The sequence below is a fragment of the Vipera ursinii genome (genome assembly GCF_947247035.1).
Source record: "Vipera ursinii genome assembly, chromosome: 3".
NCBI classification, from domain to species: Eukaryota; Metazoa; Chordata; class Lepidosauria; order Squamata; family Viperidae; genus Vipera; species Vipera ursinii.
Window position 1 is genome coordinate 117,191,218 of NC_139516.1, and position 256,684 is coordinate 117,447,901.

At 41.4% G+C, this 256,684-nt stretch overlaps 4 protein-coding genes across 5 annotated transcripts; 2 read left to right on the plus strand and 2 right to left on the minus strand.

Annotated features, from left to right (window-relative positions):
* Window positions 1-4,330: 4,330 nt before the first annotated feature.
* On the minus strand, window positions 4,331-20,543 carry CRIP1 (cysteine rich protein 1). Its single transcript, XM_083357576.1, has 5 exons — window positions 20,462-20,543; window positions 13,242-13,336; window positions 9,704-9,761; window positions 6,093-6,139; window positions 4,331-5,977 (listed from the first exon to the last, which is right to left on the minus strand). The coding sequence occupies exons 1-4, from the start codon at window positions 20,499-20,501 to the stop codon at window positions 6,099-6,101; spliced, it is 234 nt and encodes a 77-aa protein (XP_083213702.1). The 5' UTR covers window positions 20,502-20,543; the 3' UTR covers window positions 4,331-5,977; window positions 6,093-6,098.
* Window positions 20,544-24,882: 4,339 nt separating this feature from the next.
* Window positions 24,883-94,974, minus strand: CRIP2 (cysteine rich protein 2). Its single transcript, XM_083357568.1, has 8 exons — window positions 94,863-94,974; window positions 63,791-63,885; window positions 60,075-60,132; window positions 59,563-59,700; window positions 48,477-48,545; window positions 39,603-39,697; window positions 36,532-36,589; window positions 24,883-26,701 (listed from the first exon to the last, which is right to left on the minus strand). The coding sequence occupies exons 1-8, from the start codon at window positions 94,903-94,905 to the stop codon at window positions 26,634-26,636; spliced, it is 624 nt and encodes a 207-aa protein (XP_083213694.1). The 5' UTR covers window positions 94,906-94,974; the 3' UTR covers window positions 24,883-26,633.
* Window positions 94,975-117,002: 22,028 nt separating this feature from the next.
* Window positions 117,003-144,219, plus strand: LOC310639081 (vesicle-trafficking protein SEC22b). The gene is made up of 5 exons (XM_083360486.1): window positions 117,003-117,141; window positions 117,707-117,816; window positions 124,276-124,436; window positions 125,726-125,872; window positions 138,882-144,219. The coding sequence occupies exons 1-5, from the start codon at window positions 117,067-117,069 to the stop codon at window positions 139,034-139,036; spliced, it is 648 nt and encodes a 215-aa protein (XP_083216612.1). The 5' UTR covers window positions 117,003-117,066; the 3' UTR covers window positions 139,037-144,219.
* Window positions 144,220-146,077: 1,858 nt separating this feature from the next.
* Window positions 146,078-243,519, plus strand: ALOX5 (arachidonate 5-lipoxygenase). 2 transcript variants are annotated; one of them, XM_083357544.1, is made up of 14 exons: window positions 146,078-146,189; window positions 158,528-158,726; window positions 172,075-172,156; window positions 174,922-175,044; window positions 179,124-179,230; window positions 190,819-190,991; window positions 202,576-202,722; window positions 202,799-203,002; window positions 208,314-208,400; window positions 212,232-212,410; window positions 216,389-216,510; window positions 227,831-227,931; window positions 236,295-236,465; window positions 242,857-243,519. In XM_083357544.1, the coding sequence occupies exons 1-14, from the start codon at window positions 146,112-146,114 to the stop codon at window positions 243,034-243,036; spliced, it is 1,953 nt and encodes a 650-aa protein (XP_083213670.1). In that variant the 5' UTR covers window positions 146,078-146,111; the 3' UTR covers window positions 243,037-243,519. The 2 variants fall into 2 exon arrangements, with proteins under 2 accessions (XP_083213670.1, XP_083213669.1); XM_083357543.1 differs by having other exon boundaries at window positions 146,110-146,261.
* Window positions 243,520-256,684: the final 13,165 nt, after the last annotated feature.

Below are 256,684 nucleotides of genomic sequence, written 5' to 3' on the forward strand. Positions count from 1 at the left end.
ATTGGTTGAAATTTTTTAGTCCCACTTTTTTTTTTTGGACTGCACATGGCAGAGGACTGGGAGCCGCAGGAGACGGCTGAAAGAGCCGCATGTGGCTCCGGAGCCGGGGGTTGCACACCTGTGCATTAGGCACCAGGCCTTCAATACTCACCCTGCGAAGATCGAGATCCTTTGCTTGCTTGGCTGCTCCAGGCCTTCAGTGCATTCGCAGAAAATAGAGGCCTAAAGTAACACAAGATCACACGAGATCAGTGGCGCAAGATCTCACACTACTGATCTTATGGGATCTCATAGTATTTGAGGCCTGTTCTCTGCAACAGACAATGGAACTGAAGCTGGAGGAGGCTTCTGTGTGCCTCTGGATCCAGGCACCGGAGACCTTTTTCAGTCCACTGCCACCTGGCTCTGAGGCTGGGGGATGTTTCCACGGCCCTCTGGAGGCCCAATCTGGGCATTGGAAGCCTTTTCCAGGCCGCTAACACCCAGAAATGGGCCTCCAGCGAGCCGCGGAAACATTCTCCAGCCTCACATCTAGGTGGCAGAGGCCTGGAAAAGGCCCCTTTTCAAGGGGGGGGGAGTAAAAAAAGTCGAGTTTCCTTTTGAAAAGCACCTTTGGGACAACCATGAATCTACTTAGAAACACCTCCACCCTGTTGTCTTTAGTGGCCATAAGTACTACTGGTAGGTTTTACAGATAGGGAGATATCTAGGAGCAAAAATCAAATATGTGACTGAGAGGCTTTCTAAAAAATTAAGCCTACAGATTTATTATTCCTTTCTCTTCTTTCATGTGGGGACAAATGATACAGCAAAGATCCTGAAAACAATGTCAAGGAACTATGAGCAGCTAGGCAAGAAAGCCAAAGAGACAGCAGCACAGGTAGTATTTTCATCGGTATCCAATGGAAGATCAACATCCAGTGAGGGAGTGGAGGACTTTAGGAGTTTGTTCAATTATTTGTGCTTTGGAGTTAATTGGCTCAAGAGATGATGCCACTGAGAAAACTTTGTATTACTTAAATCAGAAGCTTCTGGCAGGGGAGGGGCTCCATCTTACAAGAGTCAGGAAGAATGTGTTTGGAAAACAACTGGCTCAGTTCAGAATGAGGGGAAGAAAGAATAAATTATCTTGGGAAAATCCATTGCTAATCTGATTCACTTTTAAATAATTTCCCCAATCTTAGTGTAGTTTTCTCAGATTTTCCTTAATGCTTATTACATATTACACTTATGTTTTACATTCCTTAAAGGTCAAGTGTGGGAAATGTTTGAAATAGTTAAGTGTCCAAATTTTTATTTTTAATATTAGGCCTGTTGCAGAAGCAAAAAAGATTATTTTATATGATAGCATTAGAATTGAAAAATAGTGTATTAAGATGTGAAGTGATTTATATAGTCCTGTCCATTAATGTGGCTCATGAATGTAGTCAGATTGACAAGTCCTTCTCCCTCCCCTTCCAGTCCTTCTGTCTATGTATGTACAAGAAAAATAAAGATGGTCACAAGAAGTCATTTGTTGGGCTTGGGCTAATATTTTGTGCATTGCAAGTTGCTAGGATCTTTCTTGACTCATGGAGAAGTGATACATCTGAACCTTGTCTTGTTTAAGCCTTGCCATGCCTCCTCAATTCTGAGGGCTGTGAACAATGGCTAATATTGTGAGGTGGTGAGGGGTTAAAAAAATTGAGCGGACATCACTTTTATTTCTTGCTCAGTCACAAGACCTACAACCTGCCACTGTGAGAAAGAAAACAGTTCTTTTGGAGAATTGAGATTGTATGGGGGCAAACCTTTTTAGAATCTGACTTTCTACACACTTTCTACATGCAATTCATAAAGAAAAACTAGAGACATAGCCATATGCTATACAGTAAACATAAAAGTCTTATTTAGCATTTAAAGTATGTAAACAACCGTCTAATTTATTTGCTATATTTGCTTTTTGATCTTCTCAAAAAGACTTCCCCCATACTGAGGTGATTTCAGTCCATACATTTTACAATAGGGAAGAAGATGCTGGGCAGGCAGTGATACTTGAAAAATCCCCAGGCTGTAGTCAGCAGTCAAGGACAGAGAGCACATTTAGGAATGCTCAGTAAAACAAGATATGTCTTAGACTTCAGTCATATCTGGTTAGTAATTATTTTTCATTTTCAGTTTAATACACAATAGCTCTGCTAATGCCAAGCTGAGCATATAATACTTATTCTTTTCTGTTGGGTTCTTGAAAGCAAAACTTGTGTGATCTGGGTAAAATAAGCCGAATCCAGGTCTTGGCTCATTTCTCCTTGTTTTTGGTCTTAGGCTGTTTACAGCTACACATCTGTTATGATGGCAACCAGTTTCCTGTATGTTCTTTCCATTCGTTATCTTTCTATTTCTATCCACACCCAGTAGAACAGATTTCCTTTGCTTTGATGACTAAATGTTTATAGCAACTATAACTTCCGGAAAATCTCTGAAAATGCAACAGCCAATATACCAAGGTTTTTGTTTAATAGTACTGTATGTCTGGTTTTTGCTTGGCAGCAGGTCTTGCTATGGTGTGAATTTATTTATTTAATCTATTTCTTGTCCTTGAATAGGAGTTTGACTTTTCTTTCAGTGAACAGACTAGCAGATACCCACTCTACGCAGAAGTTCCTTTTTTCATTCTCAAGGTCTCTGGAGTAAATAATGTGGAAGCCTTTTCAGCTTTCTAAGGACATATAACTAAGGCAGAATACCAACAAATAGCCTGAATTTGCAAATATGAGTTCGGGAAACCTAAGGCTCCGAATGAACTAAGACTTGCAACAACTGTCAAATATATTTTTTAAGTTTCTTTCAACGTATAAAAAATAAGAAAAAAGTCAAGGAAACAATTGGTCCACTAATGAGAGAAGATGCAAGGAAGTAACGGGCAGTAGACAGAAAGCAGAACTACTTAATTCATTTTTTTGCATCTGTCTTCAAAAAGACAATACAGCCCAACCTACAAAAAACATAACCCTAAAACAGTGGTTCCCAAACTTTTCTATACCCAGCACCCCTAGAACACTTCTGATATATTCTCACACCCCTTAAAAAAGTTCAAAACAAATTATGCAACAAATTATGCATACGCGCTATAATTTTGAAAACCCAAGTTTTCGCACCCCCTGCAATATCATCTCTCACCCCTGGTTGGGAACCCTTGCCCTAAAAGACAGACTAGAAACACGCAACAATAGTGTTGGTATTCCCCCCCCCCGCAGCAAAGCTTTTGCTTTCCGTGTGCAATAACGCATCAAGCAGGGCTGTCTCAGAGAGGGAAGTAGCCAGACTTTGAAGGATGGGTGTTGTGCGAAGCGGGGAGTTTGGTTTCGGGACTGGGGAGCAAATTAAACCGGGTGGTTTGGGGGAAGGCTCTTTCAATCCATGCCACTCTTTTGAGTTGCCAGGGTGCCGTGGCTGCGCCTGCGCCACTTTTCTGTTTCATGGGAGGATTGGTCAGGAGAGGAACCTTTCTACCTCCCGTCCCCCATCTTTTGTTGCTGCTGTATGGGGATGTCCAGATTAGGACATGAATTGCAGACCATATTCAGTGGTTGTGATGCACCTCCCACTCCTTTTCCTCTTACTTACCTAGTTAAGAGGGGTGCATAGTTCCTTCACTGCAGACAGCTTGCCTGTGTACATTTGCCGGCTGGGTCTTTTGGCGCGCTCAGCAGCAATTCCTATTGGCTTTCAAAAGCCAATAGAGGAAGTAGCACAGCTTGTGCAAAAGCTTTTTTGTGTGTGCGCAAAAAAAAGGTGCCGGAACGCCGTTCTGAGCGTTCTATGAGAAAAAAAGCCCTGGTTCTGAGATAACATCTGCCAGCTCCTTCAGAACTCTGGGATATAGTCCATCAGATCCTGGTGATATGAACTTGTCTAGAGCGGACTAAGAGACAGTGATTGGCCCCAAATCACTCAATCAGCTTTCATGCTGTCATGGATGCGCCCCGAAGCAGGTTTGGATGACAAGAAAGAGCCTGCTTCAGGAAGTTGGGAGTGCTGGGGGGGGTGACTTGAGAGCTGGGATGGGGGTGGGGGGAGCAGGAAGTGTAGGAGACATCAGAAATTTCACAAGGGCCAGAGGAGCGTTTGGATGACCAGCCTCAGCCAAGAGGCTCGGAAGCAAGCCAGAAGCAGAGGGTGGGGAAGGGGTGCAGCTACAACCAATGAGTGGAAATGAGGAACTGCCTTTTCTTCCAACAGATCCTAGGGTGTACAGGACTGTGAGGATACAGGTGTATTGCCTATAGTATTTAGTACTAAATCTGTATTAATTTTGCATTGCTTGGCTATTTTTAAAACATTTGATAAATTTCTTAAGCAATTAGTAAGAGATAGAATCCAGATGCCCTTTTATTTCAGTGAGCAAGTACATGTATTAACCTGTTTATAAATGACATGCTTATCTTTCTTAAATTAAGAGCACAAACGAAGATTATAGCAAATGGAGGCAAATCCAATTCCAAGACATTCAGTCAGTGAAGGAATTAAAGAAAATACCAGGGCAGAGATATCTGAAAACCAAATGCTAAAATTCCTATCAGAAACAGCTTCACTTTGTCTTTTATTTTTTATTTTTATTTATTTTATTTTAATTGCATTTATATCCTGCCCTTCTCCGAAGACTCAGGGCGGCTTACAAGCTTAGCAGTAGCCTTCATTCTATGTATATGCCTGCTTATTAGTGTTTTCACACACACCCCAGCGGCATTATTACAAAGTCAGCTTATTGCCCCCAACAATCTGGGTCCTCATTTTACCTACCTCGGAAGGATGGAAGGCTGAGTCAACCTTGAGCCTGGTTTTGCATTTCTTTTACAAGAAGGGGAGCATCCTTTCACAGAATATATCTTGGTTGTTTAAATTAGAAAAACTGCACTGAATAGGAAAGAATTGTTTCTTTTAATTCATTACAACAGCTCTCATCTGAACTACTTTCATATAATTTGGTTAACTTACGTGAAATGAAAATATCAATAAATCTCGTAACAGACTTCCTATACCACATATTTTATTTCTTAAAACATAGCTACATTACTGTGTATTTGGGGCCATTTTGGATGGGGGCCTTGCTACTGCCATACACTTTTCAGCTTCAATATAGAATCAAACCCATATTAACCTTACCAGAGGCCTAGACTTGCCTAGTGTATAAGTATGGAAAAATATATCGAAGAAAAGGAGCTGAAGAAGCGAATGGAGAGTCAGGTAAACAATATATTATCCTCACTTGTTTTCTACTGCAAATTATACCCACTGCAAAATATATAATATATATTGTACAGTAAATTAAACAGCTTGCTAGTGCTGAGTAAAAATGAACAAACAGCCTCTCTCGGAATGCTTAAACACAAATATATATCTATGCTCTGCAGATTACGTACTTGGTTGCTGATTATACAATCAAACAATTGCTCCCCAATGGATTTCAGTCTGAATTGCAAATTTATAAATTCAAAATGCAAGTTTCACTGGATGCAATAAGTGTTCATTTCACATGAGTTCACTAAAATATGTTCATTTCACATGACTTCACTAAAAATAATTCTGAAGACATTTTTGGATATCCTTTCTTAAAGAATTTAAATTCTTAATTCTGAAATTCTTTCTTAACATCAGTAAATGTTTCCCAGATTTTTATGTCCATGTTCTGATTCATTGAAACTCTGCAAGCCTCTTTTGATTTAAGATTTTATTTGTAAGTTAGAAAAATAATAAAAGATTTAAAGCAGGCTTTGATTTTTAACTTCCATGCTTTTCTATGATGCCCCCAGTGCTATTATTTCCTAGTTTCTACATGATTATATTTCTCAACTGATGTTAAACAGGAAACCCCCATTCAATTATCATTCATCCCCCCTTTTGAAGTCATCATTATATTCATTTCCAGGGAAAAACACAGTGTGGTTATACTTCATATGAACTCCGCCTGGAATCAGCAAAATTCATCCTTCCGCTCCTAAGGAAAAGATAACATGATAAGCAAAACCCAAAAGAACAAGTCTTAGCCTGCAAGGCTAGCTTACATGTAGCTCTCTAATCATGGAGCTATTAATAGAAAAAATGGGACTCACCAAGATTTATTTGAAAGTGTAGCTTTCAGCACCTCCACGGCCAAACCCTTAAAAAAAAAAACCTAATGTCAGCATTACAGATTTTAATGGCACCTCTCCATCTCTGTCTACGACAAGTGCTTCTCTTCCACTTTGAGATAAGATACTGGAAGAGCTATGGTTCCTGTACTACCCAATGAACCAACCCTGGGGGTGCGAGATAATATTCCAAGGGGTCCTGTTTTGGGTAGAGTCAGCTATAACTTCTGTAGTGAGGATGTAAGAGTGTATTTAAATGGACTGAAACATCCTGTTAAATAACAACAGACTGCTACATTTGTAGTTTGGCAGCAAGAACGTAACAATAGCTTGAATAAATGCAAGACTTCTGTGACATTGTCTTGGTGAACAGAATCTGCCACCTCACAGTGGAAAAATTCTACTTTACAGGAACTTGCCATGCCTTTTGTAAAATTTCCTATTAGAAATATATAGGAATATCAAAACAAGCTTTTTATTTGGAAAGGTTAATCCTAATCTCTAAAATGAACAGAATACATCAGTGTTGCTAATATTTGTCTCTTTTTCTAGAACTTCAGCCAAGTAGTTGAGAAAAATATGTATAGTAAAGCAAAATTTCCAGCTTCATACCAAACCACAATTCACATCATAACTGAACAGGAAAATAAGGGGGGGAAATACTGCGCCATATAGGATTTGGTAGTGTTCCATCTTTTTTTTTTAATCCCATTTATATCCCGCCCTTCTCCGAAGACTCAGGGCGGCTTACAATTTAAGCACAAATCAATGTGCTTAGCAATAGCCTTCATTCTATGTATATGCCTGCTTATTAGGGCTTTCGCCCCCCCCCCCAAGCGGCATTATTACAAAGTCAGCTTAATTGCCCCCAACAATCTGGGTCCTCATTTGACCTACCTCGGAAGGATGGAAGGCTGAGTCAACCTTGAGCCTGGTGGGATGCGAACCTGCACTAATTGCTGGCAGCTGGTGTTACTTAAGGAGGCATTAGCCCACTGCTCCACCAAGGTCCTCTTCAAGGTCATTAAGATGGTTCCAACTTCTAAGAAGAAAAACTGACATACAGTTGCAAGAAAAAGTATGTGAACCCTTTCAGATTACGTGGAGTTTTGCATGAATTGGCCATAAAATGCGCTCTAAACATCATGTAAGTCACAACAATAGAAAAACACAGACTGTTTAAAATAATACTACACAAACATTAGCTGTTGTCATGTTTTAATTGAACATAAGATGGAAACATTCACAGTGCAGGGTGGAAAAACTATGTGAACCCCTAGCCTAATGACTTCTCCAAGAGCTAATTGGAGCCAGGAGTGAGCCAACCTTGACTCTAATCAGTGTGATGATATTGGATGTGTTGCTGAAAGCTGTCCTGCCCTTTAAAAACACACATCTATTTTGGGTTTACTGGTCTCAAGAAGCACTGTCTGATGTGAACCATGCCTCGCAGAAAAGAGCTCTCAGAAGACCTACGATCAAGAATTGTTGACTTGCATGAAGCTGGAAAGGGTTACAAAAGTATCTCCAAAAACCTTGATGTTCATGTGTCCATGGTAAGACAGACTGTCTACAAAGACTCTCCCTAGGCGTGGTCGTCCTGTAAAAATGACTGCAAGAGCACAGCGCATAATGCTTAATGAGGTAAAGAAGAATCCTAGAGTGTCAGCTAAAGACCTACAGAAATCTCTGGCACATGCTAACATTTTTGTTGACACATCTACAATAAGGAAAACATTAAACAAGAATGGAGTACATGGGAGGACACCACGGAGGAAGCCATTGCTGTCCAAAAAAAATATTGCAGCACGTTTGAAGTTTGCAAAAGAGCACCTGGATGTTCCATAGCACTACTGGCAAAATATACTGTGGACAGATAAAACCAAAATTGAGTTGTTTGGGAAAAACATACAACACTATGTGTGGAGAAAAAAAGGCACAGCACACCAACATCAAAACCTTATCCCCACTGTAAAACAGGGTGGAGGGAGCATCATGGTTTGGGGCTGCTTTGCTGCCTCAGGGCCTGGACGGATTGTTGTCATTGATGGGTAAATGAACTCCAGAGTTTATCAAGACATTTTGCAGGAAAACGTACGACCATCTGTCCGCCAACTGAAGCTCCGCAGAGGATGGGTGATGCAACAGGACAATGACCCAAAGCATACAAGTAATTCAACAAAACAATGGCTTCAACAGAACAGAATACGCCTTCTGGAGTGGCCCAGTTAGAGTCCTGACCTCAACCCGATTGAAATGCTGTGGAATGACCTTAAGAGAGCGATTCACACCAGACATCCCAAGAATATTGCTACACTGAAACAGTTTTGTGAATAGGAGTGGTCCAAAATTACTCCAGATCGTTGTGCAGGTCTGATCTGCAACTACAGGAAACGTTTGGTTGAGGTTATTGCTGCCAAAGGAGGGTCAACCAGTTATTAAGTCCAAAGGTTCACATACTTTTTCCACCCTGCACTGTGAATTTTTCCATCTTATGTTCAATTAAAACATGACAACAGCTAATGTTTGTGTAGTATTATTTTAAGCAGACTGTGTTTTTCTATTGTTGTGACTTACATGACGTTTAGAGCGCATTTTATGGCCAATTCATGCAAAACTCCACGTAATCCCAAAGGGTTCACATACTTTTTCTTGCAACTGTACCTGATCTTTCTCCCTTCCAGCTAATCTCTCTTGATTTTTCATCTCTTGAAATCTCTTAAAAAGCCTTAAAATCTCACAAACGTAATTGAGCAAAGGGTGTGAAATGCAAAAGATTTACAGATTTTTCCCAGACTTCAGTTATGCTACTGGCCCAGTGGAAATTTAGAACAGCTACTGGCCTGCTTTAATTAATTCTTTGCCATATGTTAGAATAAAAAAAATAAGAAGTCAAAAAATAGTGACCATGAAAACTGCCAGACAGGGCTTTTGAACTGCTAGAAAGCTGGAGCATTTTGCAACAGAACATGGAACTGCCCAGTATTTAGTAACCAGCTTTTACATAAAATGTTTTGTTTTATTTATGCTATTTTTATTTATTAGGATTTATTTATGCTAATTTTTAAGTAGCAGAAGTATTCCATTTATCCAAGATTTCTACATGCTTTCAACCCAAACACAGTACATAGAATTTGGAATGAATAATTAATCTCAGATATATTACAATAGCAATGTTTCAAATGTTATGGCTGAATTCTCAATTCAAAATTTGTTTAGAAAAACACTATGTCAGGAAAGATTCCTTACAAAAGATATGTAGAAATGCATCTGAAATAATATACACATTGTTGAGCAGACCTTAAGAAATCATTGAAAGCAAATGAGTCAAATGTACTATTATAAACTCATATTCAAGAAAAAATGAGTGAAATTCTACTTGGCTGGCCTGCTATTTATGTATTAACATTTATTTATTTATTAAATTTATATGTTGCCCATCTCGCTATCACATGACTCTGGGTGGCTACCGATAATAGGCCTATTTGGGGATATGTATGTGTGTATTTGTGTTTATGTATAGTTTTTAATTATGTGTTTGTGTGTGTGTACGTAGGTAGTTTATACAATAACATCCTCTTGCTGGCTCCTACCTTTGGGTCCAAACAGTGCAGCATAGCAGGGGTAGTTGCAATAAGGTTTCCCATCATGCTGAGAAAACAAGAAGAACATCTCATAGGCAACATAAACAAAATGATATATGATGTAGTCTATTCAAATTTTTGTTGTATTACCTTTTCCTTCTGAGGACGGAGGCAGACACAAAGTCTTGTAGATGCCAGTTGATTCCTCCCCAAAGTTAACAAGGCAGGTAATTTTGCAGCAAAAGCAGTCTAACTTTAAGAGCTATAGGCCTGGATTTTGTCCCCATAGTTCCCTCTCATTTGAACAGCCATCTCAAGTATACTCTCTCTTGTCCAGTTTTTTTCCCTCCGAGCATCATTGGAGAACATGGCCATTTACAAAAGAACATGTTCCCAAAGGTGGCATAGGAAAAGTTTGTGCAGAATTTCTTTTGTCCCTTATATGAGTAAATGTCGGGTCTGATAGCTAGAGATAAAAGCAGGTAAACACTGGACGCCAACCAGTATGGTGCTCTGAACTAGCAGCACATATCTTTGTTCTGCTAGATCAGGGCTTTTCAACCTATTCATCCATTGTACCACTTTTAGGATCTGGCAACATCCGAGTACCACCAGTCGCCTAGCAAGCTGTCAAAAACTTGGTGACCAAAAAGAAAAAAGTGATGAAGTACAGGTAGTCCTTGACTTACAACAGTTCGCTTAGTGACTGTTCGAAGTTACAATGGCACTGAAAAAAGTGGCCCCCAAGGCACAGCCGAGCAAAACACCTGCCTGCCTGCCCGGTGGTGCTCTTCCTCCTGTCTGAGGTTTTCATTGTTGTGAGCATTTCTGTTGAGGATCTGCAGCGGGGGTCAGGTGGGGATGTTTGGTTTTTATTCCCCCCATCTGTTGGGTGGTTGCAGGAGGTTTTGGTTACTTCACGTGACCCTGGGACACTGTGACTGTCATAAATATGAATCAGTTGCCAAGCATCTGAATGTAAATCACAAGACCCTGGGGATGCTGCAACATTGCAGCTGATCGGCGCTTCATCTAGGCTCAGCAGAAGTGCCAGGATGAGCGCCAGGCTCCAGCTGGAGGCTGGCGCTGATCCTGGTGCTTCCGCTGAGCCCTGACAGCCCTGAAGAAGCACTGATCCTGGGGCTTCCACTAAGCCCTGACAGCCCTGCAGCTCCGACCATCTCTCGCTCAGGCTTGTGCAGTGCTGCCACCAGTTCAGCTCATTCCCCTCCACTGCTACCAATTTTCTAGGATGGTTATGTACTACTGCCAGGTGCCAATGTACCACACGTGGTACCCATACCATTGGTTGAAAAGCCCTGTGCTAGATAACGGCTGGTTTGATACCTACAGAGCATGTCTCTGTAGCTACTACACTCCTGGATTAGAAAAGAAGTGGCAAGGAATCACCCTGAAACTTCTTGGATGGCATTCCTTGGCTGTGTGTGTGTGTAAATATTCAGCAAATTGTTTCTCCCTGGTAAGTTTGCCAAAGAAGAGGATTGACACCATGTCCGCCCAGTTGTTGCCTTCAAAGATGTTTCTGTTTTAACTTCATGTTTTGCAGTGGTTTTTCTTTTCTTTTTACTTTTTGCATGTTAATTGCTGGCTGTGTGCTGGAATTTAGATAACTTCCCTTCTCATGGACTCTTGATTTAATAACAGCAGAGGAGTGTCTTAAAACAATTAATCATTCTGTATGGAAAAGACACATGGCAATAAGGATGTTGTTTTTTTAGATTATTGAGAAAATGAGCTACTGATTTAATTATACTGAACTTCTACCAAAAAGACAAAATATATTGTCAACTTGAAAAGACTTTATATCTTTAGTCTATTTTTTCTGCACTCTGCATATATTTCTCGGCTTTCTATGTTAAAAGTTTAGAAACCTCTTTTTCCCCCCTCTACTCTGAGTTTGTATATCAACAGTATTTCTACTGCCAGCTGCTAAGTTTTGCTTTTGGAACTTATCTGACCTTGAAAAGAGAATAGTGTATTCTTGCCTGCTGCCAGCAACTGGCTGTATGAGAGAGAGGATATTGGCAAAAATGCCTCCTAAGAAGGAATTGAAGGAATTAAGACGTGGTTTGGACAAACCCAGCACCAGATTTCTTTTGAAAGTATTTGAGAAAAAGTTTTCTATGCTACACAACACAATAAAAGAGATGAATGAAAAATCTGATAAAAAATTTAAATTATTAGTATCACAGCTAAAGCAAACTAAATAGTGTTAAAATATACAGATTAGATTGGATGAGACAGAAAAGGCTAGGCCTTCTTAACCACCATTTACTGGATTTGAAACAGAAGGAAGTTTTTCTGCATCACAGGGGACTCTCTGTACAAATTCATAACTTAAGTGATATAATTCTAACAGAAATGATTAAACGGTTTAATGATGAGAAAGCATCATTAAAGTAAAGAAATAGACAAGATTTAAAAAATAAACTCAGTATATGCAGCCAGAAGACAACTGCCAAGAGATGTTATGATCCAATTTATAATAAAATCTATTAAACAGCAAGTAATTCAGAAACATTATCATCAGAGATTCAATATTTCTGGAAAAGAGGAGCAAATATTCAGAGAAATTCCAATATTACGGAAACAAAGAATATTTTTTCCTGACAGATCTCCTGAAACAAAATTGCTGGGATAAGCTGGAAGAGGTTACTTTTATCTTTAGAAATCAGTGATATAGACTAAATTCAGCCCTTAAGGCACAAGAGTTTGGGGGAAAACATGGATCGATGTTATTTTTCAAAAGATAAAGATCATAAAGAAAAAGATAAAAAGAGGCTTGACACTTATCAAGGACAGGCTGTGGAGATGGGAGCCTCAGTTGGAATCCCTGGAACTTCCTCTTCATAACAGATGGATTGCAAGATTTTTGACATGGATTGTTAATGGGGCAAATTCACACAAAGGAGAAAAATGTTATTTCATTATTTGAAAAAAAGTGAACCATGATATGTTTGCAGGAAACTCACATTAAAGTATTTAACAAATAATGCCTTGGGTCTGGAATTTATTTCTGCTGATTCAAAGGGAAAAAAAATAATGGGGTAGTTTTGTATATAAAACCCAACTACATCCACATTTATTGTTTGCTGACAATCAAGGCAAGTATGTAATTGTGCAAACTGAATAACAAGGCATAAAACCCATTGTAGTGGGATTATACAACCCACACCAAGAAAAAGCTAAGTTTTTTAAAACATCTGTCCGAACACTTAACTCTCTTATTAGTGTGTAATTGAAAACTACATGTTGAATATTAAATTTAATTGACCACTTTTTCCTCCTTTTTTGTACACTTTTCCCCCCCTTTTTTGTGGTTAGGGCTGAATGTATGTTTTTGTTTCATTTTGTTTGTTTTATTATCCTTTATTTTATTCTCTATAAATAAAACAATAAACTTATTTAAAAAAGCAGGTAGACATTGAAAAGAACAATTACTAAAAAGAATGAAGCTATGAGACAGGACAAAACTGTTCTTCAAGCCATCGCCAAGAACACGCATCTCTTCATGTAGTCCACTTACCTCCGCATGGCCACCTGCACTTAAAGTCTTCTTGCATTTTTCACACTTCAAACATGGCCGGTGCCAATCTTTCCCAAGGGAGGTGACTTTTTCAGCTATTATAATATAGACATAAATAAAAAATGTTTTTTGTGAGATAGATGGCCCTATAAATTTGAGGGAGGGGGAGGGAGAGAGGGGGGGGGATAGATAGGGGCAGACAGATTAAAAAAGAAGTATGGAAAACTAGGGCCATAAAGGGGAACATTTAGGCTGAATAAAAGTGCTCCACCACTTCCCAACAACTATTCCTCAGGCAGGGAGCCTTTCCCAACTTTCCCAATAAATTCCTTTTTCATAGGAGAACCTGGGGATAGACATGGGGACCAATGGCATGAAAGAATGTGTTCTCCCGCTAAGCCACAGCTTTTGGATAATTCTTCTTGGCCCATGTAAACACTGTTAAGTTTGCTATGGCTACTTGTTCAAACACACAATATGTCTGCTTTTGAGCTGTTGCCTTCAGCCATTTGACGGTACTTTATACTGAAGTCATTTCAGTTTCCTCCTTCCCCACTCCACAATACTGCTTTATTACCAGGCAGTTAGGCAGTATGTGAATGCATAGTCACCACCCCCTCTGCAGAAAGAAAAATTTAAAAAATCCCCAAATCATCTATTTCTGTAAATAAAAAACAAGTTATTTAGTTGCTACCAAGATGACTGAATATGTCCTGAAAGGTGAAGCATACTGAGTGGGAGTCGTCTGGGAAGAAAATGAGTTAATAATAATAATAATAATCAAAACTCTGCTGGATGTTACATAGTGAGCAGGTAAAGGAAACAAAAGTTATAGTTGGTGCTAGTTGGGAAACAAAACATAGTAGTTGGGACTACTATGGAGAAGATGAATTTGAAGTAAGGCCTATAATCATGGAAGGACCATGCTCCAGAAAGGAAAAGCATTTTGAGATGTCTTGACCTGTAGAACACTATTTGGAGGAGAGAAAAAATATGACATGAAAAAAGGGAGCAAGGAGAGAGAACAGATCAGTATCGGGTTATTTTCCAGAAGCAGCAGCATATATCAATTTATTCATTTAGTGTGAAAGAGAATTCTGAAAGTGCTTAAACCATCCATGTAGAAGAAACTTTGGTTAGACTCTTTGAACAGCACTATTACAGTATCAATGGGATTTACGTATTAGAAGGATTTCTATAACATTGTTCATTACAGAAATCATCTGAACCCTAACCCTAACCCTGTGCTTTAAACAGAAATATTATATTTAAGCCTTTTAAAAATCTATGGATAATTCAGTTCTTCTTTTATGGCAGTCACACGATAACAGTTGCCATAGAGAAAATTGCTGGGTAAGGCAAGAAAGATGATTAAGCAGCTGTTTGTCGCAACTCTCTCCCAGTAACAAAAACAAAACAAAAAATAAAACAAAACTTAAAGATTTTTTTAAAAAATAATAAGTACCCCAAAATTATTGCAGGAAAAGCCCTGTTGGCATCTTGTATTTTGAGAAAAGCGGGGGGGGGGAAGAAAGAGAGTGATACTGGTTTTGGGATTTTGAATGATTTAAGGATCATTTGAAGGATGGGGAAATGTCTCCTTTGGCTTTTCTGCAGATGCCTCAGGATTGCAACCATTTTCTAAGATTCAGATTTTCTCCTCATTGTTTGATTATTAAGATAATTTTATTTCTAAACTAGAAGTACCATTGTGTGGACTAGACAGTTAACCTACTGAGGATGGAAGATTCTGAAAGCTGCCAAAGCACTGTTTATCTATTCCAAACTAGTTTAAAAGATGAAGAACAACCTTGCTCTGAACAGTGAGAACGGCATTTATTTATATGTATTCACAGAGTTCTTACCTTAAAATATGCTTTCATGTGTGTCTGAACTAGCATGAAGGGTTGTTTGAGAGTTACATTCATTTTCATAAATATTTAGAATGCCAGTATTGAGAACTGATCAAAGCACTGGAAGAAGTCTCCAGCCTCATGCCCAAAGCAAGAGACCTTATTCCATCCTGGACAAATGGCTGCCTAATATTTTCTTGATCAGGGATCCCCAACTCCTGGGCTGTGGATCGCTACAGAGACGTGGCCCATTGGGAAACGGGCTGCCAAAGCAGCAGGGGAGCATGCAAAGCTTCATTTGCGCATGCACAGGATTTGTGTTGCATACGTGAAATCATTCTCTCCTGCTGCTGTCAAAGCCACTGCCACCACTGGTCTGTGGAATCAAAAAAGTTTGGGACCCCTGTTGTTGAAGACTTCCAGCAATGGAGCATCCTGTGATTCAGGGTCAGCCTGTGGGTTCGGCAGTTGGGTCAGACGACTCAGAGGAGGAGGGGGGTGTTGAAGAGCTTGCTGAGGGGGTTGGAGAGCTTGCTGAGGGGGTTGGAGAGCTTGCTGATGAGAGCCCTTAGCCAGGCCCCTCCCACCTGGTCACGACGGAGACCCAGCTGTGTGAGCCTGACAGCGTGGATGAAGATGACCCACAGCTGGCCCTGTTCAAGGACGCCCGACGCAGGAGGCAGTCAATCAGGAGTAAACAGAGGAAGGCAATGGGGCACCTCGGAAGGAGGCAGAGAGAAGCCACGCCCTGAACTGTATAAAAGGGGAATGCGTGGGAGGGCTGGTTTGCTGAAGGCAACCGCTTGAATAGTTCCTGTTTCATAGCTCCTGTTTCATGGTTGGTGTCTTGTTTTGCTCTGTTTTATGTTAATAAATTTGGCAGACTTAATTCCAGCCTCTTGCCGTTTGTAAAGGGGTTGTCCCTGCCTTTTCTGCAGGGCCAGTAGCAGGCTGGTACAGAACACATCCACAACTCCAGGAAATAAGCTCTTTCATAGAGTAATTGTTCTTACTGTGAGGAAATTTCTCCTTAGTTCTATGTACATAGCAGGCAGCTTAACATGGTAACAGGAGCTCAGTTATGCAGAATACTTATGGATATTGAAGACCATTACGATACACTAGCACAACCATTTGATGATCCAAATAACAGTAATAAATGCATAGCCTTGAATGTCTGGAAAAAGAATTGGATTGTTTGTATGGGTATTTCTTCATTTTACCATTCTGCAGTTCAGTTTAAATTTTCTTTCAAAGATTAAACAAAACACTTAACAATAAAAAAAGTCCAGTTTTTTCCATTGTGACAAGGGTGGTCTTCAGGACTTTCTATGCCTAGGGTTTTTAAAGAAAATAATTAAATAGTATGGAATGGACTAAGTCAGCTCAGGAAGGCACTACAGCCATTATTGATGGCTTATAGTCTCCAAGGAGAATTACCCATTCTATGTTTGCTGTTAACTTCATTTGGAAAGCCTTTGGGTTAATTTTAATCATTCTGTTTAATTTTATTTTCTTCAATTGCATGTATTCCTCCTACTTAATTATTTTTACATAATATTTTTAAAACAAGAATTGCATTGCTGGATGTTTACTTAAGGTGTAAAGAAGATAAACATAACACATAATAAGAGGTTGAAATCAAAAGCTCTTGTGGACAAAAGGTAGCATTAGTTAACTGTTCTATGGCAGCAAATCAGTATTAGTCATTTCTGTTCAAAACGCCCCATTGTGTGCAAAGGAAAACAAACAGCAGCTTTTCTAAGTAGTGCTATGACAAGATACATATTTATTTAAAATTGTAATTTTTTATGAAAGATGTGTGCTTTGAAATATTCACAGCTTACTCCCCTATATTCTGAAACTGTACTTGGCACTAAAGAAATACCCCACGTTCCTCATATCATATTTTGGTCACCATATCACAAAAAAAGATGTAGAGAGTTTGGAAAAAATTCAGAGAAGAGCAACTAAGATGATCAAAGGCCTGGAGACTAAAACATACAAAGAAAGGCTATGGGACTTAAGGTAAAAGACATCGTTTGGTTACTGTGGCTCAGGCACGTGATTTTTATAGTAATGTGTTAAAAGCAACCCCCCTATCATTTTTGGAAGCTGCAAAAGGACACGGAGTGGGAAAGTTTCAAGATGTTGCAGACAGACAGACAGAGGACAATGGTGGTGGAGGGGATCAATCTACAGTCTCATCGGTTGCTGCAGGAGGCCAGAAGATGACGCGTGCCGCCCTAAGAAGAGCGAGACGAGAGCAAGAGCAAGACCAGCGGAAAGTTATGGAATCTTCAAAGTGTGCTTACAATGAAGATGTAGGAGGAGAGCGGTCTAAAGAAGTTTTGGGGGTCATGACAGAGGTGCTCCAAAAGTTTTGGGGCGTTAAGATTGTTGATTAAATTTTTAGATTAGAATGTCAATGGAGTAAAATTATTATAGAGAAAGAAAGTTTTTTTTCTTTTTTTTAATATTTTATATAATTTAAGATTGATGTTATTTGTTTGTTAGAAAAGTATATTAGGGTTACAGACTTAAAGTATGTGTTGAACTAAGAGTGGGTATGTAAGCACCTAATTAATAACAAGTTGTCTTAGAGATTGCTTAAAAAAAAATTTTTTTATATATACTCTTTTTATTTGAACTTTTATTTGAACTTAAGGATGATTTGGAACTGTGAGACATTTGGCGTGATACACGCAAGAACTATTTTAGATTATAGTTTAGTTTGGTTGGAGATTATTAAGATTAACAGAGATAAGCGCTTTTGGTGCGTAATTGAGAATTTGTTTGGAAATTAGAGAAAGGTGGGAGAATGCAAATAGCAGGTGAAAGTTTTTTTTTCTTTTCCCTTTTTTTTTTGAAATTAATATGAATAAGGACTGGGATTAAGAAAATTTATTTTGAGTAAAGATCTTTTTTTGTTTTCCTCTTTTTCTTCTCTACTTTATTTGTAATATTAATATTGTTTGTATTCATTTTATATGAGCTAGAGAGAGATAGAATTTATACTTTATTGTTGATAATATAGGGGTGTTTATGTTTGTTTTTTTGATTTTATGCCCTGTATTTAGCTCTGGGAAGTCGGGGGGGGGGGGGGGGGGAGGAGGGAGTGGGGGAGAGGGATAGGGGTGGGGGAGGGGGGATTAAAGTCAAAATGTATTGTAAAACTTTTTAAATAAAAAAAAAAGAAAGGCTATGGGACTTGAGTTTGGCTAGTCTAAAGAAAAGAAGAAATATGGGAGACATGATAGCAGTGTTCCAGTATCCGAGGGGCTGCCACAGGACAGAGGGGGCCAGGTTGTTCACCAAAGCGCCAGAGGGAAAGACGAGAACCAATGGTTGGAAACTGATCAAAGAGAGAAGCAACCTGGAACTAAGGAGAAACTTCCTGACAGTGAGGACAATTAACCCAGTAGAACAGCTTACCCCCAGAAATCATGGGCGCTCCATCACTGGAGATTTTTAAGAAGAGACTGGACACTCACCTCTCTGAGATAGTGTAGCTTCTCCTGCTTGAGCAGAGGACTGGACTAGAAGACCTCCAAGGTCCCTTCCAGCTCTATTCTATTCTATTAAATTGTACCACCAATTTGATATTGCACCATCTTCCAAGATGCATGCTGTAGCTCTGAATAATGTACAGTGAAAAACATGTTGCACCAAATCCTATGATTCCCTCACATAATTTCACATCATTTGGTCACACCATACAGAAATACTGGAAAATATATTTATAAAGTGATCATCAAACATTAACCATGATCTACTTGATTTTTTATCATAACAGGTTTATAGCCCCAACTGGAGTTTAGATCCAATCAAAGGGCACTGTTTTCCATCCCTCAAACACGGCCTTTTCTGACTTTGGATAGAAAGTTTGCAATTCATTTTTAGAATCCCCGGGTATGGTAGGGGGTACCATATCCCAAATCTGGGCACTTTTCATATGAATTGAGATTACAACTCTCATGATGCTCAGCCAGCAAGACAACATTGCGACTTCTTTTAGGTCCTTTAGGAGAATTTAGAAACATGCAAAGCAGTTTAAGGTAAATTGAGAGTACCATTCTCTTACTCTAAATCTTTTTCCAGCTGCGACATGCTACAATCTCTGTCCCTCCCCTTTTTTCATCTGACACACTCTTTTCTGCTTTAAGATGTGGGAAGCTTTATATCAAAATATATTTTATTCTTTATACTGTTTCCATCATTCATTAAAATATTAACATAATCTACGATGGTCCAAGAATCAGCATCTCCACTAAATAACTGACAAGCTGAAACTAAATTAATCAAATAAAAATAGCAAACAGGAAATATCTTTTACCTAAACTTCCTCAAACCTCCAAATAAGTCACCCAGACCTAATCCCCATATCAAAGGATAAGGTCTGCAAACACAATTAGAGTTAATTAAATTAGGTCTCCCAGCAGAACCATCACAGACATATCTACACACATGCATACACACATACATACACACACACAAGTGTCAGCCTAGAATCAGTACCTACACACCCCGGACAAGCTCCCTATTTAACTGGGTTGCTGTTCCCCCATTTCTTTGCAGCTGCTCCCAAAGGCAAGCAGTTTGCTTTTAGGAATAAACATTTCTTCTCTCCCCACAGCTGTCTGGATCTCGTTTTTATTTATTCTTGTGCAACCCCGGATGGAGTTGGAACTCCAAATTATTATTCTGACAAAGGGAAGAGACTTTTCAAAGTTCTAGAAGTGCAAACAGCTAAGCTTGTAAGCCGCCCTGAGTCTTCGGAGAAGGGCGGGATATAAATGGAATTAAAATAAATAAATAAAAATAAAATAAATTATAGAACCTAGGACTGGTATATTAAAATTGTCTAGTGCCGTGTGCAAACGCGTGAGACAATAATTCTCAAGGTACCGAGATGCACCAAAAAGTTCTTCGGATCAGATTACAAGAAAAAAAAAACTATAGAGAAATCGAGAAAAAACAACAACACAATAGATGTGGACTTTAGCTCAAGACGGCGCCCTTTTCCTAATCGGAATTGCGGCTCCGAAGTTCTCTGTGCTGTACAGAAGATCCTGAGCTCAGCTACTACAGTCCTACTCCCAGGATCTGGGGACGCTCTTCCAGTGCTCCAGATCCCCTGTACTTGGGGATTTAGCCCTTACCAGTTTTGCCCCCAGAATCTCTGCTCTGAATCAGCCTCGATTGCTCCGTTGCACACCCAACCCGCGCTTGCAGGGGAAGGAAGACCTCAGATTTTGGTCTCTGCAAATGTATTTCAGCACTAGTTCCCACAGTAGCCTTTCTTTCCTTTCTCCATCCCGGCTGTACCTGTCGCGAAGGAAGGAAGCGACCATAGTTCTCCCTTACCGAAATAGACCTCCTTCTGACAACGAGGGCACTTGGGCATGGCGTCGCCGAAGGCGCAATCAGTCCGCACTGCAAGAGGAAGCGAGGCTTCCGGCAGAAAAGATCTCACTTTATCGCCTCCGGCCACACCCGCGCGAGCAGTGGAGCGGGAAGGCAGGACCGCGCCCTCGGAGCAGCGGCATCGGTGAATCAGTGAGTTTTAGGCGCGGTTCTGTTGGCCGGTGGCTCCTGGCGACCGCGACAATTATTAAGGCCCGGGATGGGTAGGTAGCATGGTGGGGGCTGCCTTAGGAAAGGCCTTCGAAACCAGAGGGAAGGAAAGTCCTTGGAAAAGAGCAGAAGCTCTCGAAGGATCATAGCTTCAATTCAGTTTATGTATGTATGTATGTATGTATGTATGTATGTATGTATGTATGTATTTATTTATTTATTTATTTATTTATTTATTTATTTATTTGATTTATATACCGCCCTTCTCCTGAAGGACTCAGGGCGGTGTAAGGTAAAGGTAAAGGTTCCCCCGCACATACGTGCTAGTCTTCCGACTCTAGTGCTAGTCTTCCGTTTCAAAGCTGAAGAGCCAGCGCTTGTCCGAGGACGTCTCCGTGGTCCTGTGGCCAGCATGACTAGACGCCAAAGGCGCATGGAACACTGTTACCTTCCCACCGTAGCGGTCCCTATTTTTCTACGTGCTTTCGAACTGCTAGGTTGGCAGAAGCTGGGACGAGTAACAGGCGCTCACTTTGTTACGCGGCCCTCGGGATTCGACCCGCCAAACTGCCGACCTTCTGATCGACAAGCTCAGCGTCCTAACCCACCGAGCCACCGCGTCCCTCAGGGCGGTGTACAGGGCAATAAAAATAAGAATACATTAGTTAAATAATATTAAAACCCAAATCCATCAGGCCAGGCCGGCTTGTTCGAATAGATAAGTTTTTAGATCACGCCGGAAGGAGCGAAGGTTGTAGGTAGGAATAATTTTAAAAAAAAAAAGAATGCATTTGAAAGAGAATTAAATGGATCAAACTTTTGCTTTAGTTATGTCATAACTGTTAGCAATTTATTATTATAATTTTTCCCAATTACTGTATTTTCCATTGCTACCAAGAAGGGATCTTGCAATTAGTGCAAGTTGGCATCCCACCGGGCTCAAGGTTGACTCAGCCTTCCATCCTTCCGAGGTAAGTCAAATGAGGACCCAGATTGTTGGGGGCAATAAGCTGACTTTGTAATAATGCCACTTGAGATGGGGCTGAAAGCCCTAATAAGCAGGTATATACATAGAATGAAGGCTATTGCTAAGCATATTGATTTGTGCTTTAAATTGTAAGCCGCCCTGAGTCTTCGGAGAAGGGCAGGATATAAATGGGATTAAAATAAAAAAAAAAAAATAAATCTTGGAAATAATCTATAGTCAAACCTCCTGCTCAGTGAAGAAATCCATTACAACACCATGGTAACAAAAAAAAACCTGTCTATCCTCTAGGACAGGGGTGTCAAACTGCTGGCCCGTGGGCTGGAGGCGTCACGCTGAAGCTGCACCCACCCCATTGCTGGCAATGGCAAAACTGTCCCGATACGTTGCGCGATGTCACATGATGTCGCGAGTTTGACAAATATTTGCAGGGGAGGAGATTCCACCACCATCTGAAGTGCTGCACTGCTCTTATTGTTAGGATTTTTTCAGATGTAAAGTCAAAAATCTGTTTTCTTATCTTTTATCTAATGCTGCCTGATTGATTGTGTTGGAAGTCAGCATCCACCCACCCTCCTAGAAAAGGAAATATTTTGGGCGGATATTAAAAAGGACAGAATAATATATTTCGCCAAAGGAATAATGAAAAATCTTAGGCAAAGACAGCTCCAAGTCTCCCTCCCACAAGCAGAAACCAAACAGGCCAGCTTTTTGAAATGCAGATTTGATAATCCTTTCAGACAGATTGGCACCAGGAAGCTTAGAGCTGATGAGATTAGAAAGATCCCTAGAACCACAACCCCTCACCCAAAAAATGCAACACAGGACATAGCCACAGCCCCAGGAAAGCAGAATATGACCTTTAGGACATAATAGGATTAACCCATCACCATCAGAATACCAAAAAGTACACAGTCAAAAGCTCAGGTCAGAGTTCATGCCACAGGAACAGGAAACAACTCCAAACACAAAAGCCCAACAAGGTATAAAAACCCACCTCTCCCAGCGTCATGTGGTCAGCTTTCCCAGAGCCACATTTCTGTCAGGCTCTGCTCTTCAATAAACTACAACCTTCTTTCTAAAGCAGTCTCCATTTTGTTTATTCCCAGCTTGGACTGGACCCTGATGAAGATTTTTCTTTCAACAATTTGGCACCTAGGATGGGACTTCAAACTAACCTCTCTAATGGACTCGGACTGGGTAAGCCCCATTTTGCCAGCAGCAGAACCCTTGTGTTTGTGGATGGGTTCCCCAGACCCTTCCCATTTGGAGCAAGGGTAATAAAGGGAGTTTTGAGCTCAATTGATTGATTGGCTGTTTCAACTAGCCAACTCGAAGTGGCACACATTTGTCCAATATATAACTAAGATTTTAAAACAATAAAAATCAAATTTAAAAACAGAAGGTTATATTTGAATAGCATAAAATCAAACAACTTATTCAAAAGTGTTCACTATCTGAAGGTTAGAAAGAGAAGGCTATTCAAATATGGTGGGAGATACTATTTCATATAAGGCAGGAGTTCCCAACCCCTGTCCGCAGACCGGTACTGGGCCGCAGCCACTTAGGAACTAGGCTGTGCAGCTGGAGGTGTTGTGCGCCTGTGCATTATGCACTCTGCTCTTGCAGTCATTTTTACAGGACGACCACGCCTAGGGAGAGTAGCAACAGTGCTAAACTTTCTCCATTTGTAGACAGTCTGTCTTACTGTGGACACATGAACATCAAGGCTTTTGGAGATACTTTTGTAACCCTTTCCAGCTTCATGCAAGTCAACAATTCTTGATCGTAGGTCTTCTGAGAGCTCTTTTCTGCGAGGCATGGTTCACATCAGACAGTGCTTCTTGAGACCAGTAAACCCAAAACAGGTGTGTGTTTTTAAAGGGCAGGACAGCTGTCAGCAACACATCCAATATCATCACAGTGATTAGGGTCAAGGTTGGCTCACTCCTGGCTCCAATTAGCTCTTGGAGAAGTCATTAGGCTAGGGGTTCACATAGTTTTTCCACCCTGCACTGTGAATGTTTACATGTTATGTTCAATTAAAACATGACAATAGCTAATGTTTGTGTATTATTTTAAGCAGACTGTGTTTTTCTATTGTTGTGACTTACATCACGTTTAGAGTGCATTTTATGGCCAATTCATGCAAACCTCCACGTAATCCCAAAGGGTTCACATACTTTTTCTTGCAACTGTAGGACAAATATAGTCCTTTATAAGAAACTCAGCCATGGCCTTATAACCCCAATGAGTGCTGGCATGCAATTTTCGTAAGAGGGCCCATAATTCATGTTCTGGGAGAAGGCATTTCCCATCCTTCTCCAGCCAACATCCATAATAAACAGCATCCAGTTTATAAGCTCTGTGCCTATCCTGTGAAGTATACATTGGAGCCGGCACAGGCAAATGTGAAGGTACAAGCACACCCACATACCAAGGGGACAGTGGACCTGAAACAGCAGACTTTGCGGTGCGGTCGGTCAAGGCATTTCCCTTTCCATGTTTGGTATCATCCTCACCATGAGCCTTTACATACATGACAGCCACCTTGTGCAGGAGCAAAACAGTATCCAGTAGCCTTAAAATGTTCTGTCCATATCTAACGGGTGCCTTGAGTGGTGAGCAAACTATGCTCCTTCCACAAGGTTCCATGTTCATGTATAACACTAAAAGCAAATTTACTGCCTGTAAATATATTAACAACCGCACTGTCTGACAATTCCAAGGCCCTCATCAAGACAGCTTGCTCAAATCTGAAATCGTCTCCAACATCCGGCCTCCTGCACCCCCAGTGCCCACACCTATCATGGTTGAAGGAGAACAACATTTTGAAACTAAGGACATTTTAGACTCTCAAATGGACTATGGGGTGACACAGTACCTAGTAGCTTGGAAGAATCTCCATTCTGCCCAGAATGAGTGGATGTACAAGAGACTTGTTGGAGCCTCTAAACTTCTACAACGTTTCCACTCTCAATATCCTGATAAACCTAATTGATTCGGTTTTTAATTTTGCCTATTATCCTATCCCCTCCTTTTTGCTGGGTTACATTTTTATCTATTTGTATTTTATCAAAAAAAGTGACAGTGTAGTACTCTTCAATCTTATCACTGGCTCCTAAATTATGTAGTATCGAAATGGAACAAAAGATCTCTTAGGATGAACTACCCCCCTCTCTCCTACAAAGAACAATTTCAAATGCAGTCCACATAAGTTGTCAAACATCTTTATTATTCGCAAAAGTTATGCAGATAAGCATTCTGAGTTGGAAAAACTAATCTGCAGGTTGGGTAGTGCAGGTTTTACAATGAAAAGTTGTTAGTGCTACATCAGCTCATACCCTTGATTAGTTCTGATTGTTCCTTCTGAACTTAAGCTAATGACCAAGGGTCGCTAAAACACTAGAAGGATAAACTATTCTTCAAAGCAAAAAAGAACATTACTATCTGTCTATAAATAAACTTCAAACACATAAATAATTAAAGATCAGAACTGGTTCCTTTGCAAATAGCTCGGGTTCCATCCTAACACACAATGTCTCTTTCTCTACTACTCCCATTTTTGCTGCTTGGTCTTTATACAAGGGCAATTTGGAAATAAACCTCTGTTTAGTTATCAATGACAGACACTCACAGATACAGAACTTTTATTATACACATTAGTTGCTCAGTGCCAAATCTGGGCTAGGGGGGTGGGGGATGATCTAAAACATCCCAATGGAACTGCTTCAAACGTTCTTGGGTGTGTCTAGCGGTGTCTGGGTGAGCATTATTGTGAACCAACACCATACCAGAAGTCAGCATGCCCTGATGCTTGTTATGGATGGCTTGTCTGAGTTTTCATAACGTTTCATGGTAGACTTCTGAACTAGCAGTACTCCTTAGGCATCTTCACATTTGGGATTTTCTATGGTACCACTTCCAGTGTGTTGGTTCATAATAATGCCCACACACCGCTAGACGCACCCAAGAACTTTTGAAGCAGTTCCGTTGGGATGCTTTCGAACACACACACACACACACACACACACACACACACAGAGCCCAGATTTGGTGCTGAGAGACTACTGATAAGGAATTTCAAACCTTGTAAAATGTTATGACAAGTGCCTCAATTTGAATGGCGATTATGTCAAAAAAAATAATGTAATGTTGTAGTTTTCTAATGTGTATAATAAAAGTTCTGTATCTGTGAGTGTCTGTCATTGATAACCAAACAGAGGTTTATTTCCAAATTGCCCTTGTAGCAAAGAGGACACATTGGTTGGCAAACAGTAATATTTTCCATGTATACGTATGTGACAGATGCCTACATAAATAATATACTTCCATATCCGAGTTATGGCCACATTCTCTCTGTTATGATATTACTAGGGTCATAATTTGACAGATTTCTCAAGAATACAAACTATTTTTAAAAAACAACACTTTAGTTTCAGCTAAATATATGGGACCCTACGTCAGCTGCCAGGAAGAGCTTGCTGATGACATCTGCTTCAACAAGGGACTAGCTCTGAACAGTGATGAAACTTTTTGTAGGAAAGCAGTCCATAGCTGGTAAGACTCTTGGCTCTCAATCTAGGAGTCATCATTCTACATTTAGCAGCCGTGTTCAAAAATATGCCTGATTTTTTTTAACCTCCCTGAAGAATTTATTTATTCTTCCAATTGTTCAGCCATTAATAGTGAATTGTGAGTTGGACCTTTAAAAAATGAATGAATAACTGCAAAGGCTGGAGGGGACATGGCAGAATTGTGTTCTGTCATGTAAAATAATGGCAGCAAAGATATATCTTCAGAACAGAATAGGTGAAGTGAAATAAAAGTGAGGGAGCACAGCCATGAAAAATGGAAGCGGGAACAGAATACTCTCTCCTGTCTGGGGAGCATACAAAAGAACATACAGCCATCTCATCCTCAAAAGAATGCAGTAAAAATGGGCTAAGCAAGAGGATAGTTGGCTAGAATTAGCTCTCAAGGTTGATCTTTTCCTTCAGCTTCTTTATCATAGATGTAGCTTCCAACTGCACCAGTGTTCACTCCTACAAAAGAAAAAAAAAGTCATTAGAGGAGGAATTAAGGGAGGAGAGGAAGTGCAAGCCAGTTTGGGGGGTCATTTTAATTTATATGACCTTGAAAACCAATAGTGAATTCATTATTGGGAAATGAATGTTTGTACATAAGCAAACTATCAGCAAATTCAAAGGGTTTAAAAATGCAACACGTTTCGAAAAAAACCCTATGATGAGAAAAATAAGACAATACAATAAGAATTAAACATACTCAGAGGCCACATAATTTTTGACTGAGAAAAAGCCAATGCGATAAAATGAAGTGTCTGGGGAAAAAAGGCAACCTTGGTTAGTATCTTGATCAAAGAAAAGTATAAGTTGTATTTTTCATGAGTATTTGCAGAGTAGGATTAAATTCATGTCAGCAGGATAGCAACATATACTCTTGTCTCTCTGTTTTGCATGTTATGATGTGGCAGACTTGCCTCAAAAGATTGGAGCTCATGGAAAAACAATTCGACGCCGCTTTTGTCACTTTGATGAAAACAGCAAATTCCTATGGCTTGTATTTGCAATAGCAGAGTGCTTTCATTTATCATATTTATCGTAATTACCATATCGTGTGCTTTCAAGCTTTAACTGAGAAGTATAACATTTCAATGACACCTTAATCATACTGTAAGGTTTTTTTTGACTGAAATAAAATTGTAATCAAAATTTATTTCATTTATGGTGAAATTATCCAAAATATATGTTACAGAAAGTTTTCATCTGATATCCCCAATATCATATCTTCTTTAAATCTTATGAATGAAGGTGAATATACATGTCCAAGGACAATGTTACAGAATCCAACTTGGGTCAGTCACCAGGACCAGAGGTTTTGTCTTCTGAGCTTTTGGACTCATGCTAGCGTACATCCTCTGGGAACTTCTTTCTGCGTTCTGGACTGTTCTGTATATGGTATTTACAGGTAGTCACCGAGGTACGAATCAAATTCATTAATTAAACCAAATGGATTGTTAAATGAACAAAGATCTGACTTAGTATTTCCTCCGATAGCTGCCCTGTTAACTGAACTGGGAGGGTTTCCCGCCAGCCTCCGATCAGCTGTTTCCGGTGGAGGGCTTGTGCTCATCCTCCTCCAGGGCTTCCTTCAATTTCTGGGCAAACTCACTATCGGCTGGCTGAGGGAAAGCTGGCAAAATTGGCCTCGTTGCGCTGCTAGCTGCCCAGAGGGGATGATCGAGTTAACTATCTCTTCTCTAAAGTTGTTGTACTGGGGCAGGCAAGAGTGTGTTGTCTGCCAGGAAGTTTTTTCTGAAGGTACCGAAGAGTAACGTTAAATCAGTGGAAGCATTGGGCCCATCAGACCTGCTTGAGGGATAGCTTGCAAGCCATCAGAGTTATTTTTTTAAAAAAACAATTGCTGCTACCCAGCTCAAATGTCTTCAGCTCAAGCCCACCCCACCCCCATTGCTTTAATAAAAACCACTAGCTTAAGAGCCAGCCAGGCACCCAGAGGGAGATGGGGGAGGGATTTGCAGAACTCTGGGTACAGAGATGCAAAAGACCTTGATGAGGTCAGCTAGTCTAACCCACTGCTCTCACAAAAGAGTATTTCTGATAAATGCCTATCCAGTTTCTCCTTAAAAGCCTCGAGGGATGGGGCATCCACAACTTCTGGAGGCAATTTAAATTTAAAACCTACAAATTACAGTAATATATGCTAATTTCCATAATAAAAGTTCAGTAGTTTGCAAACACAATAGTTTGCACTTAAAAAGCAAAGCAGTTCCCAAACTGCTTGCAAACAGTTCCCAAACAGTTTACAAGCAGTTTGGGAACTGCTCTGTTTTTTAAGTACTGTACTTTGCAAACTATTGTGTTTGCAAACTATAAAGTATCAAAAAAAATATTTTAAAATATTTACAGAAGTAATTGTAGCACTCAAGCGCAGGCAGTAGCAGATTGCAGCAAAAGCAAAAACTGGTGCCAGCTCAGCTCTTCTTTGGCCATGTGACCAGGGACAAAAAAAACCAACCCCAACCTTCCAAGGGACAAAAAAACCCCACAAACTTCCAGCTTCTTGTAGCCCCGAACAGTCCAGGAAAGTCACAGAGATAAAAATGGCCACTGCTGCAGTAGAGACTGAAATCAAGTCACATGGCTACAGAGGCCTCTTCTTGGTCAGTTTTGAATTTCTAATGTAAGTATCCTTTCTGAATTAATTCATTTTTGTGAAAACTTGCTAAATAAATGCTCATACCTGGGGGAATACCTATATTTGGTGATTGTAACTTTTTAGATGTAGATTGGGGTGTTGATGGCTGGCTATTAAGTCATTAGTATTGTTTCCTTTTGCTGCCATGTACTTGTTAAGCTGGGGGTAAATCAGCACTCCTGTTGATTGAGTAGAAGCCTGTTTCCCAGGCTTCAATCATTACCCTGGCTGTTTTTGTGCCTGCTCGTCCAACAATCTTAGTAGCTGTAAATTGCATGTATGTCCTTGTTTATTGCAATGTTTATTGCTATCAATGAGTTTAGGTTTCCTTGTCTGACTGCTCACTTGTGTTCTTGCAGTCTGTGGATAGCCTCCTCCCCATTTCTCCTACATAGTCACAGAGGCAATCCATGCAGGGGATCCGGTAGGTAACGCTGAAAGTATCTCCCACCTCCAAATGACCTTTACAGTGCATAATTTGCCCTCAAATGGTAGCCTTTGTACGGTGTGCGATGCCCACTTGCAGGTCTTGGAAGCTGCGTTCTACAGCTTCAGAAATGTTTTTGATGTATGGCAGGGTATACCACGTAGTTGGTCTTGTGCCTTCTTTCTTTCTCTCCCCACTGTGTTGCCTGGAGAGGCAGATGTTGTTTAATAATATTAAAGGTATCATTGCAGTTCCAAGTAAAGCTGTGTTCTGCATTTGGCTGATAGTGATTTTTATCAATACCAGTGGTGTTCAAGTAGGGCTTGAAATGTTTGGAACTGTACCCAAGTTGCTTACTACTGTTATTGCTGTCTTTGTTTTCTTTTGTCAGTTTTTCTACTTCAATTTACAGGTCTTCATATTTTGTGATTTTTCTCAAATTCTTTCTCTTGTCTTTTGCTGTCTCCACTATCCAGACTTTTTGTCATTCTTGTCAATGATTGCTAAGTCTAGTAGGGTGTGGAAGATGCTTGTCTGTTTGAATTCTAAACAATTCTAAAGTTTCCAGAGAACTTTAACTTCCTCATTTTCTATAATTTTGCCTATTTTATGCTCTTACTAGTTCTTGCTTGCAGGCAAGTGCTATTTCTTGCAGATCTTTCAATGCACCATTTTTGCTACTTATTCATGCTGTTGTTTATGCAATCTTCTTGCAGCATCATACAAGGTGGTCCACTGTTTCTTCAGCTTCTTTGCAGAGATGGTATTTGCTGCCTATTGCTGTCATTTGAGTCCTGGATTTGTGTGGATTTGTTCCTAAGGCTTGATCTTGTGCAGCCAGAATTAGCCTGTCTCTCTTCAATTTTCCTGCTCTTACCCATTGCCAGTTCTTGTTATCTGCTTTGCCTGCTAGCTTTTTTTTAATGTATTGGCCATGTAATACTTTGCCTTGCCTCTTTCAATTCTTTACAGGTAGTCCTCAACTTACAGCAGTTCATTTAGTGACTGTTCAAAGTTACACCGGTACTGAAAAAGGTTACATTACCATTTTTCACACTTACAACCTTGTAGCTGTCATGCCCCCGTTGGAGCCTGAATCTGTGTAGGAGATGAGCCGGAGCTGGAGCCACCAGAGATCGCATTGTTGGCTTTGAAGGAATATGGGGAGGAGGAGGCTGAGACAGGCCAGGGCCTTTCAGGATTGGGACTGCTTGTAGGCAGGAACAGGGGCAGGATGACCAAGAGAGGCTAAGCAGTGAATGTTCTGTTCCAGCCTACGACTGTCCCCATTTGCTTCAAGGACAACCCCTTTTTTCTTTTTAAATCAATAGGCTGGAAAAACCCAACCCAAATTTATTTACAGTTCCAAATAATAAAGTCCTTCAAGCAAAAAAGCAGCAGAATATTTTCCTTAACAAAAATAAATGATTCAGACATCAAACAAGAGTCAAACAGGAAGATTAGCAAGAACAGACCAGGATTTCCTTTGGAGTTCTACGAATGGTTGCCTTCAGCAACCAGCACTGCCCACACCTTCCCTTTTTATTAGCAGCCCCAAGACGTGGCCTCTCAGTGCCTTTTCCTCCTTTCGGTGAGTTACTTCATAGACTTCCTCTGCTCTGCTCTGCTCAACTGCCTTCTGCTTCTAGCATCTCTAAACAGATTCAGCTGTGACTCCTCTGAGTCTGAACCCTCCTCCTCACACAGCTGAGCCTCATAACGAACACGACTGGATGAGCCAGGCTCTTCCTCCGACTGTCAGTCCTGTAATGCATCAGAGCCTCCCTCCGACACTGAAGGCTCTCCAAACCCCTCCTCCTCCTCCTCTTCAGATCCTTCGGACTCAGCTGCTGGGAGCACAGGCTGACACTGAGTTACAACAATGAACATGAGAGACAGAGCTCGGGCGATGAGCAAGGACCACTCCCTCCGACACTGAAGGCTCTCCAAACCCCTCCTCCTCCTCCTCTTCAGATCCTTCGGACTCAGCTGCTGGGAGCACAGGCTGACACTGAGTTACAACAATGAACATGAGAGACAGAGCTCGGGCGATGAGCAAGGACCACTCCCTCCTGATCCTCGAGATTGGAGAGTGGAGAGAAGGCAGAAGCAGCGCAGGCTGATCCAACTACTCGGGAGGAGAGCGTCCCATCCCTCTCCACAAGGCACACCTAGGGATGAGAACTAAGGAGACACTGTGGGGAGGTGCATTTGTTGGGAACAAATGCTGAACGAACCCCCAGAAAATAATTATAAAGAATGAACAAGGAACTCAGAAAATAGAAGATAAACTAGAAGAAACTGATCCAAAGACAGAGGATATAAAGGAAGGAAATCACAGACTGGCACAGACAAAGAAAATCAATGAAGACTTAGAAATGGAAAAGTAACATCATCCCTCAAGATTTCAGAATACACCTGAAGATAAGGAAGAAAACCATACAGAAAGAGCCTTCAGGAGAAGCGTTAAAAAGTGGGAAACAAGAAAAGAGAAGCTGAGAGAGGAGGAAAATTGGAGTTTTTCAATGAATATGAATGGGCTGAACTCACCTTCAGAAATATCTTGCCTAAATGGCCCTCCCCACTACAAAGACTACTTATAAAAATAGAGAAAAAATTCTTTGACGATTTAAATACAGAGATTTGGAAACCTATCTGGCAAAGGAAGAAAGCTAGAGGTAGACTAAAGAAAATAGAGGACTTGATTTATTGGATGGGGCCCTACAGGTGTTTCAACACAACTAGAAACAGATAACCTTTAGATATTAAAAGATTTATCATACTTAGAAAGACATGATTTATATTTAGGATATCACACTTTTCTATGAGATGGGAAACATGAAAATAACAGGATGGCTTTTAATAAGAGTAGCTTTTACTCACCCTAATGTAATCATTGTTGAGAAAATTGTAATTTATAAAGACACTTTGAATACTGAAGGGAAAGCAAAATTGAAATAAGAGTTGGAAAAACAGGGTATTGGCTTAATAAGGTAATTTCAACTGCAAATATAATTGAGATATGAGCTGGATAGAAAAGGTGTTATAATCTAGAACTATTGTTAGCAGATATAATGTTATTAAAATATGATGAAGCAGCATATACTTAATGTATGTATTAATAGCAGTAAGAAGTGTATTTGTTTATTGTTTGAAAAGTGAAGAAACATTACCCGAAGAAGAGGGGATTAAGAAAATACCAGAATGTGACTTCTGGTTTGCATCAGAGTGATGCAGCCGAGGGAAAGTGGTGCTCTGCTCCCAATGGCTGCTTTCTCCCTGCCAGAGAGAAAGGGTCTAAAGTTACCCCAGAAAGGCAATGAAGAAGGAGGGAAACCTCGTTGATCACAGAAAGATGGTGGTCGATCCGTATGAACCAAGGAAAGCCCTCCAAACCGGCAGAGGAAAGACTAGCTGCATTCCTGTGGCCAGCCTGAATCTAATGATAACTGAAGAAAGAAAATACTAACTAGTACTCTGTGAACAGCATGTTTGGAACTGGGTGAGAATATTGATCCTTTCTCTACTATTTTGCAACTGGATTTCGTGGAAAAGACAATTCCCAAAAAGCAAAAAAAAAAACCAAACGGGAGAAGAAAGGGAAGGGCTTCCCCACCCTTCCAAAGAAGCGGTGTTTCAATTCTTTATGGGGGACAGAAATATGTAACATCGAAGTAGAAGTAATACAAAACTATAGCTTTAATAAACTTGAGAACAGGAAACTGTTAAGATTTTCTCTCTGAAGGAATATCGGGGTGAAATGCAATGAAAGGAACTTTCTATTCTAAAAGTCGGAAAATGGATATCTTATGACATCTACTGGTAGAATAGAATATAGCACTAAAGCTGTTTACGTTGCGAATGAACCTGGCAGAATGCCCAGACAGATAACTTTTCAGCTCCTTTGATGAAACTCTTAGTTCAACAGAGAGCAGCTGCCAAAGGAGAAAAAACATTCTGAGCTATTCTCTACAGGGTAGGAGCTATAATTGTTTTGAAACTTGCTGACCTTCTTGGATTATAAACATCATTTGAACTCTGACTTTTAATTTCAAGAATTATTTAGAGAGAAAGGAAAATTTAACATGGCTATTCTAGTCTGGGGAAGACTTATGGACTGTTTTTAGGGTGGTTGGACATTTCAGGTTATTTGACAGATAATTTTTGGACTCCTGAATAGAAGAACTGTTACAAGGTATTGTTCTCAATGGTGGACTATATCTTCCAACTAATGGGATTATCAAGGCTACAATGACTATAATAACCATATGAGATATTGTTGTATTGACTCTAAGACTGGTCTTGATAGACAGGCTAACACTCAAGGAATACAATGGCTCTGACAGAATATTTGGAGGGGGGAAACAAAATGGGTACTCTATACATAGCTAAGAGTGGTAAAAAAAAACATTCCTGATAGTTTCTGTCAAAGCTTCCAGCTCAGAATACCAGGGTTCTGCAGAAGTGATGCCCCAACAAGAAAAAGCTAATAATTTCCAGAAGGAAATGCATTTTATGCTCCAATTCTAGAGGCAATTATCTGACATAAAGAAGACTCAAGAAACTATGATGAGATTAAAAGCAATTTAGATAATGTAAATGAGCAAGTCTCTAACTTAAACCTACAACTAGAAAATTTTCAGAAAATGACTACAAAGAATGAACAAGAAATCCAGAAAACAGAAGACAAACCAGAGGAAATTGACAGAGGATATAAAGGAAGGAAACTACAGATTGGCACAGGAAAATAAAAACTTGGAAGACTTAATTATGATATTGAAAATGAAAAAAGCATTTTACTTCCCAAGACCTCAGAACATACCTGAGGATAAGGAAGAAGACATTTTAGAACAGATTATAGAGCTGTTAGGAGAAATGTTAGAAATTAGGAAACAAGAAATGAAAAGAAAAGCGGAGGGGGAAGGAAATTGGGAGTTGTTTAATAAATATAAATTGGGTAGCCCCCCCCCCAAATATCCTACTTAATGGTCTTTCCTATTCCAAACAATATTCATAAAACCAGATTTTTTTGATGACCTAAATACATTAACTTGGAAAGATGTATGGCAAAGGAAGAAAGCTAGAGTTAGACTGAAGAAAATAGAGGATTTGACCTATTGGATGGGGTATTACCCTAGGAAACTTGTGTTCGAATATGGCTAAAAGAATAGACAATCTGTAGACACAGAAAGATTATTAGAATTAGAAGGATACGATTTATAATTAGGATAGCATAATTCTCTACAATATGGAAAATATGAAAACATTAGAATGGCTTGTATAAGGGAAACTTGGTCATTTAAATATAACTAGCTTTGAGAAAATCATAACTGATAAAGATATTTTCCATACTGATGGGAAATTAAAATCGAAATAAGAGCTGGAAAAACAGGACATTGATTTAATAAAGGGATCTTAATTGCAAATATAATTGTGATATGTGTTGGCTAGAAAAGATGTTATAAACAAATACTACTATTATGTATAACACTATATAAGTATGATGAGGATTTTGCATGTATTAATAGTAAGAATCGTATCTGCATAGTGTGAGAAAAATAAAAAGAAATATTACTGGAAGAAGAGAGGATAAAGGAAGCACTGGATTATATTGTAGTGGACTATTGAGTAACAAATGGACCCAGATAACACCTTGTTTACTAAACACTGATGATTTGTAAAAACAGAAAATTAATAAAATATTAATTATAAAACACCAAAATGTGTAGAAACCAACAGAGCGATATTGAAGAACAAAGAAAAAGAAGACACAGAACAATTTTCATATGCATTGTTAAGTAAAAAATGATCCCAGACAACACGTTGTTTACTAAGCACTTAAAATTTGTAAAAAATCACATTAGGACTGCCTTGCAAGATGGTTTGGGGTCCCACTCTCACCTCATAGTTGATGGAAGAGCGGAAAAAATACATTTTTTTTCAGCCCTTGTTGATGTGTCACCATCACTAACTGGACAAAAGAAGCCCCTCAGGCTGTGCAAGAGCAAGGTCTTCCCATGCAACTTTCAGAGTGTCCAGAGACCTGACATATCACCAAAAATGGCATGGTGTGTCACTTGTGATATTCATGACATAAATTAGTTACCACTGCTGATTGAATTGGCCTTTTATTGGGCACCTCTAAAACATCCTGAGTTTTGAATGTTGGCATGCTAGTTTCTAAACCGTGGATATTTCTAGTTTTCTAAATCTTCATTTTCATAAATAATTTTCCAGTGGTGATGTCCCAAACTGGAGGCATGACTTATATGAATTTGGTAGTTACAGGTGGTCCTTGATATATGATTGGTCACTCAGCAGTCATTCAAAGTTATGGCAGACCCCTCCAAAAGCTACTTTCAACCTGTTTCAAAGTTATGGCCACTGCACAGCTCCTATGGTCATTTGCCCTTACTACTAACCACAGGGACACTGTAGCACCCACCTGCCTATCAGTCCCCCCCCCATCTCATTCTGCTGTGTCCCCAAACCCTCCTCCACACCCAGTCACCACCATCTCTTAGCATATGTGGGCTGCATGGTTGCATCCCAGAAGCAGCTGCCATTTTTAGTGTGGCCATAATTTATTGTGTTGCACAAAATGGCAGCTGCTTCCAGGACACAAGCACATGCACCAGGGATGGAGTTGTGTACTCCACTTCCAGTTCTCTAATGCGGTCTCCACAGCGCTCCAGAAAGATCCAGAGCTTTCTGCAGTGCTGCGGAGACCAGATTAGGAAAGCAGGATGAATTAATTCATTCTTGGGCCCCCTGGCTTGTGGCTGCTCAGAAAATGGAGGCCGCTCCTAGGATAATAGAATAATAGAGTTGGAAGGGACCTTAGAGGTCTTCTAGACCAACTTCCTACTCATGCAGGAGATCTTACACCATTTCAGACAAATTGTTATCCAATCTCTTAAAAACCTTCAGTGTTGGAACACCCACAGCCCAGCAACCCATCCAGTAAGTCATCCCACATTTTTAAATGTTCTACTATTTCTTGATGTGACTCCAACTCTTTTGTAATATGGTTCCCAGCATAAACTTCAAAAGCTTATGCCCTCACCCCAACCAAGGTTTTGTTATCTTTGCTGTAAATCTGCTAAGCCTAAATTATTAAGTACAAGACTAGATCTTAATTCCAACAAAAGAAGTAATAATAAATAAGCCATTTCATTTTCAATATTTAAACTAATCGCTGTCCATCACCTTTTGGTCCAAACAGGATCCCATAGCATGGTTTGTGGCAATATGGCCGTCCATCATGCTAGAAGGGGAAAAAAAGAAGATAAATACATTAATGTAAGACATAAGATCAGCTAACAACTTTCTATGCATTGTTTTATTGAACAAAATCAATAGTTTTGTTCCCATCAATGTTTTAAATCACTTAATACCTCAAAGTATATTAAGTATAAATCATCTAGTTTATATAAAGACCTACTCTAGATGAGGTACCCAAAATAAAACAACCTTTTTAGCCTCTGGTATCTATCATACTAAAATAATGACTGGGTTTTAGCATTCACAGGAATAAAACTACAAGCTTTTGACCTAATTAAAAGGCATGTCCATTAATAGCAAGTAGTACACTTTGTGTCTGAATGCAAAAGCTTATTTTGTATTCCATATCTCACTGATAAACAATGCAGAACAGTGATCTAACACCTCTCTGTATCTAGAGGGAACATTTAGTCTTCGTTGCTTATTCTTTTGGCATGCAGTTGTCTTGCAGCAGCAAAAGAATGCTGTTGATTTTTTAACAGAATCACATAGACTTGGAAAAGTCTTCAGAAGTCATCTGATTTAAACCTGGTGCAGGAAATGCTAAACAGGTTTGAAACAGGTTAGGCAGGGATATGGTTGCATTAAAACTTAGTACAGAAACATTTTGTGAGAAAAGTGACAAAATGAGAAGAGACAGGAACAGGGACATGGTGCTAGAAACCAAAATCTCTGTGTGTATAGGTCTGTATGTATAGGTCTATGCTGGCTTTGTGTGTGTGTGTGTGTAAGGGAGGGAGGGAGGGAGAGAAGGAAGGAGGATTGAGAGAGAGAGAGAGAGAGTATATGTAAAAATGTATAAACTGTAAAAAGAATAGCTCCAAACATTTTGGGCATTGGACGCTGACAAAACCCACCTCCCGCCTGTTCTGACCCAGCCTTTGCAAGTAATGAAAAACCACTTACTTGCAAGTAAACAAACCCCTTTTATTAAACCAGGTAGGAACAATCTTTGTTCATGCTGGGTAGACGAAACCAAAACAAGCACTCCCAAAGGGAAGTCTTTCCCTTCTGAAACAGGGCGAGAACCATCTCTGTTCACATAAGAACTACAGATAACTAGTCTTTCAATGCTTAACCAAGCAGAAACAGTCCCTGTTCACACCGGCTGAGGCAAATTCACTGCCTATTAATTCCCAGCAAGGAGACTCAGTTGGGACCTCAAATGCAGAGCAAATGGTCCCAACAAACCTGGGTTTTGGCAAAGGAATCTGACTTGATTGATGTATCCTGGAAAACTAATATTTGTCTGCAACAACAGGCCATTCCCAAACCCCTACTATTTATTTCCCAGCCAGGGAGGGGCTGGGTAACATCTACTTCTTTTCCCTGAGAGCAGGCTTATTGCCTTCCGTTGCTCTCCTCTCCTCTCTATGCATCTGCGACAGGCCCCATCTGTTCCTCGCCCTCATTCAGTTCAGGTCCCGAAGACAGCTGCCTCTCCGTCTGGACACGGACAAATGGACATGGCTCTGCATCTGCCTCTGATTCTGAGCCTTCCAAAAGCTCCGAAGTGGACCCAGGCTCCCCCTCCATCTCCTCCTCCTCCTCATCTGACTCTGCTGCTAGCTTTACTGGCAGCCAATGGACCACAACACCACCAAACTAATTTCCATAGTGGCAATGCAGCCCTTTGTATAAGAATTTTTGTATCCATAATATAACACATTAGAACCATAAAAAGTGAAGTCTCCTTTGATTACTTGATTCTCAGTGAACATCTAAACATCCAAGTAGATTACTTGGCTTGCCCCCACTGTCTTCTCAGATTTTTTAACCTGCAAATTAATGTACAACCCTAGAATTTCCTGGTAATCTCCATTCCAAAAAGTACTGTATTTTTCGGACCATAAGACGCACTTTTTTCCCCAAAAAGTGGGGGGGGGGGGAAAACGAGGGTACATCTTATGGTCCGAAGGTGATCCGTATGGCCAGCCCCAACCTCTGCAAGTGGAGCACGAATCGGCACGTGCTGAGAAATGCCGATCTTACGCTCCTGCACTCTCCCTCGCTCGGTTTCAGCTTCCCTTGCTACAAGAGAAAGCAGGCTGAAACGGAGTGAGGGAGATTGCCAGGAATGCGAATCGGCTGATCTCGCGCTGCTGCAATCTGCCTCATTTCAGCCTGCTTTCTCTTGTAGCAAGGGAAGCTGAAACCGAGCGAGGGAGTTTGCAGGAGCGCGAGATCGGCCAATTCACATTTCTGGCAATCTCCCTCACTCTGTTTCAGCTTGCTTTCTGCAAGAGAAAGCCGGGCTGCAGGGCCGCCTCCACAGGTACTGCTCTAATGCAGAGAGGGAAGGACAAAGAGGGAGGGAAGGAAGGAAGGAAGGAAGGAAGGAAGGAAGGAAGGAAGGAAGGAAGGAAGGGACAATGGGAGAGGGAGGGAGAGAAAGAGAGAGAGAGAGAGAAAGAGGGAGAGAGAGAGAAGGAGAATGAATTTTTTTTCTTGTTTTCCTGCTCTTAAAAACTGGGTGCGTCTTATGGTCCGAAAAATACGGTAACCAGATATGATTACTGTAAGTTTTTTATGATCAGCCCAGATCAACCAGGTACATCACCTGGTTTCTACTCAAAACAGTAGCATACAGCACAGTTTACAAACAAAAAATATACACCTCCAAAATATCAGTAAGAAAATGTAGAAATCAGACAACATATATACATTATACTGTTGCAGATACACCTGTTTATAAATGAATCAGATGCAGACAATCAGAATATTTGGAACTTACTGTCCAAAAGACATTAAGTAGGGACCAAAGGATACAGTAAGGAGGAAATAGTTGATTATGAATTAAAATGTAAAGAATAATTAATTACAATCAACATGTGGTTTATTTTGTGATGTCAAATATTAATGTGAAATCATGCCAAAATCTTTTTCTTCCAGAACTTGTTTCATGTCATCTAGGAGCAAAATATGCAAAAGGCCTGCCCATTCAGTTCCAAAAACACCAGAAGATAAAACCTGAATCCAACTTAACAGATTCCTACCTCAGCATGGCCTCCAGGAATAAGAGTCTTCTTGCAACGCTCACAGCGTAGACAGGGACGGTGCCAATCCTTGCCCAATGAAGTCACCTTCTCAGCTACAATACAGAAGAAAATCCATGTAGTTTAACTTTTTTATAGGTGTAAATCAATATGCTCACCTTGGAGTCAAGGCAGTTGTATATTGTTAAAAATAAGAATCGTAATACTTCATCCTTGTCCTCAACATTGATTTCAACACCTTCAGAGATTATTACATTCTGAAGTGAATATAGTTTTAAACTGTATTTAAAACTCAACAATAGGGGATAGACAAACTGGCTGACAAACCATACTTAACGAGTAGTCCATAATGGTACTACATCTACATGGAGGGAGGTAAGTAGTGTGGTACCACCAGATTCCTTCTTAGGCCCAGTTCTCTTCAATATCTTCATAAATGACTTAGATGAGGGAATTGGAGGGGAACTCATCAAATTTGCAGATGACACCAAACTGGCAGGAGTAGCCAACACTCCAGAAGACAAACTCAGGATCCAAAAAGATCTCGATGGACTTGAACAATGGGTCCTATCCAATAACATGAAATTTAATGTGGAGAAAAGCAGTTTTACACTTAGTCAGGAAAAGCCAAAGGTACAAGTACAGATTAGGCAAGAGCGGGCTCAAAAACAGTAACTGTGAGAGGGACTTTGGAGTCTTAGTGGACGATCACTTGACTATGAGCCAGCAGTGCGGCAACAGCCAAAAAAGCTAATACAATCCTGGGTTGTATAAACAGAGGCACTGAATCAAAATTATGTGAAGTATTAGTACCAATTTAGTATTTGTGGAGCTGGCACAAAGAAGGGGGGGTCAACCTATTTTCCAAAGCACCAGAAGGCAAGACAAGAAACAATGGATGGAAACTAATCAAGGAGAGAAGCAACTTGGAATTAAGGAGAAACTTCCTAACATGAGAACAATTAACCAGTGGAACAGCATTCCTTCAGTTGACGGTGCTCCATCACTGGAGGCTTTTAAGAAGAGACTGGAGAGAGATGTCCGAAATGATACAGGGTCTGCTCTGCTGCTTGAGTGGGGGTTTGGACTAGAAGACCTCCAAGGTCCCTTCCAACTCTATTCTGATTGATTGGTTATGTTTGTATCTTCCCACCAGAAGATCTATAGTTAGGAAGCTGCCACCAAGAATATTAAGCTTTGAAAGAGAGCCTAAAACAGCAATGATAAAGTTTGGTATAAAACTGAACTTTGGGTTATGCTTGCCAGTCGAATGTACTGAAAGTTACTGATACTATCCTATCATTACCATGGTTGCTATTAGTGGCACTGGTTCCAATTCCCCATCCTGTCCCTGACTTCTCCATCCATCATTCCTTCTCTGTGCTGACATTGGTGATGCCACCTTGTTCTTTGTGTTTTGTCAATGATTGTGTAAGAGATGATGACTACAGAAGAGGAGCACTACAGAAGGAGAGCAGCTGTGAAGTACCACATTAAGGCATCAGTTTCCAGAAATGGCAAAGGGAGAGAGGGGGAGACGATGCAGTACAGTTGAAAACTGATAAGAAACAGAGACAGAGAGAGTTTGGATAGCCACACCCTAGGGCCTAGAATCTCCCAGTGTATATCCATTAGAATGAGAATAGCAAGGATTAAACATAAAACAATAGGGTTGGATGAAACTTTGGAAGTCTTCTAGTCCAACTACTGCTCAAGCAGGAGTCCTTATACTATTCTGGACAAATGGTTGTCAGTCTCTTCTTAAAAACCTCCAGTGATGGAGCACCCACAAAATCTGGAGGTGAGCCATTCCAACTGATTACCGTATATACTTGAGTATAAGCCGAATTTTTCAGCCCACTTTTTGGGAAGAAAAATTCCACTTCGGCTTATACTCCAGTCAACAAAAAAAACTTACCGAGGACTTGTGCGCGGCCGAGGCTTTGGTGCTTCCGGGATCGCCCGCACCTCTCCCAAGCCACCGCCGTCCGAGACCTGCCGAAGTTTGGGGAGGTTTGGGGAGGTGCGCGCGCACCTCCCCAAACTCCGCGCCTTGCCTGCCTGCTTCTTTCCGCAGCGGAAAGAAGCAGGCAGGCAGGGCGCGGAGGAACGGAGACTTGCCGACGTTTGGGGAGGTTTGGGCGCCTCCCCAAACCTCGGCAGGTCTCCGTTCCTCCGCGCAGACCTGCCGACGTTTGGGGAGGTTTGGGCGCCTCCACAAACCTCCCCAAACCTTGGCAGGTCTCCGTTCCTGTTTGGGGAGGTTTGGGCGCCTCCCCAAACCTCCCCAAACCTCGGCAGGTCTCCGTTCCTCCGCGCAGACCTGCCGACCTTTGGGGAGGTTTGGGCGCCTCCCCAAACGTCCCCAAACCTCGGCAGGTCTCCGTTCCTGTTTGGGGAGGTTTGGGCGCCTCCCCAAACCTCGGCAGGTCTCCGTTCCTCCGCGCAGACCTGCCGACGTTTGGGGAGGTTTGGGCGCCTCCCCAAATGTCCCCAAACCTCGGCAGGTCTCCGTTCCTGTTTGGGGAGGTTTGGGCGCCTCCCCAAACGTCCCCAAACCTCGGCAGGTCTCCGTTCCTCCGCGCAGACCTGCCGACCTTTGGGGAGGTTTGGGCGCCTCCCCAAACCTCGGCAGGTCTCCGTTCCTGTTTGGGGAGGTTTGGGCGCCTCCCCAAACCTCCCCAAACCTCGGCAGGTCTCCGTTCCTCCGCGCAGACCTGCCGACCTTTGGGGAGGTTTGGGCGCCTCCCCAAACCTCCCCAAACCTCGGCAGGTCTCCGTTCTTCCTGCCGACCTTTGGGGAGGTTTGGGCGCCTCCCCAAACCTCCCCAAACCTCGGCAGGTCTGCGCGGAGGAACGGAGACCTGCCGAGGTTTGGGGAGGTTTGGGGAGGCGCCCAAACCTCCCCAAACAGGAACGGAGACCTGCCGAGGTTTGGGGAGGTTTGGGGAGGCTCCCAAACCTCCCCAAAGGTCGGCAGGTCTGCGCGGAGGAACGGAGACCTGCCGAGGTTTGGGGAGGTTTGGGGAGGCGCCCAAACCTCCCCAAAGGTCGGCAGGAGGAACGGAGACCTGCCGAGGTTTAGGGAGGCGCCCAAACCTCCCCAAAGGTCGGCAGGAGGAACGGAGACCTGCCGAGGTTTGGGGAGGTTTGGGGAGGCGCCCAAACCTCCCCAAACAGGAACGGAGACCTGCCGAGGTTTGGGGAGGTTTGGGGAGGCGCCCAAACCTCCCCAAAGGTCGGCAGGTCTGCGCGGAGGAACGGAGACCTGCCGAGGTTTGGGGACGTTTGGGGAGGCGCCCAAACCTCCCCAAACAGGAACGGAGACCTGCCGAGGTTTGGGGACGTTTGGGGAGGCGCCCAAACCTCCCCAAAGGTCGGCAGGTCTGCGCGGAGGAACGGAGACCTGCCGAGGTTTGGGGACGTTTGGGGAGGCGCCCAAACCTCCCCAAACAGGAACGGAGACCTGCCGAGGTTTGGGGACGTTTGGGGAGGCGCCCAAACCTCCCCAAAGGTCGGCAGGTCTGCGCGGAGGAACGGAGACCTGCCGAGGTTTGGGGACGTTTGGGGAGGCGCCCAAACCTCCCCAAACAGGAACGGAGACCTGCCGAGGTTTGGGGACGTTTGGGGAGGCGCCCAAACGTCCCCAAAGGTCGGCAGGTCTGCGCGGAGGAACGGAGACCTGCCGAGGTTTGGGGAGGTTTGGGGAGGCGCCCAAACCTCCCCAAACAGGAACGGAGACCTGCCGAGGTTTGGGGACGTTTGGGGAGGCGCCCAAACCTCCCCAAAGGTCGGCAGGTCTGCACGGAGGAACGGAGACCTGCCGAGGTTTGGGGAGGTTTGGGGAGGCGCCCAAACCTCCCCAAACAGGAACGGAGACCTGCCGAGGTTTGGGGACGTTTGGGGAGGCGCCCAAACCTCCCCAAAGGTCGGCAGGTCTGCGCGGAGGAACGGAGACCTGCCGAGGTTTGGGGACGTTTGGGGAGGCGCCCAAACCTCCCCAAACAGGAACGGAGACCTGCCGAGGTTTGGGGACGTTTGGGGAGGTGCCCAAACCTCCCCAAAGGTCGGCAGGTCTGCACGGAGGAACGGAGACCTGCCGAGGTTTGGGGAGGTTTGGGGAGGCGCCCAAACCTCCCCAAACAGGAACGGAGACCTGCCGAGGTTTGGGGACGTTTGGGGAGGCGCCCAAACCTCCCCAAAGGTCGGCAGGTCTGCGCGGAGGAACGGAGACCTGCCGAGGTTTGGGGACGTTTGGGGAGGCGCCCAAACCTCCCCAAACAGGAACGGAGACCTGCCGAGGTTTGGGGACGTTTGGGGAGGCGCCCAAACCTCCCCAAAGGTCGGCAGGTCTGCGCGGAGGAACGGAGACCTGCCGAGGTTTGGGGACGTTTGGGGAGGCGCCCAAACCTCCCCAAAGGTCGGCAGGAGGAACGGAGACCTGCCGACGAGCCGCGGCCACACAGGGTATTCCTGTGTATTCAGGCTTGCAAAATGGCGGATCGAGCCTCTGCTGGCGGCAGAGGCTTGCAGAACGGCGGATCGGCTTATACTCGAGTCAATAACTTTTTCCAGTTTTTGGGGGTGAAATTGGGGGTCTCGGCTTATACTCGAGTCGGCTTATACTCAAGTATATACGGTAATTGTTCTGTCAGGAAATTACTCCTTAATTCTAGGTTGAATCTCTCTTTCATAAGCTTCCATCTGTTACTTCTTGTCCTGCTCTCAGATGCTTTGGAGAATAGTTTAATACCCTCTTTGTTGTGGTAGACCTCAAATACTGGTAGTCTGCTATTGTATCACCCCTAATAGTATCACTCTTCATTAGACTAGACATGCCTAGTTCCCTCAATTGTTCCTCATATGGTATAGCCTCCAGATTCCTTCTCATTTTTGTTGCTCTTCTCTGTGCTCGTTAGGGTCCCAGCATTTTTTGTACCATGGTGACCACAATTGGACACAGTATTCCAAGGGTGATCTCACCAGTGCAGAATAAAGTAGCATTCTTACTTTACATAATCTTGAACCTATCCCTCTCCTGATGCAGCCTAGGACTGCATTAGCTGTTTTCGCAACTGCACCACATGCTGGCTCATACTCAAGTGGTGGTCTACTAGGTCTAGGATACCTAGATCCTTCTCACAGTTGCTATTGTTGAGCCAGGTATCACCTATACTATATCTGTGCATTTGGTTCTTCTTGCCTATGCATAGGACCTCACTTTTCTCACCATTGAATTGCATGTTTTTGATAAGGCTGTCAGGATCTTTTAGAATCTTGAGTCTGTCTTCCAAATATTGGTATTGTCTGCAAATTTTATGAGTTCTCCTTATATCCCCTCATTAAACCATTTAGGAAGATGTTGAACAGCACTGGCCTCAAAATAGAACCTTGAGGTATTACAGTGCATGCTTCCCTCCATGTACATGTAATTCAATTGAGGACTACATGCTGAGTGCATTTGGTCAACTAGTTGCAAATCTATCTGGTGATGGTACTGTCTATTCCACATTGTTCTATCTTATGAAGAAGTAGGCTGTGGTCTATTTTGTCAAATGCCTTACTGAAGTCTAAGTCAACTATGTCCACAGCATTTCCCTGATCCACTAGTTTAGTCACTTAATCAAAGAAGAGAATAAAGCTTGTATGGCATAATCTGTTTTTGACAAACCTATGCTGGCTTCTAGTAATTGTCTAGTTCGTTTCTAGATACTAACAAACGTGCTGCTTGATTATCTTTTCCAGGATTTTCTGCTTATTGATGTCAGGCTGGTTTGTAATTTCCTAGATCCACTTTTTCCCCCCTTTTTGTAGACTTTTTGTAGCAATCCTCTTTCCCCAGTGCTTCAGATGCTTTGAAAGATTTTATTCAGTAGTTCTGAGATTATGTTGCCAGATCCTTAAGAATCCTGGTTTAGTCTGGCAAGATGCTGTCTATTGTTCAATAAAAAATTGAAACAATTTGTCTGAATTGTTTCATATCATACCTGGGCTTAGCCTGACTTTAATCCTTGGGTATGTATGTATAACAGTATTATAACAGACAGCATCTTGCCAGACTAAACTCTTACTTCTCTGAGCCTAAAAGACATACACTAGGAGATTCCAGGGAGTGGCTATCTGACCACTTTCTTTTTCCTAACCATCTCCAGGCCATATTGCTTGTCTTTCCCCCTCCTATTTTCTGGAATGTGCTTCCTCCTTCCTGGGAAACTGCCATTTCACTGTAGTCCTTCACATCTGCTCCTGCTCTGTGGCCATCATTTCTCACAGATTGGTACCGTATGTTCTCTCAGTGAGATTAGCTAAACTTTTAGCCAATGAACAGTTCATTGGTCAATCTTCTATCATCAAGCTTGCTTGGCTCAATCTCAGAGAAGCTTCACTGTAGCTTGTGGAACTTAACAGGAGAGCTCAGAAGCAAGTAATATGCTTGCTCAGCAATGAAGTGCAGTATGAGAATGAATGCACTGCAGCTGGAATATAAGTGGGCTGTATCTCATAATGCTTAACTCAGAAATAAACCTGCCTTGGGCTAGTATTTTTACTACTTCAATTCTGCAAGTAGATAGCCATAGCTTTTTTTCCAAAAGATTGCCCAAACAATTTCATATTAGAAAGAAGTGGGAAAAAAGCTGGCAATTGACAGGCCCACCTTATCAGACACAGCAGTCTGATTTCCCTTGTGTTAAGTCGCGGAATCGCAGGAATGACGAGCCAGCCAGGGCGTGTGTGTAGCAGACGGTTATAGCCCGGAGCTGTCAAACCTGTTTGAACCAGGCTTTCCCACCAATTGCGGTTATAGCCTGGAGCTGTCCAGCCCCGTGCCTCCTGCTGTGCTGTCAGCTCGTGTATGCTAGCTGCATACACTACACCTTGGGTACCAACAAGCTTTGGCCATGGAAGCCATGGCTATTGGGAGTGTGGGCAAAGTGAAGGCGCTTGGGAGATGGGTGTGATCAACTGACAGTAGGATGCGGCTTCATTCCCAGTAGGAGCAGAGACACATCTGACCTGAACTCAGGGCACCCAGCAATGCATCTACCCAGAAGCACCCAATACCCAAATACGGAGAACCAAACAGCAGCACCCCAACAAAGACACCCAAAACAATCTGTCAAGAGGGAGTGCAGCTTCGATTTGTCCACCTACATTATTCATTCCCTTCCTCTGTTTTTCTTTCCTCAACCTTCTTCCTAGTCAATAATAAGTCATGAAGTTATCAATCACAGCACAAACTCTGATTTGTTTACCCCCTTATAGTATCAATAGATATCCCTCTTCAGAGATAAGTAACAAAATTAATAATCCTTGACTGATTACCTCCAAGAATTTCTTGGATCTTCCCCATTAGGCACATCTTCTCAGAGCTGATTTATTTTACTATTATTACTGTTACGTTATTGTATATTGCTGTTTATTAATCAATGGTCTTTTCCTGGGCCACTCTGAATTGCTTCACTGAACTTGTGTCACCCTGGACTCTATATAGTTTCAGCAGCTAAAACTGCCTAAATCCGTTTTTTTTCATTTGTCAGTTTCTTCCCTCTCCAAATCACAAAATCTCCATCTGAATTAAGTCTTCTTTTTCTTCCAGCACATCAGCCCCTTTTCAAGTTCCCTTCCTAATCAGAATGTCACTATGTGGATGTAATTGCCTGTTTCCTTTTCCCATGCCAGTTTCCCACCTTATGCTTATCAAAGGACAAGAACAGTATGCATATCCAGTATGCATATCCAGGAGTCCATGTGACACAACAGCAGACTGACTGCATTCCACTTCCTGCATTCTGTTACAATCTATTTGCATTACATGCCTATTATGTGAGTTTCTGTTTGCTATATTGCTTCAAGGAAGCAGTCAGAATTACATTTGACTGATTAGTCCTTCAACAGCCGCAATAGCAACCACCTATACATCAATCATTCAAAGATGTTTATCTTCCTTTTCTCATGAACTTCTCATTGAAAAAAAAGATTTTAGGATGGGAAAAATGCTGTGCATGTACAGCAAAAGGAACTCCTGAGATATTTTTTTGTTACCAAGAGTAAAAGAAGAAGCAAAGCCATTTCTAAGGTTTTGGCATGAAGCACAGCATAGTAAAAACCCCTTTTCCTTCCCCTGGGCCACCCAGTGTCCACTGTCTACCAATCCAGGTTAAACATTTTATTTTGGGAAAACAGTCTGCGCTTTTCTAAAGTCTTCAGCATCTGATCTTGGGGTTATGAGAATTTCTCAGGCTGCAAACAGCTCACCTAAATTCTTTTTCTCCCTCCCACCTTCCCACACATTCCAGTCATACCCAAACTCACTCCCTTGGCTTCTTGTCAAGTTGTGAGCAGAAAGAAATGCCTTGCGAAATCAACCTTGACAGCATGGAATAACCACAGCTATATCTACATGTTGAATACAGAAAGCTCTTCATATGAATAGCTGGGGCTGGAGTTTCAGCAAAGGAAACCACAAATTATATTTTTTAGAACTGTGGGTGTTTGGATAGCACTACAGCCTAACCCATTCTGGTGTCCAGTAAGGGTGTATTCTGGGGCAAACAAGATTTAGAACAGCATGATTTTATATCAGATCTGGGACAGGCTGGGGTGGGATGGCAATTGGAGCAAAGTAAGTATGTGAATGTGGCTGGAATGTTATATTGCTATGATACATCTCAGAGAACAGTAATGATCTCATATGTATGAAAAAAAACCAATGCTTTGTATTTTCCACAATGAAATTAGGATAGCTCCTTTTTTTAAAAAAGCTACCATTTCCAGATGAAGTGTGCTTCTTTCACGGAGCTGCAAGATCCATCGTACTTGTGAGATAAATATAGTTTAGGTCCAATGCAAATGGGAGATCTTCACAAAACTCACCAAAATAGACTTTCTTGGAGCAGTGTGGACAGACATTGGGCTCTCCAGTGAACGTAGTAATGCTGGAGGCTGAAACAGGTAAAAATGCATTTAATTACAAACAAACTCACAAACAAAATTCTGACGACAAGACCTGCATTAGATGGACATTAGTTCTCTTTGCAAATATACTCTGAACCTGATCATTGATGCCCTGAATCCACCCTGCATCTTTTGTGGAAAAGTAAAAAAAGCAGAATTGCCACTGTACTGAGAAGAAACAAAATAGGAATATCACAGCAGAGTTAAGTGGCCAGATTAATTATTTAACATTCTAAGCAAGATTTCAGTCACCTATGCATCATAGATCATAGTCCCATACTATTCAGATCCTAATTAATAAAAGACATTTTAAAATATCTTAATTAAGCAGTCTGGCTTAAAAATATTGTGTTGTACCTTAAAAATCAATTAGTTTGGTACGACGAAAAATGAATTTCTTCACCTTTATAAATTATCCAAATTGAAACTGCATGCACAATTAATTTATTTTGCATATTCCATTCCATATTTTTATTTTTGTATAACATATTCTGGTTTGCTAATCCAGAAATACCTGACTTGCAGGCTGTAGCCCTATCTACTGAAATTCTTTTTTTTAAAATAAATGTTTTATTAATTTTCTATTTCCACAAGCAAGTGATCAATAGACAACATGATGACTGAGTCTATTAGTAATTCGGTGATACATATAAGTTTTTCCAACTAAGTCCAGTGTTACACCCACCAATACATCCTCTTTTCTTCTGGTAATAACAAAGCAAATACAATTCTTATTATTGTTAGTAAACATACAAATGCATATCAACATTTGTTACATTTTTCTAATAATATCAGTTTAAAATATCTTTCCTAGCCAAAGCATATCTTAATAGCATTTGCATTCAATTTCCACTTATTTGATCCATAACCTATTTTTGCTTTTTTCAATTTTAGTTTCCCATCCATATTCAAAGTATCCCAATAAGTTATATTCGGGCAACCAAGAGAGTCCCTTATTCAAAATTCTTAACATATTCTTATTTCCCTTCTCATACCAAGATATAATATTCTAATTACAAATCCTAAATATCTAGTAATAATAATATTTCTATTTCTAACAATTCTTAACCAAACCTCTAATTAATAATTAATTAATAGCATCCCCTCTAATAGGTCAAAGCATGTTTCCTTCAATCTTACTCTAGCTTTCTTTCTTTGCCAACTAGCTTTCCAGGTCAGTGCATTTGGATCATCAAATAACTCTTCCTCTATTTTTATATCATTTGAAACATAAGAAACAATTTTTGGAAGAGCTAGCCTGTTTAAACCACCTCCCTCCTCTGGTTCCCCACAGTTCTATTAACGGCTTTATCTTCCATTCCATCAGCTCTCCTTCCTTGTCATCCAGTATGTTCTGAAACCTTAATTTATAAAATGTCTTTTCTGTTTCTAGTATTATATCTTCTGAGTTTTCATTTATCTGAATCTGGTTGTTTGTTTCCTCTTTTGGACCCTCAATATTTATGTCAGCATTCTCTAGTTTTCCTTCTATTTTCTGGGTTGCTGGCTCCTTCTCTGTAGTTGTATTCTGACTGTAGATTTGAATTAGAAAATTGTTCTTTCATCTCCTTTGTGTTATTAGTAACCTGCTCACAAGCTAAAATAATTGTTTTTTGTATTAATTTCAACATGGAGAGAATTTCTTTCTGTGTTTCATCAGTATTTTCTTGGTGATATGGCAAGTTAAGGCTGCTGGGAACAGATGTTAAAGATGATGTTTTACTATTTACTGCTGAGTATGAAACATCCATTTTATTTTATTTTATTTTATTTTATTTTATTTTTATAAATAGCCTTTATAGATTTATCCAACCGACTGTCCATTCCTGAATCTCCCCTAAGCAGATATAAGTAAAGTTCAAATTTTTTCTCCCCTAAGCAGATATAAGTAAAGTTCAAATTTTTCTGTCCAGTAAAAAATATGTCTTTTCTGTCCAGGGAGAAGGAAGAATCATTGAGGGTTGTTTAACAATCAAGATTTGTAATCCAAAATGTCCCATATATTTCTTCTACAAAAAAATAAATAAATCCACAATGCAGTTCTGAGAGCCAGTATTTATGTTCAGAGTTCAGACAGGCCAAATTTAAAATGTTTATCATCTCTGTCACATAGATAAGCAACCCCCAAGCCTGCCCTTTTTTTCTCTACTGTAATTCTCAGTAACAAAATACTGGTAGTTCCAAGGCCACCCAAAGTTCTGGGCTTCAAGTCAGGTGTTTTTTTTTAGGCATAAATAAGTTGTAGTGTCGTGATTCCCCACTAGATGTCATCAGTGCCACTTTTCAGGTTTTACCTCCAAAACTTATATGTTAAACTTTTCAAGTCTTTTTCTTTAAAAATAAAAAAAATAAAAATAAAAAGGTCTTAAAAACACTTTTAGTCCCCAAGTTTTCAAGCTGTAAATATATTTTAATTCCAGATAAATCTTATAGGTTTTGTCTGTATCCCCAAGTATTAATTCGCCACTTTTCTTTTCTGAGGAAGTGGGGTGGAAATTCTCTTTCCCTCTTTCATCGGGGGAAGTGCTTTGGGCAGATTTTCAGGAAGAGAGCTTAAAATCATGAAGAAAGGATCAGGTCTCACCCAGTTTCATCTACGTTGCCAGTGCTTTTTTTGTTAAAAAAAAAAAGGTACTGGAACTCACATGTCATACAACCCGCCTTGCCTACCCTACAAGATTTTACCTTTGTAGTTGAAAAAAAAAACACTTCAATTTTTAGTGTTATTGAAAAGACTAGGATTTTGTTCAAGGTAAGTAAATACTAGTATTAATGTTACCATATACTGTGTGGCTTTAAATTACAAGAAGGCATTTTATTAATCTTTTGGGACATTACCATTGGCATACCCATTTAGTTTAATGAGTGGAAATGTCAGCTTTCTATGTGGAATGAAATTGGCCCAATAAAACAAAATTTAGTTGCTTGTAAAAGATTGAATTATTTTTAAGAAGCTGTCAAACAAGGTGGAAAAATTTACATTTGGAGTTTAATATGGATGTTGACCTGAAACAAAGTTGAAACTTTGTCAGTGAACATATTACTTTTAATTTACCTTTAAGTTAAACCCAATTTAATAAATAGATCTGATTAAACCTCATACTGTAGGTCTACCTTTACATCCGACCAATACATGATTAATATATATTATTATTAATAATAATATCTCCAAATCACAAGACATTGGCTTTATTCTTATTCTTCCCCTCTGCAGTTTGAATATAAAGTATAAAAGACTAAAAAGAGATTTTCGTAGATATCCCAGCCTTTGAACTACCCAAGGAACTGAAACAGCAGTGTTGAGCAAGCTTCCACGCCAGCCGCCTTTCTTTCCTCTTGCTTCTCCTGTTTTTAACCTCACACGTCACCTTCTGTAAGGGAAGGCAAAAGATTCACTCACCCTCTCGTGAAAGATGGCCTCCATGTTTATTCCGGAGAGGGGGCAGGAGGGAAAACTGAGGCCACTGAGTTGGGCCTGCCCAGGCCTGGCCTGGGGACAGGGAGGTGTGTAAGGGTGCTTCTTGTAGCTCAGGAGAAAAAGGGTCCTCACAGAGAAAATGTGGGGAGAACCTTTAAGTCCTGTGGGGCTCGGCCTAGGAGGGGTCTATTCCCTCTCACTGGAGAGAAGGGCAACGCGATAGGGAGTGGGGCTGAGGGGAGGACCAGCCGAGGTGAGAGGGCAGGAGAGGGGAGTGGGGAGCCAGACAATGCTCAGAAGAGCTCCGAGGGAAGGAACTGGGCCTCCCTTGCAGGGCCAGGGTGTCTGTCAAGCTTGAGGCAGTGGGAGCCTGGCAGTGTCGTGAGAGACCACCACCAATTAGCAACCCCGACTGAGCGCACCTCCTTGTGGGCTTCCATAGGCCCGTGGCTTCCTTGGGTCATTTCCTGTGCTGGCGTCTCCAAGGAACCAGAGAGACTTTGGCTAAGCTCCCTTGGGGTTAGGCCTCAGGGGCTTTCACTTCAGTGCTGGCCCTTGAGAGTACAGATCTTCAGATGGCCTCTTCCCAGAAAAGCAAAGTGTGGGAGCCTGCAGTTTGCAGGAAAAGGGCTGGAGGGTAGCAGTCCTGGGCCACTAGTAGCCGAGACTCTCAGATACCCGCTTGGGATTTAGTAGCTATGACAGCTGACATTCCTGCACTCCTGTGGCATTTCAGAGAGTCAGGCCAGGATGAGATTTCTCTAGGAGGAAACTGAACTACAGTTAACTACAGCCTTTGGAAGAAGGACTAAATGAAACGGGGGCAAATTGTCTGTGGGAATAAAGTGGTTGGGAGAATCCAAGAACATGCTGGTGAATGGCCGGAGAAATAGAAGCAGGGTATCTTTTTGTTCTATGGCACGGTCTTATACAGTTTTTGTTTGCATATGCTTTTGTTTTGGTACAGTTTTATATGTATGAATATATACAACATATATACAGAGTTAAACTGAATTTTATATAAATAGTCAAAGTATCAAAATGAATGTACATGCAAACACAAAAGTAAAAAAAGACCCCAAGGAAATTACCCAGGAAATTTCTCCTTAGTTCCAGGTTGTTTCTGTCCTTGGTCAGTTTCCAACCGTTGTTTCTCATCCTTCCATTTGGTGCTTTGGTGAACAACCTGGCCCCCTCTGCCTTGTGGCAGCCGCTCAGATACTGGAACACTGCTATCATGTCTCCCCTATTTCTTCTTTTCCTTAGACCAGCCAGACCCAAATGTCAGAGCTGTTCTTTGTATGTTTTAGTCTCCAGGCCCCTGATCAACTTAGTTGCTCTTCTTTGATTTTTTCCAAACACTCAACATCTCTTTGTGGTATGGTGACCAAAATTGGCTGCAGTATTCTAGGTATGGTCTTACTAGGGCTTTATAAAGTGATAATAGTATTTCTCGTGATCTTGATTCTATGCCTCTGTTTATACAACCCAGAATTTTGTTAGCTTTTTTGGTTGCTGATGCATATTGCTGGCTCATAATGAAGTGATCGCCCACTAGGACTCCAAGGTCCCTCTCACAGTTATTGTTTTTGAGCCAGATCTCACCCAATCTGTATTTGTCCTTTGGTTTTTCCTGCCTAAGTGTAAGACTTTGCTTTTCTCCACATTGAAACTCATTTTGTTGGATAGAGCCCATTGTTCAAGTTGGTCAAGATCTTTTTGGATGCTGAGTTTGTCTTCTGGAGTGTTGGCTACTCATGCTAGTTTGGTGTCATCTGCAAATTTGATGAGTTCACCTTCTATTCTCTCATCTAAATCATTGATGAAGATATTGAAGAGCACTGGGCCTAAGATGGAACCTTGTGGTACCCTATTGCTTACTTCTTTCCATGTGGATGTAGGACTATTTTTGACAAACCCGTACTGGCTACTAGTTATGATTTTGTTTGCTTCTAGTTGTTCGCAGATCAGTTTTTGATAATCTTTTCTAGGTTTTTCACAGATGTTGATATTAAACTGATTAGTCTGTACTTTCCTGGGTCTGTTTTTTTCCCTTTCTTGAAGATGGGGACATCAGCCCTTTTCCAATTCTTTGGTACTTTCCCGGTGCTCCAGGATTTATGGTGGATGTGATGAAACGGTTCCGAGATAACCACTGCCAGCTCTTTCAGAACTCTAGGATGTAGCCTGGGTCCTGGTAATTTATAGTCATCAAGGTTGAATAACTGCTCCCGTACCATTTTCTTGCTTATTTTAATTTTTGTTTCTGGTATGTCTTTTGCAGTGATTTTTTTTTAATGTGTTGGGCTGTAGTATCTTTTTGTGTGAAGACATATACAAAGACTCATACAAAGTATGAGTTCAGCATCTCTGCTTTCTCCCTGTTGCCTGTAATTTCTTTGCCATCTTCTCACTTAGAGGGCCTACAGTTTCCTTGATTTTTTTTCTTAATATGATGGAAGAAGCTTTTTTTTATTGTCCTTGATTTCTGTTGCTAGCCTTTGTTCATTCTGAGACTTTGCTTTCCTGACTTCATCTTTGCATGCTTTGTCTGTCTGCTGGTAATCGGCTTTAGTTAGGTGCCCCTCTTTCCATTTTTTGAATTTGTCCTTTTTGTCTTTTAGTTTGTTAGTGAGTTCTTTGTGTAGCCATGCTGCTTTCTTCTTGGATTTCTTGTTTTTCTTTCTCAGTGGTATTGTGCTGGTCTGGGCTTTTGTGATCACATTTTTCAGGGTTTCCCACGCTTCCTGGGTTGTTTTCCCCTTTAGAATTTTCATACATGGGATTTTTCCTAGGTTCTTTCTCAGTTTATTAAAGTCGGCTCTTTTGAAGTTTGGGACCTTGGTTGGATTGTTTTCTATTACTGGTGTTTGCATTATATTAAATTCTAGTATGACGTGGTCACTTTCACCCAGGGTTCCGGTAATTTCGATTCCCTCTATCATGTCTTCTCTGTCTGTAAGGATTAAGTCGAATATAGCTTTACGTCTAATTCCCTCCTCCACCTTTTGAGTTACGAAGTTGTTGGCTAGGTTGGTTAGGAATCTGTTTGATCTCCCACTCACTGCACAGTTTGTCTCCCAGTTGATATCTGGATAGTTGATGTCTCCCATTACTACTGTGGTATGCTTCATACGTACATTTGTTAACTGGTTGGCAAAGAGTTCATCTATTTCATCTGGTTGGTTGGGCGGTCTGTAATAAACACCTAGGGCAATGTCACTTTGGTTTTCTTTTATATCTACCCATATACTTTCTGGATAGATTTTGTCTTGGGTCATGTGCATTTCTGCAGATATGTAGTGTTCTCTTACATATAGTGCAACTCTCCCTCCTCTTTTTATAGACCTGTTTCTTTTGAACAATTTGTATCCATCCATCTGTCCATTCCATTCATGGGTTTTGTCCCACTAGATTTCTGTTATGCCAACTATGTCATAACCTCCCTCATGTACTATTGCTTCTAGTTCGCCCTGTTTGTTCCCCAAGCTTTGAGTGTTTGTGTATAGGCATTTAAGATTTTTATGCCTGTCCATGGGGGTATTTCCTGTGTCTCCTGGTTGTTGTTTGAGTTCTTCTTTTTTTCATCTCTGCTTACCTCATTGTTTGATTTGCTTTCTTTGAATTTGTGATTGGTTTGGGGTTCTAGCGTTTTTAGAGGTTAGTCGCCCACCTCAGTTTTTAGTTTAAAGGCTTCCTGGTGAGTTGGGCCAGTCTTTTTTCCAAGTACATTTTTGCCTGTTTTTGTGAGGTGTAGCCCATCCCTTGCCAATTATCCTTTGTGTAGGAACTGCAGTCCATGATCCAGGAAACCAAAGTTTTCTTGGCGACACCAACCCTTTAGCCAATGGTTTATTTTTAAGATTCTTTTTTCCCCTCAATGGGGTTGGCCTTTTGTTGGGAGAACTGAAGAGAACACTACTTGTGCTCCTAGCTTCTTGACTTCATTGCCTAGATGTTTGTAGTCCCTCACTATTGTACTCAGGTTGTTTTTTGTGTTGTTCATCCCAATGTGGAGGAGGAGGAATGGGTAGTAGTCTGTGGGCCTAATTATTTTGGTTAGTTTCACAGCCACATCTTTGATTTTTGCTCCAGAGAGACAGCATACCTCCCTGGATTGTATGTCTGGTCTGCAAATGGATGGTTCTGTTCCTTTGAGAATGGAGTCTCCTATTACCAATGCTCTCCTTTCTTTTGGGGGGGCGGGGTTGTAGTCTGGGATGCTTTTCTGTTTATCTCAGGTGTGTTGGTTGATGTGGCTTTTTTGGGGATGTTTGGAGTGAGTTTTTTAGGGTTATTTGAGGTGACCTTTTTAGGGATATTTGAAGTCTTTTTGCTAGGTGTTTGCACGTCTTCTTTGAGGGAGGGTTTTGGATCTGCGTGTTTCTGTCTAAGGGGAGGAATCGATTGGTCAGTTCTAGTGGAGCTGTTTCTGGTTGAGAAGGATTGGGCAAAAGGGATTTGTTGTTGCATAATGTTTTTTTTCGTTGGGAGTTGCATTTGTCATTACTGGGTAAAATTTCTGTGATTAAGATGAATATTTTACCAAAGATGCTCTTCCTGTTTCAAACATTACCAATACTTGCAACTGATACTCCATTCAAACAGTGGCAGAGGGATATCTCTAAGTTTATATGGCAGGGGGAAAAAATCAAGAATTAGACATAAATTATTACAAGATGTTAAGGAAAGAGGGGGTTTGGCTTTACCTGATTTGAAATTGTACTTTAATGCCTGTTGTTTGGCTTGGCTAAAAGAATGCATGAACCTTCAGAATAAGAGGTTATTAAGGTTTGGTTGGCATGGTTACCTGTAATATGACAAAGTTAAAGTAAATGTTGATTTTAATAATCATTTTACTAGGCGTATCTTTTTGAGAGTTTGGAATAAATATAAAACAAGTTTCTCTATGAATGTGCGACTTTGAGTCTCCCCACAAGAAGCCTTTTTTTTAGAAAAAGATGGTGATGAGGCCGAATTGGTGGACCTATGGTAAAATATCTTTTAATTTGGGCGAGTCTAAACCTGAAATCCAAGGAGGAGCTAGAATCAGGAGGTCATGTTTGCCATTGGTTTACATATATGCAATTGAAAGAAAGATTTAAGTTACATAAAAAGAATCATGGGTTTAGTTTTGTTAAAAATGAATTGGAAATCCTACTGTGCGGTAGTGATGAACATATTATTGCTAAAGTTTATAAAATATTATTGAATTTAAATTTGGAAAATGAACGAGTAAAACATTGTATGACTCATTGGGCAAGGAATATTTGGTATAATATAATCATTGAACAATGGGAGAATATGTGGAATAAAGGATTAAAATTTACATTAAATTATAATTTTAAAATTTTTTTACAAGATGATGTACCATTTGTACTTAACACCAGACAGGTTATTAAAAATGTGTAAAGGTATTTCAAATGAATGTTGGAAAGGTAAAGAGGGGTCTTTTTATCATTTATAGTAGACATGTGATAAAGCAAGAAAATATTGGAACAGGATTCATATGTTAATACAGAAAATTCTTAAAGTGAATATAGAAAGAAAACTAGAGACTTTTCTTTTGGGGCTAATGGACAAAGACCTGGAAAAAAAATATGGAACTTTGATGTTATATATGTTGACAGCAGCAAGACTACGTTCAGAGATGGACTCTCACAATGGAAGAATGGTTGCAAAAATTGATGGAGCTAGCAGAGATGGCTAAACTGACTGTACTGATTAAAGAAAAGAATATGAATACCTTTATTGTTACGTGGAAACCGCTTCTAGACTTTGTGCTTGAGGTGGGGAAAAATGAAATTTTGATTTTGGGTTTTACCAGTTAGATCAGGGGTGTCAAACTCAATTTCATTGAGGGCCGCATCAGCATTGCGGTTGCTCTCGGGGCCGGGTGGGTGTGGCCTGGGTGGGCATGGCCTACTGGGTGGGCGTGGCTAGAGTGCGTATGGCCTACTGGGTGGGCGTGGCCAGCTCTACATCGTTCGCATCAAGGGTGCCTATGGGGGCCTAGGCAGGAGTGGGACAGATCTGGGGGTCTCTGGCAGAAGGAGGGTCTCTGGGCCAGGGCCAAGGCAGTGGGGGCCGTTCCCTCACTGTTTCCAGGATGGTTCGCGGGCCACATGAAACCACTTCACGGGCCGCATCCGGCCCCCGGGCCTTGTGTTTGACATGTCTGAGTTAGATAGACTTGATATTATCAAAATGGCTAGTTTATATTATTTTGTAAAAGTAAAAAGTTGAGGTTTGATGTTGATATTCTACTTTCCGACACCAAAGGAAGTCGGAAGTCAATGCCTTTTTTCCCCCTCCCTTACCTCACTTCACTACTGCCTTTTTCTTTCCCTATCTTTTCCGCTATTTACTTTTGTATTTTCATTGTATTGTATATTATAAACTAATAAAAAGTTTTGAAATCCCAAAGTCTCAACATATTTTTTGCAGTATGGTGACCAAAAGTGGTTGCAATATTCCAGGTGCGGTCTTACTAGGGTTTTATAAAGCATAACTTTGCATAATGTTGATTCTATGCCTCTGTTTATACAACCCTGGATTGTATGAGGTTTTCTGGCTGCTGCTGCAAACGGTTCACAGTCAAGTGATCGTCTACTAGGACTCCAAGGTCCCTCTCACAGTTACTGTTTTTGAGCCAGGTCTCACCTAATCTGTACTTATACCTTTGATTTTTCCTGCCTACATGTAAAACTTTGCTTAAAATTAAAATTCATTTTGTTGGATAGGGCCCATTGTTCAAGTCTGTCAAGGTCTTTCTGGATCCTGAGCTTGTCTTCTGGGGTGTTGGCTATTCCTGCCAGTTTAGTGTCATCTACAAAATAGATGAGTTCCCCATATATTCCCCCATTTAAGTCATTTATGAAGATATTGAAGAGTACTGGGCCTAAGATGGAGCTTTGTGGTACCCCACTGCTTACTTCCTCTTTAATAGCCTCTGACTCACTTTGAATCCAAAATTTTCTAGATTTTTTGCACATCTACAAAACATGATAAAATGGCCTTTTTTGTAATTCACATTGCCAATTTGAAATTTGAAATACCTTTACATTTTCCTGTGTCTATATATCAATGGTACCTAATTTTACAAAAATTAAGTTTATAACATACAATTTCAGTCCTTTCAACCATAATTTCATCTGTATATTATAACCTGAAATTTTAGCTCATTTTATCATATATACATTAATTTGTTCTGTTTCAAATTTCAATAAAAGTTTATACATTTTAGCAATCACATGTTCATAATTTGTATACAATTCTGTTTCAAAATCAATCTAACAATGTTCAATACCAAAATTATTTATCTACTTTAATTTTTTACAGTAAGGAAGAAAACCATTGTTAATTATGTCCCTTAGCCATCAGTTATTCTCTTGATTCTACAAGATCCTATTTTCTTCAGAATGATAAAAGCAGCATCCCAGTGTTGCATTACAAGTATGGCCTCTTTCAGTGTACACGCAACACTGTAACACAGAAAGAGAGCATGAGCTGGATTGCAATATACTGTGATACTGATTTTGTAGGTTTGAGTCTGAGGCATTTTCAGGCTTTTGCTTCACTATTTACCTTTGCTAGGTCCTTTTGGTGCAACATTCATTTTCTTTTCTTCCATTTTGGATGCGTGCTCAATAGGACCTGGTGCAAATTGTCCTTCAGAAGGAGTTTTATCATAAATATAGGATCCTGCTCCTCCAATATTTACACCTGGAAATTGAACAGGAAAAGAAACCTCATTTCAAAAGCTTCTGATGCCACAAGCTCTCAGCCATATTCACATATTTTGATGAAATCAAGTGAGGTCATGAGCAATGTTGATCACTCTTCTTTCTGTCAATGGTTCATTACATTATTTATTTAATCTCACAGATTAAAGAAATCTCTTTCCCTCCCAAAACCTTGCTTTTACATCTCAGGAAATTTTGCTACAACAGATAGGCCTATGGTTTTCCAGCCACACAAAACTATACAGGTTTGAAGGAGAATTAAGTTCAGAACAAGAAGCTGAGAGAGGAAGAAAGAGTGACAGCAATTTATCAATACTGAACTAAATTGCCAATTTACCAGGAAGGGACACATACCTTTTGGTCCAAACAGCATTGCATAACAAGGTTTGTGACAGTAAGGCTTACTGTCGTGCTAAAATAGAAAAATGCCAAGAATTAGGCTACAAAGATATTGGAAGTTATAATTTGCTTCAAGCAGATGCATCATTTCATTAATCACTAGATCAAAACCTGAGGGTCCTACGTATTACACAAGGACCTCCTCCTTTAATAATTATGGGCAGCATTTCAGTTCTTTGCTTTACAAATGTTATCTACGCTTTCATTCAGAGTAGGATGTCTCTAGTAACATTTAAAAATAAAATGGTCATAAGTCATTTTTTTCAGTGCTGTTGTAACTTCAAACAGTCCCTAAACAAATAGTTGTAAGTCAAACATGACCTGTATGTTACTTAATTTTATTTACTTTGAAATGTTTAATCAAATTATGGTTTAAATGGTGGAGGCACTTAAGAGAAGGGGGTCAATTTAAAATATTTAATATGTCTACATCTGGAATCTACCACTTTAAAAATGTCATTTTTCTAGAAGGACAGAAATAAAACAAATTTCATTTGTTTCTAAAGCACATACTAATTTTTCATTCCATGGAACTTTCTCTTCTTTTTTTTCTTAAGATCAGCCTTATTAGTATTATGAGTACTGTATCCTACTGTGAACAAAGTCTGATTTCTGAGAGGAAATACTGATACCGTGTTTCCCAGAAAACAAGACTGGGTCTTATGTTTTTTGCCTCCAAAAGAGGTACCAGGACTTAGTTTCGGGGTAGGCCTTACCTCACATCCGGTATCGACAGCCCCACCCAGCCAATCCACTTCTTCTGGGGCCAAAGTTCTGCAGCTGCATTTAGGCCTGCACTTTGTAGTCAGACCTTTCCAGAAGGCCTAAGTAGTCGAGTACCGAGCTATGGATTGAATCTATAGCTTGGTGCTCGGCTGCTGAGGTCTTGCAGAACTGAGCTATGGATTGAATCCATAACTCAGTTCGTGGCTGCACAGGCCTTCCGCAAAGCCCTGTGACTGAGAAATGCAGGCCTGGCTGCAGAAGAGGCCTCAGAAGAAGTGGGCCGGCAACGAGAGGCCTGGCTGCAAGATAAGTGGGTGCAGGGTGGATGGGGCAGCTCCACCCCACCACCCCTGCCCTAGCTTGATTTTTAGGTGTGTGTCTCACCAAAAAAACTAGAGCTTATTTTTGGGATAGCGCTTATATTATTATAATAAGCTAGGGTTTATTGTTGATGTAGGCCTTACTTTTGGGGAAACACGGTAAGATATGGACATTATTCCTTGCAAAAAATGTTCCACTTGTACTGCCAGCAAGCTGTCACAGAAGGTAACAGTAGAACTGCCAAGAGGCTTAGAGCGGCATTTTTCTTTTTTACAGGTTTTCTTCAGATAAGAGAAGCAAGAGGACAGAGTGCACACTACATTGCTCTGTCACCCATCACTCCCACTTAGAGAAAGGCAAAGAGTGGGGCATGGATTCTTTCTGCCTTTATATTTTGAGAATGCAAATCTATCAGGTAGAAAGTGTGCCCATCTACGTTGTAGTCCCTGTAGCTGAGAAAATGTTCCTTTTGCTAAAGCCAGTCCTTCAAAGAATCCAAAGTAGTTTACTCCCAAGTAAGTTTTTATGTGATAACTAAAATGTCCAGCACTCCGGTAGAATTAAATGCATCTGTTTTAATCGTTACTGATTGCTTTCGATGTGATGCATCCATTTCAGAGCAAAAGAAGTCTGGGTGTTTCCAATCCCTCCCTTTTTTGGCATACAGTCTAAAAGTTTAAAATAATCTGGATTTAATTCAAACCAATGTTCTGAGGATCTGGAAGTCAGTCCTGATCATCTTCTCACCTCTGTGAGTAACAAAAAGCATATAGTTTTTATTTGTAAGCAAGATCAATAAAGAAAAAGTCACATCTTCCTTGTCCAGACTAAATATGATTTTATTATTGTAATTTTCATCTGATCCATTGCTACTGTCAGACATTAATTCAGAAATGGAAAAATGATGGAAATAATAGAAAAGGTTGTGGGACATCTTCATGACAATAAACCGTAATCTCCTTATGATCTGTCTTACAGGTTCCATGCGGTTAGTTGGATAATATGGAAGTTAAAGCCAAAACTTAAGAAACAACATCTCAGACACTACAAGTCTGAACAAATCCCTCAAATCATCTGAAAGAGACTTGTAAAAATGAGTAAACAGAAAGGTCTGTTCTCACCATACAGTTTACAGAATCAAATGGATCAGTTCTGAATTGCTTTACCATCCAAAACTAATTGCGGGGGGAAACTAGGGATTTTTTAAACTGTATGAAACAAGAAATTTAACATTTTATTAAACACAAGTAAGCTTCTCCTAGACCTAGACTAAGTATGTCCCAATTTTTTGCTGCCACTAATTGCTGGAGAATAATCAGGAAGACAATGGTAACAGGATAAAAAACAACAAATTAAAAAGACACAATCTTTAATTTTTACAGCTTGTCTTAAAAAAAAAACCCAATATAAAATTAAAGGTTGCACTGCCATCTACAGACCACATAGTGAAAAATAATAATAGAAAGAGCATATTTTATTATGATGATGATGCAAAGCTTAGATCCAAATAACCTTTATGATTTTTGTAGGGGATGCTAACAAAATCACTATCAAATCATAAAACATCTGTGAAATATGAATGTCATGTCTATTTATATATTTTTTAAAATAGCAAAACAACCACCAATAGAAAAACATATAGCGGTTATAGTGTATTATTGAAAAAAGAACATACGTACATTAAAGTACATTTACTTCTACATGGAGGGAAGGATGCAGAGGCCTAGTATTCTTCAACATCTTCATAAACAATTTAGATGGGGAGATAGATGATGCCAAGCTGGGGGGAATACCCAACAGTTTAGAAGATAGGCTAAAGATACAGAAGGATCTTGACAGATTTTAACCCTGGGCCTTATCCAACAAAACACAATTCAGTGGTGAGAAATGTAAGATTTTACACTTAGGCAAGAAAAACCAAATGCACAAGTGTAGAATACGTGGTACCTGGCTCAATAGCAGTAATTGTGAGAGGGATCTACCTCTCCTACAATTACTTTGGTATGAGCCAGCAGTATGTGGCAGCTACATCAACAAAGGGATAGTATAAAGATCATATGATGGACAGTTGCAGGAATTGGGTATGTCTAGTCTAAGGAAGAGAAGAACTAGGGGTGATAGGATAGTAGTCTTCAAATATTTGAGGGGCTATTGCAGAGAGGGAGAGTCAACCTCTTCTCTAAAGCACCTGAGGGCAGAACAAAAAGTAACTGATGGAAGCTTATCAAAGAGAGATCCAACCTAGAATTAAGGAGAAACTTCCTGACAGTGAAACAATTAATCAGTGGAAAACTTGCCTCCAGAAACTGTAGATGCTCCATCACTGGAGTTTTAAAAAAGAGATTGGACAGCCATTTGCCCAAAATGTTATAGGGTCTCCTGCTTCAGCAGGGGGGGGGGTTGGACTGGAAGACCTCCAATGTCCCTTCCAACTCTCTTATTCCCCTAATTCTGTAAAGTAATTCAAGTAAACTACATTTAATGACGAGGGGAAAAACTAATAAATTCCAAAAGATTCCATATAATCTCTATTTTGTATCACAATATGGCATTTATGTAACTCAGTCATTGACTTTAAATGATACAGAAGCTTATTGTTTCATCTTCTCATTTTTATCTCTTACCTCTGCATGCCCGCCAGGTGTCAAGGTCTTGTTGCAGCGCTCACATTTCAAACAGAATTTGTGCCAATCTTTTCCCAAGGAAGTTACTTTTTCAGCTGTACAAACAAAAAATGGAGAGTCAGAATTCTACAGACCAGATTCACAACTTTTATATCTTTTAAGACTCACCTCAAAGAACTAAAAATTATTGAGGACCACCTCTCACCAAATGTAAGTGGAGGCAGAATCACACAGATCTATTGTAATCTGTGTTTTATGAACACTTTAGAGAGCCTCTCCCTCAGTAAACATATGCTAACAACTTAAATAATCAATACATTGCTTGCCTTTTCATGACCTCACTATCAGCTGCCTGAGGTAACTTTAATTCAGCCTCACTGTATCACCATCACTTCATTTATTATAAGATTTTCTTGAGATAGTTCTCAAGGTAAAAAGTTCAGATATTAACAATTTAGTCATGTATAGACTGAAGTTGTTTAAATAAAAATATTTCAGTTGTGATGCCACAAATGTGATGTCACAAATACCATTTTCTCTCTTAAGAGTATACAGAGTTTGTGCTTTTAGAAGAGCAGGAGGGAGGGGGAGCTGGGATGCCTTAGATCTCCAAGAGAGAAATGTCCATCAAGGCATAAGAACTGATTCAATTAAGTTCTAAACGACACTAACTATAGAAGATGATCCATTTGAGTGAAAATACTGCTAAACATGTTGGGAATGGCCAATGCACTAGAAGAACTAAGAAAGGTGAATGGAAAGAAACAGGAGGAATGGGATGTTACAATCAAGAAAATTAATGTTTCTAGCTATTTGTGACATCTTTCTCAATCATACAGATGAAAATGAAAGCACAGATAAAATATGGCGAGGATTATAAGAGCTATTTCAGTAAAAACAACATGGCTCACAGTTTCACTTGGATAATATAATCTTTAAAATACACTATACATCTACCTGGCATGTATCAGCTTCTACTTAGGAATGGTGTAAGAACTGGAACTACAAGATGCAAAACTGCCTAGGGAGCTAAACTGATATTCTACTCCATAATCTGCCTGTGGAATATAGAAGGATTATTAATTTTGTTCATGCAAAAGAAAATCCATGATTTTTCCTAGAACAAGTATAGGAGTTTAATCTCCAAAAGCAAACTCAAAAAAGAATGAATGTCCAAATCAGCACTATAGACTCACACATTTTTTAAAAAATCAAGCACCATTTCTCTTTTGGGAGCAGTTTGCATTTAAAAATAAATTCCCACAAACAAAAATAAAGAACTCTCAGCAGAGAAATTCCATTAAAGGCAAATTCCACATAAATGAGTCACCAAGCAGGCATGCTGATACAAAAGAGAATCAAGCCAAGGTTTTATGAAAATGAACCCTGTAAACTAAAATGTGTTGATGGAGAAATTATTTTCAGAATCAGCTGCAAATGGACTCATAGTAAAACAGTTTGGATAGTGAGATTTCCTCCCCCCCTCATATTTCCTTAACAATGTACATTTTGGGGGCATAAATATGAATTGTGAACTCTAATTTACTTTGCCAACTGATAGCAAATATGCAGAGGGCAAAGGAGCAGCATCTACTATAATATAACATCTATGGGACAAAATTTATGTTTGCATTCTAGAGGCTTATTATGTTTTCTTCTTAAAAATAAACTTACGAGTATATAAACAGTATATAAAAATGCAAGATTCTTTTAAAAAGAAAGTGTTGCTTTGCTTATGAAGTCTATGAATTATAAGGAAGATAACTCTAAAAAGAAGATATGTATGAAATGGAATGTATGAAAGAACAAATACTGCAAATAAATATTCCCAATATTGCAAAGAAATATTTTCATGATTATAGGGCTTAGCATCACAAACCTACTCATAGAAATATTTTGAAGCTGATGAGGTCTTCTAGTCCAACCTCCTATCCAAGGCAGGAGTCCTTATAACACTCAGGAAAAACGGATGTCCAATCTTTTCTTGAAAACGTCCAGCAATGGAATACCCACAACTCTGGGAGGCAAGTATTCCACTGATTAATTGTTTTCACTGTCATGAAATTTCTCCTTAGTTCCATGTTGAATCTTTATGAGTTTCCAGGGAAAATGAGCATAAGGGTGCACCTCAGCTAACCACCCAAGAAAGCAGAACTCTTGGAACAGGCATTGTCTCAAAAGGAAACTTTTATTAGGGGTCACTGACAGTAGGGAAGTCAAGGTGAGATCTGGGGAAAATCCCGCTTAAATGGTATAGTTAAACCAGCAATATTCCTCCTCCCACCAGAGTCATAATGTCCATTTGAAATTCAGCTGATCCACAGGTGGCAACGATGTGTGGGTAACTGGCACAGTTGGCTCGCATCTCAAGGTCTTCTCCAGTTTTGTTTCTTTGTAACCGTCTCCCTCATAAGGGAGACACATTCCTTTCTCAAGTGGATAGAGGTGGATGAAGAAAAGCAGAAAGTGAAAGTAATCCCAAGCAAAAGCAAATAATCCCCTCCCCCCAAATAAATGGCAGGCCCCAAAGCACAAGAATATATACATGAAAGGGAGACAATAAGGATTTGGGGACCTGACATACAACCCTCCTAAAAGAATGGGAAATTCACCTAAAAGACAAAAGGGGGAGGGGAACAACAATATATACACATTAATTAGGCTTATCAGGATATTGAGAATGGAAACGTCTTAGACGTTTAGGGACTCTTAACATGTCTCTTGTACAGCCACTCATTCTGGGCAGAAGGGAGATTCTTCCAAGCTACTAAGTATTGTGTCACCCCATGATGTATCCGAGAGTTCAAAATGTCCTTAATCTAAAGTGTTGTTCACCCTCAACCATGATAGGTGTGGGTGCCTGAGGTGCAGGAGGCCTAAGGTTAGAAGTGACTTCTGGTTTGAGCAAACTGCAGTGGAAAACGGTGGATTTTCCGTAGGTTATTTGGCAAGTCTAATTCAACCGTCACAGGATTGATGATGCGTTTGATAGGGAAAGGTCCTAAATTAGGGCTTAATTTCTTAGATGGTTGTAAAGACTGCAAATAATTCATGAGAGGTATACTCAGTCTCCAATTTTATATAGTTTTTGCTCCACCCTCCATTTATCAGCCTAAACCTAATAGGCTTCTCTGGCTTCATCCAGAGCTTTCCTGACTACTGGCCAGGTATTTTGTAACTGTTTAATCCACTCTTGCAAGGAGAGGATTTCGGGCTCCTGGATAGGAAGTTCAGGCATGGCCACAAATGTTTAACCATTAGCTTCTTGAAATGGAGTAAAACCTGTACTGGAGTGCACAGCATTGATATAAGCCACCTCAGCAAATGGTAACAGGTCAGACCAATTGTCTTGCTGATAATTAATGAAACATCTCAGGTATTGTTCTACAACTGAGTTCAGTCTGTCTCCCCATTCATTTGAGGATGATGCGAAGATGATAGCCCTTGACTAGAAGCCATCAAGTCCAGAAAAGTTTCCCAGAACTTAGAAATAAATTGAACCCCTCTGTCTGAAACTATACATTGTGGGGGCCCATGAAAATGATAGACGCTTTGCACAAAGAGTTTGGCAAGGGTCTTTGTTGGGATCTTGGGGCATGGAATGAAATGCACTTGTCTAGAGAACAAATCCATTATGACCCAAATTACAGTGTTTCCAGCACTTTCAGGCAGTTCTACGATAAGATCCATAGAAATCTCTCTCCAGGGTGCTGACAGACTTGCTACTGGTTGAAGCAATCCTGGGGATTTTCCTTGTCACCGTTTAGCCGCTGCATACGTGGGGCAGCTGGCTACATGGCTTTCTATGTCTTTTTTCAAACCAGGCCACCAAAACTGCCTTTTAATGTGATGTAAGGTTTTTACAAATCCAAAATGTCCAGCAGTTTTTGAGTCATGCCTTGCTTGTGCTTTAAATCTTAAAGCTGCTGGGACATAAAGTTTCTCCCCAATCCATGCTAGTCCATCTTTTAACACACACAGGTTACTGTGGTTTTGAAACCACTCAGTCTCTAATGTATTCTTAAACTCCTGTAATAGAGCCTTTTCAAGGGGAGCCACAGGTTTCGACTGGGCTCTGGTGGTTACAGGAGCTGCTAATTGACAAAGGTGCAAAAATGGTTTAGTCACTTCTACTTTCTTGCTGTTATATTGTGGTAATCTAGTCTAGACAATGTGTCAGTTAGGAAATTCTTTCCCCCAGGAAGGTAATGAATAATGAAATCAAAAAGATGGAAATGTTGAGACCATTTTGCTTATTTAGGGGAGTGTTTCCTGGGGTTTTTCATAACTTCAAGATTCTTATGATCAGTCCATACTTGAAATGGAATTTTACTCCCCTCTAGGAAATGCCTCCACGTTAGGAAAGCCCATCGTACAGCTTAGGCCTCCTTCTCCCAAGCTGCCCACCTCTGCTCAGTCTGTAAAACTTTGCAAATCCTAAGAAACTTTGGAGTTGTTTCCTGGTTTTTGGAGGGGCTGAGTCCAAGACTACTCTCACTTTCTCTGGGTCCATCTCTATTCCCTCATTGGATATACAGTAACCCAAGTAATCAATATGATCTTTGTGGAACTCACACTTTGACAGTTTGGCATACAGCTTAGCAGAGCACAACTTTTTTAGTACCACTCTGACCAGTTTACTATGTTCATCTTTGGTTTCGGTGTAAATAAGGATATCATCCAAGTAAACCAAAACCCCTTTGTACAGGTGATCATGCTGCATGAAAACTGCAGGAGCCCCTTGTAGTCCAAATGGGAAAACTTTAAATTGAAAGGAACCAAGGGGGCAGTTGAAAGCAGTTTTCCATTCATCCCCTTTCTTTATCTGTATCCGGTAATGCGCTTCTCTTAAGTCCAGTTTGGAAAAAATCTTTCCTTTTGTTAAGTGTGCTAACATATCTTTCATCAAAGGTAGTGGGTATATGTTTTCCACACACACAGTTGTTAAGACTCCTATAATTCACACACAGACGAAGACAGCCATCTTTCTTTTCTCTGAACAATACAGGGGCTGTTACCCGGGGTCTAGCCAGCTCTATAAAACTCTGCTCCAAATTCTTTTTGATGAACTTTCCCAGTTCATCTAATTCCATGGGAATCATAGAGTACATTTTTGGCTTTGGTAGTTTTTCCCCTGGGATGATTTATATAGCACAGTCTGTGGATCGGTGAGGGGGGGAATTTGTCCACCTTCTGTTCACTAAAAGTTCCAGCCAAATCTCAGTATTCCAATGGAAGGGCTTTCAAGTCTGACTCACTGAGGGTGGAAGCAAAATCCCAGTGTAATCCACATCTCCCGCTGCTCCCCCTTGTGGGAATTTTAACTGTCCTCTTGGCTGCTTCCTGGCAATGAGTTTTCAGGAGAAGGCAGGAGAAGGCACCTGAAGGTAGGACAAGAAGGATAAAAGGCAAGACAAAATAGGTGAAAATACCACCTATTTCCTTGATAGTCTGTCAACATCGCTGTCTGGAGGAAGGGGATGATTCATTGTCATTTTTCCAGTCTTACTACCCCAGGCTTTTATTTGTGCTTGAATTTCAGCTGTATATTTAATGACTGGAACCTTCTTCTTGACTTTATTGTTCTGATGTCAGCTTAAAATCATAGAATCATAGATTGGGAGGGATCTTGGAAGGCTTCTTGTCCATGCATGTAAAACTGCCAGCCCATGGGCTGGATGCATCACGCCGAAACCGCGCCCACCCCATTGCCGGCAATGGGAAAAAAGCTGCGATACATCGTGTGATGTCACGTGACATTGCGAGTTTGACACACCTGTTCCTAGTCCAATCCCCTGGTCAAACAAGAGACCCTATATCTTTCTGGCCAAATGGTGGTCCAATCTCTTCTTGAAAACCACCACTAACAGTAGGAGTCCTTATTCCATCCCAGACAAATGAATATCTAATCTTTTCTTGAAAACCTCCAGAGAAGGAGCATTCACAACTCAGGGAGGCACGCTGTTTCACTGATTAATTCCTCTCATTGTCAAGAAATTTCTCCTTAGTTCCAGGTAGGGTCTTTACCCTGTTTCCCTGAAAATAAGACCCAACTGGAAAATAAACCCTAGCACAATCTTTCAGGATGCTTGTAATATAAGCCCCACCCCCAAAATAAGCCCCAGTTAAGATCATCAGCCAAGCGGACACATTTAGTACTGTATTTTCCCCAAAATAAGACCTAACTGGAAAATATGCCCTAATGCGTCTTTTGGAGAAAAAATTAATATTAGACCTGGTCTTATTTTTGGGGAAACGTGGTATTTAATGAGCTTTCTGCCATTCCTTCTTGTCCTACTCTCTGGTGCTTTGGAGAAGCAAACAACCCCTTCTTTTCTGTGATGGCCTCTCAAGTACTGGAAGACTGCTATCATGACACCCCGATCCTTCTCTTCATTATGCTAGACATACCTAATTCCCTTAACTGTTCATCATACAGCTTAATCTCCAGACCTCTTATCATCTTTATTGCTGTTCTCTGCACTCTTTCTAGGGTCTTATCATCTTTTTGGTATCATGGCAATCAGAACTGGATGCAGTATTCCAAGTATGACCTCACTAGTGCAGTATAGAGTGATAGTATCACTACTTATGATCTTGATGGTATCTCTTTGCTGACGTAGCCTAGGACTGCATTGGCTTTTTTTCCCCTTTGGCAACTGCAGCATATTGCTGGCTCATACTTACAGTCATGTGAAAAAGAAAGTACACCCTCTTTAGGTTCTATGGTTTTACGTAGCAGAACATAGTAAAAATCATCTGGCTGTTGGCAGTTATTTGTAAAATTTATAGGCGTCCCATCTTACCTCAAGGTAACTCTTAAAAGTAGGTATATACAATCTCAGATGGACAACAGCACATGACGTATTACACCATGTCATCATTTATTTCACAAAAAGAAAGCCAAAATGGAAAAGCCCTTTGTGAAAAATTAAGTACACCCTTACAGCTTCCATAGGTTTGAAGAGGCTAAGACAGTAGCGCCCAGGTGCTGCTACTCAGGTGCTCTTGATCAATTGATCATCAGCAGGTGTGACGACCTCTATAAAAGCTGAATTTTTAGAGTTTGCTGGTCTCCAGCACCGAGATGTGTGTTAGCACAATGCAAAAGATATCAACAATGATCTTAAAAAAGCATTTGTTGATGGCTTGAATCTGGGAAGGGTTATAAGGTCATTTCCCAACAATTGAAAGTCCCTCATTCTACAGTGAGGAAGATTATTCACAAGTGGAAAATATTCAAGTCAGCTGCCAATCTTCTCACAAGTGGACGTCCCAGAAAATTCACCCCAAGGTCAGACCATGCAATGCTCAGAGAAATTGCAAAACAAATCCAAGAGTTACATCTCAGACCCTACAGATTTCAACATGTTAATTTTGAATTTGAATTTTGAATTTTATTGAATTTATATACCGCCCTTTCCCGTAGGACTCAGGGCGGTTTACAGGGTATATAAAACATCAATACAAAAATTAAGAACAATTTAAAAAGATTAAACTAAATCCCTGAAAAAATATAAAACCCCAGTTAAAACCCCAATTAAAACTCAGCCTGGGCCGGAAAGCTCGAAGAGCCAGGTCTTCAGGTCTCGGCGAAATGATTGAAGGTTGGGGGCAGTCCTAAGCTCTATGGGCAGCTGGTTCCAAAGGGCAGGCGCCCCCACAGAGAAGGCCCTCCCCCTGGGTGTTATCCGCCGGCATTCTTTTACCGGCGGCACCCTGAGAAGGCCCTCCCTGTGGGAGCGCACAGGACGAAGGGAGCTTAATGCCGGCAGCAGGTGTTCCCTCAGATATCCTGGACCCAAGCCATTTAGGGCTTTATAGGTCATCACCAGCACCTTGAATCTCACCCGGAGGGCAACCAGAACCCAATGCAGCTCGCAGAGCAGAGGTGTTACATGGGAGTAACGGGAAACCCCCATCACAACTCGCGCGGCTGCATTTTGCACCAGCTGAAGCCTCCGAGTGGTCCTCAAGGGCAACCCCATGTAGAGAGCGTTGCAGTAGTCTAAACGGGAGGTCACGAGCGCATGAGTGACTGTGAGTAGGGCATCTTGGTCCAGGTAGGATCGCAACTGGCGTACCAGGCGAACCTGGGCAAAGGCCCCTCCTGGTCACGGCTCCTATATGGTCTTCAAAACTGAGCCGCGAATCCAGGAGGACACCCAAGTTGCGAGCCCTATCAACGGGGGGTAACACCTCACCCCCCATCGTTAACGATGGAATAGTCTGGTTAACCCGAGATGCTGGTATGCACAGCCACTCAGTCTTGGCAGGATTGAGACGAAGCCTGCTTCTCCCCATCCAAACCCGGACTGCCTCCAGGCAGCGGGACATCACGGTGAGGGCATCACTGGGTTGGTTCGGGGTGGAGAAAAAAAGTTGGGTATCATCAGCGTACTGATGATACCCCACCCCAAAACCACGAATGATCTCGCCCAGCGGCTTCATATAGATGTTGAACAGGAGGGGAGAGAGAACCAACCCGAGGGACTCCACAAATGAGAGGCCTCGGGGCAGATCTCTGCCCTCCCGTCAACACTGACTGCGAGCGGCCCAAGAGATAGGAGAACCACTGTAAAACGGTGCCTCCCACTCCCAACCCCCTGAGACGCCGCAGTAGGATACCAAGGTCGATGGTATCAAAAGCCGCTGAGAGGTCTAATAGGACTAGGACAGAGGAACAACCCCTGTCCCGAGCCCACCAGAGATCATTCACCAGCGCGACCAATGCCGTCTCCATGCTGTGACCGGGCCTGAAACCCGATTGGTATGGGTCCAGATAATCAGTTTCCTCCAGAAACAGGGGAAGCTGATGCGCCACCACACTCTCAACAACCTTCGCCAGAAAGCGAAGGTTGGAGACCGGACGATAGTTGTTTAAAACAGCCGGGTCCAGGGCAGGCTTCTTGAGGACGGGTCTCACCACTGCCTCCTTCAAGGCGGCGGGGAAGATACCCTCCTTCAAGGAAGCAGTTATTACTGCCTGGAACCAGCCACGTGTCTCCTCCCGGGCCGCAAAAACCAGCCAGGAGGGGCACGGGTCCAATAAACAGGTGGTGGAGCTCAGCCTCCCCATAATCCTGTCCACATCATCAGGGGAAACAGGATCGAACTCAGTCCAGATAACATGCTCAAGACCGTCCGATTCCTCCACGTCAGACTCTGCCCAGTCTGAGTCCAAACCAGTCTGTATCTGAGCAATTTTGTCCGTCAGATGATGACTAAGCTCCTCGGCCCAACCCTGCAAGGGATCCTCCCTCACCTCCTGGTTAAGAAGGGAGCGAGTCACCCTAAACCGGGCGGCCGGGCGATTATCTGCGGACGCGATGAGGGCAGCAAAATAATTAGCCTTCGCTGTCCTCATCGCCGCAAGATAAGACCTTATGAAGGTTCTTAACTGCAATTGGTCAGATTCGGATCGGCTGCACCTCCAACCGCTCTCCAGACACCGTCTCCGACCCTTCATCTCCCGGAGCTCCACAGAAAACCATGGAGCCCAACGGGATCTGTGCCGGGTCAGGGGTCGCAAGGGTACAACACGGTCGAGTGCCTCAGTGGCCGCTCTTTCCCAGGCATCCACCAAGGCATCGGCCGGGCTGTGAATGAGGGCGATGGGTATAGACCCAAGCGCCATCTGGAACTGTTCTGGGTCCATTAGGCGCCTGGGGTGGAACCATCTGGTCGGTTCCGCTGCCCAGCGGCGGGGGGTGACATAACGGAAGACCAGCCGCAGGAGATAATGATCAGACCATGACAGGGGGAAAATGGCTGGCAAACCCCCTCCCAGATCATCCAACCACTGCCCAGATAAAAACACCAGGTCGAGAGTGTGACCCCCCACATGAGTCGGGCCCTGAATTACCTGGGTCAGGTCCATGGCCGTCATGAAAGCCATGAACTCCCGAGCTAACTCTGACAAGTGTTAGACAGTTCAATTAGAAAAAGACTGAACAAGTATGGTTTGTTTGGAAGGGTTGCCAGGAGAAAGCCTCTTCTCTCTAAAAATAACATGGCAGCATGGATGAATAGGTTTGCAAAGTTGCAGCTGAACAAATCACACGACTTCTGGGACACTATTCTTTGGGACAGATGAGACCAAAGTGGAGAAATTTGGCTATAATGCACAGTGCCACATTTGGCAAAAACCAAGCACAACATATTGACACAAACATCTCATACCAACTGTCAAGCACATTGGTGGAGGGGTGATGATTTGGGCTTGTTTGCAGCCACAGGACCTGGCCATTCTTGCAGTCGCTGAGTCAACCATGAATTCCCTTGTGTAGCAAAGTATTCTATCTAGAGTCAAATGTGAAGCCCTCTGTCCAACAGGTAAAGCTTGGCCAACACTGGGTAATGCAACAGGACAATGATCCCAAACACAACATCAAATCTGCAACAGAATGGCTGAAAAAGAAAACGAGGTTTTGGGAAACAGCTGTTGCTTTTCCAATGTGGCATTTGACGTCTATCTCTGCGTTTCCAATTTATGTGATGGACCACATGGGAAGATGCTGACGTACTCATCCAAAACCAAAAATACTGGAGATTCCTTGCTGCCCAATATGCTATATAGCATGGAAGCATGTAATGCTAATGCTAAATTTTACTTTACAACATGTTTCTGTCCTAGTTTTCTTCTGTTTGTGTAAAGCATAGACACGTTTTCTCAAGAAAACGAAGTCTGTCGTCTAGGCTGGTAAATTGAAAAATATCATATAAAAATCCATACGAAAAACTAGAGTAGATTTAATGGTGTACCCTCAGAAATAAAAGACATGAAGGAAAGCATACAGCTACTTATTGGACAACCAGGGAAACGCCCTAGGAGTGTGGAATAAAATCCAAACATAAAGCATATTTTAGTATTCAGCCTGCCAGTTCAGGAAGCAGTAATGATGTAATGTCCCACACCCAGGCCTGGTGATAACCATGCCAGCAGCCAGAACAGAAGCACAATGTTCTCTTTAGAGAGGAAACCAATTGAGATAATCCAGAAACAAAAAAAGATTTCCTACTAAGTGCTACAGTTTCAAAAATACAGAAAAAAGTTCTACTTTCTGCCCTAAACATTCCTTCTCTGGGTGGGTGAACAGCAGAAAAGGCCAAAAGACAAGAAGATTCGGCATCTTGCTGTAAATGATAAACTAAGGCACACTGACTTGCTTTCCACTGAGGAAAGTAAGAGAAATGCTCACGAATCACAAGCTTAAAGTTGCTTTTAATTATTCCCGTGTTCCCAGAACATTTGATTCAAGCTAAATTTTGCTTCTTTCTTTTAACGTTTAATACCCAGCTGGAACATATACATAGCTTGCAGTTTCAAAGAAATCAAGAGGAAGATGGATGAATCAAGACCTGGCTTCGAACGTGGATTTATTTTTTTTCAAAAGGCTTCACTTTGCCTAGTTATTTCCCCTTCAGAAGGATTTTTTTCCAGAACATTATTTCTAAATTCTGAAATACCCTAACATAATAAAAACTGTGGAAAGGAGTGGGCTTGAGAGCTATGAAAGAATTGCAGGGCTTGACAGAATGCTTATGAATTGTCAATCAAAGGAAGAAATAGTGTTGGTTTGGTTATTTTAGATCCAAGACAGGTCTTGAAACAGATAACCTAGATCCTAAACTTTAAAAAGCTTGTATATACTCCACATAATTGGTGCTTCTATATATTTTTTTTTCTGTGTGAGATTCTTCCGATTAAAATTGCTTCCTATCTTATCAAATAATCTCCATCAAGCTTTTTTTTCCCATTATGAAGCAAATATGGAAATACTAAAGATCAGAAATAAAAACATCAAAGATTAGAAACTGTGAGATAACATCTATGCTTTTCTGTCACCAAATAATTCTAAAAATGAGGCTATATTGTTCCAGAACAGATTTGTTTGGATGATTAACTATATGAATGTGTGAACAATTTTTTTAAAAATAACTAGGCATACAATTTAATAAATTATGCAAATGATCTGTTAATGTGTCAAGCCGTTCTTGTGAATATGTTTGAAGAACCTGCACTTGACAGAAAGGACTTGTTCCGTATGCTGTTGAAAACTGGCATACATGTCTACATGCAGAATGCATATAGATTCTAGGTATCGGATAATATATAGAGTCGATCTGATGTGTTGCTCAAATTTAGGGACTACCAGGTGAAGTCAGATCCAACCTATACCATTGAATCTTCATGATGCTATCTATTCAATTATGTCTGATTTTCAGCAATTGTATAGACCAGCAATCTTCACATTGTCCAATCTTCGTTCAGTTGTTTTACGTTCTGGCTGGTACCGACTTTAATGGTGTAGCCACTGTGGTTTTTGTGACCTCATTTCCTTTTACCACTGACATTTTCAAGCAAAACTGCCTTTTCCAGTGAATTTGATTGCATGACATTGCTGAAATAAGTAAGGCAGAATTTTGTGATTTTGCCTTCCAGCAATATGTCTTGTTTTATATGTTCCAGTACCTCGTTTGCTATCCAAGGAATGCACAGGATCTTTCTCAAACACTGCAGCTTGAACAAGTTGTCAGTGCTGTCACCCCGCTTTGCCCCATCGCTGCTTCGCTGATGCCAAACTGCCATGAACTCTTGGGGGAGAGGGAACTAGCAAGTAGGTTGGGTTATGACCCGGGGCAGAGCACATGAGCAACACCGGCGAATGCGAAGAGGCTTGAATCCCTTTTATTGAACCAACCTTCCCCAAAATCCCCACAATTCACTTTAAGCCCAAGAGTAAGGCTCTAACATGCACACACACCTCAAGCACTTCCTTGAGGCTAGCAGTCCAAGAGAGAGAAGCACAGTTCTGAGAGCAAAAACAGTTCAGGAAACATGGTCACATGTGTCTCCATTGCACAGAGAGTTTGCCAAGGCTGCGGCTCAAACTGGACCTGAGTTGAATCACTGTGAACTAGCACATGGCAAGGCTAGGTAAGGCAAAGCAAGGCAGCAAGGCATCGGTAACAGCAAGGCTTCTTAAATTATGGCAAGTGTTGCTGGCAAATACAACATTGTTCCCGACAAATGCTCCTCCCCACAGCATCTATTGTCCCCCTCAGAAAGGGCCCACAACTTGGGTGTCCTCCTGGATTCACGGCTTAACCTGGAAGATCATCTAACCGCCGTGACCAGGGGGTCCTTTGCACAGGTTCGCCTGGTGCGTCAGTTGCGCCCCTTTTTGGACCAAGATGCCCTATGCACGGTCACCCATGCCCTTGTCACTTCTCGCCTGGATTACTGCAATGCTCTCTACATGGGGCTGCCCTTGAAGTGCACCCGGAGGCTTCAGCTGGTGCAAAATGCGGCCGTGCAGGAGCTTATGGGAGTATCTCGATACTCCCATGTTACACCTCTCCTGCGCGAGCTGCATTGGCTTCCGGTTGCCTTCCGGGTGCAATTCAAGGTGCTGGTAATTACCTCTAAAGCCCTGTATGGCTTAGGCCCGGGGTACTTGCGAGACCACCTGCTGCCAATGTCAACCTTCCATCGCCCAGTTCTCTCCCACAGAGTCGGCCTCCTCAGGGTTCCGTCGGCCAGGCAATGCCGGCTGGCGACCCCTAGGGGGAGAGCCTTCTCTGTGGGCGCGCCGACCTTCTGGAATGAACTGCCTCCGGAGCTGCGGATGGCCCCTGACCTTCAGTCCTTCCGCCATGACCTGAAGACATGGTTGTTCCAACAAGTGGGCCTGGACTGATCATGGTTTTTAATTTGGTTTTTATCATGTTAAATTGTCCTGTATTTTTTATATTCATTGTTTAATTCTTTTTTAATTTTTGTATTTTATGTCTCTTAATTTTTATTGTTGTGAGCCGCCCTGAGTCCTTAGGGAGAAGGGCGGCATATAAATCTAATAAATCCTAAATCCTAAATCCTAAATCTCCTTAAATCCTATTCTCCAGGTGAGCCTTGTGAAGAGGGGCGGGGCACCCTCCTCCTGAGTAGTCGGGTCGCCCAGCGCTGACTCCAGCTCCTCTCCATTCTCTGTGCTTGGGGATCAGGCAGGGGAGACAGTAGCTTGTCTCCTGAGCTCCGTCGCTCCTCTGCTCCACTGCCTGCCCTTTCCATCTCCTCCCCCCTTGCTCGGTCATCGTGCGCCCTCTCTTCCTTTCTAGCAACCCTTCCAAGGATTAAGGGACCCCAGACTGACACATCCTGCTCCTCTGGTCATTCCTCCTGGGCCAGAGAAGCTGCGCCATCTTCCTCTGTCAGCCCCCGGCTCCATCTTCTCCTCAGAACTGGGCTCCGATGGAGCTATGACAGGCGGGAAGGCAAGTAACCAAAATCACTTCGAGTGCCTACCAGAGACATCGGTTGACTGACCCCAAGATCTCAACCATGCCAAGCAGCAGAACTGTTACCAAAATAATTTGTCTGAATTCAATTGGACACCAGATTTCGTGTGGGGGTGTGTGGGGGGGTGTACCTGGGAACAGGAAAAGTAAATAGGCAGTTTTTGTGCTCAAACCTCAGCTCTGGCTTTTTCTGATCTTGTAACAACTTGGTTTTAGTCAAAGTATATACCTTTCTCTACAAATGCAGTCGAAGGATCTTTCTTTCTAAATCAAGTTGGGACAAGTTGAACATTAAAGCCAGATTTGCAGTAATGGTCCACCTGGAGAATTGCCTCTACCATGGGGATCATGCAAGAGATGTCAGACCATGAAGGAGAGCAGGAGGAGATGGAGGCCTGGGGGAAGGTGGAGGGACAGAGAGGTGTACCCCAGGCTAGAAGAAGCAGAGATCCCCATAGAAACAAGCGGTTGACTGAAAGCTCAGCGGTCGACCAGAATCGGGAGATTGGACGATTGGGATAAACCTCCCCACAGAGTAACTCCTAGCCGATCCCAAGCTGGCACACCATTGCGCCAGCTGGACAAACCAGACCCCCACACGGTGATGCTCCAGCAGGCAATCAATTTTCAGAGAGTGTGATGTCTCCCTTAAACGATTCCCCAGATACCTCCTCAGATGTCAGCTTGAGAGGATGATTGATGGCTCTGAACGGCTGGCCAGAAGGGATTTGGCTGAGGCTCCAGATGGGTAAAGCTTGCAGTGGCAGACGGCCAGCGAAGAGGAGGAGGAACTGCCTTCTGCACCTGATCCAAGAACACATATGGCATAGAAAAGGCAGGAGCTCTTGGCTGCACTTGATTGTGACAGTTCTAGGGTTTTGGCCATTGTCCATACCAGAGAGGCCTTGGAGAAACGTATCCATGGACCAATCTACTGGAATCGCAGGGAGCCATGGTGGTGGTGGTGGTGGACATGCTCACCAAGATTGCCCATTTTGTGCCCTGTGTGGAGTTGCCACAGCGCGGGAGATGGCACGTCTGTTTGTGTGTCACATCTTCTGGCTGCACAGCCTTCCTGAGCGTATTGTGTCAGCCTGAGGTACCCAGTTCACAGCTTGCTTTTGGCAGGCACTCATGGGACTTCTATAGGTATAGATCAGGGGTCAGCAAACTGAAACAGTGAAAGAGCCACTTGGAACTGGTTCCCTCACAAAAGGAAAAACTGGGAGCCGCAAAAAATGTGTGCACATGCACGTACATGCACGCATGCGCAGAACAGGGTTTGACTGAAGAGTGGAGCCAAGGCGAGATATGCACCTACCCTGCATATTTGAATTGATTGGTTGAACTTTTTTAGTCCCACTTCTTTTTTTTTTTTTTGGACTGCACATGGCAGAGGACTAGGAGCCACAGGAGACGGCTGAAAGAGCCGCATGCGGCTCCGGAGCCGCGGGTTGCAGACCTGTGGTATAGAGGTATACAGAGGCACAGAATGGGTGAATGCCATGCTGGAGCAGTATTTGTGTTGCTACATGAATTTCCAGCAAGACAACTGGATGGAACTGGTGGTGCTGACAGGGTTTGTGTACAACACTCAGCATGCTTCAACTAGCATGCCTCTATTTTTGGCAACCTACAGGTTTCATCTACATTTGTTCCCTCTGACTGCCGCAGATTTCCTGCAAGAACTCACCGCTGTGCACTGTTGCAGGAACAATTGGAGCGGGCCAAGGAGGACTATAAAAAGTTTGTAAATCAGCACTGAGATGTTCCTCTCTTGGCAGTCAATGACTGCATCTGGCATTACACCTGGCACCCACTCACTATGCAACCATCCCACAAACTGGACCACTGCTTCCTAGGCCCATTCCTGATGGAAATGGTCATAAACTTGGTGGTGTACTGTCTGATGCTGAATGCATGTCCACCCAGTATTCTACAAATCCTTATTCATGCCCTCTGTGCTGGCCAGCCTTCACCAGGGACAGTTCTGGGTTTTTGGTGAAGGGAATTGCTGGGAAATATTAATAAACCCAGTAGATCACAGTTACATGTGTGTGAGAGTGAGTGGGGTAGCACAGAGAGAGACCTTTGACAAGCTGTGAGCTGAAGACCTCCCAGAATGGCCAGACCCATCCCCAGTGCAGCAGACCAGGGTGGCAGCCACCCAGCCAGCCATTGCCCAACTGGCTCAAGCACTGACCCAAGCTGCTCTCCTGGGGAGAGGGGATTACTATCCACCAGTGCTAGGAGTAAAATCCGACAGGGATCCGAAGCAGCTGGGCTTCCTCCTCACCCAAGTGTGGAATTACATGGAAATATATGGGCCAGACCTGCCAAATGTCTTGGCCAGAGTGCAGTGTGTCACCATGGCCTTTGACAGAGAGGCTGCAGAGTGGCTGGTGGCCCTCCATGATGATGCTGTGAAATTGTGCCATTTTGACCGATTTAGGGCTGCCTTGAGGAAGCAGTTTGAGGACCCACTTGCCAAGTGGATGGCCCAGACCAGGATCAGAACCCTCAGCAAATAATCACAGCCTACATTTAAGAGTTCCGAAGCTTGGCCAGCAAACTGGCAGATCAAGTGCTTCCAAGAGGGATTGGCCAACGAAGTATTCTACACCTGCCTATCAAGGGGGTGCCCCAAACCCTCAAGGGTTGGTATGTTCTGGCAGGCAAGGTGGACAAGTTGATTTTCCTCCTAATTTTTCTAAGGTCCAACATTTGCAACTGTAAATATTTAGGAAACACGATAGTGCTGACTAATCTGCATTTAGTTCCAAGATTGATGTTCTTGATTTTCCATACTTGATTCACGCTCATCTTTGCTGTGTGATACAGTATTATTTGAGCCTTTATTTCTGTACAACATTCACTGCTCCGAAATGCTTCATCTGAGAACTACTTGTGCTTTTTCTCTTCTTGTATGAAATGTGTTCAACTGATGTTTCAGTGGTGGTCAACTGAATTTCTTGTAATAATTTGTCAAGTATCTTCTCAGCAATATCCAGTAGTTCAAACCTATGTTTGAGCTCAGCTGCACACATGGAACAGATCTGGGCACTTTGGAAAAAGTTCAAAGAAGAGCAACCAAAGGCCTGGAGACAAAAACATATGAATAACAGTTGCAGGAATTGGGTATGGCCAGTCTAGAGAAAAGAAGAACTAGGAGTGACATGATAGCAATATTTGAGGGGCTGCCACAAAGAAGAGGGGGTCAACTTATTTTCCAAAGCACCAGAAGGCAAGACAAGAAACAATGGATGGAAACTAATCAAGGAGAGAAGCAACCTGGAATTAAGGAGAAACTTCCTAACAGTGAGGACAATTAACCAGTGGAAGAACTTGCCTTCAGAAGTTGTAGAGGTTTTTAAGAAAAGACCGGAAAGCAACCTATCTGAAATGGGTCTCCTGCTTGAGCAGGGGGTCAAACTAGAAGATCTCCAAGATCCTCTCCAGCTCTATTCTGATTGATGGCTGATTGATTGATTGGGTGATATCAAACTTGATGGTACTTTTTTTTGATGTTGCATAATTTGACTCTAAGGGACGCGGTGGCTCAATGGGTTAGGATGCTGAGCTTGTCGATCAGAAGGTCGGCAGTTTGGCGGGTTGAATCCTGAGTGCCGCATAACAGAGTGAGCGCCTGTTACTCATCCCAGCTTCTGCCAACCTAGCAGTTCGAAAGCACGTAAAAATGCAAGTAGAAAAATAGGGACCACTACGGTGGGAAGGTAACAGCGTTCCGTGCGCCTTTCGCATCTAGTCATGCCGGTCACATGACCATGGAGACATCCTCGGACAAGCGCTGGCTCTTCAGCTTTGAAACAGAAATGAGCACCGGCTCCTAGAGTCGGAAACGACTAGCACGCATGTGGGGGGGGAACCTTTACCTTTACGTTTAATTTGACTCTGATCTTGAGTGATGATGGAATCTTAACTTGGTGACTTTTGGGCAGTCATTATCTCTCAGCACAACTAACTTACAGTACTACTATGGGAATAAAATGAAGGAAGATTCTTAGTTGCCTTGAGCTGCTGAAGGAAAACGAAAATATAAATCTCTCTAAGAAAGCATCTAAATAGGAAAGCATTAAAGACAAGTACTTTTCAGAAGAATTTAACTAAGCAATACAATTCTTCTGGTTCTGCACATCTCTTATTTTCATTTTATCTTGATGGATATATCTCAGTGACATCACAGACTGAACACCATGGAAACTAACAAAGCATATATACACAGGCTCGTACTGACATTTTCCACCCTGCTTCTTGCTTGCTGTTATGCAAGTAGCTTGTTGGATACGGGGGCACAAATAATTTTTTTAAAAATTCACCCAAGAAACAATACACTCAGTCTTTAATTATCCTGGTAACTCTCAGGCAAAGCTAGCATTTGGTTATGTAATAAAGAAACACACATAGCAATGATAGAGAAGGCAGCAGTATTCACAATCATAAGGAATGAAGAATTTCAGATGAATTTGTTAAAAACTAGTAGATCCTTAACTATTACTACTACTTACTCTGAAGCAGGCTTTCACTTCAACAAGAATGAAAATGTTTTCCTGTTTCATTAAACTCATGAATAAAAAAAGACTATAACATGTAGGATAGTTGTCAACGCTGTTATTACTTAACAAGAGATGAAGTAGCCATTTCATATGTTAAACTTGTGTATTGCTTTAAGAAATTTAGTTTAAGGTTGGGAGGGGGAACGAGTAGGATTGCACCTTTCAAGGCCATCTCTAACTAGAGAAGATAAGACCTTGGCAGGTTTTCTAACGGAAGGGAAACTGATTCTTTAAATTAATTGGAGAATATGATTAATGACAAAATTAGAAAGGTGGAGAATTGTGTTTTACTATATTGTGCAAGGGGTGGAGATTTCAGATTCCAGCTTTCGAGCAAGCATTTGCTGGTGTATTAGGTTAATAAAGGACTTTTAAGGTAAACAATGCCTCAGAGTCACTTGAAAAGCCCATAGTGGGAAACTTGACAATAGTAATAGTTTTATGAAACATGTGATCATAGAAGAAAACTGATTTAAGTTCATAAGCATAAAAAATTAAGCAGATTTCCACAGAAAGGGAGCTCAACAAAATTTCCAATAGTTTGTTCAGGACACCTGGCTTTTTCCTGCTGCAGTAGACAGAATAAAGATTATTGTTTGATATTATAAAAGAGATCTAATATTGCCAGTCTGAAGAATTAAAAAAATGTAGCTAGTTTTAAATTCACACAGTATTGTTGAGCTTGTTGATATTGTAATAGGAATTTTTGCTATTGTTACTGCTAGTACACTTGTTTTGTTTGGACATTCAGTAATTTCAAATTTAATATAAACTAGACTGGACATAGAGTTCTCACAATTCTATGAAGGATATAAATAGGCTCCATTTCTGCAGCACTTCTTTCTCTCTCTCTCTCTCTCTCTCTCTCTCTCTCTCTCTCTCTCTCACTCACTCACTCACTCACTCTGTGTGTGTGTGTGTGTGTGTGTGTGTGTACTAAAATGCCTTCCATTGCCAAGAAGAAATTTGGGGTTTTTAAATCTGAATTGGTGTTTCATTGGGAATGTGATAGAGTCTGGTGGTCTGTGAATCTAGGTCAGAGATGGGGAACTATGACCTCTATGACTTCTGGACTTCAACTTCCAGAATTCCTGAGCCAGCATGGGAGTTGAAATCCATAAGTCATAAAAGGGCCATAGTACTCCACTCATGATCTATTCTAGATGATCCTCAGCCCAGCCCCTTTCTTTTCTTTGCCTGTTCTTGGGGCTGTTGATTGGTGACTGGGGAGGTGGGCATAGACCTGTAAATAAGTAGCCTCAAGAATTTGGCAAGAAGACAACAGAGAGAAATAATATGCAACATGAAAGAAACAGCCCTAGCTCAAGTCCTTAGGAAAGAAAGACCCTCAACTCCATTTGGTTGAAGTGATAGGATCTTTTACTAAGGTTAAGTGGTTGCAGTAAAAGAAAAGCTAGATCTGAAGATTTCTGTGCAAAAGTTTACACTTTATCCTTTTCCATGGCCCTCCCCCTTTGACCAGTCTACCACTGTCCAATGGCATGCCATTCAGATGTTTTTGGGAATGGCTTGGATGTTTGGCGCCACTCAATGCAATTTCACATTCCATTCTCAGGCCAGGTGTCCTTGAAGACTGGTGTGATGCAGTCCTGGCACCTCTGGTTTCCGTCAAAGTTGTTACCTCGCCCCTCTTGCCATTTGTGCTTTCATTCCCATTCCCATCTCTACTCTACATTCCATTGGCCCCTCTTCCAGTGGGGCATTTTATGACAGGATGCCAGGAAAGTGAACGAATGAATGAACCTTTATTATCAAAGTACAACATGTGTACAGTGAGATTGGCTGAGCCAAGTGTAGAACCTGAAGATGGCAGATCTGACACAGGTCACATTCTACTTTTATTATCATGACTTCTACTTTGTTCAAAACTGGTGTTTCAAATCTACATTACAATAGTTCAATTCCATGTTGTTTAATATAATTTGCATAAGCTGAAGCCATTTCTTATGATACCACAATTATTAGTTATCACTTGAATGCCAACTGTCTGTAAATTAAGATTTATTAAATGCCCAGAAATGTGAGCAGAGAAGAGCAGGCAGGCATAGAATTGCACTGTACAATATTCTTTCTTGGTAATAAAAAATGATACCTAGGGGAAAGAGGTAACTGCTTCTTCCAGTCATAAGATTATTTTTTGAGAATAACCTCACTTCTAGATCTGCTTTCTGCTTAGTATGTGTTGTGATTCAGGGTCAGCCTGTGGGTTCGGCAGTTGGGTCGGACAACTCAGAGGAGGAGGAGGGGGGTGTTGAAGAGCTTGCTGATGATGGCCTTGAGGCTCCGCAGAGCCCTCAGCCAGGCCCCCTCCCACCTGGTCACGACGGAGACCCAGCTGTGTGAGCCTGACAGCATGGATGAAGATGACCCACAGCTGGCCCTGTTCAAGGACGCCCGATGCAGGAGGCAGTCAATCAGGAGTAAACAGAGGAAGGCAATGGGGCACCTCAGAAGGAGGCAGAGAGAGGCCACGCCCTGAACTGTATTTAAGGGGAATGTGTGGGAGGGCTGGTTTGCTGAAGGCAACCGCCTGGATAGTTCCTGTTTCATAGCTCCTATTTCATGGTTGGTGTCTTGTCTTGCTCTGTTTTATGTTAATAAATTTGGCAGGCTTTATTCCAGCCTCTTGCCGTTTGTAAAGGGGTTGTCCCTGCTTTTGCTGCAGGGCCGGTAGCAGGCTGGTACAGAACAGTATGGTCAGAGGGAGCAGATTCAATCTGTAGGACAGAGTGACTCCAAAGATTGCACAGAAGGCGGGGTCATTTCTTTATCTTCCCTCTGCCCAGGTAACTCCATCTCCTGACCACTATTTCTGTTCTGGGCCAGTGACTTTTCTTCCAACAGAAATCCTCCATGGAATCACACTCTTGCCACATAACTGGTGGCAGAAAGCCACAATGAAAATATAAACAGTGAACCATCCAGTAGGCTGTAGACTGACCTTCAATTTGCTTTGGAAGCTCTGTGCAATGCTAAACTATGGGCCATGGATGCAGGGGTAGGGTGAAGCCCAAACACCTGCATTCTGGTGGCCAGCTTTAGCCCTTCCATGGACAATAATAAGTAGTGGCCTGACCAGCCTCACAAAGTGTCTGTTGAATCAAATGAAACTGGAGCTGCTGCACCTTTTCACTGACACAAAAATTGTGCAGCTTAGTTTTCTACATGTGCATTAAATTCCATGAATTAGTAGCTATGTGGGCTAAATGTTTTTGCTATTCATATTTAGAAGACAAATGGCTTACTTGAAATTTCCTAGTCTAGAACTATTTGTTCTACAGCAATGAAGCTGTATAGCCTAATATACACTAGTATAATTCTTATAGAACCCCATGAAGAAATTAGCCTTACAAGTGATAAATTAAATGGCTAGCCAAAATGCCGGTAGGCACTTAGATAGAAATGTCACCATACATTTATAAATCAACAAAGATTTGAAAAGTATGGATTTCAATGTTCAAATGTTCAAATGCCTCCTTAAGTAACACCAGCTGCCTGCAATTAGTGCAGGTTCGCATCCCACCAGACTCAAGGTTGACTCAGCCTTCCATCCTTCCGAGGTAGGTAAAATGAGGACCCAGATTGTTGGGGGCAATTAAGCTGACTTTGTAATAATGCCGCTTGGGGGGTGTATGAAAGCCCTAATAAGCAGGCATATACATAGAATGAAGGCTACTTTTAAGCTTGTAAGCCGCCCTGAGTCTTTGGAGAAGGGCGGGATATAAATAGAATAAAAAATAATAAATAAATAAATAAATAGGTAGGTACATTTGCATTATTTTGCCTTACATCACGGGTGTCAAACTCGATCACATCACGTGACATATCGTGAAGTATTACAATGTTTTTTGCCTTTGTGGAGCCGGGATGGGGGTGGCCTGCACGTGACGCATCCAGCCTGTGGGCCGCCAGTTTGACACCCCTGCCTTACATGAATATAGAAAATTACAAATAATTTAACATTTATTGTTTTGGCAAAGATAAAAGTTGATTTCCTTTGTTCAACACCTCCCCAAGCAAATAAATCCTTTTGGCTAAGATTGAATCTAGATCAGTATACTTGAAGTATTCATTTTATCATAAGTTCTTTAGTAATTTGCCAAGGCGCTGGATTTAATTGGACAGTCTTCAGTTTTCAGTTCTATCTATGACAGTAGAAGAGGCTGCCTGTTGAGAACTATAGTTCAGAAACTGGCAGGTCAACACTAATTCAGGGCCAATCTTGTCCTTTATAAGGAAGAAATAGTTTGCTGAGTCCATGGACACGGCAGAGAGTAACTATAAAAATATCTATCTTTGGTAATAAAAATAAAAAAGAATTATCCAGAATCTAGCAGCTTCTACTTGAGCTATAGAACAGTCTGCCAAATATTTTTTTTGTTGTTGTTGTGGAGTGATCAAGAACGCGGTTGTTGGAATCAACAGTGCAGATATTTTAGCAAGGCTCAAGGCAAAGGGGACAGGTTCCAACAGAAAAGAAGATCAAATTAATACTAATACCGATTCCTACAGCAATTTTGAGCCACCTGGGAACAGTAATCCAGGCACAACTGGTGCTCAATTAAAGAGATAAAGGAATATATTTCTACCATTGCTAATATCCAAGAAGTCAGTATTAGATCAAATTTTGGAGGCTATTCATCATCGTTCGAGGCTGACCAGTTTTACTGACCTGTTCTAGGTGTTGTTCATTGTCCCACAGAAAATCAAGACCTGAAAGGCTGTTTGAAGCCACTGAACAGGTTCATCAGACATTTATAGTGGAAAAATTGATATCCACAGCAGAAGCTAGTCCTTTACTTACAAACATTCATTTGGTGACTGTTCAAAGTTATGGTGGCCCTGAACAAAGGGACCTATGACCTATGCCCAAAGTTACAGCCATTGCACTCATGCAGTTTTGTGATAAAAATTTGGGCATTTAGAAGCCCACTCACACAATCATGGAGACACTGCAACTCCTCCCCATTGCCTATCTCCCCCATCCACTTCTCCCCTTTTGGTGACCCTATACTTTGCCTTTTGGGGCACCAAACAATCCCAGAGCCATAGGGCACCAAAAAGCTATCTCAGACTGGAACTGCCTGGGTATTGCAAGGAAAGGATCCACCAGAATTGAGGCAAACTGGAGTCTGACTTTGCCACACCAGTAACTGCACATCCTTACCTTCTCTTTGCAACTCTCATTCATCTGATGGGCTTTTCCAAGTTAAAAGCAGCAGTGTCCCCACCTCACTGTTGGTATAAGTGTGCAGGCAATACATGCTTTTTTAAAAATTCCCCTTAAAGAAATCTGCCACAGAGGACCCAAAGGCAAACTGAATAGGAGTCTGAACTCCATGCTTCCTCCACTTCCATCCCTCACATCTAACCTTTCAATTTGGAAGAAAGATTTTGAAGAATGTTCCTTGCAACCAATAAGCATGCGAATGGATCTTGCTAGCAGAGCAAATGCAGCCTCCCACATGGAATTCTGTTTCCTTGGACTGAGAGATAATGAAGGTGGCAGTGATGCAAAGGGGCATTTTGGCAGGCTGCGTCCAGGAGTATTTGCAAAGACGTGTTGCTTTATGCTTTTATTTGTCCCTGAATCCAAGCCCAGCCCAGCCCAGCAGCCAGCCCAGGCATTTTCCATCAGCAACAGGAGCAAGAAAATGATAAAGTTGAGCTAGGGCAGTAGAGAACAGGGCAAGAGAGGTCTTGCAAATGAACAAAGTGGCATGGAAACAAGTCTGTTAACAATCGCTACGCTTCCTCTATTGCCATTTTCCTTGAAAACCCTGAGAACTAAATAAAAACTGTAAGAGAGAAGTCAATATGTAACACCTGGGATAGGGTTGGGGTCACTGTGATGGACAAGCAATCCCAGAGCTTTGCAATTCTGAGACTGCTTGCAAGGCAAGGTACACGGTGATCAAAAGGCAGAGATGGGGAGGGGTGATAAGTGGGTAGGGGGAATTGGATCTCCTGTGGTCCTAAGTGCAGGTAGGCTGCCAAAAGCCTGAATTTTGATCACATGACTGAGAGGGCACTACAACAGCTGTAAATTATGGCATAGATAATAAGTCTATTTTTTCAGCACTATCATACTTTTGAACAATCATTGAGCAAATGGTTATAAATCCAGGACCATCTGTAAGGTCTTCTCCAGCACTCAAGTTCAAAAACATCAATACACTTTCTATGTATCATGGAAAAAAGTTATTGCCATGATACAGTTAGATGCAAGTGTGGAAAGATCCTATGTAAAGCTGTTTACATATCATACCTTAAATCAGAGGTGTAAAACTGCCAGCCCATGGGCCAATTGCATCATAGGGAGGCAGCGCCCACCCCAGCTTCGGCAATGCAAAACAAGTCATGATATGTTGCAGCACATCACATGATGGAGTGAGTTTGACACCCGTGTCTTAAATGTACTTCATCTGTTTATTTCACAGATCATCCAGCTAACATTGTCACAGCTGCCAACATATGATAATTGATACAGTATTGATAATATGATGTCACCAAAGAGTGTGGCCCTAAAATGTTCATTAACCAGTAATGGGGGAGGGGGGCAGGGAAGAATGTTTGTATAAAATAGGTGTATTACATTTAGCAAAAGTTTAAAACATCTATTTTACAACTTAAATCAACTAATGAAAATCAGGTAAGCACAAATCAGTCATTTGCCAGCTAGATTGGGAATGGATGATTGGGGGACCCAGGCATTCTCTGCTGTTAGCTAGCTATATAGCACAGAGCAGAAGTATGACTGAGACATGCTTAGCTACAAAGATTCAACTTCTCAACTTTCAACCATTTGTATGTGTGAACAAGAAGTAGGTGAAATCACCATCTGTTGAAAAGCTTTTATCAAGCTTTCTCTTGGAAGAACACCAGTTCTCCATACAAGTAGTCAGACATTTTCAGGGAGGGCAATTTAGAAAAAGCCTACACATCTTATCACATTTCAGAGATGCACAAGTCAGTCACACAAACATTTGTTACATATTGACTTCTTATATTTTTTTTAATTTAGTTCTCAGGGTTTACAATGAAGATGGCAATGGAGGAAGTGTAACAATTGTCAACAGACTTGTTTCCACAGTACTCTGTTCATTTGAAGGAAAAATGTTAATCAAAGTAACCATTTTGAAAGGGTATCTTAAAGAAACATTCAATTGTACTGCTTAGCAGAATCTATATACCAAATAACTTTTAAAAAATGAACTTAATATCAAAACATTTAAAATGTTGCTAGCATGAATAATAAAGGTTCAAAGAATATTCCAAATGTGTTATTAAAATTATTTTGTCTGTCTTGGCCACATTTTATTATCAATATTAGAAAATGGTGCAGCCACAATCAAAGTTCTTAACATTCCAATTTTATCTCAGATCTAATTATCTCATGTTACATTAATTTCTCTCAAAATTTCACATGTATTATGTTTCCTATCAAATCAGAAATTATAATAAAAAAAAAAATTATGATTATCTAACTGCTCATTTGAGTAAGAAATCTTATGAGAAAATGTGGGAATATTAAGCAACAAATAACAGATTGGATCCAAAGAGATACAATGTTAACCTCTTATTATGGCAAGCAATGGATAGAGGAATACCGCATACCTTGAAAAAGAAGATTAAAAAGTATTGTTGAAGGAAAAGTCTTCATCAGAGTCCAGTCCAAGCAGGGAATAAACAACATGGCGACTGCTTTAGAAAGAAGGTTGCAGTTTATTGAAGAAGAGAGCCAGACAGAAAGATGGCTCTGGAAGAAAAGAGAAGGAGCACATGTAGAGAGTGGGTTTTTGTACCCTCTAGGGCTCTTGAGGTTGTTTCCTGTTCCTGTTTGAGGCTTTGTATTTACGGTACTTTGACCTGAGTCTGAGTGTGTCCCTTTGGCATCTGTGGGTTATTCCTATTATGTCCTGTCTTGGAGTCTGGGTGGGGTATGTAGATTTTAGGTGTCTTTGTCTTCCTAAGCTTCTAGCTGGAGGGCTCCAACCTTCCTGAATGGATTATTAAAACTGCATTTCTACAGAGCTGGTTTCTGCTTGGGGGAGGGAGACTTGGGGCTATTAAGAAAAACTGGGCATGCTTTTCTGCCTCTTTAAGATCCTTTGAGAAAATATAATATTCTGCCCTTTTAATATTTCCTTCTCTGAGGGAGGCTGACTTCCCACAGTATTAGTAAGCAGGAAAGGTTAAGTAAAAATAAATACAATTAAAAATAATTTTATTTGAAATATTTTATTTATGTGTGTGTGTGTGTGTGTGTACTTGAGTATGTTGAAATGGGAGGAGGCAAGGACTGAAAAAGAAAGGAATGGTAAATGAAGTAGTTAAGGAGGATCAAGTGACAGTAGGAATGAAGTAGATTATTAATAATTGCTACAACCACTCAGAAGATAGTTTGGAATAACAATCAAATGTTATATGGGTATTTATTAGATACATACTCCTTCAGCTCCCATGATCCTGTTACCTGGCAAAAGGCAGTGACTGGAATAACTAACTGCAAAGTTTCTCTGACCCAAGGAAGTGCATTGATCTCTCAATCTCTCTTTTCCAACACACCAGGGCATGAGAACCCCATAGTTAGTTTTCTTTGCATTCCTCTTGATATGAAAGCTACAAACTGGAACTGAAACTCTGTTTAGGATTTAAAATTGAGACAAGTCTCTCTTGTCTTGAGCAAGATGATAGAAACCCCAAATTGCCTGATTCCAGGTTTTGTTTGCCTTTATGCTGAGTACATATCTCAGAAACTCTTGTTTAATGTAAATAAAAACATTTAAAATAAGATGAAATCATCTATAAAAATCCATTTGATTTGATTTGTTTTCAATGTAATAATCAAAATCCAATAAACCATGGAATGTGAATTGGCCTCATATGTGTAACCACAGTTGATAACCTCAGTGTGTTCTTCTGCTGCATATGGACAAACAGCACAGTCCTTGTATAATGTTGTTATATCTGAACCAGACCAATAACTGCTCAAATATGCCTCCTATAATTCATGCAGAATTTCAGTTTTGATTTTTATATTTTTTGTAGTTTTTCCCCCCTACAGGAATGATTCCAAAAGCACTCACAGAGGAAAATGCTATAAACATACTTATTTTATGCCCGAGTGTTCTAAGAATAGGGAAAAAAAGTAGAAATATTGCATAATAAACTTCACCACTCCTGTAAATAACTTTAAAGAAAAACAAAACCTATCTTCCTTAATATGGCTATTTGAAACTGGTGGAATAGAAATTGTACACAATTCAGTTACAGGAAGGGTTTGGAAAACTGACTATTGTGTTGTCACATTTACCAAACTCAACCAATTCCAGGAAGGAAAAAGGAATTGTGCACAACAAATGCTCAAAATAGAATTGATGTTTAGCTGAATGTAAGAAAGCAATGTTCTACTAATTCTATTAAAAAATAAATTGGTGAACAGAGATTATTTTCCTGGATTCTCCACAAGCAGCTAATACTACTCAGAACAAAAGACTAGCAGAATAAAGAAAAGAATCAGGCCAAGTTATTATGCAGCAGCAACAAAACCACATTCTGAACCAATGCATCTGTTGTTGAACAAAACACAGCAATGTTCCTTTGATAGGAGCAGGAAAAAGAATGGCGGTTTAAAATAAATACATGGCTGCTTACTCAATCTCACCCCTAGTTAAAGAAAATCAACCAAGAAGTCATGAAAGCTTAGACTACTGTTTCTCAAACATTCTGCAACTATGAACGCTAAACCAATGTTTGAAATATGAAGAAATCAGAGAATCCATTTAAATACCCAATTCTATGTTTTCATTTTGATGTTTTCATCTTGAAGAGCATGGGGTAGATTTTTCAGTAAATACGATCAGGAATATTGTGTACATTAGCCCATCATTCCATTTTTAAAACTCATTTAATATTTTTGTACCGCAATAACTATTAACTCAGAATATAAGCTAGTCAAGAATGTTATTCATTAGAAATGTCTAATTACTAAGGGACATGTAGATGCCCAGTCTAATAAAATCTCATTTTTAGATACTCATTCTTCACATCTTCTATTTATTTTTATTCGCATAAGCAATATCACAGTTCTATTCATATTTGGTAACTATACTTGAGACTACATTATTGTTAGTTTTAGTACTGCATCAGTCACTTAATTATCAGCCATTTATTCCTTTCTGCAAAGCAGGCGATAGGCAGGAAGTGCAGAGAGAGAATTGAAGTGACCCAGCAGGGTAGAAAAAAAAGTTTGAGAATGAATGTAATAATCCTTCATAAATATATTGCTGAAACATATGACCATATATTTGAATGGCTCTGAAAGCCAACAGAACAAAGATTCTCAGGTCCTAAACAACCAATATAAATGAGAATTAAATTCAAATTCAATAAGAGACAGAAATAAAGTTAAGGGCCCACAAAATGCTGGCCACAATTCAACACATAACCAAGATCATTAATCTGTACTACTGTCACAGTTCCTTGTTTTCTTATCTATAAACACTAGAGAATATGATCTTTTACAACATTTCCATACTTTCACGCCATGTACAGAATCTCTTGTTCACTATAAGGTCTCCCAATTTCTCACTGTTCTCCTTACCTGCTTTTGACAATTAAGGCTTTAATAGAGGATATTTATAAACCATTCTGAGAACACTTTTGGTTTTTAAGAATAACATATATTTTGCAATAATAGAAAATATCAATTTGCCTTAAACATGTTTCTTATCTCCTCACAGAGAAGCTGCTTCCAACAAAAAGAATGGCAACAGACCAGTTACAGAAACTTTTTTTAAAGGTGCCACAAAATAACAAACTATTGTTTTACAGAGACATCTCTACCTGCAGAAAATTTGTTTCCTGACTTGTTATTTTTACAAGGCAGCAAACATATCTAACATACCTTCCTCCTATTTTCCCACAACAACCCTGTGAAGTGAGTTGGTCTGAGAGTGACTAGTCTGAGGTTACTCAACCCAATTGAGTTTCATGGCCAAGGCAGGATTTGAACTCATGGTCTCTTGCATTCTAACCTAGTGCCTTAACTCCAAACTGGTTTCATGCTTAAGTTGACAATTCCTTCCAATCAATGCCCCCTAAAATAGTTAAAGTCATATATATGAAAACAAAGCTCTGTTCCAGTAGGTAATTGTTGAGCTGGGTATGCTTTATGTTAAACAAGAACAGAGGTTGATCAGATGTGCTACTAACCTAACAGCAGAACCAGTGTAAGTGAGAAAAATAGTAATGTATTTTGAATATGAAACATAACTGATTTAGATAAAGGTTTTCCTTCTGGAAAAGTAGTTATCAGGCATGGAATAAATATGGAAAGGAAGGGAATTTTTAGAAATTTCCAAGTAGACTATTTTGATGATATACGGTATTTTCCTGTTTGTCCATAACTTCTGGGATTCAGAATTATATTGGTTATGAAAATGGATTCCATTTTCTACCATGGCTGAGGTTGACATGGACATGCAGCAATAGCCTTTGGTGGGGTTGAGATAGAATAAATGGAAATGGCTGAAGAGGGGAATTTGAAACACTCCTAACTTCTTGGAAGAAGCAGCTAGAGAAACAGAGGAATTGTTTGATTTTTAAGAAAAAATGGAAGTTTTCTAAAACCTGCATCCTTTGCAAATTAAAAACCCTTAACCTTAATCCACAAGGATTTAGGGAAAACATAGCGCACTTCCATAGGGAGAAGCGTTCTTGTTTTAAGGGCATCTCAGTGGTCAACTGGAAAATACCCCAAAGTGAGGAGAGGAGTGATGATAGATAACAAAGGGAATTGAGAGATCACCTACACTGGCTGGCCTTGGGGGTCCCACAACGAGCAAATCGATATTCTTTTCTCCATAGAACCAATAACATTTATTTCAGAGAGGCACTTTTGAGAGGTGAAAGAAACTTGAGCTATGAAACGCTCCCTGGAATGAAGGCTGACACCCTTCTCAACATGGCCTGGGCGCTCCAGAAGGCAGTTTCTCAGCAAGGGTCGAGAACCGGAATGTCGCATTGCAAAAGACAGCCAAGCATCACTACTACTAGCTGGGGTAAAAGCACGGAAATTTCTAAACTGCAGGATTTAGGAAACGCTAATACATAAGAGGTGAGATACACGCCCCGAGAAATACGATAATGCAAAGAAGGAGAAAAAGACTCACCGAAGTAGACAGTCTTGTCGCACTTGGGGCACTTGGATGCCATGATGGATAACGAAAATCTAACCACCAGCTTTTCCTCTTGGCTGTCAGCTCCCCACTAACACGCTTCTTCTCCCATCCACCCACGCCGGCTGGAACACGCCTTAGTTGCATCTCCATTGGCTGCGCGCTCCAGCCAAGGGAGGAGAAGGCCAGTGGAGATGGAGTCGCCACTGGGTGGGGCTATTGGTTCCCCCATCGCCTCCCTTGAAAGAGCGAAAACAGAGCAATGGGATACCTTCCTGCTGTATCCTTTCAAGCGTGCAGAAAGACAATTTCCGGCGGCTGGGAAAATGAACTCTGCTTCGCTTCTAGTTCTTAGGATGGTTGTTGTCTGCTTCCTCCGTGATAGTGTAGTGCAGGGGTCTTCAAACTTGGCCCTTGGTCTTCAAACTTGGCCCTTTTATGACTTGTGGACTTCAACTCCCAGAATTCCTCAGCCAGCCACTCTTTTTTCCTTAAGAAAGAAGAAAAAGACATTTTGCTTTTCACCCAAGAATCTTCATCAAATAGGTTCTGACAGGATGGTGGAGGGGGGGAAATGGAAGGATTGTATTTCTTTGCAGTCATCTGATCGTTAGCATTCTCTGTGAGAGCCATTGAGGCCACTTGGGGGTTTCATCTATGCCCTCAGGCTCACCTGAATCAGAATGCAAAAGGTTGTGGAATCTTCTTGGAATTGTGGAAAAGACTTTGTTGTAGACAGGACAGAGGTGGTGGTGTATTTCCCACCCCCCTCGGTTGACTGAGTGTCAATATTCTGACTAACAAACCCAACAAAATGAGCACAACTAAGACAAACCAATCACTAATGCAAAACTTTACTGGGTAAATCATTTCAGCACAGGTGAAGGGAAACCAGCTCTGATAAATTGGTGCCTAAATCAATATTAGCATTATTTGGATGGAGGGAAAGTATAAAGTTCCCTCTCTCCAAATAATGCAGGTCACAGCTTGACAAGCGGACCCTGCCTAAAAACTGGAAGGAACCTGGAAAACAATAAGTACATGTTACTTTCTGAAATATCCCCTATTGTGATGGCCCAGGGGTTTGGGGGTATATACAATGGAACTTATTTATTATTAGGTGGAGGTGGGTGGGTGTCTTTTCCACTCATCTCCCGCACCGACAGCCCCGGTCAGCCAGCCTACTTCTGTGGAAGAAGGAGCAGCTTCATGCTGCAGCTGAGAATGGAATTCCGGCCTGCATTTTGCAGTCAAAGGCCTTTCCAGAAAGCCACTGCAGCCAAGAACCGAGCTGCAGAGTTCTTGCAGAACCAAGCTATGGATTAATCTAGATTGGTCTTGTGGAACTCGCACTTTGACAACTTGGCATAAACTTGGCATATAGCTTAGCGTCCAAAAGTTTTTTCAGCACCTGTTGCACGGGTTTCACACGTTCATCCATTGTCTCAGAGTAAATGAGGATGTCATCCATATATACTAGAACCCCCTTGTAGAGGTGCTCATGCAGCACTTCATTAATGAGCTGGATGAATACAGCAGGGGCCACTTGCAGTTCAAAAGGCATCACTTTAAATTGATAACATCCCAGCGGGCAATTAAGGCAGTTTTCCGCTCATCACCTTCCTTAATTCTCACTCAGTAATACACCTCCCTCAGGTCTAGCTTCATGAACTCTTTTCCCTTTGCTAAATGTCCCAGCATGTCTTTCCTGAGGGGGAGGGGGTACATGTTCTCCACACACACTTCATTTATTCTGCAAAAATCCACACATAATCTCAGCAACCCATCCTTCTTTTCGTTGAATAGCACTGGGGCTGCCACTCGGGATTTTGCTGCTTGGATAAAACCCCTAGCCAAATTTTTATCAATGTAGTCTTTCAGCTCCACCATTTCCCTTAGGGTCATTGAGTACATTTTTTGCTTGGGGAGTTTCACCCCTGGCAAGATCTCAATGGCACAGTTGGTGGGGCAGTGAGTGGGCAGCACATTGTACTCCTTATCACTGAATACTTCCATAAGATCCTGGTACTTTTGCAGCTTCCCCCCTGCTCTGATACAGCTTTGTTGAGCTTCGGGTATGTGTCTTTACTTCCCTCTGGGGTGTGGACCCATCTCACTTCTGCCCTATTTGGGTGGGTTTTCGCTACTCCATCACAACGCACTGCGTGTCCTTTCCCCAATGAACCCTGTAGTTCCTCTTCGTCAACCATGATAGCCCTAGTATCTTCACCTAAGCCATTTTTGGGGCGATCATGAATCAAATAGCTTCTTGGTGATCTCCTAGCCTCAGGTGCACTGGCTCGGTTAGGTAGGAAGCAGGCAGTCCCCCCACTATGGAGCCATAGACCTGCTTGAAGTTCATGGGCTGGTGCAGTTTCCTCACAATTCCAGGTTCTGTACTGTTGGCAGGCTGACTAGGCATCAGGTGCACCCTGAGTCTATTAGGGTTTTACTATCCACTTCACCTCCAAATGGGGCACTATAATGTCCACTTGACCGTGACTCCCACGGTCAGTCACAGGTCCTCTGCAGTCGGAGTTCCCTCCCTTCACCACTCAAGGGAGAGACCTCAATGACCTGGCATGCCACTCACAGCTTTTCCTTCCCCTTGCTTGGTCACTTTTTGGGTTTTGGGGGAGATGGGATGGCTTGGGCTGCTCTGGGCACTTCAGCCTGGCACGTCATGGCCCAGTTGCCCTCCTGGCCACAATGAAAGCATGGGCTGGATGCATGTCTTGTGATCCCGGTGGGACTTTGTGCCCAGTGTGCATCTCTCTTGGCTTTACTTCAGGTGGGCCTCGAACTTCCCATACTGTTGTGACTCAGGGCCAGCCTGTGGGTCCGACAGCCGGGTCCGATGTATCGGAGGACTCAGATGAGGGGGAGGAGGGAGACGAACCGGCTGATGATGGTTTGGAGGCTTTGCAGAGTCCTCAGCCGGGGACCTCTTCTCAGCTGCGTGAGCCCGAGAGTGCGGAGGATGATGACCCACAGCTGGCCCTGTTCAAGGACGCCCGACGCAGGAGGCAGTCGAGCAGGAACAAACAAAGAAAGGCTATGGGACTCCTCGGGAGGAGGCACAGGGAGACCACGCCCTGAGCTCTCTATAAAAGGAGTGTTTGGGGAGGGGCTGGTTGCTGAAAGCAACTTTTCCGCTTGAGAAGACAAGCTCTAGTGTTTTTGTTAACTGCGTAATTAAATCTTGGCAGAAGCCTTTTAGCCTTGGACGCTCTCCAGTCTCTTCTTTTGAATAGGGGTTTGATAGAAGAGGGCTGGTTCAGAACAGTTTGCTTTCAGCCACCCACCCCATATTACTACGATGGAGCAGCTTCTTGCCGAGAATGCCCAGCTCAACCAGCAACTCACCTTGCTGGCCACTCAGGTGGCACAACTGCAGGCTCAGGTACATGCTGCCCCCCCACCCAGGAGGAAATGTCAGATAGCTATGCCGGATAAATTTGCTGGTAATCCAGAACTGTTTCCTGCCTTCCTGGGACAATGCCAGCTTTTTATCAGCGTGAGGGCGGCTGATTTCCCCACTGACCGAGATAAGGTGGGATTCGTGTTGAGCCTTCTGTCGGGAGATGCAGCTCGTTGGGGCACGCCTCTGTTGGCACAGCCTAGCCCTTTGTTGGATAACTTTGGGGGGTTTTGTGACCATATGCGCCTCATGTATGAGGACCCAATTAAGGCGCAGACTGCCACCCGACGCCTGAAAGCTTTGAGGCAGGGTCAGCGCCCCCTACAGGCCTACATCAGCGATTTCCGGCTGCTTAGCCAGGATTCCGCCTGGAATGAGGCTGCGCTCGTGGATGCCTTCCAGGATGGCTTGTCGGAGGAGATGTTGGATGAGCTGGCCCGCGTGGACATTCCCTCAGACCTGAATGGGCTGATCCATCTTTGTCTGCGGATCGATGCCCGGCTGCAGCAGCGTAAGAGTCGCCGTGCCACCCCACAGACCCCTGCCGCCCCTGTTGTGCGTGAGCCCCCAGTCCAGAGGGAGGAGCCAATGGAGCTGGGTGCCGCCAGGTCCCGTCTATCGGTGACGGAAATGGACAGACGACGATCGGAGGGGTTGTGTTTTTACTGTGGGGACCCTGGACATTTGGCTGCTTCTTGCCCGAAGAAGCGTCAGCGGGCGTCAGTGACCAAGCCTGCCCCGAGAAAGTCCCCTGCTTTGCTATCGGGAAACGGCCCGAGCCCGATCTAGACGGTGTGAAAGATCGGGCGACCCACAACGACCACGCCGAGCGACGCCGTTCCGACGGTGCCTGTGAACCTCCACGGCATTTGATTTTGGAGGCACGACTGATCCTTCCTGGCAAGCCAGAGGGGATTCCGGTCCATGCCTTAATTGACTCTGGGGCTACCACTAACTTTATGGACTCGGCCTTCGTGGCCAAATGGGCTGTTCCCCAGTGTCCAGTGGATCCGCCCATGCTTGTGGAGACCATCGATGGTCGAGTGCTCCTGTCCGGGCCTATTACGGCCGCCACGCAACCCGTGTGTATGGCCATCAGTACCCATGTGGAGGCCATCCAGTTCTACGTCACTTCGGATCTGCACTTCCCCGTGGTCTTGGGACTGGCGTGGCTCCGGGCGCATGATCCACAGATCTATTGGTCTCAGAACTTGGTCACCTTCCCAAGTTTGCAGTGCGTGGACCACACCCGCCATATCTGTGCCGGCCAGGTGGAGGGTTCCCCAGGGGTTTCCTTGCCTCCCGAACTGTCCGACTTTGCTGACGTGTTCAGCGAGTCAGAGGCGGACCAATTACCCCCGCACAGGCCCTACGACTGCTCCATTGACCTAGTCCCTGATGCGCCTCTCCCAGTGGGGCGTTTGTACTCCATGTCGGAGCCCGAGTTGGCTGCATTGCGGGACTTCCTGACAAAGAATTTGGCTCGCGGTTTCATCCGGCCCTCGTCCTCGCCAGTGTCTGCGCCCGTGCTTTTCGTCAAAAAGAAGTCGGGCGAGTTACGGCTTTGCTGTGACTACCGGAAACTCAACGCCATCACGGTGCGTAACAGCTACCCGCTGCCCCTCATCCCCGAGCTCTTGGACCGACTCCGGGAGGCTAAGATCTTCACGAAACTGGACCTGCGTGGAGCTTACAACCTCGTCAGGGTTCGGCCGGGTGATGAGTGGAAGACGGCGTTTGGTACTCGCTATGGACATTTCGAGTACACGGTGATGCCGTTTGGCCTGACCAACGCCCCCGCTGTGTTTCAGCATTTTATGAACGATATCTTTCGGGATCTGTTGGACCAGTTTGTCGTGATTTACCTGGACGACATCCTGATTTACTCCCCGTCGCGTGAAGCGCATCATCAGCACCTCCATCAGGTCCTGCAGCGCCTCCGGGAACATCGGCTGTTTGCCAAGTTGGAGAAGTGCCAGTTCTACCAGGTGACCATCGATTTCCTGGGTCACCGCATTTCTCCTGAGGGCATCGCCATGGAGCCGAGTAAAGTCGAGTCGTTGCAGAGTTGGCAACCCCCGCGTCGCGTGAAGGACGTTCAGCGACTCCTTGGATTTGCCAACTACTATCGGACATTCATCCCTGGCTTTGCTGCCTTGACAGCCCCCCTCACCCGGCTCCTGCAGAAGAAGACTCGGTTCCAGTGGAACGCCCCCGAACAACAGGCGTTCCAGGCTTTGAAGGACGCCTTCATGAAGGAGCCCATCTTGAAACATCCCGACCCGCAACGGCCATTTGTCGTGGAGGCGGACGCCTCCAACATTGCCATTGGGGCCGTGTTACTCCAGGCAACGACGCCCAGCGGTACCCTTTTCCCTTGCGCGTATCACTCTCGGAAATTGAACCCCTCGGAGCGCAACTATACCATCTGGGAGAAGGAGCTGCTGGCCATCAAGGCGGCATTCGAGGCTTGGAGGCATCATCTGGAGGGGGCGCGGCATCAGATCGAGGTCCGGACGGACCACAAGAATCTGGAAAGCCTGCAGACCGCTCGGAATTTGAATCAACGCCAGATCCGGTGGTCCCTCTTCTTTGCGAGGTTTGACTTCCGGGTGCGGTACATACCAAGCGGGCACAACCAGAGAGCGGATGCTCTGTCCAGGAAGCCCGAGTACACCCGAGTGGAAGACAAGCTTCTGCCCAGGACAGTGATCCCCGTCGAGTCTTTTGCTGCGGTGCGGGAGCCGGTGGATATACGGGCTCGGATCCGGGAGGCGCAGCAGCAGGAGGCGTGGGTGGCTCAGCGGAAGGAAGAGGTGAGGCCAGATTCGCCTTGGTCGGTCGCGGATGGACTCCTGTATTATCGTGACCGGCTCTATGTTCCAGGAGGGCCACTCAGGGGACTCGTCCTCAGCCAATGTCATGATAACCCGGCTGCGGGGCATTTTGGCCTGTTCAAGACTCTGAACCTGGTCTCCCGTACTTTCTGGTGGCCCCGAGTCCGACATGATGTCCAGTCTTATGTCACCTCCTGCGTCCCATGCAGGCAGGCCAAGTCAGCGACAGGGGCCCCGCCTGGTTTACTGCAGCCTTTGCCAATGCCCAAGAGACCCTGGGGGGCTGTGTCCATGGACTTTCTGACGGATCTACCCCCATCCTCCGGCTTCACGACAGTGTTTGTGGTGGTGGACATGTTGACCAAGATGGCGCACTTCATCCCCTGTCGCGGCTTACCGTCAGCTCGCGCCACTAGTCGCATGTTCATCCAACAGGTGTTCCGGCTGCACGGCCTTCCCGATAGGGTCGTCTCCGATAGGGGGGCCCAGTTTACAGCCCGCTTTTGGCAGGAGTTGATGCGGGCGTTGGACATTAAGGTTTGCCTCTCGTCCGCGCATCATCCTCAGACCGACGGGGGTACCGAGAAGGTCATCGGCATCTTAGAGCAGTATCTGCGCTGCTATGTTAACCTGCAGCAGGACAATTGGGTAGACTATTTGGCCATAGCCGAGTTTGCCTTTAATAACTCGCAACACACCTCCACGCAGATGACACCGTTCTTGGCCAACGTGGGTTATCACCCCAGGTTTTTCCCCCTTTCTCCCGTGGACTCACCGGAGCCGGCAGCGAACGAATTCATGGCGGAGTTACAGGCGATCCATCGGTTGGTGCGACGGCAGCTGGAGAAGGCCAAGGCCGACTACAAGAGGTTCGCCGATCGGTCGAGAAGGGATACGCCTCCACTATCGGTGGGGGATCGGGTCTGGCTGTCCACCAGGAACCTACCATCCACTCGGCCGGCGAGGAAGCTGGACCACCGTTACCTTGGACCGTTCCCAGTCGAGGCCGTCATCAATCCGGTCGCCTATCGTTTAACTCTGCCACGTTCCCTGCACGTGCACCCCGTCTTCCATCGGTCCTTGTTGGTCCCCGAACAACCGGCCTGTCCACTTCGCCAAGCAGAACCTCCCCCATCAGGAACTCGTGATGGAGGCAGCACCCCCGAGTACGAGGTCGCCAGCATCAGGGATTCCTGCTGGCTGAAAGGTCGCTTCCAGTACCTGATCGAGTGGAAAGGGTACGGGCCGGAGGACTTCACATGGGAAGACGCGACCGCCGTTCATGCCCCTGCGTTGGTGACTGCGTTTCACGAACAGTTCCCATCCCGACCGCATCCGGATCGGCAGACCCAGGGGAAGGGCCCTGCGGTGCGGGATAGTGTTGTGACTCAGGGCCAGCCTGTGGGTCCGACAGCCGGGTCCGATGTATCGGAGGACTCAGATGAGGGGGAGGAGGGAGACGAACCGGCTGATGATGGTTTGGAGGCTTTGCAGAGTCCTCAGCCGGGGACCTCTTCTCAGCTGCGTGAGCCCGAGAGTGCGGAGGATGATGACCCACAGCTGGCCCTGTTCAAGGACGCCCGACGCAGGAGGCAGTCGAGCAGGAACAAACAAAGAAAGGCTATGGGACTCCTCGGGAGGAGGCACAGGGAGACCACGCCCTGAGCTCTCTATAAAAGGAGTGTTTGGGGAGGGGCTGGTTGCTGAAAGCAACTTTTCCGCTTGAGAAGACAAGCTCTAGTGTTTTTGTTAACTGCGTAATTAAATCTTGGCAGAAGCCTTTTAGCCTTGGACGCTCTCCAGTCTCTTCTTTTGAATAGGGGTTTGATAGAAGAGGGCTGGTTCAGAACAGATACCTTTTGTACTTCATCAGGCCCAGTTCCATGTTGGTCACCAACTGGTACTAGTTGTTGAGTCAGTCTGGTACTTTGGGGTACCTAGGCCTGTTGGCAACACTATGTCTTCATGGCTTTCCAAAAGAATGTCAAAGGGGGGGGGGCAATCCTATTTATATCCATGGGAATAATGTTCCTTAGGGAGTGAGCCACAACAGAGAAAGCCCTTCTTCTTGGTCCTGGTAGTAGGACCTCCTTAGGAGAGGGGACCTGTAACATTTCCTGCCTTCTCACTTTGGTAGGTCGGGAAAAGACACTCCTTCAAATAATCTGGTCCCAAGCTAAGTAGAGCTTTGAAGGTGACAAATAGCACCTTGAATTATGGCATCTTTTAGCAGCAACAAGAATGAATACTTTATATTCATGTAATCCAGCTACTGTGTTTCATACTCCGGCTATAATATTGTGGATAATTCCCCACTTAATTTTGGCAAACGCTATCAAGTAATTTCAGCAATAATTAAAGGGAAAATTATGGTACATGAGAAATATATATTCAGGAAAGAACAGTAAAGACAATAAGAACATTGCTGCAACCCAAACGCAAGTTTGATCACATCCTTAGAAAAAATACCCCTTCTTGTGATTAGATGGGACCTTCTCAACTCCACTTTATAAACAATACTCCTAAGTAGTAGAAAATAATTAATTCCCTTCTCTCAGGACTATTGCCCTCTTACCAGAAGCTGAAAGGCTTTTGGAGTAGAAGAGAAAATAATCCTTCCAAAACAGTACAGCCAGATGGTTTTGCAATCAACAGTTCAAATGGATAAGAGTCTGAGAGGAGACACGCATTCTCTGCATGCCATTGCAGTAACACTTGGTTGCTGCTGTCACTTTTCAAAGAAGCATGTACTTCTTTTTGAGTTCAAGTACCATTCTTCAAGGAAGAAAATGCCACGTCTTTTGTATTTAATAAAATTAGAGAGCGAGAAATTGTTGCCAGGGTACGCACATCTGCTAGAAGAACATTACCATCATTGTGGAAATAATCTGTCCAATAGTTTGGAATTTAGGTACAAAGTTGTGAGTTTAGGAAGAGATTAACAGCAACACAGTTCTTTCAGCAGCTGTCAACAGGGTGTGAGGTGGAAATTTTCCCATTGCTTTTGAACAGTATAATGTTCCAGTGCAATGCAATTGTACTATATTGTAATAGATTATTCTTGTTATGGTTGGTCACATATTCAACCAGATGTTCAGACTGGATTTGGCATGTTTATCCACCTATCAAGTCTTTCCCAAGGACCTGGGATACACAGATGTGGAAGTTTGATGGTATTGTTGCAGGATCTAAGCCAGGGCTTTTCAACCTTTTCACAGATTGTACCACTTTTAGGATATGGCAATATCCGAGTACCACCAGTCACCTAGCAAGGTGTCCAAAACTTGATGACCAAAAAAAAAGGAAAAAAGTGATAAAGTACAGGTTATCCTTGACTTAAGTTCGCTTAGCGACTGTTCAAAGTTACAACGGCATTGAAAAAAATGACTTATGACCATTTCTCACACTTATGACTGTTGCAGCATCCCCAGGGTCATGTGATTTACATTCGGATGCTTGGCAACTGATTCATATTTATGACGGTCACAGTGTCCCAGGGTCATGTGATCATCTTTTGCAAATTTTTGACGAGTGAAGTCAATGGCCGGGGGGAGGCACGGCCAGCTCAGTGTCACTCAGGTTGCGGGGTGCCTGTGGGTGGGTGTGGGGGACTGTGGGGGGATCCATGGGTTTCTGGTGGAGGGGGTGGGACTGGGGTAGGCGCCAGGGCATGGTCCACCGGAGGAGCCTCGCCGTCCCTCTTGGGCCACGTGGGAGACTCCTAGGCAGTTGCGTGGGCTGTCTGGAGTCCTGGCCAGCGGAGGGCAAGCACCCAGCATGGCCCTCGAGCTCCCAGGGCACCAGAACCCTGAAGCCCAACCCACTCTAGCCCCACTTCCCCGAGGGGGCACCTGGCTGTGCTTACCTCCTCATCAAGGCTACTGCTGCTGATGTCCCCACTACTCTCTTTGGACAGGTTGCTCATGATGGGTGCAGGAGGGCAAAGTGCATGAGTCAGAGGGAGGCCCACTTCCTCTCCATGTGAGAGACCCAGCTTTGTAACCAAAGCATCCTTAGCGATAGGATGGGAGACCCTCAGGATAGGCCAAGAGTAGGGGGCAAGGGGATGGCGAAAGGGCAGCAGGTATGCTGGTGGCCAAGTGCTAAGGCAGGACTTCCCTCAGACCCTCCCTCCCTCTTGTTCCAATCTCCCTCCTTCCTTCCTTCCTTCTTTCCTTCCTCCCTCCAGCTCTACCCTCCCTCTTTCCCTGCCTCCCTGCTTCTCATTTTGATCTCCTTCCTTCCTTCCCTCCCTCTCACTGTCCCTTCCCTCCCTGCCACTCTCCCTCCCTCCCTCCCTCCCTTCCTTCCTTCCTTCCCTCCCTCCCTCCCTCCCTCCCTCCCTCCCTCCCTCCTTCCTTCCTTCCTTCCTTCCTTCCTTCCTTCCTTCCTTTCTCCCTTCCCTTCCCTTCCCTTCCCTTCCCTTCCCTCCCTTTCATTGTCCCTTCCTTCCCTGCCTCCCTTTCTCATTCCCATCTCCTTCCTTCCTCCCTCCCTCCATGCCCAGGAAGGGACAAGGGGATGGGGAGAGGCTGCCAACGCAGCTGGTGGTTGTGCTGCTTGTGGCCACTGTAAATTCCTGGACAAGAACTGCACAGCCTTAAGAGCAGAGTGGCGGGAAGATATTTGCGATGAGGGAGGGAGAAAAACAGGCAAGAAATGCAGCTGGGGAAGGGTTACCCTCTGGGAGGAATGAAGAAAGGCAGCATCTCCACACACCTGTGGACTTTGGGGGAGGGGATGCTGTGAGCAGCGTGAGAGTCCATGTTAATCTGTGCTATGCCGCCCAGACACCAGCCTGCCTGGTTTTGGCAGGCAGGGCACGCTCTCCTCACCATGCAGAGAGGCTGGGCCAGGCAAGGCAAAGCTGGCGAGAAGCTGAACCTGCCTGGGTGTGCACAGAGGTTTTATTTATTTTATTTATTTTTTTATTTTAATCCCATTTATATCCCGCCCTTCTCCGAAGACTCAGGGCGGCTTACACTCTAAGCACAAATCAATGTGCTTAGCAATAGCCTTCATTCTATGTATATGCCTGCTTATTAGGGTTTTTGCCCCCCCCCCAGCGGCATTATTACAAAGTCAGCTTAATTGCCCCCAACAACCTGGGTCCTCATTTTACCTACCTCGGAAGGATGGAAAACTGAGTCAACCTTGAGCCTGGTGGGATGCGAACCTGCACTAATTGCAGGCAGCTGGTGTTACTTAAGGAGGCATTAGCCCACTGCTCCACCAAGGTGGCGAGCACATGGTACATGGAGTCCCAGGTGAAAGGAAGCACTCAGAATACAGTCAGCCTGCAGGGCAAAACAGTCGCCCGGGACACCAGCTGTTCAAATTATTTTAGGATTGTTTTGGGATTGCACTCAAGACACCTATTATCATTGGTACTACTTTTCGTTTCTTTTGGGACAGTCATTTCTATTCTATCTGTTGGTCTTATCACTTTGTTATCTTCTCCAATTCTTTATCTTTTATTCTGCTGTCTCCAGGTATTGCCATGACCACTACCCAGACATTTTTCGTCTTTCTTATAAACAATTCTTAAGCCTGGGGTATTATGTGGCAGGTTGGTAGATATATGACTTTGTTAATTTGGATAATTGTTGGTTAGGCTTCTAGACAAAATAGTGATATTTCATATGCAGAAAATCCTGGGAGCAATTGATTTTTCTGGACCCATTTTAATCAAGTTTCACGAAGCAAAAACATCTTTGGTTGCCCTAGTAGTGATCTTTGTTGAGACCTAGAGGAAAGGATTATGCCCCTTCAGGTCCTATCAACATTTGGTCCTCTCTGTGGTATTTGATACCAACAGTGATTGCATCCTTCTGGAGCACTAGCACATGGTGGGGATTGGGCACATTCTTTTGCAGTTACTTTGTTCTCCACTTCAGATTCAGTTAATGTGCATGGGAGAAGAGCAGTCAAGTTAATTATTCCAATGTGGTATTTTGGTTCTCTTTCTTAAGCTAACTTCTGTGTCAATATCGGTTTTGGGTGATTAAGTTTCGAAAGACCCTTTGCTGTTTCCTCCATCTTTTGCTTCACAGTTTGCCTAGAGACTCAGATGGAGGGGAGGGCTGACTGGAATGCATACTTCTAATAATGGACTGTCAGTCCGTGGGAACCAAGGTCACCTGAATGCTGATTTCTGGGAGCTGAGGAATCTTTCTCAAAACAAATGTACGACGCCTATTGGACAATGTGACTAGTTGGACAAAGGGGGGGGGAGATTAGTTGTTTTTGTTTTTTGTTTTTAGTATATACAGTATTTTATTGGTATTTTTAACATAACATAAAATCATCCAATAATTTGTAAACAGTATGTTGTCTGGGTATCATTTATAAGACAATCTTTAACAATTGATTTCTATAATCTATATTCCATATGTTAATTTTATTTGATTTCCCCTTTCCCCAAAGTATCTTTCTTTGCAAAACATTAGATTAAGACAATTCTCATTATTTTGATTAACAACAATTAAGTATATAGTTTTTCCAATAATCCTATTTGCCATTTTAGTTGCCTTATCATAAATCCTGTTACTGTGCTTATTTCTGCTTATTTCTCTAAATATTTTAAATATTCTTACTAGTGACAATTTTTCCGACAATTAACTACATTTACATTGGTGGATTTAATTCTATTTTTTCCATATAAGCCCTCTCATACTTTTATATTTCTTAATCAATAAGTAAAAAAGTAGAAAGAGAAAAGAGGAGAGAGAAAAAAAAGAGGGGAAAAAAGAAGAAAAAAAGAAAAAGACAAAAGCACTGAGATACAAAAAATAACATATAACTTAAAATATGTATCCCTCCTAATTTAATATATATTTATTCCCTCAATTTCTTATTCTTTTTGACCATAGCTGAGAATGTATTTAAACTTGTAAGCATTCCATTCATTAGATCTAATCATCTAATCCTTTAACTCTCATTCAAAATACATTTTTTATGCTTTTCTTATCGTCACATTTAAATAACTGAAACATTTGCTTTATTTAAATCATTTCAACTTTTTTTTTTACAGAAAGGAATGCAGCCAGCTAGTGCTGGGGTGGAACTAGCAAAGGGGACTCTGGCTGGATCCCAGGTCAACTTAAGTGCCCAAGCGGTGACAGGCCATCCGAAAGCAAGAGCGGAGACAACAATGCTGCCAGGGACGTAAGGAGGGACCGGGGTGAGGAGAGCCTCCAGCTGCTGAGAGTGGAGCCATGGCAAAGCGTGATGCCAAAGCCAGCTGAAGTCAAATTCCTATTGCTCTGCCAAGGGCCTGGGCTTGTCCAAGACCGGAGATGGAGGGAGAGGAGATTTTTGAATCGCAAAGGGCTTGTGGAATGAAGATATATGGCAGCCATCAGCAGCCCGTCTATTGAGCAACTGAGAGAGAGATTTTCTGGCTTAGACATGCAGGGAAGAGAGCCGGCTGAGAGATGGGAGCGGATCCCTCAAGCAAGTTCTGGCCAGCAGGTGGTGGCTGCATCAATCCCGCCACCTCAGCTCCAGCTGGGACCCATAACAGTGGCAACTGGGGGGTTGCCTGGTCCCTTGCCAGTTATCGCCCCTCAACCTAGGACCAGACCGTGGCTCGGAGCTGCTGATTCTCTCCCAGCTGCTGCTCCACTGCCTGGGATGGCTGGCCCACCACCGCTGCAACAGCAAGTCCCTGGCACCCAGCCCTGGCCTATGTGATGGGGTGGCTGCTGGGGTATTGGGCCAGGGTATTGGGCCACCCCAAAGGCTCAGCAGCTTCCACTGATCAAAACCACCTTCGACGGAAACCCAGAGAAGCTGGCATTCTTCCTGAACCAAGTGTGGTTGCACCTGGACTGGCACGGGGTGATGTATGCTGACAACAAGGCTTGTGTGGACACAATATTGGCAAACCTTGAGAGAGAAGCCACGGAGTGGGTGGTATCCCTCCACAATGAGGGAGCTCCCAAGCTGGGAGATCTGGATGTTTTCTTGGGAAGAGCTGAGAGCCCAATTTGGCCATACCAAATTGAGGTAAATACAGAAAATTAAGACACAATTTTTGAAAAAATGAGAAACTGAAAAAGGCATGGTGTTGCTAATCATGGCACTGTCAGAATCCCCTTCAAAGCTTCTTTTCGGGGCTCTGCTATTCTAGTGGGAGGGGGGAGTCTCTGCGTTGCTGGGAGGGGGGCTTGTGAATGTAGTTCCTCTACTTTGTTATTTCTAAAGTTTGATGTACCTCTTTGGGTGTAAAAAGGGGAAAGGAATGTTCCAGGGGCCATCTGCCTTATCTCCACTCGGTGAAGTGCCTGGAAAACATCCAGCTCTGGTTCCCTTAACAACTTTGCACCTGTGGATTGTCTGGATGCGAACTGGACAATTGGACTTTGGGGTGGGATTTTATGAATGAAAGGTTTAATGTAGCAATTTGCATGGGAAATCTTTAGATCTTCCTTTGCTGTCCTGCTATCACTAACTCTCAATAAAAGCATCCTGTACGAAACAATGTCAGCTTCAAGAGTTCTACTTTTTTGGGAGAATTAGCTGAGGCAGGTCCTTATAGGCAGTTTATGGACAAACTTCATTCACAGTTAATGGTGCTTCTTTGTTTCTTTTTTTTAATGACTTACTTTTTTCTATTCCCATTTATGCCAGTACTTTCCTCAGAAATACACCAAAACTGCCTCTACTGAAAACATTAACATGGTGAAGAAGATCCAGATCCACCTTATTTTTTTTATAAATGTTTTATGATCTATAGTCCAGGGAAAAAAAACATAGTATTGGCTTGTATCTTCTAAACGCTCTTTAAATACTACGAATGAACATACCACATTATTGCGGTTTTAGTCCTGGTCGCTCTCCATCTAGCTGTGTTGGCATTTTCAAACCACCATATTTCTTCCAATATGTCCAACAAGATATATACAAAGATGACATTGCATGTTAGGAGGATCCAAAGAATACCATTGGTAAGACTATGTAACCAGGATCAGCAGAAACAGAAAATGAGAAATGCTATATTATTTGCATGTTGCGAAAGAAATCAGCTTCCCAATAAAAGAAAACAAAAGTTATACAAAGAAATCCACTTTTGTAGTGCAAAAGAATGACTATTTTTTAATTTTCTTCTATACTGTGTTTTAGTGCTTGTGAGCCGCCTAGAGTTGCTGTGAGTGAGTAGGCAGCTATATAAATTTTATAAATAAATAAATAGCCAAAAAACCCCAAGGAAATAAAAATGTATCTTTCCCTGTCCTCACAATCAGACGGGGTATTCAGAATAGAATTAGGAAGACCCAGACTGAGATTGGAATATAGGAAGGGAGAAGTAAAGGCCAAAACCGATGAGAAAGTGGAAATAACTATGATAATTGTAGCAGCAGGTGAGAGATAACTGGGAGTAGAAACATAATGCCTTTCCCAGTGTTAGTTAGGCAGACCAATATAATATTCCTGGCAGATTTATTGTAGCAAAGGTCTTGAGGTAAAGAACAAGATGCATGGGATGCTCCTCATTTGAACAATTAATTTGATTGATATTTGTGTTTTCCTGTTTTTCCTCTAAAAAGGTTTAAGGAGAAACATAGTGGTACATCATTTTTCTTTCTTCCCCAATTCTGTGTTCCCATAACTTGTGAAATAGGTTAGTTAAAATTATTAATTGGCCATCATTTCTATACAACCCTCAGACATTTAGTGGCAATACAAAGTTCCTAGCTTTTAAAATCTATGCTGGTTTCTACAGTTATTTCTACAATTTAAATCACAATGTGACTATACCAGATGTTCTGCCTTGGAAAGAGAGTTTGCTTACTTGTAACTATGATTCTTCAAATGCTCATCTGTGTATTCACACATGAGGTCTACACCTTCATGGAACACTATTCCAGAACTTTCTAAAGATAAAATGATTGCAGGATAGTCTTAGCAAGAAAATACCACCCAAGTTTCATCACCTGTAAAGACCTGCCACAATTAAGTCGCCCAAGAAAGCAGGACTCTTGAAAGGGACATCATTTCAAAAGGAACTTTTATTGGAAGGTGTTGACAGCAGTAGTAGAAGGCAGGATCTGAGGGTTTTCTGTGCGAATCTATAAGTCAAAAGAGTCAATGGAAACCCCACCCCAACTGTCTATCTGGACAGATCAAATAGGCCAATCTGCAGGTGTGAAAATGTTGTGGGAACAGAGCGATAAGGCGCCACTTCAAAGGCTGTTAGGTCTCTGCGCCTTCTTCCACACCCAGAGATAAGGTAGATGGCTGGAGGCACATTTCATTCTCACCTCGAGGAAGAAACATCAAAGAGAATAGAGCAAGGAAACAAGAAAAGAAAATACACTGTAACAACCCCAAGCTCCACTCCCAAAAGAATGGCAGAACCCAAAAGAGAACAGGAATCCCCATGCCCTTAGAGAGACAGGGTTCTGACATCACCTATAAATTGCTAAACATCCCCTCAAACTCTGAATCATTAATAACAATGCTACACATCAGATTGATCGTTGCCTGGGTCAATGAGGACTGTGCTAGGCGTTGGAGTTCACGGACGTCTGGTGACAAATGGGCTATAGGGATTAGAACTGTTGATTGAACAACCAGGGCCAACAGTTGCAGAACTACTGCAACATGAAGTTTACCCGTCAAAGTATACAAAGATTGAAGTCCAACAAGAAGAGAATATCTGAAACAATGCATCAGTTATGGAAAGAACACCATCCAGAATCCGAACAACAGAGGATTGGAAGAACTGCAAAAGTCTACCAAGGGCAAAGAAATTAAAGCCTTGCCAGAAGTAATTCAGATAGTAGAGACAAACCAGGGGGAGTTGACAGTACAGAAAGCTAGCAGAGCTAATGAATTGTTTTCATTCCAAAACTAAATTGCTCTGGGACTTTAGAATTCAAATAGATAGGCACCTACCACATAACACCCCAGACTTACCGTCAATAAGAAAGACAAAAAAATCTGTATAGTGGACATGGCAGAACCTGGAGATAGCAGAATAGAAGAAAAGGAACTGGAGAAGTTAACAAAATACAAAGATCTGCAAACAGAAATAGAATGACTGTGGCAAAAGAAAACAAAGGTAGTACCAAGTAATAAGTGCCTTGGGTGCAATCCAAAAACATTTGGAGCACCAGTGGAACACCAATTAACCAGTGGAACAGCTTGCTTCAGAAATCATGGGTGCTCGACTTCCGGTTGGGATTTCCCGGCAATGCAGACACTTGAGGACGGGGCTCCATGTCTCTTGTTTGGTTTCCTGCTGCTGGGGGACCCTGGAAAGGGTCGAAAGCCGCCCCATAAAGGCGGCAAGCAAGGATGGGACGCTCATTGATTGCGTGGATGTGTGGCAGCCCCCCATTTGATCTGAGGAAGCCCTCCAAACTGGCGGGGGAAAGACTGGCTGCATTCGTGTAGCCAGCCCTAAGCTGTGGACTATGGAAGTCAACAAGCACTACCAAGCATTTTTACAGCAACGTGGATGAAATGGGTGAGACCTGATCCTTTCTTTATGATCTTGAGACCTCTTCCTGAAAAGCTGCCCAAAGCACTTCCCCCGATGAAAGAGGGAAAAGGAATTTTTGCCCCATTCCCTCAGAAAAGTGGCAAATTAATACTTGGGGATACTGGTGAACCTAGAAGACTCAACTGGAACTAAAATACACTTACAGTTTGAAAATTTTTGCATTAAAAGTGTTTTTAAGAACTTTTTATTTTTTATTTCTTCTAAAGAAAAAGACTTGAAAAGTTTAATAATGTTTTGGATTTAAAAAAATAGAAAGTGGTGTTGCTGACATCTAGTGGTGAATTAAAAGGTAAAGGTAAAGGTTCCCCCGCACATGCGTGCTAGTCGTTTCCGACTCTAGGGGCCGGTGCTCATCTCCGTTTCAAAGCCGAAGAGCCAGCGCTTGTCCGAGGACGTCTCCGTGGTCATGTGGCCGGCATGACTAGCACGGAACGCTGTTACCTTCCCACCGCAGTGGTCCCTATTTTTCTACTTGAATTTTTACGTGCTTTCGAACTGCTAGGTGGGCAGAAGCTGGGACGAGTAACAGGCGCTCACTCTGCTACGTGGCACTCGGGATTTGATCCACCAAACTGCCGACCTTCTGATCGACAAGCTCAGTGTCCTAACCCACTGAGCCACCGCGTCCCTTAGTGGTGAATTACAGCACCACAATTTATGCCTAAAAGAAATCTGGCTTGAAGCCCAGAATTAGATAAGGTTTTGACTGGCCTGGGAATTATTTTCTAATTGAAAATTACAGTTGGGAAAAAAAGGAACAGGCTTGGGGGCTGCTTACCTATGTGGCAGAGATGATAAACATTTTAAACTTGGCCTGTCTGAATTTTGAACATAAATACTGACTTCTAGAACTGTATTGTGGATTTATTTTTATTTTTTTTCTAGAAGAAATATATGGAACACTTTGGATTATAAATTTTGGCTGTTAAACAACCCTCAACTATTCTTTTTTCTCCCTGGACAGAAAGGATCTGTTTCTTATTGGACAGAAAAATTTGAACTTTACTTATACCTGCTTAGGGAAGATTCAGGAATGGACAGTTGGTTGGATAAATCTATAAAGGCTACTTATAAAGCTAAAATAAAATACAACAAAATAAAATAGATATTTCAGACTCAGCGTTAAATAGTAAAACATCATCTTTAACATCTGTTCCCAGCAACCTTAACTTGTCATATCACCAAGGAAATACTGATGAAACACAGAAAAAAATACTCTCCATGCTGAAATTAATACAAAAAAACAATTATTCTAGCTTGTGAACAGGTTACTAATAACACAAAGGAGATAAAAGAACAACTTTCTAACTCAAATCTACAAACTCAGAAGACAACTACAGTAAAGGAATCAGTAACCCAGAAAACAGAAGAAAGACTAGAGAATGCTGACGCAAATATTGATGATTGAAAGGAGGAAATATATTGTCAGACTCAGATAAATGAAAACTTAGAAGATATAACAATAATATTGGAAACGGAAAAGGGACCCAAACACTTTTTGCCTGGATGGAGAACTGACAGATTGGAAGTTTCGTCTGCTTGCAAAAAGGGAACAGTGTGGCAGGCAGAGGGAGGATGCAAGGGAGGCTCGCACCTCCTAGTCATGGCGCAAGCCATGAGAGAGTTGGTGGAGGAGGAGGTTGCGGTCGCCACCAGGCAGGTGATCTGCGGGGCGAATCAGGAGCGGCCGGGACCAAAGCAAGTCCTCAACCGGTGGCTGTTGCACAGTGGTAGAGGAGCCTTTTGCCATCACTCCCCCCTTGCTCCAAAACAGTGGGGAGGGGACCAGGTAAGGCGACCGAGCCTCTCAGCCCATCCTCCATAGCATGGCAGTCTGGTTCGGGAGGGGAGGGAAGTGAAAGGGAAGAGATGGGTGGGCAGCTGGGTCATTGAGTAGGGGGAGGTCACCAAGTAGGGATTGCCTGGCTGAGGGGGCCCTGAGGTAAGTGGATGCAGCACACATGGGGCAGCTCCACCCCCCACCTGCCTCGCCTCACCTCATGGTGGCGGCACTGGTGCAACACACACTCTCCTGCACCATTGCAGCAGCAAGCGACCAGACATTGGGACGGAGTGGGCGGACTCTTAACTTGGGTTTATTTTGGGGGTAGGGTTTATATTAGGCGCCTGCCAAAAAAACAGGCTAGGGCTTATTTTCTGGGTGGGTCTTAATTTTCATGGAAACATGGTAGTGTTGTTTTTATATCATCCAAAAGGCATTGCACAGTTTTACCTTTTTTCTCTTATTTTTTTTGTAAAAAGAAAATAATGAGGAAATTATTATTTAAGTTTTGCTTTCTTTGACAAGGAACAATATCCCTCTTTAAGCAGAATACAGTATTACAGAGTTACAAAATAACTGAGTTGGAAGGCACCATGGGAGTCTTCTAGTCCAACACCCTGCTCAAGCATTTTGGACAAATGGTTGTCCAATCTCTTCTTAAAAACTTCCAGTGATGGAGCACCCACAACTTCTGTAGGCAAGCTGTTCCACGGATTGTTCTCACTGATAGGAATTTTTTTCTTAATTCTAGGATGGATCTCTCTTTGTTAAGCTTTCATCCATTACTTCTTGTTTTGTCCTCAAGTGCTTTGGAAAATAGATTGACTCCCTTCTCTCCGTGACAGCCCCTCAAATATTGAAAGACTACTACCTTATCACCCCTATTCCTTCTCTTTTTTAGTTTAGATAAGGTCAGTTACTGCAAGTGTTCCATTGTAAGGTTTGGTGTCCAGTCCCTTAATCATCTTTGTTGCTTTTCTCTGCACTCTTTCTAGTGTCTCAATTGCGGTGACCAAAACTGGATGCAGTATTACAAGTGTGGTATTACCAATGCAGTATAACACTTCACTTAACCTTGATACTATCCCTCTGTTGACGTAGCCTAGGACTGCATTGGCTTTTTTAGCTTTTCAACTGATCTCCATTCATGTCAATAGCAGCTTCTCCTGATTCAGGTAGTCCTTGACTTATGACCACAACTGAGCCCAAAATTTCTGTTTCTAAGTGAAACATTAAGTGATTTTTTTGCGACCTTTCTTTTTTTTAAATGAATCTTTATTTACATTTCGTGTTAAAAACACACCATACACCAACAAAGACCAAAAAAAAACATTTACAATATACAAAAAACGAAATCAAAAAATTGAAAACCATTTCAAAAAATTCACATTATATCTACTTCTAAACTAACAATTATATTCCACTCATTAAGTCTCTTATAACCATTCAACTCCAAAGCTTATTCATTAACAAAGACTATATCACTTCATTTTTGACCAACCTCCAAGCTACCCTCATTTCTTTAATCTTTTATCCATCCAAATATACCATTTATTCCATGATAGAAATGCTGGTGTCTCGACCTTTCTTATGAATCTGGTTTTCCCATTGACTTTGCTTGTCAGAAGGGACACTACAACTGTCATAAATATGAATCCATTGTCAAGCATCCGAATTTTGATCACACGACCATGGGGATGCCGCGACAGTCGTAAGTGTGAAAACCGGTCGTAAGTTATATTTTTCAGTGTCACTGTAACTGAACGGTCACTGTTGTAAGTCGAGGACTACCTATAGCAAACCGTAACCGTTTTTTTTTTTTTAAAAAAAATTCTGGCCTAGGAGTAGGGCAGGGAGTTAAAATTCCTTCTCCCAGCTGTTACTCAGAAAACAAAATGCTTACATGTAAAATATTATTTTGCAATTGTCATCTCTACCATGCTCTAAAGTCTGAGAATTATACTCCTTTTGTTAAACTAGCGCTTACAGCACTTAAAAAATACAACAGATGAAAAGGAGCTCGGAGGAAAATGAGACCGGCGAGGCGTGAGGACAAACCCCTTTGGTACTGGGCTAGAGAGGGACGCAGCTAGAGCCAGAGCCATCGGTCTTTAAGTCAGTTCGTTGGCGCATCGATAGCATATTGCAGGGATCTTCAAACTTGGCCCTTTTATGACTTGTGGACTTCAACTCCCAGAATTCCTCAGCCAGTGTGCCTGGCTGCGGAATTCTGGGAGTTGAAGTCCACAAGTCATAAAAGGGCCAAGTTTGAAGACCCCCCCTGGCATATTGCCCTCCAAATCGGGATGTCCTTAAAACTCCCGCACTTCTCTGTAACTGTGTTGGGAAACTGCCACCGCTAAAGCAGGCGACACTTAGACCTTCACGCTTGACGATCCACGCCGGGGCTGTTGATGACCACCTCCCACCACCACTCGTGAGAGGAACAAAAAAAAGTGTCCGTCACTTTTTACCGGAACCCAAAGTCTGGGAACCTCCGCTCTTGACCGGCGATATGATTGCACAGGAAATAGGCAAGAGAGTTCTTATAGGGACCCGGAACTTGGCTTTGCAGCTTCCGGCCAGCTCAGTATAGTCTTGAGCGAGCAGGATACCGAGTCTGTAGGTATTGATCGTCCAAGAAGATGGTGCTTCTAACGATGATTGCGCGGGTGGCCGATGGGCTTCCTTTAGCGGCTTCTATGCAGGAAGATGAACAGGTGAGTGTGAGATACTGTGGGTTTCCCCCTCCCTTCCTTTCTACTCAGGATTTAATTTCTGATTAAATAATATATACGATGCAGCTTAAGCGTTTAAAGCGTACTCACTAAATGCTAGCATTGAAATCGAAAGATATTTAGGAAATAAAATCAATGGGGTTACTTAGGGTTAATTTTTCTTTATTTGCTACGAAACGCTTGTTTTTCCAGGCTAGAAATAACGCTGTGAATTTTGCTATATATTACAACATTAGATAATGAGTCTAAATTGAGCTCTTTCTCCCCCATTCCCACTTAGAGGAAGATGGATCATACAGTTAGGAATTCCCCCCCCCCTTTATTTAACCTGTTAAATGAATGCTATTGGCGAACAGGAATCTGCAGAAAGATGCCTAGTTGATTTAATAAAGTGGACTATGGTCCACAAATTTTTGTTTTAAAATGCCATAAGATCTAAGTTTTGGCCTGGTTGTTTTCTAATTACTCACCATAATTTGACTAAATTTGTTGAAGTATGTTGGAGATTTGTTTGTTCTTTGGGGGGGCTGTTGTTATTTTTTCATAGTCAGGTCGAGATTTGCAGCAGTATCAGAGCCAGGCCAAGCAATTGTTTCGGAAGCTCAGTGAACAGTCTCCTACCAGATGCACATTAGAAGCTGGACCAATGACTTTTCAGTAAGTATGAATAGCAAATGTTGGTGAGTTTCTCAAACTTTAAGAGAAGCAACATTATGTATCTTTTTTAAAGCATAGTCTTGGAAGATTTTGATCTGCTAAAGTCAGTTCTCAATTGATCAACTTAGTCCTTTGCAAAATTTACTCTGCTCACATTAAGGAGAAAGGTGAGCAAGGGACATGCACTTGTACATAAAACTATTTTATACTGATATGAGAGATCTGAAGAGAACTTCCAATAATTTTCATTTGCTGTTGAAAATTATACAATCTAAAAGCATAATTGTATCAAGCTAATAGTGGAACATAATGCTTGACGATATCCTCAGTTATTACAAATAAATATTGATTCAAGTAACTATGTAAGAGTTATTGGGCACTCTTCCCTCCAACTGATATTCAGAAAGGCCTAAATGTAATTGTAATCTGTAAGTAAGCCTTGTAAGCCTCAGAGGGTCTTGGATTCTTGAAGGAGCATTCAGGGACATGAGTCAGTCCCTCAGTCTGGAAGAACTCAGCAGGTTCATAGAATCATGGATTTCTAGGCCCGGAATGGATCATAAGAATCATCTAGTTCAATCCTCTGCAATGTATAGAAAAACTTATTAAACCATATGTCCACAGTTTTTCTTAAAAATCTGTCTTAAAACCTTTTCCTTAAAAAGTGATGTAATACCCACAGCTTTATAGTAGAATATTCCATTTTTGTACATATCTTACCATCAGGAAATATTTCCTTGGGCTTAGATGAATTATTTTTCTTCTCTTCAATTCTGTCTGATTCTCGCTGGTGACTGCCTGAACAAGTCCCTGCAGTTTCTTTTCAAGGGTTTCAGAATTGGTTTGCTGGGAGAAAGTGATTAGACCAAGGTCACCCAGCTGGCTTTGTGCTAAAGCAGGACTAGAGCTCATAGAGTCCCAGTTTCTAGCCTTAACTCTACACCAATTTAGCTCTCCTAAATAAAATTCAGGCAACTATAATTTGTATTCTTTATTTTTGGTTTGTTTTTAGGAAAATACGTCTTGCCCATTTTTCCTGTAGTTTTCCTTTATGCACCTGATCGTGGTTATCATGTCTCCCCTAAGTCTTCTTTTCTGAACATCCTAAGTTCCATCAGCCTATTGCATAGGTTCCTCCCCTGAATCCATTTTAACCTGTCAATCTCCTTTTAGAGGTGTGATGCCCAGAATCATATATACTACTTCAGAAAAATCCACTAGAGTGGAGTAGAGGAAAAAGGTATTTCTTTGAGACCGTGTTGCTTCTAAAGTGGCCAGGAATTGCACTAGCCCAGGGGTAGGCAACCTCAGCTCTTTTATGCTGACTCAGGAATTCTGGGAGTTGAAGTCCATGAGTCATAAAAGAGCCGAGGTTGCCTACTCCTGCACTAGCCCTTCCACCTGCTATATTTACACTGCTGAGTCATGTTCAGCTTGTCAATGAATTCAACCAAGTCTTTTTCAGAAGTAGTATTTTCAAGACACGAATTACCCATTTTATATTTGTCTCCTACATTTTTTTCTCCCCGATGTAATATATTTCTGTTTGCAATTTGTGTTACTGAAATAACATTTTCCTTTGGATATAAAAAATAGTGGCAAAGTAGGAATTGAGTTCTTTTGTTTTTTGCATGGTAATTTACTAACATTTCTCCATCTGAAATAGGCAGTGAGTCCAGCAACCCATTTTTCATCTTCTTGCTATTCACATATTTAAAGAAAATCTTTTTGCTGGTTTTGGTTCTCTTGCTAGCTTTAGCTTGTTTTTTGCTTTTGCCTTTCTATGGTCCATTTCTTTGGCTATAAACCTATAATCTTTTGCTGCTTATATCACCGTACTGTAACCTTTAAAGTGAACTTTGTGCTGCGTCTTATCAAATTTGAGATAAGTTGTTCTCCACTTCTTTCTCTGCATTTTGAAAATCATAGCCAGTTTAGAAATATATTACAAAATATTTTACATTTTTTTCCTAAGAGAATGATACAGAAGGAGAACATTAAGAGAAAAGTTAAAGATGTACTAATAATTTATTAAACATGATGCTACCTGACTCTCAACAACTCTGGATCGCTGACAACAAATAAATTATAATAATATTTAATATTTTTAATATTAAATTTCTTTGCTCCCCCCATCTTGCTGCAAGTTGATGCCGGGCAGTTTACAACATGAAAAAAATTCATATATATATATATACAGGGAGTGCAGAATTATTAGGCAAATGAGTATTTTGACCACATCATCCTCTTTATGCATGTTGTCTTACTCCAAGCTGTATAGGCTCGAAAGCCTACTACCAATTAAGCATATTAGGTGATGTGCATCTCTGTAATGAGAAGGGGTGTGGTCTAATGACATCAACACCCTGTATCAGGTGTGCATAATTATTAGGCAACTTCCTTTCCTTTGGCAAAATGGGTCAAAAGAAGGACTTGACAGGCTCAGAAAAGTCAAAAATAGTGAGATATCTTGCAGAGGGATGCAGCACTCTTAAAATTGCAAAGCTTCTGAAGCGTGATCATCGAACAATCAAGCGTTTCATTCAAAATAGTCAACAGGGTCGCAAGAAGCGTGTGGAGAAACCAAGGCGCAAAATAACTGCCCATGAACTGAGAAAAGTCAAGCGTGCAGCTGCCAAGATGCCACTTGCCACCAGTTTGGCCATATTTCAGAGCTGCAACATCACTGGAGTGCCCAAAAGCACAAGGTGTGCAATACTCAGAGACATGGCCAAGGTAAGAAAGGCTGAAAGACGACCACCACTGAACAAGACACACAAGCTGAAACGTCAAGACTGGGCCAAGAAATATCTCAAGACTGATTTTTCTAAGGTTTTATGGACTGATGAAATGAGAGTGAGTCTTGATGGGCCAGATGGATGGGCCCGTGGCTGGATTGGTAAAGGGCAGAGAGCTCCAGTCCGACTCAGACGCCAGCAAGGTGGAGGTGGAGTACTGGTTTGGGCTGGTATCATCAAAGATGAGCTTGTGGGGCCTTTTCGGGTTGAGGATGGAGTCAAGCTCAACTCCCAGTCCTACTGCCAGTTTCTGGAAGACACCTTCTTCAAGCAGTGGTACAGGAAGAAGTCTGCATCCTTCAAGAAAAACATGATTTTCATGCAGGACAATGCTCCATCACACGCGTCCAAGTACTCCACAGCGTGGCTGGCAAGAAAGGGTATAAAAGAAGGAAATCTAATGACATGGCCTCCTTGTTCACCTGATCTGAACCCCATTGAGAACCTGTGGTCCATCATCAAATGTGAGATTTACAAGGAGGGAAAACAGTACACCTCTCTGAACAGTGTCTGGGAGGCTGTGGTTGCTGCTGCACGCAATGTTGATGGTGAACAGATCAAAACACTGACAGAATCCATGGATGGCAGGCTTTTGAGTGTCCTTGCAAAGAAAGGTGGCTATATTGGTCACTGATTTGTTTTTGTTATGTTTTTGAATGTCAGAAATGTATATTTGTGAATGTTGAGATGTTATATTGGTTTCACTGGTAAAAATAAATAATTGAAATGGGTATATATTTGTTTTTTGTTAAGTTGCCTAATAATTATGCACAGTAATAGTCACCTGCACACACAGATATCCACCTAAAATAGCTATAACTAAAAACAAACTAAAAACTACTTCCAAAAATATTCAGCTTTGATATTAATGAGTTTTTTGGGTTCATTGAGAACATGGTTGTTGTTCAATAATAAAATTAATCCTCAAAAATACAACTTGCCTAATAATTCTGCACTCCCTGTATATATGTTTTCGTAGACTCTAGATCTACATATATATATATATATATATATATATATATATATATATATATATATATATATATATATATATATATATATATATATATGTGTTTTCTGAGGTTTTCGCGGGTGCCTGTATGTGGATCCTTGGTTTTTCGGGTTTTTCCCCGCGTAGAATTAAAGGTGTAGGCGCAACGTTTCGACGGAATCCCATCCGTCATCATCAGGCTTCTGCTTCCTTCTTCTGGGAAGAGGAACAAACAGCCACATGCTTCTCCCAGAAGAAGGAAGCAGAAGCCTGATGATGACGGATGGGATTCCGTCGAAACATTGCGCCTACACCTTTAATTCTACGCGGGGAAAAACCCGAAAAACCAAGGATCCATATATATATATATATATATATATATATATATTCGGTTTATATACCGCCCTATTCCCGGTTTACAAGGCAAAATTTAAAAACAATCCAATATAAAATTAAAATAAAATTAAATTAAGTCTAGCCGCAAAAATTAGATCACAATTTAAAAACATTAAACCCCTCAGTCCAGACCAGATAGCTCAAATAGCCAGGTTTTTAGGTCCCGGCGAAATGAACGAAGGTCGGGGGCAGTCTGGAGTTCCGTTGGCAGTTGATTCCATAGGGCAGGCGTGCCCACAGAGAACGCCCTCCCCTTGTGGATTGCCTGTCGGCAATCCTTGACCGGCGGTACCCTGAGGAGGCCCTCCCTGTGGGAGCGCGCAGGACGATGGGAAATTGACCCTGGCAGCAGGTGTTCCCTTAGATCACAGGTCGGCAACCCGCGGCTCCGGAGCCGCATGCGGCTCTTTGAGCCGTCTCTTGCGGCTCCCAGCCGCCCGGTGCGCGCGCACCTCTCCAAATGGAGAGTGGCACCGCCCGTTTGGAGAGGTGCGCGTGCACCTCCCCGACTCCCCAAACCTTTGGAGAGGTGCACGCGTACCTCTGTGCGAAGGGGCAGCGGCGCCGCTCTTTGAGGAAGCTGCCGCGGCCTGTCTGCGAAGCTGCCGAAAGCGGCAGCTTTGCAGACGGGCTGCGGCAGCTTCCTCAAAGAGCGGCACCCCTGCCCATTCCGAGAGGTGCGCGCGCACCTCTCCGAACGACCGGAGTTGCGCGCGCACCGCCACGCGAACGGGCAGCGGTGCCGCTCTTTGTGGAAGCTGCCGCGGCCCGTCTGCAAAGCTGCCGCTTTCGGCAGCTTCCTCAAAGAGCGGCGCCGCTGCCCCTTCGCACAGAGGTACGCGCGCACCTCTCCAAAGGTTTGGGGAGGTGCGCGCGCACCTCTCGGAATGGGCAGGGGCGCCGCTCTTTGAGGAAGCTGCCACGGCCCGTCTGCGAAGCTGCCGAAAGCGGCAGCTTTGCAGACGGGCCGTCGCCGTCGGGCAACCGGGAACCGGTTCCATCTCACTTTTTAAAAAAATGGCATGCGCGTGCATGGACACACGCACGCGGCTACCACTTTTTTAAATTTGTGATGGAACCGGTTCCCAGTGGCTCTTTTCCTTTTTTAGGTTGCCGACCCCTGCCTTAGATAATCCGGGCCCATGCCATTTAGGGCTTTATAGGTCATCACCAGCACCTTGAATCTCACCCGGAGGGCAACCGGAAGCCAATGCAGCTCGCGGAGAAGAGGTGTTACATGGGAGTATCGGGAGACTCCCATCACAAGTCGCGCGGCTGCATTCTGCACCAGCTGAAGCCTCCGAGTGGTCCTCAGGGGCAGCCCCATGTAGAGAGCATTGCAGTAGTCTAGCCGGGAGGTCATGAGCGCATGGGTGACTGTGCGTAGCGCATCTCGGTCCAGATAGGGCCGTAACTGGCGCAGCAGGCGAACCTGGGCAAAAGCCCCCCAGGTATGTGTGTGTGTGTGTATATATATATAGTGTGTGTGTGTGTGTGTGTATAAAACTGCAATAAAATCACAATGAAAATACAGATTGTAACTAAAACTAAAGAATGGGGAGGAAAGGAACAGATGGGGGAGAAGTGGGAGCCACTATTAGTTGATCAACCACCTCCAGTGTGGTACTCCCCCAAGCCAACTGGTAGAGGCAGGTCTTCAAGCTCTTGGAGAAGGTCAGGAGGGTGGAAGCCAATCTTATCTCAGGGGGCAGGATGTTCCAAAAGGCCAGGACCATAGCAGAGAAGTCTCTTTTCCTGGACCCTGCCAGGTGGAATTCCTTGACTGACGGCATGGGTGGGGCAGGCCATAGGGGTGACATGGTTCTCAAAAAACCTGGTCCCATGCTATGCAGGGCTTTATAGGTAATAACCAACACTTTGAATTACATCCAGAACCAAACCAGCAACTAGTGCAGCTCTTGGAAGAGCGGTGTAATATGGGCCACTCTAGGAGCCTCAAAGACTCTGCGCTGATGCACTCTGCACTAGATGAAGCTTCCAAATGCTCTTCAAGGGTAGCCCATTGAATAAAAACAATAAAACATAAAAGTTAAAGATAAAAGATGACACGCATGGGTGTGAGCTTTTCTCACCATTGTCCTTGTCTAAAATGCAGTAGAACTCTGAAGTAAGTATAATTTAAGGCCAAATATAATTTGTGTCTTGTAATATAGATTGGAATGCTGTTTGCATTGTGGCCACTGAAATCAATAGTCCAAGGTAGGGGTTCATTTTTCTTCCAGGCTAATAATTGGCTTATATCTCCATTTATAGTTACATTATTGAAAAAGGAGTTTGTTATCTGATACTATGTGAAGCTGCTTTCCCCAAAAAAATGGCTTTTGCATACCTGGAAGATTTGCACTCAGAATTTGATGAACAACATGGAAAAAAGGTGCCAACGGTGTCCAGACCCTATTCTTTCATTGAGTTTGGTGAGATTTATTTCTTCAGATTAATGATTTAAGGATAGTAGTCCAGTGCCAACTCTTTGGTAATCTCAATGCCCCTTCCTAGTTGGCTCATTCCACTTCTTTCTTTTAATAGGTTACTAATACATTCAGAATTGCGTATCTAAATTATTCTCTGATTTCTGCTTCAACTGATGGGATAAAAAGATTGTGTGGCATATACATGAATTGATTCAAAGAGATAGAATAATATACCACAGTAAACAGTGATTTCTGCATTTAAAGTATTTCACATTTTATATTGTTCTGTCAACCCAGAAGGTAGACCACATTAAGAAACCAATGCTATATTAGTTAGGACTTCTTTTATAATAATAGCTATATTAATGTAATCTTGCAAGTCTAAAAGCGCTTTACTTCTTCCTCCCTTTTATTAGATTAGCGTGAGCTAGGGAGGGACTGAGACATTTACTCAAACGAGTTTCTTGGAAGAAACAGATTATCTGATTGTTGCCTTGATAGCAGTACTTCCTCCTATCCTTCAGGACCATTTCCTATGTCATCTATATGTTTTGCCTTATTAGACTACATTTCATTGCAGCATTGGTAGTCCTCACTTAACAGTAATGGAAACTGCAGCAACTCTATTGTTAAATAATGTGGTTATAATGAGCAACGTCACGTGTTGTCACATGACTTATGACAGCAATTGTGATGGTTCTGGTTGCCATTTTTTATGTGAATTCTGCATGACTGTTAAGCATGATGTCACAGGATCACAATTTGCATCCTACTGATGGCTTCCCCGTTGACTTTGCTTGTTGGAAACTGGCAGCAAAGGATACAAATGGTGATCACGTAACTGCAGAATGCTGCAACTGTCATAATTGTGAGCTAGTTGCTGAATACTGAATCATGATCATGTGACCACAAGGCTGTCACAACAAGACTGGTTATAAGTCTTCTCATTCAGTGCTGTCATAACTTCAGCTACTAAACAAGGACTACCTGTACTTGAGAAGTTTTATTTTATTAAACAGGAGGTGGATAATTTAAACTGAATATAGGATAACCAGGTTATATTGTGGTTAATGACTATATTTGCTAACAGTATAGTTACTGAACCCTGCTGGGGAAATTAACAGACAAGATGTTCATTGTATTTTTTTTCCCCTAGAGCAGTTCTTTCACCTGCACCCACCCTTTTTTCCATTCCTTGTAATAAGTTCTCTCTATGGCATGATTTGAGAATACAAATTATTAAGAATTTGGAAAGAGAATACTCTTATATGAACAATTTTTTTTTATTCCAGACACCTATATCCAGAAAACCAAGAAGTTGTATATAGATAGCCGTGCAAGAAGAAATCTTGGGTCTATTAATACAGAGTTACAGGATGTACAAAGAATCATGGTAGCCAACATCGAAGAAGTCTTACAACGAGGCGAAACTCTTTCAGGTACAGGGATCCATAAACCAGATGTTTTCAATTTTTTTCAGGCCATAGATCCTGTTTTATGAACTTTCTTTTTTATGCTCTATCTTGCTATTATAGATCCCACCACTCTATCCCATCTTATTATTGTGGAATCCTAGGGTTTCACAGACACAGTTTGCAAAACCATAGCATAAACTATTGCCCATTTTGGGAGACGTTTAAATATATGGTTGCAGAATAAAACTGGCAAACTGCTTTGCATAAAATAATACTTCCTGAACATAATGAAGGACCATCCTAATCCTCAAAAGGCAACAAAAGATGCATACTGAGAAAAAACAAATATGGCATGTGCAGTTACTCTGCTGTTTTGGACAGCATATGAAGGCCTTTTAATTTTTCTTTGTATTTTAATAGCATGTACTTAATTCCTCTGGCAATTAACTTGAAACATAGCATGCAAATATATACTCTATTTTGTAAAAACCAACAAACCAATAGACTAGGAAAATTACAATTTTGTGAGAAGTTCTACATCGTTTGTGATCTTAAGTTGCGGCGACACTATTTCATGCTGAGGAATCAGTGCAATGTATAATAAGCATGCATCAATAGCACTGCTTATTGAACAGTATTTTTTAATCCATCGATTGGAGTTGTTCATTCCAGCTTGGTAATAGTTTGAGAAATGGTGTAACTTGTCAGTTATTTTTTCTTGAGAGAAATAAAAAGTAGGCAAAGGAAGGCAGGAACCAGTAGGTGATTGGAAATAGTCAACAACATGGCAAAGCCCATTATCAGACTATAGGGAACTGGAAAAGATGCTGCTGCCTAATTCTCAGTGCCCCATCTGTCAAGATTTTCCAGCCCCCCCCCCCCCCCCCCCCGTGGCTTTCATTCTTTTGTTTGTTTGTTTTATTGTATTTGTATGCCACCCTTCTCCCGAAGGACTCAGGGCGGTGAACAGGGCATACATAAAAAATACGAAATACAAAAATTAAAAAAAGAATTAAATAGTAGCCCAGTTAAAACAGTCGGTAACAATTTGTTGTTGTTAGTTGCGAAGTCGTGTCCAACCCATCGCGACCCTATGGACAATGTTCCTCCAGGCTTTCCTGTCCTCTGCCATCTTCTGGAGTCCATTTAAGCTCACGCCTCCTGCTTCAGTGACTCCATCCAGCCACCTCATTCTCTGTCGTCCCCTTCTTCTCTTGCCCTCAACCTTTCCCAGCATTAGGCTCTTCTCCAGTGAGTCCTTCCTTCTCATTAGGTGGCCAAAGTATTTGAGTTTTAGCTTCAGGATCTGGCCTTCTAAAGAGCAGTCAGGGTTGATCTCCTCTAGGACTGACCGGTTTGATCGCCTTGCAGTCCAAGGAACTCGCAGGAGTCTTCTCCAGCACCATAGTTCATAGTTCGGTAACAATATACAATATAAAAATCCCCATTAAAAATCCCCAGTAAAACCCCAACATATCCCCATCAGGCCAGGCCAGCTTGTACAAATAGATGGGTCTTCAGACCGCGTCGGAAGGAGCGAAGGTCAGGTGCCGTCCGGAGCTCGGCCGGCAGCCGATTCCATAAAGCCGGAGCGCCCACAGAGAAGGCCCTCCCCCTGGGGGCCACCAGCTGACATTCTCTGACCGGAGGCACCCTGAGGAGGCCCTCTCTGTGGGAACGCACGGGGCGGAGGGGAGTTTTCCTTGGCATTGTTCTTTTGTCTGTGGTGGGGTAGTGTATTTCTGTTGCACTACTTTTTAGTTAGCCTTATTGCACCCTTTCTTTTTGTTAGAGGAGACAAGAAGAAGAACATATATTTCCCAGTAGAAATATCCTCATCTCACCTGTCCATGCCCTTCTTCTACTTGTTCACTCTCTTTCTGTTTTAGTCAGTGATTAAGCAAGCAAGCAATTATCTTGCCTAGCTGAAAGGTGATGCTAGCTGAAGAATGCAACCAGACAGAGCAGCAGGTGTCTTGTTATTGCTGTGTTCTGTCATTTTATTTGACCCATGGACAAATAATTGGCATAGGGGAAAACAGTTTCTGCTTACATAACAGAGAGCAAACAATTTCTGGTTTTTTTTCTAACCATTATTTCTGAGTCTGAGGAAAACCTTCATGAGGAAAGGTCCACCAGAGTTAGCTTAGTTAAAAATCTTTCCCAAACTGGAAGTAATTCTGAAAGTGTAGATTCCTACCATCATGTAAAACAGACAGTACCACCAACGGATGGATTTGCAGTTGGCTGATTAATCGCATTCGGAGCTTAGTCCTTAATGGAACTACATCTATCGTGTTTCCTCAAAAATAAGACCTACCCTAATTTTGGGGGTTGGGCCTAATATAAGCCCTGCCCTAAGCCCTAGTTAGGACCCTGCCCACTCCATCCCACTTCACTGCTGCAATGGGGCAGGAGAGTGTGTCGTGCCGCTGCTGCCACAACGAGGCAAGGCAAGTGGGGGAGGAGATGGAGCTGCCCCACATGCCCCGCACCCGCTTACCTCAGAGCCACCCCAGCCAGGCCATTCCTTGCTCGGCGACCTTCCCTTTCAATTCCCTCCTGAGACGGACTGCCATGCTATGGAGGATGGGCGGGGTAGGCCTGGTCCCCCTCCGCCATTTCGGAGCCAGGGGGAAGTGACGAAGAAAGGCTCCCCTGCCACTGTGCGCCGCTGGAGGTGCTTGCTTCGTGCTTTGCCCCACAGATCACCTGCCCAGTGGCAGGTGCCACCTCCTCCGCCAAATTTCCCATTGCTTGTGCTATGACCGGGCGGCACAAGCCTCTCCTGCTGCCTCCCTCCGCCATCCTTCCGTCAGCGCCACTGGAGAGAAGGGAGAATGGTGAGGGGAGCAGCTCTGTGCAGCAATGCAGAGCGGAGAAGAGGAGTTGCTCGCCACTCTGCATTGCCCTGCATCTCCCTTCTCCGTTCTGGAAATGGCCGCCCCGTTTTCTGCCGCTTCTCCTCCCAGTGCTGCTGTAGAGTTTGGCGCACCACCACCCAGCTCCTCTCTCTTCCTGTAGGCATTTCTTCACTAACCTGCTTTCCAGCTCTGTCGCTGCAGGGAAACAAAGTTTGTGGGACTAAAGAAAGTTCAGTCAGACTTCCAACTTCTCGTGAAGAAAAAAAAAGATCTCGAAAGTTGAAAGGTCTGACTGAATTTTTTTTAGTCCCACAAACTTCGTTTCCCTGCAGCAGCAGAGAAATGCTACAGAGCTGGAAAGCAGGTTAGTGAAGAAATGCTTTCGGGAAGAGAGAGGAGCTGGGCGGTGGTGTGCCAAACGTTACAGCAGTACCAGGAGAAGTGGCAATAAATGGGGCAGCCATTTCCAGAACAGAGAAGGGAGACGCAGGGCACCAAGCAGGTGCTCTGCATTGCTGCACGGAGCCACTCTCCTCCCCGTACTCGGTTCTCTCCAGTGGCAGTGACGGAGGGCTGGCAGAGGGAGGCGGCAGGGGAGGCTTGCATCTCCCGGTCACTGCGTAAGCCACAAGAGAGTTGGTGGAGAAGGAGGAGGCGGCTGCCGCTGGGTAGGTGATCTGTGGGATGAATTGCAAAGAAAGTCCCTCCAGTGGCACACAGCAGCAGTGGAGCCTTCCGCCATCATTCCCCCCTGGCTCTGAAATGGCGGAGGGGGATCGGGCCTAACCCACCCATCCACCATAGCATGGCAGTCCGGCTCAGGAGGGGAGTGAAAGGGAAGGTTGCTGAGCAAGGAATGGCCTGGCTGGGGGATCCTTGAAGTAAGTGGGTACAGGGTGCATGGGGCACTCCATCCTCTCCCACCTGCCTTGCTTCATTGTGGTGGCAGTGGTGCAATGTGTTGCGTGAGCGACCGCAGAAGTGGGCCGGCAGCCACGTGGACTCCTGCTGGATGAGTGTCATGGTTCCGATAAATGAGACAGTTCAAATCAAATGCAAACATTGTTTATCTCAAAAGTCTTAATAATGAAACGAGACATCGGCACTCATGGAGGTATGCCAGAATCTGAAATCTCCTCCCCCCCAAACCCATCATAACACACAGACACAATCCCTGCCCTTATCTACACGTCATAAATCACATTATCCAATTAGTTTTACATATGAGGTTTCACTTCCCATTCTGTATGTGGGCTTTTCTCATCTTCTCACAACATCCGGGTAGATTTCCTTCCCCCCAAATGAAGCAATTAAAGTAACAGGCTGTCTCTTATATTGTCAGTGCAAAAACATGTCAATGTTTGCAGCATTGACAATGGGGCTGCTGGTGTCACCGCTGCGAGGTGAGGCAGGTGCCATGAGAAATATAAGTCATCCCCTCAAAATAAGACCTAATGCCTCTTTTGGAGGCAAAAATAATATAAGACTGGGTCTTATTTTCAGGGAAACACGGTGCATGGAGGGAAGCATGCAGTGGGGTAGGTACTTCAAGGTTCTATCTTGGGCCCACTGCTTTTCACCATTTCAATATTTTATCTACATGAGGGAACAGAAGGACAACATCAAAATGGGGGGAAATTGCCAACAGCTTTGGAGACAGACTTATGGCTCAAAAAGATCAGACATGAGCATTGTGGCCCCTAGGTCCCTAAGCCAACAAAATGCAGTTCGGTGGAGAGTAAAGCAAGATCCTGCACTTAGGCAGGGAAAAGCAAATGCACAGCTATAGAATAGGTGGTACCTGGTTCAACAGTAGTAACTGCAAGAGGGATCGTGGTCTCCTAGTGAACATAAATATGAACCAGCAGTGTGCTGCTGCTGCCAAGAAAGAGATCCTGGGCTGTATTAAAAGAGGGCTAGTATTAATATCATGAGAAAGGATTGTACTGCTCTATGCTGAACTAGTGAGGCCACACTTGAAATACTGCATCCAATTCTGGTCACCGTGATAGAAAAAAGATGCCGAAGCCCTAGAAAGAGTGTAGAGAAGAGCAACAAAGATGATAAGGGACTCAAAGGCTAAACCTTGCTAGGAACAGTTAAGGGAATTTGGTATGCCTAGCTTAATGAAGAGTAAGATTAGGGGTAACATGATAGTTGTCTTCTAGTACTTGATGGGCAGTCACAGAGATGAGGGGGTTGACATTCTCCAAAGCACCTGAGGGTAGGACAGGAAGTAATAGATGGAAGCTTGTTAAAGAGAGATCCAATCTGGAACTAAGGAGAAATTTCCTGACATTAAGAAAAATTAAGCAATGGAACACCTTATCTATTTTTTATTTTATTTTTTTAATTTTTTTATGCAGCCCATCAATGTCTCCCCCCTTGGGCAAGGGGGTAGACTAGAAGGCCACCAAGGTCCCTTCCAGCCCTGAGATTCTATACTATTTCTACTCTTTATCACTCTTGTTGTTAGTTGCGAAGTCGTGTCCGACCCATTGCAACCCTATGGACAATGTTCCTCCAGGCCTTCCTGTCCTCTACCATCTTTTGGAGTCCATTTAAGCTCACGCCTACTGCTACAGTGACTCCATCCAGCCACCTCATTCTCTGTCGTCCCCTTCTTCTATTGCCCTCAATCTTTCCCAGCATTAGGCTCTTCTCCAGTGAGTCCTTCCTTCTCATTAGGTGGCCAAATATTTGAGTTTTAGCTTCAGGATCTGGCCTTCTAAAGAGCAGTCAGGGTTGATCTCCTCTAGGACTGACCGGTTTGATCGCCTTGCAGTCCAAGGGACAAGCAGGAGTCTTCTCCAGCACCAGAGTTCAAAGGCTTCAATTCTTTGGCGCTCAGCCTTTCTTATGGTCCAGCTTTCACTGCCATACATTGCAACTGGGAAGACCATAGCCTTGACTATTCGCACTTTTGTTGACAGAGTGATGTCTCTGCTTTTTAGTGTGCTGTCTAGATTTGCCATGGCTTTCCTCCCAAGGAACAAGCGTCTTTTAATTTCTTGGCTACAGTCCCCATCTGCAGTGATCTTGGAGCCCAGGAAAATAAAATCTGTCACTACCTCCATTTCTTCCCCATCTATTTGCCAGGAATTGAGAGGGCCGGATGCCATGATCTTGGTTTTCTTAATGTTTAGTTTCAACCCAGGTTTTGCACTCTCCTTCTTCACTCGCAACAAGAGGCTCTTTAGTTCCTCTTCACTTTCTGCCATTAGACTTTATCACTCTAAATAAATGTAATTAATTTTGATCATTTCTGCCTGATGTTACTTGCATCAGTCAACTGGTGTTGTATTCTCTCCAGTGTCAATTTTAAATGTTAAAATATTTAGAACAAAAGTCTTCTTACTGTACATAGGCTGACAAAGCACAGGAAGGCAGAACATGTGCCTCAATAATAGGTTAATGAAGCCAATGGTATCCTACTGTATTATACTAAGAACTAGGTAGATGTAAGGGTTAAGACACAAGGATAGAATCTGGGAGACCGAGTTCTAATTCTACCTTAGGCACAAAGAAGTCACTGAAATCTTGCCAAGAAAATTGCAAGGACCTGTTTAGGCAGTCACCATGATTCAACTCTGATTTGAAGGAATTCCTCCCCTGCCCCATCTACTCACTCTTTACCTGATTGAGTGGAACAACACTTTTCATCTCTGTACCTAAAGATCTTGATTCCTCCACTTTTTAAAGGCAACTGTTACGTGCTCATGCAATTTAACTTTGCCAACATCACAATATTTGCATAATTTAGAGAAGCAGTATTATATAATTCAGAGTTGCTACTGCCTGCCTCTCAGAGTGATTTCCCATTTGCTTTTTCTGTAATACTAATTTTCCTAATGGAGATTATCACTCAGGAGAAGAAGTGATGCAGTTAGGTAGCAATGTTATTAAACAGCTAATATTCTCTTCGTAATTGAGAATAATCAGCATGGAGGTGCTGGTAATTTTTCCCTCTATGAAAATGTTTCTGCTTAAAAACATGGGCTTTCTCAATAGAAATTACATAGAATAAGAATTAATTGTTATAAACACTTTTGAATACAAAAACTAACATTTCATGTAAATAAAAATTATTTCATACCATACATAGTCTTTCTAAGTAGAAACTACAGTGGATATAAAAAAGTCAAACTGAAACCTCTTGGAGAAAAAGAACAATAAAAAAGCTTACAATAACATGGTTGCATAATAGTGTACACCCTTCTTTATAAGTGGGGATGTGGCTGCATTCAGAATTAACCAATAAGATTCAGACTGCGTTAAATAGTACACACCTGCCATCAGAGTGATTGATCAAGCACATATAAAGTTCAGCTGTTGTAGCAGGATTTTTCTGACATTTACTCAGTAGCCTCTTATAGCAAAAGCTATGATCTGCATATGACGTGGTGGCTTAGTGGGTTAGGACGCTGACCTTGTCGATCAGAAGGTTGGCAGTTTGGTGGGTCGAATCCCGAGTGCCGCGTAGCGGAGTGAGTGCCTGTTACTCGTCCCAGCTTCTGCCCACCTAGCAGTTCGAAAGCACGTAAAAATGCAAGTAGAAAAATAGGGATCACTATGGTGGGAAGGTAACAGTGTTCTGTGCGCCTTTGGCGTCTAGTCATGCCGGCCACATGACCATGGAGACATCCTCGGACAAACGCTGGCTCTTCGGCTTTGAAACGGAGATGAGCACCCCTAGAGTCAGAAATGACTAGCACGCATGTGCGGGGGAACCTTTACCTTTTTATGATCTGCAAACAGCTTAAAAGGCATCAAAGGGATCTTGTTATTGGAAGCTATCAGTCAGGAGAAGGGTACAAAAAATTTCCAAGGTATTGGATATACCATGGAACACAGTGAAGACAATCATGAACAAGTGGAGAAAATATGGCACAAAAATGACATTATGAAGAAATGGGAGGCTGTCAGGGGGCAGGCAGCAACATTAAAGGAGTTGCAGGAATTTCTGGCAAGTTCTGGTTGTGTACTATGTGTGACAACAGTCTCCCATATTCTTCATATGTTTTGGCTGTGGGATATGGTGACAAGACAGAAGCCTTTTCTTACAAAGAAAAACATCCAAGCCAGTTTGCAAAAACCTACATAAAGTATGACAAAAGCATGTGGGAAAATGTGCTTTGGTCCGATGAGCCCACGGTTGTACTTTCTGGCCATAATTCCAAATGGTATGGTGCAAAAATAACACTGTACATCACCAAAAGTACATCATAACCAGAGTGAAGCATGGTGGTGGCAGCATTATGCTTTGGGGCTGCTTTTCTTCGGCTAGAATTGGGGCTTTAGTGTGGAGTGAATTATGAACAGTTCCAAAGATCAGTCAATTTTGGCACAAAATTTTTAGGCCTCTGCTAAAATTCTGAACATGAAGAGGAACATCACTTTTCAACAGGATGCCCCAAAGCATAAAGGTAAAGGTTCCCCTGCACATGCGTGCTAGTCGTTTCCAACTCTAGGGGCCGGTGCTCATCTCCGTTTCAAAGTTGAAGAGCCAGCGCTTGTCCGAGGACGTCTCCATGGTCATGTGGCCGGCATGACTAGACGCCAAAGGCGCACGGAACACTATTACCTTCCCACCGTAGTGGTCCCTATTTTTCTACTTGCATTTTTACGTGCTTTCGAACTGCTAGGTTGGCAGAAGCTGGGACGAGTAACAGGTACTCACTCTGTTACGGTGCACTCGGGATTCGACCCACCAAACTGCCGACCTTCTGATCGACAAGCTCAGCGTCCTAACCCAATGTCTTCACCAGAAGATCAAAGTTTTGGACTGGCCTATCCAGAGTCCAAACCTGAATCCAATGGAAAATCTGTGGGTGTCATGGCTGATTCTCTATGCATACCTGCTCGCAACCAGACAACAGAAACCAGGGAGTGATTGGAATGTATGGGTGGCTTGGGAAGGAATTGAGAAATGCAGATGCACTGTCTGGAGCCTGAGAGAATTCCAACACTGTTGCTATTCTCTCCAGCACTGACAGTTGAAGGTTTTTCCACTTTTCCAAGTCCAATTTTATTTGTTTTAGCAGTCTTACATAGTTATCTTCTTTTACTGTTACACATTTTGCTGTTACGTAAATTCCCAAGTAGTTAACTTTTTTAATTATTGAAGATATGGTTTTGGTTTTTGTTAGTTGATTTTTTTTTGTTTTTCTGTTAAATTCTTTGTTAGCACTTTGGTCTTTTCTCTGTTTATTGTCAGCCCTGCCACTTCTCCAAATTTTTCTATTTTCTCCAGGAGTTTAGTGCTTGTTTCTGATGGATCTTCCAATATAAAAACCAAGTCATCTGCAAATGCTTGTAATTTGTATTTTTCATCTTTTATCTCCAGTCCTTTAATTTCTGTATCTTGTCTGATGTTTCTATTCAGTGCTTCCAGTGTTACTATAAATAATAATGGAGATAGTGGGCATCTCTTTTTAATATTGATATTTTCTGTATGATCTCCGTTTACAATTATTTTGGCATTTTGTTTACAATAAATTGTTTTGATTACATTTATAAAGTTTTTTCCAAAGTCCATTTCTGCAAACTGCTGAAACATAAATTGCCAGTTTACGTTGTCAAACGCTTTCTGTGCATCAAGAAATATTAAAGCCATCTGTTTCCCTGAATGAATTTCATAATACTCTTTAACACATCGAAAATCATTCTTAAATTATTTTTTATCTGTCTTTTAGGTAAGAAACCATTTTGATCTGTGTGTATAAATTCAATCAAAAATTTCTTTAGTCTTTCTGCCATTATTGAAGCAAAGATTTTGTAATCTACATTTAATAATGATATTGGTCTATAATTTTTTATTTGCATTAAATCAGAGACTTCTTTAGGTATTAAAGTAATATTGGCTTCAGTCCATGTATTTGGTATTTTAGCCTCCAGGAGAATTTCGTTACACAGTTCTTTCAAAATCGGGCTTAACACATCTTGTAATGATGTATAAAACTCTGCAGGTAATCCATCTGGACCAAGAGTCTTATCCTTTTTTTGCCCTTTTATAGCCTTTATAATCTCCACCACTGATATTTTTCCATTTAATATGTTTCAGATGTTCTGCGGAATTTTTGGTAAATCTGCTTTTTTAAAGTACTGCTGTATTTTTTCTTTTGCAATTTCCTCTGCCTTATAATACATTTCATAGTAATCTTTAATAATTTTTTTGATTGTATCATTTTGAAACTGTAATTCACCTTTGGGATCTTGCAGCTTGTTTCTCAATTTTTTTTCTCTATATGCTAACCATCTCACCGACTTGTTGGCGTTTTCAAAGAAATTCTGTTTAGCCCTTTTAATCTGTTGAGTCATTATTTCCATCTCGGCTAAATTTAATTTGTGTTTTATTATCTCTATTTGTTTCTTTTTTTTATTGAAAAGTTTTAAAATACAATTTTCCTTTAAAAAAAACCCCCCTTCCCCCTCCCTCCTCCCCCCCTACCTCCCCCCCTCCCTCCCTCCTCCCCCCCCTACCTCCCCCCCTCCCCCCCTCCCCCCCCGACTTCCCAGAGCTGAATACAAGGTATATATATAAAAAGAAAAAAAGAAAAGCAAACATAAGCAACCATGTACTAACAACTATAAATTCTAAAATCCATCATTCTCTAGCTTATATAGGATAAAACAAACCTTAGCAATATTAAATATATATAAAAAACTAAAATAAAAAAAACACTTTCTAGCTTATATATGATAAAACAAACCTTAATAATATTAAATATACATTAAAAACAAGAAAAAAAAACCAAAATAGAAAGAGAAAAAAAAACAAAAAAAAGGAAAAAAGAATTATTCAAATACTATATAATACTTCTCAACCCTATACTTGTCCTAAATAGACTCCATCCATTTTGTCCATTCCATGATATAACGTTCTTACAACTAATCTTTCAAATTAACCAAAATCTTCGCCACCTCAACCAAATCAGAAAACTTTAAAGTCCACTCTTCTGTAATCGGCCGTTCCTCTTCCAGTACCACATCTATAATTATTCCATACAATAAAAAAGATTACGAACAAAACTTTAACCTCCACTTAGAAATCTTCTATATATTCCACCAAACTTTAATCCAAAAAAACTCACCCTTTCCACAAAACTACCACATATAAAAAATATAGTGCGTCTACACCCAGATCTTTTCCCACCTCCCATACTTGACTATGAATACGTCGTAGAAATTCCATAGACTTCTGCAAATCCTGCTATTTTCTCTTCTTAGAACGTTTTGCAGCAGCACGCGTCACCCTCTGTTCTAGAGAATCATCCGACGAAGTTGTATCTTGATCTCCTCCAACACCGTTGTCTTCTATCTGACCACCTTCAACCTCTTGATGCACTCCTTCTCCAGATCCCTTTTCAGCTTCCAGAAGTGTTAATGGCGTTGCATTTAAAACATTATTATAGAAATCACGCGCTTGCATCACAGTAACCAGACGGTACCTTTTACCTTCGTGCGTCACCATCAACCCAACTGGGATCTCCCATCTGAACCTTATATCTCGTTGCTTGAGCTCTTGCACAAGAAATGTAAAATCCTTCCTTCTCCTTAAAATCTTTTGTTTCTTAAGTATTTTCTTTTGTGGATCTATTTGTAATTCTGATTCTAGCTTTCTGAGTTCTTCCTTCAAGTTTAACTGTAGTTGTTTCTTTTCTTTATTCTTTTTAGCGATGTAAGTTATAGCCAACCCTCTGAAATATGCTTTAGCTGTATATCTCACACATTTTGAAGTGATGTTTCTTCTTGTTTATTTTGAAGAAAAAAATCCATTTCCTTTGTCGCTAGTTGTAGGAATTCTTTTTCTTTCAATATAGATTTATTCAAGGACCATCTTAATTTTAGTCCCTCTCCAAGTCGTCTTTATTGGGTGAATGGTCTGCCCAAACATTAAGTTTCTACCTCAACTTCTTGTATCATCGTTTTAAGTTCCAAAGATGTCCATATCATATCAAGTCTAGACCATGATTTATGTCTAAACTGGCTTTGCTTTTCTGTCTATGTGGAATTATCAGTAAAGTAAAGGAAAAACAATGTCCCGGAAGTTTTTTTTGCTGCACTTACCAATGGAGCAGTTGACAGTGGGGTTACCTGAAGAGATGCCCTTGCAATCTTGCAGGCTTGGAATGCTTTTGCAGGGAAGAGAGGGCAAAGTTTCCCAAAGCAAGACATTTCATATTGATAGGCTCCTATCATGAATGCAGTCATAAAATCAAAAGGTGTTTTAACAAAGTATTAGTTTAAGGGAGTGCACACTTAGGCAACCGTGTTATGGCACATTTTATTGTTATTTTTCCCTTACAACATTTCAGTTTGCATTTCAATTGAATTATACAGCTTATATATTATATTAAAGGAGGAAAATATTCTTAAGTGATCTTAGTCTGGTTTTTTTTTTACATCTCAAACACATGGCATTTTAACAGATTTGTTTTATATCCACTATATGGAATGAGAATTGATAAACACACTTTGAAATAGAAAAATTAATAGTTCATGCACATAAAAACTACTTTATACCATAATCCAAAGAGTTTATGGAAGTTAATTTATCTGAATTATAATTATTCTTATTGATAGCAGCTTCTGAATTAAATATTTTGCTGGATAATGTCTCAGTTTCTTAGTCAATTTATCAAGTTACAGCAAAAGACATTGTATTTCTAAAAGACATTTTTGACTAACACACACACACACACACACACACACACACACACCAAAAAACATCATGTAAAGATTGGGGGTAGTTGATGGGGAGAAGAAGGAATAAGAAACTTCCTTTTTGCAAACGCAGTGCCTCATCCCACTGTTTATAAAAGTTCACTAGCCTTTCAGAGTTTTTTCAAAAGGTTTTGTAACTGCTAGGGGAAATGAAAGAATTTGACTTCCATGAATTCCCTTTTGTAGCTTATAATAATTATTTTAAGTCATTGTCCGTTAATCTAAAAAGTGTTGATTATCAAAGACAAAATTTCCTACCTGCTTGAGGAAAACCTATAACATGTAGCAAACTTTTCAGTGAAAAAGATTGAATCATATATGTCAGACTAAAGTCAGTCTTAAACACTTAGAGGTTGGAGCTAGATCTACTATCTTATAAATAATAATGTTGACATTTCATGAATATAATATTTTTGTTTGCATGCTATCTTTTCTTCAAACAGCATTGGATTCCAAAGCAAACAATCTGTCCAGTTTGTCCAAGAAATACCGCCAGGATGCAAAATATCTGAACATGCGTTCCACCTATGCCAAGCTTGCTGCTGTTGCTGTCTTTTTTATTATGCTGATTGTCTATGTGCGGTTCTGGTGGCTATAAGAGATTAATAGGCCCCCCCCGAGGGATATTTAATAATAGCATATCACTGTTAAGTAGCTAATATCACAGGATGTATATTAGAAACTCCCTAGAGATTTCCTTATAATGAGAATTCCTGCTATTTCCAAATGTCAGAACTTGCTGGGACTAAGGATTTTCTTTTGTAGCAGTTATATGCTTGGAAGACAAAGCATTTTTCCAGTTAACAGATAGGAGTAGCCTAATTTGATCCACCTACTATTATTGAACACTATTGTTAATAGATATACTGAAATAAGTGCAGCCCTGGTAGGGGATTCTAAAGAACATTCTAGAGTGTATGATTCCTGTTTCAAGGGTGGCACATGTGTGCATATGTGTGTAAATAACGCATACTGATTTTTTTAGTTTGTCCAATGCTAATTTTATATTGGCAAATGTCTTGACTCATTACCCTGTTAATTTAGTTACTGCATAAAAATATTGCTTCACCTGGCTTCTATGACTGGTAAGTGAAACGGGGAAATAATCTGAGTTCACTTCACTGTAAATATTTGAATATCATGCTAAACTATAGCTGTGTGTGTTCTGACTAAGCTACAGCAGTCACTGTTAGACATATTTCTATATAACTGCAGAAATACTTCAGCTCTTATTTCTGATTATGGATTGTCATACCATCTAAACCAAATTAGATTTAATTTTATTTTGAAGCATCCAGTTTCAAAAGTAGAAACTTTTGGAGAATTCCTCATGACTAAGTAAGGGAAGGGAAGAATGGAAGGTCCTCAGCACCAAGATTCACTAAAATTTGTTTACTCTGTGGCTTAATTCAGATGTGATCTTTCTCATCTTAAATTGGGTTGCCAAGTACCCTCACAAATATTGTTTCAATCTGTAAGATCATAGACTACCTGAATATCCCTCCTTGCAAACCTACAGTAGAAGGCTTCTTCCTGAGAGCTTGAATATATGGTATATTTTGAAAAAAATAACCTTCTATTTCATAGAAGTTTGTTTTCAACTTCTGTATCACAAAAGATAAATTGACATGCATCAGATTCTGTAATGATATGGTTCTCCACGAGGCATGCACATGTATTTTGGGAATTGCCTAGTTAAAAGCAAATTCAGTTCCATAAATCCAGTAATGTCATAGAAATTCTGCGGAATAAACAAAATTAATTCTCCAATCTGACAAGGCCAAAGAATTTTAAGCTCCAAAGTTAAGTGTCTCTTGCCATTCACATGTCAGCATTGAAATAAATGTACAGGTAGTCCACAACTTACAACCATTTGTTTAGTGACTGTTCAGAGTTACAACAGCAATGGAAAAAGTGACGTATAACTGGTTTTCACACTTGCGACCATTGTAGCATCTTCATGGTCATGTGATAAAAATTCGGGTGCTTGGCAACTGGCATGCACTTATTACAGTTGCAGTGTCCGGGGATCACGTGATCATTTGTAACCTTCCCAGCTAGTTTCTGACAAGCAAAGTCAATGGGGGAAGCCAGATTCACATAACAATCAAATGATTCACCTTAAGTGGTTCACTTAACCAGTTGTGCAAAAAAAGTTGTAAAATGTGGCACAACTCACTTAGCTGTTTTGCTTGGCAATGGAAATTTTAGGCTGAATTGTGGTCATAAGTTGAGGACTACCTTTATGCTGTAAATCTTATATTTGGTTTTCTGGTCTGTCTTCTGTCTTTGTATATATTTTGAAGAGACCAGTTTGAGTTTTTAAATGATAGGAACCTGTTTCCCAATCCTTGTTCTTGTTGCAAGAACTGTACTATCTATTATTATTTCCTATAAAAGATTCCTTTTTCTTTTGCTTTATGCAGATTTCCAATGGAAATTGAGATAATAATGAGGATAATACTTCAAGAAAATATTGCACAGGGCAAGTAGGCCACATTGTTTAATGACAAAGTTTCTGCTCTTAATTAGCATAATTAAGCAAGGACTACCTTTATGAGGATTCCTGCAAAGGGCATAAGGTTAGACTAGAACCTCCAATGTCCCTTTGAATCCTATAATTCAGTGATGGTGATGATGTATTACATTTAGAAACTGCCAATTCCAGAATTCTAGAGATAGAAATCAGTAGAGGTCTGGGATTGAAATATATTAAAAATCTGAACTTTTTCCTCAGGATTTCCAGTGATCTGTCACCTGGTACATCACGATATAATAAACTTGCCAAAACAAGTAACTTAGATCTGATTAGGAGTGCTCTAGCCGCTCTGTCTACAAATAAATTTGTCCAGAATTTTCTTCCTGCTGTGTTTCAAGGCATATTTATAGTAATGCAATATAGCTATTACTAATCCACATTATTTTATTAATTGTATCTAAACTAACTGCTATATAAAGGTAGATGTTTCCATTTGTTAAGGTTATACCTTGATGAGAAAAGTACATTGTGCTGGCCAATATCATTTCACCCCAACTCAAAGCATCATTTTGACACCAGCACAAAATGAAAAAATAACTCCAGACCTCTTCAAAGTTTGTTAAAAGTAGAAAAGCAGATGTTCTTCTTGAAAACAGTATGTTTTTATATATTGTGTGTATCTCTCCACTGCCTTATGTACAAATTGATGCTGGATTTTTGTATAAGACATACTAATCTGAAATAACACACACGTTTTGATATCTGTCACTAAAAAAGGATATGTACATATGTGGTAGTGATAGATTTGTTGTGGTCATATAAATCTTCTCTATTGAGCTGTTTCTTCTTCTTCCAAAACAAGAGTTTTATAGGTGTAGGTAGAGGTCTTTCCTATGTTGTATCAAACATCCTGTTCAGAAATATCTCTAGTTTTCTTCTAAATACAAGTAAAGGTTGTGTTGGGAGCACCCGGAGAAGAGAGAAATACACAGCTTTGATCTGCTCTTCCAACACCATTCTTTCTTTTTCTCTGGATTTTGCTTTATTGGAAACTGGAATAGCCAAAATATTCTGGGTTCTGCTTATCTTACATTGGCTAATCTGAAGTGATTTATCAGAAATATCCAGAATGAAACAAAATATATTTTTCATTTCATACACAGCTGAATTAAAGCTCTTGGCAGATCCAGGCAGAATGGTAAAAGTAATTATCTGAAGCTGTGATTCAGGAATTTGAAGGACTACAAATTTCTTAGCTTATTCTAACTTTTAGCACTAACTTGTTTTAATTTTCTGATGGTTGGCTTTTCCATGGTTTGAACCACAGAACCAGATTTGGATATAAATTAAGATACACCTTACAGCAGGGGTGAGCAATTAATTTTTCCAAGGGGCGGGAGGAGGAATTGGGGCTGTTGTGGAGGACTAAACCAATAGCTCCTGGCTTTGTTCTACCCACTCATGCACAAGCCCCTGCTTTGACCAAGGCAGTGATGGATGGCAAAGCCCAGGTCCTTTCACAAGATGACCACTGCTGCCTCCTCAGCCTGCTCTAGGTGAGATGTTAGCATTGCGCAAGTGTAAAAAAACAGTTCTCACCCTTCTACTGCTACCAGCCTACTGAAGGAATGCACAGTGGCTTCAGAGATGAACTCAGCTTCTACCCGTGGCAGGCTTGTTTATATTTAATATCTAATTTCTAATTAACCTCACGTGGGCTGGACAATGACAGCCAAAAGGCCAAATGTGGACTGGGGGTCATTAAATGCCCGTGTCTTTCTTAGGGTCTCATGGCCTGAAGGGCCTTTTCAACATTTCTAATTTATTTTTTTCATTTGTTAAAAGTTTTAAGGTGATTCTATATATGAAATTATTTACAGGCAAAGACCAATATTTAAAACCACACATCAAATATAAAACAAAATAAAAAGAACATATACTGGGAAACCTATATTTATATGACAACCTTCTATATCAGAGATCCCCAACCTTTTGGGCACCAGGGACCGGTTCTGTGGAGAAAGGTTTTTCCGCGGACCGGAGAATGCGTGGTTTTGTGTACTGCCTGCATCCCACAGATGGGAATTTGCTTATTGGTGCTTGTTTGTGCGGACCGGTTGCTGGCATGCTGCAGCCCAATACCAGTCCACGGACCGGGGGTTGGGGACCTGTGCTCTATATTGTTCACATGTTCCTCATTAATTAAGATCTGCTTTGTTTCTACATGCATTCACACCTGTTCAGAGAAGGCTTTGAACAAAAGGGTTGTATATTTTTCAGCAAGTTCAATTTTTTTTACAGCCTTATTTTCTCTTAGCAATTGTCAGAGTCTCTACAGCAGCTATATCCAACCTGCAGCTCATGGGCCTCATGACTCCCTAGATTGCTGGTGATGAGACCTCACAAGTTCATAAGCTTTTAACATTATTATATGATTTATATACATTAACTATATTATGTATGTTATATGCAGCCCAAAACAGTTTCTCTTCACTCATTGTGGCCCTGGCAAGCCCAAAGGTTGGATGTCCATACTCTACACCACAGATGTCTAACTCGCCACGTCACGTGATGTGTTGTGATGTATCACAACTTTTTTTTTGCGTTGTCAGAGCTGGGCTGGACGTGGCCTCCGTATGATGCAACCAGCCTGCGGGCCGGCCGTTTGACACCCCTACTCTACACCTTTCCACAGTTAAGGGTTTTGCCATGTCTTGACTTTCTAAAAGGATTACAAAAGAAATTTATATGTTACTACCAGGATGGATCAGGCAGAATTTGTACTTTTATGTTGGTATCTAATTTGTTTCTGAAACTCATTTTATTACTTTAAGAATTTGTTTACTGATAATACTGGGAAACTTAATTTAGATTCTATCTGTATTTACAATTGTGTAAGGTTAGTTGGGCTGAAAGTGCCTGGTCCAAAGTTAATGTAATAAGATTCATTGTACTAGTCCAGCAGCTTAAATAGTACATTGTACTTGCCCTCTACTTGTTTTGTTAGCCATTTTGTAGTCAATGATATATGTACTAGAGATGACCAGTTTTTGAAGCTAATGGGAAATAAACTTACATAATCCTACACAGATCAACTTATATCTGAGTGCATATGCTTAGGTTGCACCATAAAATGAATTAAGATTTTGTTAGATTTAAATATTTAATTCAATTCAGGCACTTCCTGATTAAATTCCAAACTGGGCGTCTTAGAATGTAATAAACTCTTAAAAACGAATGGGATGCAAACATTGTATACATAAAATGGACAAAAACATCTAACAGGATTTTCAAAGGGATTTTTTTAAAAAAAAAAGGTTTCAAAGGGATTTCAAAAAAACGTAATAGCTAAACTAATATTTATGTAGGGAGCTTTATGAATATAGTAATTATTGGAAATTTGTCTGATATATTTCCAGTAATTTAAATTAACTTGTCTGTTAATTTGTAGTCTTGTTCAAGTAAAATAGCATTTGGTAATTAAGTATCAGAAGGTTTTATGACTACATTCCTGGACTGGAAGGGAAAAATCATCTAAAAATGTAATCCAGTTATTTACTTTGGATTGGAAGAAGCCACTGGAACAGATATTCATTACTGTAGTGGGCAGGAAAATGAGTTTTTTTTATTAGAGTCTGCTATATATCATAGGATGTAACGCTAACTCTGTAATTTATATTTTGTACAGTATATTTGAGATGGAAGACCATTGTTTCTTGCATTTTTTGTCATACTTATTTTTCAGCTAAAAAATTTAGAATACTGGAAAACACTTATGACTTAATTTTCAAAACCTTGCTTTATACAATGAATATAATATAACTATATATAAGCTCATGCATTCAGGCTGCTGCCTTGCTATAAAATACAAACAGGCAATAGAGTACTCATTATCAGACATTAAAGACATCAATTTATTATATTTTTCATTTATTTATGAACACAGATACTTAGCAGTATAAGCCACAATAATGAGTGTACTTCTATGACATTGTGACCTATTTCAGTTGAATAACCAGCCATCTTTTCCAATATTAATCAATTTGATTTTTGAGGAGAAACAATAGGACATTCCATTTGAAAAAAAGGACTGTTCTTGTAGTGAAGGAATCTGTGATATATCAACTCATGTTCTGTCATATTGCCACTACTACAAACATGCCCAGTTGCATTTAGTAATACCTCATCTACAACACTCAAATTTCCACTTGGATTCATTTTATTTACAGTTGTTATTAATTGTGATTAGTGTGATTTATTTCTCTTAATGTGGCTGTTTTATTGTAAATATTTCACACCTTGACCATGCTACTACTTTTACAATAGTTTTGCTGTGATATTTGCAATCTCACACTTTATTTTCTTTCTGCTTATAAGCTGGTCTATATTTTGTCTTTATTCAATTTGAACTTTTAAGAGATGCTGTAGTCTCATTCACCATGGAAGAGCCACTGTCTACAGTTAAAAGCTATTTAAATACGATTTGATATGCAAGTACTGATTTAACTTCTTTCTATTGTTTTCCTGCAAAGTTATTTTAGGATTGGTTTAAAGTAATTTGGCCTAATAGTAAACAAAATCAGTTTTCAGGATCTAAAGCTGTAATAAAGATTAAAATAAAAAGCAGCAACTGAAATTTTTAGCCAAAACTTGATTATAGATCAAAGGAAATATTAGCATCTTTGGTTATTTTTACAACTGAAAAACTTGTAAAATACATGGTCTGCAGTCTCCCAAAGGCACATATTGTTTAGATCAAACAGAAAAAGTTGAAAAAGGGGACATCAAGGATACAAAACAAAGATTTAATAAAGATTACACCTGATTAAGCCCCCTGACTACTTAAGCATGATTTGGACAGGCAAAAAACATTTAGGCAACAATGATAACTGTATTTTGCTGCAAATTCCATCTGTTCCGTGGTATATGTTTTCTAACTATGCTGTCAAAATAAATATGATTTAGAAGTACCACAATCGGACTTGGATATTTCATTTCAGAATTAAGAATGTACACGCCACACTTTCTTCTTTACGCCTTATCAATCATTACTTCCCCTCCCCTTCTGGGCGGGAAAGGGAGATGGCCGGTTGTGACTGCCAATTTGTTCCGTCCCGCTCCGCCCAATTGCCAGCGTCCTTCCATAAATTGAGAATTTATTAGGAAAGTGGAGCACTACTACTGGGCTCTAGTCATGCCATCCTATTTAGTGACAGTGGCGACGGGAAATCAGTGGTTCGCAGGCACCGACGACTACATCTACCTTACCTTGGTGGGCTTAGACGGCACGAGCGAGAGACATCTGCTTGACAAGGCGTTCTATAATGACTTCGAGCGCGGTGCTGTGAGTGAGGTGGTGGGCGGGCTGTGGAGTATCACTCGAGATCTGTACAATCGCTTCTCTCTAAGCCCGAGTTGTTTGAGATTTAAGTTTTACAGCGGCAAAAAGCCATTTCTTTTCTTGTCCCTCAGTAGTTCCTCATCGATATTGGCTTCCCATTTGCACTCTTACATCCTCTCTTCTAAGCTCCCGAGGGATGTTTGCATTCTATAATAATAATATAAAGTTGGAAGGGACCTTGGAGGTCATCTAGTCCAACCCCTTGCTCAGGCAGGAAACCCTATACCATTTCAGGCAAATGGCTGTCCAGTCTCTTCTTAAAAACCTCCAGTGTTGGAGCATTCACCACCTCTGGAGGCAGGTTGTTCCACTGGTTAATTGTTCTAACTGTCAGGAAGTTTCTCCTTAGTTCTAGGTTGCTTCTCTCCTTGACTAGTTTCCATCCGTTGCTTCTTGTCCTGCTTTCAGGTGCTTTGGAGAATAGCTTGACTCCCTCTTCTTTGTGGTAGCCCCTGAGATATTGGAACACTGCTATCATGTCACCCCTCACCCTTCTCTTCATTAAACTACACATACCCAATTCCAGCAACCGTTCCCTATATGTTTTAGCCTCCAGCCCCCTAATCATCTTGGTTGCTCTTCTCTGTACCCTTTCTAGAGCGGTACGTCTTTGCCTCCTGAATAGCAAGCAACAATTCTGAATATTCATTTGCCTTCTCATGGCAAGCGGAAAGTCTAGTGTACCTCCTGTATTAGGACTCGGAAATGCAGCTGCCTAGTGATGTTCTGTTGCACGATCAATATGAGAGCTATTTTGCAGGAAAGGATCCTTCCTGCCTCCGTTTGTTTGCTTGCTTTGTTTTTCTGGACCACATAGGGCAAAAATGGCCATACAGTACTGTACTATCTTAGAAGCGGGGGAAATTCAGTGTTCATACTTTTTTTCAGTGTAGTTCATCGGAAACCTCTGATTTGCTGTATCAGGATTGTGAAGATGGGCAAAATGGTATTTGCAAGAAGCACTTGGTAACTTTTTCTGTACCATCACACAAGAAATTGGGGAGGGGAGGCAGTTAATCAAAGGTTCCTCTAAGAATGTCTAGGCTTTTGTTTCTTATCTAATTAGGCTCGAAGAAGATGAAAATTCAAAAGGGAAATTTTTAGAAACAGTTCTGTTCAAAATTTTGAACAATAAATAAAACAGTGATGGATACTCTTTGTTGCTATCCTTTGCTTAGTCTTGCCCCATGTACCCAACTGTTGGGGTGGGAGGTGGGGAAGCAATTAAGAGAAGGAAATTGTTTTTGCAAGGAGCAATTAGTCATACTTTTCTGTGCCTTCTATGGATGTTACAGTGGCAGAGAGGTTTAGACCTAATTTCTATTGTCTCCTTAGCCTCAACTGTGACTGACATTCTAGAAAGAAATGAACAAGAGATTATTATAGGGGGATACAATTACTGTTTCTAAATGCTTACTCTTGGTTATCCTTTGGACAGTTTACTAGACAGGAATCTACTCTGCAGATTCATAACTGAATGTTTATAAGGTAAAGGTAAAGGTAAAGGTTCCCCCGCACATGTGTGCTAGTCGTTTCCGACTCTAGGGGCCGGTGCTCATCTCCGTTTCAAAGTCAAAGAGCCAGCTTTTGTCCGAGGACGTCTCCGTGGTCATGTGGCCGGCATGACTAGATTCCAAAGGCGCACGGAACGCTGTTACTTTCCCACCGTAGTGGCCCCTATTTTTCTACTTGCATTTTTACATGCTTTCGAACTGCTAGGTTGGCAGAAGCTGGGACAAGTAACAGGCGCTCACTCTGCTACGCGGCACTCGGGATTTGACCCGCCAAACTGCCAATCTTCTGATCAACAAGGCTCAACGTCCTAACCCACTGAGCCACCGCGTCCCTGAATGTTTATAACTCACTATCAACTCTGTGCTTTTTCCTCCAACAAGAGAAATATGTATGCATATTTCTAAATATAGTGCCTGTACAGGTAGTCCTTGACTTACGACCACAATTGAATCCAAAATTTCTGTTGCTAAGCGAGAAAGTTTCTTGCCACAGTTAAGTGAATCACTGCAGTTGTTAAGCTAGCACCATGGTTGTTAAGTGAAAATGGCTTCTGTCATAAATATGAATCAAAAATGAAGGCAAATATGAATCAGTTGCCAAGCATCTGAATTTTGATCATGTGACCATGGGAATACGGCAATGGTCATAAGTGTGAAAAGCTGTCGTAAGTAACTTTTTAGTGTCATTGTAACTTTGAACAATCACTAAATGAACTGTTGTAAGTTGAGGACTACATGTATATGTAATTAGATATTGCTAATATAACATTCTACTAGATAATATAAAGGAAATCTTTATGTAGTTATATAAACATTTATCATAAAAAGTAACTTATAAACATTATTGATTATAGTTAGGAGCTAAATGTACAATATATCTCTGGTATAATTATTTGGGAAACATTTATTTTGATACTTAGTTTTGCATTAATTCTTGGTAACATTGCCAACTTCTTAAATACAGTGCAACATGATTTTGTGACCTTCTTGCTGGATGGCTTCAGTTGCCCAAAACACTGCTGAAAGCACTGGAAAGGTTGTACTGTTTAGTTTATTTTTTTCTGTTTGGTATTTCCAGAACATGTATTAATTACTCATGTTCCCTTTTGGTAGCTCCTTGATTGCTGTAACAATTCACTTTCCATTTTGGGATGAAAAAGACAAAAATCTGGTTTTTTCTCATGAAAATCCTGACCCCCATCATGTATATTTGTGGCTCTGTCTGCCTTGCATTCTCTCCCTACCTGGACAGTTTAAATTGTGTTCCTCACAGGTGATAGTGAAGCCATTAGTCTGTCACACGTGCAAATTAAGCCTCTTATTAGTCACACCTGCCTTGTTTTTCATTATATTTGTGAAATTTATTTAAATTTTAATGGTCCTTTTCATATTTACTATTAAATATCCAAATATTATGCAAACGTGTCTTTTAACAGCTGCATGAATGAGATAGGAGGGGGTGGTTCATCTATCACTGTGAAATTAACTGTGTTAATGAACAGTCTGTACTGATCATATGTGATATAGGCAATAGTCAACATATTTTTTCTTACAAAACGATTCTATTGGCAATTCTTTTACAGCTAATGTGATATACATAAATTCAATATGTGTGCTTCTTTAGTCAAAGTCTTGTTTCTGTTCCTGTTACAAAAATATTTTCTGTTGTGAAATATTCCACTTCCCCATCTCAGTTAAGTCAAATATTTTCCTTTACCAGTGAACAATAAAAAATAACAATCAGCATGATAACATCATAAACAAGGTGAGCAAATTGCCAGGTACATATAGGGCATCAGCTAGATCAGACATGTCAAACACAAGGCCCAGGGGCCGGATCCAGCCCGCGAAGTGGTTTCATTTGGCCCGCGAAGCCATCCTGGAAACAGTGAGGGAACAGCCCCCACTGCCTTGGCCCTGGCCCAGAGACCCTCCTGCCAGAGACCCTCAGATCTGTCCCACTCCTGCCCAGGCCCCCATAGGCACCCTTGATGCGAACAATGTAGAGCTGGCCACAACCACCCAGTAGGCCATATGCACTCTAGCCACGCCTACCCAGTAGGCCACACCCACCCTGGCCACACCCACCCGGCCCCCTGAGGGCAACCGCAATGCTGATGCGGCCCTCAATGAAATTGTGTTTGACACCCCTGAGCTAGATCAATGATGGCACACCTTTTAGAGACCGAGTACCCAAACTGCAACCCAAAACCCACTTATGTATCCTCAGGTGCTGGGTGGGCATGGCCCATTGGGTGGGCATGGCTGTGGTGGTCACGGCAGACTGGGTGGGTATGGCCATGTCAATGTTGCTTGTGGGGAGGGATGCCTGTGGGGGCCAGGCAGGGTTGGGGGAGATCCAGGGGGTCTCTGGCGGGTGGGACGGTGGGCAGGAGGCTCATCCTGTGGGATGAGGCGAGGTGAGGTAGGAAGGCAGGGCAGGGGTGCCATTGTGGCAGGGCAAGGCAAGGTGAGACAGGGGCCGGGGTGATTGCTACCTGGCACTATTGGCCCCCTGCACACAGCGAGCGCATGGGGGCTAACTGTCCATCAGCAGCCACAGCCTGCCGGCCCCTCGGTTTTGGCACAACATGGCTGTTTGCCGCCTCATGTGTTGCACCCAATGCGGCTGCCATGAGATTGTGGAACAAGCCAGGCAGAGCTAGGGAACTGGTATACCAGTTTCTTACTGCCGCCTGGCTTGTTCCGTGGCCTCGTGGCAGCGGCATTGGGCAGGAGACAGCAAAGGGCCAGTTTCGCCATGATGCAGCTGTTTGCCACCTTGCATATTGTGCCCAATGCTGCTGCAATGCGGCTTTGTCAAAAGCGGCCATGAAACAAGTGGCGCAGGTTTTCCCCCAACCCGCTACATGGATTGTCCTGCTGCCACCATTTCCCCCCACCCCACGCACGAATCACCCTGCTGGCACCGCCGCTTGGAAAAGGCCTTTTCCAAGCCTCTGGAGATCTCATCCATGGCCACAGAGCAATTTTGCGGTGCCTCAGTGGCCTGATCCAAGCTCCAGAAGCTTGGAAAAGGCCTCTGTTGCTTGGATCGGCCATGGGGTGTGTGTTTGTGTGTGTGTGAAATCACTGTGCAGCCCTAGATCCGGGTGGCAGAGGCCTTTTCCAAGCCTCTGGAGCCCAGATCGGGCCACTGACATGCCGCAAAATCGCCCCAAGGGCATGGATGCGAACTCCAGAGGCTTGGAAAAGGCCTCTGCCACCCGGATCGGCCGTGGGAGGCGGCGCAAAAACGCTCTGCAGGCTTACCTGGACTCGCACTGGCAGTTGCCTCCACCATCCTGCCCAGATCTGCCCAGATCTTGCAGCTGCTCCCTGATTCCTAGTGCAGAGAGAATGAGAGCAAGAGCGCAGGCGCACATAGAGAGGCAGAGGGGAGCAGCCTGGCCCTGTCTCCCTCTGAGGCGATGGCGCAAATGCCCACAGGGACGTCTCCACGTGCCGCCTGTGGCACAGGTGCCATAGGTTCGCCACCACGGAGCTAGAATTGAAAACTGACTAAGAATTTATACATCAGTTACGCAGAGAGATAACTTTATTGTAGTCATTAACCAGCACAAGAGAATTGGTACTCAAACATAAAAAATTAAATTGATAGTGTCCGGTTAGTTATGAAAAGTACATGTAGACAAAAACATTTGACTAAAAGACAGTATTAAATCAGAATATGCTGAAAGGCTTGTTCAAGCCACACATATTCAACAAGGACAAAAGAGGTTAAAATTAGCAATGTGGATAGTATAAACTTTGAAATAGTAATATATACATCAGTTACAATGGAATCACACAGAACATTCCTGCCTGTAGATTCTCATCACTACTTGAACAGAATATCAAATCCATTGTGTGTCCTGTGGCATGCATAAAGCCAGAAACAAGTTAGGATTGGTCTAGTGCAGCATTGCCCAAACTGGGAAACTTCAGAGGTAAAGTTTCATCTTCAATGGCTATGCCAGGCTTCAAGATGGCGGCAAAAGAGCAAGCATGGTTACATTGCGGGGAGTACAGTTGCTATTAAACTAAGACAAAACAGTAGGAGGAATGGTGGAGAGGGAAAGATAAGTCATAGAAAAAGAAAAAAAGATTAGAGAAGAGAAAAGGAGAGGGAAGATTGGAGAAATTAGGAGGAAAATACCACCAAGGGCAGCGGCCTGCAGCAAACCTTTCCTGCTGAGAGAGGCTCAGCTGCACCTGAGAGGCCTAGCCAAGAGACCAGAGGCCTATTGAAGTGAGCAGGTAAGCGGAGAGGCAAACTGACTATGGCAGCTGTGGGGCAGAATGGTGAGCAGACCGAGGGCAGCACAATAACCATCAGAGAACAAAGAGGCGAGCCCGTGAGACTGTGGAGCAGGGTGGAGAGCCGACTGCAGAGAGGAGAAGTGAGCTTACTGTGCACCATCTCGGCAGTCCTGTTTGCTGGAGAAAGCAGAACACTGGCACGACAAACCAGCAAACAGGAGACATGTGGCTGCGGAACAGAGAAGTGGCAGCACAGCAGGGAAGAGAGCCAGCAGCAAGAGGCAGCACAGCGAATTACAGCACAGAAGGTAGTGTGGAAAGTATCGGTGGAGCAACGAGGAATCAGAGGATGTCTGCGGTGGAGCATTGCAGCACAGCAGACCAGCGATTGCGAATGGCAACAGAACAGCACGGCAGACCAAAGTTGGGGGGGAGGGGGGGCGCAGCACTGAGAAAAACAGGGAGAGCTGAATAGCCGGTGGTGGCAGACGAAAACAAGTAGGAAGAGAGGCTAAAAAAAAAAATTACAGAACACAAGGCAAAAAATAAAAGCAGAGTAGACAATAGCAAGTACAGAGCCTTGGTGGAGCAGTGGGCTAATGCCTCCTTAAGTAACATCAGCTGCCTGCAATTAGTGCAGGTTCGCATCCCACCAGGCTCAAGGTTGACTCAGCCTTCCATCCTTCCGAGGTAGGTAAAATGAGGACCCAGATTGTTGGGGGCAATTAAGCTGACTTTGTAATAATGCCGCTTGGGGGTGTGTGTGTGAAAGCCCTAATAAGCAGGCATATACATAGAATGAAGGCTACTGCTAAGCTTGTAAGCCGCCCTGAGTCTTCGGAGAAGGGCGGGATATAAATGGAATTAAAATAAAAATAAATAAAAATATAAAGGTAGAGAAGAAAGCTCTAAATAAAGCTCACAAGAAGGCAGGGAGGAATGGGATAATTATAGAACGTTCCAGGACAGGATAAGAAAGAACCTTGCATTTAAGCCCCACTCAACATTTGACATTTTAAATGAACTGCTAGAACTTTCAAATTTGAAACTAGACATTTCCCCCCAATTTTTAAATGATCTGTTAGAATATCAAATTTCTAAACTGGACATTTTCCCCTTTTAAAAATCTGTGGAAAAACCTTCTACACTCCCATTTTCCATTTTTTTCTCATTTTCATTGTTTTTAATCCACTCATGGAAAAAGAAACTGATGCTATTGCAATCCACAAAACATGTTCGATGTGTACGCTTATGCCCAAAGATGATCCAAAGTATAAATGTACCAAATGTCAACTAATTGTGTTATTAGAAGAAAAAGTAAAAAGTCTAGAGCAGACATGTCAAATCCGCGACATCACGTGACGTTGCACAATATATCCGGACAGTTTTGCCATTGCCGGCAATGGGGTGGGCGCGGCTTCTGCATGACGTGTCTGACCTGTGGGCTGGCAGTTTGACACCCCTGGTCTAGAGCACAGGTCTGCAACCCATGGCTCCGGAGCCGCATGCGGCTCTTTCAGCCGACTCCTGCGGCTCCTAGTCCTCTACTATGTGTAGTCCAAAAAAAAAAAAAGTGGGACTAAAAAAGTTCAACCAATTCAAATATGCGGGGTAGGTGCATATCTCGCCTTGGCTCCACTCTTCAGTCAAACCCTGTTCTGCGCATGCGCGCATGTACGTGCATGTGCACACATTTTTTGCGGCTCCCAGTTTTTCCTTTTGTGAGGGAGCCGGTTCCGAGTGGCTCTTTCACTGTTTCAGGTTGCTGACCCCTGGTCTAGAGGAAACTCTAACCACTTTGAAACTCAACCTACAAAATGAGAAACCCCAAACCTTGCAAGAAGAATGTGCCCAAATTGAACATAATAATGCTTAAACAACTTCTAAAATAACTGACCCCTTAGAAGAAGAAGAGAGATGAAACATGTCATTCATGGAAAAAAACACAAACCTAGAACAAAACCCCTGTCCAACCCAACCCCCTCTTATACAGCCCCACTGGTGCTGAGCAATCGATTTCATAGACCAGTGATGCCGAACCTTTTAGAGACCGAGTGCCCAAACTGCAACCCAAAACCCACTTATGAATCGGGTGCGGGGTGGGTGTGGCCCATTGGGTGTGTGTGGCCTATTGGGTGGCTGTGGCTGTGGTGGTAACGGCAGACTGGTTGGGACTAAAAAGTTCAATCAATCAATTCCCACTTTGCAAGATCTTTTTTTTCCCCACGCCACCACGGTCATAGACTGTCCCTGGAAGAAAACATGCAGGCACCTAGAAAAGAAGCATCATCAAATGTCCCTTAAAAAGTAGCAACATCAAGTGCTTCTGTGATAGATAGAAAAATACCCCAAAACTCCCTAGGAAAAAAGGTGATAAGAAATTCAATTCTCAAGGGAACAGAATCAGACATCTGTAGACCAGACAGTCAATCTAGAGAGGTATGTTGTCTCCCTGGAGTAAAAATCAAAGATATGGGTGAGAACCTAACAAAAATAATAAAACCCACAGATTACTAACCTTTTCTACATGTGGGGACAAATGACACAAAAATGAACCTAAAAACAATATCGAGTGATTACAAACAGCTCAGCAAGAAGGCCAAGGAGTTAGGTGCACAAGTAGTTTGTACTACCAATGAAAGTACAACATCCAGTAAGAAAACAAGGGATTCTAGAAGTGAACCTTTTGCTAAATGGTTGGTGTCACCAAAAACCCCTGGATTCCTGGACCATGGTCTGTACTACCTCCATGATAGACTTTTGGCAAGGGACGGGCTGCACTTCACAAAAACTGGAAAGAGTATTTTCAGAAAACGCCTGGCTCATTTTACCAGAAAGACTTTAAATTAAAACTGAGGGGGGGGAGGGTGAGCAATGTTTAGGATCTCCAAGACCTAATTATAAGCCAAACTTCCTAGAAAACATATCAAATAAGGAGGAAAGGGAAAGAAGACAAACTCAAACACCAAAGAGGAGTATAGGAATTATACCCAGCAGGGTTGGCGAACCTATGGCACACGTGCCACAGGCGGCACGTGGAGCCATCCCTGTGTGCATGCACACCATCACCCAAGAGGGAGGCGGGGCCAGGCTGCCCCGCCCCCTCTCCACGTGCTCCCGCACTCTTGCTCTCTTTCTCTCTGCACTGAGAATCAGGGAGTGTTGTGATTCAGGGTCAGCCTGTGGGTTCGGCAGTTGGGTCGGACAACGACTCAGAGGAGGAGGGGGGTGTTGAAGATCTTGCTGATGATAGCCCTCAGGCAGGCCCCTCCCACTTGGTCACCATGGAGACCCAGCTGTGTGAGCCTGACAGTGTGGATGAAGATGACCCACAGCTGGCCCTGTTCAAGGACGCCCGATGCATGAGGCAGTCAAGTTGGAGCAAACAGAGGAAGGCTGTGGGGCTTCTCGGAAGGAGGCAAGGAGAGGCCACGCCCTGAACTCTTTATAAAGGGAATATTTGGGGAGGGCTGGTTTGCTGAAAGCAACCGCTCAGATAGTGTTTCAAAGCTCCTGTATCTTGGTACGTGTCTTGTTTGTTTTTTGTAGTAATAAATTTGGCAGACGTCATTCCAGCCTCTTGCCATTTATAAAGGGGTTGCCTTTCTGCAGGGCCGGTAGCAGGCTGGTACAGAACAGGGAGCAGCTGCAAGAGCTGGGTGGATCTGGGCTGGATGGTGGAGGCAGCTGCAGCATGAGTCCAGGTAAGCCTCTGGAGTGATTTGCGCCCCTCCCAACAGCCAATCAGGGTGGCTGAGGCCTTTTCAAAGCCTCTGGAGCTTACACCCATGGCTGCGGGGCAATTGTGCGGTGTGCCAGCAGCCCAATCCAGGCTGCAGAGGCCTGCAAAAGACCTCTGCACAACAATTTTGCGCCCTCCCCACTGCCGATCCAGGCTGCGGAGACACCACAAAATGGCCTCACAGATGTTTTTTTTGCTAACCAATTAACAAATATATGTAGGAAACACAGTACAATAGTAATGGGAGACTTCAATTATCTTGACATCAACTAGAAGACTAATTCTGCACCAAGTGAAAAATCAAATAGATTCCTGACCAACCTAGCTGACAACTTTGTTGACCAAAAGGTAGAGGAGGGAACTAGAGGAACAGCCATATTGGAGAGCAGAGAAGAAGTGATAGAGTGAGTTGGAACTGCAGGAACCTTGGGTGAGAGTGATGATATCATACTAGAATTCAATACAATGCAAACACAAGCACTAGAACCAGGGCTTTTTTTCTCATAGAACACCCAGAACGGAGTTCCAGCACCTTTTTTGGATGGAACCTTGTAGGGTAGGCAAGGCGGGTTGTATGATGTGTGTGAGTTCTGGCACCTTTTTTTTTTTACAAAAAAAGCACTGACTAGAACATAATGATACAGAGCCTTAGAGTTTAAAAGAGTTCATTTTAACAAACTCCAAAAGAGCTTGGGAAAGATTCCTTGGATGACAATTCTAAAGGGGAAAACAACTCAAGCAGCTTGGGAAATTCTGAAAAATACGATCATAAAAGCCCAACCCAGCACAATACCACTGAAAAAGAAAAACAAGAAATCTAAGAAAAAACCAGCATGGTTGCACAAATATCTCTGATAAATTGACAGACAAAAAGGACAAGTACAAAAAATGGAAAGAGGGACACATAACTAAGGCAGAATATCAGCAGATAGCCAGAATCGCAAAGAAGAAGTTAGGAAATCAAGGTTCAGAATAAACAAAGACTTACAACAAAAGTAAAAGATAATAAAAAAAGTTTATTTCACCACTAAAGAGGAAAGATGGCAAGGAAGGAAGTAACAGGTAGCAGAGAGTAAGCAGAGTTGCTTAACTCATTCTTTGTATCGGTCTTCACATAAAAAGAAATTAGAGGCCAATTTACCAAAAACATAACTGAAAAATACAGACTAGAAATAAAAGTTAGAATAAGAAATGGTAGGAGAACACTTGTCTGATCTTGATGAACATAAATCACTGGGACCTGATGGATTACATCCCAGAGTTCTGAAGGAGCTGGTCGATGTCATCTCAGAATCACTGTACCATATCTTTCAAAAATCCTGGAGCACCGGGGAACTACCAAAGGATTGGAAAAGAGCTGACATGGTTCCCATCTTCAAAAAAGAGGGGGAAAAACAGACCCAGGAAACTACAGATCAATCAGCCTAACACTAATACCTGGGAAGATACTGGGAAAGATAATCAAAAAACAGAAACAAATAAAGTTATAACTAGAAGCCAGCATGGGTTTGTTAAAAATAGATCATGCCAAACCAATCTTATTTCATTTTTTGACCAAGGAACTAAATTAGTAGACCAGAGAAATACTGTGGACATAGTATACTTAGACTTCAGCAAGGCATTCGACAAAGACAAGTAGACCAAAACATACTTCTTGGAATGCTAGAAAAAAGTGGGATAGTCAGCATCACCACCAGATGGATTTGTAACTGGCTGACAAACCATACTCAATGAGTAACCTCAATGGTACTATGTCTACATGGAGGGAAGTAAGCAATGGGGTACCACAAGGTTCTATCCTAGGCCCGGTACTCTTTATCTTCATAAATGACTTAGCTGAGGGAATAGAGGGGGAACATCAAATTTTGCAGATGATATTAAGCTGGCAGGAATAGCCAAAACCCGAGATCAGGCATGTCAAACTGCTGGCCCAGGGGCCAGATGCATCATAGCAAAACCGCGCCCACCCCATTGCCTGCAATGGCAAAAAAGTCACAATACGTCGCAACATGTCACGTGACATTGTGAGTTTGACACCCCTGCCCTAGATGATAGGCTCAAGATCCAGAAAGATCTTGAGAGACTTGAACACTGGCCCTATCTAACAAAATGAAATTTAATGTAGAGAAAAGTAAAGTCTTATACTTAGGCAGGAAAAACCAAAAGTACACATATAGATTGAATGAAACCAGGCTTAATAGCAGTAACTGTGAGAGGGATCTTGGGGTCTTAGTAGACAATCAATTAAATATGAGCCAATAGTGTGTAGCAGCAGACTGGACTGCCATCTGTCAGAAATGGTGTAGGCTCTCCTGCTTGGTTGGGTGGGGGGGTTGGACTAGATGACCTACAAGGTCCCTTCCAACTCTGTTATTCTATTCTGTTCTGCTACCTTGGGAGATTCTGACAGTTGTAGTCTTACACATCTGAATTTTGCCCTAGTTGGGAAATACAGTTCTGCTGTCATGATGGAGGACATGAACTGTTCTAGACATGTTTCAACAACTGGTTGCTTTGGACATGTTTCACAATACAGGAAGGGCAGTGGTGACAAAGCTGCTAAAAGCACATTGTAAAAGTCTTCTTTACAAATGAAATAAAACACTCCTGAAAATGTGAAATTAAATTATTTGCAAGTGGCTGCATTTAGGTTGTCTAGCAGATCACAGCCTTTTTTCCCTTCTTCCCAGACTGATACTTATGATGTTACAGTGGCAGAGGACTTGGGGGAGATCCAACTGATAAAAATTGAAAAGCGGAAGTACTGGTTTCCTGATGACTGGTACCTTAAATATATCACTGTGAAAACACCAGTTGGTGATTACCTGGAGTTTCCATGTTACAGGTGGATAACAGATGAAAAAGAGGTGGTTTTACGAGATGGTCGAGGTAAGTGCATTTTCGAGGCAACTTTAGATATTTGAACAATGCTGTAATATCTCCCCTTCCTTGTTTCTTCTGTAAGACCTCTATAGTCTTCTAATTGTTCCTCTTCAGACTTGGTTTTTACTCTGCTCATCATCTTCGTAGCCATCCTCCTAACTTTTAACTTAATTCTTAATTTAGTCCTTTGTCCAGAATGGTATAGGGTCTTCTGCTTGAGCAGAGTTTGGACTAGAAGACCCCCAAGGTCTGTCCCTTCCACCTCTATTATTCTATAATTTTGTGATTCACTTCAGCTTAACATCTTGAACTATGGTACTCAGAACAGGACACAGTACTTCAAATGGGGTCTGGCCAGGGCAGAGTGGAGCAGAGCAGAACTTTATGCTTCTGTTAATGTTGGAATAATAAATAATATTCACAATGTTTCAGTGAAGCCTGTCACATGATACTTGTTTTCTCAAGTTAGGACCTCTAGTTGTTGCTGCATTTTTTTCCCTTATACTTTGTGCACCAACTTAGAAACAAGTGAGGTTTGAGTGGTACCACTTGGCCTCTGTCTTTGAAATTCTGTAGCCTGGTTTCCTACTTCTCTAATTGCATTCTGCTGATGAGTCCTTAATTGCATATACAATTCTGGGATTTTGCCATCTTCCTCTTTTTGAACTTCCCATTTGAAACTGATGATGCACCTGCCAAACATTTTTTTCTAGTTGTGGCTCATTTCCAGGAGACTTCATGAAGGTAGCAAAGGCCGTTGTCATTGAATCTTGAAGCTTGAAGACTTCAGCGCAAAAAAGTGCTTTTCAGACCAGTGTGATAATTAATAAAAATAATATTCTGTAGCTGCTATGAACTAAATTCCATGATTGACATAGCTGAATGATACAGAGTGCTTAAAGGATTTGAAAGTGACAGAAGTAGTAAAAAGGAGGAAGAACTGCATTGTGTAGCAGGCAGTTTCTTCACTCTAGGATCTGGCTGAAAGAAATGTGTTTCGAGGGATTTGTCCTCTGTGCTTTCCTGAATTGCCAAAATCCAAGTAGGCACAGAACTGAAATTCTTCAGCAGGTAGTTCTTTCAACCAGCCCCCCAGAGATGAGTGGGAGTCCTCTTGATGGGTAGCGGCAGCTTGCAATCTTCCCTGCTGGCTTCCCCACTGCATTTCTGGGAAAGTCAGCAGAGAAGGCTACAAATAGCGATCATATAATCATGGGCACATGGCAATCAGTTTGTTTATTTGCCATATGGCATAACAGAACACAGTATTAATGCATCTGAAAAGAGCTGTCTTTATTTTCATACTGCTGCTTCTTGTTGGGTCCTTGTGAAGTCCAGCAGCTGGAATGGGTAGACTATCTAGCTACGACAAGGTCACATTGCCTGGGGTGCACCACAAGGAGACTAGTCTACATTGCACTTGTGGCATCCCATTGTAAGTGTGAATATGTTGTCAGTTACCCAGATCACAATCATGTGACTGCAGGGATGGTGGTGGTGCAATGTTTTGCAAAGGTTGGAAGTGTTTTACAGGCTGTGTTGTTAAGCAAATGGTTATAACTCAAGGACTACCTGTAGACATCTATATCTATGCACAGAAATCCAACTAAATAAACTTAGCAATGCTACAAAGAACATTTACATGTAATTAAGAATATTTGCCCCAAATGATGGCCATTTAAAATATCCAAAGTTTTACTTAGAAAAGTTATACTTTTAGCAGACAGGGGAAAAAAATTCCAGTTTTGGGGCATTTAAACTTCCATCTAAACCAGGGCTTTTCAACCTTTTCACCCATTGTATCACTTTTAGGATATGGCAACATTCGAGTACTACCAGTACCACTTTGGTCATCAAAAACTTGATGAACAAAAAAAAGGAAAAAAGTGATGAAGTACAGGTAGTCCTTGACTTACAACAGTTCGCTTAGTGACTGTTCGAAGTTACAATGGCACTGAAAAAAGAGCCCCCCAAACCACAGCTGAGCAAGACACCTGCCTGACCGCCCGGCGGCGCTCTTCCTCCTGTCCGAGGTTTTCATTGTTGTGAGCATTTCTGTTGAGGATTGGGAGTGGGGGTGGGGTGGGGAGGGGGTGTTTGGTTTTTATTCCCCCCCCCTTCTGCTGGGTGCTTGCAGCAGGTTTTTGTCACTTCACATCACCCTGGGACACTGTGACCGTCTTAAATATGAATCAGTTGCCAAGCATCTGAATGTAAATCAAAAGACCCTGGAGATGCTGCAACATTCCAGCTGATTGGCGCTTCCTCTGGGCTCAGAAGCACCAGGATCAGCCCCAAGCTCCAGCTGGAGCCTGGCACTGATCCTGGCACTTCTGCTGAGCCATGACAGCCCTGCAGCTCCAGCCGTCTCTTGCTCAGGCTTGTGTGGTGCTGCCACTGGTTCAGCTCATTCCCCTCCCCTGCTACCACTTTTCTAGGATGGTCACATACCACCTGCCAGGTGCCAATGTACCATAGGTGGTACCCGTACCACTGGTTGAAAAGCCCTGATCTAAACTATTCATAGCTTCTCATTTAAAAAAAAAACCCTGAAAACCATTGGGAGTTGAATTTCAAGTGCAAAAAAACACATTTAAATGAAAATTTCTAATAGTTTGGAAAAATTCTGATTCAATATACAGGTGAAACTCAAAAAATTGGAATATTGTGCAAAAGTTCATTTATTTCAGTAATGCAACTTAAAAGGGGAAACTAATATATGAGATAGACTCATCACATGCAAAGCAAGATAGTTCAAGCCATGATTTGTCATAATTGTGATGATTATGGTGTACAGCTCATGAAAACCCCAAATCCACAATCTCAGAAAATTAGAATATTACATGCAATCAATAAAACAAGGAGTGTACATAGAACAATATCGGACCTCTGAAAAGTATAAGCATGCATATGTACTCAGTACTTGGTTTGGGCCCCTTTTGCAGCAATTACTGCCTCAATGCGGCGTGACATGGAAGCTATCAGCCTGTGGCACTGCTGAGGTGTTATGGAAGACCAGGATGCTTCAATAGCGGCCTTCAGCTCTTCTGCATTGTTTGGTTTCATGTCTCTCATCTTTCTCTTGGCAATGCCCCATAGATTCTCTATGAGGTTCAGGTCAGGCGAGTTTGCTGGCCAATCAAGCACAGTAATCCCACGGTCATTGAACCAGGTTTTGGTGCTTTTGGCAGTGTGGGCAGATGCCAAGTCCTGCTAGAAAATGAAGTCAGCATCCCCATAAAGCTCATCTGCAGAAGGAAGCATGAAGTGCTCCAAAATTTCCTGGTAGACAGCTGCGTTGACCCTGGACAGTGAAGCACAGTGGACCAACACCAGCAGATGACATGGCTCCCCAAATCAACACAGACTGTGGAAACTTCACACTGGACTTCAAGCATCTTGCAGTGTGTGCCTCTCCATTCTTCCTCCAGACTCTGGGTCCTTGGTTTCCAAATGAGATGCAAATGTTGCTCTCATCAGAAAATAGGACTTTGGACCACTGAGCAACAGACCAGGTCTGTTTTTTCTTAGCCCAGGTAAGCCCAGGTAAGACGCTTCTGACGTTGTTTGTTGTTCAGGAGCGGCTTGACAAAAGGAATACATTTGAAGCCCATGTCCAGGATCAGTCTGTGTGTGGTGGCTCTTGATGCACTGACTCCAGCCTCAGTCCACTCCTTGTGAAAGTCCCCAACACTTTTGAATGGCCTTTTCCTGACAATCCTCTCCAGGCTGCAGTCATCCCTGCTGCTTGTGCACCTTTTTCTTCCACACTTTTCCCTTCCACATAACTTTCTATTAATGTGCTTTGATACAGCACTTTGGGAACATCCAACTTCTTTTGCAATTACCTTTTGAGGCTTTCCCTCCTTATGGAGGGTGTCAATGATGGTTTTCTGCACAACTGTCAGGTCAGCAGTCTTTCCCATGATTGTGATTCCTACTGAACCAGACTGAGAGACCATTTAAAGGCTCAGGAACCCTTTGCAGGTGTTATGGCTTAATTAGCTGATTAGAGTGGGACACTTTGAGCCTAGAATATTGCACCTTTTCACAATATTCTAATTTTCTGAGATTGTGGATTTGGGGTTTTCATGAGCTGTATGCCATAATCATTACAATTATGACAAATCACGGCTTGAACTACCGGTATCTTGCTTTGCATGAAATGAGTCTATCTCATATATTAGTTTCCCCTTTTAAGTTGCATTACTGAAATAAATGAGCTTTTGCATGATATTCTAATTTTTTGAGTTTCACCTGTATAGCCACAGAAGATGGATGCAGTGGGATTGGGGAATCTGTTACATTCGCAAGGAGAATGCCCTGAAATGCTTAGCCGTATAGTAGTTTTCTCATCCTTGAAAAAGTCCCATACTATGCTATAGCAAAACACCAGTTTATCTCCCTGTCCATCTCTGCAGCTGCTTTTTAGAATAGAATAGAGCTGGAAGGGACCTTGCAGGTCTTCTAGTCCAGTCTCCGCTCAAACAGGAGACCCTATCATTTCAGACAAGTGGCTGTCCAGTCTCTTCTTAAAAATCTCCCCAATTTCTGAAGGAAAGCAGTTCCACTGATTAATTGGTATAATTGTTAGGAAGTTTCGCCTTAATTCCAAGTTGCTTTTATGTCACTGCAGTGATTTTCACCTAGTCCTCCTCCTCTGTCCCTCTTCCCCCTTTGCTTCTAGCACTGATCAACTGCTGCAAAATTTGCTCCTAATGCACTGCAGCTGCTTCCCAGCCTTTTCCCAACAATATGTGAAGACTTATTAGTTGCAGATTGTAGCAATGAACAAGTCAGTGTCATCCACCATCTGACATAAAATGTTGCAATGAAATTCTTCATTCAGCTCAGGATTGCATTATATTCCAAGAGAGCAGATAGCAACTCTTTTTCTGAGCATTCTAACTTTCCCTCCTATACTTAATTTGCAAACGCTGCAGCTTTTCATCTGTCTCTTCTCCTTTTCTAAAGCTCATTTTCCTGTTTCAAACTCTGCCTTTCAATATGTTCCCCATTCTGCTATCATGTCTGTTTGCCTAATATTACCCTCTTAATAAGAATGTTTAACTTCCGTTTCCCTCCCATCTTCCTGTATAATAGATAGAAAAGGCGGGGTGGGAAGACCTGACAATGAAGAAAAACTGCATGTGTAGGAAGTGCACATGGAATAGGCTTTTAATGACAGCACACCACATCATAATTATATAAATACAAATTTATATGTAAAGAAAACTACATTAAGAAACAATTTTAAAAAATGGAGAAATGTTGGGATTTGATGGCATGTCTGCAGAAATGTTAAAACCAATACACAAAATTGGCACAGACGTTTCAACAAAATTCCAAAATTAAAACTAATACTTTTATTCCCCAGTCTAAAACAGAAGAAAAATGCAGTGAATATTTTATGATCAATTTGGTGAATCATGTTTTAAAAGGTTTCTTAAAACTAGTTTAAAGCAGGAGGTAGCGTCAGTATAAATCTGTTTTGAATGTTATCCAGTTTGAATTCAGGAATGAATTAGGATATCAAGGATGGAATTTTTAAAATGTAGAATAATAACAATTTTGCTAGATATATAGAAAATTATTAGACTAAATAATATATATGTATGTATGCATTTTTATCACATTTTGGAATCTCCCTCACAGAGGAATTTTATAATATTTTGGAGTCAGATAATTTATAAATTCCATAAATCAATATCTTGTCATCCAAATTATTTTTCTAGTGTAAAATAGATTAAAAATGTTTTTATTAAAACAATGTTTTAAGTTTGGAAGAATAGAAACATAGTTTGATAAAGGATACTCCCCTTTTAACTCCTCTAATATATATCAGTCCGGAAGATTATTATGGTTTGGTGAAAATGAAATCTTTGAAATTACACACTAAGTGCAGTTCCCACATTGTTCTGTTATACCAAGAAGCAGTGCTTTTTTTGTAAAAGAAAAAGGTGCCGGAACTCACACATGTCATACAACCCACCTTGCCTACGCTACAAGGTTCCATCCAAAAAAGGTGCCGGAACTCCGTTCTGAGCGTTCTATGAGAAAAAAAGCCCTGCCAAGAAGTATGCTGTGATGTATTTTGTCAAATGCCTTACTAAAGTCTAAGTATTCTACATGCACAGCATGCCCTTGATCCACTAATTTCGTCATCCTATTAAAAAAGGCAATAAGGTATGTATGGTAAGACCTGCTTTTAACAAACCCATGCGGGCTTCTAGTAATCACCTTGTTCATTTCTAGGCTCACAAATTCGCTGCTTGATTATCTTTCCCAGGATTTTCCCAGATATTGAGGTCAAGCTGATTAGTTTGTAGTTTCCTGGATCCTCTTTTCCCCACTTTCTGAAAATCAGAATCTTATTACCGGTAGTTGTTTTCCAGTCTGCTGGTAGTTCCCCGGTGCTCTGGAAGCTCTGCAAGGTTTTATTCAGTGGTTCTGAGATCACCTCTGCCAGGTCCTTCAGAACCCTGGAATGTAAACCATCTGGTCCCGGCAATTTTAACTTATCCAATGTGGATAGGTGTTCTCTTACCTACCAATTCCTTGCCTACTTTGACCTGCATATCTGCTCTATCTCCCTTGGTGTTGCTTTTGATAGATTAGGATCTCGCCCCTTTTTGCTTAAAAACAGATGCAAAGAAGGAATTAAGCAGTTCTGCTTTTTCCTTGCTGCCTGTCATCTTCTGCCATTAGTGGACCTTGGCTTTTTTCTTCTTCATTATATATTGAAATAAACTTTTTTTGTTGTTATTTTTGGCATTTGGTGCAAGTCTTTGTTCATTCTGAGCCTGAGCCTTCCTGACTCTATCCTTGCAGATTTGGGTTATATGCTGGTATTCTGTTCTAGTTATGTGCCCCTCTTTCCATTTTTTATACTTGTCCTTTTCGTCCCTCAGTCTGTCAGACAGCTCTTTGCACAGCCATGCTGGTTTCTGGAAGCTTCCCCCCCACTTTCTCTGTGATACAGCTCTTGTCTGCACATTTATTATTTTGTTTTTCAGGGTTTGCCATGCATCCTGAACTATTTTTCCCCCTCTAGGATTTCTATCCATGGAATCTTTCCTATTATCTCTCTCTCTTTTTTTTTTTGCAGTTCTATTTTTATTTTATTCAAAAAAAGGTTTTTTAAAAAAAAACACACAACCCCCCCACAAAACAGACATTAAAAGTGCATTAAAAAAACCTAACCCATATTCACACATTATCCCCCCTTGTTGAATACTGATTAATATATTACAACAATATTAGTTTCCCACCCCTTGCAAAACAGGCCCCCCAAATTTTTAAATTACTAAATCTATTTGGAAATTATTAACCTGTTATTTATTTACTACATTAATGACAAAATAATTAACAAAAAGAACAGTAATACTAGAAAAAGACAAGATTAACATTTTAAAACTCTCTGTAAACAAACTATAATTGTAATCAACTTGTAGAAAATTTACTACAGCATCTTAATCCATGCCAAATTGTCCCAGGAGTTAAAAGTGATTCGTCCTGGATCAAATATCCATGTTTGTTTCTTAATACCATCTCTTATCCATTTTTGTCAGGTTAAATATAATAAATCCAATTTCTGAAGTTGGCCGATCTTCCTCAAAAAAAGTCCACTTGAAATTATTTTCCAATTGAAAGTGATGAATCCATTCCCCAATCTCCTTCAACTCTCTTAGGGAAAACCAGTGTATTATTTTGCCACTCCACTCAGTCAAGTTTCTGCTATTGTAAAAGAATACAGTCTTGAACTTCAGGGAGGCATTGCAATCAACTCAGTTCTAACTCTGTAAAGTCCATATTTATTTCCAGTGAATCTGCTGCTTTCAGATCACATTTCTTTTGTGAATCTAATTTATCTAGTGTGACATGCGTCTGAATATTTTCTGCAGACATTATCACAGGGGTGTCAAACTCCCAGCCCATGGGCCGGACGCATCATCATAAAAACCGCGTCCACGCCATTGCTGGCAATGGAGAAAAAGCTCCAATATGTTGCGTGATATCATGTGACATCGCAAGTTTGACATGTCTGCATTATCTTTTCATCAAACTTTTAAAAAAAGCTTTCATGTCACCAAATGCTCATATATATATATATATATATATATATATATATATATATATATATATATATATATATATATATATATATATATAATTGGTTTTTAACAATAACACTCTCCAATGCCTGGTGTACAGCGTGTTATCTTGATTTATATATATGAGAAAGAAAAAAGAGACAGTAATAATTGATTAACAGTCTATAATAATTAAATTTACTAATTCCATAATTAGTATATTAATTAATAATATATTTCTTTGATCTTCCCTTCTCCCATTTGTATTCTCCTTTTTCAACCTTAAACAAATATAATTCTTAATATTTGCAATATATAAATGATTAAATATAGATATTTTTTCATATTTATACAAATAGTAATAACATCTATGTATAACATTTTTTATCAGCTTATATTACCATCATCTCATTAATTCACCATGCATCCTATTTCCGTGACTTTTGTTTAAGCTTAGTTTCCCCTTTTATTCAATCTATTCTTATCAGTCATGATTTTCTCAATATTAATCATCTAGATATCCAATTTTTTCCATTTAGGTACACCATCCCAATATTTTCATATTTCCTGTATTATAAAAATACTGTGCTTCTTGTCTATCATATAACATCTGAGTATAACATCCTTTCTGATCAGCTTATATTTCATTTATATTTATAAAAGTTAGATCATCCCAATATTTTTACATTTCATATATTGTATAACATACTATATTACTTAAATCTCTTATCCCTCTTATTACAGGGCCTCTTTACGTTCAAAGTTTTCTATTCTTTTAACCATATTCAAACAAGTGTTTAGTCATGTAATACTCCATCTGAATGGATGAATCAAATCTCTTGAATCTTTCTCTAGCCTTCTTCTTTTGCCGAATAGCTTTCCAAGTTGATATATTCCGCTTACCCGGCAGTTCCTGTGTTTTTGCAAGTATTGTTGGGAATACAAAAGATGGAATAGTTACGGTAAGATATATACTTTCTGTCTCCCAAACTCTAATAATTCTTATGGGAATTCTATAGTCCTCTCCATTTTTATTGTTATATCAAAGTCTTGTAGATTTTTTCTTGTTTGTGTTGGATTATGATTCTTTTCATTTGTTGGTTCGTCGATATGATCATGTTCTTTGTATTCTGTTATCTGATTTGTTTGTTCATTTGCTGTCATTTTCTGGGTGTTTTTTGATTGTAGATTTAGATTGAGATGTGCTTATTTATGTTGTCAAAGTTGTTCTGTTTTTCCTCATGGTTTAAATCTATTGTCATTTGTATCTGTGGTAACATTGCATACATTTCCTCTTGGAAAGTATTTATCTTACCTTGAAATATTACTTCTGAATGTCTTTGATGTTCCAGGCTATATCCTTCAGGAGTGAATATTGAGTGTGGTGTCCTGTCATTTGTTGATAAGTGAATGATAGCCATGTTGTCTCCCACCTTCAAATAGTTTTTCATCAGTATTTTAGTTCACGGGTTAATTATCAATCAATCAAAGTTGCAATTAAGTATGTTAAGCCATCTTGAGTCCTCCTGTAGATTCTCCTCTAAAAGATTAGCCAAGAGCCAAATTTTTTCTTTTTCTCTAAACAATTCTTAATTTTACTCAACAGTCCAGATATTTTTCTTTCAGAAACTTTTTAATCTTATGGCTGGTCCAGCTCTTTCTTTATTCCCAGCTGTCTTCAAGGTCATTTAAAATTTAAGGGAATGGATTATTCTTTGTTTCTAGGCATCCTGCCAGTTTCTGTGTCATTATTGTTAGTGTTCTGTGCTCTTCACTAGGTGACAGTAGTTGTTCATTTTACAGTTTTTTCAGACAAAAAATTATTATTGTTATATATATTTTTTATAATTTCATTAAAACCCTTTTGGGTGTAATCTTAGCAGTTTTTTTCAGTTTCTAGATTTGTCCAGCCTGTAGTATTTTAAATTTAATTTCAGTCTATTTCTTCCCCCTTAGTATTAATTCACCACTTCCCTCTATGCGGGAGTAATATATAATCCCCTCCTTTCACTTTTGGAGGTTTTCTGCTTTGGGGGTCTTTCCCAAGGATTCAATTAGTAGATAGAAGAGAGAAGATAGATACTTTCACCAGTTCCAAGCACGCTGTTCACCAATGTTCTTGTTCATGCTTTTGGACTTTGACTGCAGGTATCTTGGGCTGGATGCTGATACAATGCCAGCCTTTCTCCTGTCAGGTTGGAGGGCTTCCCTGGGATTGAATAAAATGACCGCCATCATTTCATGATCAATGGAGCGCCCCTCCTTGATGGCCACCTCTTCAGGGTGACTTCAGACCCATTTAGGGTCCCCCTGGCAGGATGAAACTGGCCATGGGGAGCAGAGCTTCGCTATCCTGTGGCTGTGTGCTACAGGGCAAAAACGGAAGTCCCCAAATGATCTTTTTTTCAGATGTCAGCCACATTTACTTGTCTGTAATCTGATACATTGTTGCTCTATGTAACTTAATAACAATGGATAACAAAGGAAACAAAGAACATTGAAATAATATTCCTCAAAGGGGAGAAATAGAAAAAGAAATAGGGAAGATATTTTCTGGATATTTTGATCCAAAGTTAAAAAAAGTATTAAAAATTAAGCTCCAAATGTTTTGCAAATTGGTAAAATACAAAAACTCTATACTTAGAGTCCAATGTCAGTGTCATGTTGAATAATTTATAATTTGTCCCCTTCTTGAATTTAAGAAATATATTAGCCCTGCTCTTTTTAAATAATGGGAGACATTTACAAGCTCCTTAGATTCTGACATAAAATTGGATTGGTATTGAAGAGTTAAGTTCATTTATGGTAGTCTGGCACTTCCTGTCTGTCTTTTTATTTACCTGAGGTCATCATCCTCTTGTTTTATCATTTGTTCTACCTGGATCTATTTAAAAACAAATTCTCTGGTAAAAGACTGAAGCAAGGAAAACTACTACTGTATATTCCAATCCCTATTATCATTCTGCAACTTTCTTGAAGCAATGGGCTCACCTTCCTTAATTCTTTTTCTTCTTCTTGACATAGCCTGAAAAGCTCTTTTAGTTGCTTTTATCTTCTCTTTTAAGTTACTTTTGTACTTCAACTTTCCTGACTTGGTTTTTGGTAGATATTAGACACTTACTGATCTGCCTCGGTGATTAATCTCTTCCTTTAAATCCTTCAACAGAGTCTAGGGCAGGGGTCAGCAACCTGAAACAGTGAAAGAGCCACTCGGAACTGGTTCCCTCACAAAAGGAAAAACTGGGAGCCGCAAAAAAATGTGTGCACATGCGCATACATGCGTGCATGCGCAGAACAGGGTTTGACTGAAGAGTGGAGCCAAGGCGAGATATGCACCTACCCTGCATATTTGAATTGATTGTTTGAACTTTTTTAGTCCCATTTTTTTTGGACTGCACGTGGCAGAGGACTGGGAGCTGCAGGAGACGGCTGAAAGAGCCGCATGCGGCTCTGGAGCCGCAGGTTGCAGACCTGTGGTCTAGGGGGAAGGAAAGGGAAGTCAGACTTACATCATTAGTACTATGCAAGTTCCACCTTTTTTTCTAAATGTGCCACAAATTGTGTTCCTGCTCCAAAGGGTTAGAGAGGTTGCAGGATGATGTAATAATATCAGTTTCAATTTTCTGACCAAAGCAATGAGTTGCTGTGGACACCATTAGTATCCATTTTTCCTCATTAGAATTCATTTTTCCTCATTAGAGTAGTAGATAGATAAAAAAACCAAATGGTTATATTTATGTACAACATAAAATATATAGCAAATGTTTGTTGCATAACATGGAAGAAAAAATTTGAAGATGACCATTAGTAATGTGTTGCTGTTCTGGAAGGAATCACATAATAGGTTTTGCAACTAATTTTCTGATATTCTTTGTCACTCAAAAGCATTGAGGAATGTAAAGGAAAGTGTACATTATTTAAATGTTGAATGTACAGTAACATTAGATATCTCTGTACTACCATAAACTGTGAAATATCTCTTGTTATACTGATAACTCTCTCTTGGTTCAGTTGTGTGATTTTGTTAGTTCTAAGAATGGCTTTTGAGGTGCTGAGCTTGTTATTATGATTGTAGTAATTCCTGGTTTTAATGCAACCAACTAGTTTATCACAATAGGATTCAGGCAACATCATCCAGGTTTTGTGCCTCCAATCCTTATATTCTACAGAAAACATTGGGGAAATTAGAATGCTTCCTCTAAATTTTATAAAGTAAACACTAGACTGTGGTTTTCTTTACAGGATTTTTAAAATCAAAATCTTAAAAAGTTTACATGACATGGGAATTTATGGTAAACATAAAAAATGGGATCATTTCCAAACTATGAAGAGAAGCCCAAGAAGAGGTGGAAACTAGGCCTATTCCTCTTACAATTATGTCACCACCTGTGACAAAATATAAAAAAGTGTACTACTCTCACTTCCTATTTTAAAAATGAACACCTTGAAAATGATGATTAGGAAGGAAATATTTGGCCATATAAAAAAGTTAATGTTATTCTAGATTGCATGGGAACAAAATATTGAAAAACACTGAGAGTCTGGTGGACACTTAGCAATGTCTGAAATGGTATAGGGTTTCCTGCCTGAGCAGGGGGTTGGACTAGATGACCTCCAAGGTCCCTTCCAACTACTACTACTACTTCTTCTTCTTCTTCTTCTTCTTCTTCTTCTTCTTCTTCTTCTTCTTCTTCTTCTTCTTCTTCTTCTTCTTCTTCTTCTTCTTCTTCTTCTTCTTCTTCTTATTATTATTATTATTATTATTATTATTATTATTATTATTATTATTATTATTATTATTATGCCCAGGAGCATTACTTTAGATATGTCAAACTCAGATATTGGAAAGATCTGATGAGATGCATTGGTTGAAGTTTTAATTTATATAAAAAAAGATCCTGCAATGACTCTGATCAGTAAAGCATTACCTTCAGAAATTAGAATGCTTGAAAATTAGAATCGATAATGTTCTCTGCCTTGAGTTATTACTAAAAATAATAAAGGCAGGATAGAAATAAATAAATAAATAAATAAATAAATAATACTTGGTCTGCTCAATAGAGCAGACCAAGGGGAGCTGAGATTAATTGAAAGTGGCTCCTGTATCAATTTGACAGGGAGGAAAACTAATAATTTCCTGAAAGAATATAAACTGCTGGTATTCTTTTTTATTGTAATGGTTTTAAAATACATTAAACAAAAATAAAGCATTTGTATATCTCACATCTTTAAATTATCATTGCATATCATTACTTCTGTAGCCAAGCTTTTGGAAAATGAGAAGACTCAAATCCTTAAGCATCACAGACGTAAGGAATTGGAAGAACGCCAGAAATTGTATAGGTGAGTTTTCATAAAATAGAGATCAGCAACTTTTTTTCAAGGATTGAATGCAATTTACTGTCTGGCTTGAGTGTCCAGGCATTTCCTCCACCATTAAATAAAAATCTTAAAATCTTACAAGAATCATCCGGTCTTGTGAAATTTCAACTTCCCCTCTCCAAATGCCCTGCTTTGTTATAATTTTTAATAGTACATTGAAGAAAGAAATCTCATTAGATATAATTTCAGATTTTTTTTTACAGTAAGTATACTTTGAATCATATGTCTACTTTGTTGGGTGGGATTAATATTACTATTTAGCTCTGAGTAATTTATTCTGCATACTTATACTGAATTTTATTTATAAGAACACATTGAGTTATATTCAGTATTGATCCGGTGGGCACATCGGAATTTTGAGTAAGAATCAAATATGTAGCCATGATCAGTATCTTTGAGGAAATAACTCGGCCCAATTTTTATAACACGTTTATATAGCTTCCTATCAATGAGAATTCTGATCAGTGAACCAGCAGTTAAAAGATACAACATATAGTAATACACAACCCATTAAAAGAACAAAGTTGAGGTCACTGTAATACTGCTTTACAAGCAGGTCCCACACATATGTAGGCTCCATTAACATCTGCCCCCAATGCTTAGGAAAAGCCAGGCCTTTGTGTCCTTCTGGGATCAAAGTCATCTGAATTTTGGGGGAGGGGTATTGGTGAAGAGGAGGTTGTTCCATTAGGCAGGTTCCATGACAGAAAAAGTACACTTCCTAAGACCCATCAAGTGAAGCTGCTTTATCAAGGAGATCTGTAACATGCTCATTCTGTTTGATCAGTGAAATGGGCAGAAGCCACTGGGAATAAGAGGTGCCTTGACGTCGCTAGATGATCGGGTGAATTCTATGACCTTGACTCCTTTGCATGCTGCTTCCTTGGGTTTGGAGGCTGTCTTAAAACAGATTGCGACAGTATAGCACCATTACTATTAATGCTTTCTGTTTTATGCTTGTAAGATTGCTGTTAACATATTCCAATGTTAGTTCATCATCTGGATGTGCATCAAGTGCCGTGACAAGCGTTTCATAACCTTCTGATAAACCACTAAGTAATAGTGCTGCGACATGAAAATCTTTTATTTCTTCTCCTACACCTCTCAGGTATTCAACCATTTCCATGGTGTGTCTTATGTAATCCTGCACATCCTGGCCTTTCATCTGCTTGGTTTGGTATAACTTTCTAAACAAATACAGTTTATTGCTGAGATTAGCTCTTTTATGCACCTTTTGTAATCTTTCCCACATTTTTAGCAGTTTCACATTTATCTATATGTATGATTTGATCATCTTCTATGCTAAGAGATTGTGCTTTGAGCTTTCTGATCTTTCTCTATCCACTCATCTGAAGGATGTTCTGGCCTAGCTTCATTTATACATTTCCACATACTTTTCACTTATTAGCTGCATTTTTGTCTTGAATTTTCAAGACTGGTAGTTTTCAGGTCCACCATGCAGGTGTCTTGCCATTTTGTTGAAGGGAGTGGGGAGGAAGGCTTCTGGCATTCCTTGCATGCTTTCACTTTAGCTGGAACTGCTTTGGAATTAGGGAGGGGAACTGTCTTCAGAAAAGAAACAGACTCCGTAGCCGGTTCCAGTCTGGTTCCAAGGTCCTCGTGCCCTGAGAGTGACCTGTTATCTACCCAGCACCTCAGTGTTCTCATAACATCTCTACGGCATCATATTGGCTGCTGTTGGGCTGGTCGGGCAGCGGGGGTTGGGATTGGGGGAAAACGAAAGAATTGCTTCAGATTCCACCTGACTTTTCTGCACCAATTATCTCTCAGTAAAAGTTCTTTTGATCAATCCTAATAGTCAAGACTTTTGCTTTCCTAATGGACCAGCTGGGGCAGATCCTTACAGTAGTTCTAGTTTGTCAGATTCACAAGTGAAATCTTTCTTTCAGCTTTGTTACTGGCCATTTTCTTTTATTTATTTTGTTACAGTCTTCCTTTCTGTTGCTGTATCTTGCACTTATTTTCTGTAGCTGGCTATGGCTGGTTTGTTCTGTTCTGTGCTGAACTTTATATTTCTCCTCTAATCTGGGCTTATACTGGGTTTATACTGGGTTATCTCTGGTTTCCCTCTGGTTTCCCTCTGGGCTGTTTATGCTGCTGCTACACGCTTAGATGCAGTCTCTGGTTTATCTCTGGTTTTTATAGTGGGCCCATAACCTGTTAGAAATTTTGTTTTATTATATAGAAATGGTAGCAGAGGATTATTATATAGTCATACAGATTCGTAGCAGAGGATCTTTACATACCGTAGTCATACTTACCAAATAAAGTGTACAATGTACAGTCTCTGTGGGCCTTGCCTCTTAACGGTTTTAAATGTAACAGGAAACTTTCAGAACATAAAAGACCATATAATATATTTATCCTAGAGATTATACCTACTAAACTTAACAAACATTGCTGTTCACTGTCTGAATACTTCTGTAGTTGTTGCAATACAAAATACATTCCAAAATGTATTCCAACAAATCCAATACATTCTTCTATAGTTATCTATCTATATCCATCTCTGTTGCCAGTCATTTCCAAATTTTTCTTCCTCAGAGTTCTCCTGGTTGGGTTTTAAAACAATTTATATAAACAAAGAACTGATAATCATTTCTGTTTGCTTGATCTGAAATATATTAATATTTTTAGCTATTTTATTCTTTTAGTCTTGAAAATTACTCAGAGAGTTCTATTCAATAATTCTTATTTTTACTTAGATGGGGAGAATGGCATCCAGGTTTTCCTTTGAACATAGATGCCAAGTCTCATAAGGAATTGCCTCGCAACATCCAATTTGACAGTGAAAAGGGAATCGACTTTATCTTGAATTACACCAAAGCGTGAGTATAGTAATGACTCTCATATTAGGTTGAGACCATAGTTTGGTATTGAATCATAAATCGTAGGGCTGGAAGGGACCTCACAGATCTTCTAGTCCAACCCTCAAGGCTCAAGGCAGGGTTCTTTATACCATCCTGGACAAATGGTTTTCCAATCTTTTCTTGAAAACTTTCAGCTATGGAACACCCACAACTCTGGGAGACAAGCTATTCCATTGATTAATTGTTCTCACTGTCAGGAAACTCCTCCTTATTTCCAGGTTGGATCTCCTTTCACAGCACATAAGGTGCTGTGAAACATAGCTGTTAATTATTTTTAATTATCTCTTACAATTTATATTGTTTAATGATACATATATCATTAATGTGCATTGTTTACATATTTTAGGAATTGTACATAACGTTATTCTGTTTTATAGGACATATATAGGAAGAAGGCATCTTTATCTGGACTTACTATCAATAATTAGAACTCCACAATTTAGAAAATAATTTATTTAGTTCAGAGATGTGGCTTATAGTGCTGCTTATAACCCATAATTTCCTGTTAGCTCAGGCTTAGTTTAATTTCTTCAGATGTCTGGGAAGAGTTGTCTCCCCTTTTCACTCTATACTTCTTAAGAAAAATATGAAACATCAGAAACAAAATGAGAAAAAAAGAGGGGGTGAGAAAGCATTACTTATATAATTTAAGTATGACTCAGCAGTGTGGTGCAGCTGCCAAAAAAGTCTATGCAGTCCTAGGCTGCATCAACAGACAACATCAAGATCACGAGAAGTGATAGTACCACTCTATACTACACTAGTAAGGCTGCACTAGGAATATTGCAACCAGTTCCAGTCACCACAATACAAAAAAGATGATTAGGCCCTGGAAAGAACGCAGAGAAGAGCAACAAAGATAATAAGGTATCATACAACTGAGGGAAGGACAAGAAGCAATAAGTGGAAACTCATCAGAGGGGGATCCAACCTAGAACTAAGAAGGAATTTTCTGACAATGAGAACAATAAATCAGTGAAATAGCTTGCCTCCTTGAGATTCAAGGTACTAGTAATGGTGTTTAAAGCCCTACATGGCAGGGGTCTGGAGTACCTTAGGGAACACCTGCTGCCGGCATCAACTTCCCTTCGCCCTGTGCGTTCCCACAGAGAGGGCCTCCTCAGGGTGCCACCGATCAGAGAATGTCGATTGGTGGCCCCCAGGGGGAGATCCTTCTCTGTGGGCGCTCCGGAGCTGTGGAATCAGCTACCGGTTGAGCTCCAGATGGCGCCCGATCTTCGCTCCTTTCGCCGCGATCTCAAAACATACTTGTTCAAACAAGCTGGCCTGGCCTGATGGGGGATTGGTGGGGTTTTTTACTGTCATTTTATTGGGGTTTTAATATGTATTGATTGTTTTTTAGTGGGCATGTATTTAATCATTTTTTAACTTTTGTAATTCTGTATTTTTATTCTTGCCCTGTTCACCGCCCTGAGTCCTTCGGGAGAAGGGCGGTATAGAAATATTATTAAATTAAAAATTAAATTAAATTGTGGGTGCTCCATCGCTGGAGGTTTTCAAGAAAAGATTGGACAACTGTTGTACAGGATGGTATAAGGATTCCTTGTGTGGGCAGGGGTTTGGACCAGAAGACCTCTAAGTTTGCTTCCAGTCCTATGATTCTATGATACTTCAGCTTCTGACCTTATTTATTCTTTGCTTCAGCTCTACCAAACATGTTGCTCCTGAGACAGTACCAAAATGTAATGCAATTCTTGTTGGGGGAATTTTTTTTTACTTAATTAATTTAAAACCTTTATATAGCTGCCCATATTATAACCAGTTCTAGAGGGCTCCTGTCCTTGATTTAAATCCAAGGCTGCTTGTTTGGTTTAGTTCCAGAAGAGGAAAGGAGTCCCTGCTGATTTTACTCGGCTAGTCATAACCTACTATAGGAGGCAGCACTCATCTCCATTTCAAGGGCCATTGAGGTAGTGCTGTCCAAAAATATTTCTGTGATCATGTGGTCAGCATGTCATCACAGAGTGCTGTTTCCTCCCTATCAAAGTGATACCTATTTATCTACTCAAATTTGCATGTTTTCGAACTGCTAGGTGAGCCGGATATAGGCAAAGATAGGAGCTTACCCCTCACACAACACTCTGTTCTTGAACCCAGGCTGTTGGCTTTCCAGCCAACAAGCCCAGTTTCCTAACCGCTGAGTCATCGCTCTGCTCTGAAGTAAAATTCATGATTCCTATTGATTGGAAATCACAAATGGCTCTTAACATCAGCATGAAAATTTTAGGTTAAACAGAAATTTAAAAAGAGTCAAAGTTGCCTGGCTTATTTAGATTTTGAAGCTTTTACATTCTAATAAATGACTAGGAGAAAATTAGATGAAATTTGCTAGCAAAAATCACACCTGTGAGGATAACTCAACAACATTTCAGATAAGATGAAGCACTCATGGAAGACGATCCTTACAAATTGGAGAGAATTCATTCATCCTTCCTCTTTTTTGCTGGTAATATTTGTGAAAACTATAGAAGATGTCATATAAAATGTCTTTGCTTGTAAAAAGTTTCCTGTACCTTTTGGAAAACAGGCTTTCTTTCCAAAATGGGCAGGAGGATAACAACACATCTTGCTTTATTTATTTATTTATTTATTTATTTATTCAATTTATATACTGCCCTTCTCCAGTAGGACTCAGGGCGGTTTATTTTTATTTTTTATTTATTTATTTATTTTTTCATTTATATACCGCCCTTTCCCTGAGGACTCAGGGCGGTTTACAGGGAGTTAAAAATCAACCATACAAAAGTTAAAAAACCAATTTAAAAAAGATTAAACCAACCCTGTACAATTAAAAACCCCAATTAAAATAAATTTCTCCTCAGCTTGGGCCCGAGAGCTCAAAGAGCCAGGTCTTCAGGCCCCGGCGGAATGATCAGAGGTCGGGGGCAGTCCTCAGCTCTACAGGCAGCTGGTTCCAGAGGGCAGGCGCACCCACAGAGAAGGCCCTATCCCTGGGTGTCACCCGCCGGCAATCTCTTACCGGCGGGACCCTGAGCAGACCCTCCCTGTGGGAGCGCACTGGGCGAAGGGCATTTGATGCCGGCAGCAGGTGTTCCCTCAAATACCCCGGACCCAGGCCATGTAGGGCTTTATAGGTGATAACCAGCACCTTGAATTTCACCCGGAGGGCAACTGGAAGCCAATGCAGCTCGCGGAGTAGAGGTGTTACATGGGAGTATCGGGAGACCCCCATTACAACTCGCGCGGCCGCATTCTGCACCAGTTGAAGCCTCCGAGTGGTCTTCAAGGGCAGCCCCATGTAGAGAGCGTTACAGTAGTCGAAACGGGAGGTCACAAGCGCATGAGTAACTGTGTGTAGGGCGTCTCGGTCCAGATAGGGCCGCAACTGGCACACCAGGCGAACCTGTGCAAAAGCCCCCCTGGTCACGGCTCCTATGTGATCTTCAAAACTGAGCCGTGAATCCAGGCGAGCCCTATCGACGGGGGGTAACACCTCACCCCCCATCATTAAAGGTGGAATAGACTGGTTAGTCCGAGATGCCGGTATGCACAGCCACTCAGTCTTGGCAGGATTGAGACGAAGCCTGTTTCTCCCCATCCAGACCTGGACCTTTATATCTCTACTACTAAAATAGTTAGTAAACTAAGTATCAGAAGATTGTATTTGGGAGTGGGCCTAGGACTTGAAACAGTTATAAAGCACTGAATTCAAGAAAAAGATAGGAATTATCTTTAGAATTATATATGTTGCATTCCTTCAGTTATCAACCATGACTAGCAGCAGGACAGACCCATATGCAAGGATTTTTGTACACCTGAGTGTGGTATAATAAACAGCTCTACTGTATATGATTCAAAATAGGACAGGTGTTCAATCTCCATGTATTAAAAAACCAAATACTTTACTAAAGGTGCATTCTGATGTAACTAAATTCTCATTTCCAAGAATTACAAGCTGGAGCAAAATGATATATAAAAATTAAAAATTGTGTGAGACATGGAAGAAAGTCATGTTATAACTATAACCATTAAGTATGCTGTTTTTTGGGTTTTAGAATGGAAAATCTCTGTGTCAATCGTTTCATGCATATGTTCCAATCCTCCTGGAGTGACTTCGCCGATTTTGAGAAGATCTTTGTCAAAATAAGTAATACAATCTCTGGTGAGTTTTGATAATTGTTGATAACTTGCATGAAAAATGAGTTATACATAGTTCAGATTTTAAGACACTGGTATAATAAAATCAGTCCCAAATCTGATGCCTACAGATCTGATAAACACATTTGTCAATTTTTGTCAGTTTAATACTTCAAATCACAGAGAAGCACAATTAAAAAACAGCTGTAATTTATAGAATTTATTTCTAAATCTGATTATTTCCAAACCTCTTATGTCTGAGGGCAGTTATAGAGCCTCATGTGAATGTTATGGATGCATTTCATATAGTCCATGGATATGGGAATTCACAAAATGGTTTCATGTGGATATGCCTATTGGCAAAGTAATCATAACATATAAAAGAGCAGACAAATGCCTATAATGATATGTACATTACAAATAACTTTAGTATAAAACAGAATAAAAATACAGGATCCTCCAGCCTACCAAACTGAAATATATAAATTATTCACCAAGCCCATATTGAAGCAGTTCTAGTATGAGCAAGCCACATATCTTGCTACAGCCTGTACAATATTTGTTTGTTTGTTTATTATTTAAAGTCTTGGATGAATTTTAGAATTATTTCATTCTCATCACATATCACAATCAGGAATATCTATAACATAGCTACATAAACAAAGTTTATTTTTATGCCAGGCATTGGTAATAATCATATTTATGTTGTCCATGATTTCAGTTCATTTATTATTTTTGACATATCAAACCAAGCCATCAGTTTCTAACTTGGTCATTGATCTTACACTTTGAGTATGAGTGGATTTTCCACTTGGTGGTGGTTCTGGTGTGTATTATTTTACACAATACTTAAATTTATCTACTAAAGTAAAAAAGTTCAATTTCATTTTTGCAATTCATTTTCACACAATGAAATGAACAAAACGCATTTCTGCAAAATATAACAATTGACACATATAGATATATCATAAACTTAAGGAATTGATGTATATTTATTTATTTTATCATAGAGAATAAATTACAAAACAATAAAAACAAGCAAAATGAAACAAAACAAAAGAATGCATTCAACCCTAACAACAACAAAAAAGAAAAAAAATAATGTAGTGGTCAATTAGATTTAACATTTAACATGTAGGATCCATCCTGGTTGGGTGCTGAAAGAAAAGAGAAAGCAGTAAATTATTTAAGCTAAACATTACACTAATCTTCAAATCCTTCTGTTAACCACCTGTTATTATATTTAGCGCATAGAAAATCTATAAATGGTTTCTAGTCTCTTATAAAGCTGTCTAGTCCGTAGATATAATTTACTTGGACTTCAGTAAGGCATTTGATAAAGTAGATCACAACCTACTACTTGGTAAGATAGAAAAATGTGGGTTAGATAGCATTACCACCAGATGGATTCGTAGCTGGCTGACAGGCCGTACTCAGCGTGTGGTCCTCAATGGAACCGCATCTACATGGAAGAAAGTGTGTAGTGAGGTGCCCCAGGGCTCTGTTCTGGGCCCAGGGCTCTTCAATATCTTCATTAATGATTTGGATGAGGGGATAGATGGGGAACTCATCAAATTTGCAGACGACACCAAGCTGGCAGGAATAGCCAATACTCCAGAAGATAGGCTTAAGATACAGAAGGATCTGGACAGACTCGAACACTGGGCACTATCTAACAAAATGAAATTCAATGGTGAAAAAAGTAAGGTTCTACATTTAGGCAGGAAAAATCAAATGCATAGGTATAGTATAGGTGGTACCTTGCTCAATAGTAGTAACTGTGAGAGGGATCTCGGAGTCTTAGTAGACAATCACTTCAATATGAGCCAGCAGTGTGCTGCAGCTGCCAAAAAAGCCAACACAGTGCTAGGCTACATTAACAGAGGGATAGAATCAAGATCAAGTGAAGTACTAATACCACTTTACAATGTTTTGGTAAGGCCACACCTGGAATACTGCATCCAGTTTTGGTCACCACGATGTAAAAAAGATGTCGAGACTCTAGAAAGGGTACAGAGAAGAGCAACAAAGATGATTAGGGGGCTGGAGGCTAAAACATAGGGAACGGTTGCTGGAATTGGGTATGTGTAGTTTAATGAAGAGAAGGGTGAGGGGTGACATGATAGCAGTGTTCCAATATCTCAGGGGCTACCACAAAGAAGAGGGAGTCAAGCTATTCTCCAAAGCACCTGAAAGCAGGAAAAGAAGCAATGGATGGAAACTAGTCAAGGAGAGAAGCAACCTAGAACTAAGGAGGAATTTCCTGACAGTTAGAACAATTAACCCGTGGAACAACCTGCCTCCAGAGGTGGTGAATGCTCCAGCACTGGAGGTTTTTAAGAAGAGACTGGACAGCCATTTGTCTGAAATGGTATAAGGTTTCTTGCCTGAGCAGGGGGTTGGACTAGATGACCTCCAAGGTCCCTTCCAACATCATCATCATCATCATCATCATCATCATCATTATTATTATTATTATTATTATTATTATTATTATTATTATTATTATTATTATTATCTCTAATCAAAGCAGTTAATTTCGCCATCTCTACTAGTTCAGTCAATTTCAAAATCTATTCTTCAACAGTCAGGATCTCTTTTTCTTTCCAGTGTTTAGCAAGTACAATCCTCACAGCCATCACCATCTGAAGGAATAGCATCCCAAATTGTTTTTCAATTGGTATGATGATACCTAAAAGAAAAGCTTCAGGTTTCATTAATATTTGTATCTTAAATATTTTTGTATTGTCATTGTTATGTTTATCCAGTATGTTTTCCAAGTATTTGGAAGACACCACATATGATAATATGAACCTGGATTTTGATTACATTTTCAGCACTTATTAGAAATCCCTTTATATATTTTCATTAGTCTATCTGTGGTCAGGTATCAACAGTGCATCATTTTGTAAGAGTTTTCTTTCAAACTATAATTTAATGTGAATTTTAATCTCTGACCATACATTCTCCCATTTATCTAGCATTCTATTATACCCCACCCCAAATTGCCCATTTTAACATACATTCTTTAATGTATTCATCCTCTAGATTCATCTTGAGTAGCATTTTACATCCTTTAGAACAGAGGTCCCCAACCTTTTGGGCACCAGGGACTGGTTCCATGGAGAGAAGTTTTTCCGCAGACTGGAGGGGGTGTACTGCCTGCATCCCGCAGATGGGGCTTTGCTTGTTTGTGTGGCCCGGTTGCTGCCATACCTCGGCCCAGTACTGGTCAACGGACCGGAGGTTAGGGACTCCTGCTTTAGAAATCAAGACGTCATCTCCAGAACATAAGTTAATGTCCAATTCAGATTTTGTTCCTGTGAAAACAAAACTTCTTTTTTATCAAATTTAAATCTTTCAAAAATTTTATAATAATTAAACCAATCACAATCAAATTCTTCACTTACTAGTTGTTCTCTTGTCCGTAAAAATGTTGTGGATTAGAGGAAAACATGATAAGAGGAAACCTAGAAGATTAGTTACTAGAAGCAACCAGAAAGAACTAAACGTTATAATTGAAGAAGACCCACTAATTAGAATGGAGAAAATTATTTAAACTCTTGAGAATTCAAGAATATTTTATATTAATGGTAACAAAGTACCATTAGTGAGTTGTCATTTAAGATTGTTGGTTATAATGAAAATGAATTTAAAAAGTAGAGAAGAGGATACAATTAAGAAGCAGACTGTTCTGGATATGGTTTTTAAATTGTCAGGATAAAAGAATGATATTGACAAAGGATTTGTCAATTTTATAAAGGATTTGCAAATAAAACTGGTTGATGTTTTAATAGCTAAAAGGGACAAACAAATGATAAACCAAAAGTGACTTGGATGTGTGCATTTCAACTCAGAAGGGTGATTTGGACAACTTTCTTATTTTGGATTTACAAAACAGATGTGTTATACCTATGAAGGAGTTCCTGAGAAAAGCTAGAGAATAGAATAGAATAGAATAGAATAGAATAGAATAGAATAGAATAGAATAGAATAGAATAGAATAGAGCTTATAAAACCCTAGTAAGAGCACACCTGAAATACTGCAGCCAATTTTGGTCACCATACTACAAAAAAGATGTTGAGACTTTGGAAAAAGTTGAGAGAAGAGCAACTAAGATGATCAAAGGCCTGGAGACTAAAACATATGAAGAATGACTGCAGGACTTGGGTTTGGCTAGGGGTAGGCAACCTTGGCTCTTTTCTGACTCATGGACTTCAAGTCCCAGAATTCCTGAGCCAGCATAGCTGGAAACTAATTAAAGAGAAACAATCTGGAATTAAGGAGAAACGTCCTAACAGTGAGGACAATTAACTAATGGAACAACTTGCCTTCAGAAATCATGGGTGCTCCATCACTATTTATTTTTTATTTTTTATTTTAATTCCATTTATATCCTGCCCTTCTCTGAAGACTCAGGGCGGCTTACAAGCTTAGCAGTAGCCTTCATTCTATGTATATGCCTGCTTATTAGGGCTTTCACACACACCCCAAGCGGCATTATTACAAAGTCAGCTTAATTGCCCCCAACAATCTGGGTCCTCATTTTACCTACCTTGGAAGGATGGAAGGCTGAGTCAACCTTGAGCCTGGTGGGATGCGAACCTGCACTAATTGCAGGCAGCTGGTGTTACTTAAGGAGGCATTAGCCCACTGCTCCACCAAGGCTCTAGAGGTTTTTAAGAAGAGACTAGACAGTCACTTGTCTGAAATGGTATAGGTTCTCCTGTTTGAGCTGGGGGCTGGACTAGAAGACGTCCAAGGTCCCTTCCAGCTCTATTCTATTCAGTGCTTTAGGCTTTAAAATATCCGATTTCAACAAACTTAGAGAGAGCTTGTGAAATCTTCATGGATGAAAATCTTAAAGGGGAAAACAACCTAAGATGCTGGAGAAATAATATAATAATAAAATTGACCCTAATATTGCAGCCCTTTGCTTGGCTGCGGCTGCTTCAGCTCTCAAAAGTATTGGAGTGATTGAGGGGAATGAACGATCCAGACTGAAGTACTTTTCAAAAATAGTGACAAGTAAGCAGAGTTGGATTGCTAAACTTTCATACGAACGTCAGTCCATATTGGAGATGAAGTTATTTAGCGAGAGAGGAACTGTGGAGGAAACTGTTCTGGAGAGTCTGCATAGCCTCAGATTACTACGGGGGAAAGAATCAATAACAGAGTTGCCAGCGGTTGACACGGAGGGTGACAGATCGGCTGAAATGTCTGGAGGAGCGGGGAGGAAGAAAGGGAATTGCTGGAGGTGGAAACAGCATCGTGCTCATGTTTTCGACAGCAAAGGCAGCAGAGGCAGAGTGGGGTGGCAGCCATTGCAGCTGGGAAGTTTCCCTCCATTGCTGACCATCTTCAGAAGAAGAAGAGGAGGAAATGTGGCAAACACGGAGACCTAACATCTAGGTCTAGTCCTTACAGAGTGCCACTTCCATCTATTTTGTTTGCAAATGCTCACTCCTTAGAGCCAAACATGGATTACTTGAGGCTAGATTTAACAACAAACCGGGAGGTGAGAAACTGCTGTGTCATCATTGCAACAGAAACCTGGTTAAAGCCCTCTGTCCCAGATAGTGCTGTTAGCTTGATGGGATTTTCAACATTTTGCCTGGACTGGAGTTTTGCTCTTAGTGGCAAATCCCGGGGAGGGGGGTGTCTGTTTTTATATAAATGACAAATGGTGTATTAATGCCAAGGTGATTTCAAGTCTGTGCTCCCTTGATGTGGAGCTTCTGACCATCAAATGCAGACCCTCCTATCTGCCTAGAGAATTTTCTGTTATCAATATCACAGCTGTGTATATCCCCCCCTTGCAAACAGAGAAGAGGCCCTGAATGTTCTCTATCATACCATCAGTTACCTACAAATTACTTACTCAGAGGGTGCATTTATTGTAGCACGGATTTTAATCAAGTCCATTTGAAAACCACTCTGCTACATTTCCATCAATATGTGGACTTTGTAACCAGAGGGGTCAATACACTGGAACTTGCTTATTCCAACATGAAGAATGCATTCAAAGCTATCCCCTGCCTTCACCTGGGCCTCTATGACTATCTCTCAGTGCTGCTTATTCCAGCTTATAAACCTTTATTAGTCAGAGTGAAACCTACAGTAAAACAGGTGAGGGTTTGGACAGAGGGAGCTATAGAAGCATTACAAGACTGCTTTGAGAGCACAGATTGGGGCATGTTTAAAGAAGCAGCTACTGATAACAAACATATAAATATTGAGGAGTATGCGACCACGGTGTCTGCACATATCCAAAAGTGCATAGAGGATGTCTGTGTCTTTAAAAGCATTGTTGTGAGGCGAATGAAAAACTGTGGCTGACTTATGAGGTCCGCAAGATGCTGAAAGCACGGAATGTGGCTTTTAAATCTGGCAACATGATGCCGTTTAGAACAGCCAGAGCTAATTTGAAAAGTGCCATAAAAGATGTAAAGCAAGCCCATTGCTAGAAAATTCAGAACTTTTTTCAGGATCCAACAGACAACAAGCAAATGTGGCAAGGAATCCAGGCCATTACAGATTATAAGGTGGCTCCATAGAGATGCAAGGGCGACACAGACTTCCTAAACGAGCTGAATACATTTTTTGGAAGATTTGAGGCATCAAATAGCACTCCTGCTAGGAAAGCTGTGCCCCATCCTGATGACCAAGTGCTTAGCTTTGATGTCACCTCTGTCCAGAAAACACTGCGGAAAGTTAATATTCGGAAAGCAGCGGGCCCAGCTAATATCTCTGGATGTGTCCTTAGGGAATGTGCAGATGAACTGGTTTGTGTTCTCACAGATATTTTCAATCTCTCATTGCAGCAGGCAGTGATCCCATTGTGTTTTAAGACAGCCACCATTTTGCCAGTGCCAAAAAAGTCCATAATTGCAGGCCTCAATGATTACTGTCTAGTTGCACTGACATTCATCATTATGAAATGCTTTGAGAAGCTGATAAAGGGCATTATTGTATTCTAGCCTCCCACCAGCATTTGATCTGCTTCAGTTTGCTTACCAATTAAATTGCTCTACGGAGGATACTATTTCTTCTATTCTCCATCTGAGCATGAAGCACTTAGAGGAAAGAAATACTCATGTGCATTTGTTGTTTGTTGACTTCAGTTTGGCATTTAACACAATCATTCCCCAGCATCCAGTAGACAAGCTGGGTCTTTTAGGCTTAAACACTCCTTTGTGCAACTGGAATCTTGATTTTCTTACTAATAGGCCCCAATATGTGCGAGCTGGAACAAATATTTCTAACACCATTTTCTTGAGCACAGGTTCTCCTCAGGGATGCATCCTAAGTCCGCTGCTGTTCACTCTGTTGACCCATGACTGTAGTGCTAGGTTTGCCACCAAGTATATTGTGAAGTTTGCAGATGAAACAACAGTAGTGGGCCTTATTCATGACAACAATGAGGGTGCTTACCTCAAGGAGTTTGAGGGTTTGATGAACTGGTGTAAGGAAAACAGCCTAGTTTTAAATACTGGAAAAACCAAACAGATCATTTTCAATTTCAGAGAAGGCAGCCACAGCCACACTTTTCTGTGCATTAATGATTCACCTGTGGAGATGATTACCAGCATCAAATTCCTGGGTGTGCAGTTAACAAGTAGGCTGGCTTGGTCACTCATCAGTGAGACACTGATGAAGCAGGCACAGCAGTGCCTGCATTTTCTATGTCACATGAGAATAGGACATCTTCCTTCCCCTATCCTTACCACTTTCTACAGTGGGACGATTGAGAGCATCCTGTTATACAGCATCACAGTCTGGTTTAGAAGCATCCCTGCTTCAGATAGGAAGGTGGTGCAGAGAGTGGTGAGGATTGCTGAAAAGATCATTGGCAGTTCCCTCCCTTCCATCCAGGACATAGCACATAAGCTTGAATAGGGTCCACAAGATTGTTTGGGACAATACACATCCTCTTCAAGACCTATTTGCCTTGTTACCTTCTGGGAGGAGGCTTCGTGGTATCTGAAGCAGAACATCAAGATTCAGTCACAGCTTTGTTCCATACAGTATTAACCTTGTAAACTCTAAAGTTTCTTCCTTCCATTATGCATTCAAGATGGACAGTGAATAATATTTATATGTTACTTATATGTAAGGGTGTAGGGCTATACATATGTTGTATATAGTATGTTTTAAATGTGTGTTATGTATGTGTACACTTTGAGAGGAAGCAACTAAATTTCATTTTTAATGTGTGCCATTGTGCCCACAGGAAAAAATGACAATAAAGGTTATCTTATCTAATCTAAAACCCCAAAAATATGATTATAAAAGCCCAGTCCCTCATAATACCATTGAAAAAGAAAAATAAGAAATCCAAGAAAAAAAACAGCATGGTCTCACAAAGAATTCTCTGATAAACTGAAAGATAAAAAGGATAGTATAAAAAGTGGAAAGAAGGACACATAACTAAGGCAGAATACCAGCATTTAGCTCATTTCTGCAAAGATGAAGCCAGGAAACCTAAGGCTCAGAATGAACTAAGACTAGCAACAAGTGTCAAAAATAATAATAAAGTTTCTTTCAACATATAAAAAACAAAAAAAGTCAAGGAAACAATTGGTTCACTAATGGGAGAAGATGGCAAGGAAGTGATGGGCAGCAGAAAGAAATTCTAATTCTTTCATTGCTCCTCTCTTCATGCTAAAGTAAAAATAGCCAAAACTACTAGAAACAGAACTATAAAAGACAGACTAAGAATGCAAATTAAAATAGGCCAGGAAATGGTAAGAAATGCCTATTCACTCTAAACAAGTTCAAGTCACCAGGTCCAGATGGATTACATCCCAGAGTTCTTAAGGAGCTGGCAGACATGATCTCGGAATCATTGAATCATATCTCTCAAAGATCCTGGGGAAACTACCAGAGGAGTGGAAAAGAATTGATGTTGTTCCAATCTTCAAAAAAAGGGGAAAAAAGCAGACCCAGGAAACTACAGGAGAATCAACTTGACATCAATACCTGGCAAGATCCAGGAAAAGATAATCGAGCAACAGATCTGTGAACATCTAGAAGCAAGCAAAGTTATAACCAGAAGCTGTGGTTTGTGAAAAACAGATCACGCCAAACAAATCTTATTTCATTCTTTCACAATGTGACTAAATTAGTGGACCAGAGAAATGCAGTGGACATAATATACTTGAATTTCAGGAAGACATTTGACAAAGGAGACCACAACCTACAAAGCTGGAAAAATGTGGGATCGACAGCATCATCACAAGATGCATTTGTAACTGACTTGCAAAGAAGTATTCAGTGTGTAATCCTTAATGGAACTGCAATTACATGGAGAAAGTAAGTAGTGGCGTACCCCAATGTTCTGTTTTTAGGCCCGGTACTCTTCAATACCTTCATAAATGATTTAGATGAGGGAATAGAAGAGGAACATTTGCAGATGACACCAAGCTGGCAGGAATACCCAGCACCCCAGAAGATAGGCTTAAGATCCAGATATACTTGACAGACTTGAACACTGGGCCCTTTCTAACAAAATGAAATTCAATGTAGACAAAAGCAAGATTTTACACTTAGGCAAGAAAACAAAATGTACAGGTATCGATTAGGTGAAACATAGTTCAATAGTAGTAACTGCAACATGGATCTTGGAGTCCTAGCAGACAATCACTTAAATATGAGCCAGCAGTGTGCCACAGCCACCAAAAAGCCAATGCATTAGCAGAGAGATAGAATCAAGATCATGTGAAGTGTTAGTACTGCTTTATAAGGCTTTTGTAAGACCACACTTGGAATACTTTATCCAATTTCGATCACCACAATATAAAAAAGATGTTGAGACTGTAGAAAGAGTGCAAAAAAGAGCATCAAAGATTATTAGGGGCTGGAGGCTAGAACATATGAAAAATAGTTGTAAGAATTGGGTATGTCTAGTCTAGTGAAAAGAAAAACTAGGGTGGTGACATGATAGCAGTGTTCCAATATTTGAGGGGCTGCCACAAACAAGAGGAGATCAATTTATTTCCCAAACCACCAGAGGGCAAGAAGTAGTGGATAGAAACTAATCAAGGAGAGAAGCAACCTAGAACAAAAAACAGATTTCCTGACAGTGAGAACAACTTGCCTTCAGAAGTTGTAGGTGCTCCATCACTGGAGGCTTTTAAGAAGAGACTGGACAGCCATTTGTGGACTAGCACCGGGCTGCAGCATGCCAAAAACAGGTCTGCGCAAACAAGCAAAACCCCATCTGTGGGATGCAGGCAGAACACGAAACCACACCCCTTCTGGTCCGTGGAAAAACCTGTCTCTAATGAAACTGGTCCCTGGTGCCCAAAAGATTGGGGACCACTGGACTAGAAGATCTCCAGTGTCCCTTCCAACTCTGATGAGTTCTATGATCTTATGATGCTATTGCAGTGATGGGAAGGGCTTCATGTTATGTAATAGTTGCTGCTGCTGATTTAGAATAATCATCCCATGTCCATTCTTCTCTCATCTTTTTCCTGTTTCTTCCACCTCTCTTTCTCTCCTTAATTTGATATGGGCAGCCCTTGTTTAATGACCAGTCACTTAGCAAATGTTTGAAATTATGATGGATCTCCCCAGAAATACTTACAGCCTGTTTTTGAAGTTCTGATGGCTGCATACACACCCTGTTGTCAAGTAATCATATTTTGGGCACTTGGTAATTGGCTTGGATTTACTGCTGTTTGCAGAATGCTGTGGTCATGTGACTACAAATTTTGTCTAGTTTGCTGGTTTCAGCAAAAAGTGCCTATGACAAAAATGGACTTATTTAACCACCATTGTGCTTCCTTAATGGCCATCACAGAAAATGTCATAAAATCAGGTGTGGTCACATGATGAAAACTACAGCATTATATTACTTTTTGACATAATTGCCATTCAAATTGAGGCATCTGTCATAATGTCTTACAAGGTTTGAAATTCCTTAGTAGCAGTTGTGCAGCACCAGATCTGGGCTATGTGGTGGGTGATCAAAAATATCCTAACAAAACTGCTTCAAAAGTTCCTGGGTGCATCTTAGCAGTGTCCGGGCGAGCCTTATCATGAACCAACACCAAAGCAGAAGTGGTGCCATGGAAAATCCCGCCAAATGTGAAGATGCCAAATGAATACTGCTAGTGAAGTCCATGGAGCGTGGTTCAACCATCAGTTCAGAAGTCTACTGTGAAACATTATGAAAACTCAGCCGAGCCATCCATAACAAGCATTGGGGTATGCTGACTTCCAGTGTGGTGTTGGTTCACAATAATGCTCGCCTGAACACTGCTAGACACACCCAAGAACTTTTGAAGCAGTTCCGTTGGGATGTTTTTGATCAACCCCCCCCCCCCCCCCCCATTTCATAACAAGTGGTTACTAAGGAATTTCAAACCTTGTAAGACATAATGACAAGTGCCTCAATTTGAATGGCGATTATTTCAAAAAGTAATATAATGTTGTAGTTTTCTAATGTGTATAATAAACGTTCTGTATCTGCGAGTGTCTGTAATTGATAACCAGCGGTTTATTTCCAAATTGCCCTGGTATATAGTTATTTTAATAATATTTTCAGTCTCCTTCTGTGTTATCTTGAATTCCTAAACCAATCTGGTGTTTTTTTCTCTCCTTAGCATATGTAATGCAGCACTGGCAAGAAGATTTTATGTTTGGATACCAGTTTCTGAATGGCTGCAATCCTGTATTAATTAAAAAATGCATAGAACTACCAAAGAAGTTCCCAGTGACCACAGAAATGGTAGAATACAGTCTGGAGAGAAATCTAACTCTGGAGCAGGAAATAAAGGTACCTACTTAAGATAGACAGTTATTTCAGCATTTAAGTATGAAGTGTTTTACAAATGTTGTAGAAGCTGATTAAATTGTCTAGGAGAAAACTATTTTCCATTCTAATACAGGAATACAATTAGCAAACTCAAATTGCATGATAGCTAGCTCTCAAATCAAAATAAGAATGTCTAATTTTAAGGATATAATATCATCCATGCTTTCCTGGGTGTAAATCTTAGCTGCAAAAGAACTCAAGCAGTAGCTCAATAGGTGTCGGGGCATGGGAGGCCTGGCTGCAGGCGTCCTAAGGTAAACGGGTACGGGGCATGTGGGGCAGCTTCATCCACCCACTCCTGCCCTAGCTTGATTTTTATGCTTGCACTTTGCCCCAAAATTAGGGCTTATTTTCAGGGTAGGGCTTATATTAGGCGTATGCGTAAAAATCAAGATTATTCTGTTCTGTTCTGTTCTGTTCTGTTCTGTTCTATTCTATTTTATTCTATTCTATTCTCCAAACACAGTTTGTTCCATTGTTGAAAAAATATTATTAATTGGAAACTTTTCCTGATGTCAATCAATGTTTGATTACTTATAATTTAAACCTGTTGTTCCACCTGGGAGGGGGAGGATGGTCCTTTACTGCCAGGCCTGCTAGTCTGCTGGGAGGGGGGAGGGGCATCTGGGTTTCCTCCACTTTGGTCGTTACCCCTTTGATGCCTCTGGGTATGAACAGAAGAAAGAATGTGCCATGGGTCAACTGCCTTATCTCCACTTCAAGATGGGAAGTCGTTAAGAGAGAAAAACGAAACCCCCGGAACGGCACCTGGGAACTGTGCTTATCACTGTGGTTTCCATAACAACTTCGCACCTGGGGATTGGATGAAATCAAACTGGATATTTGGCCGTTTGGGAAGGGGATGGTTTAATGTAATGTTTCCCACAGGAAAACTTTAGATCTTGCTTTGCTCTCTTACTATCACTATCTCTCTCAGTTCCTTTTGGGACAATGCCTGTTTCGAGAGTTCTACTTTTTTGAGAGGATTAGCTGAAGCAGGACTTTACAAGAGGGGCTTCATTGGAGTAGCGTAGTAGGGTAGATAATAGGGGCTTTGCTCTTGGTTATTGTTTTCTTCTAAAAGTGACGTCTTTCCATTGGTCTTCCTCTTTAGGTACATATATAGGGTAATTTTTTTTACAGAATAGTAAATATCATTATTACTAAAGAATAAATACCAAGAGCCATGGTGGTGCAGTGGTTAGAATGCAATTTTGCAGGCTAATTCTGCCAATTGCCAGCAGTTCAATTCTTACTGGCTCAAAGTTGATTCAGCCTTACATCCTTCTGAGGTTGGTAAAATGAGGACCCAGATTGTTGGGGACAATATGCTGACTCTGTAAATTGCTTAGAGAGGGTTGTAAAGCACTGTGAAGTGGTACATAATTCTGAGTGCTATTGCTATTATTGTGGTTGGTTGCAGTCAGCCAATGTTGTTGTTATTGTTGATATTTGAAGGAAACAGAATATTATGTAAATGGCCATGTAGCCACTTTTGCTATTTTATCAGAATGTACCTCAGAACTCCAAACCTTTTCTTAGGATGTGAAAATAATAAGACAGTACGTTTGATCAGCACATTTGTTTTTTTCCTCATGTTAGTTAGCCCAACAGTACACTCAGGATATTAATATTTCACTGGCAATACGATTTGTAGAGATGTAATAGGCATAATTTTAACAGAAGCATCTCTGAAGCAATTGGAGAATTTACATATATGTTTAGTACACTGCTATAGGTCTTGGAAGGCACTAAAACAGATAGGAAGAGGAGGGGCTTGGTTAGAGATGGAGAAAAATGAGGAACTCTGAGAGTAGCAAGTCTGAAAGAGTTTCATAATAAAAAAAATAAGTTACAATTTACACTGAAGTCTTTGTCAGGAACCATCTACAAAAGAATACCATTGGTGATAAGATGGGTTCCTGGCACATTCTTGTTGCTGCCAGCCTCTGAACATTGATACAAAAAGTTGTATATAGAATATAAGCTATGGGTGGACACTTTGCACTCTGTTATCATGATGCACAAGGAAGATGGAATTCAAAGGGCAATACTGCTATGCTGCTTGTGAATTCCAATGTAAGAGATTATATGGAATGGAATGGAATGGAATGGAATAGAATAGAATAGAATAGAATAGAATAGAATAGAATAGAATAGAATAGAATAGAATAGAATAGAATAGAATAGAATAGAATAGTGGCAGGGACCTTGGAGGTTTTCTAGTCCAGCCCAAGAAAAAACAAACACCTTTCAGAAGGAAATATACTCTACGCTACAACTAACTCACCAAACAATTGTTGCATGCAAAGAGGACATAAAAGGAAACCATAATGAGACTAAAAATAATTTAGATAATATAAATGAGCAAATCTCCAAACTAAATCTACAACTAAAAAGTTCCCAGACAATGACTATAAAGTATGAACAAATCAGAAGATGAAGCAGAGGAAATGGACCTAGAGATGGAAGAGATAAAAGAAGGGAAATATAAACTACCATATACAAATAAAATACTGCAAGGCTTACCTATAACGATAAAAATGCAAAAGACCCTTTACCCCTTAAATCTGCAAAATACACAAGGAATGTGTATGTGATGACAAGGAAGATTTTAAAAAATGGAACGTAGAGCTGTCAGGGGAAATGTTACAACTTGGGAGACAAAAAATGAAAAGAGAAATTGAGGGAGAAGGAAAGTGGGAGTTGCTTAAGGAACATAAATGGGAGGAATTCCCTCCAAAAAATATCCTACCTAAATAATCTTCCTCATGCCAAGCAACTTTCATAAAAATAGAAAGAAAATTCCTGGGCAATTTAATTGCCTTGGCTTGGAAAGCTACTTGGCAAAGAAAGAAAATGAGAGATTTTAAAAATAGAAGATTTGACCTATTAGAAGGAGCATTATATCTTTAAATACTTGTTTGAATATGATTAAAAGAAGAGATGACCCTCAGATATAATTAGACTTTTATAATGAAAGATATGATCTAGAATTAAAATAGAATTTTTTTCTTCTTTTGATATGAGAAATACGAACATAAGAGGAGGATTGATATGAATATTTTTAGCTATATATGTAATTAATATTGAGAAAATCATAACTGAGAAAGATACTTCAAATATTGATGGGAAACCAAACTTTAACTAGAGCACGAAAAATAGGGTATTGATTTATGAATTGATATTATTTGTATAATATTAGTAAAATATGATGAAGATGCTTATATCTAACTTTGTATACATCAATAATACCAAGAATTGTAACTGTGTAATGAGTGGAAAATGGAAAAGATATGGGGAAGAAAGGAGGATCAGGGAAAAAATAGATTTATTTTTAAGAAATTAATGTTAAATATGTGAACCCAGACAACATGTTGTTTACTAAGCACAAAAGATTGTAATTAAAAATTAATAAAACGTTAAAAAAAGAATCTGTTTGATCTCCCAGTTGCTGCAGAGTTTGTCTCCCAGTTGATATCTGGATAGTTGAAGTCTCCCATTACTATTGTGGGTATGCTTCCTACATACGTTTGTTAACTGGTTGGCAAAGAGTTCATCTATTTCTTTTGGTTGGTTGGTTCCCCTGTAATACACACCTATGGCAATGTCACTTTTCCCCCCTTTTATATTTACCCATATACATTCTGGAGGATTTTATCTTTGATCATGTGCATTTCTGTGCAACTCCCCCTCCTCTTTTTGTAGATCTATTTCTTTTGAACAATTTGTATCCATCCATTAGTTCATTCCAGTGATGGGTTTCGTCCCACCAGATTTCTGTAATGCCAACTATATCATACCCACCCTTGTGTATTATTGCTTCTAGTTCACCCTGTTTGTTCTCCAAGCTTTGAGCATTTGTATATAAGCATTTAAGAACTTTATGTCTGTCCGTGGCTATGTTTCCTGGATCTCCTGATTGTTGTTTGAGTTTTTCTTTTTTTCCTCATCACTCCCTACCTCATTGTTTGATTTGTTTTCTTAAGATTTATGACTGGTTTTGTGTTCTAAAGATTCTAAATATTGGTCACCCTTCCCCCTCAATTTTAGCTTAAAATCCTTCTAATGAGTTGGGCCAGTCTTTTTCTGAGTACATTTTTCCCTGTTTTCATGAGGTGCAGCCCATCCCTTGCCAAGAGTCCTTTGCATAGGAAATGCAGTCCATGGTCCAGGAAACCAAAATTTTCTTGATGACACCAACCCTTTAGCCAGTGGTTCATTTCTAGAATTTTTCCCCCCCTCAATGGGGGGTTGGTCTTTCGTTAGGAATACTGGTGAGAACACTACTTGTGCTCCTTAAATTTATTGCCTAGTTGCTTATAATCTCTCAATATTGTACTTAGGTTCTTTGTTGTGTCATTTGTCCCAATGTGAACGAGGAGGAAAGGGTAGTAATCTGTGGGCTTAATTATTTTGGTTAGGTTCTTGACAACATACCTCCCTGGATTACATGTCTGGTCTGCAGATGACTGATTTTGTTCCTTTGAGGATATAATCTCCTATTACCAACACTTGCCTTCCTTTTTTGTGGGGTGCAGTTTGTTGTGCTTTTTTTCTGTTTATCTCAGGTGTGTTTGTTGATGTGACTCTTTTAAGGATGTTTGGTGTTGTTTCTTTGCTAGGTGTCTGCATGTTTTCTTTGAGTGGGAGGTTGTGGGTCTGCGTATTTCCATCTAGGGGGAAAAATGTTTCTTCAACATATCTACTGACTACATGGTTCCCTCAATGCATAATTTCAGACAGGGTGTCCAATTTATTTCTAAGTTCTGGAAAGCCTTTTTGGACCTTTTGGGCACAGAACAAGGCTTGAGTTCTAGTCATCATCCTCAAATGAATGGGGGGACAGAACAAATGAACTCAGTTCTAGAACAATACCTTAGATGTTTTATTAACTATCAACAGGACAATTGGACTGACCTCCTGCCCTTTGCTGAAGTGGCATATAACAATGCTATCCACTCTAGTACCGGATACACTTCCTTTCAAGTGGCTACAGGGCAGGTGTTTAACCCAATGCCAGAACTGCCTACCGTTGAACCCACCATCCCTTCCTTTAAGGAATGGATAAATCAGTTACAAAACACCTGGCCAATAGTAAGGAAAGCTCTAGATGAAGCCAGGGATGCCTACAAAGCTCAAGCAGATAAGGAAAGAATAGAACCCAAACCTTTCTGCCTTGGGGACAGGGTTTATCTATCCATTAGGTTTCTTCAGTCACTTCAACTTTGGAAGAAGCTAGGCCCCAAGTTTGTAGGACCCTTCCCCATCAAATGTATTGTAAACCCAGTTACTGTGCAATTAGAACACCCAAAACTCTTAAGCAAATCCACCCGTGTTCCATTATGGTTTACTAATACCAGAAATAACCTCGTCTTTAAGGCCAAAGGGGCCTCTTGCACCACAACCTATTATGATAGAGGGGGAGCAGCACTTTGAAATTCAGGAAATCCTAGACTCCCATAGGCATCATGGGACTGTCCAATATTTGGTGGCTTGGAAAGACCTTCCAGCCTCCCAAAATGAGCGGGTACAAAAAAAGCATGTTAGAGCCCTTAGATTACTTAAATGTTTTCATGCTTGTTGTCCAAATAAATCTAATTAACCTATTGTTCTCTTTTTCTCCCTATTTTATTTTCTGTTTCTGCAGGCAGATTTCTCCTTTTATTAAGGGGGAACAGCATGTCAGAAAACCCTTCTTTTCAGGGCTCTGCCATTCTAGTGGGAGGGGGGAGGTTTTTCCTCTGCTGGGATGGGGGCTTGTGGTTTGTACTTCCTCTGCTTTGTTCCTCCTCAACTTTGATGTATCTCTTTGGGTATGAAGTGAAGAGAATGGAACGTGCCAGGGGCCATCTCCAGTCCATTGTGAGATCCAGTGAAGTGCCTGGGAACCGTCCCTTATTAGCTCCGGTTCCAAATAGCAACTTCGCACTGGTGGATTGGCTGGACACGAACTGGACAACAGTTCTGATTTTTGGGAGGAGTAGTTGAGGCAGGACCTTACATACCATCTATTCTATAGCTGTGAATTAGGAGTTTCTTGCATAAATGTAAAACCTTTCTTTTCTCATCACTGAATTACGTTATGTTAGATAAGGCCCAGTGTGCAAGCCTGTCAAGATCCAGAAGGATCTTGAGCCTATCTTCTAAAGTGTTGGTAATTTCCCCCAGCTTGGTGTTGTCTGCAAATTTGATGAGTTCCCTTTCTATCCTCTCGTCTAAATCATTTATAAAGATGGTGAAGAGCATGGGTCAAGACAGAATCCTGGGATCTCCCATTGCATGCTTCCTTCCATGCAGATGTAGTTCCATTGAAGACTACATGTTGAGTGTGGTTGGTCAACCAGTTATGGATCCATCTGGTGATGCTGCTGTCTATTCCACATGTTTATATCTTACCAAGAAGTAGGCTGTGGTCTAATTTGTCAAATGCCTTACTGAAATCCAAATATACTATGTGCGCTGCATTTTGCCGGTCCACTAATTTAGTCATGTTGTGAAAGAATGAAATAAGATTTGTTTGGCATGATCTGTTTTTGACAAACCCATGCTTCTGGTTATAACTTTGTGCTCACACATCTGTTGTTTGATTATCTTTTCCAAGATTTTTCCAAGTATTAATGTTACCCTGATTGGACTGTAGTTTTACGATTCTGTTCCCCCCTTTTTTTGAAGATTGGAACAACATCAGCTCTTTTCCATTCCTCTGGTAGTTCCCTGGTGCCCCAGGATGTTTGAGAGATATGGTTCAATGGTTCCATGACCATGTCTGCCAACTTCTATAGAACCCTGGGTTTTAATCCATCAGGACCTGGTGGCTTCCAGCAATATGGCCGGCAACTGACATGCCTAGAGAATCTCCTCTCTCTGGACCAGGGGTAGGCAACCTCGGCTCTTTTATGACTCATGGACTTCAACTCCCAGAATTCCTGAGTCAGCATAGCTGACTCAGGAATTCTGGGAGTTGAAGTCCATGAGTCATAAAAGAGCCGAGGTTGCCTACCCTTGCTCTGGACCATCATTTTTCCAACTTAACAACAGAAGGAACAGGCTTTCCTCTCATTCATCTGACTCTCCTGTGTTAGGGAGAGTCCTAAAATAATCCCATAAGATCATCTGTACAGCAAAGGTCTGCAAGTAGCCTCAGCTGGTGCGCTAATGCCTGTGGGGTGGGACTGCAATGACATCATTGTTGAACAAAATAGCCATTTTGGAAGTCGTGCCTTTCATTTCTTAACCAATTTATGAGACTGTTATCTTTAACAGTTAAAAGTGTGTCTCTGTGGTCACAGTCTGTTACTCTTTTTTGAAGCTGTCTGCCGTTTTTGAGACTTCTTTGTTGTTAAAAGACAAGGAAGAGGGTTGCTGGAGGCAAGCTAAAAATAAGGCTGGTATTTTTTTCCTTTTGAGATTTGATGGAGAAATGTAAGGATAAAGGTTATGGTTTTATTTTACTATTTTTAAAATAATCTGTAGCCTTGAATTGCTTTGCTGTGGGTGGTTGACATTTTCCAATTTTCATGAACTCTGATTGGCCAGAAAAAGGAATAAATAAATATACATTTTTGACCACTAGATGGAGCTACAAAGATGCTTAAACCTAAGCTCGAATCTGTCATCAGGGAAATCTTTGAAAGCTCCCTACAGAGAATCACCCCTCTTATAAATCAGCTAAGTACTAAAGATACAAATGACATAGATGATTTAAAAAAGAGCAAATGACACAATTAGGTGTAGAAAATTATCAACCCACTAAGATAACCCTACAAATACGAGTATTGGATAATGCAAATATCTGCAAATTTGGAATATAAGCTGGACACCAGCTTTTATTATGATTATGATTTGAATATAACCCTCTCAGCCCAGTTGAAACAAGAGTAACAGGAAAATTCATAATTTTTAAGAGGTCAAGTTTGTGATTTTTTTCTTCATGGATATTAACAAGGTTGAGAATCCTTTGAGAAAAAAAGACTTGATAAACATCTCAGAGATTTTATTCCACAAGGAAGAGCTCCAAGCTAATCTACAACTTTTAACAGAACAACTTTTGGATTCTTGTTTCATGGATATTAACAAGGTTGAGAATTTCTTGAAGAAAAGAAACATGATAGACATTCCTGAGGAGAATTTTTTTATTATTCTATGAAGACTCGCTGGAGGGGATGACTTAAATTTAATGAGTTAATCAGTTAGGATGGATTTTTATAAGCTTGATATATGTATCGAAAGAAAACTTCAGGGTAGTTTTGTATTTAAAAAATGAGTTTGTAAATATATGTTTTCTGTCCTTCTATGTAACGTTGAATAATTCCCAAAGTTTAAAATATTATTGATCCAATTTGAAAATAAGAGAAGAAAAAGATTTTATTCCATGAGGATAAATTTGAAGGAGGGATTTAAATCAAATGAGTTAATTGGAGTTAATTGGATTTTTATTGATGTGATATATGTAATTGAATGAAAGCTTTAATGTAGTTCGGGGTTTAAAATGAAGTCCCCCCCGCCGCCTTTATATATAATGCTTGAGTAATTTTTAAAGTTTGTAAAATATCATTAAAAATGAACTTTAATGTATTTATGTTAAGAAGAAGTTTTAAAAGTAATGAAAAACTTACTGTTTTAAAATTTACAAAAAGTGTAAATTTTAGGATTAAAAAATATGAAATAATATAGGGAAATCTTTTAATATAAATTATTATTTTTTATTTTATTTTTTTAAATGCCATTTATATCCTGCCCTTCTCCGAAGACTCAGGGCGGCTTACAAGCTTAGCAGTAGTTACAAATGCATCTAGCGGTGATTCTGTCTAGCCCACATTTTTCTGGCTTACCAAGAAGTAGATTGCGGTCTACTTTTGTCTCCCAGTTTAATTTTGTTTCTATTTGGAAATTGCTTCTGGATTTTGTGCTTGCGATGGAAAAAAATATAAAACTTTGATTTTGTTTTTGCTGATTAGATAGGTTTGTTGCTATAGAAATGGCTAGTATATACTGTTGTGTAAAAGTAAAAAGTTGAGGTTGTACTGTTGTTGTCTTCTATGCTAAAGAGAATTGGAAGTCAATGCTTTTTTCTTTCTTTTTCCTCTTTACTCCATATTTTCTCTTTTTCCCCTCCCCCTCAGTTTTCTATTTTTTTTATTTCTCTTTGTATTTTATACTTTGATAAATGAATGAAAATATATTTTTTAATTGTAAAGTTTTAAAATACATTTTAAAAACATAAACTCCCTCCCTCCCCCTCCCCCCCACTTACCCTCCCCCCCTCCCCTCCCCGACTTCCCAGAGCTGAATACAGGGTATTAACTTTTACAAACTTAAGCTAAAATAAGCTAACTGACTAAAAAAACCACTTAAAATTCTATTGCAATTTAACTCCCCTTAAATATAACTAGATAACTAAATACTAATAACTAAATAATAATACATCTTATAATACTAATACTTATTCATATGCTAAATGAAACTTTTTAGTCCCATATTTATTAATGAAAATATATTATGAAGGGCCTGGTGATTTGAATTCATCTAGAGTGAATAGATATTGTCTTATCATTTTTTGCCTATTTTGACTTATATTCCCTTTCTGTATAGAAGTCACTTTGCTATTTTGACTTGTATTCCCTTTCTGTATACAAGTCAAGTACTGCTTTTGATGGATTTGACTATTTTTTCCATTTTGTGTAAAGACATACGCAAAGAATGAATTAAGCAGTTCCATTTTCTCTCTGCTGCCCATCACCTCCTTGTCATCTTCTGTAAACTAATGGAATGCTACTACAACAGTAGACCTAACAAGAGGGGATGTATGCAATGTATGAGGGAACTATGAATGGATAGAAGACCTGCATCCACACTAACTCTGAAAACAGCTAGTTACTCAATGCTTCAACATAATGAAGAGGAAGCAGCTCTCACAACCTGAGATAAAACAACTGCACATCCAAGACTCAAGAAGACACAGAAGAACAAGTGGATGTGCAGCAAACACTTGAAGCTAGAATGTCAATGCTAAGAAAGTCTGTGAATGCTTGGTGCTACACATAGTCAACAGGACACTAAGAACCTTCTTCAAGAAATACAATGGGACTGTGGAAGAGAAGACTGGCAGTTAACGCAAGCTAGCTCACACAGGGCCACCAAATGGAGCATGTATCAAGGTAATGCATGCAGATTTGAAGCCCCTCAGCCAGATAATCTCAAGGTCTGGATATGAATACAAGTTCCAAATTGAACAACCATCAGCTATCTCCTCTACATAGATGGCATTAAGCTATGTGCTAAGAATGAATGAGACATCAACTCTTTGATCCACCTGGCATATCTACTGTAAGGACATTGGGATGTTGTTCAGACTGAAGATGTGTGGCCAGATGATAGTTAAGAGAGGGAAGATAATTAAGACTGATGGGGTGGTGACCTAGCAGACATACAGAGCAAGTACATACAAGTACCTTGGCATCCTCCAATTACATGGGAGTCATAATGAGAGAAGACAAGGAGGACAGCAACATCCAAGTGCCACCAAAGCATAGACAGGTCCTGAAGAGCCAATTCAATAGGAAGAACAAGATCCACACAATCAACACATCTGCTCTGCCAGTCATCAGATGCCATGTTGGTATAGGGAATTGGCCAAAGGAGGTTATGGAAGCTACTGATGTAAAGACCCCAAAGCTCTTGACAATGTAGAGAAGTTTCCTCTCCCAAGCCCAACACCCAGAGATTACACACGGCAGAAAGAAGGAAGGCTAAGTCTGGTGAGTGTCAAAGCCATTGCCCTGCATGAAACTCAGAGCATCCAGGAGTACATCAATAAGATGGCATTCAAGGATGAGCTGCTCAGTGAAGAAACAAACATAGTGGAAGATCAAACAAACGAAGTTCCATATCAAGGCAAAACCCTGCATGTATGTACCGTCAACAGATAGCAGAGATGGCAAAAATCCTAACCATGGTTGGAAAGGATTTAATTGAAAGATAGCACCAAGGCACTGATCCTAAAAACAAAAGTCTACTTTTCTAGACAGGATCCAAAGTACAGATTATGCAGAGAGGCCTCAGAGACAATCCAACACATAGTGGTAATGTGTAAGATGCAGGCAGGAACTGCATACACTGAACTGCAGAACCAAGCATTGTGTATGGGAACATCTGCACACAGTGTATGGGCTAGACCCTCCTAAGTCCAGATGGAAGATTCCAGAGAGGGTTGTGGTGAATAAGATCTTCCAGATCCAGATAGTCAGGTCGGTATTGGCCAATCAACAAGACATCATGGTAGTAGACAAGGACCACAAGAAGTGGTGGTGATAGATATAAGCAGAGGAACTGGAGATGATGTGGAAAGTAAAGGCCTAAGTGATTCCAGTGATGGGAGGAGGACTCAGAGGTAAGAAACTGGCAGAAGTAGTTAAATTGTTCAGCCTATTATAAATTTTCTTATTTATGTTTTTATGATATAAATATTCCAAAGATAAAATACTTAATGCTTCCAGGATTATTTTTACATCTCAAACTGCATAACTTTTTTTCTTTTGGACAGCAAGGAAATATTTTCATTGTGGACTACGAACTTCTAGATGGTGTTGAAGTCAATAAGACAGATCCCTGCACAGTACAGTATTTGGCTGCTCCTATCTGTTTATTGTATAAGAATTTAGAGAATAAAATTCTCCCTATTGCAATTCAGGTAATTTTAGTTATACCCAATTAAAATAAAATTTGCTTGTTATTGAAGATATTAAACATTCTATTAAACCTTTCAGATAAATCAAGATCCTGACCAAAACAATCCAATTTTCCTTCCATCTGATGCTAAGTATGATTGGTTATTAGCCAAAACATGGGTACGTTCTTCTGATTTCCATATTCATCAGACTGTGACTCATCTGCTTCGGACTCACTTAATTTCAGAAGTTTTTGCAGTGGCTATGTTCCGACAATTGCCTGAAGTCCATCCTCTCTTTAAGGTGGGTTATTAAATACTAGAATAAGATATATTATTTTATAATCTATATTATAACAAAGCCAATTTGACATAATGATTAAGGCAGCAGACTAAAAACAGAGAGAGAGAAGGTGTATGTACTGCTGTTCTTCTTAACTGTATCTGAACACTTCGAGGATTAGAGTGGCTGTGGCATAGGCCAGTTCATTGGTTTGAGTTACAATTGTACTGATAGTCTCAACTAGTCAGTTAGTGACTGTTCAAGATTATGATGGACCTACCTGGGGTAATTATAACCTGGTTTTGAAAGTCCAATGGCATTTGGCAATGCAGCTGTATTTACAGCTGTTTGGAGCGGTCCATAGTCACGTGACCATGTTTTATGATGTTTTTTCGAAAACTGGCAGGTACTTCCCCTTTTTTGGAAAAGCCAGCCCATAGCAAAACATGGGTTCACTTAACAATCACAGTATTCACTTAACAAGGGTGCCACAAAAGAATCATAAATCCAGGTCAGTCATATATACATTCAGTTACACCCCACTTAACAACCACAGACTCAAGATTGATTCAAAGGTATATGTGTGTTGTGTGTGCGCGCTTTGTGCCTATGGTGCATGGTGACTACCTGGACAAATCCCTGTATTTTCTTGGGAGGCAGGGGGCTATGTTTATACAGACACATATACACACACACACTGTATATGAGAAACTGAGCATAGCAAGGAGAGTTGATTCTGTAAGACCCAATAAACAATTACCAATCCTCATTCAAAAATCAAGTATGATGTGATTGTTATTGCTGGAATGTTCTGTGATGTTTATAACTGGAAGGCTACATTGTACATGAAAGATGGGGATGCTGCTTTGTACCGGAAGAAGAAGCACACTTCCACAGACGTTCAGAAAGCAGAACATGGAAATCCTTTTGAAAATGTTTGGGTAAGAATCAAAGAGTCAGACTTGTATATGGGATTTCAGAAAAGTGGATTTTGAAGAACTTGAAGGAAGTTGTTGGAAATGGGTTCAAAAATTTCTTCCATAAGAAGAAAACTGTAAAAGGTCTCTACTATATTTTATTCATTTTTTTTGAAAAATAGTGTGCTTCATATGTCTATTTGCATTCATTAGGTCAGGGGTCAGCAACCGGAAAAAGGAAAAGAGCCACTCAGAACCGGTTCCATCACACAAACAAAAAAGTGGGAGCTGCAAAAAGTGCACGCGCATGCGTCCACTCACGCGCATGCGCAAAAAATATTTTGCGCATGCGCAAAATGGGAGGTACCTGCGCGGCGACAGGTCTCCCCTTTGGAGAGTTGTGCGCCATCCCGTTCGGAGACCTGGCGCATTCGTCAAACACAGACGAACGCGGCAGCTGTGCAAACGGGACGGCGGCAGCTTGGGAGAGGTGCGCGCGCACCTCTCCCAAGCCTCCGCTGTCCCTTTCGGAGACCTGCCGCGTTCGTCAAACACGGACGAATGCGGCAGCTGTGCAAACGGGATGGTGGCGGCTTGGGAGAGGTGCGCGCGCACCTCTCCCAAGCCGCCGCCATCCCTTTCGGAGACCTGCCGCGTTTGTCAAACATGGACGAACGCGGCAGCTGCGTGCACAGACATCCAAGCCCCGTCTAGGCCCGGGGAGGGGGGAGCGCGGCAGGCGAATGCGGCAGGTCGGGACGGCGGCGGTTTGGAGAGGTGCGCGTGCACCTCCGCCCTTCGGAAAGGTGCGCACAAACCTCTCGGAACGGGCGGTGCCACTCTCCATTTGGAGAGGTGGGCGCGCACCACTGCCCGTTCGAAGAGGTGCGCGTGCACCGGGCGACTGGGAGCTGCAGGAGACGGCTCAAAGAGCCGCATGCGGCTCCGGAGCCGTGAGTTGCCGACCCGTGCATTAGGTTAAAACAAATCAAGTTACTGAGAATAAATATTGCCCTCATTAAATCAAACAAATTGATAACAAAAATAATAGACAATTGATACATATGAGATATACTCAGAAAGAGTACCATAACTTTGAACAGTCACTAAACAACTGGTCATAAGTCAAGGACTACTTGTATAACAAAGCTATTTTTAAAAGATAAATAGAAAGTAAGTTAAAATTAGAGAGCCTATATGTGAGTTCTAATCCCATTTTAGGCATGAAGTCTGTGCCAGAAAACAACACCAACTTGAATAAAACAAAATGAACCCTTGGCATAAATTAGTAAATCCCTTGAGAGTCAAACAATGTATATATGACAGCAAATCTGTCATTTTTTCCTTCTAGGATATCCATCCATGGAATCCTTCCTAATCTCTCTTTTAGTTTGGTTTGATTCAGGCAAAATCTAAACACAAATCTGACTTTGTTCAGTCACCTCTGCCTGCATTATGATGAATTCTAGTAAGTCATAGTCACTCTTCGACAAAGTTCCTACAACTTCCACTTCTGCAACCATTTCATCCCTATCAGTTATGATTAAATCCAGTATAGCTGACCACCTACTTTTCTCCTCCACCTTTTGGGTGACAAGGTCAGAAACCTGTTCAATCTCTGTTGCGTTTTAGAGTTGTTTTCCAAGTTGATGTCAGAGTAGTTAAAGTCCACTATTATTACACTGTGGTATTTCCTGCACATCTTGGCTAACTGATTAGCAAAGAATTCATCTATTTCTTCTGTGTGGTACATGTAGTACACACTTATAGAAATGCCATTTCTTTTTACTTTAATATCTTCCCAAATACATTCAAGAAGGCTTTCATCCCTAGTATTGTGTATTTCTGTAGAGATGTAGTAATTCTTAGCATACAAAACTATTGCGCCCCCTCTTTTTGAGTTGGTTCTGTTTTTTTCTTTTTCTTTTTCTTTGAACAATTTATAACTTCTAGCAGTATGTTCCACCATTGTATCTGCCCTCACGTACTAGGACTGCAAGTTCTCCCCGTTTGTTACTGAACTCTGAGCATTAGTATATAAGTGTTTAAGGCTCACCTTGCATTTGCTTCCTAGTTCTCCTGTTTTATTCCCTTTCTTACTGGCTGTTTAGTTGTCTTGGGGTAGCCAATGATTGATCTTGCTCCCCTTTCAGTTTTAGTTTAAAGCTCTTTAGATGAGCTAGTTGTTTTCCAATCACATCCTTTATGATCCTTGTAAGGTGCACCCATCTCTTGCCAGAAGACTTTCCTGTAGATAATATAAACCGAAGTCCCCAAATCCAAAGTTCTCTTGGCCTCATTACTTGAGCCAGCAGTTTACTTCTAGAATCCTCCATTCTCTGAGTGAATGTTGACCTTTTGTTGAAAGTACATATAAAAATATCACCTGTGCCCCTAAATGTCTTACTTTTCTGCCTAGTTACTCATACTCCCATTAAATTGTTGTCAAGGTTCTGACTGACAAACCCAACCAAGCAAACACCTTCGAGACTTTTTGATCTCTTAATGTAAAACTTTATTGAGTACATCATTTCAGCACATATGAAACCAGCTCTGGCTAAACTCCACCCAAGCCCCATATAGTAAAAGCATAGAATTCTCTCTCCTCCCTCTGGATCAGATCACATTGTCCAATTAAATGGGAAAATATTATTATGAGCAAATGTTTCTGGGTCTGACCAGACAACTGCAAATTTTCCTTAGGTCTCATGTCTTCTCACTTAATCTTTGAGGTTTGCATTCAAATGCTTTCCCTTCCCCCTGGAGTTTGCAATAATAATGAGAATAATGAGAAGCAATAATTGCTGCAGCAGCAAAACTGTACTTTGAAACTTGACAGGCGGAGCCTCCTAAAACCAGGAAGGAACCTGTACAAACTAAACACACACTAATCTCATTCCTTTTCCTCAGCCTCCTACTTCAGGGGCCCTGGTTTCTGAGGGTACTTTGCATGAAATCTACTTATTAACTGCTCTACCCTGATGTTGTGAGATTTAATCCATCTTGCTTCTTCTATCAGACAACCTCTCCCTTTATGGATCCTAGAATCTAAGATACACTTGACCTTATAATGCCTTTTGCCCTCCACTATTATTGGGCTTTCTTTGAGAATAAGTCCACTACTGTCCATATCACTGCATTCCCTCCTCTCTTTATTTATTTATTTATTATTTATTTATTTATTTATTTGATTTATATACTGCCCTTCTCCCGAAGGACTCAGGGCGGTGTACAGGGCAATAAGATGCAATAAAAATACAATATATAAAAGTTAAAATGAGAATTAAATAGAAAAGCCCATTTGGAAGCTTGATAATAGAATCCATGGCTATTTCTTCCAGGTCAGGTCAGCCATTTGTTGCAGTAACCACAGACTCTTCCCTGGTCTATGCTTCATGGCTGCACACACAGCACAGCTTTTTACATAGCTTTCTATGTCCTTCTTCAACCCTGGTCACAAGAATTGTTGTTTAGTCAAGTGTAAAGTCTTTAAAAACACAAAGTGATTGGTTTGCTTAGTGTCGTGGGTTTTCTGTAGTTCTTGTAGTCAGAGGCTATCAGGGACATATAGTTTGTCCCCCTTCCAGGCCAAGTACTCCCTCAGTGTTAATTCTCCTTGGTGGGCTCTGAATCATGCATCGGCTGGCAGGTCTTTCTTCATTTGCTATATGAACTCATCACTGGGGATGGGGAGTTTTCCTTTTTGCCTGCTGCCAGGTGGTAACTTGTGCTACCAACTGCCTCATGGAGATAATGGGGTTCACCACCTCTTCTCGGGTACTTTTGTACAGGGGCATCCGGGATAGTGCATCAGCCAGAAAGTCCCCCCCCCCCGGGATATATTTCAAAACAAAATCAAACTGATGGAAGTATTGAGTCCACCAAACTTCCTTAGGGGAGAGTTTTTGTGGCATCCTCAATGCCTCTAGGTTCTGATGGTCAGTCCACATCTCAAAAGGGATTTTACTTCCCTCTAGGAACTGTCTCCATGTCAATAATGCCCACTGTATAGCAAAGGCTTCCTTCTCCCAAACTGCCCACCATCTCTAGGTCTCATTCAATTTTCTGGAGGTAAATGTGCATGGCTGTAACTTTCCCTCTCTATTTTTTGGAGAAACACAGCCCACACTGCCTCATCACTTGCATCTGCTTGAATTACAAATGGGTCTTCAGGGTCAGGGTGCTTTAGGACCAACTCAGCTGCAAAAAGTCTCTTCAGTCTCTCAAATGCCACTTGGCTATCTTATAGACTCAGCCTTGCTCGCTATAAAGCCATTTTTAACTTTTATGGTAATATTTAAGGTTTAAGGTTTTAAGGTTTTATTTAATTTATATACTGCCCTTCTCCCTGGGGACTTTAGGAAGTTATGAAAAGTTTTTCCATCCAGTAATCTATTTTTTCTTCTCATTCTTAGCTCCTGGTACCTCATGGACGGTTTACAATAGCTATAAACACCAAAGCTCGAGAGCAACTTATCTGTGAATATGGACTTTTTGACAAGGTAAGATTAGCCAATTTGTCTAGAGGTTAAAGCATCATGCTATGAATCAGAAGACCCATGAGTTTTAGTTCCGCCTTAGCCAGAATGCTAGCTGAATGACCTTGGGCCAATCATTTTCTCTCAGCCCTAAGTAGCAGGCAATTGCAAATAACCTCCAAATAACCTTGCCATGAAAAAATGAACCTCTCCAAGCAGTTTTCAGGAATCAAGATTGACTTGGAAATGTTCGTGCATACACACACACACACACACACACACACACACACACACACACACACATAAGAACACTCACAAGATGATGCCACTTCCATTGTTCTGGAGGATAACAGGAAATCTGTAAGGTCCTGCTTCAGCTATCTTTTCAGGAAAGCATGACTCTTGAAACAAGAAGTTATTTCAAAAGTATCTTTTACTGAGAGAAAGTGATTGCAGAGAAGCCCAGTGAAATCTGAAGTTCCTGTGAAAATTGTTAAGCTAATTCCCCATTGTCCAACCCAATGCCACAGTCCATCAGGAGCAAACCCACTGGCATGAAGGCATTGTGAGAACTCTGAGATGAGAAGGTGATAACAAGTCATTCCCTGCCCCTGTGACCTTGATAACAGGTGGGAGCTGACTGGAAAGGTGTCCATACAGATAGTCTTGATGGCCCATTCCCCCCTCCCTAGTTCCCATACAGATACATGAATGCAAAAGCATTAATCCCCAAGAAACATTCCCCCTCCCTTCGGAATGGCAGCATTCCAACAGGGACCTGACAAAATCTTAACTCTTATCCAAACTATAAGGAAAAATCTTACATGTAGTTCTTCCCACCCATCCATTTTACCTGAATACATTTTTTAGGTCCAGAGAGGTGAGATAGCATTACAAAGATACTGAACTCCCCCCTCCCTCCCTGGGTTGAAAATTATTTTAAAGATTGTTTAATCTGACTTATTTAGAGCAGAACCCACTAGAGCAACTCTGACAGATAATTGCCTAGAAGTTTGAAGACCTCCAGCAAATTAAAACTCATTACAGTATTTTATGGGTGATCCATTCTACTGGTTGATTGTTCCTCCTGACATGTAGCTTGAACCTACTTCCTTGCAGTTTTAATCCACTGATTTTAGTTCTGTCCTTGTGAGGTGCAGCCCATCCCTTGCCAGAAGCCTTTCATATAGGTAATGTAGATTGTAGTCTTGGAATCTGAAGTTCTTTTAACAGCGCCATCCCTCAAGCCAGTGGTTTACTACTAAAAGTTTCTGTTTCCTCAATGGATGTTGATTTTCCATTGGAAATACGGTACAAATGGAATACCATTTGTGCTCCTAATACCTTGGCTTTAAACATCAGCTAGAGTTTGTATTTCCTCTCCATTCTATCTATCTATCTATCTATCCATAAATTCTTCCATATTAATGTCTGCCACATCTTTTACTTTTTCTTTGTAATCTTCCGAAAATACATTTAGAAGTACAGAAATTATTACTATCAATTTATTTATTGGTTTATCTCCCAATTCCTCAAAAATCCTTTGAAATTTCTCAAGTGACATACCTTTGTCATTTTGTAAATTTCACCATTCTTATTCCTGCCTGGAGCATTAGTCCTTCTAATGTCACATTTTTATATTCTCATACTTAAGTTTATTCGTTGTTTTATTTTGAACTTTCAGTCAATTATCTCATTCATAATAGATTAAACAATTTTATTATTATTTTGTTTACTCAATTTTTCAGAAGAATTTTCTAAATTCATCTGGTCCCAATAGGCTTAAAACTTTCTTAAATTAAATTCTAAGTTAGCCTTTTCCATTTGTGTTACATTCTTTAAATTATTTAAACTGTTAGCTTTTCTTCTATTTTGCGATGAAGTCTTACTCACCAAATAGTTTTCAAACTTGTTGTTTCGAGAACTTCTTTTAGCTGTAAAATAATTATAAATTCAAAAGCGATTACAAAGTAAGATAGACAAACCCAGTGTCCTTAAAGGCTCCACCCTGATTAAAAGTTTGATGGCTTCCCTCATCTCCTGAGACTCAGACCCATGAGGTGTTTAGTATCCTGCTGTCTCTTCAGACGGAGCAGCCATCTGGAGCATGTGGGTAATCTTTCATCCTCGCCTTGTCCAGAGAGGTTCCATTGGACAGAACATGCTGCTAGTTATTGCCACAGTATCATCTACACTGTTTCAGAGATGTCTAGTTCATCATTTTCCTCCTTAGAAATCCCCCATAATGTCTTGAACTCCCCATATTTTCATTGAACTCTGGACAGCAAAAATCAATCAAAGTCACCTGCCAACATTCCAGTTGAAAGAGCATGTCAGCTCTTCAAAATAGATCAGGCTGGGAAACCAATTCCATGTAGGTCAATACTACTTTTATTGTAAAGCTTTAGCAACAGAATCTTGCAAGGCTGAATATATGTCCCCGACAACTTTATCTTTGTGTGAACTATGAAAGGGTTTGTCTGAGGTGATTAATTAACATTACATACACGTTCCTTTTATTCCATTGTTGCCTTTGTAGCAGATCTTCCTTCTGTCTCTCAAGGCCATTTTCTTTCCCCTCTACATTGCAAGGGCAATTATGTTTTAAGCATATAACTGTAGGGCAGCTGTAATAGAATTTTCTGATCCAGGGAAGGAAAACATTTTCAAAATGTTTTGTTTGAAATGGTATAGGAGGTTCTTCTACTTGAGCAGGGGGCTGGACTAGAAGACCTCCAAGGTCCCTTCCAGCTCTATTCTCTATTATATTCTAAAATATTACAGAACAAGAACAGTTGATATCAATTTTTTTTGTATCAAATAAGCAATTAACATCTTTTTCGATTAAATCAAGACTTAAAAAGAAGATTAACGATAATGGGAAACAAACCTTTGTTGTTGTTAGTTGCGAAGTCGTGTCCGACCCATCGCGACCCTATGGACAATGTTCCTCCAGGCCTTCCTGTCCTCTACCATCTTCTGGAGTCCATTTCAGCTCACACCTGCTGCTTCAGTGACTCCATCCAGCCACCTCATTCTCTGTCGTCCCCTTCTTCTCTTGCCCTCAATCTTTCCCAGCATTAGATATTGATTAATAAATGAAGGCACATCTAGTTTTCAAGATTTTGTAATCCTTTCTCATTTCAACAAACCTACCTCTCTTAATCTCTGAGAATCTTGGTTTTATCACTGTGAGCTTCTTTAAGGGGGCTGACAACAGTTCATACAATAAAAATAGGATGGACTGGTTTTTTTGTTTCATTCTACAACAACTGGCTTGTCACTTTGTCATGTATAGGTCATCAATGCTTCTAGCTTTATGGTACCCAGGCAAAACCATTGCATCTGCTCCTGCGTAGACCACTAAATTATATTAAATGCTCCTCCCTCCCTCAATTCCCATTTTCTGATTGTTTTAAACGCCACATTATGAAATTTGAAAAAGCCTCAGGGGGACACTTTAATCCCCCCTGAATTTCAACATAACATCCTGACTGATGGGCACCAATTTTGGCTTCCAAAATATTAATAGAACTGGGGAGCAGCTCCTTATTTCCTACAGGAGAGGGAAAAACCCACCCATTATATAACTAAATGTTTTTTTTCCCTAGTGTAAATAGTGTGTAAGGTTTCTTTGGAAAATGTGGGGAAGTTGAGTGGCTAAAGCTTTAATATGAAAACAAGCCTATATGGAAACTGGAGCAGCACACATACAGAAGTCCTTAACTATATCACGACTGCATGTGGCCAAGCTGCATCATTGCATCCTTCTGTATGACCTAGTAATCTTAACGTGAGGTCTTTCTCAACTGTGTTTTTCTTAATGACCTATATTATTTGTTTTGGTTGCTAAAGGCAAATGCCACTGGAGGAGGTGGGCATGTGCAAATGGTCCAGCGATCAATGAAACAGCTTACCTACAGCTCGCTCTGCTTTCCTGAAGAAATCAAATCAAGATATATGGAAAGCAGTGAGGATATTCCATACTACTACTATCGGGATGATGGAGTTAAAGTATGGAATGCAATCCAAAGGTAAAAAATCCTGGTTAGGATTTTAATTTTATTACATTTTAGATAGTAATATAAATAACGTAGCATAGTTGGAAAAGATGAGTTTATATAGCTCATTTTTTGTTTGGCCAATACCTATGTATTCTACTTGTTTTCTACTTTAGATAACTTCAAATTACTGCAGGGATGGATGCTATATTTCTGCAAGCTGTAGTAACCATACAGCCATCTAAGTATAGTTCACAAATAGTCAAATGCTCACCATTCTGGATGGGATCACTCCAGACAGACCTGGTATGCAATCTGAGGATCTTCCTGCACTTGTGTCTTTACAAAAGGGGCAAATGGCAACTGTGGCTAAGAGGGCTTTTGTACAATTTTGAAGTGTGCATCAGTTGGACTTATTCCTGGACCAGGATGCCCTGCACATGACCTCATAATCTCCAGACAGTTGCAGTGCCCTTTATATGATGCTGCTCTTGAAGAATATTCAGAAGCTTTAACTGGTGCATAATGTAGCAATACAGTTAATGGCACCAGTTATTCAGGGCATGTAATTTTACTGCCCTGCAAGCTCCATTGGCTTTCACTGTATTTGCAAGTGTAATTCATGGTGGTGGTTGTTACCTTTAAAGATCTTCATGGCTTGTGACTAGCTTAGTTATGGGACCATGTTCCCCAATTATCTTTACCTCTCATACACAGGCAGGAGGATCATGCTATGGGTAATGTCAGCTAAAAAGAGTTGACTGGTGGGACCTAGAAGGGGAGTTCTTTGGACCATTGTCTATCTGAGATTAGATCGACCAGGTTCTTACTGGTCTTTCATAAGACCTTAAAAACTAAAGATCATGGAGCTTTTGAAAATGGGCCCAGGAGGAGGGAAACCCTGACCCAGCCAGCCATTGAATTGGACAATGGAATGACAAACGGCGTTTGAAAAGCTTCAGACACTTTGCTGCGGAGCCTGTGCTAAAACACTCTAACTCCGAGGAACTGTTTGTAATTCAAGCACCGATGTTGCGGTGTGGGCGGTGCTACTTCAAAAGAACAGAGAGGGACATCTGCAGCCATGCACTTACATTTCCCAAAAGCTAAACAAAACCGAGAGGCGATAGGCAGTATGGGGGAAAAAAGCCTTTGCCGTGCAGTGGGCACTACTGACATGGAGACAATTCCTAGAGAGAGATAAAATCCCATTAGAAGTTTTGACTGATCACAAAAATCTAGAAGAGCTGAAGACTGCACAAAAACTTTCCCCTAAGCAGGTTCAGTGGGCTCAATACTTCAATAGGTTTGACTTTGTTTTAAAATACACCCGGGGGTGGGGGGAAACTTCCTAGCTGATGCACTGTCGTGCCTAAAGGTAAAGGTAAAGGTTCCCCCGCACATGCGTGCTAGTCGTTTCCGACTCTAGGGGCCGGTGCTCATCTCCGTTTCATAGCCGAAGAGCCAGCGTTTGTCCGAGGACGTCTCCGTGGTCATGTGGCCGGCATGACTAGCACAGAACGCTGTTACCTTCCCACCGTAGTGGTCCCTATTTTTCTACTTGCATTTTTACGTGCTTTCGAACTGCTAGGTGGGCAGAAGCTGGGACGCGTAACAGGCGCTCACTCTGCTACGCGGCACTCGGGATTCGACCCGCCAAACTGCCGACCTTACGATCGACAAGTTCAGCGTCCTAACCCACTGAGCCACCGCGTCCCTTATTGTCGTGCCTACTGCAATACAAAAGTACTTGGGAAGAAGTGATAAACCCTATTTAGTTTAGTTTAGTTTATTAGACTTATATACCGCCCTTCTCCCGTAGGACTCAGGGCAGTTCACAAGGTTTTTTAAAAGAAACAATACCACAATTACAAAATTTAAAACAATTAAAATGATTATATTAAACCTTGAATATAAAAATCCTAACTAAAAACCAATTAAAACCCCAATTAATACCCTCAGTCCAGGCCAGAAAGCTCAAAGAGCCAGGTCTTCAGGTCCCGGTGGAATGAACGGAGGTCAGGGGCAGTCCTAAGCTCTACAGGCAGCTGGTTCCAAAGGGCCGGCGCACCCACAGAGAAGGCCCTCCCCCTGGGTATTGTCCACCGGCAATCTTTTACCGGCGGTACCCTGAGAAGACCCTCCCTGTGGGAGCGCACAGGACGAAGGGAACTTGATGCCGGCAGCAGGTGCTCCCTCAAATATCCCGGACCCAAGCCATTTAGGGCTTTATGGGTCATCACCAGCACCTTGAATCTCCATGAAGCAGTTGGTTGCTCAAGTGACCATCAGGCAACAGGAAAGAAGGAAGACCCCCATCGCTGATGATGCTTTCATGCAACAGATGAAGCAGGAACTGCAAACTGATGCATTGTTTGGAGCCCACTGAGGAGAGGTAACATTGAGGGAGGAGTTGGCCTGGAAGGGGTGCAAACTGTATGTCCCTGACAGCCTACGACTCCAAGTTCTATAGAGGAGCCAAGCAAACCAGCCACTTTGGATTCTTAATGACTTTGCACTTGACTAAATGACAATTATGATGGCCAGAGATGAAGAAGGACATAGAAAGCTATGTGAAAAGTTATGCTGTGTGTACAGCCATGAAGTGCCAACCAGAGAAGAGTCTGGGATTGCTGCAGCAAGTGGCTGATCTGACCCGGCCTGGGAAAGAAATAGCCATAGACTTTATAATTGAGCTTCCAGAGAGTGGGGGAAATAAGGGATATGGACAGTAGTGAACCTGTTCTCAAAGCAGGCCCACTTCATAGCATGCTCTAGCCTCCCATCCAACCAGAGAATGGCAAGGATGTTTATTTATTTTTATTTATTTTTATTACATTTATATCCTGCCCTTCTCCGAAGACTCAGGGCGGCTTACAAGCTTAGCAGTAGCCTTCATTCTATGTATATGCCTGCTTGTTAGGGCTTTCACACACACCCCAAGCGGCATTATTACAAAGTCAGCTTATTGCCCCCAACAATCTGGGTCCTTTATCTTTCAAAGTTTTAGCAATTCCCCCCAGCTTGGTGTCATCTGCAAATCTTTTGAGTTTCCTTTCTATCCCATTCTAGATTATTTATGAAGATATTGAACAGTATTTACCTTAAGGTATCCACTGCATGCTTCCCTCCATGTAAATGTAGCTCCATTGCAGACTATACGCTGGCTGCATTTGCTCAGCCGGTTGCAAATCCCTTGGATAGTGGTACTATCCATTCCATATTGTTCTATCTTAGCAAGAAGTAGGGTGTAAGCTTATTTTGTCAAATGCCTTGCTGAAACCCTTATGAGCTATGTCCATATTGTTTCCTTACCCACTAATGTAATCACTTTATCAAAACACACAGTAAGTTTTGTTAGAATTAGAATAGAACAGAACAGAACAGAACAGAATAGAGCTGGAAGGGACCTTGGAGGTCTTCTAGGGTACTGATGGAGCTGACAGATGTGATCTCAGAACCACTGAACAAAATCTTTCAGAGCTCCTAGAATACAGGAGAACTGCCAGAGGACTGGAAAAGAGCTGATGTGATTCTAGTCTTTAAGATGCGGGGAAAGGTGGATCCAAGAAACTATAGACCAGTGAGTTTGATATCATCACCTGGGAAATCCTGGGAAACATAAGCAGCAGCTTTGTGAGCACCTAGAAATGAACAAGGCAATCACTAGAAGCCAGTATGGGTTTGTTTGTTAAAACAGATACATTCTCTCTGAGACAGGTAAATCCAAAATGGCAGGATAGCCTCTGTACATGTTTTTATTTCACGGTGAACCCAGGCGGATGAGAACATACATGCATACAATTGTATGCATGCAAATAATCTTTTCTCCATTTTGCTTCTGAGAAGTTAGTGTTTTTTGTAAAATTGAGACTATTATGCTAGAAATATTTTTCACAAAAATGTCCGTGTACATGTTTTCACACATAGATGAAAGTTATTAATTGGAGAAGGTTGAAAATTAAAGTGACCGTATACACTTTCATTAACTTTCTTTTATATTTTCTGAAGTTTTGCAACAGATATTGTTAACATATATTATGAAAGTGAAGAAGCAGTGTGTGAAGACGTGGAACTCCAGGCTTTTGTGAAGGACATCTTTGTCTATGGGATGAGGGGCAACAAGGATTCAGGTGATGTACAACTTCTGTTGCAGTCCAGTTCTCTGTTTTGTGTTCCAATGCACTTAAGCTGATGTAATAGAACTTTCCTCCTTTGGACCAATTCTATAGCTTATTTCTTTAATAAACAAACAAATCTCTTCCTTTTCTGACAAAAATGGAAACCTGAGGGGAAAAAATGAAAAATAAGTATATATTTTTAAAAAAATATTAAGAATATTCCATTGGTAACAGTGGAATAGGAACAATGTATATCAAAATGATAAATGACAAAGTTTCTTGGATCTCAGTTGGAATCCAAGCATGGAACAAGTATATTAGAAATGGTTGGGGAGTGTACTTATCCTGTTATCTGGGAACAGTTTGATCCTGTTTGACTTGATACAGTGCACAGAGTCCTTGACGCTGTCAGTGCAACTACCTGTCATTTAGATCCATGTCCCTCCTGGCTGGTGAAGGCCTCCACAACAGTGACCTCCAGGTAGGTTCAGGCAGTGATAATCACATCACTGCAGGATCGGATGTTCCCAGGACCTTTTAGGGAGGCTTTGATCTGCCCCCTCTTCAAGCAGACATCATTAGATTCCACCTGCTTGGACAACTTTTGTACAGATTATCACCTTCCCTTGGCAGCTTCAGAGGATTCCTGGATGAAACAGATTATCTGGACCCTTTCCAGTTTGGTTTCAGGCCTGATTATGGGACAGAAACAGCATTGGTCTACCTGTCAATGATTTTGGTGAGAACAGGGTAGGGATAGTGCATCCATCCTTGCTCTCTTTGACCTATCAGAAGCCTTTGTTATCATCAGCTATGGTATTCTTTTGGGCCAGCTGCAGGATCTGGTGGTGGGTGGCACAGTTTTGTGCTGGTTTGGCTCTTCTGGTTCTGATTGGGATTAATAGGGATCAAAAGTTCCAAATCATAGCCACTTGTGGTGTGCCACAGGGTTCAGTACTCTCTCCACTCCATTTTAATATCTACAATCTACATGAAGCTGCCAGGTGAGATCATCCACCAGCATGGGATGAGACATCATCAGTATGCTTTATATTTCTATCCCAGGTGACCTAAATGTTGCTGTTATTGCTTTCTTATGGTGGCTGGAGGTTTGGGGATCTGGATGGGGGAATTGCAAGTGCATTGGTTGCCAGTTTGCTTCTGAATCCAATTCAAAGAAATTAATTATCACCTTTAAAGTCTTTATGACATGGATCCAGTCTACCTGGGGAACTAATGGGATTGGCTCACCCCAGTTGTTTTGGCAAAAGGGGCATGCTGTGAACCCTGTAGATCAAAGAATTCTGGTGGGCAAGGCCCAGAAGAAAGGCTTTTTCTGCTGTGACTCCCATCCCTTTGAGGTGAGATCTACCCTTGTGGTCTTCCAAAACAGCCTCAAAATCCGGCCTGCCAAATGGCCTGGAGCCCTAATGGGGGCATTCCATGTTGGAGGTAGTTGGTGGACCAGAAAGATCTCACCCCCACCCCATTGTATTCTGATTTTTCAGGTATTTAATCTGTATAAAAGTTCATATTTAATGTTTCAGGTGTTTTAATATTTTGATTTTGTAAGTTGCCTAGAGTCACCTAACCATGAGATGGATGGCATATAAACTTAATAAATAAATTATAATAAAAGGTTGATGTAAAAAATGTTATCTACTATATTGGAAGGAGACCAGTAGAATCTTTTCTGACTAACAAAAGCTCATGCCTTTTAATAAGATCTGTTATTCAGAAAATATACTACCAGACTCCTTCTTGATCAGGAGACCTTATAGCACAGGTGGCAAACTCGATCACATCACATGACGTATCGTGACATATCACAATGTTTTTTGCCTTTGTGGAGATGGGTTGGGTGTGGCCTGCATGTGACACCTCCGATCTGCGGGCCACTAGTTTGACACCCCTGCCTTATAACATTCTGACTGCCCAATCTCTTCTTGAAAAGCTTTAGTGATGGTGCACCCACAACTACTGAAGGTAACCCATGTCACAGATTAATTATTCTCACTGCCATGAAATTTCTCCTTAGTTCTAGGTTGGATCTCTGTTTAACAAGCTTCCACCCATTACTTCTTGTCCTGGCCTCAGATGCTTTGGGAAATAAGTTTTCCCTCAAGTACTGGAAGACAGCTATCGCCCTTCATCCTTCTCTTTGATAGGCTAGACATGCATAGTTCTCTTAACCATTCCTCACATAGTTTGATCTAGAGACCTCTTATCATCCCTGTTGCTCTTCTCTGCACTCTTTTGAGGGTATCAACTTTTTTTTTATATTGTGATGACCAGAACTGGTTGTGGGATCTCACTAGTGTAGTATAAAGTGGTACTATCACTTCACATAATCTTGCAGCCTTGGAATGCATTGGTTTTTTGGCAGTTGCAGCACATTCTGACTTATACTTAAGTGGTGGTCCACTAGGACACCTAGATCCCTCTCACAGTTGCTACTATTGAGCCAGATACAATCTATTCTATATCTGTGCATTTGGTTTTTCTTGCCTATGTTTAGGACCTTACTTTTCTTTTCACTGAAATGATTTTGTTGCATAGGGTCCAGTATTCAGATCTGTTAAGATGCTTCTGAATCCTGAGTCTATCTCTATTAGCTATTCCCCCCAGCTTAGTGTCATCTGCAAATTTGATGAGCTCCCCTTCTACTCCCTCATCTTGACAATTGATTAATATGTTGAAGAGTACTGGGCTTAAGACAGAACCTAGAGATATCCCACTGCATTCCCTCCATGTAAATGAAGCTCATTGAGGATTACCTGCTGAGTGCAGTTGGGCAACCAGTTGTAAATCTTTTTTTAAATATGTTTTATTGGTTTTTAACATAATCACCTTAATATTTAGTAAACAGTGCATTGTCTGGGTTTGTATTTAAAAAAAACAATAACAAATAATTTCTATTCTATAGTCCATATAATGGCTTTTCTTGATTTTATCTTCTTCCAATAACATTCTCTTTTGCCAACTTTAGATTAATGCAGTTCTTCTTATTTGAATAAATGACAATTAAATGTAGACTTTTTCTCATGTTTCTGTGAATAATAAGCACCTCAATATAAAGCTTCTTTTCTAATTGATCATGATTGCCTCATCACAGATCCTGTTTACAAAATTCTTATTTAGATTTGTTTTCCCTACAATATTCAAAACATTCTTACTGATTAAGATTTTCTCAAAATTAGTTACACTGAAGTATTTAAATCTTTTTTCTCATACAAGCCATCCCAACACTTTTACATTTCTCATATCTTAAGAAAAGAAAAGAAAAAAAGAGAAAATATTTCTTTTATATAAACCATCCCAACATTTTTATATTTCTCATATCAAAAAATAGAACACAAAGGAAAAAAGAAAGAAAAAATACTATGTTACTTGAGAGGTTCATCCCTCTTAAACTAATCTTAATTTATATCCAAAATCTTTCTGTTTATTTAACCACATTCAAACAAATGTTTAATTTTTAAATATTCCCTCTGGTAAATCCTACGATCTAATTTTTTTTATTCTCACTTTAGCCTTTTTTTTGCCAAATATCTTTCCTGATCAATATGCTTCGCTGAATCAAAGAGTCTTCCCATAAACTTGTAAATGTTATTGCAGATACAAAAGGCAAAACAGGTATGATGTTTTTATAGGAAGGTTTTGACCCTTCATATTCACTGAAAATCTTTTCCTTTCTTTCTTTCTTGATTTCATTTACCATTTTTTGTCTCTCAAATTCTCATAGTTCCCCTGGCAGAATCCATTTTGTCAAATCTTTTTTCTTGTCCTCAAACTTATTTTGTGATTTTAGACTATAGGTTATCTTTTCCATGTCTGATATTTCCTATAAGATTTTTTCCATCTGGGTTAAGTCATATTTCCTTCTATAGTTAAATTCCATCTTGAAATCTCTCTCTGTCTCGTATTCAGTTATCTGTTTTTTCTGCTCAGTCTCTATTTTTATTTTCTGAGAGTTTTTGTGTTGTAAAGTTAAACTGGAGATGTGTTCATTTATATTTTCAAAGTTATTTTTAGTTTCCCCATAGTTTGAAATCATTGTTGTGTGAATTAGTTGCAACATAACATAAATCTCCTTCTGGAAAGTATTTGTTTTTTCTTGGTATATTCTTTCTGCAGATCTCTGATTTTCCATGATAGCCAAAAATCAGGGTTTTCCTTTCTCTGCAGACAGCTTTTGAGTCACAGTTGAGTTGGTATTTGTAATCCAGAAAGGTCATTTTTTTCTAAAGTTTATAATTCTCACTTTGTAGATAGCCCAAAATGTTTTCTTTCTTTTTTGTCACAGCTGTTCTCTGTTATTAAGACATTGAAATTCACCAAAAACAAGTTATCTTTTCCTGGACTTTGCCAGTTCCTGTAATAGAGCAAATACTGCTGTATATTTTCATCCACCACTAGATGTCAGCAGCAGTTCATTTTTCAGTAATAGACAATTGTTTCCCTCTATTTTCATGGTTTAAAAGGAAAATTTTAACAGGTTCCACTGATTTTAAACTTATTTAAATTAAGTCTTATATTCATTTCATTTCAGTATATTTCTGTTCCCCCTAAAAGGTTTAATTCGCCCCTTCTGTCTTTAGGAGGGTGGGGCAAAGATCCCCCTCCTTCTCACTTTTGGAGGCTTTTTGCTTCTTGGGGATTTTTTTCCCAGGAAATCAATTATCAAGTAGGAGAGAGACAATCAATGTTCTTACCCAGATCCAAGCACATTGTTTACAGTCAGCTTAAAATAGTGCTTTTGGGCATCAGTTGCTTGTAGCTTGGCCTAGACCAGGGGTCAGCAACCTTAAACACTCAAAGAACACTTGGACCCATTTCCCAGAGGGGAAAAAAAACCTGGGAGCTGCAAAACTTGCATGTGTGCATGCGTGCACGCAAGGGGGGAGCTTGATTGAAGAGTTTAATTAAAAAGAAATAGAGGCTGCTGTGCATGAGTTCTCTCTCTCTCTCTCTTTCTCCCTCCCTCTCCCTCCCTCTCTTTCTCTCCTTCCCTCTCTCCCTCTCTCCAATCTTCTGCTCACCCAGCAAGCTGGCTTCACGCTGTTTTCGGAGAAGCTGACACACATTCTTGTTGGGCTGTGTATTGTGATTTTCTGAGTTTGTTTCTGTCCAGATATCTTATATACCAATTTCCTCTACCATATTGAAATTTTTTTTAGGTAATCTTCTTCCTCCTTGTTTCCCTGATTTGGTGCTTTTATAGTCTAATGTCCTGTCTACTATTGCATTGAAATCTCCAATTAAGCATATATTTTGATATTCCATTACTACAATTTTTCTGTGAAGGTTTTGATAACATTCTTCTTGTTTATTATTTGGTGCATATATTGCTATCAAAAGTACCTGGTTTTTATTTAAAAATATTTCTACCATTAATATTCTTCCTTCTTCATCTGCATAAATCATTTTGGAATCTATTGTCTCTTTGACACATGTAACTACTCTTTTTTTGTTGAGCTGATGTATAATAAAGTTTTCCAAGTTTTGGATTTTTGAAAAATTTATGATGTTGGTTTTTTTATCTGTGTCTCTTGCAAACATGGTGACTTGAATGAAAGAAGCCAGAGCTCCAGTTTCCTAGTCTGATTTCGCTTCGTCTGGAGACCCAAAGAGGTCAGAAAGTCACCCTGGAGAGGAGGAAGGGAAACCTTGGGAATTTGGAGCCAATGGCGGTGGGCCTAAACCAGACATGTCAAACACAAGGCCCGGGGGCTGGATCCGGCCCGCGAAGTGGTTTCATGTGGCCCGCGAAGCCATCCTGGAAACAGTGAGGGAACGGCCTCCACTGCCTTGGCCCTGGCCCAGAGACTCTCCTTCTGCCAGAGACCCTCAGATCTGTCCTACTCCTGCCCAGGCCCCCATAGGCACCCTTGATGCAAACGATGTAGAGCTGGCCACGCCCACCCAGTAGGCCATACGCACTCTAGCTACGCCCACCCAGTAGGCCACGCCCACCCTGGCCATACCCACCCGGCCCCCTGAGGGCAACTGCAATGCTGATGTGGCCCTCAATGAAATTGAGTTTGACACCCCTGGCCTAAACGGACCAAGGAAACTCTTTAAACAGGCGGGAGAAAGGCTGCCAGCAAGTATGCAGACAGCCCAAGCCACAGACAGCCGGGAAAGAAGCAAAGAGCCACAGCAGCACCGCCGAACAGCTGACTGTCAACAACGTGTTTGATCTGCGTGAGATTCTTTATTTCTCTTCCCTATGGACTTTTACAATATAATTCCCTGAATTGAATAACTTTTAAAAGTGAAAAACCCCAGGAAGACTTGGGAAGAAGAGAGTTAAAAGCAGCGAGAAATCTGGAATGGGGGAACAAATTAAGGAATATAAAAATATGCAGAAAAGATTTGAGACTGATTGAAAATAAAAAAAATGATAATCTGTTGTTGGCTTTTTTTTTAATTTGGGAAGATTTTTTTTACTTTGTTGTGAAAGAGCATTTTAAATAAAAGTTTTACTACTGGATAGAGACACTATAACTAATGAAAGAAGATACTGCAATAATACAGAAAAATTCAGAAGAGTGATAACCTTGAAACAACACCTGTGCTAAACAAAGAACATCCTGTGTTTCTACAAAAGAAAAAAAACAAAGATTTTTTTTAACTACATCTTTCAACTTTAGACATAACTATTATAGAAACTATTTAGAGAAGGGTTTTTTTTCTCTTTTCTTCTTTTCTCTAATATTTTTGATCTGACAGAAATATTTGGATTAGACTTATGCAGTTGGTGTTTTTTTATCTTGCTGGATTACATCTTAAAGCAGTTGGCTTTTTTTTTAAAAAAATTGGATTAGCCTAAAGCAGTTGGCTCCCTTCTAAAACTGGATTATAGCCTAAAGCAGTTGGCTTCTTTTTAAATTTGGATTATAGCCTAAAGCAGTTGACTCCCTTTTAAACTTGGAATATAGCCTAATTTTTATTTATTTATTTATTTTATTTTTATTTTAATTCCATTTATATCCCGCCCTTCTCCGAAGACTCAGGGCGGCTTACAAGCTTAGCAATAGCCTTCATTCTATGTATATGCCTGCTTATTAGGGCTTTCACACACACACCCCAAGCGGCATTATTACAAAGTCAGCTTATTGCCCCCAACAATCTGGGTCCTCATTTTACCTACCTCGGAAGGATGGAAGGCTGAGTCAACCTTGAGCCTGGTGGGATGCGAACCTGCACTAATTGCAGGCAGCTGGTGTTACTTAAGGAGGCATTAGCCCACTGCTCCACCAAGGCTAAATGCCGTTGGCTCCCTTTTAAACTTGGATTTTAGCCTAAAATAGTTGGCTCCTTTTTAAAGTTGGATTATAGCCTAAAGCAGCTGGACTTTTTTTTTCTTTCTCTTCTCCCTGTGGATTTACAAAATTTGCCTGATTGAACAATGAGTGCACCAAATCTCACTAAAATAAAAAAAAAAAAACCTGCTTCTGCACCCTCTTCTGGAACATCCAGTCCAGCAAGTCAGGGAATCTATTGAAGCAATGTTACAATAAGAGAAGGCAAACAACCTTCAAAAAGAGAAGCATGCGACCTTACAATTAATGCAAGAAATGATGCAGAAGAATCATCAAGAAACGAAAAGCAATCTTGTTAAGCTGAATGAACAAATGCTTGACATAAAGATACAATTTGAGGTTCACCAACAAATGATCCTTAAAAATGAACAAAGAATTTAGAAGGTGGAAGATCAATCAGAAGATACTGGGGGAAAAATTGAAGCACTAATGAGAGAGAATGACAGATTAGAACAAGCAAATCAAAACCTAGAAGGAGCGGTCGCTGCTTTGGAAATGGAGAAGGCGGTACACTATTTGAGATTCCAGAACATACCCGAAGATAAAGAGGAAAATATAGCAGAAGTGATTATTAATCTATCAGCAAAAGCCCTAGAAATGGAAAGACCGGAGGTGCAGCAAGAAGTGGATGAAATATTTAGAATGAATTCAAGTTACACAAGGAAACACAAATTGCCCAGAAAAGTCCATGTAAGATTTATGAAGAAAACAATGAGGGATGAGATATTAAGAAGTTAGAGATGATCCATTATAATATAAAGATAAAGAAATAGTGCTGAAACAGATTCCCAAGAGAATAAGGGATACTCGAAGACAATATCATTTCTTGACTACAAAGCTGATTGCAAAAGGAGTAAATTTTAGATGGCCGATGCCAGAAGGGATTTTAATCAATTAGAATAACACAAGATATCGTTTGGACTCAGTGTGGAAGGCAGAGGATTATGATGAAAAATATAGAGCATTTCTGGGAGAAAGAACACAATATCAACAAGAGGATGGAAAAAGCCAGAAACAGACAGAACAAACAATAGAGGAAACTATTACACAGGTGGAAGAGGAAAAAGAGAAGATGAATCAAGAAGATGAGGGAATAGTAAAAGAGCAGAGGATTATGAGATCAACAAGACTTAAATATAAGTAAACCAAAATGGAGAAGGAAAATGGATTTTTTTTTTCAGTGAATATAAATGGATTGAATTCCCCATCAAAAAGTAAAAGAATTTTCAAACAACTAAGGGGAAGATTTTCACCAAGCTAGATTTGAGGGAAGCATACTACCAAGTTCGAATTAAGGAAGGGGATGAATGGGAGACTACATTCAACTGCCCTTTGGGGTGCTACCAATTTCTGGTAATGCCGTTTGGGCTGCAAGGAACAATGTGTTGTGTTCATGCAACTGATAAACGAAGTCCTACACAAACACCTGTATAAAAGGGTGCTGGTGTACTTGGATGTTATTTTAATCTATACTGAGGCCATGGAAGAACACGTAAAACTAGTGAGAGTTGTGCTAGAGAAGCTGCTAAAAGCTTGGTTGTACGTGAAGCTATCCAAATGTGACTTCTACAAGACCAGTCTAAACTACTTAGGTTACCACATCTCCAGGGAAGGGGTAGAAATGGACCCAGGAAAGGTGAAAGCAATCTTAGAATGAGAAGCCCCACAGATCAGAAGGCAACTGCAGAATTTTCTGAGGTTTGTGAACTTCTTTAGGCAATTCATTCCCACATTCATACAGATAGCTCTATCCATCAAGAACTTGCTAAAAACAGGGAAGGGGACAAAGCCCAGACCTAGTCAACCCTTGAACTGGACTGTCAAGTGCCAAGCGGCTTTCGAAAAGCGAAAGACATTCTGCCACTGAGCTGATCTTGAGACACCTGAACCCAGAGGAGCCATTTGTGACCCAGGCTGATGGCATGGCAGTGGGGGCGGTTTTAATGCAGAAAAATGGAAGGGCAGAGTTGCAATCTTGCACCTATATGTGTCGGAAATCATCTGACACTGAGAGGCGGTGAACTATCTGGGAGAAGGAGGCATATGTTGTCCACTGGGCCCTCCTCACCTGGAGACAGTTTTCAGAAGGCAGTAAAATCCCATTTGAAGTTTCGACTGATCACAAGAACTTGGAAGCACTGAAGATCCCAAGGAAACTGTCCCCTAAGCAGATCCAGTGGGTTCAATACTTCAACCGGTTCAGCTTCACCTTACGTTATTTACCAGGGGGAAAGAACTTCCTCACCAATGCCTTCTCATGCCTACCCCAAATAAGAGCAACTAGGGAAGATACAGTTAACATCCAAGCAACTTGCACCGCCGGCACCACCCTCGATCAGAAGGAGGCTCACTGATCCAGCGACTAAGAGAAGCCCTTGGAGGGGATGATTTGGTTCCAAAAGCATAAGAGAGAGTTGATGCTGATGCAAGGCTTAGCATGGAAGGGAAGTAAAGTTTATGTCCCAGCCAGCCAGAGAAGCATGGTCCTACAAAGAAATTACAATGTGAAGCAGCGAGGCACTTTGGATTTGTAAAGAACCTGCACCTTATAAAAAGGCACATTTAGTGGTCAAGGATGAAGAAGGACATAGAGTTGCCCTGTATGCACATTCTATGAAGCACTTGCCTGGGAAAACCCCTGAATTGCTGCAGCCAGTAGCCAACCCAACCCTGCCATGGGAGGAGATAACTGTGGACTTAATAGTTTAGCTGCCAGACAGTGGCGGGAACACTACAATATGGACTGTTGTTGACTTGTTCTCCAAGCAGGCACATTTCATACTGTGTCCAAACCTCCCCTCAGCCTGGCTCCTAGCAAAAATGTTCATACAGCACATTTACAGACTGTATGGAATCCCAAAGAAAATTATCTTGGACCGGGGTGTGTGTGTGTGCAGTTTGCTGCAAAGTTCTGGTGGTAGTTTGTGAGCTGATAGGCTTGTCCCAGGGGCTTAGCTCCGCTTTTCATCCCAGTACTAGTAGAGTGGCAGAACAAGCCAATTCAATGGTGGAGCAATACCTAAGGTAGATAGGTAAACTATCAGCAGATTAACTGGGCTGAGCTACTGCCTTTCGCTGAGGTTGCTTACTATAATTTGGTGCATAGCAGCACAGGACTTACCCCTTTTAATGTGGCCATGGGGTTGAGTTTGTAGCCATGCTGGAGCTCCCCCCTAGGATTCTGTCCTTTGCAACATGTAGATTTTGTTCTAAATGGGGCTATTCTTAAAGACTATCCAGAAACTTCAGCTGGTGCAAAATGCAATACTATGAGCTGTTCTGTGTGATAGAGCACTTGTTACACCTCTACTGGGTAAGATGCATTGATTACCAGTTTGTTTCTAGGTCTAGTTCACCAAGTGCTGGTGTTGACCTTTAAAACCCTACATGGCATAGGATTGGATTATTGATGGATTTCCTTTCCCCAGTTTCATCCATCCATCACACCAGATCTAAAAGAATGGAAATGTTGTCTAGGAAGCTATATTTAATAGGCACTAGGCAGCAGGCCTTTTCTGGCGTCCCTCTGGTATGGAATCTCCTCCACCCTGAGCTGAGGATGGCTTCATTGCTTTTAAGTTTCTAAGTTATGCCAGCAGGCCTGGGGACCCAAGAGATGGGTGAACTAGCAAAGTGGCTCCATTATAGTAATATTCCTTCATGTATTATTCTTGCTTTAGTTGTTTTTGTAGTTCTTTAATGACTTTAATATTTGTTGATGATAATTGTTTTAGATACTTATTGTTTTAGTTCTGTTGTATGCTGCCTAGAATCAATTGCTTCTGAAATGGTCAGCTATACAAATTAGAGGAATCAATATTGGAATTTTTCCCCCCAACATATTGGTTTGTTTTCACAACCCCCTATAAAATAATTATATTGGCTTGCTCCTAGAAGAAGAAGAATACAGAAAATTCATTTCTAGCAACTTGGGAAGGATTCTATTGTCTTCCTTCAAGTTTTAAAAGTATTTATTTTCTCTGTCTCTTTTTTCTGCTTTTCAGGATTTCCTAAGAGAATCAAAACACGGGAAAAGCTTTCTGAGTATCTTACTATAGTGATATTTACAAGTTCAGCACAACATGCAGCTGTAAATTTTGGTCAAGTAAGTTTATTTAGATGTAATCATATGGATTATAAACTTTTAAAATGGACAAAAATATAGGGGCCGGTGCTCATCTCCGTTTCAAAGCCGAAGAGCCAGCGCTTGTCCGAGGACGTCTCCGTGGTCATGTGGCCGGCATGACTAGATGCCAAAGGCGCACGGAACGCTGTTACGTTCCCACCGTAGTGGTCCCTATTTTTCTACTTGCATTTTTACGTGCTTTCGAACTGCTAGGTTGGCAGAAGCTGGGACGAGTAACAGGCGCTCACTCTGTTACGCGGCACTCGGGATTTGACCCTTCTGCAGAAAACACAAGAAAGATAGAATAAAAGGGGTGGATTTCAAATGGCACATTACAATTAATAAATTTATTGGTCACATTGGTGGCAGAAGAAAAGCAAGAAATAGTGAAAGGAGAAGAAATAAAATTATCTTTTGATCAGAAACTGGCAACTTGCAACAAAGACTGTACCCCAGAGCATACAGTCTAATTTGACCCTGAAACTGGACACAGCTAAAAAAATCAGAGTTGTTACTGTGTATATTCACAAGTATTAAGAGGCAAAGGGCTGATTAAATCTTTGAAACCTATTAACAGAATAACAGAAGGGACCTTAGAGGTCTTCTAATCCAGCCCCCAGGTCAAGTAAGGGACCCTATACCATTTCAGACAAGTGGCTCTCTAGTCTCTTCTTAAAAGCCTCCAGTGATTGAGCACCCACAATTTCTGAAGGCAAGCCATTCCACTGGTTAATTGTTCTCATTGTTAGGAAATTTTTGTCCTTATTCTAGGTTGCTTCTCTTCTTTGATTAGTTTCCATCTATTGCCTCTTGTCTTGCCTTTTGGTGCTTTGAAAAATATGTTGACCCCCTTTCGTTGTGGCACCCCCTCGAATATTGGAACACTGCTATGATGTCACCCTGGTCCTTCTTTTCACTAGAGTAGACATACCCAATTCCTGCAACCATTCTTCATATGTTTTAGCCTCCAGCCCTTTAATCATCATTGTTGCTCTTTTTTGAATTCTTTCCAGAGTCTCAACATCTTTTTTATGTTGTGGTGATCAAAACTGGATGCAGCATGCCAAGTGTGGTCTTACCAAGGCCTTATAAAGTGGTACTAATACTGCATGTGATCTTGATTCCATCCCTCTGTTAATGCAGCCTAGGACTGCATTGGCTTTTTTGACTGCTGAAACACACTGTTGGCTCATATTTAAGTGATTGTCCAGTAGGACTTAAAGATCCCTCTCATAGTTATTGCTATTGAGCCAGGTTTCAGCTAATATAAGTAACACCAGCTGCCTGCAATTAGTGCAGGTTCGCATCCCACCAGGCTCAAGGTTGACTCAGCCTTCCATCCTTCCGAGGTAGGTAAAATGAGGACCCAGATTGTTGGGGGCAATTAAGCTGACTTTGTAATAATGCCACTTGGGGTGTGTGTGAAAGCCCTAATAAGCAGGCATATACATAGAATGAAGGCTGCTGCTAAGTTTGTAAGCCGCCCTGAGTCTTCGGAGAAGGGCGGGATATAAATGGAATTAAAATAAAAAAAAAAACTAAAAAATTAATATGTACCTGTACATTTGTTTTTTCCTGCCTAAGTGTAACACCTTACTTTTCTTTACACTGAATTTCATTTTGTTAGATAGGATCCAGTGTTCAGGTTTGTCGAGATCCATCTGGATTTTGAGTCTAAAGATCTGAGTGCTGTACAAACCATATTCAATGAGTAGTGCTCAATGACACTACATCCATATGGAGAGGTGTAAGCAGTGGGGTACCACAAGGTTCCGTATTAGGCCCAGTACTCTTCAATATCCTCATAAATAACTTAGATGAGGGAATAGAAGGGGAGCTCATCAAGTTTGTAAATGACACTAAATGGTAGGAATTGCCAACATCCCAGAAGACAAGCTCATGATCTTACCTTAACAAACTTGAAGATCTTAACAAACTTGAATAATAGGCCCATTCTAAAAAAAATACATTTTAATGTGGAGAAAAGCAGTTTTACATTTAGGCAGGAAAAATCGAAGGTATAAGTACAGATTAGGCGAGACCTATCTCAAAAACAGTAACTGTGAGAGGGACCTTGAAGTCCTAGTGGATGATCACTTGACTATGAGCCAGCAGTGTGCAGCAGCCGCCAAAAGAGCTAATACAATCCTTGGCTGTATAAACCGAGGCACAGAATCAAGATCACGTGAAGTATTAGTACCGCTTTATAAAGTCCTAGTAAGACCACACCTGGAATACTGCAATCAATTTGGGTCACCATACTACAAAAAAATATGTTGAGACCTTGGAAAAAGTTGAGAGAAGAGCAATTAAGATGATCAAAGGCTGGGAGACTAAAACATATGAAGAACTGCTGCAGGACTTGGGTTTGGGTAGTCTAAAGAAAAGAAGAAATAGGGGTGACATGATAGCTGTATTCCAGTATTTGAGAGGCTGCCACAAAGAAGAGGGGGTCAAATTATTCTCCAAAGCATCAGAGGACAGGACAAGAAATAATGGTTGGAAACTAATCAAAGAAAGAAGCAACCTGAAATTTAGGAAAAACTTTCTAACAGTGAGGACAATTAACCAGTGAAACAGCTTGCCTTCAGAAATCATGGGTGCTCCATCACTGGAGGTTTTAAAGAAGAGACCTATACAGTCACTTATCTGTAATGGTATAGGTCAGGGCTTTTCAACCTTTTCACAGATTGTACCACTTTTAGGACATGACAATATTCAAGTACCACCAGTGCTTAGCAAGGTGTCAAATCTTGATGACTTAAAAAAAAGGGCGATGGTTTTGGGATTCACTGGTTAGATTCATTTGTTGTTATAGAAATGGCTAGTTTATAACATTGTGGAAAAATAAAAAGCTGAGGTTCAATGTTAATAATTCCTTCCTACTGTAACAGTGGAACTCAGAACTCAATGCCTTTTCTTTTCTTTTTCCTTTCTCCCCCTCACTTTTCCCTTTTTCTCTCACCCTTCGCTTACAACCCCTCACCCTTTGGTAGCAAAACTCTCTAGCTTGCTCTCATTCACTCACACATTGCTTGCACAAGCTTCTCTCTTGCTCTCATTCACTCACACGTTGCTTGCAAAAGCTTCTCTTGCTCCATTCACTCACATGTTGCTCGCACAAGCTTCTCTCTTGCTCTCATCCACTCACATGTTGCTCGCAAAAGCCCCTCACTCGCTCTTTCACTCACCCTTTGCTTGCAAAGGGCACTCTCTCTCTCATGACAGCTTCACTAACAAAAGCCTATTCTCTTCTCTCTCTTTCTCCGTGTTTTTTCTCCTCTCCCACCAAAACCTGCTCCTTTTATAGCTTCTCCTCTCTCTGCCTCCTCTTCCTCCTTTTCTCTTCCGGGTGCACCAGAAGCCCCAATCAGCAGGCAGCCACGCATGCAGATCCTGGGGCTTCTGCGGAGCCCTGCAGTTACAGCTGATCTCCTCCAGGCCTACGCGGTGCTGCTTTAGCTGGTTCTCTCCCCCACTACATTTGGCTAGGGGTCGCATACCACCTGTGGTATGCGTACCACCAGTTGAAAAGCCCTGGTATAGGTTCTCCTGCTTGAACAGGGGCTGGATTAGAAGACCTCCATGGTCTATTCTATTCTATTCTATTCTATTCTATTCTATTCTATTCTATTCTATTCTATTCTATTCTATTCTATTCTATTCTATTCTATTCTATTCTATTCTATTCTATTCTATTCTATTCTATCCTATCCTATCCTATTCTATTCTATTCTATTCTATTCTAGTGTTCAACAGAGACACACAGTTCTTTCCTACTCTATATTTGAACTTCATATTTTTCCAGTTGAAATGTAGAACTTCTCCCTGTTAAATTCCATTCTGTGATTTCAGTCCCATGTACAAGCCTTTTTTATTTAAATTTTAGCTATTCCATCCAGCTTTTGTCATCTGTTGACTTGGTAAGTATCCCCTCAATTCCCTCAGCTATAGCAAGGATAAAAATGCTTCCTGGGATCACTTATTTCCCTTTTTAAAAGATTGGAACATTAGTTTTTCTCCAATCATTTGTATTTTGCCCATACTCCCCATTACAAAAAAGTTGTTGAGACTTTGGAAAAAGTGCAAAGAAGAGTAACGAAGATGATTAAAGGCCTGGAGACTAAAACATATGAAGAACAGTTGCAGGATTTGGGTTTGGTTAGTCTAGAGCAAAAGAAGGACTAGGGGAGACATGATAGCAGTATTCCACTATTTGAGAGGCTGCCACAAAGAAGAGGGGGTCAATTTGTTTTCTAAAATACCAGAGGGCAGGACAAGACACAATGGATGGAAATCAAGGAGCAACCTGGAATTAAGAAGAAATTTCCTAGCAGTGAGGACAATTAAACAGTGGAACAGCTTGCCTTCAGAAGTTATGGAGTTTTTAAGAAGAGACTGGAGAGTCATTTGTTTGAGCAGGGGGCTGGACTAAAAAACCTCCAACTTCCCTTCCAGCTCTATTCTCATTGATCTGCTCTCCAGTCTTGCCATGGCACCTCCCCCACTTTCCTTCTCCACTTGTTCATAATTGGAGACAGGCATGATTTGCACAACCCCCATGGTAGATTATTTCTCCAGGTCGATTGGTAATGAAATTCTGGCTTAAGTCAGTCCAGCCTCATCTTGGGCTTTTAAGTAAAAATGATCCTTATCACCATCGGGTTGAGAAAGACATGATTTACTAGGAGCCAAATGAAATGCAGTAGTGCAAAGCCAGAATTGAAATTCATGCACCAATTCCCCAAATAAAACTTTTCCTGGCTTAGGCAATTTCCACTGTTGACCCCATCGTCCAATCAATCTCCAAGAAGATGTTTTTGAAGCAGCCACTCAGATCATAGGCTGGCTCGCAGCTGCATTCTTCTCATAGCGAGGCAACCTTGAAATGCCATCTCGGAGAGGCACCTTCACCTTTGTAACTTTCACTTTCTCCGCCCCCCAAGCATTCACCCTCACCCTCCTCCTCCCAGGGTTCATGGCACACAGCTACGAACATTAGACGTGAGATGGCAGTTCTGACATTTACATTCAGTGGTTCTGAAATTACATTTGCCAGCTCCTTCAAAACCTTTGGATGAAAACTATCTTCAAGTGATTTGTACTCATCCAGGGTGAATAGGTATTCCCTTATTAATGCCTTGCCTATTTTGTCTTGTATACCTGTTCTGTCTCTTTCAGTGCTGCTTTTGATAGATAGCATTGCTTCTTTCTTTTGCATAAAAACAGATGCAAAGTAGGAATTTAGTTCTGCTTTCTTCCTGCTACCTGTCACTGTCATCTGCTTCCATTAGTTGGACCTGTCGTTTCCTTGACTTTCCTTACATTGATCCTTACATAGTGAAAGGAATTAGTTTTAACTCATTCTGGGCCTTAACTTTTCTGACTCTCTCCTTGAGCTTTGGGCTGTTTACTGGTATTCTTAATTATGTGTCCCTCTTTCCATTTTTTTATATTTGATGTTTTTGTCCCTCAACGTCTCAAAGAGCTCTTTATGCAACCATGCTGGTCCCACCTGGAGTCTCTTCTTTTTCTTTCTCTGTGGCATTGTTTTTCTTGGGCCTTCATTATCTCATTTTTCAGGGTTTCTCAGGCATCTTGAACTGTTTTTCCTTTTAGGATATCCATCTATGGAATCCTCCCTCTTAGCTTGTTGAAGTTAACTCTCTTAAAGTCTAGTTTGACTTCATTCAGTTACTTGTGGTTGCATTTTGGTGAATTCAAGTATGTCATGGTTGCTCTTCCCCAAGTTTCCCATAACTTGTGAATCCCTCAACCATTTCCTGTCTGAGACGGTATAGGTTCTCCTGCTTCAGCAGGGGGCTGTAAAAGACCTCCAAGGTTCCGTTCCATTCCATTCCATTCTATTCCTGACCCCCTAGTTCCCTCCTCTACTTTTTGCATGACAAAATTGTCAGGTAAGCACATCAGGAACCTATTTGATCTCCTACTTGCTGCAGAGTTTGTTTCCCAGGTGATGTCAGGATAGTTAAAGTCCTACAGCATGGGTCTTCAAACTCGGCCCTTTTATGACTCATGGACTTCAACTCCCAGAATTCCTCAGTCAGGCACACTGGCTGAGGAATTCTGGGAGTTGAAGTCCATGAGTCATAAAAGGGCCGAGTTTGAAGATCCCTGTCCTACAGTGTTGGGTCTCTTGCATACCTTAGCTAATTGATTAGCAAAGAGTTGATCTATTTTCTCTGCTTGGTTAGGTGGCCTATAGTACACACCTGTAGCAAAGTCATTGCTTTTTCCTCTTAATATTTACCAAAATACTTTCAAGAAGGCTTTTATCCCTTGTATTCTGTATTTCTCTGGATGTGTACTGTAGTAATTCTTTATATACAACACAACCCCACCTTCTCTTTTATTGGGTGTCTTCCTTTTCAACAATTTGTATCCTATTCTAGCTGTGTGTTCAAGGCATGGGTTCTATCACACTAAGTTTCAGTAACAGAATTTCAAGTTCTTCCTGTTTGTTCCACATATTATGAGCATTGGTACAACCACATTTGAGCCCAAAATTTATATTGCTAAGCGAGACATTTGTAAAGTGAGTTTTTCCTCATTTTACAACCTTTCTTTTCACAGTTGTTAGGTGAATCACTGAAGTTTTAAGTTAATAACACAATTATTAAGTGAACCTGGCTTCCTCATTGACTTTGCTTGTCAGATGGCTACAAAGGTGATCACATAATGCTGGGATACTACACCTGTCACAAATATGAGTCAGGTGCTGAGCATCTTAATTTTGATTGTGGGACCATGGGGATGCTGCAATGGTTGTAAGTTGTGAAAAATGGTTATTAAGTCACTTTTTTCAGCACTGTTATAAACTAAACTAACTGTTATAATCAGTGTATATACAGACATTATATACAGACATTTGAGACCTTTATAGTTTTCTTAGTTTTGCTGCTTATCTCCTAATTTGTACTTCTTGCACACCTCAGCTAACTGTTTAGCTGAGGTGTGCTACTCTAATCTGAGGCCCTAATTTATCTCCTGATTTGTACTTCATGTTCCCCTTCTCATTACCTGATTTGTGTTTAGTCCTATCAGTTGGTCATCCTTCCCCACCAGTTTTACCTTAAAATACTTCAGATATGCTGAGCCAGGTATTTTTCAAATGTATTCTTGCCAGTCTTCATGAGGTGCAACCCACAGATTCCTATTGCTATTGTCTCTTCCTCTTCTTCCTCATCTTTTTTTTATTACTTGCATCTCCCCCAAATTCTCTACTTTCCTCCCCAACATGTCTAACAGCTTTCCTTGCTTCTTGCAAATTTGTTTCCAAAGTGATTAATGGGTACATTGCCTCCACTCACCCAATCCAAGATGACTCAGGGAACTGTAGCCCACCCATCATTCCTTTTAAAGACCAATTGCTCCAACTATTTCACCCACAGTTCACTTTTCATCCCTCTTATTAGGAGGCTTTGTTCTACCTACGTACTGGTACTATAAATAGAAATGGTAGAATTCTAAAGGGACCTCTTTCTCCTGCAGATCCCCAATGGCTTTAAAACGTAACGGGTGCTAGTCATTATGTCCTGCACCATGTTTTGGAGCCGGTCATTTGGATTGGGGGAATTAGGGTTTTGTTGGTAAGTGTACCATTTGGTGCAGACTTCAGGGTATGTTAATATGATCCGCTCGATCTCTTGATCAGACAAATTGTACTGGAAGCTGAGTTGATGTAGCCTACATGTCCTTTGAGTGGGGTGGGGCTTAAGACCCCCAGATGTGCAACTATCTGTTTCAGCTCTCTCCCCTTAAAGGGGTATGAGTGACTATTTCCCATGGCTAGTTTTGGACACTTCTGTGCCATGTTCTCTGATTTCCTCTACTGCAGAGAGGAACAAGCCACCTCTTTCTGAGCTACTTTTCTCCACAGCACTTCCCTGAAAATGCCAAGTGGAAGTTAATAAACTCAGCTTTGTGGTTTTAATCAGATTAGAACCCTGCTGCCTGAAACTAACCACGTTGTAATCAGGTTCACACTGAAGCCACTTCTTGTACTCAATGCTGCCATTTTCATCAGGATAGCAATTGTGAATAGTCACTAAACAAGGACTTCCTGTATAAAGTTTTCTACTTTTCTAATAGTGTAAGATACAATTCATGAGGAGATAGATGCAGGAATGCCTCACAATTATTTCTGTGTAAACAGGAGTATATTCCATTCACATAAACATTCCTGACTATCTTTAAGGTCACTTAATTCAATAGACAGATTACATGCCTTTTTGCAATATTTTTGTTCTATTATTTCTTCATTTAATTTCTTAATGATGCCTAATATGTTATCTCACTAGCTGTTGTCTTTGATTTTTCAGTATGATTGGTGTTCCTGGATTCCAAATGCTCCTCCAACTATGCGCTGCCCACCACCTACAGAAAAGGGGGAAACCACCATTGAATATATCATCAAGAGTTTACCTGACAGGGGACGGTCTTGTTGGCATCTTGGTGCTGTTTGGGCTTTGAGTCAATTTCAGGAAAATGAAGTGAGAATTGTCTCAGTATCTAAATGCTTTTTTTATTTATAACATAAAAGTAAAATCCAGACTCCACATTCTTCCTGGAAATCTGTTAAGTATGTTTATGTGTTTTAGTAGACTAGAGGAAAGTATTGTGTACATGGACCTCAAGGAAAGCCTTTAATAAAGTGCTAAAAATATTCATAAAAGTAAAATAAGGGCTAGATGATACTACTGTTATAGGGATTAACAGTTGGCTGAATGTACACACCTAAATAATTATATAAATAACTCTACTTCATCTTGGAAGGAAGTTTCAAGTGAAGTTCCACAGGACTTCACTTGGGAGCTTCCTTCCAAGAAACTTCACAACTTCACAGGCTACTGCTCAACATTTTTATCAATTATTTGAATGAAGCAGTACAGGGGCATTTATAAAATCTTCAGGTAGCACAAAATGGGAGTAACTAATACTTTAGTTGGGAAGGAAGTTCAAAAAGATCTAGACCAACTTGAACTGTAAGTTGAAATGAATAGGACGGAATTTAATACGTCATATAAAGTTCTGCACCTGAAATAGAAAAACCTAACGGCCAAATATAGGATGGGGGAAGGACCCAAAACAATAGGTTAAAATTATAATGACTCGGCGTAAAATTATAAGGAAGGAGTTCAAGCTACACTTCAGTGGGAATATGCTTGTCAGCTGGTAAAATGGGCTGTCAAAAAGTGTCTAAGACAATTCATCGGGGCCAAATGATCATGCCCATTTCACCCCAGCTTTTCCAGCTCTGCTGACCCACTGTGGGCCTTTGTCCATAGCTGACCTTCCACTGGTGAAATACTGCTGCCATTATTATCACGCTGCTTCTCCAACACTGCCTAGTCAAGGTTGATGCACTGTAACACAAAGCTGCACAGCCAATTCCCCCCATGGGACAATTAAATGCACCTCTGATGCTTCTGGCACACTTCTGGTGCATGCCCTCTGACGAGAGGGGGAGGGGGCGTTGGGACCAACAGTGCTGGAAAGCAGTGGCAGTGCGGCTTTGGCAACAGCCAGCAACATTTGGCCATTCATGGGGAAGGTGCAGGTGTGGTTAAGAAAAGAAAAAAATAACGACTGATCTTTCTTCTCTTCTGTGTGTGTTTATTGAGAAGAAAGTTAATAAAAATGGGTTATTTATACCAGGGGTCTTCAAACTCGGCCCTTTTATGACTCATGGACTTCAACTCCCAGAATTCCTCAGCTAGGCATAAAGTCATAAAATGGCCGAGTTTGAAGACCCCTGATTTATACAGTTGATTGAAGAATTGCTAAGCCTTCTTTACAAGTACATTTGAACAAGAACCAAACTAAGAGCTAAGATGAAATTGACCATGTTGTGTAAAACTAAGAGCTGTCTTTGTGTTTGTATGTGTATTAAAGTCTTTGTGTGTCCTTGAGGTGAAAGAATAGTGAAAATACTGCATGGAAATTGATAAAATGTTTATGAAGCTGTCAAATGTCTTTTATCACCAGAGACAAGATTTTAAATTTTGTTGGGAAAATGTTAAAATAAGCTTAAAAAAATACATTCACCGTGCTTTGCCTGGTCAGCAAAACAGAGCAAAGAGAGCCATGTTCCTTTTTCTCTCCCTGTGCCTTTAATAACAGCCCAAGATCCATCAGGAGGGCATGTTCTAAACCAGGGGTCTTCAAACTCGGCCCTTTTATGACTCATGGACTTCAACTCCCAGAATTCCTCAGCCAGGCACACTGGCTGAGGAATTCTGGGAGTTGAAGTCCATGAGTCATAAAAAGGCCGAGTTTGAAGACCCCTGTTCTAAACTCATTTAAAAGTTTTTTTTTATTTTGGATTTTATGTATTGTGGGTAGAATTTGTCTGTCTGTAAATCATGAGGTATTCCTATCCGCAGATACCTACTTATTTCCCAGTGATATATTTAAGCCTTGGATTTTCCAAATTCTGCCTGCATGTAATCCACCCCACCCCACTCCACGTCTCTGTCTCTGCCACAGATTTCTATTGACCTAATCTGCCTCTCTAAGTCATTCCGTTTTTTCTTCTTCCTTTAGTATACCTGTCAGACCCCAAAACCCCTCACCTATTCTCTTTTGCCTTCTATTGTTTTGGGGCCTGCCATTCTGTTGGGGGAGGGGGTGCATGGAGGAATATGTTGGTAACTTTCGCTTTCCTCTTTCTTTGTCTGGCCTCCTCCCTCTGAGTATGGAATGCCGTCTCCTTATCTAGGAGACAGTTGCAAGGAAATGAAAGCTGGAGAAGACCTTGAGATGCCCAACTACCATACCAGTCAGCCGGCCATCAAGCCCTGTGGATTGGCTGGAGTTCAAACGGACATTATGACTTTGGTGGGAGGGGGCATATTGCTTGCTTAAATTATATCATTCAGGTGGGCTGTTCTTCCGATCTTGCCTTACATTCCCTGCTATCACTAGTCCCTAATAAAAGTTCATTTTGAGACAATGCCTGTTTGAAGAGTTCTGCTTTCTTGGGTGATTACTTGAAGTGGGTCCTGACAATATCTCCATACCTTCTGTAAAAGGTGTTGATCCTAATCAATTGTATCCTAAGCAGTTGGGAGCAGGGCCAAGGCATTTCTTTCAATGTGTATTGTGCACTTGCTTATTTTCACTTGTTGATTATAGCTCAGGATTCAAAGGCTTAGGGAAGTGTGGGAAAGGGCTGCAGATGTGCCCCCACCCCTTCTTTCCAAGCATCCCTGTATCTTGAATTCTGGAATGTGAAGCCTGGACCTCACTGTTGCCCAGTTGGGATCATATTCTCCTGATATTCTGGGAGTTTTTTAGGCAATTTCTTAAATCTTTTGTAGCCTTTATTAAGGTCCAGCTGCCTCTCTTGATATTTTTCTTGTGGTATCTGCCCTGCAAATTCTAAAGATTTCCATTTCCCCCCCCCCCCTTTCCCTCAAGAAATAGGGGAAGCGTTCTGCTTTCAGAAATCTTCTGAATAACTTGCTCAAAATATGTTTTTCTGACTATAGTTTGTTTGGCAATGTTGCAAAGAAACAGCTATGGATTAATTCTTGGTTGATTTAGGTTGTTGAAAAAACTGCAAATCCAAATATTGAGTAATATTTTTGCTTAATGCAACTTAGGATCTAATAAAGCATGTGCATTTGGAACTCCCTGCTATTATAAAAGGTGACAAGTTATTGCTAAATATGAGTATTAAATTTGTTGCTCTTTCCTTGGAACCAAGGGAAAGAAGGCAGTTTTTTTTCCAGTTTGGTCTAGTGGTTAAGACACTAAATTAGAAAATAAAGGAAATTAGCAAATCCTGCCTTAGCTATGAAAGCCAACTAATGTCCTGGTTATCCTCTCTCTTAGGAAGGAGGCACTAACTAGCCACTTCTGAAAGTATTTGTATTATATTATTAATTTGTATTAATAATTTTTCCTGCCAAACCTGGAACAGTTGCTTCCTACTCCAAGTGACTGTAATAAATGAACCAAATTTTAAGTTCCTTTTTAGAACAAAAGTTCAGAGCTTTCCCCACAGCTGCTGCAGTTAGGAAAGAGCAGTTGTTTCTCTAAAAAAAGACTTAAGCTCTCTATGTGTGTGTGTGGGGGGGGGGAGACTTACCTTTTGCACTTGTTGATTAGGATTTACACCTTTCACAGAAGGCATGGAGATATACTAAAAGGAAAAGAAAATAGGGAATGACTTAGAGATACAGATTAACTCAACACAAAACTGTAAAGCAATCAAGTAAGAGATGAGGAGAGACAGAGAGGTGGAGTTGGAGGGGTGGAAGTGGGCTGTTCCTAAAGGGACAGGGAAAGAAAAGGGAATATGACTCTCTTTGCCCTGTTTTGCTGGCAAGGCACACCAGGGTGAAGACATTTTTTATGACTTATTTTAACATTTTCCTAACAGAATTTAAGGGACGCGGTGGCTCAGTGGCTTAGGACGCTGAGCTTGTCGATCAGAAGGTCGGCAGTTTGGCGGGTCGAATCCTGAGTGCCGCGTAACAGAGTGAGCGCCTGTTACTCGTCCCAGCTTCTGCCAACCTAGCAGTTCGAAAGCACGTAAAAATGCAAGTAGAAAAATAGGGACCACTACGGTGGGAAGGTAACAGCGTTCCGTATGCCTTTGGCATCTAGTCATGCTGGCCACATGAACAGGAGACGTCCTCGGACAAGTGCTGGCTCTTTGGCTTTGAAACGGAGATGAGCACTGGCCCCTAGAGTCGGAAACGACTAGCATGCATGTGCGGGGGAACCTTTACCTTTAACAGAATTTAAAATCTTGTCTGTGGTGATAAAAAACATTTGACAGCAGCATAAAAGTTTCATCGATTTGTTTCTATGTATGTATTTGTAAGACAAGTTTCCTTCCGTATAAATTTAGTTACATAGTAAATTAGAGCAGAAATTGAGAGGGGGAAAAATAGTATAGCGGAACAAAATAAAAATAATGCAATACTTCCAATATTCTGTTTCTGACAGGTGGTGATGACAGTGATGGTTAAACATTTGAGACCATTTTATTATTACAGTCAATCACAGTAGGCCAGGCATGTCAAACTGCCGGCCTGCGGGCTGGATGCATCATGACGAAACCACACCCACCCTTTTGCCCAGGTTCGGCTTGTGCGCCAGTTGCGGCCCTGTCTGGACCGAGATGCCCTATGCACAGTCACTCATGCACTCGTGACCTCCTGGTTAGACTACTGCAACGCTCTCTACATGGGGCTGCCCTTGAGGACCACTCGGAGGCTTCAGCTGGTGCAGAATGCAGCCGCACAAGTTGTGATGGGAGTCTCCCGATACTCCCGTGTAACACCTCTTCTCCGCGAGCTGCATTGGCTTCCAGTTGCCCTCCGGGTGAGATTCAAGGTGCTGGTGATGACCTATAAAGCCCTACATGGCATAGGTCCGGATTATTTTAGGGAGCACCTACTGCCAGCATCAACTTCCCATCGTCCTGTGCGCTCCCATAGAGAGGGCCTCCTTAGGGTGCCGCTGGTTAGGGAATGCCGGCGGGTGATCCCCAGAGGGAGGGCATTTTCTGTGGGCACGCTTGCCCTTTGGAATGCTTTACCTGTGGAACTCCAGACCGCCCCCGATCTGCGTTCATTTCGCCGGGACCTGAAAACCTGGCTTTTCGATCTATTAGGCCTGGACTGAAGGGGTTTTAGCTTTTTAATATTGTTTTAATTGTTGGGCTTTAATTAATTTAATTCATTTTAATTTTATATTATCTTTTTATATTGTCTTTTATATGCTGCCCTGTAAACCGCCCTGAGTCCTTCGGGAATAGGGCGGTATAGAAAACTAATTAAATAAATAAAATAAAAATAAATAAATAAATTGCCAGCAATGGGGGAAAAACCGCGATACGTCGCGCGATGTCACGTGATGTTGCGAGTTTGACATGCCTGCAGTAGGCATTACTTCTTTGGTTTTTACAGTATGGTTACATTATTGCCAATATTAGAAATAAAAAAACGCCGTCACCTCATCAAATTAATATGCATGCACTGAATTGATTCAGAAGCATTGTATTTGTTTTGTTAAATTTGGGGGGATTACCCAACTAGCAGATAAACTCTTACATCCAAAGATGTACCATACTTTCTCAATAGAGAGCCCTACTCTTGAGAACAGTCTTTCTAGCCATCTAAAAAGCTTCAAGACCTGGCCTCTTTTGTTCATAAGCATTGTAGTAGTGAGGTTGGATACCTGTAAAGTTGCATAAGATGGGTATCTATATAAATAGAAAGGAGTGAGTGAAACAATGAAATAGAAACAAGAAAATTTCAACAAGACCATTCAGAGAATTAATTTGATTTGGAGATTGGATCAAATTATCTTTGAATTGAATCTATGAATTAAAAATTTGGCACAACACTATAGAATATATAAAAGGTTAAATGTACTAAAGCAGGGGTGTCAAACTCGCAAAGTCACATGATGTGTTGCAACATATTGCAACTTTTTTACCATTGCCGGCAATGGGGTGGGCACGGTTTTGCTAGGATGCATCTGGCCCATGGACTGGCAGTTTGAACTCCCTGTACTTAAATAATGACAGCAAGAGCAACCAGCTTGAGTACTGATAACAATGACATTGAATTAATACAGGGGTAGGCAACCTCGGCTCTTTTATGACTCATGGACTTCAACTCCCAGAATTCCTCAGTCAGCATAGGAATTTTGGGAGTTGAAGTCCATGAGTCATAAAAGAGCTGAGGTTGCCTACCCCTGAACTAGTAGATAGCTTTTGTGTTTTGAATTCAGTCACCTACATCAAAGGATCCAGCAACTACTATCTGTTGGTATATTCTTTGGTATATTCTGATCATAACCTTTGTAAAACCTTGTCAACTTTTTCCAACATATTGCATTTTTTTGGTCTTCTCCATGCAGGTGTTTCTGGGAATGTATCCAGATGAACACTTCATAGAGAAGCCAGTGAAAGAGGCCATGAAGAAATTCCGCAAGAGTCTTGATGGAATTGCAAGTTTCATTGCTGAACGTAACAGGAACAAAAAACTTCCCTATTATTATCTTTCCCCAGATCGAATTCCTAATAGTGTGGCTGTCTAATTTTTTTAAAAAATTAAGTCGGTGTACCTAGCCAAATGGAAAATTATGTAAAGCATAAAAGGATTGTAGCCATTTGTATGCTTGAGCAAGAGATTGGACTAGAAGACCCTATTATTATTATTATTCTATGTTCCATAATAGAGGATTTTTACTTGTTTGTTTAAGAATGTACTTAAAAAATTAAAAACTTGCTGCTATGCTATTATATTTTAAGTAAGATAAAATACAATAATGGCTAGGTATTGCTGAATAGAAAAAAAATTGAACACTGTACAGTGCAAATATATGTTAATGTGACCTTCAAATGTTTCTAAACTACCCAGCAAGTCTAACCAGCATGATCAGTGGGAAAAATATCAGGAGCATATTTCAAGGGCACAGTTCCCACACTTTCACCAAGAATAATTTCCATTTTGTTTATTGCAGATTTGAAAACCAGTAATAATATGCATTAACATCAATAAAATGTATAAGCTTCTGTCATCAATAATGTGAAAAAAGATGCTAAAACAATGGGATTCTATAAAGCAGGGCTTTTCAACTGGTGGTACGCGTACCACTAGTGGTACGCGAGCACCTGGCTGGTGGTACGCGGTGTTGCCTTCCTCCTCCCGCCTCCCCCCACCTCTTCCCCCCCACGCTCCAAGCGCCCTACACTGGCTTCCGAGCATCCCGCAAGCGAGTGGAAAGCAAGCGAGTGAGCGGGGCGGGAGTGCGGGGTCAGGGTGTTGCAAGTACCGCTGAGCTGCGCTTCTCCGTGCTGTTTTGCTGTTTTTTGCAAAGTTGCCCCAGGTCGGTGGAAAAGCCTCCAGTCTTCCCGCTGCAAGCGTGGGAAGCACCAGAGCTCCTGATGAACCGCGTTTGAGAGAGAAAGAGAGCCGAGCTTGACCTACGTGGCTGGGCTGTTTCTGCTTTTCCTTTGCAACTTGGAAGAATAACAGCAATAATAAGAGGAAATGTTTTTGCATGATTTCCAGACGTTTCCTCTCCGTCCCCACCCCACTCCATCCCAAGAAGCAGTATTTGTAGTTTGGACTAGCAGGCTGCTTGGCTGCTCTCCTCCTTTGCTCACGGAGCCCCCGCGGTTTTGCATTGCAAGGAGATTACTTCACCCGAAGGAAGGGTGACTTGGTGGCAATTCGGGTTTGTCTCCCTTCCTTTGGAGGAGGGAGAAAAGCATCGCTCTCTTCCTTTGGGCGGGTGAAAATTAACTTGATAACAGTAGCAGTGCGGCCAGAAATGGGTATCTCTCGACAGCGCTGGGGAGCGCTATGGGAAGAACGATGGGCTCTGGTAGGGGAAAAATGATTGGGAGAAGTAGCTGGTTCGTAATGTATGTGCCTGAAAATGGGAGATGGGCAGGTTGTGTGAGGTGCAGTATTTGTAGTTTGGAATAGCAGGTTGCTTGGAAGGGAGGGAGGGAGGGAAGGAAGGAAGGGACAAAGAGGGAAGGAAGGAAGGAAGGAAGGAAGGAAGGAAGGAAGGAAGGAAGGAAGGAAGGAAGGAAGGAAGGAAGGACAAAGGGAGGGAGAGGAAATGGAAGGGGGGAGGGAAGGAGGAAGAGACAAAGAGGGAAGAAAGGAAGGAAGGAAGGAGGGGGAGGACAATGAGAGGGAGGACAATGAGAGGGTGGGAGAGACAATGGAAGGGAGGGAGGAATGGAGGAAGAGACAAAGAGGGAAGGAAGGAAAAGGAAGGAAGGGACAATGGGAGAGAGGGAGGGAAGGAAGGCACCCCCCCCACCAGAGACCCACGGACTCCCCCCCACAGGCCCCCGGCAACCTGAGTGATAAGCTGGCCATGCCACGCACACACACACGGTCATTGATCACATGACCCAGGGACACTGTGAATGTCATAAATATGAATCAGTTGCCAAGCATCTGAATGTAAATCACATGACCCTGGGGATGCTGCAACAGTCATAAGTGTGAAAAATGGTCATAAGTCACTTTTTCAGTACCGTTGTAACTTCGAATAGTCACTAAGCGAATTGTTGTAAGTCGAGGACTACTTGTACTTTATCATTTTTTTCCTTTTTTGGGGGGTCAGGTTTTTGACACCTTGTGGGGGCGACTGGTGGTACTCGGATATTGCCTTATCCTAAAAGTGGTACAATGGGTGAAAAGGTTGAAAAGCCCTGCTATAAAGAACAGACAGAATTTGATCAGATGCTGTTAAAAACAGATGAAAAGTTGATTAAGAAACTATAAATTTCTGTTAAACTTAAAGATGGAGGAAGAACAAGTAAAAGAAACAATGTTAACATGGGCAAAAAACTTTGAATATAGAATTAGAAGACTGGGAAATGTTATGGGAAAGAAATGTTAAATTAACTAAAGCAGTGGCATATAAAGAAAACATAAAATATTTTACAGATGGCATATGACACCAGTGAGATTAGCAAAAATGTTTAAAAATACTTCAAACAACTGTTGGAATGCAAACAAAGACCAGGTACTTATTATAATATCTGGTGGACATGCCCTAAAGCAAAAAGATTTTGGGTTAAAATACATTTATGGTTGGAGAAAATAACTAAAAAGCAAATAGACTTTAATCCAGAATTATTTTTGTTAGGAATAATAGGAGCAAATTATGAGAAAGATTGCATATATTTAATTCTACACATACTAACTGCAGCAAGAATTGTATTTGCCCAACATTGGAAAAATGAAAATTTATCAGCTGAAGAAGTACTAATTAAGAAAATGTTAGAGTATGCAGAAACAGACAGATTGACTTTAAAGATAAAAGAGAAAGACTCAGTGTATTTTAGAACATGGGATAATTTCTATCAATGGCTAGAAAAACGAGTTAGAGAGAAAGGAATGTGATATGTAACTTTGAATATATTAGGAATAAGGTGAGGTCAGGGTTAGGGCTGGGATTTGGGTTAGGGTTAGGATTAAGGTTAAGGTTGGGGTTGGGGTTTTTCCAAATAACATTCTCAATATTTAGCAAACAGCATAATGTCTGGGTTCATGTGTTTAACAATAATAGATAATAGTTAATTATCATAAACAATATGTTAATTAATTGCTCAATAGTCTTCTTCTATAAAAACTAATAAAATTTATACGAAAAAGTGTCTTTTTTGAGTTAAAGCGCATTATGAATTTGGTTAATTGTATATTATGCATAATTTTTATTTAGAATATGATTATTGTAACTATAATCCTGTATTTAGCTTTGGGAAGTGGGGGGGAAGTGGGTGGGTTTGGGGTGGGAGGGATTTGGGGATATATTGTAAAATTTTGTTTTTGTAAAACTTTAATAAAAAGAAAAAGTGTCTTTTTAAAAAAAATTAAAGGGTGCTAGTTTTTAATGCAGTATACTTTTGCCACATTCAAGAACTCATTTCTGAATTACCATTAGGTAATTATTATATCTCAATTTTCTACAGCCTACATTCTATTTTTTTTACTGATTTTCTCTGTAGTAAATGTTTGATTTCAAGAAATTGAAAAAGAGCAAAATCTGTTCATTAAAAAGTCAGGATAAAAGTAAAATATTTGTATAACTGGGATGCAAAATCAACAAAGAAAAAAAGTGAATTCTATATTTGCTATAACGGGCCTCATAGCATTACAAATTAGGCCTTGGACTAACTCCTCAAAGAAAGAGCATAACCTGAAAAAAAATGGTTTCCCTGCTTCTCCAGGCCAGGGAGAAAATGATTACGTGACATTATTTCCTTTTCAATGTCTGTCTCAACAGTGAAGCTTACTGGGTGAAATTAGGCCTTGGACTAATTCCTCAGAGCAGAATGGGACAATTCAGCATTGTCATAATGCCATGCCTACTTAACCCTAGCCTCTCTGGCACAGCTGTGGGACCCCTGGTGTTCCTCCAGAGTTGGGCCTCCACAGACACATAAGCGTGGCACCCTCATCCCCAGCCACTCACTCCAAACCTTCACCCACGCCCAATACCTCCCCCATTGCTTCTCCAACACTGTTTACTCACAGGAGATGGGCAGGCTTGGCTGCAGGCGTAACATTGAGGGCAGGGGATCCTTGGATGGTGGGGATGCAGAAGGTGGTGGTGGCTGCAGGCATAAAGGCCCTGGGAGGGGCACCTCCAGCACTGGGGCAGGGGGTCCTGGCAATGGCTGGTGGGGCATGGGAGGGCAATTGCTTACAGGCTCATGGTCCCCATGGAGGCCTGGAGAGGGAATACTCCAGTGTAGGTGGCAAGGGCTCACAGTAGCAGCAGGTGCTGTGTGTGCAGTTGCTTGCAGGATCATGACCTTCTTGGATGCCTGGAGGGTCAAGTCCAGTGCTAGGGCAGTGATAGGCATGAGTGGGCAACTACTCACAGGATCATGGCCTGGGGGGGGGGGTGACTGGCACTGGCAGTAGGGACTCACAGTAGCAGCAGGGGGGGCCTGTGTGGGCAGTTGCCTACATGATCATGCCCTCCACGGGAGTTCTGGTGTGACTGATGTTGATGACAGAAACTCATGGCAGTGGTAGGAAAAGCGTATGTGGGCAGTTGTCCCCATAATTGTGGCTTCCTTGGATGCCTGGGGAGGGCAACTCCAGTGCTGGGGCAGGGGTTGAGAGTAGCGACAGGCAGGGCGTGCTTGTGAAATTGCCTGCAAGATAATGGCCTCTGTGTCACCTAGGGAGGTTGACTCTCTGACTAGGTCAGGGGTCACAGCAGTGGCATGCGGGACATGTGTGGGCAGTTGTCTGCAGAATGATGGTCTCTGTGCAAGCCTGGTGAGAGCAACTACAGTGCTGGGACAGGAGCTCACAGCAGAGGCAGGTGGAGCGTGCACGGGCAATTGCCTACAGAACTGTGGCCTCTGTTGAGGCCTGGGAGGGATCAGTTCTGTGCTGGAGCAGGAGCTTGCAGCAGCAGCAAGCAGGTCTTACACTGGGCATTGTCTGAAGGATTGCAGCCTTATAGTGGCCTGGGGGTGAGTCACTCCTGTGCTGGAGCAGGGGATCGCAACAGCAGCAGGCAGGGCATGCACAGGTAGTTGCCCACAGGGTCATGTCCTCCATGGAGCCCTGGGATGGTGACTCCGGTGCTGGCAGCAGGGAATCATGGCAGACAGGAAGGATGTGCACAGAGAATTACCTGCAGAATGGTGGACTCCATGGATGCCTAGGGAGTTATTCTGGCACTGAGGCAGGTGCTTGGGTATTGGAAAGTGGGCAGAAGCAGGCGAGGCATCCATGAGCATTTGCCTGAAGGATTGTAGCCTGGGGGGGGGGCAACTCTGGTGCTGGGGCAATGCAAGATGGGGTTAGGTGGGCAATTATTTGCAGGATCATGGTAGATGCCTGTGGGAGGCAACTCCAATACTGGGATAGTGGCAGCCATGCAGTGCACAGGCAACTGCCTGCAGGATTGTAGCTTTTTGATGCCTGGTGAAGGCAACTCAGGTGCTGGGGCAATCGCCTGCAGGACCATGGCCTCCATGGAGGTCTAGAAGGGGGTGACTCTGGCATTGAGCCAGGGCCTTGTAGGAATGGTGACTCCAGTGCTGGTGGCAGTGGCTTGGAGCAGCCACAGGTGGATGTGAATGAACAATTGACCATAGGATCGTGGCTTACATTGAGGCCTTGGGGCAGGCCTCCTGCAATGGGACAGAGTCTCCAGCACTGGGGCAGGTGCTAATAGAAGCAGCAGGCAGTGCGTGTACAGACCTGCAGGATCATGGCCTCCATGGAGGCCTGTGGGAAACAACTTGGTGGAATGGGCTCATGGCAGTGGCATATAACACAGGCAATTTCCCACAGATTTTTGTCATCCAAAGAGGACTGGCTGGGTTACTCTAGAACTGGGCAGGTAGGGAGAGTACAGGAATTGCTAGCAGAATCGTGCCCTCCATGGAGGCCTGGGGGGACCACTTCCATGCAGGGACAGTGGTTCACGGCAACAGCAGGTGAGGCATTTACAGGTAATAGTCTGCATAACTCTGTGGAGGCCTGGGGAGGACCAGTTCTGTGCTGGGGCAGATGCCTGGGATGATGACTAAGGCGCTAGGACAGGGGTTCATGTTAGCCACCAGTGGGGCATTCTCTGGCAACTGTCCCCAGAATCATGGTCATCATTGAGGCCTGGGAGGACCAGTTTAATGCTGGGGCAGGGACTTGCATCAGCAGCAGGTGGGGCAGAAAGTGTGCACAAGGTCATGGCCTCTGTGGAGTCCTGGGTGCTAGAGGCAGGGGATCGTGGCAAGGGCAGTCAAGACATGTGCCAGCAATTATCCACTGGATTGTGGCCTCCGTGAAGATCTGGGGGGAGCGACTGGTACTGGGGCAGGGGCTTGTGGCAGCGGCAGTTGGTGCATGTGCAGACAATTGCCCGCAGTGTCAGACCTGCCCCAAAACAATCATTTAGAAAAGCAGACTCTCGACTCCAATTGATTGAAGTGAAAAGGACTTTTACTAAAGATGGTTGCAGGAAGGTGAGGTGGAAACTGAAGTTCCCGCTCATCAATACAAAAAGCCAAACCCAACGTTCCCCATCCCTCCCTCCAATGTCTGGATCATTGCCAGCCAATCCAGGATTCCTGTGACATTGTAGAAAACTCTAGGTTTGCCACCAAAACTGTTGACTAAATGGAGCATTTTTATGAACCCAAAATGTCCTGCACTTGTAGAGTCATGGCTTTTCTCTAGAATTATCAGTCTTTGGCTTTTCAGGACGTACGATTTAGCTCCCACCTACCCCAAACCATTTCTCATGGTGCACTCATCTTTATGTTTCTGGAACCATTTGTCTCCCTCCAAGGCTCTTTTGAAGGTGTCTTCAATGCCTTCTGTTTGGGGGCTTTCACTCTAATTTGTGCCCTGGTGGTTATTAGTGCCATGAGTTGGTGGGAAGGGGTGGCTGGTCTGATTATTTCTGGTTCTGAGGCATTCTAGATAGTGCATCAGCTAGAAAGTTTTTTCCCCACGAGGTATTTCACAGTGAAACTGAAGCAGGTAAAGTATTGTGCCCATTGGACTTGTTCGGGCAACAGCTTTCAGGGGACTTTTTAGGGCCTCCAGATTTTTGTGGTCTATCCAAACCTTGAAAGGAGCCTTAGCCGCTGCCAAAAAATAACGCTTTGTGAGCAATGCCCATCATACTGCATGTCTCTTTTTCTGAAACAGTCCACCGAAGCTCAGTGTTGGTGAGTTTTTTGGATGTGTAGGTGCATAGTCGCAGGGGCCCCTCCTGGTTTCTTTGTAGGAGGACTGCCACTGTGGCCACATCACTGGTATCAGCTTGGATGGCAAAAGGAGCGTTTGGGTCTGGGTGCTTTACGACCATCTCAGTCACAAACAATGGGCATTCCATTGTTTATTGGAGCGGATGGCTGGGCTTGGGCAGTCGGTTCTCCCCCCTTTTGTTTTTAGCAAGTTTGTGATGGGGAGGGAGATTTCTGCAAATGAGGTGATGAATTGCCAATAGAAGTTTACAAATCCCCAAAAGCTCTGAAGTTGTTTTCTAGAGTGGGGTGGAACCCAGTCCAGGACCACTTTCTCAGGGTCCGTTTCTATGCCTTTGTGGGATATGCGGTAACCTAAGAAGTCAATTTTGCTTTGATGGAACTCACATTTAGAAAGTTTAGCACATAGCTAGGGAGTGCAGCGTTTGTTTAGTACCACCCTCACCAGCCTGACATGCTCTGCCATCTAAACATACCAGCACCCCTTTGTATAAATGTTTGTGCAGCACCTCATTTATCAGCCGTATACTGTGGGGGCTCTTTGCAATCCAAATGGGAGAACCTTGAACTGGAAACACCCTAAGAGGCAGTTGAATGTGGTCTTCCACTCATCTCTTTCTTTGATCCTAACTTGGTAATATGCTTCTCGCAGATCTAACTTTCTGAAGATTTTCCCCTTTCCCAGATGAGCCAGCATATCTTTTATTAGGGGCATGAGGTAAACATTTTCCACACACACAGCATTTAACCCTCTATAGTCCACACATAGATGAATGGACCCATCTTTCTTTTCTTGGAACTGAACCTGGGCAGCTACCTGGAGTCGGGCCAGTTGGATTTTTGTCAGTGAAAGCCCGTAGCTTGCCTACCTCCCTAGAGGTCATTGAGTGTAGCTTGGGTTTGAGTGAGATTGATGGCGAGCATTAGGGCTAGGGCTAAAGTTAGGGTCAGGGATAGCATCAGGGTTAGATTTAGAGTCAGGGTGAAGGTGGGTGAGGGCCATGGTTACAGTTATGGTGAGGAGGAGTGTAAGGGTAAGGGTTAGGGTTAGGGTGGGGGAGAGCATTAGAAATGGGGTTAGGGTGAGAGCGAGGGTGGATGAGGGTTACAGTTATGGTTATGGTTAGGATAAGGGTGAAGGTAAAGGTGAGGGTTAGTATTAGGAGTTAGGGTGGGGGAGACAGTGAAGGTTAGCATTAGAAGGAGGGTGATGGATAGGGATAGGGTTAGTGTCAGGTGTCAAGGTTTCGACTAATAAAGCCGAATAAATTAGACCTCTGAGGCTTGAGAATTTCTCAAAGAACATATTTATTGGATACATAATATCGGCACAATTAAAAGTGAAACCAATTCTAAACTTTCCCCCAGAGATTCAAAGTAATTAAATGTAACAATTCCCTCCCTTCTATTATGCTACTGATCACATTATCCAATAAGTGCACTTGGCGATCTTCTTGACAGTTCTTCTCTCTGCCTTCAGGGTCCAGTAAGAATGACCTTGGTTCCCATGGGATCATTCTATGTTTAGTCTAATAAAAGTAAAAGCAATCTAATCCCCCCCCTTCTCTTTATGTGGCAACTGAGAACAACAAAGATGGTGTCAGCTAGGTTTGTTGCAGAAGTTGACACTCGGGCCCTCCTTAAAAAAAAGAAGTTCCTGCAATACAAGTATAGATATATATATTAGGGATCTTTCTATCAGTTATGTACTGGAGGCTATTTAGGCTCCTGGGGGTGCTTATCACGAAACTTTCATATTAATCTGTCTGCCTTTATTTCACTACTATTAACCAAGGTAGCCTCTGACAAGCAAAACCCCTTCGATTGCATTAGATATTGTAACTTCCATTAATGCAGTCTAGAATCAAGGATGTGTTTAGTTTATAGTAGGTCTCCCCTCCTACTAGAATTGGATCTGGTGCTTTGCCAGGGATTGGTCTCAAGGCTGAATCTGTCACCGGCTTTAATAAACTGCAATGGAATACTGGATGAACCTTTCCCAAAAGCCGGGGAAGCTTAAGCTCAACTGTGACAGGATTTATGATTCTTACATTGGGGAAAGGGCCAATAAATTTAAGTCCCAACTTTTTACAGGGTAGTTTTAACCTTAGATATTTAGTCAAGAGATATACTTTCTCTCCAACATGAATTGGTTTTGAGGAGATCGCTGCTTGTTGGCTTGCTCCTTGTGGATTTTAGCGGCTTGGTTTAAAACCTGCTTGACATTTGCCAAAGCTCTTTGTAACAATGTCATCCATTCAATCAAGGTCTGTGAGGAGGGAGGACTCCTTAGGATATTCAGGCATGGGAACAAATTCCCTGACCATAGCTACTTTAAAATGAGTAAGTTCAGTACTGCTATGCATGGTATTGTTGTAGGCCACTTCAGCAAATGGCAGGAGGTTGCCTAGTTAGTCTGCTGATAGTTGACACATAGCATCTGAGGTACTGCTCCACCATTGTGTTTGTTCGTTCACCAGCTCCTTTCATAATAGGATGAAAAGCCAAGGAAAGACCCTGGGTCAATCCAATCAATTTCATGAACTCCCTCCAGAATTTTGCTGGAATTAAAAAAACCCTGTCTAATATAATCTTTTTGGGGCTCCATGGAACTGGTAGATGTGCTTCAGGAACAGCTTGGCTAATTTCTGGGTGGAAGGAAGTCCAGGGCAGGCTACAAAATGAGCTTGTTTTGAAAAGAGATCAACAACAGTCCAAATCAATGTATTCCCACTGCTCTCGGGATGTTCTCTGAGAAAGTCCATTGCTATCTCTTCCCAAGGTTGGAAAGGGTCCGCAACTTGTAATAATCCAGGGGGTTTACCAAGATGTTAATTCATGGCTGCACAGATTGCACAGCTCTTAACATAATTTTCAGCGTCCTTCTTCATCTCTGGCCACCAAAATTGCCTCCTCACCAGATGCAAGGTTTTCATGAAACCAAAATGACCAGCTTGCTTAGCATCATGGCTCCGTTGTAGGGCTTGGATTCTAAGAGTGCTAGGAAGGTAGAGTTTTGATCCCTTCCATGCAAGTTCATTTTTATGAGTCTGTTGGCTCTGAACCATGGGTCAGACTTTAACTTGTCTTTGAGCTGCTGGGTTAAGCAGCTATTGGGACTGGTGGATCACTTTTGAGCTTGGTGCCTAGTAGTCAATTGAAAAGTCATTTGTGGTGGACTTCCAGTAGCGCTGCCGTGCCGAATGGCGGCGTTTCGAAGCGGCCCGATCCTGGGAAGCATCAAAGCGCCCGGAGGCAGCGAAAATCAGCTGTCCCGCGGCGCTGGAGCTTCTCCCTCAGGAGAAGAGGGAGAGGCGAGCCTGCCTGGGTAGAGGTAGAGCTCCCCTGTGATTCTCCCAAGTAGTTTGGGGGATAACAGGGTGAGCCCCCTCGGAGCCCAGGCTTTCTCCGCTCTCAGGACGTTTTCGCTCCAAAAGGAGCGGAACCAGACGTGACAACTGCACCTGCTGCTTAGATGGGACTGTGAGTATTTTGTTCTTTGAGAAGCAGGCAGAGCAAAGCAGGAAGATCTGAATTTTTAAGTTGGATTATAACTTTAACTCAGCTTCATTATCTTCTTCAAGTTCCAAGCTTGAAATGGAGTAAAAATGGCGCTGGAATGTTTCTTTCCTATGCGAAGTGAAAACTGTTATATTTTGCTATAATGCAAGAGATACAATTTGCAACTGACTTTACCCAGTATCGGATTTTGATTATTTGAAAGCCTGTTATCGAAGGTTAAGAACTTTGCAAGAATTTTTATTTTTTCTTCCCTTTTTCTTCTTTTTTTCCTTTTTCTTTTTTCCCCCTGAACTTTGAAAGAGAAAATCGAAACCTAAGAGATGGCTGCGAGACGTGGGGGAGGGCCTCCAATCTCTAAACCTACAGTACAACCATCCTCCCCCCTACCTCCTGCATTCACACTGACAGATAGTCAGCGAGTTGTGATGCAATTAACACAAGTTTTGCAGCAGGAAATAAAGGAAACAAGGGAAGAATTTGTTAACCAAAATAACCAGATGAGGGAAGATATAGTGCTTGCACTTCAGGGTTTGGCTGTACATATAGATCGCCTGGATGATCGTGTGGACTCAGCTATGGAGTATGTGGAGAATTTGGAAAATAAAATCATTGATGCTGAACAGAAGATTGACAGAGCAGAGGCTAAGATTGACAGAACAGAAGATGAGCTTACCATATTAGAATATAAAAATATGGAGTTTGCTTTGCGTATCAGAGGCCTCAAAGAGAATCCTAAAGAAGACTTGGAATGGGAAGTGGCACGAGCAGCGGCTCCTGTTTTGAAATGTGAACCTGAAGAATTACTTAAGGAAATGGATAAGACATTTAGGGTTAACTCCTGGATTGCTAGACAAAAAAATTTACCTAGAGATGTAGTGATTTATTTTTCCAGGAGATTAACCAGAAATTCTATTATCCAGGCTTTTTATCAGGAAAAATTTCAAATTGCAGGCCAAGATATTATGATTTTAAAGGAGATACCTCCAAAAATTCTTAGAAAACGGAAAGATTTTGCCTTTCTGTCTGATGGGAAATACCTATTGGAATTGTGGTAAATTATGCAGGGACCAGATACAGATTGGATACAATTTTAAAAGCAAAAGATTTTTATACTAAGGTCCTGAAAGCAGGCTCACCACCGTCTCCTCGAATCAAAAGAATAGAAGTAAGACAAGAAGATAAACAACTGAGTGAAGGGGCAATGTCATTGCCTCTTGAGGAGATGCGGCAGGCGGAGTCTATGGAGCAGAGTTTGGCATTAAAGAAAGACCCAAAAGAACAGAGGATGACAAGAGCTGCATATAAGCGTATGGAAAAAGAGCAAAAACAAAAGTCTGTAACTGGTCCAGTTACGCAAGATGTGGCTGTCTTAGAGCTTGTGGGGGGAGTACGTCCAAAGAGAGCAATAGCTGATCTTTAGGCTATGTTCCAAAGGCTCATGGTCATCAGAGATGGTGAAGTTCCTGACAAATTCATCATAGAAAAGAAAGAAAGTCTGAAACAACATAAAAATGACGTTGTTTGTTTACAAGAGACACATATTGTATTAAGTTCTTTTTATTGGATTATATGCTCCAAGTCAACAATAGTAAAAATTCTTTAAATTTTTACATCAGAGACTAATCGAACTGGATTATAAATTTGTTATTATGATGAGGGACTGGCCGTTTGAAGACAAGAAGGGATCCTCTAAAAACTTTTTTGCCTAAAGCTTTTTTTGATTTGAAGGAGGATCTGGAATTATGGCGGGAAAGGAATATGAGAGACAGACTTGTTCTTACAGAAAATATATGAAAGAATTTTGTTACAAATATGCATAGGTACCTTGATAGAAAAGGTTTGGGGATGCTAGTCTTATTTTGAATCTATTGGATAATGGGGTATTATTGTAGATTGTGATGTTAAAGAAACTAATTTGATGTTGAATATAAAAAGGATAGTTTGTTTATTATAGAAGAATGGGTGTCTAAAGTTTCGAATCTTGCAGAGATGTCTAAGATTTTTTGTGTATTTGAAGGATCATTCACAGGAAAGATATATTTCAGTTTGGAGGAGATGGATAGATTATATTTAGAACAAATATGGGACTAAAAAGTTCCATTTAGCTTATGAGTAGATTTTAGTGGGATATTGTTATTGGTACTTTGATTGTAGTTATGTTAAAGGGGAGTTAAAGCACATTATGAATTTGGTTAATTGTATACTTGCATAATTTTTATTTAGAATATGATTATTGTAACTATAATCCTGTATTTAGCTCTGGGAAGTGGGGGGGGGAGAGTGGGTGGTTTTGGGGTGGGGGATTTGGGGGTAAAACTTTGTTTTTGTAAAACTTTTCAATAAAAAAAAGGGAAGTCATTTGTGGTGAAGGAATGATGACATTGACTATTTCTTTGTGGTGGCTTTTGTATTCAGGCATCTTGGACAAGGCATCGGCTAAGAAGCTCTTTTCCACAGGAAGGTACTTTAGGGAGAAATTAAAACTATTGAAATGTTGTGCCCAATGAACTTGCTTAGGGGATAATTTCCATGGAGTCCTAAGTGCCTCAAGATTTTTATGGTGTCTCCACACTTCAAATAGCACTTTACTCCCCTCCAGAAAATGGCATCAATGCCTACCATACAGCAAATTGCTCTTTCTTCCACACAGCCCAGTGTCGTTCTGTGTCTGTGAGTTTCCTGGAGGTGTACGTGCAGGATTGTAAGACCCTGTCATTGTTTTCCTGGAGGAGGACTGCACCCACAGCAATGTCACTAGCATTTGCTTGGATGATGAACTGTTTCTCAAGATCAGGATGTTTGAGGACCGGTTCCTCTGCGAATAGTCTCTTGAGCTGTTCAAATGCAGTTGGGCATTCAATTGTTCAATTTAAAGGTTGACTGGGATGGGGCTTGCCTCCCCCTTTCCCTGTTTTCAAAAGCTCAGTAATGGGAAATGCTATCTTTGTG

Excerpts from the sequence above, each read along its gene's own strand:
- ALOX5 (XM_083357543.1), top strand. The coding sequence starts at position 146,112 with ATGCCATCCTATTTAGTGACAGTGGCGACGGGAAATCAGTGGTTCGCA. Across the intron at positions 146,262-158,527 it reads ATGACTTCGAGCGCGGTGCT|ACTGATACTTATGATGTTAC; the intron begins GTGAGTGAGGTG and ends CCTTCTTCCCAG. Across the intron at positions 203,003-208,313 it reads AAGTCCATCCTCTCTTTAAG|CTCCTGGTACCTCATGGACG; the intron begins GTGGGTTATTAA and ends TCTCATTCTTAG.
- CRIP2 (XM_083357568.1), bottom strand. The coding sequence starts at position 94,905 with ATGGCATCCAAGTGCCCCAAGTGCGACAAGACTGTCTACTTCG. Across the intron at positions 63,886-94,862 it reads CGACAAGACTGTCTACTTCG|CTGAAAAAGTAACTTCCTTG; the intron begins GTGAGTCTTTTT and ends TTGTTTGTACAG. Across the intron at positions 36,590-39,602 it reads TTCCTGGAGGCCATGCTGAG|CATGATGGACGGCCATATTG; the intron begins GTAGGAATCTGT and ends TTCCCCTTCTAG.
- LOC310639081 (XM_083360486.1), top strand. The coding sequence starts at position 117,067 with ATGGTGCTTCTAACGATGATTGCGCGGGTGGCCGATGGGCTTCCTTTA. Across the intron at positions 117,142-117,706 it reads CTATGCAGGAAGATGAACAG|TCAGGTCGAGATTTGCAGCA; the intron begins GTGAGTGTGAGA and ends ATTTTTTCATAG. Across the intron at positions 117,817-124,275 it reads GCTGGACCAATGACTTTTCA|TTACATTATTGAAAAAGGAG; the intron begins GTAAGTATGAAT and ends CTCCATTTATAG.
- CRIP1 (XM_083357576.1), bottom strand. The coding sequence starts at position 20,501 with ATGCCCAAGTGCCCTCGTTGTCAGAAGGAGGTCTATTTCG. Across the intron at positions 9,762-13,241 it reads GTGCAGGTGGCCATGCGGAG|CATGATGGGAAACCTTATTG; the intron begins GTAAGTGGACTA and ends TTGTTTTCTCAG. Across the intron at positions 6,140-9,703 it reads TGCACTGTTTGGACCCAAAG|GGTTTGGCCGTGGAGGTGCT; the intron begins GTAGGAGCCAGC and ends TTTTTTTTTAAG.